At 44.0% G+C, this 237,483-nt stretch overlaps 4 protein-coding genes and 1 long non-coding RNA gene across 9 annotated transcripts; 1 reads left to right on the top strand and 4 right to left on the bottom strand.

Moving 5' to 3' along the window:
- Window positions 1–19,036: 19,036 nt before the first annotated feature.
- Window positions 19,037–85,600, bottom strand: CWF19L2 (CWF19 like cell cycle control factor 2). Its single transcript, XM_035114948.2, has 18 exons — window positions 85,463–85,600; window positions 77,448–77,558; window positions 75,933–76,049; window positions 74,458–74,571; window positions 70,108–70,227; window positions 68,564–68,648; window positions 66,250–66,365; window positions 63,672–64,474; window positions 58,810–58,906; window positions 58,370–58,462; window positions 42,788–42,910; window positions 42,353–42,490; window positions 35,959–36,171; window positions 32,193–32,309; window positions 25,604–25,759; window positions 23,536–23,616; window positions 21,406–21,507; window positions 19,037–20,780 (listed from the first exon to the last, which is right to left on the bottom strand). Exons 1-18 carry the CDS (start codon window positions 85,544–85,546, stop codon window positions 20,640–20,642), a joined length of 2,811 nt encoding a protein of 936 aa, XP_034970839.2. The 5' UTR covers window positions 85,547–85,600; the 3' UTR covers window positions 19,037–20,639.
- Window positions 19,037–201,407, bottom strand: LOC132592013 (uncharacterized). Its single transcript, XR_009557512.1, has 2 exons — window positions 199,790–201,407; window positions 19,037–19,419 (listed from the first exon to the last, which is right to left on the bottom strand). It is a non-coding gene; the product is annotated as an uncharacterized LOC132592013 (long non-coding RNA).
- Window positions 104,373–159,957, bottom strand: ALKBH8 (alkB homolog 8, tRNA methyltransferase). Its single transcript, XM_035115569.2, has 12 exons — window positions 159,864–159,957; window positions 156,218–156,375; window positions 154,857–155,097; window positions 151,083–151,214; window positions 148,674–148,769; window positions 145,521–145,625; window positions 143,578–143,648; window positions 122,165–122,271; window positions 118,959–119,110; window positions 116,504–116,760; window positions 109,631–109,780; window positions 104,373–107,487 (listed from the first exon to the last, which is right to left on the bottom strand). The coding sequence occupies exons 2-12, from the start codon at window positions 156,344–156,346 to the stop codon at window positions 106,933–106,935; spliced, it is 1,995 nt and encodes a 664-aa protein (XP_034971460.1). The 5' UTR covers window positions 156,347–156,375; window positions 159,864–159,957; the 3' UTR covers window positions 104,373–106,932.
- ELMOD1 (ELMO domain containing 1) lies at window positions 174,287–221,891 on the top strand. 5 transcript variants are annotated; one of them, XM_035116486.2, is made up of 13 exons: window positions 174,785–175,098; window positions 188,944–189,047; window positions 197,181–197,232; window positions 199,350–199,495; window positions 201,524–201,552; window positions 203,379–203,476; window positions 205,040–205,169; window positions 206,404–206,537; window positions 207,522–207,590; window positions 207,854–207,877; window positions 213,823–213,873; window positions 215,627–215,760; window positions 220,539–221,891. In XM_035116486.2, the coding sequence occupies exons 4-13, from the start codon at window positions 199,351–199,353 to the stop codon at window positions 220,709–220,711; spliced, it is 987 nt and encodes a 328-aa protein (XP_034972377.1). In that variant the 5' UTR covers window positions 174,785–175,098; window positions 188,944–189,047; window positions 197,181–197,232; window position 199,350; the 3' UTR covers window positions 220,712–221,891. The 5 variants fall into 5 exon arrangements, with proteins under 5 accessions (XP_034972371.1, XP_034972380.1, XP_034972377.1 ...); XM_035116480.2 differs by lacking the exons at window positions 174,785–175,098; window positions 197,181–197,232 and adding an exon at window positions 174,287–174,486; XM_035116481.2 differs by lacking the exon at window positions 197,181–197,232.
- Window positions 221,892–230,711: 8,820 nt separating this feature from the next.
- On the bottom strand, window positions 230,712–233,180 carry SLN (sarcolipin). The gene is made up of 2 exons (XM_060273850.1): window positions 233,024–233,180; window positions 230,712–231,018 (listed from the first exon to the last, which is right to left on the bottom strand). Exon 2 carries the CDS (start codon window positions 230,918–230,920, stop codon window positions 230,825–230,827), a length of 96 nt encoding a protein of 31 aa, XP_060129833.1. The 5' UTR covers window positions 230,921–231,018; window positions 233,024–233,180; the 3' UTR covers window positions 230,712–230,824.
- Between the last annotated feature and the right edge of the window lie 4,303 nt (window positions 233,181–237,483).

Genomic DNA, 237,483 nt, shown 5'->3' with positions numbered 1-237,483 from the left:
CTGGATATGGAACAACTGATTGGTTCAAAATTGGGAAAGGAGTACGACAAGGTTGTATATTGTCTCCCTGCTTATTTAACTTATATGCAGAATTCATCATGCGAAAGGCTGGACTAGATGAATCCCAAGCCGGAATTAAGATTGCCGGAAGAAATATCAACAACCTCAGATATGCAGATGACACAACCTTGATGGCAGAAAGCGAGGAGGAATTAAAGAACCTTTTAATGAGGGTGAAAGAGGAGAGCGCAAAATATGGTCTGAAGCTCAACATCAAAAAAACCAAGATCATGGGCACTGGTCCCATCACCTCCTGGCAAATAGAAGGGGAAGAAATGGAGGCAGTGAGAGATTTTACTTTCTTGGGCTCCTTGATCACTGCAGATGGTGACAGCAGTCACGAAATTAAAAGACGCCTGCTTCTTGGGAGAAAAGCAATGACAAACCTAGACAGCATCTTAAAAAGCAGAGACATCACTTTGCCGACAAAGGTCCGTATAGTTAAAGCTATGGTTTTCCCAGTAGTGATGTATGGAAGTGAGAGCTGGACCATAAAGAAGGCTGATCGCCGAAGAATTGATGCTTTTGAATTATGGTGCTGGAGGAGACTGTTGAGAGTCCCATGGACTGCAAGAAGATCAAACCTATCCATTCTTAAGGAAATCAGCCCTGAGTGCTCCCTGGAAGGACAGATCGTGAAGCTGAGGCTCCAATACTTTGGCCACCTCATGAGAAGAGAAGAATCCTTGGAAAAGACCCTGATGTTGGGAAAGATGGAGGGCACTAGGAGAAGGGGACGACAGAGGACGAGATGGTTGGACAGTGTTCTCGAAGCTACGAACATGAGTTTGACCAAACTGCGGGAGGCAGTGCAAGACAGGAGTGCCTGGCGTGCTATGGTCCATGGGGTCACGAAGAGTCGGACACGACTAAACGACTAAACAACAACAACAACAACAAATATGTGTTTTGGAAGTCAGCCTTCTAAGATAAGCGTCACATTTTCATCTTTTACTGGAAGGCACCGATTTCTTATGCGTGTGTTTTTTTATAATGCAATTTTTTATTTAATTTTTTATTTTTTTCGAATTGACTTCAAGTTGTATAGTTACATTATTTCATATATTGACTTTCCACCGTTTTTGCCTGTACCCTGTTCTACTGCATTATATATTAAACTATTATCTATTACAGAAATCCATCTAATACTTGTCATTTTTCTACCACTACTCCTGTCTCGAATCCTGCCCACGATTTCATTTGACTGTAGGGCTTTTTCAAATAGTCCAAAAAAGGCCTCCATTCTTCATCATTTTGATCTCTTAATATTTCTGTCAGCTTTGCCATTTCTACATAGTCCATAAGCCATTCCTCCTTCAATTTCTTATTAAGGTAAAGGTAAAGGTAAAGGGACCCCTGACCATTAGGTCCAGTCGTGACCGACTCTGGGGTTGCGGCACTCATCTCACGTTATTGGCCGTACAGCTTCCAGGTCATGTGGCCAGCATGACAAAGCCACTTCTGGTGAACCAGAGCAGCACACGGAAACGCCGTTTACCTTCCCACCTATTTATCTATTTGCACTTTGACGTGCTTTCGAACTGCTAGGTTGGCAGGAGCTGGGACCGAACAATGGGAGCTCACCCCGTCGTGGGGATTCGAACCCCAACCTTCTAATCTGCAAGCCCTAGGCTCAGTGGTTTAACCCACAGCACCACCCACGTCCCTTATTAAGTTAAGGCAGCTTTATATGTACATACATATTTAAGAATTGTTGCTGAGCCAGAGATCAGGTTTGTCTAGCCTAGCAACCAATTTTTACTGGATTCCTGGTGTTTTATTGATGACCCTTTGCTGCGCAAGTTGCCTTGTAAATTCTCCATCAAAATTTTAAATCAAATAAATAAATCCTGAGAGTGGTGGTGGTGGCAGCATAGGGAACTAGAGATGGGGAGAAAATCAATTCTGCTCACATTCAACAGGTGAACCTACCTGAAATGCATTTTCCAAAGCACTCCGAGAACCACAGTACAACCGCTATTCAAAATTGGCAGTTCTCAGAATTTTGCAATTAATGCAATGTGCCAAGTAGGGGCGTAGGAAGGGCGGGGCAATAGGGGCGCTCCACCCCGGACAGCGCAATCCCGAGGGCGCCATCACGGCTGCCCCTGCCCGCCTGCGCTGGGCGCCACGCCCCCACAGGCAGCGGCCCCCACCCCCAGAACATGTGCCACGTCCCTATGGGCGGTGTGCCATGCTCCCAGAAAGCGCGCCACGCCCCCAGAATGCATGCCACACCCCTATGTGTGGTGCGTCATGCTCCCAGAACTGCTCTCCACCCCAGTACCGGAGTATGAAGCTCTGCCACTGGTGCCAAGGGATGTGTACAAAAATTCATTTATCGGTGAAAATAGCTTGCAGAAATGTCTTATATTTAGAGAAATGGCTGTATAAAATTCACACTAAACTGCTGGTGAATTTTCATGGGGACATTTTAAAAAAAAATCTGAAATTCATATGTGAATGTGGAGATCTGAACTTAAGATTGAAAAAAGGCAAGGAAAGTAAAATTGACAGAATCACCTCTCTCTGTAGGGAACAGTTACGGCCTGAACACTTCCTGCCATGACCTGGGGCTTCTCACATTACCTGAGCAGCGTGTAGGATACCTGCACTGAAACATCTTCTGAATTGTCAATGTAATGTGAGAAGGGGCCTGTGCCATCCAGGGCTGTCTGCCCTGCTATTTGCTAAAACTAACCTGACAGCTAATGATATCAGCGTTGCAATTAAATGTCACATTTAACACTTGCTCTGCTATGCCATTATGAATGTAAATGGTAATGGCATTAGCAACTCATGTATCGCATTAGAACACCAGCTGCCAGCTGTTTTACTGCCACCTGCTTCCTCCTTTGTTTTCTGTTGTTAAGGGGCAGGGGGAGCTCTTATTTTACAAGCACATCACACCCTAGCAAAATAAATTTAAAAAGCTGGACCTTTCTCCCCCATTTTGTTCCAGGAACTTAAGAGAGACTGATTCCAGTGTGTAAGTTGAAAAACATCTCTTTCAATGAAAGTTAAATAGGAGATTTAAATCTGATTCTGCAGCATCTTTGATAAGCCACATATTCTAACAAATGGCTGTTTTGAAAATAAAGATGTTAACTTAATTTCAGTGATATACAGATTACATTGTGAAATGCTAGGTCTCTTTGGTGCTGCGGAAGCATTGCTCGGTGGTGGCACCCGCCCTGTGGAACACCCTCCCATCAGATGTCAAAGAGAAAAACAGCTACCAGATTTTTAGAAGACATCTGAAGGCAGCCCTGTTTAGGGAGGCTTTTAATGTTTAATAGATTATTTTATTTCATTTTTCTATTGGAAGCCGCCCAGAGTGGCTGGGGAAACCCAGCCAGATGGGCAGGGAATAAATAATAAATTATTATTATTATTATTATTATTATTATTATTATTATTATTATTTCTGCAATCAGCTGGAAGCAGAGTTAAATGTGGGCTCGACAAAGGATTTAGTATGATGCTCTGTTAGCCAGCTAGCTTCATGACGAAGATCCTTTACTGAGATGCAAGTTCCCATTCAACAAAGTTCCCCTGCAACCTTAATTAATTAATGTTCATACGCGTTCCATTATTGCCTCCATTCACAAATTTGCACAGTGCTTCGAAATCCTGCAAACCCTCTTCGGCTAGCCACAGTAAGCTTTGGCGATTTCACCAGGCTAGAGGTGAAATCTTTGCAACCTTGCTTGGAAAGAAAGACACAAGATTATTGGGATGCTGAGTTCTGCATGCAGAAGAACATTCTGCACACTTTGTTGCTGTTCTGCAGCATAGCCCTGCATATGGGGGCTTCCACATAAGTCTCGGTGCATCGCTGACAACATTGGTGCAATGTGTGATGAGATAAGGATGACACGAGGGAGGAGAATTTGAGACCTAGTAGCAGTGGGGAATCTGCAGCCCTCCAGACAGGGCCGTCTTAACCCTATCCAGCGCCGTGGCTCAGAGATCCCTCCAGTGCCCCGGCGCCCTGGCGCCCCCTTCCGAGGTGGAAAGCCGGAGCCACGCGCTGCCCTGGGGACGCATGTGTGTGTGCGCGCTTCGTTTTAGCAACTGCGCCTGTGCACCTCTGAGGCGCCGCCCCCCCCCCAACGACGCCATGTCGTGCCTTCTGCTTCTCACCCGCCACAAGCAGGACTGGCAACGGCGATGCCGGACTCACGCTCTGCCAGGCAGGGCCAGGCGCAGCAGGCCGCTGGAGGGGGTGGCCTGACAGGCGGGGGTGATGCCAGCTGTGGTTCGTCTCCGCCTCCTCAGCCAAAGTGGCTGTGCGGCGCTGCCGTCCAGGGAGCCCTAGCTGCTGTGCCGATGGGAGGCTCACGGCCGGCTTCCCCGCAATGGCGCCCGCAGCCCAAGAAGAGGCGGGTGAGGGCGGCGCTGCCGGCAGGGCTTGCTGGCGGCTCCTCCAACAGGGAGCCGCCAGAGCTCACGTGGGCGGTGAGGGGCGCTTGCTCCGTGTAGCTCCCCCACTCGCTGGGGCGCCCCTGAGAGGTGGCACCCTGGCACAGCACGCCAGTAGCCCCAATAGTAAAGATGGGTCTTCTCCTCCATCCCAACCCTGGCGGCAGCGCCCCCTGGTGGCCAGGCACCCTGGCGCATTGCACCACCCAGCCCAGGCCTAGAGATGGCCCTGCCTCCAGATGTTGCTAGACTCCAACTTCCATCAGCCCCAGCCAGCATGCTCAACAGAATGGGAGCTGTAGTTCCACAACATATGAGGGGCAAAAGTTCTCAATCCCTGCACTCATCTCGTCCTCAGATATTCTAGAACAAACACAGAAACTATTAGGCTCTTCCTACCAGCACATGAAACACGAATACATGACACATCATAGGTTTAAAAAATTAGAAGCCAACTAGACAATGGCAATGGATAAAAAATGTAAACTTTTCCAATCAGCATAGAATGCTGTCTTTAAAAAAAAACTCATAAAAAATAACCACAGATTAAGGTCTAGTACATTTAACATTAGCAATTTTTATATGAACCATGCCGGGGGGGGGGGGAATAATATGCCAACTGAAACTGATAAATGTGCCAAAGTAATGCATTAGAAAATCGCTGGCGCTTGAAGGTTCTAATCTTGTCCATCTCCTTCAGCACAGCAGGCTTAGATCTGGATTATGCAAAGCTCTCTCTTTTTAAAAAAATAAAACAGTTTTTCAGAAATCCGTATGGAAAAGTCAAATTGCAGGATAACAGCAAAAATGTCTAGGTCTCACTCCTCGTATTAGTTCCTCATAACAGAAATTTAATAGTTGCTACTAGTGAGAGCAGTCCACAAATGCATATATAAAAACCTAAGTGGAATTAATATATTCGTCTAGTTGTCACTCAAGCCAAAATCAGGCATATTTCCATGTAGATTGCCTTGGAAATGAATATTAACGTGAAATATAGATGTTAATATTCATTTTCAAGGCAATCTAGATGGAAATACACCTGATTATAGTTTGAGTGACAACATGACTGAAATGTGAATTTTTTTACTTTTATAATATTAAAGGCTTTCAAACTTATTCAGTTAAGGTGTTTTAGATTGGGCTGTGGCAATGCCCTTTGCAAAAGACCAGTCACTTCAGGACGGTTAGGAGTAATCATTGCCAAAGAAGGTCCTAACAGTGGCAAACTTGGGAAAAAAGTGCAACTTTCTCATAGGATAAGGATTGCCAAGCTCCTTGGGCCCCCCAACCTATTCTATTGACTGCAAATTAATTTTTAGTGTGGCAGCACCCATGTGTTTTCAACAGGCGTTCAGCTTATAGTTGAGTTTAATTGTTTTGAATGTTTTATATTTAATTGTATAGCCTCTGTTTGACTGAGAAGTTGAGTAGCTTTGGTACACTGAACGTAGAATTCGATACAGTTGAAACCAGACATACTTAAATCATTACTAGCTCTCCACAGTTGTTCTTTAGTTAAAGGTTTGCCATTTTGAAAGAAATGTGCCATTCTAGGGAATTCTGCAAGCCTTCTCATGCGTGTCAATGCCCAGTCCTAGCCCACCAATGTGACAAAGTGCCCCTGCTCCACAATCCAAACTGAGATCACATAGGGCACAAATAGCCATAGGCGTCAACTTCTGGATATGAAAACAAGGGGAAATAAGGGATCAGCGGCGGCGCGGCACCGGAAGTCACTTCTGCGCATGTCCAGACATGTGCAGAAGCAACTTCCGGTGCTGGGCTGCCCATGTCCACATGTCTGGGCACCAGAAATCACTTCTGCACATGCTCGGGCATGCGCAGAGGCAATTTCCAAAGCCAAGTGAGCAAGCAGCCAGCCAGGAGCCGGGACATGGCCGCCAGCGCCGGCAGGGGCTGCAAATCCAGGGGATTTATGGGATATTTTTCAATTTGGGAGACCAGCGGGAAATGGATTTAAATCCGGGGTTTCCCGCGAAAAACGGGAGACTTGACAGCTATGCAAATAGCCAACATCAATGTAACTGTACCTAGGTGCTTCCATTTGCAAACAGTGAGAGGGGGGAGGTAGAGGGGAAGGGAGGGAGACTGTTGGGGGTCTGTCTCGGATCACCCAAAGAATGGGATGTAGGCAAAGACATCATTTGAGACCCCATACTCTCTCCTCCCATGGGAAATTAGCATAAAATGTAACTGTGATCAGTAACTGGACAGTTTTTTGAGCTTAAGCAAGCAAGTAGTGGTTGTTGCTGTTCCGGAGGGAATCTTCCTTTGCAAAGGGATCTGCGGTAAAGTAGGAGATTTTTTGTTATTTCAGGAGCTGCTCGGCTCATTACTAGCAGTTTAAAAATTGGCCCTGTGCTAGACACTAAGTTTAAATGGGAACGCCCAGCAGTAGAGATCCCAAAATCCTTCAAAGTCACTGTGTAGAGATGGAACACGTGTCTCTGCTTCAAGACCCCAAACAGATATCTTGGAAGACAACCACGGTTAGCTCCTCATATCTATGCTCCCTCAAGTTGTGAAGTATCCTAAAAACTGAGTTCTTCCAGCATTCAAAATGGATGCTGGTACTGCAGGGGAGGTCATCAGAGTGAGATCGCTGGCCCAGGGCTCTATGTGCCCTTTCAAAATTGTCAAGGGAGAGAGAAATGTTCAAATCCAAGCCATTGTTGTTGTTAAGTCGTGTCCAACTCTTCGTGACCCCATGGACCACAGCACGCCAGGCACTCCTGTCCTGCACCGCCTCCCGCAGTTTGGTCAGACTCATGTTCGTAGCTTCGAGAACACTGTCCAACCATCTCATCCTTTGTCGTCCCCTTCTCCTAGTGCCCTCAATCTTTCCCAACATCAGGATCTTTTCCAGGGAGTCTTCTCTTCTCATGAGGTGGCCAAAGTATTGGAGCCTCAGCTTCAGGATCTGTCCTTCTAGTGAGCACTCAGGGCTGATTCCCTTCAGAATGGATAGGTTTGATCTTCTTGCAGTCCATGGGACTCTCAAGAGTCTCCTCCATCACCATAATTCAAAAGTATCAATTCAATCCAAGCCATTAAACCACTAAAAAGATGGCCATGTCTGCCCCTACTTTTCCTCTGGGGACACCCACCACCACCACCGTGCCACTCAAAAAATCATCCTACGCTCATGGTTTGAATATTCCTCAAACTTCAATAACAGTGCTCACCGTTTTTAATAGCACAAGCTCGGTCTGATTATCTATCACTAAGGTCATATCCCCACTACCAGTTTTTGTAATGCCTGCCATTTGCCAGTGGTGAGTATCTGGAGTTCAGCCATCCAGTCACCCTGAAGAGCTTCCCTCATTTTAGCAATGTACTTGTTCTCGGTCAGAGCATTACTCAATTTCATGCCTCACAGTACCATAGAAGTGCCATGCACCATTTTGACAGCTTCCCCTCAACTGCCATCTTGGAGATATTGTTTTCAGTTTCAGGCTCTGTATCAAGTCTTAGCAATCTTGCATGAGATTCTCAGGTCTGTTGAAGCATCACCTTAGTAGGCTTATATCATTATTTCTTTATTATTATTATTATTATTATTATTATTATTATTATTATTATTATTATTATTTATTAAATTTCTATACTGCCCGTCATCCGAGGATCACAGGGTGGTTTACAAAATAGAAATACAAAAATACATAGCTTAGAACAGCACAGGATAGTTTCGTAAAGTCACTGCCCAGTGTGTTAAAGGCCCTCAGAAACCTGAAATCAGGCTGAATTCATACATGAGCCACACTCCTAATCACAACTACCATTGCCTCACGCGCAACTTTTCATGAAAGCCTGTCACAAAACAACTCCCGTCTGGATCCCTGACGTGCTAACTTTTCTTAATGTTGCTTGCCTGCTTTGAACGGAATTGCCTAAATACGGTTCTGTCATTTGTAATGAGGTAATAGGCCCTAAAATTACTTGTGTGTCATCTCATTGCTTCTGCATCTGATCCTCTACCTAAATTGCTGCCATTATCACAGCATTCTTTCTGTGAGAGCCTATTCCGTATAGAAATCAGTTTCCCAGAATATTTGCAAGGTAATTCCTGAGGTGGCAGGTGGGAGTTTAAAATGGGTTTGGGATGGTTCCAGTCTTCGGCACTCAACTTCTGGTGGGGGTGGTGGACTCTTAGATAAAATCACGAAGGTGCTGAGACTTAGTAATCTCACAATGTAGAAATATTCATCGTCCTATTAACTATCCATGAGTACATACCCTCCAACATTTCTCCATTGAAATGGGGACGTCCTATACAACAACAACAACAACAACAACAACAACAAACAACAACAATTTTATTGCTTATACTCCACAAATCTGACTTGGTTGCCCCAGCCACTCCGAGTGGCTTCCAACATATATAAAACCATAAAATAAAACATTTAAAAACTTCCCTATACAGGGCTGCCCTCAGATGTCTTCTAAAGGTTGTATAGTTACTTATCTCCTTGGCTGGGGGGGGGGGGGGTGTATGACTCCAGGCCTTCCAACATTTCTCCGATGAAGATAGGGACGTCCTAAGGAAAAGCGGAATATTCTAGGATGTGTGTGGACACTTTGCATTAGGTAATCCTGCTGTGACGGGCATCAAGGAGAAGCAATTATTTGGCAGCATGACCAAGATGAAGTTAGACTCTGCGCCGACCAGCGCCTCCTCTGAAAATTACTTCTCAATCAGATTATTTCCTTGGCGAAGCTTCTGCACTCATGACAAAAGTAACCAGTAGGATGGAGCTCCAGTTTGCTTTCCCTACAGACAGGGGGGACTTTCGAAGTAGCCAGTCCAATAACCTTTTTGTGGTTCTCCTGTTTCTAGTCTGGCAACTTCTCAGCAAGACTAAAGAAGTCCTGTGGTACCAACAGTGTATCCATGAAACAAGCCAGTTAAGGACCTTCCTAAGTCACATTTGGGCACTCTGTTGAGATGGAGAAAAATTCCATTGTTATTTGCCTCCTATACTTTAACATGGGTATTTGAACATTTAGATTAGTAAAGCAATCCAGCCTGACGACTGAGTGAACAATAGCAGATTAAGAAACTGATTTTTTATTTAAAAAATACATAAAACCACAGTTAAAATAAGTATGACACAATGAGTGCTAACATTTTCAGTCCATTAGCAGTACTGAATCTATAAAAACTGATTCTATAAAGCCTGCCCAAATTAAAAGAGCTTGCAAAGACTCAATAAGAAGCTCTTCTGATTTAGGTTTTGGTGTGATCATTTTCCAGCAGCTAGAAAAATTAAATCAGGATTTTAGGATTATCAGCCAAAATGGAATTTAGCACTTATTCAAGCCATAACACATTTTCCTCCATGATCGGCAGCTGAGATATATAACCAAGAATTCTCATGACTAAGTTCTCGTTGCTGCCATTTTCTGAAAAGAGGTTAATGGACCAGCCTCTTGCCATGCTTCTAAAAAAATACACGGTGTGATTCTAGATACAGATTGTGGCGCTGTATGTCCTTCTGAGGAGCATTCTGGCGCTGCAAAGAGGCCTTATTTCCCCACAGTGCATCCCAATATCTGTGTGCACAATCATTTTGTATATCATGCTTGGACATGGCCAAATCTCTGGTATAGAGATGGGGAACCTCAGGGGACTAAATGTGGGGCCACCAGCCATCTCTATCTGACCCTCAGGGCTCTCCCCACACCCTCCCTGCAGGCCCCCATTCCTCACTGGCCCAGGTGGCCCTGCTTTTCCTGCTCCACGAGTATTTTCACTTGTCTGGAATGTGCTTTTGAATACTGATCTTGCTTCTTGTTTGCCTGGATGGGGGATTGAGCAGGATGTATGAACATATGTATGAACATATAAGGGACGCAGGTGGCGCTGTGGCTTAAACCACAGAGCCTAGGGCTTGCCAATCCGAAGGTCTGCGGTTCGAATCCCCACAATGGGGTGAGCTCCCATTTCTCGGTCCCAGCTCCTGCCAACCTAGCAGTTCGAAAGCACGTCAAAGTACAAAGTACCTACAGTGGGAAGGTAAACGGTGTTTCCATGTGCTGCTCTGGTTCGCCAGAAGCGGCTTTGTCATCCTGGCCACATGACCTGGAAGCTGTACGCCGGCGCTCTCAGTCAATAACGTGAGATGAGCGCCGCCACCCCAGAGTCGGTCACGACTGGACCTAATGGTCAGGGGTCCCTTTACCTTTATGAACGTATGTATGACTCAGCTACATTGGGGGGGGGGGGAGAAGCATTATAAATGCGTTATAACACTGTGACACCAGGTAGCACTGTAGAGTTCGATCCTTCAGCAATGCGATTTTGCATTATGAGCTTTACAAAGCGTTTTCCTGAAAGTTTTTTGAGGTGTCTAGAGCCAGCTGTAGACTCACCTACTGCATAAAAGTAAAATTCACAACAGTTGCTCCACCCACTTTTGCCCCTGGCCCGTCACTACTGGCATGTGGCCCCCAGAATGTAGTCCATTCTGAAAATAGGTCCCCAGCCCTGCTCTAGGGGAGGCCTTACTCCCTGGCTGACCTGGTGTAAAGATTAAAATTGGAAGGCAAACCTTGCTTGTTTGGACCAAAGGTTTATCTCAGGTGTGGAGAATCTTTGGCCCTCAATCTGTTGCTGAACTACAACTCCCATCAACCCCAGCAAGCATGGTCAATGACTAGGGATGATGGGAGGTGTAGTTCAGCAATAGCTGGAGGGCGGGAGGTTCTCCACACCTGGTTTATCGAGCCCAACATCCTGTTTTTCTATAGTGACCAGCCAGGTGCCTATGGGAAGCCTTCCAGCAGGAGATAAAGGCAATAGCCCTCTCCTGCTGCTGTCCCCCAGTATGTGATATTCAAAGGAATGTTGTTGTTGTTGTTGTTTAGTTGTTTAGTTGTGTCCGACTCTTCGTGACCCCATGGACCAGAGCACACCAGGCACTCCTGTCTTCCACTGCCTACCGCAGTTTGGTCAAATTCATGTTGGTAGCTTCGAGAACACTGTCCAACCATCTAATCCTCTGTCATCCCCTTCTCCTTGTGCCCTCCATCTTTCCCAACATCAGGGTCTTTTCCAGGGTGTCTTCTCTTCTCATGAGGTGGCCAAAGTATTGGAGCCTCAGCTTCATATTAGTAGCCATTGATAAGCCCCCTTTTAAAGCTGCTCAAGTTACCACATATTTGAATAGCAAGCACCATAATTTAACTGTGTGCAGTGTGAAGAAGTACTTTATTTTGTCTGTCCCAAATCTTCCACCCTTCTGTTCAAGAGGAATTGGGTTAGGAGGGCTGGGAGACAATGGATGTGTACCTTCAGGGGTGGTGTCAATCCGTTGGAGAGCTACAGTGCCTGCTGTGGCTGTAGAGACCAGTACAAGAGAGACATGTTTTGTTGCAGCTGGGGCAGGTGAAGGTGTCTGGTTGTGCTGCTGCAGATGCAACATGGCATTTCTTTTTTTTTTCCTCTGGCATTATGAGAGGGGGAGGAAAACACCCCTCTTGTCTCACTGATGTTCTGACCACCTCGGGTTAAGAGGTAGAAATGAGCCATATGACCAGGTAGGAACAGCTGCTTGATTGTTAATGAAGATTTGGAAAGCTTCTGCCACAGCTTCTTCATGCATTATCGTTATCAAAGTTCAGACAAAAGTAGGACTGAGAAGGGGGGGGGAATCTCAGGCATAGCTTTTATAAGTGATAATGTTTATAAGTGTTAATGTTCAATTGCAGGAGGAAAACGAAGTTTGAAGCAGAATGGGAAAATGCAAGAACAATGTAAGCTTTTTGCAATACCTGCCCTGTGAGACGTTATTTGATCAGGAAGTCCTCAAGTACTTGGCTCAGTAAGTAAAGAATCCCTTGTTTACATTTCTTAAAAAGGGAAAGCACCACGTGCCCTTCTCAGAACAGAGGAGGCATGGAGCAGCAGGAAGATAATTCATGTTCAAGCACCAGAACTCTCCAGACCAGTCTTTCCCAACTTTGTGCCCTCCAATGTTTTGGACTACAACTCCCATCATCTCTGCCCATTGGGCCATGCTAGCTGATGCTGATGGGAGTTGTAGTCCACATCATTTGGCAGGTCTCAGATTCCCCACCATTGATAGAGAAAAGTGATTTGAGTAAACGTGAGCAAGGCATGCTCATCACTTTAATACCTACAAAAATACTGGTGACTTATGTTGTAAGGGTTTAAACACACACACTCGTTCACTCATAACCCCCGTAAGTATTAAGATCTACTTTTAGCTTTTCTTTTCTTTTCCTTTTTTGAATGGGAAGGGAGAACATTTGCTTTTCACACACAACTCAGCATCCAGTTGTATCCAGGGTCAAGATATATTTATTCATACAGGTGTCAGATGACAAGTTAAACAATCTGTTGCTTCTGTAGTGTACAAAACATGGCTCCCTTGAGAAATAAAAGATACGAAGAAAAGATCAGAAAGCTCTTGAAAGAACAGTTGAGAAAACAGAAAGCTTCTTGAAGAAACAAAATAAAAAGTTTAGCCAACATCTCATTATTTTAGTCTTGTAAATCTCCCATGCTTCCTGGGAAAAACAGGAGGATTCCAATATTCCAAAAGAAGAATGCAGCTTGTATTTTTACTGTTTAGTTTTACATAAGAGTGGGTTTTCAAATTGTAGGTGTGTTTACTGCTATGGACGCTGGTGGTGCTGTGGTGTAAACCACTGAGCCTTGGGCTTGCCAATCAGGTCGGTGGTTTGAATCCCCGCGACAGGGTGAGCTCCTGTTGTTCAGTCCCAGCTCCTGCCCACCTAGCAGTTCAAAAGCACATCAAAGTGCAAGTAGATAAATAGGTACCGCTCTGGTGGGAAGGTAAATGGTGTTTCCGTGCGCTGCTCTGGTTTCACCAGAAGTGGCTTAGTCCTGCTGTCCACATGACCCGGAAAAACTGTCTGCTGACAAAGGCCGGCTCCCTCGGCCTGAAAAGCAAGATGAGCGCCACAACCCCAGTGTCGTTCGCGACTGGACTTAACTGTTGGGGTCCCTTTACCTTTATACTGCTACTCCCTGTCAACTTTGAGAATTCCAGAAATCCGCCTCTAGCTCAGTCTTGCCCAGTCTCAAATCTTCCATTCTTGGGGAAGGTGATTGAGCGAGTGGTTGCTGAACTCCAGGCACGCCTGGAAGAAGCAGACCATTTGGATCCCTTCCAGTCTGGATTCAGGCCTCATCATGGGACTGAAACGGCCCTGGTCGCACTGGTTGATGATCTCTGGCGGGCTAGGGACAAAGGTGAGAGCTGTTTCCTAGTCCTGCTGGATCTCTCAGTGGCTTTTGACACCATCAACCATAACATCCTTCTGGACCATCTAGAGGGGTTGGGAGCTGGGGGCACTGTTATACAGTGGTTCCGCTCCCTCCTGGGCCATGCTCAGAAAGTGGTGGTGGGGGATGAGTGTTCAGACCCCTGGGCTCTCACTTGTGGGGTGCCTCAGGGTTCTGTCCTCTCCCCCATGCTTTTTAACATCTACATGCAGCCGCTGGGAGAGATCATCAGGGGGTTGGGCTGGGTGTTCATCAGTATGCGGATGATACCCAGCTCTACCTCTCTTTCAAATCAGAACCAGTGAAGGCAGTGAAGGTCCTGTGTGAGTGCCTGGAGGCGGTTGGAGGATGGATGGCGGCTAACAGATTGAGGTTGAATCCTGACAAGACAGAAGTACTGTTCGGGGGGGACAGGAGGCGGGCAGGTGTGGAGGATTCCCTGGTTCTGAATGCGGTAACTGTGCTCCTGAAGGACCAGGTGCGCAGCCTGTCCATGGAGGCACAGGTCAATTCTGTGTCCAGGGCAGCTGTCTATCAGCTCCATCTGGTACACAGGCTGAGACCCTACCTGCCTGCAGACTGTCTCGCCAGAGTGGTGCATGCTCTAGTTATCTCCCGCTTGGACTACTGCAATGCGCTCTATGTGGGGCTACCTTTGAAGGTGACTCGGAAACTACAACTAATCCAGAATGTGACAGCTAGACTGGTGACTGGGAGCGGCCACCGAGACCACATAACACCGGTCTTGAAAGATCTACATTGGCTCCCAGTACGTTTCCGAGCACAATTCAAAGTGTTGGTGCTGACCTTTAAAGCCCTAAATGGCCTCGGTCCAGTATACCTGAAGGAGCGCCTCCACCTCCATCATTCTGCCCGGACACCGAGGTCCAGCACCGAGGGTCTTCTGGCGGTTCCCTCGTTGCGAGAAGCCAAGTTGCAGGGAACTAGGCAGAGGGCCTTCTCGGTGGTGGCGCCTGCCCTGTGGAACGCCCTCCCAACAGATGTCAAAAAGGAAAACTACTACCAGACTTTCAGAAGACATCTAAAGGCAGCCCTGTTCAGGGAGGCTTTTAATGTTTAATAGATTACTGTTTTATTTTTCTGTTGGAAGCCGCCCAGAGTGGCTGGGGAGACCCAGCCAGATGGGCGGGGTATAAATAAATAAATTGTTGTTGTTTTTGTTGTTGTTGTTGTTATAGCTGCTTATATGCACACAGAAGCACATAAAAAAATTGCAGACTGTGGCGTGAGCAGAATGAAACGTCCTGAGCATGTCAGTTTTCAGTGTGCATGTTTTACAGTGTAAGTATCTAGCCTTCATGATGCAAATATATTGTGCAAGCAATGCTTGATGGAGCCTCAGAAACCAGGAACATAGGAAGCTGCCTTACACCAAGTCAGACCATTGGTTCATCTAAGCTCAGTATTGTTGACACCGGCAACTTGCCAAAGTTTCAGGCGGGAGTCTTCTTTGGCCTCAACTGAGGACACTGGGAGTTGGGCTTGCGACCTTCTGCAAGCACAGCATGTAGCCATCACCTTCTCCCTCCCAGAAGCCATGATTGAGGGACTGGTCATGGAACAGCAGATGCAAAAACAAGTTATGCAACTAGAAACTAGAAAGGAGAGCAGCTAGGCTGCTCTGTCCCTATAGCCTTTGGTGAAGCTGAGATTTTGCCCCAATCCCCATTCCATCCTATGATGTTAGCCCTGTGTTCAGAAGTGCCAGCCATACATTCAGGAAATAGGTATTTGGCAAAGTTCTGAATTGCAGGTACACATTAATCATAGAATCATAGAGTTGGAAGAGACCACAAGGGCCATCCAGTCCAACCCCCTGCCAAGCATCAAAGCATTCTTGACATATGCCTGTCAAGCCTCTGCTTAAAGACCTCCAGAGAAGGAGACTCTCCAGAGAAGGAGACATTCTCCATTCAGACCTCCTGCCCAATGTGTGGACACTTACATAGACACATACAAACACTCAAAATTGAACCCAAGAAATCATAAGTATTCTGAACTTTGAGCTCTTCAGACTGTCCCTTTCTTTCTTGTTGAACGTCTGCCTGCTCTAAAATCTACCTTTCCGCATATGGAGTCATTGACAGGCGTTTATAACCAGGGAGTCTCTTGTTGCAGGTAAAACATGTTTCAGCTGCCATTTTAGCTGCTGTATCTAAAGTTAGGACAGGATCATATTCATAGCATTGTGGGCTGTGGATGATTGGCATTTTGATTCACCGGCAAACCTATCTTTGCCAAAGCTCTCATCCCATTTTCAAAGCTCTTCCTGTTTTAATCTAAAATTCTGGACAGCTTTTTCAGCTTCCCTCCTAGGATGACCGCAGCACAGGGGTGGGGAAAACAGGACCTCTCTCTGAAACACATGGAATCCAAAGCTTCTACCCCTAAGCGCCTATTGTTCTTCAGCTTCCAATTCTGATAAGTCCAAGTGATCACGGATGATCAGATTTTTGTAGTCCAGCAACATGAGTTTAAGGATGTATTAGAGTAACCCAGCCTTTGCCAAGCCAGCACCCTTCATGTTATTTGGACCTCAATTTGCACATCAGCCATGTAGGTCAGGACTGGTTGTAATTCACCCACCAATTAATTGAACCAGGACTGTAATGTATTTATTTATTTGAGGCACCTGTAATACGTACTTGACCCCACCCCACCCACCCCCAGATAGCAGAATAAACATTAAAAGGACAGTTAATGAAAAATTATAACAAAACAGGCAGGCAAAGCGAAAATAAAATATAATCATGCACTTCATTCTTCCCCATTCTTCTTTTGCTTTAACCTTTAACCAGGATGAAAACAAGGTAAAGGATGATGCACTTTGGAAGTTTGCCAACTATCTGACTTCTGTCTTCCTGATTATTCCAAAGCTCTGGGGAGATTATTCCAAAGCTCTGGGGCCACCACATTGAAAGCCCTTCTCCAGCCCCCTGCATTGCAAATCTCACTCCACAAGTGGCCACCAAGAGGGTTCTCTCTGCAGCTTGGTATGGGGGGGTGGGCAACATTTTTTTCAGATATTTGAGACCCAAGCTGTCTGTGGCACAAACTCTGTGCTGTTATGGAAGTACCTTGAATTGGCCTGAAGTATCACAGACAGCCAATGCAACTTTTAAAGTTGGCGTTATTTGCAAGTGACTAGGAGGAGCACCTGCTAGTGCCTTGGCAGCCACATCTTGCACGAGTTGTAACCTCCAGGCAGTTTTCCAGAAATGCCCGTTTACTCCTCGGTAATGCATTCTCTACTAGATTGCCACTACAGACGCAGAAGTCTGAATGCAGAAATTCAACGTGCTGCTGCCTGGGTCTGAAGCGAGAAATGCTACGAGAATCAGTATGTGCTGCGTATATGTACAGATCATATGTGCAGACAAGACGCAGTTATACGCCCCACAAAGGACTAATATAATATAGAGTCAAAAGTCTGTGCAATGAAGACTGAGAAGCCTATCCAAGTAAGACGCAAAACCTCCAAAAGTGGAGAGCAGAGTTTGCAAGCAACTGTAGGGTTCAAACATCAGCTTCTCCAGTTAAGGGAAAAAAGATATACCCAGCTGCAGGTCTGGGTAAAGCATCTTTGCTGGAGTACAGAAGCGTAGGTTTGCTTCAAGAAAGTCGGCATAATGTGTTCTTTGAAAACCTTGAAATAAATTTCATGCCATCTCCCAAGGCACCAAGCATGCTATTTGCAGGAGCTTCTTCCAAGCCCGGTTGTGAAGGGAAGCGAGTTAACAATACTGCTTGATTCCTTCAGTACTGCAGAAGGAGCCACAAAGACTATCATGGGGATAACGGCTGCAGTTCTTTTCCCTTGCACAGGACAACAAACACTGCAAATATCCAAGGAGCTGCCTCTTTTTGTCTGACTAGTTTCGGATTCTTATCTTGGTCACTTAAAAAAGAAAAAAAATATCCCAGAGTCTCTCCCTCGGGGGCAATGCTCTAGTTTCAGCTTTTTATTTCAGCTGGAAATTCCAGGGTCTTTAAATGACTGGGCCAAGCGACTCCCAGTATAGCATGACTTGGAAAGTTTATATTTGCTTTGGCTGGACTCTTGCCCCTTAACAGCAGCCAAGGCTTTCCTAGTCAAGTCATACTTTAACATTCTCACCATATAAATGAAATGTATTTTGCATTGTCTAACAAAGCAAACAGAATGAGATACCTTTCTTCTTTAACCTTCTGGAGCCACCCAGTAAGCAATCAGGAAGACAGAAGTCAGATAGTTGGCAAACTTAATGCACGTGGGTGTTGAACTGTATTTGAGCCCAGATGATCGTTAAATGCAGATACAACCAAGGAGAGAGCATTTATGGTGTGCAGGATGGAGTGCTGTGCTGAAAGTTTAGGCTTAGAATGGGAAGAAACCTCAAAGGTAATCTTGTACAACCCTGTTGATTGAAGAAATCCTGCACTATAACATCTCTGACAGGTGGTCACAAAACTTCTCCTTATCTAATATGGAAAACCCACCCCAGTACAGTATATTCTACTGTTGAGCAGCTTGCAATATCAGAAAGTTTCTCCAAAGGCTGAAATCTCCTTTCTTGTCCTTTGAACCTCACTCTCCCCTGGCAGACTGAGAAGGAATGTCTGGTAATTAATCTAAAAAAATTCCTTCAGTAGCACCTTAAAGACCAACTAAGTTTTTATTTTGGTATGAGCTTTCGTGTGCATGCACACTTCTTCAGATACACTTGAAACAAAAGAGCCAGACCCTTATGTATATACAGAGGGTGGTGAGGGTGGGTGGGAATGGGTGATGGGCTGATAGGAGTGGTAAACCTGTTGATGGCTGTTAACGACTGCTGATGACTGCAATTGGTCCTGCGGGGGGAAAGCAAGGGCTTCTGTTAGACCTGCAGGCATTGGTTATCTCTGCTTAAGACAGGAGAGGCCTACTCTTCATAGGTTCAGATTCCTGAATAGGTATGTTGTCTGCCGAGTCTCCTGCTGCTGTAGCTTCCAAAGTAATGGGGACTTCCATACAATACAGGGATAGTCCACATGGTGTCCTCCAGGTGGACTAGAATTCCCATCAGCCTCAGCCACCATAGTCAGGGATGTTGTCGCTCACAACATCTCAAGGGCATCATGTTGGCTAACATCAAGTCATCAATTTAGAATACAGTACTTGGCTCCATGCACTATTCTCCACGATAAAAGAAATCATCACATCATCACACTGTCAAAGAGCGAGGCAGAAGTAAATCACACCATCCAAAGTTTGAGTTAACACTTTATTAGCAAAATCACCATCTCCACAGACTTGATGCAGTGTTGTCAGGCCCAATGAGCACAGCAGCTCATCCCTGGTAGGAGGTCTGGCCCCATGAATCAGTTGCCGAAACTGAAAGTCCCTGCCTCCCCACAGCCGCCTAAGTTCCCTCCTCTCCAGGGCTTTTTCCAAGCAGAGGAGACTTTGCCTGTGTGCAGCCAACCTCTCCCTTGGTGGTTTCCCAGCTGGTTCCTCCCACCATTCCTCTGCGTCCAACCAGTCCATGACACAAATTTAGAGACTGGGCACTTTCAAAGTAGCTGATCCAGTTTCGTGGGATCCCAAGAATCTTTAAGTGGTAACTTGTGTGCAGTGCACTTGTGAACTATAGCTATGGTCCACCGTGGTTTGCCACAGAATTACCAAGGTATTCTAAGCACAAGAGTAATTCAGTTTCCAGTAGTGTTGTGACTTCCCCAAGGAGTTTCCCCAACCCAGCTTAAATTCCTGTAAACTTTACAAGTACTTTCCTTTAACCACCAAAATCTGAACAAGCTGTTCTACTCCACAGGGAAGGGAATGTGTTACAGCCAAAACCATAAACAGGTTCAGATCCTTGTTTTGACATGACCTGCAAATGCATTTCCATCATGAGAGCAGAGCTAATATACTGTGTGCCCGTGTGACAAAAGTATCCTACACTGTTTACCTTCCCGTCGCAGTGGTACCTATTTATCTACTTGCACTGGTGTGCTTTCGAACTGTTAGGTTGGCAGAAGCTGGGACAGAGCAGCGGGACCTCATCCCGTTGTGCAGATTAAAACTGTCGCCTAAGAGGCTCAGTGGTTTAGACCACAGCACAACCCACGTCCCCTATTCAATTTCCACTATCTGAATACTATCAAACACAGATTTCTGGACAATCTATGTACCTTTCCTGGGATTCCTCCATGCCACTGTGCCATTTGAAGTATTAATCCAGTTGTGAGGCAGAAATTCCCTTCCTGCAGAAATGACCTAAGTCATGCTTTACCCTTTCCAGTTTACTTTGTTCCAAACCTTTATTTTGTTGCTTCACTGAAAAAGTGTTAGTTACTGGACTTCAACAGGGGAGTGAATCATCTTGTCTCAAGATTCCTGCCAAGTTCAATTCTCTCTCTACCTAGTCACTCTCTCTTTGGGAGAATACTGGCATTTCCATTTTCACAAGGCTGTTGCCTAAGTAGTCTTTAATGCTGTTTGGCCAGTTTTAGCGATATTTTCTCTCTTTGATGTTTAAATGTCAATAAATCAATTTTCTTTTTAAGAGCACAGTGTGCATTTGACAGCACTTCCCAGAGGCCATGATTTAAACAAGGTATTATGAAAAGGGCTTTTAAAAGAAGAAAATATGAGGCATTAAATATAAATAAATGACACTGTGTTGAAATTAATTTGCCTTGTAAGTAAATGTATGAACTGCCTTCTTTTAAAATATATTTCCTCCCCCCTAAAAGTGTTCACTAGGAATGTAGAAAACATCTGTATCGTCCTTAAAACATGCCTTTCTATAAAATGGATTGATTTTACGGATCTTGATGGTCCATTGGCAGGTACTGCATCGTCAAAGCTTCACTCTTTGTTTTTGGTGAAATCATACGGTTTCCACCTCTGAGCAAAATGCAACACCTTCTTCCTCTGGTCCTCAAAGTTTTCTCGCAGTCCCTTTCTCCACAGCCTGGGCTCCAAATCCATCATGCCACCAATTATTTCCTTTTAAAGTAGGACAGACAGAGAAGAATATTACTGCTCTTAATTAACCTTGGAAATTCACACCTGTTCAAAACAAGGACCGCAAAGTACAATTGGATTGATGGGGGGGGGTGTCATTCCAGCTCTGCATTTTAACAAGTGACTCACCCACATGTGCTCTATGCAAACTACTTCCTTTAAGGACTACGGTGGTGGAGTGGGAACAGGAGATTTAAACTGACAACCACATCCCCTACAAATCTACCCACAGCATTAGAGATTCTGTTTGGATGGGGGGAGATTAAGTTATTCCCTAAATCCATTATTGAGTCTCTCTCTCTATCTCTACACTCACAATATTGATCCTGCTTAAAAAAAATTAGTCCTTTACCTCCAGGCAAACATTTATTACAACTCTCGCTTTGAGTGGTAAGATTTCAACATCATATAGAATGGCTAATTACACAACTCAAACCCTGAGATAACAAACATTCTTCATGTCCCTGGGATGTTCTAAAGCACACAGTAATAAAACTGCCATGTATATTCAACTTTACTAATATACGCAGTGAGCTTCTCAGCATGGAGCGTGCAGGAGGGTCTCCTGCATCCGTCTCTTTGAACAGGTGCAGTACGTAATAAATACCTTTCCAAAATAAAGGGGGAACTTGCGTTGATCTTCAACGACGTGAGCAAAGCCCCCTTGTAGGCCAAAGTCTACGGAGAAATAGGGCAAACCTTTCGGAACCTAAAAAGACAGAGAGGAAAGACAGTTCGTGGGGCTGTCTTTTGATGCTTAAAAAACTGACAACCAGCTTATTTAGACATATCTTGGAGGCTGGTGAAGCAAAAAGCAACACATACACACACAATTCTTAAACCCTGAACTGCAAGGAACTGAACAATGAAGGGCAGAAACATGTCCATAAACTCATGGTTAAGTTCCCTCCTCACTAACTACAAACCTTGGCTACAGCTTGCGTTCGGACAAAACACCAAGGCATGCTTTGGCTTAGGTCAGAGCCACAGAGTGATGGAGTAAAAAGGAGTAAGAAGGAGCAAAACGGCTGCATGGTCCTCCCCAGGAGACAGAAAGTTTGTCTTGCTGTCAAGTTTGTCTTGCTGTCCCAAAAAGCCATAGTTTGGCTTACCACGACGTGCAAACTGGACACAAACACACTGTCCCTTTACTACTAATAATAATTAATACAGTCAAACCTCTTCTAATGTCCACCTCTGCTTGCGTCCATTTTGCCCAACATCCGCGGCAAACCTGGAAGTAACCGGCGGGTTTGTCGCCGTTCGCGCATGCGCAGAAGCAGGCAATTGCCACCCATGCCTGCACACAACGGTGCCTCTTCCAGCGACCTGTTTCGACCTCTGGGCGGACCTCCAGAATGGATTATGGTCGCAGGTAGAGGTTCCACTGTAGTTTATTATTTATACCCCGCCCATCTGGCTGGGTTTCCCCAGCCACTCTGGGCAGCTTCCAACAAAATATTAAAGATAAAATAAAACATCAAACATTAAAAACTTCCCTAAACAGGAATAATAATAATTTACTAACAATTCCTCATGCTTTTTTATGGGTTTTAAATATGTCGTTGTAGCACAAAGTTTTCTTCTACTGAGAAAAGGTCCAATTCAAAAAAGGATAGATGTAAACAAAAGAGTAGCAGTAAATAAAACTCTATACACTAGAATTCCCTCTGGGGAAGCATCAAGTGATTACGACCCTTCCACTTACTCTGAAATGTGAATACGGTCCACACTGTCACTGAAAAGGACACGTGGAGACTAATTTTGGGAGGCAACGAACCATCAGGTACCCTGAATAAGAACCAGGAAATAGGCAGAAAACCGGGAGCAAGAGCAAGATAAACAGTAACTACAACAGGCATAGGCAAACTCCGGCCCTCCAGATGTTTGGGACTACAATTCTCATCATCCCTGACCACTGGTCCTGTTAGCTAGGGATGATGGGAATTGTAGTCCCAAACATCTGGAAGGCTGGAGTTCGCCTATTCCTGAACTACAACTTCCAGCAGCCTTTCTGCCCGGCAAACTATATTCAGCAGCCATCTTTGTGAAAAGAAGTCTTTAGATTTCAGAACTTTGCCTCTTGACCCAGCCCTTGAGAAGGATATAAACCATCTTGTTCGTTGGAAAGGAGGCTGCATTGACGCCATTGCTACATAAGGGCAGGCTATGCAGTGTGATCCTATACCAGGCATCCCCAAACGTAGGCCCTCCAGATGTTTTGGACGACAATCCCTATCGTCCCTAACCAGTGGTCCTGTTAGCTAGGGATCAAGGGAGTTGTAGGCCAAAACATCTGGAGGGCTGCAGTTTGGGGGTGCCTGTCCTATACACACTTATTCCATAGTAAGTCCTGCTGAGTCAGCGGGGCTTATACCCTAGCAAGTGTGTTTAGGATTGGCAGCCCTAGACATTCAGATACTTGAGTCGAAACATTAATACGAAACCTTCAGCTATGATAGCTAGTGCCTTGAAAAACCAGGAGTAATAGAGGTTTGCGTTACTGGCGTTAATTTTAACTTTCAGAACTCCAGCAGAAGATCTGTGTATTAACACCACTGCAACGGTATTTGACTCGTGAATTAAAACCTCACGTCTTACATAAACTGTATTTTAATTGTCTTTTCTCCTTTTACTGTTCTGGGTCCTTTAAAACCTGGCCCCCTCTTTTTTTGAAAATGAGAACAAAAAAACAACAACTGCCCACATGCTATAAAGGAAAAGCTTCAATACATACCGACTTGCGAACATCTTTTGAAGATAGATCAATCAGCTTTTTATTCATGGACCATTCTTCATCAGACTCCATTATGGCTTTCTGAAAAAAATATTGCAACAACATATGAAACACTTTCAGAATGACACCATATGCCATAAAGTAGAATTTGATTTGTAATAAAAATAAAGAAAAAGCAGTTAGAACACTGCGCAATTTCAAGAACTAATATTAATTTTATAATGTCAGAAACTAACTTTGTGACATTTCTCCAATTTGTAGAATTCAATTTACATGCATTAATGCATAATGAAGACTGATTTTATACTAATTTTATTCAGTGCCTTTCACCTTTTTATAGCTTCACAACTGCGGTCTAACTTGGGCCTGACACAATTACCTTGAAATGAGAATATTCAGTTTGCCAAATTAAAAAGGCCACAGGAATTAATTAAGTTATATTGGCCCCTTTTTTGTACATAAGAAAAACCAAAGGTAAAGGTCATGCTTTTGTTGCCAATGTTAATTAAAATCTAGCATACATATATTTTAAATTGCTACTGCCACAAAACGCTATCTAAATAGTTCCAAGTCGAAAACCATTTTCAGACACTCAGCAGAGCTTGTATGTTAAGAGTGCTGCTGCCCCATACTCCTCTACATGCAGTGAAATAATGAAAGCTGCCTTGCATTGAGTCAGCTTATTGCTATATCCAGCTCAAAACTGTCTACACTGACTGGTATCAGCTCTCCAGGATTCCAGGCAGGATCCATTCCCAGGAGATGCCAAGATTGAACCTGGGATCTTCGGGATGCAAAACACCTGCTCTACCTCTCGGACATGGCCCTTCCCTCTTCCCTCTTCTCTGCCTGCCTCCTGCTGCTGCAAGCGGAAGAGCAAAGGAGATCACATGTTAGACTGCTCACTTTAATTGTTGAGGTGGAAACCTATTAGACTGAGGTCCAGCCCCATTATATCCATATAGTGCTGTGAGCAGAAGCTACATCCAAAACAGCCCTGTTGAAAACAATCTCGTCAGGTAAACAGCACAGCTCCTCAGCCATTGGCGGGTGGGGGGGGGGAGAGTAAGACACACACACACACACACACACACACACACACACACACACACACATCCAGCACATACAGACAACTTACGTTGGCAACTTCCATCCTTGCCTTTGGGGGGTGGGGCGGTGAATTAGACACATTTAGTGCCTGTGTTTATTAAACACTTAAAATGGCAGGCGGTCTCAGAGACAGCATGTACACAGATGGCTATTATTATTTATTTAATTTATAAACCACCCTTCACCCGGGGTTCACAAACGATGTAAGGGCAGAATGTGCTCAGCTCCCATACTTAAAGCAAGCTGCCCAAACCATATGAAAATACCTTTGTCTTTTTGACCAGAACTTCTTTTCCTTCATCTTCCTCTTTGGGCAGGTGGTGTTTTATCGCATCCATATAAATACCCTTAAAAGTATGCCTGGTTTTGCACCTGTCACTTACTGATTTAAGGCAGATTCATGAATGAATTAGTTTCTGGCTCCCATGGAGGAACTGCCACTGAGACACGGTGTAAGCAAGGAGCAAAGCATGCTTTGTGTTCGTTCGGCTCCCTCCGCTCCGGTTTTTAGAGTGGGGTGTCCAGCAGGGAGTTTGTGCAGTTGGGAAATCTGGTTTTTTAAAAAAACCTGGCCAGTTCATGCTTCCAATTCATGGGCTATAGTGGGCTATCCAATCTGCACGGCAGGATTAACAGGATACAACAATACCTGTTCCCTTCAGAAGCCTATTTTCTGTACTTCCAGTTTTGCTCAAACAAATAGTTTGGGAAACTTGAAGAAGTGAAATAAATTTCACTTGAAGAAGGGGAGTTAAGTTAATCTGAAACAAATAGTTTGGGAAACTTGAAGAAGTGAAATAAATTTCACTTGAAGAAGAGGAGTTAAGTTAATCTGATGTATTTTAGGGAACCTATTTACTTTTTTGAGCTTCGCACCGCCAACTTTAGATCTGTTTAAAAAAACAAAAGTGGTATGATCAAAACACAAAACTGAGGAAACTGGAAATTTTGTAGATACCTTAAAGTAGATGGGAGCCATATCACCCACTTCCTTTGGGAGGGGGATGCATTCATATACCATGTGGTATCGCTTCTTTAAATTTAAGTTTGTCTCAAGGAAGACACAATCCAACTCTTGAGCTTCAAACATCTTCACCAAAGCTTTCCTGAATATCTGTAAAAAAAGAGAGGGAGTGGAACAAGAAGAGTCAAAATACGTATAGTGTTCACAGAAGTGTTAGGCAACAGCTGCGTCAAATGTCTGGCATTACTGAGAAGTCAAACTTTCATAGGTTAATGTCACATTGCATTCAAAGTAAAATGAGCTCAACACTGGAACATGATGAGTAATATTAAATATTTATGCTCCGTGCATAATGGCAACTGTAGGTGTTGTTTTCTGTCAAATGAAAGGCACACTGAAGTTCAAAAAATTGGAGGGCATCATAAATGGAGGCAGAAACCATGGGAGGCCTCAGAGTTTCATTTCCTCAAAAGTTAATACCTTGACTTGCATAGACTCCAAATGCCACCATCCCTCCACTCTTCCTTCCAATTACACAATTTATCAAAAAGTGACATTTTCATCAGGCATGATTGACCTTTAAGCCAGATACTAATATTTCCTTAAAGAAAAGCAATCTTGGGTCTCTCATATCTCCGTGGTGCAGAGGTTTACCCAACCTGTAACTGTAACAGACTTGACCTGTGTGTATACTCACTCATTTTCCTCTATAGGATAGAATGTCACAACTGATTATGGAGTAGATCAGTTTCTATCTTGAGTGGTGCCTAGAAGCTGGCATGTTTTAAAACAAACAGATAAGGTAGAAACAACAGTCTAGATTTCCAATAAATGAGAGACGATTTTGGTACCCAAACTTGAAATGGTGTGACGGCATCCAGCAAGAGGAGGCAGGTGCCAAGAAGTTATTTCAAATTGAGCTCATATGAAATTATAACAAGTTGGAAACCACAAGCCTGACGTAACTTAAGCTGACTGAGCATTTGAAATGTGCCAGGGCCATAAATCACAGAATTCACATTTCATTTTACAACCTCATTATCTTCATGGGTCACACTGGAAATAAACTCCCTTGTGCTACATTTCCAAACAAAACTGCATATTTGCTTTTGATGTTTTGTCGTTCTAAACATTCGTGGGAAACATCTGAAAGCAATGGCATTCATTTATCACAAGACCAAATGATGCACACCAATGCACACACCCATAAATCAAAAGAAATATGCTCTTATTTCCCGGAGAAATCAAAGTTGTTGCCTAATTCACACATTTGACAACTGAAGAAGGTTGCACAGCCCTCTCCCTAAAAATTATAACGAACACATTATGGTGCTTTATACCAAGTGACTCTGACTGGTCCTCCAGGGTCTCAAAGAAAAATCTTTCGTATCACCTGCTTCAGTGGGGATAGGCAACAGGATGAGTTATCCAGCACATTCATGCAGTACCAGAAACCACCATGGCACATGGGAGAATAGGGTCCTCAATGGTGCAGAAATACTAGTTTGTGGTCATCTTCTGGCATGTTAGGAATCCTATGCTTCTGACCCTTGGTACTCCAGTAGAATAGCATATACATTTATTGTCAGGGTCGAGCTTTTGCATCATTTAAAGAATGAGATTTTAGAGATACTAGGTCTTTAAGAGCCACAGGGTCAAGTTATGGAAACATTTCCCAAACTAGAATGGTATTTCCCAACTCTCTTGCCAAATAGCACTTGGTTCTATTGTGCAGTAGTGCATGTTCAAAACAATAGCTGGGGCAGGGGCAAAGTTTATAGCACTTGTGAGGTCAAAGGAAGTTCTCTTCAAAATTTATTTAGAGAAGGAAGGGCACATGATGTTATTTAGTTATTTAGAGAATGAAGGGCACATGAAGTTTCCATCTCTGACTATGCTTTACAGATTACATTTCTCCCTGAAAAAGCACATCTGCCTGAAGATTGCTATTAAGCAGCCAAGCAAAGGCTGTGAAGGCAGGCTAACGGCTGTCAAGCAAAAATACTGGCACTAGGATGTCCGAGAAGCCATGACATTTAAATGCAAATTAAATTGAAACGACCCCCTGGCCAGCATTTTCAAGAATCACACATCAGTAAGCAGAACTGTTCATTATCCTGTTCTAGTTGCGGAAACTAAGAATTAATTCAACAGCTGACACATTACTGCCTGTCACTTCCACTAGCACCCATTCTACCAATGATATTTTGGAGATTTTTAAAGCAAATTAAATGGGGAGGTGCTCTTTTGCCACCGCCACTGCAGCTACTAAGGTAATTTAAAGAGCTTCAAGAAGGCAGTAAATCAGTGGTAGAGCACTTGCTTTGAATGCATAAGGCACTAGGTGGTTGTCTCTAAACTTCTAAGCTTTTGATAAACAACCTACATTTGCTTTTCAAATTTTAGGTAGTCTAAACGACATTTCCCCTTCCCTGTGCAATACATAATTAACTTGCTACATTTTTTTAAAAAAAATAGAAGCGCCATATCTTGACAAAATTTTATAGCCAGAAGATGCTGAGAGACCCCTGTGCATTTTCACAACTAGGTAAGAGGTCCTCAAGCAGGATTAGTGCTGCAATCTTCCATTTTCCTGCATTCCTTCCATTTCCCTTGAGATCAGCACTCTTGTGCCAAGCATGGCCTATGGAGAGACACTTGATCCAAAGCAAAACGGCCTCTCATTTTAAGCAATCAACTGAGCTTATGTCAAGATATTAACATGAGTTTTTATATCCCATAGTACAACCATGTCCAAAGTCTGTTTCGGGGGCCTATTCCGGCCCAACAGTCGATTTAATCCAGCCCCTGTGGCAGTATATGTCCTGGGGTTAAATCCTTAAAAAAGCTCAACAACTCTGGTTGGGCCTTACGCATGCTCACTTCATCAAATCTGGCCCTCTTTCTGGCCATAGTAGTTTGGTGTTGAGTGAGTCAATAAGCCTTGGCATTTCAAGAGAATCATTTCACTGAATACATGCACAGAGCAAGAAAGACCCATGTAAGAAAGAGTTAATGGTGGGGAAACTGTGATGTTACTTTTCAATTTATAAGAAAACAGGGGGGAAAAATACAGACTTAAAAACGTAAATCAGCCCTGAGTGCTCACGGGAAGGACAGATCGCGAAACTGAGGCTCCAATACTTTGGCCACCTCATGAGAAGAGAAGACTCCCTGGAAAAGACCCTGATGTTGGGAAAGATTGAGGGCACTAGGAGAAGGGGACGACAGAGGACGAGATGGTTGGACAGTGTTCTCGAAGCTACGAACATGAGTTTGACCAAACTGCGGGAGGCAGTGGAAGACAGGAGTGCCTGGCGTGCTATGGTCCATGGGGTCACAAAGAGTCGGACACGACTAAACGACTAAACAACAATAACAAAAACGTAAGAACAGCCCTGCTGAACCAGACCAAAGGCCCATCTACTAAACCAGTATTATGTTCATGCAGTCACCAACTAGGTGCCCATGGAAAGCCGTCAAGGAGGACATGAGCCATCACTCTCCTGCTTATGGCCACCAGTATTTGGCATTCATATTGCCTCTAATACTGGATGTGATGGCTATCAACCATTGGTAGACTTATTCCCCATTAATTTATCTAACAACCTTTTACAGCCATTTAAGATGTGTGAGAGCTATGTGTGCTAGCCTGGGGGATTATAGGGCCCATGGCTTCAGGGTCTGGATCTGTCTGCCCCTAAACTCTGTTTGCTTTTTATAAAATCAATGCCCAAGCAAAGAACAGCTATATTACTGATCAGCATTTGGATGGCAGATTTGCCTTTTAAAAACAGGTGTTGCCCCTGTAATCACCTTCATGTGTTATTTTACCTTAAGTTTTTTTTTCAAGTGGGTCAAATAATATATACTGTAAATCATCATCTTACAAGACTGTTTCCAGGTTCGTCTTTAAAGAACCTCTTGAGAATTTTTGGCAGAACAAACATCTTCACAGATGGTGAAAATTTGAAAACCTATCTTTAAGACTTCTTATGGTTGTCAGTTCTTAGCATATCGTTTTGTTTTATTTTGACTGGTTTTTATTGAGGGTACGATTCTGCATTTTGTATTTTTGGCTGGCTGGCTGTAAGAAATACACTAATTGTTCTATATAAGGTGTAAAAAAAAATCCCCACGTACACTGCTGATGTAACCAAACTAATTTAAATCTATTAAGACAGCATAATGGCTCCCTATGGTTGCTTAGAATGGGCATGGTAGATAATGTTCATGCAATTCAGAAACAAAATAAAATTTACTATGCTTGTTTTAAGAGGTCCCTGCCAGCCTAGGCTTGCTATCAACACTGTTAACTTGGTGTTAACAGAATATTACTGGAATATTGAGGGTGACAGAAACTTAGTGTATGATTTTGGGGTTTCCTTGTTTTTCATGCTTATTTCTATACTTTCTTAGCCTGAACTGGAATAATTAAGCCATGCACTACCAGTCTTAAGGATAGAAAGCAGAAACAGATGCCATATGACAAGAGCCTTGACATGTTGCAAGGGAAAGCATGAAAGAGATTTTGTTAACAGAGAACAAATTTAAAAGAGCTCTGAATCTTCTCAGTGATATAAAAGCTCTGTTAAGACTTTTATTTACTTAGTGGGTCCATAATTAGCCAAGCTACTCTGGAGACATGCTCTTTGTGGAATAAAGGTATCTTCTAAGCATTTTTGCAGAATTTCCCAGGCATATTTAATTACACTTTCCCATTATATTGATATTCCAAGAGTTTATATTTAGCTCTTTGTTGAATTTCATTTGCCTCCTACATGAAACCAAATCCTAGAAACTTGAATGACCTCTTGCTCACTCAATTAATCCTCCCAAATAAACATTATCCTCAAATGTAAACTGTCCATGTGCTTTCAGTTTAATAACATTAATGTCTGGTTTGAGAATAAATTGTTACCAAGGAGCTCAGCTAAGGTATTTTAAGTATGCTAGACTCCAGAAATCTCCATAATAAAATCTGTACCAACTACTTGGTGGATATCACTGATCCCATCCTTCGGAGAGCTTTCACTATGGCCCGGTTTCAAACACTGCCAACTGCATACCTGACCGGTAGATTCACAAAAATCCCAGTAGAGCACCATTTATGCCCTTGCTTCATGAAAATTAAAGAGGATCTTCTACATTACCTCCTCTATTGTCCCATTTACTTGGTCTTTAGAGATGCAATGCTGTAAAATTATACCCAACTCTATAATCAATCCTGAAGATAGAGAAAAAAATTTGTTAGTTGACGCTAACCCACAGATTACCCATGTGGTAGCTGTCTTTGGAAAGCCAGGGAAAGATTTCTGGATGTAAAGACCCCTTCATCGTCTGTTTAACTCGTTGCTGTTTTTTCTTTTTCTTCCTGTTTTGTGGGATGAAGGTTTTGCTGGGATAGTATGCAATGAATTTTAATATTTTTAATTATTGTCGTGTAGATATTTGTGTAAAGGCATGGCCCTCACAATAAACGGATTTGTTGTTTGTTGTTGACTCCAGAAATCTCCATGTAGTATATTAAGGAGACTCTTGATGCACCAAGGGCAAAGTTGTAGTCTGAATTTACTAACCTCAACTTTAGACTGATCAGTGAGAGACTCGCACCAGGTATGCAAAGCAGCATGAGAACTTTGGAAAATGCAAACCTCTTTCTTTTTTTGCTTGGTGTCTAACCTAACCAAACCATCACAGACACATCCCAACTTGACCCACTTAGAGATTGTTCTATGTCCGAAGTACACAAGCTTGTTCAAATGAAACTGATCTGTAAAAATGTTACTTGGAATAAAAACTTAACAAAAAAATTTGAAAAAATAAATACAAATGAATTGAAGAAAATCCACAAAAAACAAAAATAACTAATAAGTAGTGATCGATTCACCATCTCACTGTGCCCAAGGCATTTAATGTGATCAGTGCTTGGCAAAGATGTGCAAGTACTATACTCATTCAAACAAACAGTATTGAAGTTTCTCTACTTTCAAATCAGGTTATTTGGGTCGGATAAACTGGCATGTTAAACGCCGCTAACCTTTAGACACTCACTTTTGTGTTATTTTTATACTTCACAACATTTACTCAGAATGCTGATTTGTAGCCTGAAGAAAAAGTCTCAGTTGCAGAAAGTTAAATTTGGGCTATGAACTTCCCATAACTCTCTTAATGATTTCAGGGTTTGTTTGTTTTTTTTAAAAAAAACATCTATTCAAAGTCTTCAAATAAAGCACTCAGAAGCCCCTTGTGTATTATTCCAACAGATGATGGAGAAGGCAACTCATCTCTGAATAAATCTACCATATCACGGCTGCAAGGAGCATGCTGCATATAACGGTCCCCGTCCCCACCCCCACCCCCACCCCCAAGCAGCAGCCTGCCCTTCTCACAACAAAAGGGACAATCGCACCAAAAAGAAAACACTAATTCCCACCAATTACAATGAAGGAGCAAACACGTGCTTAAATGTTTCCCATTGAGATTAAGAGGACTAAAAGTGCCAAGTTTGGCTGGTTCATATCGCCAGTGTTTAGATATCAATCCACACAACAAGTCGCATCAAGCCTAAGACTTTGCCCACCTGGATTTCTTCCCAGATGTCTTCATCTAGAAGAGTGGCTGCAATGTGGTGCTGCATAGGAACTATCAAGCAATGGCCTTCAGTAAGAGATTGGTAGTTTGGTAATGACAGGTAGACCTAGAGAGAGGGGGGTGGAATACAAGATGGTTTAAGCTTCTATTTGTTTATTTTATGTTCCATCCTTCCTCCTGAAGGAGCCCTAAGAGGCAAATGCGTGTAGGATACAACAAGCGAAACACCTGAAAATAATTCCAGTACAGATGCAGACTGGGAAAGATTTTTACTTTAAACCCCATTTTCCCCCACGAAGCCTCTGGCACAAATCCCCATGTCCCACAACCTGCACTAACTAAGCCAGATCTGGGTTACATGTTAGATTTTGTGCTCTTTAAAAAAAAACCCAGAAGTAGCCATTTCTTCTTTATCGCAGAATCCTGGCTGTGCAACCTGATACCTGTAACACTTAACAGGGACTTATTCCTGCAATTTCCACTTTGGAACAGAGTCTACAACCTAACCCCATGGCTACAAATTCAGCCTAATTTTTGTACACCCCCCCCCATGCCTCCTCAGCCCCGCCCTTGTTTAACAATTTCCATGGTTAAGAGCTCCAGAGAACTGAAGGGCATGCCACTTTTTGGTGACATTTTGGTTGGTCCTCATATATGTATTGCCCATTGTGGATTCTGGAATATTCTCTTATGGATCCAACAATGCTATTTATAAACCTCAGTATACATTAACTGCAATAATCACATATTACTCTCTTTTATGCTCCCTGCTGCTCTGGTCTCTTTACTGATTTACAGATTGCAAGCCCTCCGGAGGCAAGCCTTTTATTCTCGGTAAGTTTGTTACTGAAAAATCATCATCATCAACGCAAGCCTCTCGAAATAATCATTCTGTGGCCGCATTTCATACGAGAAATTCAAGGCAACTCAATTTGTTAAGGCAGCTCACTTCGATGCTTAAGCCTTTATCCTCACTGACAGTATTTAGTCTTAGTCTATTTTGCTGTACAATATCTTTTGTTATGGCAATTATATGTTAAAACATACTGTAGAAACACTTTTATTCTATGATGCAGGGAATTTTTTAAAAAGTAAATGGTATGTCAGATATTATCAAAGAGATGCCACCTAAAACGTTATACCACATACAGAAAATCGCAAACACAATTTCATGCAACCCTGAGTCAGTGTTTGCTTCTCCTATGAGTGGTTATACTTGTCTTTTTCCTCATTTGAACAAAGCAATAAACCACATCGTAGGAAGGAGTGCAATGAGCCTTGCCTTTGCATGATCCTCCCTTCCCTTGTCCTCTGGCATAGCAAGGAAGAGGTCAGAAATGTGCACTTTTGTTTTAGACTAACTGCGGCCAAGTATTATATCTGAACCAGGACAAACTGTGTTTAGTCTTAACTATAGTTGATTTGGGGGAAAAGTCAACTTCAAAGCAAAGTTTATGAAGCAGGATTGGTTCAACTAACCCCGGCATCCCCAAACTGCGGCCCTCCAGATGTTTTGGGCTACAACTCCCATGATCCCTAGCTAACAGGACCAGTGGTCAGGGATGATGGGAATTGTAGTCCCAAACATCTGGCAGGCCAGAGTTTGCCTATGCCTGGTTAAGATTAACCCAGTTTATAGCTATGGTTAATTGACATATTTAAGGTTCTTATCACCTCCACACAACTGTATTAGAGAAGTAGAGAATTGGGGGGGGGGAGCATGAGGCCATTATGTAAGTATATACTCTGAACCGGGGGAAAGTATAAAGTTAGTGTAGGTAGTTCCAAGCACATAAAACTAATAAGCTTAGGGAAATTTCCTGTGTTGTGTTCTAAGCATGACATGCACCTCTCAGAGGTTTTGTGGCAATGCAATGTGGTCCTTGGAGCCAAAAAGGTTAATCACCCTCATCTTAAGACACTGGGAGAATGCCCAGATCTCTTTGCTGAACAGAGATATGCCTGTGAAGACGAATCTCTTTCTGACATACACTGCACAGAGCAATGCAGAACACTAATCGTGTTTTACAAATTTCAGTTCCTCCGTTGAGTCTACCAACTCCAAAATCTTGCCCTTCCAGAGCATGCACCGCATCCAAAAGTTCCTTGACTGTTTGCTTGCCTGTCTCTGCGTGTTTGTTTCCATGAAAAGACCTTTGGAACAATCCATGGGGGGGGGGGGGAAACAGGGTTGGTTTGGGCAGCCCTGCTGACCTCCACCTGCAGAGTGAGTCCAATATCACTCCACAGGCAGGGCTCTCCCTTCCACCCACCAAATGTGCAGTTTCCCTGCTGACAGAAGCCCCCAGACAGGAGCAGGTGGGGCTGAGTCAACCCAGTTCAGTCCCAGTCACTATGTTGGCCCCAGGCTGGTGCAGCAATCTGCCTGCCCCCTTCCACCCAGCCAACTTGCTCAGCAGGGTTGCAGATGTGACGGTGGCCCTACCACCCCAGGAAGCCTTGCAGAGCAGAGGCCAGGAATGCACCCTTATTCAGCCACATATATCCCAACATTGGGTACAGATTAGTTCCCCTTTACTCTGTAAAACCCCGAGTCAGAAACCAGGCACAAGAATAACAGCCAGTACACCTAACAAATAAAGGGGTTTCTGTACAAGATGCGTCTTCTCTCATATGTTCCCTCCTAGGTTTTGAGATCCTCAAGGCTCTAATACCTTTGCATTTAGAGGTAAGGCTGACGGCTGTTCCTGCTGAAATAAACTCGGTCTAAAGAGATCATATGGCCATCTGCTTAAGGGGGCAATTGGCTGACTTAAAAAAAATGATTATAGTTTTACAACATTATGAAACATGGACACCAAATTATGTAACCAATTTAAAAACTGGAGTGGTGGGGAGAGGAAGTGAAGGAATATTGTGGGATACATGGTGATACATCCTGTGGTCTGTTTCTGGTTATTTTTATCTACATTTTGTTGAATTGTACATGTATTTTAGTTTAAATGTTTGGTCATCCAGAGTGTCTGGATGGGTGAAAGGCAGAATACTTTGGGGGAGGCAATAAACTTGAGGAAATAAGATTCTTGTTGAACTACAGATCTTGAAGTAAGCATATACTTCTGACAAGTTTTTTGAGGTGGGTGGGGCAAATAGGAAAGTCTAAAACAGGAACAGTGCCCTCCAAACATTTTTTGGGTTACAACTCCCATCAGTCTCAGTGAACACGGCTAATAGTTATGATGATGGGAGCTGTAGTTCAATGTCATCTGGACTGGAGCAAGTTGGTGACCTTGATTCTCAAGTAAAATCTTCCACATGCACTTTGCAACTAACCCAAAATTTATTTTAAAAGGCAGTGACTACTGTCTGTAGTGCTGCTGAAATCTGGATGACTTTGCTTTGCCTTTGTGGACCTTATTATGTTTTCTGGCTTCTAATTTCAACTTCCCCTCTATGACCCTTTTTCTCTTACCATTTGGTCTCCAAATTATTTACCCACCTTGTGCAACCTAAATATTCAGCCCTTGCATATCATCGCAGCAAGGTCACCTGCAAATCTGAAGTACTGAAGAAGATTAACTTGATCATTCAAGACATGAGTCGTATCATTTTAGTCGCACCCTTGAGGAAGTGGCTCTTTCCTCCTAATTGGAAGGGCTGGGAACATTCAAAGGCAATAACTCATGTCACAAGAAGCAATCTCACTTTTAATCTCATAAAACCATGGAATGGAAAACAGCCCTCTTTTATTTCTTCCTATTTGCATCTCAGAACAGGCTGTGCTGCTTCCTTACCTTGTTACCAATTGCAATAATCAGGTGTTTTGGAAGTTCGGGGCTACCAAAGCAGTAAGGGCACTTCTCCATGCGTGCAGCAAGATGCTGATGCTCACGGATTGCTTGTTTCCTTTGCCTTCCGTCTTCCTCACCGCTTCGCTCGCCCGTTGCCGCTTTGGAAACAAACATATCATCCAGAGTGTAGTACTCTCTATCCGTTTTGTCTGAAAACTGAAGCAAAAGGAAGATTAAGTCAATGTGGACAAAGATGGACTTTGATCAGGGATTCCTTCTTGGCTATGAAGTTTCCTTCATGACCTTGAGCAAATCACCAACTCTCAGCCCAATCTCTCAGGGTTGTTGTGGGTGATCAAAGATAACACTGCCTTGCTGGGTGGAAGGGCAGGGTACACATATGAAAAAAGTTGACAATAACAAAAATGCATAAAGGTGAAGCACATTACAGCCTTACCTTGGTTTTCAAACGCCTTATGAATCGAATGCTTTGGCTCCTAAATGGTCAAAAATGGAAGTGAGTGTTCCGGTTTGCGAATGTTCTTTGGAACCCAAACGTCCAATGCGACTTCCACAGCTTCCAATTGGCTGCAGGAGCATCCAGCAGCCAATCAGAAGCCGCACCTTGGTTCCCAAAAGTTTTGGAAGTCGAACAGACTTCCAGAATGGACTCCGTTCAACTTCCAAGGTACCACTGTATTCTTATTATGATATCATGCTGTTTGATTATTTAGGCAACATCCATATGGAATATGATATACAACACGTGGGCTGCAACACTTCAATAGGAAGGTACTGCAACTGGGGCTTTCAATAGAACTCCTCCGCTCAATGTCCTTACAATCTGCCAAAGCCACAGTCATTACTAGGTTGTGGGACATTGAGAGACAGGATCTTATAGCGGCAGCAGGCACAACATGTTCCCCCCTTCTTTTCCACCTCCCGTGGGCTCATGAAACAAAACCTAACTATCTTGACTTCCTACTGAACCCACAAGAAAGAAGGGCATTTTCGTTGGCCAGGTTCAATGCAAATCCATCGAATCTCCTGTGGGGAAGATTCTCGGGCAGGGCGAAGGATGAGAGGATCTGTCCGTGTCATGACCCTCAGGTGGAAAGCCTTCCACATATGGTTTTTCATTGTAACCTTTACGTCGACCTTCGTCAACGGTTCCTGGACCGGCTCTGCATTCCCAGAGGGAGACCAGAGCGGGAAATCTTGCGGTTCCTCTTGCTGGGGAAGGACCCGGTCCTCACCGAGATGGTGGCTCAATATCTTAATTTACTATTTTCTCGGCGTTGTACTCTGCAGTCGTCTGAGTCGCCGGAAGCCCCATTGTCGTGAAAGCGGATGGCGGATTATTCCCTTCCCTCTCTTGGCACAGCGTTTGCCACAGTGACAGTTTTAATCTTTATTATTTTGTATGCGAGTTTGTTTGATGCCAATAAAGGTTTTACTTACTTACTACAACACGTGGCAAGGTCCATACACAACTGGAGTACTTCAATTCTGCATTAAATTGGCTGGAGTGGGGGTTGCAAGAGAATGTTCTGAACAGCAAATGAGGAAGGATAGGGCAGTTGGTTCTAACAGTGTGACATTGAATTCCTCCCCTAATTTTTGACATACTGACTACAGAAGTGTGGCCATGAAGTTTCCCACAATTCAGTGTCACTTCCTTATTCCAATTCATTATAGCAAGTGATTATTAATATATATGCTCTACTATTCTCAATTTTGAAATAAAATTCAAAAAATAAAGGGTATTGTTACCATGCCCAGTTCTGCACTCTCTTGCAGTACACCACTATAGGAGAGCTCATCTAATCTTGTTTAAAATCAAAAGGCAAGCGAGAAAGTGAACAAAAGCAATGCACCGGTTTTTAGCAACTTCTTATGAAACTGGAAAAACTGATACATAACACTGTGAGGCCCCATTAGAACATGATGGTGACGATGACCACAGGCAAGGAACTTACATAAGCTTCCCATGGAAGTGTAACCATACATGCCAGTAAGATACTCCTGGCATCCAAACTACCCTGGTCCAACATATACGATTAATTGAAGCCATTTTTATTAAACAAGATGGCAGCCGCATAGAGCATTTAAGCGCGTAAGTACGTACCCTACAACCACAGTTACAGGCCAAAGGGGGTCTTTTAAGAAAGGTGTGTTATTTGAACGATGTGGTTCCCGTCTACAATGCTGAAGCAGAAATCTCTGCCTCTTAAGCAGCAGGACTGCTATCTCTCAGCTAACTTTTGATTATCAGAATTCTGTCCCTTTTGGGTTTCCTTGCTTGCTGGATTCAATGCTCTCTTGGACATCCAGAGCGACACCAGCTCTGGCACATCCTTCTCTGTTTTTCCCCACAGAATTTATATCGAGAGATAACTACGATATGTCCCATTGGTTCTCTCTGTTCCACCAAGTATCCATCATCTCTATTCTATCAATGCCAGCCTCTAATACCAAGCACTCCAGTTCACTCACCCCGGCTCAGAGGCATTAGCATATAAACACTTGAAGACCATCTCTCTCTTCAAGTGCGGTGCTTTGGCCTCTCTGAATTGCTATGCTTTGCTCCTGCACTCACAAGCCTAGTTCTATGCCACCCACATTTAAAATTCATCCCTGGGGGGAGATTTATTCTGAATGGCGCCTCCTCAGCTCTTGCCAGCTTTACCCCCTTCCCATCAATTTAACAGCTGCTCTGCCACCTTTTTTATTTTAAGCGCCAACAGTCTGTTTCCATCCCAGTTCAAGTGGAGTCCTTCCCTTTAGTACAGGCTTGGCTTGCCCCAGAATGTACACGGCTGGCTAGGATGTTGAGGCACAAAGTTGATTGCAACTTTTCTCTCTCCTTTCTTCAGTTTCCAGTTATGAGGATGGCTTTTAGGAAAATGGCAGCAGAGCCACACACAAAAACCGAAATAAAAATGTATACTTTGCCTAAGAATGCCATCTCAAAGTATAGTGGAGAAAAGAAAAGAAAAAAATTAAAAAATCCCACCTTCTGTTATATAAAATCCTGTTAACACATGCTTGCGTATTTGGGCTCTATTTATTACTATGGTTGTGCAACTAGTTTTCCATTCACCGTCTTTCGTAAGCTGGTACGCTTCTCCCTTGCCTTCACCCACTGAACATTCGTTTCTCCCATAATAACACTAACGCAATCGCAATTCAAGATACACCTTCTACATGAATGCAAGAAGCGTTACTGCTGCTCTGAAAATCTGCCAGAAAGGAAAAAGGTGTATAGATTGTATAAATTGGATCCGTGCGATTTTCAATTGCCATGGTAACACTGACATCACCCATTTTAAATGGAAGCATTTAGATTTCAGGAATGTTATACTCCAAATACATGACAGGAAGCTGGGGGGGGGAACAGAACCTCACTGGTGTTAGGAAAAACAATAGATTTCAGCTAAAAGGACTGTGAATACACACACACACACTGTAAATGTATTTAGGGCTCAGTTCTAATACAATAAAATGAAGGGAGCTTTTATCCAGGTGTTAATTAAATATTGCAATGATGAGGATTCATTATGCAAGTTTTCCTTATTACTAGTTTAAGTCCTACTATGACTACTGTTGAAGCCTAGGTTTGCCAACTAATCCGCACTTCCTACTAAAACAAAACAATGATACTTGTCTTGCACAATGGTGTATCAACTACACAGGGCTGGCTCCCAATAAACAATAGTGGAAAACAGCCACTACTTGTTTCACAAGCGTTAGTACAATAGTTGACATGGTACTATGATTAGGCAAGTTCCATAGAACTTAAGGTGTCTTCTCTTACACAAGCAGATCAACACCTGCAAAATTATTTTTACTTTTCTTGCACAAGGCTGGCTGGTGCTTACAGCAAGCCCCACGGAGAGGCATGTCCTTTCCCCACAGAGTTGGAAATCAAAACATGCCAGCAAAGCAAGTGTGTTATCCTGCATCTTGGTAATGTCAGGTGCTTGACAGGTGGGCAGCCCCCAGGAACCTAAGTGGCCTGTGGGGGTTGTGGGACATCTGGACCCTGCCTGCTGGGTAGATCCAATTTCCTACCCCTGCTCCACTGTGTCTGGATTGCCCTTGTCTACAATGCAAAGTAGCTTTCCGGAGGCAAGAGGTGGTATGGGCAGGTGAGAGATATATTCAGTGGTTGGAAGAATAAGGGAGAGCAGCTGGTGGTGGTTGGGCTCTGTACTTCCCCTCTCACACTCAAGGCAAACGTCTATTTCCCTGTCCAGCTTGTGAAACTTGTAAGTCCTTACATTTGGAACGTAGGTATCTGCCTTATGTTTATGTTTTCTGATTGGCAGCATTTCTCCATGACCTCAAACAGAGGGGTATCTTTTCCATAACGTGCTTCCTGGCCTTTTTAGCTAGAGATGCCAGGAACTGACACTGGGGACCTTCTACTTTGCAAAGCACGTAGCCAACCACTGAGCCACTTGCAAGCAATTTTAAATTCATCCAACTCCATCCCCTTCTGAATTCCTATTCAGTAACTCTTCCCAACACTATCTGGTTCTTAATTTCCAAATGTGTCAAAAAATGTCTCTTCCCTAAAATTTAACACTTCTTGTTTTGCTACTCGTACTCTTTCCGTTTCTTGGAATCCATTATTTTATTTACTCCAAGGTGCCTTCCTCCTTCACAAATCACTATTTCTACCAGTAATTTCTACTGAACATAATGCTGCTTTAAAACCATCTAGTTGGACAGCTTTACACACAAGTGAAATCTAGTTGACTTTCATGTTGACAGCAAAGGCACTGAGACTGATCTCAATGTGATTTTACCATCAAGTTTTCAAGTTCAAAAAGTTTGTTTAAAGGATATATCAAGGCAAACTGAAAAATAGAAGATAGCCTTGCTTCCTTACTGCACATTAGAAATCACATTTCATTATTCTGCTGGTTGCAACAGAACTGAGGAACAGCCATTGATTTAAAATAATGCAGACACACCAAAGCCAATATCTCAGTCAAAAAGATGAATGAAAATCCTCTGCAGTATTGAAGGGCCACTTTCTCACACGCTAGTCAGAATATCATTTTTAGACTTTCAGCAATATCAAGAAGACGACATCCATTTCAACTGTATCCCCGCCCTCCACCCATTTTCCTCACAAATGAAAGCATGAAAGAGAAAGTCATTATATGGATGTCAATTCTGTGCACTTCATTAATAAAGATGACAAAATGGCTTCAGATGGTGTTGTTACAGCAAAAAATTAAAATTGCTACTTTTCAGTTTAAGTTTATCTACAGAATTCATATACCTCAGATTTTTATAAGATGTATTGCACCCAAGTATTATGATTGTATATACACTGACAAAATAAAAAAAATCCTTCAGTAGCACCTTAAAGACCAACTAAGTTTATATTTTGGTATGAGCTTTCGTGTGCATGCACACTTCTTCAGATACCTGCATGCACACGAAAGCTCATACCAAAATATAAACTTAGTTGGTCTTTAAGGTGCTACTGAAGGAATTTTTTTATTTTGCTTCGACTCAGACCAACAAGGCTACCTACCTGTAAATATACACTGACAGTTAGTATGGTAGCGAACAAGGTGGACTGGGGTCAGTCCAGGAAAATCTGGGCTCAAATATAAGTTGTAGGGCAACCCAAATGCTGCTGCTTGTGAAGTAGCTGCAAATGCTTCCTGTCTCTCTCTTCTCCTGCCCCAGAACCCCAGTTATCTTTATTTTATTATTTGCAAAAATGTCTAAGCCACCAACATTAAGAAAATGATACCAAGATCTTATGAACAGCATACAAACAATAAAATTATATTCATAACACAAATATAAAGCATTGGAACAAATCACAGTTTCCTCAAACTTGAAACACTCACATGAAGATCTTGATACATCTAAAGTGGTGCCTCGACTTACGAATTTAATCCGTTCACCTTCGTAGGTCGAAAAATTCGTAAGTCGAAAACCGCCATTGGAAACGCGATTTCCCATAGGAATGCATTGGAAACGGAAAAATTCGTAAGTCGAAGCAACCCTATCTGTTGTTGTTGTTGTTTAGTCGTTTTGTCGTGTCCGACTCTTCGTGACCCCATGGACCATAGCACGCCAGGCACTCCTGTCTTCCACTGCCTCCCTATCTAAAAATTCGTAAATTGAAAAATCCCTATCTAAAACCGCCGTGGTTTCCTTTCGGATTTCGAGACATTTGTAAGCACGCGGCCATTAGCCCCACTCGTAAGTCAAAAAATTCGGTTGTCGAGTCGTTCGTAAGTCGAGGTATCACTGTATGTTATTCCAAACATATTTTTTTAAAAAAAAGTTGAAAGTAAGGGGTTTTAATATATTGGAAGTGCTCATTAGGTTTCAATATAAATTCAGACACATTGGGCCTTACCTTTGATGCCATTCTCATGAAAAGCTTATTTTGATCCTCTGCTGTCCTCATCTTTTCATTTCTGACCAAATCCGTCAGGCTCAGATCATCATCATCCTGAAAATAGCGGACCCTTTCCTTCTCCACGTGAGTCGTGACCTGAAAACGAATAACAAGTACATGGATATTCATTTGGTGCCACTGTCTGGTTATGCTAAAACGAATCCAGTCTAAAAACAACTTTATAAAAGTAAGTGAACGCAATTCAGCACCTGAATTTTACAAAGCATACCTAATTTCAGCAAAGTAGCCCCAAACTGATACAACGGGGAATTCGTGGAGTTCCCTCACATCCTCCTGCCTGAACCCTTGTCCTATATGCTACATTTAAGAAAGTAATAATAATAATATTTATTATAACAAAAGATGTGAAATAAGCATCTTTATCACACATACCTTCTGCTTCTTTTTTCTGCCACTTGGTTCCAGCAGTTCTCCTGGAATGTTAACTGGCCATGCTCTACCAGACTGATCTGTTCTGACAAGGACCACTTCATTATCTTCTTTGAAGCCTGCTGTCTGTACGAAGGTGCAAAAATAGAGGACATAAATTGAAATGGGGGGGGGTCATTTAAAACTGTTGTCATATCATATGTCTAAAAATGGCACCTATAACAAAATCAAAGAAAACAAGCTATCCAAACTGCAATTTTTCAGTGTAAGAACCTTACAACTGAGAGTGTTTCATTAAACATGGTTTATCCGCTATCAGATGTATATAGATAGTTTGCCTGGAATTATCCACTTCAGAACAACCTGAGCTGTAAACAGCCCTGAAAAACTTTCAGTTGGAGGTATGAAATATTTTAAATAATTACATGCATAATACACAGCTATCCTATACATAAAGCATCCTTTAGGATGCTTGCTTTGGTCTTTCATGAAAGGAACGAAGGAACCAAAGTTCTGTGACCTCCACTTACACGAGAACTTGTAACCCTGGTTTCAAGTGGTCGGCAAACACTGATAAAAGGAACCTTGACAAGCACACTATACTTTAAACCAGAGTTTCCCAGAGTCTCCAGCTGTTTTTGGACTACAACTCCCTACCTAGCAGGGCCAGTGGTCAGAGATAGTGGGAATTGTAGTCTTAAAACAGCTGGAGGCCCAATGGGAAACCCTGCTCTAAACTATCATTAATACCAACAAGGGAAGGAAAGGAAAAAAATGATCTAGAGGAGGTAAGAGGCATAGTTCTCGAGACTGGATTCTGGATTTGCAAACCATGATATGCAAGTATCTAGCATTGTATCTGTATCAGATCTTAGTCTGATGTCTTTAAATTTAAAGAGGGAAAAATTAGAGGACAGAGTATAAGCTTCTCAGTAATTAGAAAGCAGCAGTTGATTGTATGTTAATTGATTAAATTAGCTCTAATAAGGGGAATGTCATCAAAATTGGGCTCATTAAAATCCAGCTTTGTCAAGTTTAATAAATGCCTATATAAATCTCTATCCAAGTCATTTTCAGACAAATCAACTACCGTATGTGTCTACCTCACATCTGTTCTCCTTACCAATAATGACAGCTTATCCCTGACAGCTCTGTGAGAGTAAGAAAGTTCTGTGGTTATGAAAGCACCAGGGCTCTAAGGGCTTAATTATAGACTTCAGGTGAACCTACACAGAAATACTGGATAAATGTCCAAAACAGAAAAAAGGGAAACACAACTGCCCTTTACTACATTTTCATCAGCAAATGATCTTGCTCCTTCTTTTTTCAGAAGAATAAGCATAGATTTTACCTTAATAAGATTTATTTATACATTAAACCTGTGCTCACAAGGGTCCAAAGCAATACTCTGGGCTATTCCCAGCTACTGGGCAACCTCCAGTTAATAAACAACCTCAAATAAACATTCTGCAAATTGTTGAACACAGAAGAAATAATAAGTCATGTCAAGACTGTGCATGTATCTGTCTGGGGAAAGGTCAGTATTTTTCATCAGTCACACCTTGGCATGTAACAGAATTCACTGGAACATTTGAGGAGTGCAATGCAACAGGCTTCTCATGCTCGCCAAATGTTTTATATGTCATATACTGTAGTAGTTTGATTTATTTCCCAGGGTTTTTTAAAAATTCAGATAAGTATTGCACCTTGGAGTCTTACAGTGAATCCCACAGAAGCCTTTCTAGAAGTACTATTCGGTTGGATGGGGGCTTACTCCCAGGAAAGTGTGCACAGGATTTTATCCTTAACGATGAGTCAAGAAGCCCTGGCTTCTTTTGAACTCAAGACCCGCCTTCCATAACCATACTCAAGACTTTGCTCTGAAATGCAGGATTGATGCTGACCTGCCTACTGTACAATGATTGAATAATGTATGCCAAGTAGCTAACCAAGTGGCTGCCAGATGTTGTTGGGCTACAACCACTAGTCATGGAGGCAGTTGGAGTTCAACAACATTTGGAAAACACCACCATCAAGCTACCCCTGATTTAGACCAGGAAGAAAGCTATTGAAAATGAAGTTTTACTGAACAAGAATTCATACTAAATGGTTAAAATAGCCATGAAAACATTTGATTTTCAATTAGATAGAGCCGTTAGAAAACCTAGAAGCATAATCTACCTGCCATGCTACCCACACCACCTACAGAATTATAGTTGGGGTATAATTATAATTAGCTGCCCTGGGGGCTGCAGAAGTAAGGAGAACAACATCCTGGCCTCTGCCTTTGCCAACCTTTGCTCTCCATTATCCATAGCCAGCAGGAGCAACAGTCAGGAATGATGGGGCTGGTAGTTCAACAACATCTGGGAATCCAAGGTTAGGATAAAAGGTAAAGGTACGGTAAAGGTACCCCTGACCGTTAGATCCAGTCGTGGACGACTCTTGCTCTATAGGCCAAGGCAGCCGGTGTTTGTCCGCAGACAGCGTCCGGGTCATGTGGCCAGCATGACTAAGCCGCTTCTGGCGAACCAGAGCAGCACACGGAAACGCCGTTTACCTTCCTGCTATAGCGGTACCTATTTATCTACTTGCACTTTGACATGCTTTTGAACTGCTAGGTGGGCAGGAGCTGGGACCGAACAACAGGAGCTCACCCCGCCATGGGAATTCGAACCACCGACCCTCTGATCAGCAAGCCCTAGGCTCTGTGGTTTTGACTACAGCGCCACCCGCATCCCTCAAGGTTACGATAGGCTGAGCTAAAGGAACAAAGACCAATAGGAGGATGTACTTCTCTCTCTCCATGGAAGTATCCAGTGGCAAAGAGAAGCACATTCTGGTCCCAGTCAATGGCCAGAAAATTGACAGACACAGGGAGGCTGCTTCCAGTCTCCATACCAGAAAGAACACCCAAGACCTGAACACAATGATGATCTCAGGAAACAGGAGGGACTAAAAGAGGAATGACCCATATGGCTATAAGCCAGGCACCCCCAAACTTCGGCCCTCCAGATGTATTGGACTACAATTCCCATCTTCCCCGACCACTGGTCCTGTTAGCTAGGGATCATGGGAGTTGTAGGCCAAAACATCTGGAGGGCCGCAGTTTGGGGATGCCTGCTATAAGCGATCTAAAGATTTGGCCTGAAACAGAAGTGAGTGAGTATGAGGGAGAATGAATAAATGTCACAAAACCTTTCTACGCTAATGATTGATTGTTAGGAGCTATCCTTAAAGCAATTATAAGGAAAGTAATCATGAAGCATTTATTATTATTATTATTATTATTATTATTATTATTATTATTATTATTATTATTACCCCGCCCATCTGGCTGGGTTTCCCCAGCCACTCTGGGCAGCTTTCAACAGAACATTAAAAACAGAATAAAACTTCAAACATTAAAAACCTCCCTAAACCATGGTTTGTAAATTGTAATTGGAAGCTAGCAATTTTCCAGCTTTCCTAGTGTTAACCCGGGTTTCATGTCACATGTGCACCAATGAAACGAGTTTCCCTCATAAAATGGGGACTGAATTTATGTATCTTGGTTTCGATTGCACCGTGGTTTGCAATGGTATACACTGAATGTGAAACTATAATTAGCACCAAGGCAAGTTAGCTAGGCAAGAATTGTATGGAAGAACTGAACTCATCCCCTAAGGACAGCTTCTGTTTTGTAAATCATGATCTACAGAGATCTAGCATTCAGTCTAAACTTGTCCAAAGTAAATGATCCATAATAGTGGACAGTTTTAAATATATTTACATTTTTAAATAAGGATTTCAAGGATTCAAAACAGTAATTTCTGATCTAGTCCTGATTTCTGGGGCATTGAATAAATTATTTAAGTTTAGGTTATCTACATTCAAGTTTAGGTTATCTACATTCATTGAGTGTTGCTCACATCAATGTAAACTTATGTAAATAGAGTATTTGATTACTCATATAGCTGATTATTCAAGTGTTGTGCATATCCCCCCCCCCCAGGTCAGTTGAATTATTGAGACTGTGTGGAAGAGACTCTCACCAATTAATGCATTACAATCCAGGAAGGCCAAAACAAAAATCTCAAAGGATGGCGTCTTAAGTGAAATACAATCTTAGGGACTTATTTGTGTAGCCTCTTGAGAGGGAGACTGTTCCATAATTTAACAGCAGAAAATGAAAAGGGCTCACAATGCACACAGTTTAATTTGCAGAACAGCCAGTTGACTCTGAGCAGCCGAGCAAAGGAAGTTGACAGAGGACTGATAACTTGGAGTCACCAACTATTAAACTGGAACTGCTTCTCGATGTTTAGCAGCTAAAGAAAATGATAAAAAATTCAGGAGTCCCTATATCACAGGGACAGGAAGGAAAAGACCAGCGCTCAAAAAGAAAGGAGTGTGGGTGGGTGGGTGGGTGGCTGTTAATGAGCAGATGCATATTGCATGATCTCAAGATGATGCAAGGATAACTGCGGTTCTACACCAAGTGTTAAACAAAATCAATCCAGGCATGATATCACGAAGGTATTATAGATGATATATAACATTTAGATAGAGACTAAATCTTAAAACAAAATCCACAAGTTTTGTTCAAAGATTTAGCTATATCACTCCCATTAATATCTAACTTGAGTGATCCCGTGCCTCTCAATTTGTAGGCAAAACAGGGACACCCAAACATTGAGTACCAGGAAGATCTATGGTCACTTACTTCCAGAAAAGATGAATGCCGACTGTTTACTGGGAAAAGAGGGGGCCTTCTCTGAGCCCCCTGCAACTCACTGTGTCCTAGAGACAGGGATGAGATTCAGAGAGAAGGGAGAGGAATGTGTGCCATTGAGGTGTTTTATGTTTTGTTTTTTAAAGGCTTCCCCTACCTGTACTGTAAGTGGAAGATATATAATGGAGGAGATGGGAAAGGGGTACCTTTTCCTTTTCCCACTCTCCAGAATACTCCCTTCCAACCTATACAGCAATAAAACATTTCAGAGAGGAGCAAAATATAAACATGTTCACTTTTGCACTACGTGGAATACTTGTGGAATATTGCAGGGAGGTGAAAAGGTGGTTTCTTTTCTCTTCCCTCCCTCCTGAAAGTCTCTCCCCTCTACAATCCCTACAAAGAGCCTGATCCTGACTAGCTGGACCATTCCTGTTATGGGCTGCGTCTACAGGGAAACTTTTGTTGATCAGCAGGCGCCTTCTGTGCCAACATCTAAATGCCTATTCAAAACCTTTTTTTTATTCTGCCAGGCCTCTGCAGGCCTATGGTTATCATTTTAGTGTTGTGAGCCGCTTCAATATGTTTTGTGATTTAGCATACAGTATATAAATACTTATTATTATTATATACTTATTTATATACCCCACCTTTTTAACCAAACAGGGACTCATGGCGGCTTACAGATAAAATTTATAAATAAATAAATTAGACAGTTTCATGCCTACAAATGGGTTACAACAGGTCTTTATCAATGACTAGTGTAATTCAGCCCGTTAAGTAAACGGGAGCTAGAACATCCCGGGGTTCGGAGAAGCACCAGCGGCATGAGACGGCGCTTCGGAGACCTTCTTTGAGCGGCGGTTGGCAGAGGGGTGGGGGTGGGGAGAGCGCGCACGCAAGTGTGCGTTCCAAGTCTCTGCGTCTAATCCCTGTGTCCGTGGGGAACATGCGCAGTAGCGCAAACCCAGGGACACAGGGAATACTGGACGCAGAGACACTTGCACTTTATTATATAGGATATCTGCAGCCAGCCAGGTTGTGGCAAAAATAGTCTAGGATCTCAGTACTAGCTTTACAACCTCTGGTTGGCATTGCAGCTACAGCAATTCCACTAACTTAAACTACTTTTCACTTTCGTTGGTTTAGTTTAAGCCCTTCTCTCTTTTTCTCAAGCAAATCTATGGTGTCTGAACCGCTTGACCAAAACTCTGCATTCTGGGACACCATCCAACTTCAAAAGCAGCCTTAGAAATAGTTGCTGGTCGGGGTTCATTTGGTGAGTAGGAATTACCACTAGGCACTGAAGTCTTTTCTTAGGCCAGACATTTTGTAGAAAAGATTTCTACATCCTTCGAGAAACTTACAAAATCTGAAATAGCACAATTAACAATCTAGCCGTCGGTTAAAGAAGTAGAGGGGAAGTCAATAGTAATCACCATACGAAAGAACATAAAACATTTACGACCCACCAGTTCAGTAATAATAGTAATATCAACAGCATCAAGACCAAATATCTGAATGATGAAGGAGAACAGGAGTAGTTGCTACCCAGATAGGCAACCTCAGCTGTCAGACTCCCATCAGCTAAATGTACTTAAATATGCACATATTACAAAGTGTGCAGTTAATTGAAAGAACTTCCACACACCCCAGATGCATTGGCTAAAAGCCAAACATCTTCATCTAAGGAATATAGCTTAATTACTCATCTTAAACTGTTTAATTAGTTTCATGAAAGTGTTTTCCTTACGTTTTGGAGACTACTGACTAATGAAGCTTAGAACACCAATTACACATACTGTTATACTGATGAGCTTCCTTCTTAATGGATTTTCAAAACTCAAGCATCTCTAATTTTATCAACACAGAAACAGGGATGTACCAAATTAATGTTTAGTTAACATATTATTTAGATTTTGAAAATGGGCCAGACATGGTTTTGTGGCCCTCAAATATTTGCGCGCTCTGAAATGAGGGAAAGAAGCAGCGAAAAACTGATGCCTTTTATGAAATAATCTAATTTTGGATTATGAGCGTTCAACCTGCCAAATTTAATGGTGCTCATTTAGACAGGATGAACACACTAAATTTTTGCTCAGAGCTTCCGTACAAAGTCAAAAAGTAATAGTGTCGAAATCATCTACTTTAATAACTTTTTAAGACTTCACAATGATTTTCAAGAGTAGTATGATATTATTGTCTAGGAACCACACTCTTGAACAAGCCCTGCCTGTGGTTCATAGGATGCAATAGTGTTCTACGACATTTTGCTATTGTTCACTGCAACACAGCCAACCTGTCATATGGTTAAATAAGGCTGTAAGCCTGTAAAACTGAAGACCACACACCCAGAGAAGATTGCCTACTGCATCCCTGCATGACTCACTGCCCTGGCCTTGCGCCCTTTCCAATCAACCTCCACTGGGATCAGATAATTCAGCAGTCTGTGCATCAAGTAAGATTTAAATGGCAGAATCATTTCCAATGCAGGACACAAGGGCAGATGCTGCTCTTTGCTTTTCTACATGAACTCTGAACTTAACACCTTCCAGTTAGGAAGCATGCTCAGAACAGTGACTCATGCAGTAACTGTGAAATATATATACTCTGAAGGTAGGCAGTTAGGTAGGCAGTTAGGTCTAAAGCTGGTGTGATATTTAACATGTGATTTAATTAAACGTGTCTAGTTTTGTCCTTCTAAGTAACAGCCAAGAGGTGGTGAGGACTGTGACGAATGGGAGTATTAAGCCTTTCATTGCATTTAATATAAGGATAAGGGCAGCCCTTAATCTTTTTAGGAGTCCCAGAAGAGAGTGGCAGAGTGGGTTGGAGCCCTCCAATATTGGCTGTGAGCAAGATTTGGAGATGTCCGCCTCCCCAAAAAAAAACCCCAAACTTACTGTTGTAGTCAAGATCAGTTTTGAGAATGATTAGCGAAGCAACCCATTTCTAGATGCCAGCAGCTGATTGATTCCATAGTTTAACTTGCAACTCTATGGAGGGAACTGCTGAGCTACAGAAAACTAAAATCTTAAAGGGCACCAAACAGTGAGTTTCTAGTTCTACCACTCTATAATATTCATGAACTGTGTGTTGTCGCTAATTTTTTATTTCCTACTGAGACTGCTCTCACTTTTTGAAAGATAGCAGGCTTACAATCTAACTGATCAAGTCCATGTATATGTTAACTCCTACATAAGTGTCACTGAGCTGAGCGGGGCTTACTCACAGGTAAGTGAGCTTTTTAAATAAATGGTTCTATCGGCCTCAGCCAATGCTAGGCAAATTGGGCTGCCTGCAAATCAGAGGGAAACAATGCCCCCAATGCAGAGAGGTGCCAAATAAACAAAAAATAAAGCTATCAGAAGCCAAACATTACAAGCCAACCGCTTCTAATAGTGGCAGCATTAGACAGAAACTGATGCTGTGTCTACTCCTCCTCTCTTCTCATTTTCTAAAAGATAAGTGTTGTTCTTCCCCTAATACTGCCCTTAAAAAAAACCAAATAAACATTAGTGAAAAATCTGGATGTGCACAAACACAGTGGTAATTCACCAAATGTGTTGCTTAACTAAGAAACAAGACTGTTCTTGTTGAATGGCTGGCTGATGTATTTTCCGGAAGCGAGTTTTATCTTATCTTGTCCTTGGTACAGATGTATTTCTGGCTTTCGTAAATGCACAGTGTTCTTTAAGCTCACTCTGCACAAATAAGAGAACCAAATAGCAGTGTAGAAAGCAGATGTAATCTAAGTAAAGGACTTTGTCGGGGGGGGGGATGCATTTTTCAGTTGAAAAATTCAAGCAAAAGGACTGGCAGATATTAAAAATTATGATGAGCTGGAAAACATTTGCAACTGGGTATACAGGCCACAACCCATCTGTTACTAAATGCATGCTATCATCCAAGTTTCTGTAGGAGGCTGCCTGCATTACATGCACTCATCTCATTACTAAACCCCAAGGATGCAAAATCTCATTAGTTCTAACAAACAATACTATTTTCCTGGGTATAATATTTAGAAATGTTTCCAATTTATCTTTGATTAAAGTGGTTTAAAAACCTAGGGGGGATTCAAACTTTGTGCTTCGATGAATGTTCTGTCTGCACAAGCCGTGAAGCCTGACAGATGGAATGAGAACCCCTCTCCTCCCCGAATGCTGTTCTGGGCGTTCCCCTGACCCTGTCCAGAGCCAATTTGGGAGGGGTCAGGGGCAGGAGAGCAATAAATGCCCACTGCCCAAGCAGTGGTCTTTGCAAAGGCCTTGCACTGATGGAGTTATTCAGCGAATCCCGCTCCTGCTTCTCAAGAAATGTTGAGGGCACAGTGTCATGGCTTAGCACATCATGCTGTTATATTTCATGATCCAAAGAACCCTCTGGCTTGTTTCATGTGCCCCAGGGAAATCTGGGCTATTATTCTCCCAGCAATGCCCCATGGTGTATATCAAACCTCTTTCAGGATAGTCTTAAAAAGGAGTATGCCATACAACAAGGGTGGGGCAGGGGGAAGAGATGTACCAGGAAATATTATGGTTACAGGTAGGTAGCCGTGTTGGTCTGGATCGAAGTAAAATAAAAAAATTCCTTCAGTAGCACCTTAAAGACCAACTAAGTTTTTATTTTGGTATGAGCTTTCGTGTGCATGCACACTTCTTCAGATACCTGTTACAGGTAGGTAGCCGTGTTGGTCTGGATCGAAGTAAAATAAAAAAATTCCTTCAGTAGCACCTTAAAGACCAACTAAGTTTTTATTTTGGTATGAGCTTTCGTGTGCATGCACACTTCTTCAGATACCTGGTATCTGAAGAAGTGTGCATGCACACGAAAGCTCATACCAAAATAAAAACTTAGTTGGTCTTTAAGGTGCTACTGAAGGAATTTTTTTATTTTACAGGAATATTATATTATATTATATTATATTATATTATATTATATTATATTATATTATATTATATTATATTATATTATATTATATTATATTATATTATATTATATTATATTATATTATATTATTATATGAATAAAATAAAAATTCCACTGGGTACGCTCAAGCTCTTGAGTACATCCAAACTATTTTTATTTCAAAACCCGTATGTCTTACATTCGTGTTCAAAACAAATATCCAAAACAGCTAGGGAAAAATTTAAAATGGTGTTAAAAAATGGCTAAAACAGCAGAGAGGCAAACAATATCAGGAGAACCGACAGCAGCAAAACAAGCAAAACAAGCAAAATCCATTTGAGGCAAATAGAAAGAGAAGTTTACACACTGTCTAGTAATCTGGCAGAAAGTTCCATGATGGTGCTTTATGTCCTGAAAGGCCCTGTCTTGTCTCTATCCATCTCACCTGTGAAGGTGGTGGCATTATTTTGAGCATAGCATTATTCTGGGCATTATTCTGAGCATTATTGCACAGAACCTGCAATTCTAGAGGCTCTCCTCCTCCTAGCCCAGGACTCTACAATGAATATTAGGGATTGACCGAAAGCAGGGACAGCTACAAGAAGGGATTGTCTAAAAGCAACCCAAAATTTAGAGACATGGAAAGAAAGAGAATCTGACCAATTTTGCCTCTGCCATTAACTACCAGTACTACTGACAAACTGTTCACAATGCGTTTCTTATATTCGTAGTGCAATTTTTGAAAAACATTCAAGATTTAATCAACTGTAATAAAATCTCTGGCATATTTTTTTCTTGTTAATGTCTGCAATAAGAACACAAACATTGTCACTATGAAGAACCTGAACAGCATATTCTCTGCCATGGTACAAATATATATGATGTATTTTATCTTTTCCTAAGATGGCTTAGTCCCCATAAGTCTCTGGCAGATTCATAAAATGAATTGTATTCTTTACTAGTATATCTTTGACATGTCACTTGTCAAATTTCAGAGTTTGCCTGCCTTATTATGCATTTTGTCATGCTTGCAGGCACAGCTCACCTGCTTTTGCTTCTTCCATTTTAAGCAAGCTTTCTTCCCCTATGCCTCTACTCGACAGCTTGACTTTTTCAGTTTGTGGTGTGTATTTAACCCGAGTCTCTATTACAGTGCCTGTATCAACTTTGTGCACCATCTAGGATGTTTAATTTTGTAACTGCTCCTGTCATTTCCTTCCAACGTCAACAGGATATTGAATATAAAACCACACTAATTGCAGCATTATTTGGATCAGAACCTGTGCCCCATTTAGCTATAATAGTTGCATCACCTGTTGTTGGTTCCGGCCTTAGCCTGGAGGAAGTCATTTATTGTGTCTTGAAATTAAATGTCCACGTTTCACAAGGTGACATTGTCCTTGACAACATGAGCATGAATGGGTGGGGGGGCATGCTCATTATTATTTTTGCTGCATTAGTAGCATCTAAACGTAGAAGAGGCAGAGGTTTAAATGCTCAGGGAGGCACAAAGGACATTTAGAGCTGTTCCAAACATAAGGAGGAAGGATCTTATCAGCATATTAAAAAAATTAGGAGTGTGCTGCAGCACTGCATGCTCCCTCCCTAAATCCCCCCCCCCCAAGTTAAACAATGCAAGGGTTACATTAACCCAGTGTTAAATCCAGGGCTTTTTCAGAGGGAACTCACAGGAACTCAGTTCTGGCACCTCTCAGGTGGGCACCATCGCCATTCTAAGAGAACAAGGGAGGCGTTCATGGTGAGTTCCAGCACCTCTTTTTCTAGAAAAATAGCACTGGCTAAATCTAACCAAGTCCCCCAATTAACCGGCATTTGAAATTGGTTAACTAGTCAAGCCTATGCATATTTACAAAGTGAGCCCTACTGGATTCAATGAGAACTATTATTGAAAGCGTGCACATAGGACTGCATTTTAATTAACTGTGATTAATATGTGTGGCAGCCTGTCCCTTAGCTTCTCTTAAAGTGGGAGGAAGTGAATTCATTCCAGGGAGGTAATGCAGAATCATTACATCTACAGTGGTCCCTAAAGAAGAGAACTGCACAGATTCATTTGGAAAGAGAGAACAATCAACAGAAATCTTGAAACTGTAATTCAGCCTTGGAACACCACAAATCTGCATTAAGTTGATTTTTCAATTTGGTACCAAGCTCAAGGGGCAGCAGATGATTTCAGTCTTGAAGGTAAATTTCAGATACTTCTTGTGTACAATCAACTTTCAAAACATACCCAGAATTTTACAAAACTGTCAATGCCATAGTCGAATTACTAACCCTGTTAAGATCTCAGAGCAAATACACTCTGAAGCAGCTACTGCAAGCTCTGAGTGTTCTTACTTGCAAATAAGCATACATTTTTAAACAAAAATGGGGAAAATAAATAAATATTCTCTTAAGGATGCCAAGGAAACTTTACCGGAAATTCTGCTTTTGGCTTACATTCAGTTAATTTCCTTCTTATGGCTCATGCATCATTATTAAAGAACTATCTGAAACAATCACATTGGAGTAAAGAGATTTGCTTTTGTTATTTGAATGCCAATAATAAAAGGAAAGACTGGCTGTTTAAAACTATACATCACTGAAGTAGCCAACTTAAAAAAAAACTACAGAAGAATTGTCACAGGAATTTCTGTATTATAACTGTGCAGTCTTGGGAGGTCAAAAGCTACTTTTGGACTTTTATTTAACTAATTTGATTTTTTTTTTGCATGTGTGCATTTATGTGTACTCCTAAGGAGAACTTTTGCATAACAAATTAATTCCAGTCGATCCAGCAGTCTTGAAAGCAAAATAAATATTTCTTGCCTTAAAGCTCTTGAGCTAACAACACTGCAACCAGGATGTTGATTTATGATTACAGGTCTACAATGTGAAGTTTAGGTTGATGTCAGGTACTGATATACTTTAGAGGTGTGAATGCAGGAAATTTGATCAAGGTGTCCTAGATTGCCAATTAGTTTTTCCTTCTTACGCATGGACATTTAGTTGTTTGCTCGCATTACTAATGCTTCTTTGAAGATTCAACCATTTTAAAATGCTTACTTTTGACAGGGAACATCGTAAAACAGAAAAGCTTGGGCACCTTACCAATACAGAGAAGTATTTAAAAGCTTAACCTACTGTAAAGCTAACTGAAATCTTTGGAGGTGGGAAGATGAAAACTCCTTCGAAAAAAATTACGTCAACCAAATAGTGCACTTTTAAGAAGCATGTCAGCAACCTCTGGTATGCAGATGACACAACCTTGATGGCAGAAAGTGAGGAGGAATTAAAGAACCTTTTGATGAGGGTGAAAGAGGAGAGCGCAAAATATGGTCTGAAGCTTAACATAAAAAAAAAAAACACCAAGATCATGGCCACTGGTCCCATCACCTCCTGGCAAATAGAAGGGGAAGAAATGGAGGCAATGAGAGATTTTACCTTCTTGGGCTCCTTGATCACTGCAGATGGTGACAGCAGTCATGAAATTAAAAGACGCCTGCTTCTTGGGAGAAAAGCAATGACAAACCTAGACAGCATCTTAAAAAGCAGAGACATCACCTTGCCGACAAAGGTCCGTATAGTTAAAGCTATGGTTTTCTCAGTAGTGATGTATGGAAGTGAGAGCTGGACCATAAAGAAGGCTGATCGCCGAAGAATTGATGCTTTTGAATTATGGTGCTGGAGGAGACTCTTGAGAGTCCCATGGACTGCAAGAAGATCAAACCTATCCATTCTTAAGGAAATCAGCCCTGAGTGCTCACTGGAAGAACAGATCGTGAAGCTGAGGCTCCAATACTTTGGCCACCTCATGAGAAGAGAAGACTCCCTGGAAAAGACCCTGATGCTGGGAAAGATGGAGGGCACTAGGAGAAGGGGACGACAGAGTTCTCGAAGCTACGAACATGAGTTTGACCAAACTGAGGGAGGCAGTGCAAGACAGGAGTGCCTGGCGTGCTATGGTCCATGGGGTCACGAAGAGTCGGACACGACTAAACAACTAAACAACAAAGAAGCATGTTAGGGACAAAGAATGAGATAGAGCTATTACAAACCGTGGATCACTCTCTTCTATCAAGTATCTTTATTAAAACAAACGTATCATAGCTGAGCATATAAACAAATTAATCAAGCCTGATACAATCAGTCCTCTCCAGCACAAGACTTGACCCATCTCTATGACTACGGAAATAATGGAAGCAAAGACATTGTAGAATATTATTAATTCCACTACATGTATCATCAGCCTGCAGCTCTTCCTAATCAAAGACCACAATATGCCACAATCGAAAAAAATCAAGATAGTGGTGGTTTTGAATGGGACGTGGGATGAATGTTTGCTATTAAACAGAGAGCCAGTAGGCAACGGCTGTTGCAGAATATCACCATTCCCTGGGGATGCATCCAGGAGTCATCAGATTGAGCTCTGGATGCTGAGATAAGCAACCGGCCAGCCAGATGCAATCTCCAGGCCTTAATGCTTACAGGAGAAGGAGAAAATTGCATTTTCCCTAAGATCGTCCCTAATTTACTTAACATTGGCTTCAGTTAAGCATTTGTGTAACAGAACTGGGACAAAGAAAGGTTTTTGCTAATTATAAATGCCCAAGTTTGTGAACTGTTAATTACGAATCACAATGTTGCACAAGTATCTAAAGATACCAAAGAGGTTTAATTACGCTTTCTGACTTAACATTTGAATCCTCAAATTAACTGGTTCTGAAGAAAATTTGACACACAGCGATTATAGAAGACAAAAGTTAATTTTTAAAAATGCGGCTGCAGAGCAAGGCATCAGAGAGTGGAGTAGTCAACGACTGTATTACATGCATATCACCCTAAGTAGCTCTTTGTATCCAGGCCATAAGCCACGAATCTCTCAGATTCTCAGAGAGAAATTGGTCTCCTGATCTTTTAGAAGACTCCATCCAATCTTTTTGCAGCTGGATATTCCCAAACCTTCAACTCATAATACTAAGGTGGTGCTACCTCTCTATCTCTCCTCCTTCAGGCTTCAGCATAAAAACCACTTATTTAGCTAAGGCCTTTTGGCTTAACCTCTTTATTCCTCCTCATCAGCTGGCATGAGGCCCAAGTATGTGAAAGCATACTTGCTCACATTCGTCCTTCGCTTCATTATCCTACCTCTTCCTTCCCACCACTCTCTACATTTAGACTGTAAGCTCCTCAGACAAGAACTTGTCTTTGGCTTACGCTACTCTGTGGAGCCCATATACACTCTTCTTCTTCTTCTTCTTCTTTGGCAATCACTCGTAGCTGAGTAAGATTGTCTTCCATTAAACACGATTTTAACAATGGGTCCGTAAGTGACTGTGGAGGCCAATTCTGGATCCACACGTCCTTCCACAGTGGGGACATTGGTTTCCAGGCGGGAGTTGATCACGGTGTGGATTTGCCAAGCGTGCCTTCCTCTTAGCACGTCCTGAGATCAAGTTTCTTCAAAGCACTAATGGCATAGTAGCAGCAGCAACATTTATCCCCAAATGTACAAGATATGCAAACACTCATGCAGATCAGGAGTATAGTATACCAATACAGATTCTTGGGTCCATCTCAGAGTTGTCTACACTGACTGGCAGCGGCTCCCTAGGGTTTTGGAGAGGAAGCCTTTCCCAGCCCTACCTGGAGACGCCAGGGATTGAACCCGGGACCTTCAGTATGCAAAGCAGATGCTCTACCGCTGAGCTACAACCCTTCTCCACTGAACTTAGTTGAACATGGCATTTGCTGTGCTCAATTGTGTCTTAAGAAATATTTTCACAGCTTCCCTCCATAAGATAATATTTTAGCACACAACATTGGTTCCCGATTGCTTTATAGGTCCTCTCTGTCAATGCTAACAACCATATTCGACAACACCACAGCCCTAGGTGCTGCAACTCTGTCACTGCTGCTTTTGTTCCAGACTCCAAAACACATACAGGACATGGTTTCCTTACCTCCTTCTCAAACTTTCTAGCTTGAGTCTGTGCTCCGCTTTCTTTCAGCCTGCGTGCATTGTCAAGCCGGGTCTGAAGTTTTACTGCTAAATCCTTTAAAGAGAACAAATATTGTTGAATTTTGTTTCACTGGCAATATCAAATGCATCATATACAGATTTTCATTTTTATTTATGCCACTTTTCGAGAAACACCTTACAGTAGCCAATCCTTACTACAAGCATCAAGAGCTTTCACTTCTCTGGCTGCTATGTGTACCAAAGGCAAATCAATGAAACCCATTGAAGGAATTAAATGTACATTTTGGTAAATGGGCTTAATTATCTGATGGCTTCAGGGCTCCCAGATCTATCTTTATTAGTATACATTTCAACTCTCAGTGCTTCAGTCTGAACATACAGCAATACATTAAGCACACTCAATACTCTTGTTCTACATACCTTGTTTCCCATCAATTCTGCTTTTACAATCTTGGCTCCCAGTTTGTTCATTTCTTCATCACTAAGAATTAGGGGCTTTTCATCCTCTGAAACAGACCTGGTCAAACACACATAAGCCATTCAGCATACAGAACAGGAGAAATGGATAAAACATAATCAACACATGCACCCCCATTCACTAAGGCCGATGCAAAGTTGAGAATGTTGTTACAGACAAAGTAACTTTGCTTTTCTTCTATTACTATACTTACATAGATAAAGGTAAAGGGAACCCTGACCATTAGGTCCAGTCGTGACCAACTCTTGGGGTTGCGGTGCTCATCTCACGTCACTGGCCGAGGGAGCCGGCGTACAGCTTCCAGGTCATGTGGCCAGCATGACAAAGCCGCTTCTGGCAAACCAGAGCATCACATGGAAACGCCGTTTACCTTCCCGCTGTAGCGGTACCTATTTATCTACTTGCACTTTGACGTGCTTTCAAACTGCTGGTTGGCAGGAGCTGGGACCGAGCAACGGGAGCTCACCCCATCACGGGGATTCGAACCACCGGCCTTCTGATCGGCAAGCCCTAGGCACTGTGGTTTAACCCACAGTGCCACCCGCGTCCCTTTACATAGTTGATCTTTATTTGCTTACAATGCTATCATATAATTCTGTAAATTAATTGGTATAAACGGCAAATAAAATTTAATTTCTACATAAAATTTGTCCATTTTGAAGTGTGGCCAAATGATTACATGCGTTAGCATCAATTGTATCAGATTATTGTATCAGATTTTTATACTACTGTAATATTACAGAAGCATGTGTGGTTAATATCTGCACACATTAGAGCACCAAGCTCATGACTTTTTCTTCCCATTCCCATTCCCCCCATGCGACTCCCCTTTTCTTAATGTTTTTGGCTGCAGGACTTCATAAAGATGAAAGCAGTTTTAAAAAGAAAAGTAATGGGGAGCTACGGTAATTAAGGCTTCTAAATATTTAATTAAAACTTAAAGACAACTGAATCAATATTTGTCTCTCCTCCTCGTTATAAAGAGAGGCTACTTTGTTCAATGATGAACTTAATGAGCAAACTAAGTAGTGAAGGTTTGATGTGCACATTTTAGTAGCTCCAAGCCATGGTAGAAACATCTTTAGGGGTTCTCTTCCAAATTCGACCCCTTCAATTACAATTCCACAGCTATTTGAGACCAAAGAAATTCTTTCTTTAGAAGAATTGGTAGCTGGCTCTAGTTAATGGCTCTACAGGGGCTCGATATTTTTTTTAACCATGCCTTTTATTTCCACTGTATTATAACCTTCTCCTTGCCCTAGCCTCAAAAGAGCACACGGAAAAGTCTACTGGATAGCACCTTAAACTTGAGTCTGTAATTAAATTTAAGCAATGCCTCGAGGCCAAATCCAATGCATTTCTAGTTGCAAGTTGTACTCCTCACTCCCAGGCTGAGGGAGGACTTAGCAACCAGCAGCAAACTTAGCTCAGTGCAGATCCTGGGAGCTCACAAACAGGGGCATTTGCAAGGGCGTTCAGCGGGGGAGGCCCAGAGTTCTGTCTCCTGGTGTGCATAGGACCAGAAAAATGGAGGGCGAGGGAGCTGCTGCAGTGACCTGTAACACTTGTGCCATGTTTGTCATTCTGCCAGAGAACAAGCAACAGTACAGTTGTAGCAAGTGCAAGCTGGTTGCCTTGCTGGAAGACCCTAGTCACACCTCAAGCAACAGGACAACATGCAGAGTTACTTGATAGAGCTGAGTTGGCTGAGATTGAGCATCAAGATAGCTGGGGTGCCCCCAGGGTGGAGAAAGACTGCCCACTGCAAGAGTCTAACCCAGGGGTCCCCAAACTAAGGCCCGGGGGCCGGATGCGGCCCAATCGCCTTCTAAATCCGGCCCGCAGACGATCCGGGAATCAGCATGTTTTTACATGAGTCAATGTGTCCTTTTATTTAAAAAGCATCTCTGGGTTATTTGTGGGGCCTGCCTGGTGTTTTTACATGAGTAGAATGTGTCCTTTTATTTAAAATGCATCTCTGGGTTAATTGTGGGGCAAAGGAATTCGTTCATAATTTTTTAAAAAAATATAGTCTGGCCCCCGACAAGGTCTGAGGGACAGTAGAACGGCCCCCTGCTGAAAAAGTTTGCTGACCCCTGGTCTAACCTCTGGAGGACTGTGATGCACAGAAGTAGGACAGTCACAAAACACACTTTGTCATTAGAGTTGCAAAATTGCTTCCATGCTCTCACCTTGGACACTGATTCTGGGCCAGAGGAGCTAGGACAGAAGAATAAATGATGTAAGGAGGGAGCTGCAGCCCAAGATAGGAAAAGAGGTAGTAAGGGAAAACCTCGCTACTTTAAATGAATTCAAATCTCCAGGACCTGATGAGCTGCATCCAAGGGTAATAAAGGAGCTTGCAGATGTAATTTCAGAGCCTTTGTCTATTATCTTTGAGAATTCTTGGAGAACAGGTAAGGTCCCTACAGAATGGAGGCAGGCAAATGTTGTCCCTATCTTCAAAAAGGGGGGAAAGGAAAACCCAGGTAATTAGCGGCCGGTGAGCTTGACATCAATACCAAGGAAGGTCCTAGAACAGATAATTCAACAGTTGGTCTGTGAGCATTTAGAAAAGGATGCTATGATTAGTAAGACCCAGCATGAGTCTCTCAAAAATAAGTCATGCCAGACCAATCTGATTAATTTTTTTGATGGAATTACAAACTTGGTGGATCAGGGAAATGCTGTGGCCATAGTGTATCTTGATTTCAGTAAGGCTTTTGACAAAGTCTCCCATGATATACTGGCAAGGAAGCTGATAAAACGTGGGTTGAACGAGGTAACTGTTAGGTGGATTTGTAGCTGGTTGACTGACCAAACCCAAAGGGTAGTCATAAATGGTCCCTCATCATCCTGGAAAAAAGTGACAAGTGGGGTGCCACAGGGCTGTCCTAGGCCCATTGTTGTTCAATGTCTTTATAAATGAATTGGATGAAGGAATTGAGGGGATGCTCATCAAATTTGCAGATGACACCAAACTGGGAGGGGTAGCTAATGTTACAGAAGACAGAATCAGAATTCAAAATGACCTTAACAGGCTGGAGAACTATGCACAAGCTAACAAAATGAATTTCAATAGGGACAAATGTAAGGTTCTGCATCTAGGCAGGAAGAACCAGATGCACAAATATAGGGTGGAGGACACGTGGCTTACTAGCAGTATATGTGAAAAGGATCTAGGGGTTTTAGTGGACCACAAGCTTAACATGTGTCAACAGTGTGATGCAGCACCAATGCCATTCTAGGCTGCATCTACAGAAGTAGTGTCCAGATCAAGGGAAGTGATGGACTCTCCTTCCTTGGGAGGTTTTTAAGCAGAGGTTGGATGGCCATCTGTCATGGATGCTTTAGCTGACATTCCTGCATTGCAGGGGGTTGGACTAGAAGACCCTTGGGGTCCCTTCCAACTCTAAGATTTTATGATTCTATGAAGTTCGTGTTTCTCGAGACTTAAAAGTTCTTTGTACAGGAAATGCAAATGCTTAGGAGAAAGAGGTTAGAAAGTGAATCCACTCAACTCAAGTTTGTCTAAATGTGCATCGTAAATGTAGCACAAAGTGTTTCAGCCTCCCAAGTATTTCAAGTAAGTGGTATCATCAATTTCGCATCCAGGTAGTGCCATTCACCCTGAAGAATCAGAAACACTTTGCTCCACATCCCTTCTCTTGGGCAGAATACAGACAAAAAACAAAAAACTATTTCGCAGTGTACAGACACACTAAATTGCCATCCAAGTTGAAAAGAAAAGCATGTTGTCTGCATACAAATGAAATCAACATACTACTAAGAGATAAAGTTTATACCAAGACTAATAGCTTTTTAACCTAAAGGTTCTGTGGATTTTTTCCTAAGAAAAGGTTCAGAGATGAACAGCACCCACTGGCAAAAGACCCTAGATATTTGTTTTGTGCTTCCTAAAACTTTTTGCACCTCTTATGTTTTATCCAAGGACCAGGGGGCAGGAGACAGAGAAGACCTCCAATGTGTTTCAAGTCTTGGAACAAGTCTTAAGAGGCTAGTGGTTTAAATCCATTCAGATTAAGTCAAGTGATTCTGCAGGGGCATGTTGGATTAAATGAATTATTTCCGGTGCCCCCTTTGATGTTTCCTCTCCCCCATCCTTTCTATTCAAGTAACCAGGCACCTTTATGAGTTTAGGCTTTATACTGTAAGATACTCTGTGATCTTCGGATGAAGGGTGGTATATAATAGTGATAGTCCCTACAACAAATATTGCCCTATGTGTGGGTAGTAGGTAGGCTGAGAGGGAAGCCTAATCCCACCAAGCACACAGAGCATAATTTCAGGCACCCTTTTGTTTAATTGCAAGGCTTCATTTGCTTTCAAAGCCAACTTCATTTGCTTTCGAGGCCAGCTCTCAACTTACAGAATTTGAAAAATAGATTAAAGTGCCCCTGAGCAAACGCAGTGCATGTTTCTCTTGTCACTGAGTAACTACAAAGCTCCATGAATTAGGGGGAAGGACTTCCAGATAAACAGGAAGTTGTTTCCAGGCTGATTTGAGCACCGGCTTTAAAAAAAATGTTTATTTTCTTTAAAATTACACAAGTCTCGTGACATGTACTTAACCAGGATGTAGGCAGCATAGCTGCCAAGTTATCCCTTTTTTACAGGGATTTTCCCTTATGCTGAATAGGCTTCCTCACGAGAAAAGCGAAAACTTGGCAGCTATGGTAGGCAGAAAAGCGATGATCAACAACAAAAAGGTTGCAGCCCTAAAAAGTAAACCTCAAGCAAAAATAGTCAATACCTTCCCACAAAATAAAATAAAATTAAATACCCCATAGATGATTTGCTGTCCAGTGGCTCCTTTTTTGGTACAGCACCTCTGGGGATCTCTTCCTGTTTCTCTCTTGAATCTTTCTCCCTACTGGTAACAGCCATTTCAGTATTTAACAAGTTTTCAGCAAGGATGGGTCTTGCTTCTTCTTCCTTGGGTTGTGCTTTGCGCCATCTTGGAATGGCACCTTTTGGTATCTCTTCCTGTTTATTTCTTGAATCTCTCTCACTATGGGTAACAGCCATTTCAGTTTTTAACGGGTTTTCATCCAGGGTGGCTCTTGCATCCTCTTCCTTGGGTTGTGCTTTGCGCCATCTTGGGGTAGCATCATCGCTATAGCCAGGCTTTCTGAAACCACGACTCATCGAACTAGGGGTGATTAATTGGGATGCAGGACTCTGCAGCCTGCTGCCTTGGTCCCCATCATCATTAGGTTTCAAAAATGCAGCTTTGAAAGAGCTTGAAAAAGGTTTATCATAATTTCTTATCTGATAAGACTCCTTCGCAGATCTATAGGGAAAGGCTTTATTGCCATGCCTTGGTTCTCTATCTTCTGTTGCTCTGTCTCTCTTGTAACTTCTCTGTTCTGGAGAATATTCTTTATTAAATCTCTCCTCCAGTCGTTCTTTCACTGCACGTTTTTCTATACTGCTTTCCTCTTGCTCCCCCTTTCCCTCCTCCTGTCTCCTACTACATTCGTTTCCTGAATATTTACATTTCTGCCAGCCCCTCCTATAATAAGCTTTGTGGGGGGCCACTGCTTTTTCGGCTTCTTCAAGTCTTGATTGAAATAGCTCCATTGACTGCAAGAAAGAAGGGAAAGCACGGGACATTTTAGCATAAAGCAGCAATTGAGAATGTAACTGCATGACGAAAAGAGCGTGGCCCATTCTTAAACGAGCTATGTTTGAAAGGGACACACAAGCTATATAAGTCTGCTAATATCCCAAGAACACTAATATCATTCACTACTTCATTATTCTATGCTTTCCTGGAGGAGCTCACAGATTCCCTCCCTCCATTCACAACAATCCCATGCAAATTGGACAGGTAGGTCATCCAGCTGAGCAGGCATTTGAACCCAAGTCATAAGAACATAAGAAGTGCCTGTAGAACCAGGCCAATGGCTCATCTCAAGATGCCTCTGGGAAACCGCTCCTGCAATTTCCAGTGGCTGGTATTCAGAAGCATTACAGTCTCCAAACATGGAGTCTTGAGAGTCTAGGCTACACTACATCCATTATACTAGCCTTTCCCAAGCTTGTGCCCTCCACGTGTCTGGAATTATCACTTCCATCAGCCCCAGCTGGGACATCTGTGCTGGCTAGCCCTTCTGGGAGTTGTAGTCCAAAACATCTGGAGGGCAGCAGGTTGGGGAAGGCTGTGGTATACAGTACCAGAAAAAAACCTCTATTTTATTGGCCGATTCACATTTTCTCTAATCCCAAACTCAAAAGCCCCCCTGGTTTTAACAGGAGATATTCCAAAGCTAACTCCATGGGGCTGAATCAAGACTCTGTTACGCTTACAAAAAAACCAGCTGAAATCAATAGGACTAGGTCATGACTAACTTACGTCCCATCTAACTTATGCCTGGGGACTAACTTATGCCTGGGGACTCCTATTTCACTGTATCTGAAGAAGTGTGCATGCAAAACGAAAGCTCATACCAAAATAAAAACTTAGTTGGTCTTTAAGGTGCTACTGAAGGAATTTTTTTATTTTATGTCCCATCAGTTTCAATGGGCCCATTTCAAGTCTGGATTCAAGCCACAGAATTACAGCCTTGGTCACTCCTAGCCATATCTGTGAGCTGCCTCCACAATGAACTTGCATCCAAGGCAGCACTAAGTAATTGCCCCATCACTGAAAGGATGTACACAATAGGACTTCCACTCCCTCTATTCCACCCACCAGCACCAGATACGGTTGTTTCTCTAATATGAGCGTTTCCCTAATACTCAGAAGCAGATTTGGGCGGACACAGGCAAGCTGGGTGAGTGTTTGGGGGGGGGTCCTCATTGCACAAGCACAAATCCTTGCACTAATGGGATGGTTACTTAGTGCTGCACTGGATTCAATCCTAAGTGTTGGTTTTCAATGGACTGATCTTGATACACTAGAAACCATTTAGAGATACTGGAGGAAATGTGTGGCCCAATACAGACAAGTTACTCTGTGCACAAGACTACACTTGCACAGCTCTGACTAATGCACACACAGCTGGACAGCAGCCATGAAGTGAACACTACCAAACATAAACTATATGTTATCACAAACCAAGTGTTTACTTACTTTTATAGAACTGGACCTATACCTGTGGGTCCAGTTATAAATTATAATTTTATATCTACTGAAACCATATGAATTAAGATTGGATTGCATTGGTCCTTTCTTTCTTTCTTTCTTTCTTTCTTTCTTTCTTTCTTTCTTTCTTTCTTTCTTTCTTTCTTTCTTTCCTTCTATTTTGCTTGAGACAAGGTAGATTTACTTATTGATGCTTTATCAACGTGAACAACGTTTTTCCACTGCACTAATATTTCATGGTAGGGGGAAATAGTACTCTTTCAGAACTTACACCATATCTTTCAGCCACAATTTCTTCCAAATCCCGTTTCTCTCTCTCAGACTGCTCCTTCATTCTTTGGTAGGATTTCTTCAGCCAACTTAGCCCACCATCTTCGACTGCTGTCACTACAAAAGAAAGCAATTAATTGGGGTATTTGCATACTACAAGTTAACATCATAACCTTATCACTAACTACATATGCCGTGCGTCACAGACGTAACATATGCTAGCTCTGCCAGAAATATACTTCACACTGGCACGGCTCTCCATTCTGAGCTCATGTTCTTACACTTATTTGGAAACACAGCCCAACTCGCTTTAATATTAGTCCTATTTCAAATGTGTCGAGAACAGAATTAACAGGCTCCCCATCTTCTTGCCAATCATTATTCTAGCAAATTCAAAGAACAGGCTCCGAAAGACGATTGTTATTCAGTTTCTGCTTGAGAAACTGGGAACGTGGAAAGGGAATCTAGAGAAAGCAAACTCATTACCATGGATAAGGCAGCATTCATAAAGGAAGCATGAGGGTTATTTCATACATTCCTCTTTTTATAGATGTACATCTAAACCATTTAAATTGAATTGCCCAAATATGTCCCTTGCTTACTTACTTTCCCAAATGCAGTTCTTGGTCTGAAGTATTTGGCTCTATCACAGCCTTTGCCAACCTGGTGCCGTTCCAAATGTTTTGGACTACACAAACGGGGAGCCACCACAGAAAAGGCCCACTCTTGTGTTGCCACCCTCCAGACCTCTTATAGAGGAGGCACGCAAGGAACTATCTCAGATGCTGATTGCAGAGTCCAGATCAGTTCATATGGAGAGAAGCGGCCCTTGAGGTACTGCGGTCTTGAACTGTGCAAGGCTTTATAGGTCAAAACCAGCACTTTGAATTCAGACCAGAATCTAACTGTCAGACAGTGCAGTAGGTGTCCTGGAGAGCAACCTTGCCACCAAATTATGCACCATTTGAAATTTCTGAACCACCTTCAGAGGCAGCCCTATGTATAATAAGTTGCGGTAATCTAACCTAGAGGTTACCAGAGCATTGACAACAGAAGTTAACCTATCCCTGTCCAGATAGGGGCACCGCTGGGCCACCAGCTGAAGTTGATGGAAGGCACTCTGCACTACTGAGACCACCTGAGTCTCAAGCAATAGCCAAGGATCCAGAAGCACCCCCAGATTACGTACCCACTCCTTCAGAGGAAGTGTAACCCCATTAAAAGCAGGCAACCTCCCATTCATTCAGTCTAGGCAACTACCCACTAAACAGTGCCTCAGTCTTATCTGAGTTTAGTGCCTCTCATCTAGTCAGTTACCAAGGCAAGACAACAGTCCAGCACATCCACTGCTTCACCTGCAGATATAAAGGAGAGGTAGAGCTGTGTGTCATCAGCATATTGCTGACAGTGCACTCCAAAACTCCAGGTTACCCCACCCGGCGGTTTAGATGTTAAACAGCATGGGGCATAAAATCGAACCTGGGGGAACTCCACATTCAAGATTCCACGAGGTCAAAGAGCACTCTTCAAGCATCACCCTCTGGAAACGACTATCCAAGTAGGGCTGGAACCACTGCAAAGTGGGGCCACCCTCCCCTAACTCAGACAGCCACCCCAGAAGGATACCTTGGTAGTTTATTCTACCTCTCTTCACCTCCAAGCAAAGAAGGCTCTTTAATAGGACATACACAGAACTGAAATATCGAAACATTTCCCTTGATATAGGTAGATGGGATTTGTTCCTCTTAGTCTTTCTAAAAGGGCAGAGGAATAACTTTTATATGACAATCTCTACCATTCAAAACACAACTGTTTGTACAATTTTATAAAGTGGATACAATATGTTGAAAAGTACATTTTTTCCCTCATCTGCTCTTACCACAAACAGACAAAATAACCCTTGAGGAAGAAGCGAAGTGGAGGGAAAGGTTACATAAATAATATTCTTCACCAACTGCATCCCAATTTCACTTCACTGAAAATGGGACTCACAGAGTTCAGCGGATGAATATTTTAAAGCTACAATGTGTGTAATGGAATGAAAGAGACCAAATGAGATGACAACAGTTCATCATGTCCTAACGCAATCAGGTTTTCTGTTTTAATTAGTTCACAAGGAAGAATTCCGTTGTACAAACTGAAGGTCAAGCCACTCAAGGTTTTAAAAATACATTCTGCAAGCCTATGTGCTAAGATTTTAATCCAGAAATCGTAGCAGAATCTGCATGCAAATATTTAGTTTTCTTCTAGCATGAATAAGGGGTCGCAGAGAAGAGAAACAGAGCTGCCCTATAACTTGTATTAAAAGATCTTACCTTTTGCTGATGTCATCTCTTGCGATGGCAAGCCTGTTCCTCCATCTTTCCAGTAGGGGTTGAGCTCTCTTTCAGAAAGTATGGCCTGTTTACGAAACACAAACAAAATCAACGACAGCTTTGTGGAAGCCCCCTTCACCCCCATACCAAGCGCACTTCAATATTAGCCGCATCTTAAATAATTCTGTATGGAGCATCAGTCTTTTTTAAATAAATGTTGTGCTTTGGCTTTTAAAAATATGCGACTGCAAAAATAGCGAGGTTGAGGATGTCTCCCATTACTTACTAAGCAGCAGCTGCCAGTTGCTCTCCCAGCTTCTCAACACCACGCACCACTGCTACTTACCAGGAGGGAGAGGGGGAGAAGTTAGGGGGTGCATGTGTGGTAAGAAGGAACTGGAGATAGGCTCCACTGCCATACCCACACTGTGTCAAGCTTCCCGGTCTCTTGCCCCTCACCCTCCAAGTGAGCGGAAACCATGTTTGGAAGTTCTGAGGCCCCCACCGCCCTACCTACTACAGGTACTGCTATTAATTGGTCTTTTATATGAGCACCATAGGCACAAATTCCTTAATTGTGTCCTTTGGTACCTGTCAAATTGAGCCCTCCTGGACCAGATATGTATTTTGCTTGAAGGCAAATATGTGTTCACTACCACCCAAAAAAAACAAAATTTGCTCTCGCAGCTAAGAAAATATGAGCCAGGATTCAAAAACCCTGGAAGTGGGTAGCTGGGGTGTCCTTTTGTTTGATGGCATTTTTGAATACCTATAGACCTTACTCTACATATGATCTGTATTGGAGAGAATACTATTTTTCTGTTTTCTATTTTTCCTGTGTGTGTGTGTGTGTGTGTGTGTGTGTGTTGTTTCCTTTATTTCTTTATTTTGAATGAGTCGAAATGATTGTTTGCTGTACTTATATTGCGATAGCCTGTGACATTAAAGAATAAAGGTTCTTAATTTATTCAAAAAATATCAATAGCATTTTAAAAATATAAAATTCCCTAACTGAACTGAAAATGGAGAGTGCTTTAGCTTCATCAAACCTGTAATGCATTAAATAAGGGTGGGGGTGATCCAATCACTTCTTTGCAGTACCGAAGATTCAAATAAAAGGTAAATGAACAATTGGTTTACTTAAAATATCTTGGCATAAATGATAGAGTGCTTTGCTAATATTCTTACCACATGACCAATAGGTTTTAAGACACCAAAATGGAAACCCGATATACAACAAGTAAACAATCAGGGTTGGTGGATAAGTTTGTTTAGGGCCCATGGGGAGCTGTTTTAAACATATTAAGAAGTAAAAAGGATGCTTACCAAAGTTGTCTACGGAAAGTTAATCAAAGAACCAATGACTTATTTTGCAGAGCAATGCCTGATGCTGATGTTCAATTTTTAAAAAAAGCTAAAGTCCCAAATTGCAAGGCTGCTACTTGAAGAAATCCAATTTTTCTTTAAGGCAGCTAATAAGTACCGTAAGCATACCACAGTTACTAGTTTCTCATAACACTACACTAGTTAAGAACCTAACATACCTGTTGATCTTCTTGCACTTTCTGTTTCTCCAGTAATTTTTCCATTTGCTTTTCAGCCTTCAATGCTGCTGAAGACAATGTTTTCATAGACATAAAATCCAAGGACATCCACTCATCCCTCTGTAAATAAAACAAGATAATTTATTGCACGTTATGACCAACTCAAATTCAGTAATGACCTAGTCTGAGACTTTTCTGGGGGGGGGAGTCAAAGCCAAACTTAGATGTTGAAATCAGAATGCTCGGACGATACTTAGAATAGGTTTTTTGGGGGGTACAGGTAAAAAAAGGAATTTCATTTGAAGGTCTTATGAGAATTCATAGACAAGATTCCTCTATCATTCTTTGTTTTCATACTTTTTAACCTCTGTGTGTGTGTGTGTGTGTGTGTGTGTGTGTGTGTGTGTGTGTGTGTGTTGGTACATGTGGGAGTGAGAACATATGCAAATTCATATCAAAGTTAATAATATGGATTTTTCATTTCCTCCATTTGGGTCTTATATTTTGTGACTCACTCCTCCAGGAGAATTAGCATACCCCCTAAACCCAATAGTGCTGAAAAATAGATGGCTCTCTTTCCACACAGCTTGGCAGATGCATCATCCATCATGGGTCACAGGTGCACTACATAGCTCTCATGACATGTAGCTACTCAAAACTGTGCCCAGACATCAGATGGACCATTAAGTGGTTCCAATTAGTGTACATATTTATCTGCGCCTTCATTTGGAAGCACAAAATTGTATCTACAGTGTCAAGGGCCGGGTTGAAGGCCTCTCAAGAAAAGCAATTTCAGAAGCCTAGGACAAAAATAAAATGAATGGGATGGTGCTGGCAGCTATACAGGAGCACCTGCCACACCAGACAGACAAGAAGATGCACTCCTGACACAGAGGGGGGCAGCAAGTAGGCAGATCAGGGAAGGTGCAGCAAGAATGCATTTGGATTTACAATAAAATGTAAATCCACATTACAGCAATACAGTGGTGCCTCGCTTAACGAATGCCCTGCTTAACTAAATTTCCGCTTAACGAAAGGATTTTTCGAGCGGAGGTTGCCTCGCTAGACGAATTCGTTTTATGAAAAATTCTACTAGATGCTATGCAGGTGTGGTATTTCACCTAGAACTGCCCCCAAAGATTGCTGGCAACAAATCTGAATTAGTTACTGGAATTTACATTTTTCAAAAATGGAGGATCAACAATTGATCTCCCAATTCTGAAAATATAAAATCCAGCTACTAACTTGGATCTGCCTCCATTCTTAGGCAAGTGTTACATTTAGGTAGAATTTCAATATCTGTACTTCCCCCACTCCCACTTGTTACTGTAATTAACACTGCAATTTTTGCAAAAGCTTGGTGTGGTTGACATCACAACACAAGCATAAAAACAATCAATTCAAAATCAAAAACCTATACCACAGAATGTAATAACCCTAGCCTGCTCTAAAACTTGCCAAAACAAATATTTTAACTTGGGTTCCAAAATCTTGCAAACTCTGCAGGAATGTTCCCCAGCTGAGTCAAGGAATTTGTTCCCTTCTCCAAAAGACAGTGTCAGAGTTTCTTATGGAAACCAGTTTCCTCTCTCACGATGTTTTGAAGCAGAGGCTGGATGACCATCTGTCATGGATGCTTTAGCTGATATTCTTGCATTGCAGGGGGCTAGACTAGATGGCAGATAGCCATCCAATCTCTGCTTCAAAACCACCAAGGAAGGATAATCCACAACCTCCCAAGGAAGTCTGTTCAATGGTCAAACAGCTCTTCATATTAGAAAGTTCTTCCTGATGTTTAGTCAAAATCTTCCTTCTTGTAACTTGAAGCCATTGATTTGAGTCCTACTCTCTGGAGCAGGAGAAAACAAGCTTGCTCCCTCTTCCATGTGACAGCCCTTCAGATATTTGAAGATGGCTATCATATCTCCTCTGAGTCTCCTCTTTTCCAGGTTAAACATATCCAGCTCTTTTAGCCGTTCCTTGGTTTCCAGAACCTTGATCATCTTGTTTGCCTTCCTGTGCGTACATTCCAATTTGTCAACCTCCTTCATAAAGTGTGGTGCCCATAACTGGACACAGTATTCCAGGTGTGGTCTGACCACAGCAGAATACAGTGGTATTACTTCCCTTGATCTGGACACTAGACTTCTGTTGATGCAACCTAGTACAGCATTAGCTTCTTTTACTGCTGCATTACACTGTAAACTCATGTTAAGTCTAAGACCCCTAGATCCTAGACCAACTGATTAATTATGAACTCTTGAGGATGCACTGCAAAATTTAATTACAGAGAAACAACTTGGTGTGAATTTGCAGACCAACAAGTGCTTGGGTGAACCCCCTGGCCTGAGGTTTTTTGCCTAGTTGTCAAAACTCAACCTTTACAGCCTGTCCAGATCAGTGAAGCCAGAAAGAGCATTTGAAATCATAGAAAGAGTATCATCAACCACTAGCCACAAGTGCCTAGAGGAAGAAAAATTCCTATAAATTAGCAAACTTTGCGTGAAAACTTCACATGATGAAGCAGCAGACACAACTAGAGAGCAATGATGCCCCAAAAAAGATTCTGGAGCAAGAATGGACAGCAGGTAGTTAGGAGCTTGCAAAGACATGTGACATGAAATAAAACCAAGGCAGCATGTGGACATTTAACCACAGTGCATTCACAGTCCTAATCACTGGAGAAATGTTGCCACACTTGTATTGAATCAACCAGAAATAAAGTGTTTGAAAATAGATCCACCTCCTTCTAAACCTTCTAAACTCTGCCTGAGCAGAATGTTGTATTGCCTCGGGTGCCATCACGATCCCAATGCATAAGTGAATAAAGTTCACTTGTTTCTCCCCAACATCTTTTTCCTCTTGCCATGAAGTAATAAATAAACTGACTTCTTTAAACCATGTTCTAATTATTATAATGTGGACAAATAGATGAACAAGCAACCTAAAAAACTGTAATACAGGTTTAGGAAAACAGAATGTTCAGTTCTTAAAACTAAAGCTTGTGTGTGTATATGAATTCCAGAAAGCACATATTAGCATTCAAGTGGCTTTTTAACCAGCCAAATTCTTTTTCAATTAGACCAGCACACAGAATTTTTCAGCAGTTCTCTTCCTGTCTCACTGATTTCTTGACATATCTCATATTCAATTCCTCAAGGGTACGTCAGCAAAATAGAATAGCTAATTTGTAGTATGATTAGGAGGGCTAGAATAGGAGTCAACAGTTAGGAAAACCACACAGGCTCAAATATAGTAGATTTGAAGCATTTTTGCCCTCCTCTTCACCCCAAATGCACCCAGAGCAGCTTACAGATTAGTAATAAAGCATTATCATAGTGACCATGAAACTTCCATGCAATCAGTATTAGTCTATAAACAAGAACACTTGCATAGGATACGCATTTTTGTTTCAGAAATATTAAAATCGTTCGAGTCAATTAGGCCGGTCTACTAGATATTTTTCTACTGCATAGAAATAACTCTAATAATTATATAACTGGTCAGAAAATTATTCAGCTAAGAAAAAGCTTACACTTGCATGGCAGTCTCCCCTTTGTCCCCCACATTATTAATTCAAAAGATAGCTCTCAGCTGGCTACAGCGTGGCGCAAGGTTGCAGGTTTGATCCCTGCATGGGGCAGCTGCATATTCCTGGACTGCAGAAGGTTGGACTAGGTCAGGCATCCCCAAACTGCGGCCCTCCAGATGTTTTGGCCTACAACTCCCATGATCCCTAGCTAACAGGACCAGTGGTCAGGGATGATGAGAATTGTAATCCAAAACATCTGAAGGGCCGAAGTTTGGAGATGCCTGGACTAGCTGATCCTCTGGATCCTTTCCAACCCACAATTCTATGATTTGCATTTGGCAGCTGGCTGGAAATTACTAGCTAGCTGAGAGAACGAGAGAATGTGAAACTGTTTTTAAATGCTTTAAAGACGTTTGTATTTTATTTTTAATTATACCAACCCATGGCTCCTTTGAGAGAAAGGTCAGGATAGAAATTTAACTAATAAATAAAGAAACTCAGGGGTAGTCCAAAGGGAGGGATTGAGCCTTCTGCTCTCCCGTGACATTTCCTTGATTTAAACCCATCACCTTTCAAGCCTGCTCATAGCTGCAAAGAAAAGAATGTGGGTTCCCTGCCTTATTCCTTGAGTGCAGCTCCTGGATGGATAATATAAACTGGATAAGTGCCATGAATAAAAGCATTAAAATCCCTACTCTCCCATCCAAAATAACTCTCCTCTTTCCTGAAAGTTAAGAAAACCACCACCTGTTTTGGCCTTAAGCCTTAAAAGAAATTCTAAATATGGTACTTCAGAACAGTTAACCACAGGTGCTTACCTGAACTGCCTTGGGACTTCCTCCACCATCTGAATCTTTCTTCTTTGCGCTCCAGGCCTTTTCTGTGTTCGAAGACTGTGAAACTGAAGCCTCCACCCATTCCTCTGATGAATCCTAAAGACAAATTGGGGAGGCGGGGTGTAAATCGAAAATTTGTAGAGGACTGAAAAGGTCTTTATGCCTTTACAATCAGTCCAGTTTAAAAAAGAAATAGTGACAGACTTTCAGAGAGCTACCTTATGTCACGAAGAAAAAGGGAAGTAGAAAGAAATTTCAAATTAATAGAATTTGGGTGGCATTACATGCCTTCACGAGAAGGAGACACGCAGATAAAGAGTGTCTGAGTCAGGAATGCCTAAGATGCAGTAAAGCAATTTTTTCATAAAGAAAAACAGGACCAATTTATTAGCTTGGATGCCATCACCATTAGTACAATGCTAAATAAAATTGCGGACTATTAAACCTTAAAACACACGGTTTCAAAGAATAATGATGTATGTATATTTTTCCTGTATTAAAATGACCTCTTAAAAATGAGGCTGGTTTTCCCAGTATCATCTGATTCTTACAAAACTGGATTTCTAGCACTATAGAATGGGGGTGATGAGAGGAAAGGCAACATTAATACTGTATTTCAATTCTTTTCTTTTAAATGAGATGGGGGCAGAATTAAGTAGCCATTCAGGAGAGAAACCTAATCAAACTGTTTGGGGACATGTCACTTGAAGACTCTTGCCTTTCCATTTATGCCTGCAGACCATAAGAACCTTGTCTGAGGCCCTCTTCTATGTGTCTCTGCCAAAAAAAGGCAAGATGGGAGGAAATAATATTTTCAAGGGTAGCACAAGTATTGAATAGCCTCCCTAGAGAGACTCACCTGGTGCCTACATTGCAATCTTTTTGCTATCATGTGAAGCCCTTTTAATTTTCCCAGTATTTCAAGTTTTTGTGCTTTGCATATCTTTGATGCTAGTGCTTTATTTTGATAGTTTTTTAAATGTGTTCATGATGTATGTTACATTTTATATTTAATGGGCTTTTTAAAAAAAACCTGTGAAAATTTTCATAGTGAACAGTATTAAAACACTACAAATACAACAGCATTGTTGATTCAACCCCTGATTTTATATGAGTAGGACCTAAACACTAAAATAAGAGCCGGTCAAAGTAAATTCACAGACTAAGAGAAAGCATCCTGGCCATCAGAAATAAATAAGGAGTTGCCTTTCACAAAGTCAAACCAGTGGTGAAACTAGCCAAGTATAATGGAATTTGACTGGCACTGCAACCCCCAAGCCGTCCGCGACTGGACCTAACGGTCAGGGGTCCCTTTACCTTTTTATGTTGTATTGTACTGGCAAACATACAACGTATTTGTCCTTTAGAAGTACATAAAAATATTTATGAGTGAACAATGTCAAATACTGGTGGCAATAGCTTTTGACCAACTGGTGACTCAGATTATTAAAACTTACAGAGGTGCTATCAGATGAATCATTGTTTTTTTCAACTTTATGCTTCTTGCTCTTCTTTTCTTTTTTATGTTTTTTTGAACGCTTCTCCTTTTTCTTCCTTTTGGTAAGGGAATGTTCCTAAAGAAACACCGATATCAACATGTCAGGCTACAAGACTCATTTTATGAAATAGCAATATAAATCTACACGTGAAATAAACATATACAGTGGTACCTTGGTACTCAAATAACGTGGAACCCGCATGCAGCAAACCTGGAAGTGTGTGTTCTGGTTTGCGAACTTTTTTCAGAAGCCGAATGTGCTCCGTTTTGAGTGTTACACTTCCGATTTAGGTTCCACACTTCCGTTTTGAGTGTTATGCTGAGGTCTGTCTGTTTTTGCTATTTGTTTTGCATTTTTTTTGTTTTTGCGGCTCTTTTTGTTTTTGTGACTGTGTGGATCAATGGTCTCGTTAGTAAAATTCATGTTAAATTGCTGTTTTAGGGGTTGTTCTTAAAAATCTGGAATGGATTGATCCATTTTGCATTACTTTCTATGGGGAAAGCATGCATTGGTTTTGGAACAGACTTCCGGAATGGAATAAGTTTGAGAACCAAGGTACCACTGTATGTTGATATAAACTGTAGTCAGTGCTGTGCAACAAGTGCAACCATTTTTCCAGAAGCTTCAAATTGTTATGATGAGAATTCCTGAATTGTATCCCAGATTAGATTAGCAGAGATTAACACAGTTTTGAAAAGTTAAACGAGAAGCTATAAGAGGGTCCACAGCTGCCTTCTGTCAGAAAGTATACACATGTTCCAATGAAGGGGGAAACAGGATTCAGTCCAGGGGATCTCAGGGGTTCAGGTGTCGATCTTAAAGCTCATGCAGGTACATACAAGCGGCCCATTTAAAAACAGTTAAAAACAGTTACATACATCCTATAAATGGAAATACCCAAAGAGAAAATACCCATCACAGAAAAGGATCTTGCAGAAGATTTGTTTAAAATATTAATCTACTGTTTAAAGAAGCCTCCATCCTCTCCTATATGAATCACATGATCCTTAATATCTTCTTCAGACGACCTTCCCCAGATGCCTCTGTCTTCAGAGATATAATAGACAATGGTGAATAGAGAGTCTCTTACGTAAGTGGTGCTTGTTTTGGCATTAGCCAAGAACTTTTTAATCCATTGTTTTTACTATTATTATACTGTTAATGTTTTAATCTGAAATCTAATGAAACTTTCTTTTTCATCCGGAAGTCATTGAGAACTTCAGCAGGTGCTATATTTTAGTTTTAGTTGGTTACCTATCAGGAAACAGACAGTTAAGCACATGTTTGATATTTGCCTTTAAACCACTGTTGCCTATCTGCACACCTTTGCAACAGGAACAAGTGGAAGCCTTTTTACAGAGCAAATGAATACAACTGCAATGCCAAAAACAGCATCATTTTATATGATGCTGCTTTAGCATAGCCATTACACATTAATCACAAGTATTTATTAGTTGGTGTGACAAACATCACCTTTCCCAATTCCTCTAAACGTTCATTCACATCAGACAGCATCCACGTATCCTCCCCTCGCAGTCGCTTCAGTTCTTTGCGCCGCTCTTCTTTTTCATAATCTACTTTTGCCTTAATTAAGAGAAAAGAAGGAGAAAAATTAACTTCACTTTGGTGAAATACAGTACCAGTACTCTAATTCTGGGCAAGTATGCAATACTTTGTTACTTTAATTTGTCAGACCACTGGTGCATTAGAATAGCAATAACGGCTTTTTAAAAATAGAAGAATTACAATCATTGCTTCTTCACTGAAAGTTGGACTAAGCTCTGAAAAGTACGTTATATCTGACCACACAAGCAAAAACTGAATTCCCAATCTAGTCTATTATAACAAAAACATAATTAAGTCATCCTGCAACACTTTAAAGATTCGTGGCCCATATTAAAAGCAGAGTTTGAGCGTAAGTGCAAAATATGTATAAATTTCCCCATTTTCTTTTTTTGCAACATAAGCAAAGTGTTAGAGAGTGGATGCAATGGAACAAGCTGAGCACCTGGTGGCTTATCAGCCAAAGCACAATGATTTATTGGGTCATCACTTCACTCGCTCAACCAAGGAATGATAAAACTTCCACCACGTTACCTCCTCACTCATTTTACAAAAGCTTTCACAAAAGTTCGCTATCTGGTCCTGTGAGCTACTGCACTGAAAAATAAATGTCTACAATTGAGCACAGACACTGCTATGTATACAACTGCAACATTACAACCTGCAGCACTGCACTAGCACTGATCTAGGTCTTTCTAACTAGTACAGCAACATAAATCAGCACTATTGCTATTAACAAAAACTTTACCAGATGTATAACAGGGGTTATACATGCCGCAACACAAGTGCCCTGTTTAGAGATTCAGTCTGAACACACAAGCTCAAAGCAGGCTAAACCTACAACATCCCAGTGTATGCTACCCACAACACACCCAACCTCCACATGTTTAGCACAAAGGTTGGAAGGGGACTTCTAGGCATGATCATTAGGATGCATTTAGAAGCGCCCCCCCATACTTTCCCACCCAAAGCAGAAAGGTAAGGTTAGAAGCAGACACGCCCAAGGAGGATGGAGGCATGCCCTGCCCAATTTTTGTCCTCACGTCTTCAGGCTGACTTCCTGAAGAAGGGTAAGGAAAGGCAGTGGTGGGACAATGGCAACAAGGAAATCATGTCAGGCATCCTGATCGGTCATCAAATCAGATGCCATCCTTAAAGCCACCAACTAATCTTGTACCTCAAGTAACCCTGTTCCCATCACAAATACACACACACTTAGGACTCAGGAGGATTTTGCTAGCCAAGATTTAGTCACCAGGTTTCAAGCCAGATTAGATGATACTGGTGGTGTATAGCTCCTCCTCTTTCAACAAACAGCCCTATGCTGCTGCTGCCTCCTCTCCCCACCCCACAAAAGACATCCAGTAATGCAAGGTATGTGATGTGACATCATTTTACTACAAATCTCCCTGCCTCATTAAATTAGCCGAGCACTGGCTGGAAAAACAATGGCATGACCGAGTGCTTTATATTACTAGAAGTAACAGAGATGGGGGTGGGGAGAAGGATATGTGGAGCTACTCTTTGATGTCCAATTACAAGCTTGGTCACTCAGGGATATTTCATTGAAATTAATGCCAGGCCAAAAACATAGTTCAGGTGTCAATCACAGAACTGTGTACTACAGCGCTTTCTCTACCTTGTTGTTGTTTAGTTGTTTAGTCGTGTCCGACTCTTCGTGACCCCATGAACCTACTCTTCTTTATTCTTCTTTGGCGATCACTCATAGCCGAGTAAGATTGTCTTCCATGAACACGGTCTTAACAGTGAGTCCGTAAGTGAGTGTGAGTGTAGTTGATGGGTGTTGATGATGTCTACCTAGTGTCCTCTAGATGATATTAGGCTCCTACTCCCATCAGCCCAGTAGAGAAAGCCAATTGTCAGGGATGATGAGAGCTTGTAGTCCAACAACATCTGGAGGCCACTATGGCTGCATTAGGGACCCAGGTGGCGCTGTGGTTAAACCACTGAGCCTAGGGCTTGCTGATCAGAAGGTCGGCGGTTTGAATCCCTGTGACGGGGTGAGCTCCCGTTGCTTGGTCCCAGCTCCTGCCAACCTAGCAGTTCGAAAGCACGTCAAAATGCAAGTAGATAAATAAGTACCGCTACAGCGGGAAGGTAAACGGAATTTTCGTGTGCTGCTCTGGTTTGCCAGAAGCGGCTTTGTCATGCTGGCCACATGACCTGGAAGCTATACGCCGGCTCCCTCGGCCAACAATGCGAGATGAGCGCGCAACCCCAGAGTCGGTCACGAGTGGACCTAATGGTCAGGGGTCCCTTTACCTTTACCTTATGGCTGTATTACACATGTTTCGTTCCTAAATTACAATTTTCCATCATTCCCACATCCAGGTCTGTTACACTTCCATTTAAACTAGCCCCTTGAAAACTTTTTTCATCCAGACTGAAGCAGAAACAAAAATCAGGCACTGACCTCTTGTTGCATTAGCCTAATACAATCGCACATAGCTTACTGACATCAATCTCTTTCTTCCCTTCTGTATTTTATAATTAAATCCCCCTGCTAGTTGCTGGTTTCTTTCCTGCGGTACAAAAGCCAAGCCTAATTACTTCACATTTTTCAACTCTCACCCGGTGCAAGCTTTTCATTCTAAGCCAGGGCTCATTAGTGCTGTCCAATACCGCAGAAATACCTGCCAATTTTCTTTTTGCCCTTACAGATTAATTTATACCTTCCAGTAATTTTGCCTCATGTCATGAGCCTGGCTGCATTTAACTTCTATTGTTCCAGGCACAAGAGGAAGCCTAAAGCTTTAAATGCACCTAACAGATGTGCGCACACAAATGCACAAATGTAGCAACAGGAACTTCTAGTAGCTAGGTTTGCTGTTGCATAAATGGAATGGCCTCTAGAGATTCTTAAACACTTTCTGAGAGGACATACCAAGATAACAGAAGGTCATGTTTGGAATGTATCAATGAATTCCAGCTCCTTACTCATTATTTTCACAATATAATCTTCAAAGTTCATGACAACAGAACCTCACATAGCAGACTGCAAGAACCATGATCAACTATATATCCCTTGGCATAAACCAACCATATTTCGTGCTTTGGCTACGGAAGTATATATTTCAGTACCTATCCAGTCACTTATGCTGATAAAAGAGCAACTACTAGCTTTTTAAAAAATGTTTCAATAATGCTGAATGCCACTCCATGAGAAACTGAACAGGTATAGATCACAGGAAGCCCGCAATTTACGTAGGGGTTACATTCCAAGGATTGTGCCTAAAGTCAAAATCATGTATAGTCAAAACACACTGGGATGGGACTGCCAAAGCCATGTTCCCCAGAATCTCCCATTTTCCAGCCTCTTTTAAATTTCATCTTTTACCATGCACGTAAAGGGAATCGTTCCATCTGGCAAGTTGCAATGCTTGCGCAGATGGAACAATGGGAAGAGTGCAATGTTGTATTCCACCCTATGCGTTTTTGTACACCAAAAGTTTGCTTTGTAATAATTGGTGGGTTGGGGATTAGATGTCTTCTCGGCAGAGTGAGTGGTAACTGCAGAGCAGTTGCAGCAACAGTGGGACCACACTCCCCTCCAACTTCGGCACTCTCATCTGGCAGGGTGTGTGCAAGCAACCTGAGACTTCTCCTAAATGGAAGCCCTCACTGCTCTTCCCTCTTCAGGCCCCTCTTGGCTCTAGGAGACAGAGAGGCGAGGGATGGCAGGGATTTGACTAGCCTGTCGCTCACCTGAACAGCCTCTTCCTCCGACATGTCCTGTGTGCTCATCTCCATCTCTGACAGCTCTGACCATTCTTTTTTCCCCTCCCTGCCTTGCAGGCAACGCCAAAGCCCATAAATCACTGTCCTCCTCTCCTGGAGGAAGAAGAGAATCTAGAAACCCCACTGTGCAGGCAGGTGGAAAAACTAGTACATTTTAAAAGCAAAAAAAAAAAAAAAACCCCGAAAACCAGAAAACCTGACACCATTATATTCCATTACTGTATTAGGACAAAATGTTGACTAGAAAGTTCTTGCATAAATAGAATGAATGTAACAAAGATGGAGACAAAAGGACACTTTTAAAAACTCTTTCAAAACCCCTTCTGTATGAAATTTCAGAGAAAATAGCCATTTTACCACCATTTGGCAGAGGAATATTATGGTCTATTAAATCCTGCACAAAAGCTCCAATATCTCTATGGAGTGAGAAGCATTTTTCATAAAATTATAGCTATATTCCTGAGAGAGTTGACATAGTTTCCAGGAGCCCCTCTTCAATGTTCTCAGACGCAATGCTAAGCCTCACATTTTTCACAAGCAGGATAGAAAAAGAATTTCTAATGCACTTGAAGGAACAGTAAAATACGCTACAATTTCTATCTGCTGCAACACTGGCTGAGATACAAAGGACCAGTAGCATTTAAAAACAATGATTAAAAGGCTTATTGTGATGTCACACCATATCAAACAAACTGCTTTTAAAACTCCTCTCGCTTTTAAAAATGGTATATCCTGTAAGGCCATGGCAGGTGGGGGGGAAATGTTTAAGCCAAAACAGAAGCCAAATCCCTCTCAGCCACAAGTAACTAATAGATCTTGAGATCTAAGCCATTGCCTGCTCACACCATAGTTCAGATACAATATAAATAAAAATTAAGTGCAAATACATCACATCTTCTCAAACACAGATCACATATTGAATTTATAAGCAAATCTACAAAGGATAGGTGGAAGGAGAAAACATAGTGACCTGGACTGTCAAACAGGAACCTTTTAATTACTGGTTACAGGTAGGTAGCCGTGTTGGTCTGAATCGAAGTAAAATAAAAAAAATTCCTTCAGTAGCACCTTAAAGACCAACTAAGTTTTTATTTTGGTATGAGCTTTCGTGTGCATGCACACTTCTTCAGATACACTTAGTTGGTCTTTAAGGTGCTACTGAAGGAATTTTTTTTATTTTACTTTTAATTACTGGTTGATTGGAATTCAGTTCTAATAAATACACCCCAGGTGCTTTAAGTCTGTTTTGTTACTTTTATCTTTAATACTAATAACTTAATTTGTTAAATTCTACAATATTATGCACAATACATGAGTCAAGTTGACTGAGCTCTATGGAGATTATTGCCAAGAAAATACAGACAAGTACTAGATTAATCTCATGATTTCCTATCTAGAATAGAATAGAATAGAATAGATCTTTATTGTCATTGTCCCCTTGCGGGAACAACAAAATTTCTCGATTGCTGTATCAACCTAACAGGCTAAAGCAGATCCTACACAGCTATTTTTTTTTATTTTTGTATGAAATGTCAATTCAAAATGAAACCTGGTCATTGCATTTGTTTCCACAGTAATCATATACCTTCAGAAATACTAGTACAGGTGCTGAAAGTGTCTGACAGCACGAGCTGATGCAACCATGATGACAACCCCTCAGGCACCACAACTGTTTTCAAAAAATACTCTGGTAACTGCAATTCTACTAAATCAGTCTCTATTTTGATGCCGCAATCCAAACCAATGAGCTAAACACAACCAAGCATTGCCACTTTCTCTTTCACACATTCTGATCTTCTCCAGGGTAGAAACTCTGTTCTAAACAGCCTTTCCCCAACATAGAAAGGCAATATGTATGCACTAAAGGAATGTATCATCTGCCATGTTGCAACATCCCTAGCAAACTTATTCAGTATTCAGCCCCATGCCACCTTGCATTTATCAGGTCTGAAGGCCATTTGTTCAAAGCTTCTTGGATCATGGGTTTTGCATAGTGTCATTATTTAAACGAGAAAAAACAAACCAAGAAAACTGTTGCTTTTAAGAGCACAACTATGGGTTACAGCAGTCAGGGGACCTTTTCTGAAGACAGCATCCTTGCATCGTGTTTTCCCACTAACGTGTAGCATCACTTATCCCAAATCATGATATTCTGTTTCCCCTCACACCATGGGCTGCCACTAGCAGGAATGGGGAAAATGTGCTATCACAACATGGAGTAAATAATCCAATATGTTGTGGAAGAGAAGGAGAACTCAACTTGGGAGTGCCTTTTCAACCCTGTAATTCTATACACTCCACTGCTTTGTGGCTATACTCGATTCATGAGAAAGGCTTCCGGGAGCAAACCCTGAGGAAAAATCTGTAGCTACTGCCTTCCAGGACATCTCCAGGAGAGGAAAAAGCTAAGAAATAAACTCTACACAATTCCAAAGTGGAGTCCCTAAGATGGTTGGATGGTGCCTTGTATGCCTCCTTCCAGCAATTCCTGCAGCCAAGCTAGAGCCAAATGTATTCCTCTGCTTTCCTTTGCACCACATCACCCAGGCTGAAAGGGTGGGGACTTGTCATCTGGGCAGTCCAGGCTTGTGCCCCAGAGAGGTCATCTGCAACTGTCAACTGAGGCCCCTCACCATGTGCCACATCAACAAGAGGTCAGAAGCTGGCAACACAAGAATGGGCCTTTTCAGTGGCAGCTCCCCACTTATGGAATGCTCCACCCAGGGAGGGTCACCTAGCACCATCTTGATTAATTTTTTAGGCACCTGGCAAAACGTTTTCTTTTTACCTGGGCTTTTCACGCTTATTTGAAGGGTTTCAAGAACTTGTGACCTCTTTTAATGGGGCAGGTTCCATAAGACCTCTCTTTTATTGGAATAGATTTTTTAAGCTTTTTCATTAGTAGTTTGCTTCTTTTAAATAGTTCTAGCAGTAATACTGTGCTGCAAGTCATTTTGAGTCACTTTTATGAGTAAAGCAAGTAATAAATATAAATAATTATAACAAAGTTGGATGTCATCATCCCCAGATTCGCTGATGACAGCTCCCAACAGGTTCATATAGATGTGAAACAGAATGTATGACAAGATCGATCTCTACTGAATATCTCCCCCTAAGGATAAATCCCACAGAACCAGCCGACAATCAACCAAAGCTATCCTCATATTACTTGTGCTTTTCTGAACATTTTCCAGCCCTCCAGCTTCCTTTTTGAGGTGTGGAAACTAGTACTGTACAGAGCACTTCAAGTTCAGTCACAACATAGATGTGCACGGTGGCGTTATGACATCAGTGGCTTTGTTTTTAATCCCTTTCCTAACAATCCTTAACACATAATTCATCTATTTGGTCCACATTTACAAACAATTTCTTTCACACAAGTAACTTTCGTGTAGGAAAGCTATGTGGTGTACAAAGCAACACTTAGGACCAGTTGAACCCTAGTAGGTGGAAATGCATACACAGAAACCACGGAAGTTCAGCTGTTAAATGCGCAGGAGATAAACATATAACCTGGCCCTGTGATCTTTGGATGAAGGGTGCTTCCTAAATTCAATTTAAAACAATTTAAGACCTAAGGATTAATAGATGGAGACAAGCATCCTCATGAAGATATCCTAAATATAAAAGGGCAGCCCACACACAAAAACAAACCCGCATTGGCTTTTCACTAGTTTTAACTGCAATTGTGCCTCTCCCAAAGACTCCTGCGGTTTGGGGAGGGTGTTGAGAACTACCACGCCGGGGTACTTAGCCCCACTCCCAGAACTACATTTCCCAGAGTTCTCGGAGATGTTGTTGTTTAGTCGTTTAGTCGTGTCCGACTCTTCGTGACCCCATGGACCATAGCACGCTCGGTGCTCCGGGATACTTCCTGCCATTACAGAGGAATTTAAACATGTCCTGCCGTTGCAGAGAACTGCTGTTCCGAAATTGGGAAATGGCCCTATTACCGGGGGGGGGGGCGATTCAAAACAAGGGCTGAAGGGGGTGGGGGAGCGAGAACCTCATGTTATTTACACAATAAAGACAAAAGGGGGTGAAAAACGTCCCGTCGACGCTTGAATGGGGGCGGAGGGAAGAAAGAGAGGAGGAGGAGGGTTCCTTCGGAAGTGGGGTGAGAACAGGGCCCAACAACGGGGTGCCAAGCCGATCCGGTCCGTCACCTGCTGTAGCAGCGCCTCGCGGTGGCGGCGCCTCTCTTCCTTACGCGCCGCCAGAGTCCTCTCGCTTTCAAACCCGGACGCCATGCTTGTTAAGGGAAAACGCCGAGCGCCGCCGTAAAGCAAACCGGCCCCTCTTTCCGGGCCCTCTGCTCCCGCGCTAGTACGCGTGCGCAACGCGCTGCGCTGCCATGTAAAGAAGCGACGTAAAACAAACAGCGAGGGACGGAGGGAGGAGCGAAAGGTTACGTCAATGGTCTCCTCCTCGCTCCTCCTCCTCGCGCGTGCTCAGTGTTCCTAGGCGTTGCCATGGAGCCCCTTTTCCTGTTTAATGTTAGCGGCATTATTTATTCATTATTATTTGTTACATTTGTTAGTCGCCTTTTTTCCTTGCACAAGGCATAACCCAAAGCGACTTGCAACCCCCCCCCAAAAAAAAACTCACATAAATACGTTAAAGCCAAGGAGAGAGGAAACGCATTGTAACCCTAATGTCTTAACAAATGAAACTGACCTATGGAAAATGTAACCTGAAAAAAGATACATTGTATACCTTTGTAAACCAAGAAAACTTTAATAAAATATTTTTTAAAAAAACAACAACAACATCCCACCCAATGTTGGACCAAGACTGAGGCAATGCAGATTCAAAACCCCACTTCAACCATGAAGCTCACTAGAGGATATTGAACCTGTTAATCTCTCTTCCTCTAACTCACAGGGCTGTTATTAACATAAGGATGTTTGAAGAGAAGAAGAGAAGAAAATGTCGACAGGGGGGGGGTGGAATCTAAAGTTTTTCTATGAAGTTGTTGCAGTAAGTGTCAAACTTTTTAACAACAACAAGAGGTGTTGGTACTGCGTACCCTTGAGTACCCCCTGAAAGGGTAGCAGTTTCTATAGTGTGTGTCCTTAAAGATATTTAAGCTAGATTTCCCCCTTGACATTTTCTTTTGATGCTTGTCTTCTCTTCAAACACCCTTAGACACGTAACATTACACATTGAAGTTGCTTCCCACTGCATATTTCAAAAATGATTTCCTCTTAGACACCTAATCACAAGGGGGTGGGCACAGAAGTTGGATTAGACATCTGAGACCCAGATAATGTAACAGGGCTAATTATATACCATTCCATCGCAACTACACATACTTTACTTTCAAGTCCAAGTTGTTCCTTAGAGGTGTGGTTCTAAGTTGGCCAGGTTTTCTTTCTATCGCCCTCCACTGATTCAGGTAACTTATTGCAAGCATTGATCAGGGAATCATTGAATTGTAGAGTTGGAAGAGACCTCAGGAGTCATCTAGTCCAACATCTTGCAATGCAGGAATCTCAAATAGATCATACATGACAGGTGACTGCTCAACCTCTGCTTAAAAATGTCCAGTTAAGGAGAGTCCACGCCTTCCCAAGGGAGACCAGTCCAACATCGAACAGCTCATATTACCAGAAAGTTATTCCTGATGTTTAGTCGGAATCTCCTTTCTTGTAACTTGAAGCCATTGGCTTGAGTCCTACCCTCCAGAGCAGGAGAAAACAAGCTTGTTCCATCTTCCTTGTGACAGGCCTTCAGATATTTTAAGATGGCTATCATATCTCCCCTCAGTCTCTTCTTTTCCAGGCTTAACATACCCAGCTCTTTTAGCAGTTCCTCATAAGGCTTGGATACATTCCAGCTTGTCAACATCCTTCATAAATTGTGGTGCCCAGAATTGGACACAGTATTTCAGGTGTGTTCTGACCAAGACAGAATAGAGTGGTATTACTTCCCTTGATCTGGACACTAGTTGATGCAACCTAGAGTAGCATTAGCTTCTTTTACTCCTGCATCACACTGTTGACTCATGTTAAGCTTGTGGTCCACTGAGACCCCTAGATCCTTTTAACATGTAGCCAGTGTGGTGTAGTGGTGTAATCTGGGGAACCGGGTTCGCCTCTCCGCTCCTCCACATGCAGCTGCTGGGTGACCTTGGGCTAGTCACACTTCTTTGAAGTCTCTCAGCCCCACTCACCTTACAGAGTGTTTGTTGTGGGGGAGGAAGGGAAAGGAGAATGTGAGCCACTTTGAGACTCCTTAGGGAAGTGATAAAGTAGAATATGGGCCATGGGCCTCTCACTTCACCTTATCAGGTTAGTAAAACATGCCAAGTGCTCGCTGGCCATCATCAGCTCCGGGGGACTGGCATCAAAGCCAGGAGAACAATAAAATCTCTTGACCCAGACCAGTTTTCATGTAACAGATAGCAGAAAAACAACATTTTGCATGGGACAAAAGAAAAGTGAATTTATAAACTTTGTCCAAAACTATCTTTTGCCATGGTACAGCTAGTAGACAGGAGTGTGCTTTTTGTAAACCAATTAGAAGTGGGTCCACAAGCTTTCCACACATCCTGTTACCCAATCATATTTCTGAAAAGGATCGCACATGAGGCAATCACGCATGTAATTGTTACAAAGGTGTCTTGAATTTTGTATTCGGGGTCCAGAATTTGGAGAATTCATCTGGATCATTTAGTCTTGCTGCAGCCTGCAATAAATATTAACACTGTCTTTATTTGGCTAAAGAGGACCGCCGTATTTCCAGACCCCCATTGTAGGGTAACAGAGTCATCTGTAAATTTGATGACCATCCCCTCGATTCCTTCATCCAAGTCATTTATAAAGATTTTGAACAACAATGGTCCCAGGACAGAACCCTGTGGCACCCCACTTGTCACTTTTTTTTCCAGGAAAATGCTTTATTTCCAACATGGAGAAAATTCTAAAAGGGAGGGGCAGCCCCCCAAATAGCCCAATGAGGACTGAGCATGCTCAGTGCCATGGAATGCTGGCTAACAGTTGGAGTGGAGGACAAAAAAATGAGGCACAGAGAATAGAATAGAAAATGCCATGAAAGGCTGCAGAGCTGGCTGGTAGGATCCCAAAACAGAAGCATATTTTGTTGCAGTGCCCTCTTGTAATTACAAATACTGTGGTTGTCTCAATAATCAGCAACATGATGAAGGTTTAAGAGGAGCTGGCCCATTGCTTGTAATAGGATTGCTCTCACTCAAATATTTATCCCACCTATTGCATTTCTAAAACAATATAAAGGGCATTGTCAAAGTGTGAGATGGTTAATCCTACTTATGTCATTTTTGAAGGGGGGAAATGTCCTGCAATTCCTCCCTTAGGCCCTCTAATAACAATAGGGAAAGCATTTTTAAAAAATAAAATAAAAAGATAAAGGGGAGGGAGAGGGCATTTTTCAATTGTCTGCTTTAAAAATCTTGCCTAAGTATAGATTCATGTTTACAAGAGGGTGACGTTTTGCTCACCTTTGCTCTATAATCCTTCCTACTGGGAGGAACAGCCATGTTAATAAAAGACAATGGTCTCCGGTGACATTGCTCCCCATAACTGAACTCCAACAGGGAGGCATTAACCTTTGCAGTGTGAGTCACCATTTCCCATTTAGCTGAGAGTTTTATGTGCTCTCAGCATGAACCACTGGCGATTTCCACAATGAGTGATTGCACATGCCTCCTTCAGTGCCATGTGCAACGTTATTCACAGAAAAGGCAATCATTCTCTTTTTTTAAAAAAGGCCAGGAGGAAGAAATATTATTCAGTGTCTGTGAGCGGGGGCATTGTAGGGAGCAGTTCCTGCAAAAAGGAAGGTTTCACCAGGGTGTCAAAGGTGGGAGGGAAATGCTTCTCCCTCTTTTTGCTCGGGGAGCTTGCACTTTGTTTGAGACAATGATGACGAAAGCTGAAATTTAATGGGTAAAGCCTGGATGTTGCTGTATGAGCTCTCAATCTGAACTCCAGGCAGTATTCGGAGAGCAAAAACGCCATAACCCATGAGACAGAAAGTGGTAGGATGGGGTGTTATAGGAAATGGCAGCTCTGAAGACCAAAAAGGGGCTATATCTAATTCTGTTTATTTTTCAGATCTGTCTATTTGCTTTTGAAAATGATCCCTTGGATTGAACTGGGACTATTTTATGTCTTGACCAAAATAATAATAATAGAGTTAGTCTATTGAGAAATCATATGAACAACCAAAAACCACCCAGCTCCCCTTCTTTGCACATTGCTGGACACGTGAGCTGTAGTTCCATGGTAAAGCAACAGCATTGCGTGCAGAAAGCCCCAGGCTCAGTTCTCAGCATCTCCAGGAAGGGCAGCAAGAGATCCCTGCCTGAAACCCTAGAGAGCCGCTGACAGTCAGTGTAGACAATACTTAGCTGGGTGGCCCAATGATCTAACTTGTATAAGGCAGCTCCCTATGTTCCTATGTGTGGGGAATCTGTGCTAGCAAGCCCAAAGAAATGAACAGAACTGGTGGGTGGCCTTCTCCCATTTTTTTCTGTGCAGGTGCTTGTGCTGAAGATGTACAAAGCAGGAGGAGGAAGTGAAGAGGTGCACACTTTTTATTACCATTGGGTGATAGTCAACTAAATTGTTGTCCCAGTGAAAGGATTGGCACTAGCACAATGGGATTCCACCCCCCTTTCCTTCCCCTTGTATATACCCCCAACCCAGCCACAAAATTCCCTTTGGAGGAGAGTGGGAGATCATTCCATTGCACAAGGAAAAATCATTGCACTGATGGAACAATCTGCTTAATGCTATGTTGAATACAACCCATTATCCTTACAATCATCCCTCCCTCCCTCCCTCCCTCCCTCCCTCCCTTCCTTCCTTGCCTCCCTATAAATACCTAACCCTCCACTGTGAAGCAGACTTGAGGCATTTGCTTTGGCAAAACATTTTTTTATTTTTTTTTAAGGTGTGCATGCACAGGTAAGCAGATACCTGCCCACAATGCAGTTCAGGTTTCTAGAACTGCTGGATACTCCTTTTTAAAGGAATGAATGAATGAATGAAGGTGTGCAGAAAAGGAATTGGAAGGTGGGGAAGTAATAATTGATGGGACAGGACAAGATTACACCATGTGAAAACATCCCATCAAGCCCTATCCCCTAGCATAGACACAAAACATCAAGATGGATATAAAATTGAATGTTAACTTGGGTGGACTAAAGTGCAGAAGAGTCTACAGAAAAAAATGGATCTGTGTGCATACATATGAGTGCCCCATTATGGTCCCAACTAGACAGACCTTCTGTACCAGTAGGAGTTGAATCAAAGAAAAAAAACCTGCCTAATGTGGCTTATCCTGTCATTGCAAAAGCTACACCTGGTGAAATTTTTCCTTTCTGTGCAAAACTTTAAGAGAAACACAAATCAACTTTGGGTCCAGAGCAAGGAACCTCACATGTTGACATCCAGACACTATTGTGCCAGGAGCTTTAAGAGAAGCGAGTTCAGGTCCTTCAACTTTGTAATTTTTAGGCTGTTTATGGTCAGCTGCAGGGAAACGCACTATTGCGGGAGAGACCATAGATCGAAGTGGCTGAATTGTTTAAACCCTTCAGCAGCAAAAACATTTTTGAAATACACACAGCTTCATTTTATGCGTCACCGATCGTGAGAAATGTATGTGAGTCTCAGGCACTTCTATGCACACAAGAGCGCGAAGCCAACATCTTCACAATCCAGAGGGCAAGACCTCATACGTAAATGCCTTCACTGTAACATTTAAACAGATGGATTAAAATTTCACACACCAGATGGTTTCAGATAGTCATTGTTAGGGAATAACACTAACAGCCCTGTATCAAGTTTTTAATGTAATCTCTGTGCTAGGATAGATATTTAGCCATAAAGAAATCTACAAAGTTCACACCAGAAAAAAATATACCCTAGAACATTTATCCAGCAAGCAGAATTTCCTCTTATTTAATTGGTTTTAGTTTTGCTCTAATCATCCCTTAAGGATTCACTTACCTGGGAGTAACTCCTATTGAACTTAAGGGAGCTTACTTTTGAACAGACATGTGTTAGATTGAGCAATGCAGTTCCAATTTCAGTTCTTGTAGTTTTCTATGTGAGGATACAAGAATATGAGGAATTGCTATTAATTTTTGTAGCGCTTGTTGCAAAGCAACCGTATACATGAGTACCCCATCTTCCTTTGTTTATTGGGATCCACAGCCTATCTAAAAAGAAACTTACCTATGTAGGGTTACCTGTTAAATGGGTGTCATGTTCTAGTTTCACACATGCAGCATTAAATATAATCCCTTAATATGATGCATTAAACATTAAGTATACCAGCAGAGGATGCACCCTGAGTATGGGTTCATAGTGTTCTAATGCTGTACACTGAGGTGAAGTACCACTGACCCATGGACCAGTCTTCGCCTGCCAGGGGCTCCAGGTTGGCTTGCACACTTTTTGTTGTTGTTGTTGCAAACCATACTCGCCTGTCAATCAGATGACATAACTCCAATGGGCTAGTGACAGCTGATGGGCAGGACTTGAGGACTTCAAAGCATCATATCAACGGGTGTCATTGCGCTGCTAGGTGATTGTCAGGAGTATGGGCAGGAGTCAGGCTCTGGGGCCTGTAGTGCTTTGCAGGACTGGGGCCTGCCTCAGCTTGTGCTGGAGAAGCAAGGAGTGGCCACACAGGTGAAGACCTCAGCTTGTGCTGGAGAGGCAAGGAGTGGTCACTCAGGTGAGGCCACTTGATACCTCACTGCACCTGGTGGCAGGAGCTGGGAGGGATAAAAGCTCAGCATTTCCCTTCAGGTTTTTTGCCACAGCAACGCTATCCCTGCCTGGTTGCATCTGGCCTCTTGATCCTTGCTCCTTGGACCCTTGCCTTGCCGACGTCTTAATCCTTGCTCCGTGGACCCTTGCCTTGCCGACGTCTTGATCCTTGCTCCGTGGACCCTTGCCTTGCCGACGTCTTGATCCTTGCTCCTTGGACCCTTGCCTTGCCGACGTCTTGATCCTTGCTCCGTGGACCCTTGCCTTGCCGACGTCTTGATCCTTGCTCCGTGGACCCTTGCCTTGCCGACGTCTTGATCCTTGCTCCGTGGACCCTTGCCTTGCCGACGTCTTGATCCTTGCTCCGTGGACCCTTGCCTTGCCGACGTCTTGATCCTTGCTCCGTGGACCCTTGCCTTGCCGACGCCTTGATCCTCGACCCTTGGACCTTCGCCTTGCTTCTTGTTCCTTAAACCTTCGCCGTGCTTCTTGTTCCTTGAGCCTTCGCCTTGCTCCTTGCTCCTTGGACCTTCGCCTTGCTCCTTGCGCCTTGCTCGTTGACTCCCAGACCTTCGCCTCTGCCTTGCTCCTTGACCCTGCGACTGCCTGCTGCTGGACCCTCAGCCCTGCACCTGTTCCTGCTTCTACACCACCATCTTGCCTCTGGTCCGGACGCCCGCCGACCGGACCGTGACAGTGATTGACAGGTGAGCAGCCCTGCCCACCTCTCAAATTTGGCCCACAAGGCCAAAGGAAGGTTTGCACAGGGACCAATTTCAGTAGGATCGTTACACTCATGGAGTGTAAAATGTGTCTCTTGTAAAGGCTAGAGCTACCGGGAATGGTATTCATGCAAACTAAGTCAAGGTGCAGTCAGACAGCTGAGTGTCAGGACCATGGACAGCTCCCTTGTGGGATAAGGTTCTGAATTCGGCTGAATGTAGATTCATCAGATGGTAACTAGGAATGTTGCTCCAGCACCAGCTCCTGACCAACTTCATGACATCCTGCAGACCTTGATTGATGTAAATTATAACCCACTCTTGTTGTTCACACAATCCCAGAGCAAGGAACAACATAAAAAATAAAACAAAACAAAATTTAATGTAATGCAATACATTAAATAAAATCAAACAATGCGCTAACAACATAAGCCACGTGAGGGACACCCCTTAGGCCAAATACTTGGGTGAACAGCCATGTTTTTTACCTCATGTTGGTGCTGGTCACAGCTGAGAGAGGAGTTGAAGGGCCACTGTTGAGAATGCCCTCTGGCTAGTCACTACATGCTACATCTCAGAGAACTGCAGAACTGTGGGAAGGGCATCCCCCAATGACCTCATAGCCTGGGCAGGCGTATAAGGAAGCAGGCAATCTTTCCGCTACATGGGTTCCAGGCACTATTTCCCTAGAGAGAGCTTGATTATAGGTGAGTACTCTGAAGGTGCTGAAGTGCCTCCTGCAGCTTGTACAAGGCAAGGTCAAGGAGGAAGCCACTCTGCTAGAAGGTGCTTCTGGGTCCAAGGACAGAACTACATTATTGGGAGCCAGGGAAGGAGTTCTTCCCGACTGCTAGGCCTTTACCTCCATTGAAGCCTCTATTGGGGTCATCATTTCGGAGCCTCCCTACTAGGGAGTTTCAGGGATCCAATCAACTCCACCTGGGGAGTCTTTGGGGCTCTCCTCCGACCAAGAGGAGTCAGGGTCCTACACCATTAAACTATGGAGCTGGCTTCTGCTGCCAGCTATGACAGATGGAGTTCCACACATAGAATAATAAGGGTTGGAATGGTTCTTGGAGGCCACCTAAGTCAACCTGCCGTTCAATGCAAGATCTTGCAAGAAGCTCTCTCCCACCCACCCCGTGAAAGCTGTAAATGCTTGCATTTAGCTATGATAATATATTTAAAGTTTTTCCTTTTTTTAAAAAAAGATACAGCGCAATAAATGAAAAGCTGTATATGCAGAACTAGGCCTAGAAGCTGTATATTAATTAACAGTGCAATTTGATTATCTGTGCAACAGAATGAAATTATGGCTCTTGTTAATGACATAAGGCTCTTGCTAATGGGATAATTCCAGATAAGTGAATCAGTATGCTCATCAAATTAACTCAGTGATGGACGATCTGTCCTTTCCTACAGCATGTTGTGAAACATAGCACTGGCCTACAAACAACGTGGCAATGATAAGAATGTATTATTATTATTATTATTATTATTATTATTATTATTATTATTATTATTTGAATTTACATACCGCCCTATGCACAGGGGTCTCAGGGCGGTTCACAGAATAAAATCAAGATATAAAACCACAAAATACATAATAAAAATAAAAACAACCCAATAGCCCACCTACCCCATGTAATGTGATTGACTTGCAACACCAATTAACAACAATACCTGCTCACCTCAGTTCCCCTAGCAGCGAGAGGTTCCAGGGCAACCATAGCTGCCAAGTTATCCCTTTTTTGTAAGGGAAATTCCCTTATGCTTAATAGGCTTCCTCGCAAGAAAAGGGAAAACTTGGCAGCTATGAGGGCAACCCTGCAAGGTTGATTGATTGATTGATTGATTGATTGATTCTACATATTAATTGCTTTGTCTTTTACAAAAAAAATCTCACAGCAACTTGCAATAGAACACCTTCAAAACCAATATTAAACTAAAGCAAAATCAAAACTAAAAGCATTCACATACATAAAAAGGTGGTCTAATGCATCCGATCCCCTAAACCCACACTATCTGAAATTCTCCATGTTAAAAGTCCAAAGCCTTGCTCAAGAGAAATGTTTTTGCCTGGCGCATAAAAGTCAACACTATACCAGAACCTGAGCGCCTATGCATATCAAAAGCTGACCCAACAATGAGCACGAAGTTGAAATTTATCAATATATATCAACTGTCCTGAAGAATACATATGAAACAAAGACTATACCCGGGCATCTGGTCAACCAGAGTCCTTCGTGTACACAGTCTTATCTAGAAGATTTACTTCATAGTTGAACTCTTGAGCTCTTGATCTCAATTATATTGAACAGCACTTTGCAAGACTGCATATATATATACTGAATATATATACCGGTGTGTGTGTGTGTGTGTGTGTGTGTGTGTGTGTGTGTGTGTGTGTATTCAAGTTCTTTGTGACTGTACACATATACCTTGTGTGGATATTATTTTGAATCATAATACCAATTGCTTTGGGACATTCAGTGTATATTATACTTTTGTTGTATACAGAGTTATGTTTGTTTTGATTAGATTCTATTCTCTGCATTCCTTCATTGTTGGATACTGAGCTGCTGCCTAAAAGTAGTTAGTAATAACACCAGGCGAACCTCCCTGGGGAGAGAATTCCATAAGCTTAGAGCCACCACTGAAAAGGCTCGTCCTTGTATTGTCACCAGTTGCAGCTCCCTCTGAGGGAGCATACAGAGAAGGACCTAAGATGATAAACACAGGGTTCAAGTTCTTTCATGACGGGAGAGACTGTGCTTGAGGTACTGGAGTTCTGAACCACATAAGGTTTTATATGTCATGGGCCAGGAGTCAGGTTCATCTGCTGAGCAGCAGTCTGAAGGACCAGAAGGCAAAGTGACTCCACCTTCTGCTGATCAGCCTTCTTGTTCCTGATGAGAACCAGCTGGCTCCAGCTTTCTTAAGCAGGCTTTTCAGCCTCAGTCAGTTGCTGGAAACAACATTTGTCATTCCTGGCCAGAACTTGCTGTTTCTTGCTTCTCGTGACCTTGGAGCCTTGGCTTTCTTGACCCCTGGATTGTTTGACTGTCTCACCAGAGTAGTGCATGCTCTGGTTATCTCCCGCTTGGACTACTGCAATGCACTCTACATGGGGCTGCCTTTGAAGGTGACCCGGAAACTGCAATTAATCCAGAATGCGGCAGCTAGACTGGTGACTGGGAGCGGCCGCCGGGACCACATAACACCGGTCTTGAAAGACCTACATTGGCTCCCAGTATGTTTCCGAGCACAATTCAAAGTGTTGGTGCTGACCTTTAAAGCCCTAAACAGCCTCCCTCGGTCCTGTATACCTGAAGGAGCGTCTCCAACCCCATCCTTCAGCCTGGACACTGAGATCCAGCACCGAGGGCCTTCTGGCGGTTTCCTCACTGCGAGAAGCAAAGCTACAGGGAACTAGGCAGAGGGCCTTCTCGGTAGTGGCACCCACCCTGTGGAACACCCTCCCACCAGAGGTCAGAGAGATAAACAACTACCTGACATTTAGAAAATACATAAAGGCAGCCCTGTTTAGGGAAGTTTTTAGTCTGTGATATTTTAGTGTATTTTGATGTGTGTTGGAAGCCGCCCAGAGTGGCGGGGGAGACCTGGCCAGATGGGCGGGGTATAAATAAATTATTATTATTATTATAATTAGACTACGTCAGGCATCCCCAGACTTCGGCCCTCCAGATGTTTTGGACTACAATTCCCATCTTCCCCAACCACTGGTCCTGTTAGCTAGGGATCATGGGAGTTGTAGGCCAAAACATCTGGCGGGCTGCAGTTTGGGGGTGCCTGGACGTGAACTGGGATATTCCTGACCTTAGGACTGAACCTTGTATATGAACTCTGCCTCCAGGCAAGTACCCTCTGGGACTGGCTGGCTGGCTGGCTTCTCCCTCCACTCACCTATGTCGTGGCTGGCAGCACAGGACTATGACATTATGGGTCAAAAACAGCACCTTAAATTGACCCTGGAAACTAATTGGTAGCCAATGCAGTCATGCCAGAATTGGTGGGTTTTACTTTGAGTGAGACAGCACTGGAGATTGATGGTATATTGGAAGTCATCTTCCTTTGTACTTCTATCCTGATATTGTCTTCACTGGCTGGCGCTAGCTATCCAGCAAAGGTTTTCCACATCACCTCCTCTCTGACCATTAAAACAAAAATCTTTTTGGAGATGCTGGAGATTGACCCTCGAAGCTTCTCCATCCACATCCTGTGCTCTACCATCTACAGCAGGCATAGGCAACCTTGGCTCTCCAGATGTTTTGGAACTACAACTCCCATGATCCCTGACCACTAGCCCTGTTAGCTAGGGGTCATGGGAGTTGTAGTTCCAAAACATCTGGAGAGCCAAGGTTGCCTATGCCTGATCTACAGGCTGAAGGCAGCCCTGTTTAGGGAAGCTTTTAATGTTTAATAGATTATTGTATTTTAATATTCTGTTGGAAACTGCCCAGAGTGGCTGAGGAAACCTAGCCAGATGGGCAGGGTATAATAATAATAATAATAAAAATAATAATAATAATAATAATAATAATAGTTGTTTTGTTTGTTGTTATTGAGCTTCAGCTACCTCTTATTGGTGTCTTCGTAGGATCTGCTTTATTTATAGAGTGTAGTGGAAGCAAACAGACTCTCCTATAGCTGCTGACTGCTATCCAAGCAAGAACACCAGCAAAGGAAAAGATAGACCTGGCCTAAAATTGGGGATGAATGCCCTCTTTATAGGTGATTGCATCATAAGAGCATCTTGCTGGACCAGGTCAATGGTCCATCTAGTCCAGCATCCTGTTCTAAATTTGGCCAACCAGATGCCTGTGAGAAGCTCTCAAGCAGGATCTGAACCCAACAGTACACTTTCGCCTCCTGGGGTTTCCAGCAGTGAACATGTATTTGCTTTTGTCTGTCCTGAATGTTCCAATACCCAGCTTCACTGGATGGTCCCAGGTCGTTCTAGTATTCTGTTCATTTTCTCCAAACCATGCATGGCTTTACACACTTCTGTTGTGTCTTCTTCCCCTTCCCCACCTTGCCTTTCTTCTAAACTAAAATGTCACAAATGTTGCAACTTTTCTGTTCATTTTGGCTGCTCCTTTCTGCAAATTTCTCAGTTTTGGAAGATTTCCAGGAGGTGCGTTTGACAATACTGTATATAGGCCCTCCCCTCCTCACAGAAGCTGGATGGATTCCTCTGGAACCTACCACCAATAGGGGTCTTGATGTTCTACAGATCCTCCCCACCAATCCTGCCTGGCTGTGAAGGAGACTGTACCATTGTAGACTGCAGGTGGTTAGGACTGTCTTTCTGAATGCTCCTCTTTGTTAATAATATTAAAGGAGGAGGAGGAGGAGGAGGAGGAGGAGGAGGAGGAGGAGGAGGAGGAGGAGGAGGAGGAGGAGGAGGAGGAGGAGGAGGAGGAGACAAGAAAGAAAATGAGCATGTAACGGATTAGCCCCAGGATGGAAGATTTATTACACCCTGGATTAGAAAGAGTTAATCCACCTCCAGTTTAACTGACAGCGCATCTTTAGGAGGCGGGACGGTGCCCGTTTTTAACCGTTTTGGCAGTTGGAAAAGAAGGAAGGGGGTTATGAAGAGGGAAGAAGAAGTGTGGGGGGCCAGGATAGTGGTGGTTTAGGTTAGGTTTAGGATAACTTGAAGTTAAATTCTGACAGAGTTAATGTATAAATGTAACTAAGATTGTAAACTTATGCATCACTAAGAAAAGAAAAACCTATGTTCTCAAGAAAATAAAATTCATCTTCTTTTTTGTGCCAAAGAGTATTGTCTTGGTTATTCCAGCAGCGTATTAAAACTCACAGAGGTGGAGACTCAGAATAGGGCAAAACTTACCTAAGGAAAAGGGGATAGTTTGTGTCCAAGAGTCACACAGGAAGGGCAGTATGGTGAAAACCTAGAGTGCCACAAGTTTGCCAGGGTGATATGGCAGACTGATACAGTAGGGATCTGAGTTGAGGGAGTCTCTGTGCTGTAGGCAAGAGGTTGTTCATTCACATAGCCCTGAGTGTCTGTGAGATCAGGCCACGAAAGCTGGAATGAGACTCTTTACTGATAAGCCCAGAATTGAGGGGTTTATTTTAAGGCGTAAGGAATTGAGTGGGGATTGTTTTACCCCTGTACCCTTTCGTCTCATAATCTATCAGCAACATCAGCAAGGGGGTTCGTCGCAGAGCACAGCAGGAAATGGGCCGAGTTATACATTAACAACCCCACCCCCCCACCCCGGTGTGCCATCTCTCTTGTTGCAGGAAGCTTTAGCTTATGCAGAAGAATTACATGTGTGGTTTCCCCCCTGCAGCCTGAAGTGTCTCTCCACCACCTCATTTCGCTGCATGTCTGACCATGGATTTTGCAAGCAATGCTGTAGTAATGAACCATCAGTATAATTTTCCTTTCGTTACGTTAGAAAGGTCATCCCAGAATTCATAAACAAGCTGCACCATTTATCTGAATTTCAGCTAATCCAAATGTTGTCCTTCTTACTTCATATTTTCAGAGTTTGCTTGGCAGAGTACTTTATCTAAATTTTTGACTGCTTGGGCCTTATTCATGCCAACCTGAGCCTTTTAATGGGATCCACAGCCAGAGGCAGCAATGCTCCTGAATACTAGTTGCTGGAAACCACAGGAGGGCAGAGTGCTCTTGTGTTCGGATCCTGCTTGAGCGTTTCCCACAGGCATCTGGTTGGCCACTGTGAGAACAGGATGCTGGACTAGATGGGCCATTGGCCTGATCCAGCAGGTTCTTCTTAGGTTCTTGTGCTTTATTTTTTACTTCTGCTATCTTGTCTGGCTGTTATATGGGGCTGACTACTTCTCAGCTGCCGTCTGCCGTTGTGCCTTTAATCTGGCAACCGCTGTAGCCAAGCTGGTGCCAAACATATTGCTTTGCTTTGAATCATAGAATCGTAGAGTTGGAAGAGACCACAAGAGCCTTCCAGTCCAACCCCCTGCCAAGCAGGAAACACCATCAAAGCATTCTTGACATATGTCTGTCAAGCCTCTGCCTAAAGACCTCCAAAGAAGGAGACTCCACCACACTCCTTGGTAGCAAATTCCACTGCCGAACAGCTCTTACTGTCAGGAAGTTCTTCCTAAAGTTTAGGTGGAATCTTCTTTCTTGTAGTTTGAATCCATTGCTCCGTGTCCGCTTCTCTGGAGCAGCAGAAAACAACCTTTCTCCCTCCTCTATATGACATCCTTTTATATATTTGAACATGGCTATCATATCACCCCTTAACCTTCTCTTCTCCAGGCTAAACAGACCCAGCTGGACCAGATCAATGATGCCAAAAGGGGGGTGTCTTGTCGTCTGGGCAGCCCAGGACCTCCATGCACACTGCCCAGGCTTGCACCCTGGGGAGGTCACTTTTTTTGCTGCTAACACAGCAAAAGCAATATGGGAGGCAGCAGTTACAAGTTTCTGGTCTCCGCAGCCACAGCAGGAGCTGCGATTCTCCAGTGGTTTGACTTCACCCCCAGAGGTGCATGCCGTTGTCTCCCGAGGCAGACAGATGCCAACAACAGTAAATGTAGATAGCAACAAGTGGGATCTCCAAGAAAACCCTGCTGTGTGGGGTGCTCCTATACACTGACACATCAGATCAGCCATTGAGCAACTTTCATGGTCCCCTCCACACCTATGCACCCTTAGGAGTTTTTCCCCTTAAGATTTTTCAGACTTCTGCCAATCTTGGGGATCTCCTAAGTCTGCTGATGCATAATACAAAAAACAGTCTTGCAATCAGGAGCACCAAGTCAATCTCCTTTCAGCAAAGACATAGGGAACCTCACCACCACTCCATCCTCAGATGAACCTATGAGAGCTTAATGGGTCTGGCCAATGGCCCATCTTGTCCAGCATCCTGTTCTCACAGTGGCCAACCAGATGCCTATTGGATACCCACAAGCAGAACCTGAGAGCAACCAACCTTTGCCCTCCTATGGTCTCCAGCCACTAGCATTCAGAAACTTCTGACAGTGGAGGCAGAACATGGCCATGGTGGTTAGTAGTCATTGGTAGGCTCATCTGCCATGAATTTTCTGATCTGAATTTTACAGCCATCCAAGTTGGTGGCCATTGCTGCCTCTTGAGGAAGCGAATTCCATAGTTGAACTTTGCCACTGTGTAAAGAAGGGCTTTATTTTGTCTGCTCTGAATCGTCCGACATTTAACTTAATCCCTCTTGTGCACAGCCAGGGCTATGTTTTCGCTACTCATCCCAAAACATCATAAATAAGGATAACTTATATCTCTGTAACTTTTTTTAAAAGTTGCACCTGCTGACTTCTGCATATCAAGCTTCTGTTTGAAGCAAACATCAGACAGCATGAGGGTTTTTTAAATGGTCGATCAGCAACCCTAATTTGGAAAATGCTGATGTACATAATCTAAAACCCAGTTTACCCACAGAGTACCAACTGCCATCACAAAACTACTGGGCAATTCTGCATCTTTCCCAGGCAGGGCCATACTAAATCGTTGATTTTCAGAGTGACACCAGGTTTTGCACAGAGGTGTGGAAGGGTTTTCAGAACCAGCCCCCCGATGTCCCTTTTCAACTTCTAGCTAGAACTTCCATGGACATTTGCAACTGTCTGCTTCTAACCTACTTGAGCAGCTTCTCGGTTGCTCGCTGCCATGCAGAGTGATGGCTGTGCTTCTGTGCTATATTTAATATCCACCATGGTCATTTATTTTAATTGCTCCCATCTCTGTTCCCATTCCACTGGGCTGGCTCCATTTAATTGGCTGCCATTTGTCTCAGCTTCCCACTGTCACGCTCATTTATCTGGTGCCATTAAACCACAGCAGCTGCATTTACCCAGTTCTCTCACTTTGCACCTTCTCCTGGCCTCCTAGCTCTTCTGCTGGCTAGTGCCTCACCTTATAATGTGCAGCGCTCTCTTTGACCTTCACCAAAGGTCTACCCATCCTCCCCCCTTCCACCTTCTCCACCAGGAAGTGAATTTTCCCATTCTCCTCCATTGGCAACGTTTTATTCTCATAAATTTATACACACCACTCAGTCTAAGAGGGCAGTGCAAGGCCTTCCCCCCCCGGGGGGGCGCTATTCAGAGGGAATGTTCTATTTATTTATTTCATTTATTGATTTATTAAGGGGCACCCCAATAGCTCAGACCTGGCAGCAATGTATGAATGATCTTGTAGCTTATCCCTGGTCATCAGAAGACAGCTTTGTCCCTGTTAAAAGCAAGAATGGTGACCCATGATTTAAGACCATCAACCCAGTATCTTCTGAACTAAGCCACTAAGTCGGGGAGCCTGGAGAAGTCTTCTCCAATGAGGTGCTGTGCAAGCAACACTGAACTCCCAACTCCCATCACCCCTGAGCATTGGCTATGCTAGCTGGGGCTGCTGGGAATTGTAGTCCAAAACCTCTGGAGGACACCAGGTTGGGAGAAGCTGGCCTAGGGAGGAATCTGGCATATGACTCAGATTCCCAGTACATGTTTAGCACCTGGGTGCAGAAGTTTCATTTTCAGCCAATAAGCTTATACAGTTTGCAAATAAGAGCTCACAGGCTCCACTCCCAAACTCTTCAGGTTCTTTTTGGGTGCTTAAGAAAAGCTGAAGATAACAAAGCAAACAGTTTGGTTAATTCACATTATTAGCCCATCGTTTGCTTCGCATCAGGGGAAAGCTGCCCAATGGAAATCAATGCCTGCATTTTTAAAACTGTTATTGCAAAGCCTTGTATTATAAATTACAATAGTCACTACCCTCTGTTTCAACTCCTTAAATGATGTGCAACAATCAAGGAACATATTTAATGCATAACTTTTATTTTATTTTCTGTTAAAAAACACATAGTTTGTTCAAAAAGCTAAAAAAAACATGCAATTGAAGAAGAGAAACCACAGGAAAAAAAATATCATAAACAATGAAGCATTATTGCTGTTGTTTTATCATTGCTTTCTCCCTGGAGGTACCTAACTAGTCTATCTCCTCCCCTTCGTTCCTCCCAAGTTAGCAACTGCACTTTCCTTGGGAGACCCTCCCCCCACAACGCAAGTCCACTGACATTGCAGGGTAGGAAATATTTTTCAGCCCTAGGGCATCTAACCTTTCTGGGAAATCTTCCAGGGTCCCATGTCAGTGATGGGCAGGGCCAGGGGCAGAGTGTTCATGGTAAATTTTACCATTTCACAGCTGCTTAGTTCCTGCACAACTTTACGCAACCCTCTCTTATTCCCCAATGCAGACAAGAAAGTGGCATTATCAGGGTTGAAGGACAATTTTCACCCAGTCAAACATTAATACTCTACAGTCGGAACTCGCCATGGACGCCTCCCTTGTTCTCTTATAATGGCAATGGCGCCCACCTGAAAGGCGGCAGAACTGAGTTTTGGCAAGTTCCAGGTAGGGGAGGGGAGCCCTGTATTTACTTGTTTTTACCTAATATTTTTATCCTGGGAACTGCCCTGAGATCTTGCGATGCAAGGCGGTATATAAAACTAATAGCAACCACCAACCACAACACTAAATTAGGGCTGGCAAGAGGGTTAATTGGATGCATCTGGCCTGTAGAGACCCCCCAAGGGCCTGAGCGAAAAACCTGGGAGGCCACATTTGGGCCTCAAGACCTAAGGTTCCCCACTTCTTTCTTTATTGATCTGATTTGGATGAGTAGTAAATGAATGGTTCAAAACAGTGGCATATTAAGATGGGGCAGTGGGGGTGTGTCGCCACGGGCGGCAGGCTGGGCAGGGGGCAGCGGCAGGCTGGGGGGGGGCAGCAGGCTGGATGGGGCTGACCACCTCCGACGGCCACCGCCATCGAGGACTTAAGCCCCATTGTGAGCGAGACTGCCTCACTCCGCGACTTGCTCGTGGGGTTTGCCGCGCCGCTGCCTGCACGTGCCGTGCTTCGCAATCATGACGTGTGCGTTGTGCTCCGCAACGCATGAGTGTGGCAGATGCCCTGCCCCCACCCCCCGCGGGGTGCCTTCGGGTTTGCCGCCCCGGACAGCCAGAAGACTAGTGACGCCTCTGGTTCAAAACCCACAAACCCCCACCCCACCCCTGCCTCCTTGATTTTTTTTTATTTTCAGTGGCTCACGAGATTGGAAAGTTTCAAGGTGCTGAGAAGGTTGAAAGGTGTTTCATTAGCCCCATTCGATAAAAGGTCAGAGAGGAATACACCAGGCATCCCCAAACTTTGGACCTCCAGATGTTTTGGACTACAATTCCCATCATCCCTGACCACTAGTCCTGTTAGCTAGGGATCATGGGAGTTTTAGGCCAAAACATCTGGAGGGCCACAGTTTGGGGATGCCTGGAATACACGCTTGCACACAGCTGCATCTGAGTGGAACAGCTCACATTTTACATGTAGGGAATCTGAGGTTTGATTCCAGAGTACGACTCTATTTGTTTAGAGAGATGATTGCAGGGTACAACCTCATATATATATATATATATATATATATATATATATATATATATATATATATATATATATATATTGATGTGTGTATCCACACAATTCCACATTACAGGCATTTGAAATTCAAACTATGCATTTGAAATTCAAATGGCTGCATTTGAAATTCAAACTATGTGATGTCAGCAGCAAGGCCCTAATTTATTTCTGTTCTCTCAGAGAGACAAAACATGCAAGCATAATCTGTAGATAATTAGGGGGAAAGCATTATAGGAATTCTAGCAGCAGACATATATTTCTGAAATGCTTGGCTGGTGCTGCCAGTTCCCCCCTTCTCCCTTCCCCTTTCATCCTGCCTATAAAGCCATTGTTTCAGCACTTGCAACCAAAAAGACCCACATAGATTATGATCCTTCGACCTGCGAAATCACATCTTCTGGTTTAAGTTTCCACAGCATCCACAAAACATATTTTTAAGACTGCTCGCTGAAGAAATTTGAAAAAATTAAGTTTCACCCCCTAAAATGACACACCATATTATGTATTGGGATTGTGTTATCTATTGATACAAGTTTGTTGGCTGCTTGGGGGGGGGCAGCATGTGTTTGTCACCACCAACATGGCACCTGATTGGTGGATTGTGGTAGTGTTTCTGTGGAAGTTGGAGTCGTGTCTTCGCCCACTGTTTGAGGGTTTTCTGGTTGTGTGTTTTCCCCCTCCCCTCCCAGACAGAGTGGAGATTGGGTAGGCAGGCCGTTCCACTGGTGTAGCAGCCAAGTATCTCCAGTGTGACTATAGGATTGCTTGACCAGTGTGCTTTATATTGTCATTTGCATTGTGTTGTGGTTGAGTTGTCTGCTATGTCATTCTGGCAGTCTCGCTGGGCCTTGCAAATGCATTTGCAATAATGAAAGCAAATGCAAAGGAAAGTAATTGGTTATTGATTTACCCTCAGGGCTATAAACACGCAGTCTTAAAGCCAATGAGAATTCCTATCCACCCACACATTCTCAGGGTTAAGAGAGAGAAAAATATTCCCTTCACCCCCAACATGCAACAGCATCAAAGAGACGAGCTGAGTATTCTCAAGGTAGCTCAAGCTATCACATAGTTCCTGCCCAGCGCTGGACATCTCCAAGACGTAAGTTTCTCTTATTTTGGCACACAGATGTGTTTACACCTACACTTACAAACCTCAGCAGTTTATTCCTGTGTTAATGTCAGCAATAAAGGATCTGTTCGTCCATTTAATTGGCAAGAGCCTGTGAGAATCATGGCAAAGAGGTACCCCAACAGCATCACACATACCTCAGCTGAGCCTTGTCAAGTAGTCTAAGAAGCTGTTAGGTGTTGACCTACTTTTGAGATGGGCTGCAGCTGGGAGTCCAGTTAGCTCCATGTAAAGGAAGACTAGAAAGCCAGTTGTTGGGGTAGAGGTCAGGCAGACGTGAGGAGCAAAGGAATCGATGATAAGAGATGTGTTTGTAGATCAGCTGGAGGTCAGGTGGCAGAACAGGTAGACCAAGACTGAAGGGTCAGAGTCAAGGACAGAGACATGCAAAAGGCTGAGTTCCAAGGAAGGATGACAGCACTAAAGGGACCAGAAGTAGATGTGAGGCCTCAGGCAGGCATTCATCACAGTCTGAGTGAGCCGTCAGGAAGAGGAAGCAGCAACATCTTTACACTCAAGATGCTTAGATTGATGAGTTGGCTTGTGGAGAGCAGGGGCTGGACATCATGGTTTGAGACCTGCTTGGTGCCTTACAGAAACCTTAGACCCCTGCCTCTTTTAACCCAGCCCTCAATCCATTGCATTCCATCTAAAAAAATAAAATGCCAGGCTTACAAAGATTGTGGAAGGTAATGCGAACATTGCTGGGAACCAGATGAAAATTAAATCACTGTAAAGAGTTGGGGAACATTTGTACACAAGGAAACTGGGGAAATGAGCCAATTGACTGTGCTGAACATTATGGTCTCTTATTTGTGATTCTGCATTAGTTTAAAGCTTAAGAGTCTCTGCTTATATTGCCTTTTTAATGGGTTCTTCTGTCTGTTTTTTCTACTTGCCAACGCTACTTAACTTTATATAATAAACTTTTACATTCAGGACAAACATTTGCTCTTATGCTCTTAATTGTTCTTTCCATGTAACTTCATGATCCATTCTCCTCAACCTCCTCTGATTTCTTGAGCACCCATTCATTTATTTATGCAGTTCCAAAACCACCATTTTACTATATATATATATATATATATATATATATATATATATACTGTCCTAGACAATCCTTCACTTTAGGCTCATTTACTGTATTCAGCACCTTGTTGTTCTCGGTTGGTTGACTCGGGTTCCAGATGCTGCATTTAGTGACAAGTCCTGATTCAACTGTGTGTTCATGCAGCCGCTGGGGCTGTCCTTGTTAAGGGGTATAAACTGTCTTGAGTACCTCAATGTAGAAAGGCAGAATACCAAATTTAACAAGAGAAATGAAATATACTTGGTTGGTAAAGCCAGAGCAAGATACAAGTTCCTAAACAGGTAAGTAAAATAATCCCAGCAACACTCTAAAAATAAGATTTATTTTATAAACATAAAGCCAGATGCTGCCCAAATAACATTTTGCAACCAAGTATTTATGTCAAATATGTTCCCTTTCCACTCTGGCAGCCTGCAAGGTATTGTTGGTAAGTTATCGCTTTTCAAGAACTACACACCAGTTCCCTTGGTCATAGTAACTCTCTTGCACCTCTATGCAATCTAGCCTCTTGCAGAGGGCTTCCAGTTCTCCTTTGGAGAAGACATGGTAATAACGGTGAAATATGGGACTAAGTTCGTGCGAGTCTGCAGAGCATCCCACCGGTTGATGAGACTGGACATGCCTGGATTTTTTCTTCATGCCATCTTTCAGGTGCCAAGGGACCAGCAAGTCTTGGGAGCCAAAGGATGTTCTGTTGGTATGAACAGGCAGTTTGGCATGAACGGCCTGGTTTGGATTGCAGCATCTGCTCTTGAGATGACCGGTGCCCTGGTTGGGGTGCACTGAACTTTGGCAGTCACTGCTGCCCGTTTCCTCTATTGTGTCACTGCCAAGCTCTTCTGACGCACCACCGTTAGCTCTTTTTTCTTTCAAGTATTTAGACTTCTGGTTCTTGTATTCCTGTTCCATAGCCCAGACATAAATGAGGGCTCTTCCACCCGGCCTCAGCAGCCGGACTAATTCGCGGAGAGCGGCCAGCCTTCTCTCCTGGTCAAGGGGAAAGCAGATCAAGTCAGTCCGAAGGTTAACAGCAGCAGGACAGCAAGTGAGAGCAACGCCTCGAGTACAGCAAGGGAAAACTGAAGTGCGCTAGTGGTTTATATAATCAGGAACACCCGTACCTGCTCTTTATCTGCTTATTTAGTAAAATAATTTTTTCCTGATCTGTAATACCCAAGGCAATTGTCAACCTCCATTTAAACATTGTTGTTTTTCTCTTAAAAGACTGCTTATGCTTGCCATTTTTATGATTGCTTGCTCAAACGAAAAACGAGCAACCAATATCACAGATGTACTGTAAGCACATTGTTGTAAGGTGTGCCTAAATAAGAAAAGATAACAATTGGTGCATAAATCTGGATGTTTCATAACAAGACAATCCATAATCTGGGCCCTGGCTAACTATGCAAGAAGGGTTTGCTCCTTCCACCTACCAATGGCATCTCAGATGGTGGAAGGATACAGAACAGGGCCTCCTCCCCTAAGAACTGGAGTGTGTGCAGTGCACAGGTTCATATGGGCAGAAGTAGCCCTTTGGGTATCCAGTGCCAAGCCTTGGGCACCATAGCTTTCTGTACACGTATATGAGCAACCCTGGACACTAGAAGCTGGAGTAAAGCAAACCGGCATAAATTAAGCAACTGTGAAGTATACCAAACTCCTGCTTAGGAGTGGGACTACTGCTGACTGAGCCAGCCTAAGCCTGGCAGAGGGAAAACAAGCACTTAAGAGAGTGTTTGAGTGACCTCACCTTTTCTGCTGGTTTAAATTTATGCTAGGTGGCCAGGTCACAGGCTTAGGAGTTAGAGCTGGGCAATATATTGTCCAAAACCAGTTCGAAGTCCATATCGGTTTAATAGTTTTTGACCTGGCAATATATTGCAAATTATGGTGTGTGTGCGTGTGTGCCTCTACATAGTTCCATCCTTATTTCAGACACTGTAATATATCAGTATATCACAATGTTTAGCTGGTGATATATTGTGATGTTGAAAACCAGATATTGCCCAGCCCTACTTAAGATCCAGCCTGAGTCACCCCTTCCACACATCCTTTTTAGGGCTTACGGTGGCTTAAAATCCACCAGGCTCAACTCAGCCAGCTGGGCCCTAGCTAAGCCTAGATGGGGAAGATACCTCTGGCTAAGCCAAGAATGGAGTGTTATGCCAATGTAGCTTGGCTGCACCAGAAACCTCCCAGCTCAGCCAGAGATCCATTGGATCCTAACCCCACCCACCCTGGTTCATCTCGCTATAGGATGGCTCTCTTAGCCAGCTAATGGCTGAGAAGTTAAACATGGGTGTCCTGATGGTCTAGCCCCATCCGTCATTGGAAAAGGGAGTGCAACTGAAACCAGCTCATATCGGCTCAGTCTTAGCCACTGAAAGCCAAAGTGAATGATGGGTCTTGGCCCGAGGCCCCTGGGAAGCTGCTGTCCTTCAGAAGAGACAATGCAGAACTAGCTAAGTTGACCCACGGGATCCGCTATCAGGGAGAAACAAAGTTCCAAAAAGAGTGGAGTAAATTTGTGGAATATATCGAGAGGAACTGTAGAAGTCTAAGGACACTTGCAGGACTAAAATAAATCCTACGAATTGAATTTGAATAAGTAGGTAAAAGAAACTGCAGGATAAGGGCGGAAAAACAAATTCGAAAGACGGGAGGGAGGGGAGTCGTTTTTTCTTTTTTCTTTCTATCTTTTTTTGTTTTTGTAGTGGTTAGTGGGTGTGTCTGTTTGTTAATTTGTGTGCTCATGTGAAAATTAATAAAAATTCTTTTAAAAACAAACAGAAGAGACAATGCTGAGATAGATGAACAAGCAATCTGACCCAGTACAGTTGTACCTTGGTTCTTGAATGTAATCCGTTCCGGAAATCCATTCGACTTCCAAAAACTGTCAAAAACCAAGGTGCAGCTTCCAATTGGCTGCAAGAGCTTCCTGCACTCAATCAGAAGCCGTGTCAGATGTTTGGCTTTCAAAAACGTTCACAAACTTCCAGGTTTTCAGCGTTTGGGAGCCAAAACGTACGAGTACCAAGGCATTCAAGAACCGAGTTACAACTGTGTAAGACATCCAGTGCTGCTGTGTAAAGGATATGGCAACAAATTGTAAGGAAGAGTTTTAACTTACCACTGTTGAAAAATGGTGGATGACAGCAATGGAGATACAGGCATCACATGAGCCGCTTCGTACTGGTACTCTGAGCGCATCGCACACAAAGATTTGAAATCCCTTCTCTCCACAAATGTCCACAAGAGTCAAGCTACGGTCACAGCCAAACTGCAAGAGAAAAGGGGAAGGATCGCACTCTTAACAAGATACATACAAAAGTTTCATGCGGTTTTTGCAAAAATCACCTACAGGCAGGAGATCTACTGTCCTTCAGACATTTTCCCCACCCACCCCCACCCCCGCAAACAAAGCCTGCAAGTATTCTGAATTTCTGGCACATTTTTTCCCCCTCTGTGGAAGAAATAATTGAGTATCTCAAAGTTGGATCTCACTTCTTCAAAATTTTAACTGCATACTTGTGTAGAAATTTGAAGAAAGGAGGAGTAAAAGAGGACTGTCGAGATGTGACACACTCAAATGGCACCTCTGGATTTCTGCAGCATGTGTGGTAGAAATGCCATCTCCTTTGAAATGTTGCACTGTGATGGCTGTCTTGTCTTCTGAGCCTCCTGTTTCACAAGGTCCCAGTGAAGTAGTTCATTATTATTTGCATTTTGCAGAGGGTGTCAAAAGCTAAGTGCTCCTTACTCCCAGAATAAAATAATTCGGTTTCCTTTGCTCAAAATGTCATTGGCCTTTGGTAGAAGGTAACACCTTTTTTTTTTTTAAGAATTAAAAAAAAAGAATTTAAAAAGCATTGCAAACAAGGCAAATTTTGACCAGCAGCAATTTCTACCAGGAAACTGCCTTATATAATCTATTGAGCTCAGAACTGACTGTGTTGATTGCCAGCTGTTCTCCAGGGTTTCAGACAGGGATATTCCATCCCAGGCCCAACTGGAGTTGCTGTGGATCGAAGCTGGTACCTTCTGCATGGACAGTAGATGTTCTACCAATGAGCTATGACTCCCTCCCTGAAATCTTGAGAAAGATGAAAGAAATTTAAGGCACCACTCAACTTCAAACAGGCATTTTAGCCAATGAAGCCGCAGCACTTAAGAGTCCAATGAGCTTCAAAGGTTTAAGTAACCTTATAGCTCAGCTGGTTAAAAGCTTGGTGCTAACAACACCAAGGTTGCAGTTTGATCCCTGTATAGGACAGATGCCTGTTCCTGCATTGCAAGGGCTTGAACTAGTTGATGTTCAGGGTCCCTTCCAACTCTAGAAGTCTATGAACAATTCTATAAAAGGGTCCCATGTGCAAACAAGCAACTGAAAAGAGGAGAAAGTTAGTGCTTCATTGACTGTATCTGTGTCCACCTTCCGTGATTAAAAGAAGAGGCACAATTCTAGGAGTCTTGGTACCCACAAACTTGACATGAGTCAACAGTGTGATGCAGCAGCTAAAAAAGCCAATGCAATTCTGGGCTGCATCAATAGGAGTACAGCATATAGATCAAGGGAAGTAATAGTACCACTGTATTCTGCTCTGGTCAGACCTCACCTGGAGTAGTGTGTCCAGTTCTGGGCACCACAGTTCAAGACGGATACTGACAAGCTGGAACATGTCCAGAGGAGGGCAACCAAAATGGTCAAAGGCCTGGAAACGATGCCTTATGAGGAACGGCTTAGGGAGCTGGGTATGTTTAGCCCGGAGAAGAGAAGGTGAAGGGGTGATATGATAGCCATGTTCAAATATATAAAAGGATGTCATATAGAGGAAGGAGAAAGGATGTTTTCTGCTGCTCCAAAGAAGCGGACACGGAGCAATGGATTCAAACTACAAGAAAGAAGATTCCACCTAAACATTAGGAAGAACTTCCTGACAGTAAGAGATGTTCAGGAGTGGAATTTGCTACCAAGGAGTGTGGCGGAGCCTCCTTCTGTGGAGGTCTTTAAGCAGAGGCTTGACAGGCATATGTCAAGAATGCTTTGAAGGTGTTTCCTGCTTGGCAGGGGGTTGGACTGGATGGCCCTTGTGGTCTCTTCCAACTCTATGATTCTATGATTCTTCCGATTTCAATCACACTCTGTCCCAAATGTGTACAGTATAAATTGACTGGGAAGCAGGAATTCAATCAAAAAGACAATACGTACTGGAGTGACCTTGAAAAGAGGCAACACTGTACTCTGATGAAATGTAATGAGCTGCAGCTAAGCTAACCAAGAGGAAGAAAGCCTACGACCAGCAGAATATGAGGTTCCTAATTTGCATCTAAATTATATCAAATAATTGTGAAGTCGGGCTTACTTGTAATGTCCTATGTATTAAAGCAAATCCACGACTGCCCAAAACAAAAGATTAGATCTTGCACTGGGGCGGGGGGAGAGACCCGGAAGCGTTGCCTACCTCGATTGAGATGCAAAGAAGAAACTGCAAAGGCTACACGGGCTTCAGATTAAATTTGCATTTGATATAAATAATACGATGGGAGCTGCAGGCATGCCCATAATGACTGGACACAGATAATTACGAGTTGCTAAGAAGGTGTAATGATCTTACTGGATTATCAGAGGCACTTTCATATCATTTTAATTAACTCATTCTCTCCCCCCCCCATGCTTATGTGAACCAAGGTTTCATCTGGCTCAGCCCATCATCCCGTCTGAAATCCCAACATTTAGCCTTGCAGCTGGTGAAGTAATAAAGATGAAGACTCCTGAGCATCTGCAGAGTGCCTTTGCCTCACATCCACACCGTACATTTGAAGCAGTACTTTAAACAGTCACAGAATCATAGAGTTGGAAGAATCATCTCGTCCAACCCCCTGAAATGCAGGAATCTCAACACATGGTCCCCCATGGCTTTCCCCAAAGAATCTTAGGAGCTGTTCTGTTCTTCCTGTCCGCATTTCTTGAGGCTGTGAAGGAAAGAAACCAAAGTGCCATGGCTTCACCCTAGAATAGAGCCATATTTTTGCAGTGGCCAAATTTATTTCTATTACCAGGTTGGCAACGGAGATAGGAAGATGCAAAATATAATAATTATTAGGGAGCCTGCAATCCACAAGATGCTGATTATCTCCCCAAGCTCAGGGAACAAAAAGAACCACAGGACACTGTGGTCATTTTTGCTTTACCTCACAATAACTGACTCCTCCTGGTGGAATTAGATCATTTAAGTCCATTTGAAACCTGATTGATGCGACTCATCAGAAAGCTGATGGAGAGAGAACTACATCTAGTTTTGAAACCCAGCCACCAAATGAAATTATGTGGCTCCCTAGAGAAACATCTCAGCTATAACTAATAGCATGAGAGTCTCGAGGAAGCAAATTAAATTCGGGCAAATTCATACAAACACAGCAAGAAAGATGACAGCATGCAGCCACGGTGCGAGGCAGAGAAAGGAGAAAGAAATTCCCTTGCTTCACTTGTTCTGAGTCAGACCTTTAACATTTCTTTCACGTAGTGTTTTGTTTTCCCTCACAGAGAGCTGCCGCGTCACCTTTCAGAGAGAAGGGGCTGCGTCTAAAAACGAGAAGGCCATCTCTCATCGCCACAAAAAGGAGAATTGTGTCATATACCCAGTGGGCTCCCTATTTTTATTTTTGGCTTTTTTTTCATCTGCCTGCTGTTTTGAGTCCTTTATCTGCAAGATATGTTCCCTTTTCGCTGGCTAATAAAGCAATACTTTGATTGAAAGGATGTGTGAGGTTCCCATCATCCCAAATCCACATTTGCCTTTTGGCCAATGTAGCAATGTAGCTTCCAAACCCCCAAGGGTCTCTCTCAAAAATCTCTTGGTAATTTCAACACTCCTTTGGCCATTTCTCAGACACTCTGTCAAACGATTCAGATCCAAGCTGAAGCCACACCAAATTTATGAAGCAAGTCGTTGTGATGTTGCCGGGCATGCTGCAATAATACCAGAGCAACCTGGTGTATGTTTATTATCATCATCGTTATAATTGGCAGGCATGTTTATCTCTGTTCTTTCTGCTCACTGATAAAATAAAAGTTCCTATTATAATTCCCTGTCTGGAATTATAATGCATCTGGCTTCAGGCAATTTATTTTTAACCAGAAGGAATCTACTGATTTATAAGTGGGCGTGTTTATGCCTGAATGTTGTAGCCTGAAAATAATTATTAGTTGATTTGGGATATTAACTACATTGCAGACGCCAGTTCCTGAATGAAAGAGCTTGCTGGAGAGACAAATCTTAATGACGGATTGCTGCAAAGAGGGAGAAAGTTAAGCAACAACAAAGCTCCCCTTGGCTTCTTCAGGAGCAAGTCAGCTTGTGGTTTGCTTGCTGTCTAAAAGCGGCTTTCGAATTGTGTGCCAGGTAACCCTTTTTTACTCATAGGGAGCAATCTTAAGGCTAGGGTCTATCAGCTGAGATGTCATAGGATTTGGTAGAAGACCTGCTACACTGGCAGAAGCAAAATATGCCACCATCATGAGAGGTAGGCCAGTGGAAGACTTCAGATATGTTGACAAGCTGGAACGTGTCCAGAGGAGGGCAACCAAAATGATCAAAGGCCTGGAAACAATGCCTTATGAGGAACGGCTTAGGGAGCTGGGCATGTTTAGCCTGGAGAAGAGAAGGTTAAGGGGTTATTGATAGCCATGTTCAAATATATAAAAGGATGTCATATAGAAGAGGGTGAAAGGTTGTTTTCTGCTGCTCCAGAGTAGCAGACATGGAGCAATGGATTCAAGCTACAAGAAAGAAGATTCCACCTAAACATTAGGAAGAACTTCCTGACAGTAAGAGCTGTTCGGCAGTGGAATTTGCTACCAAGTGTGGTGGAGTCTCTTCTTTGGAGGTCCTTGACAGATGGTGTTTCCTGCTTTGCAGGGGGTTGGACTGGATGGCTCTTGTGGTCTCTTCCAACTCTATGATTCTATGATTAAACATCAGAACAGCCTGCTGGATCAGGCCAATGGCCTGTCCAGTCCAGAACTGTATTCTGATAGTGGCTGACCAGGTACCTGTGGGAAACCCAAAAGCAGGATTCAGGCACAAGAGCTTCAAGCACTCTCTACCCCTGTGGTTTCCAGCAAGTAGTATTCAGAAGCATTGCCACATCTAACTGTGGAGGCAGAAAAAAATAGTCAAAATGGCAAGTAGCCCATTGATTACCCTTCCCTTCGTGCATCTGTCCTTTAAAGCCATCTAGGTTAGCGGTCATCACTGCTCCCTGTGGGAGTACGTTCCATAGTTTCACTATGTGCTGAGCTGATTAAAGTTCCTGGAATATTCCAAACTAAGGAAACCCGAAAGAAGACTAGAGAAACCCATTTGTGCATGTAGGCTTTGTGCTCTAAAGCAGGGGTGGCCAACCCACAATCCATGGGGCCATACCTGCCCTACAAAGCAATTTTACCTGGCCCCTGGCAATCTACCTACTTTTAATCAGTGTGGGGTTAACATTTCGCCCCCAGTGTGGCAATGAAAGAGAGGGATTCTCTTCCATAATGTCATGTTTCACGTCTCTGAACTGTGCATTTAATTCCTTGGCAATGCCTAAGCTCCTTTTTATTAGAGCTATGAAGCTCTTACCGCTAGTTGCCATTGACTTGATGATGGTTTGGAAGGCAATGTGGTTCCTGAGAAAACAGAAATTGGTCACCTTTGCTCTGGGAGCAAGAGTAGGGAACCTGTGCCCTTCAGGAGACCTCAACCAGCGGTCAGGGATTGTGGGGGGGTCAAAGTCCATCAAAATGTGAAAGGCCACAGATTACCCTTGCTCTACTTTGTCTTTTTTTCCCTCTGGCTTTGTATTTTGAACAGCAACTGTGAAAAGTACTCTACAGCTGAAGCAGCTCTCCTGGGGTTTTAATCTTCAAGCACTGCATGAAAGGGGGTGGGGGGATGGAATTTTGCTCTCTGTGCTATCACATTTTCTTGACTTTTCTTGGGATTATTACACATAACCTCAGGGATCATTGTATGGTAATATAGCATGAATCCAGGCACAGTCGGCCAAGCCGGTTAGGCTTGTAATGGCAAAATTTAGTTGTCAAAATACAGACGCAGCAGTTTCAGGACTTGAGAGGAAAAACTTCAAGGCAGTGGAAAAAACCAAGATGGGACTGGGTGGCACAATTTCAGGGGGATCCCCAGCTGGAACCCAAAGCTGCAGAAGTCTAGGTCTATGGCCAAGCCTAAGAAGCTGGCACAATTGTTTCTGCACAGGCTTGATGGGCTTCTACAGGGAGCGGTGATGTGAAACACTGGTGGTAATGGCAGGTAGTATAAGTGTCCTGATCCATATCTCTGTCCCCACCAGGAGGCAAGATGCTACAGCTGCCCCTGCTGGCTGTGTGCTGGTGAACCCTGGACAAGAAAGAGAAACCAAGAGTTTCAGGACCATGGAAAGCAGCACTGCGATTGAAAGGAGGAGGGAACGAGTTCACTCAAAGATAAAGGGATACTGTTCATTTTTATTCATCTCAAAAGCGAGTGCCAATCTGCCTCTCCACATCCGTAATTTGCAACCGAGTGCATTACAGCCAGTGCCAGCAACTGCCAGCCAGGATCCCACCGTGATGGCAAGCACATGCTCCAGTTCCAGATTCGGCCACCCACAACCCTGGCCTGGTTCTGACACATGCCACAATTGTTACGACGGCTTTATTGGGCTTTAGGAACTCTCTATCATTTTGAATGGCCTGTTTGAATATTGGCTCAACTCAGGTGACCTTCCAAAGCCAAATAAAAGGGATTGGAAACATTAGTCACAGGCTCCTCCGCCTGATTCCAGCCTCAACTACTGTGTTGTAAGTCACTTTGTGGGACCTTTTTGGGAGGGAAGGGAAAGGAGGAGAAAGAAAAAGAAAAAGGGGGTGAAAGCTTTACATGCAGGGAAAATGTCATAGGAGATGCAATCCTGATATCCCCTTCAAAGCAAGGAGGACTGAAATCACATAGTTCCTTACCATATGTAAGTCTTTGCGGACTCCTAAATACTTTCCGTTGCCACAGCCGACATCAGCCACAACAGCCCCACATGGCAAAGTCCTCAGGAATTCAATGACTCGCGGCCATGGACTGTGTCTTGTGCTACTGAAGTGCGTGGCAATCCCTTCATACACCTCATGGACATACTTTTCTTCTAGCTTCGAGGCTTCTCTCTCACTGTCCGGGAAGGAGGGCTCTGTGTCCTTACGCTGACTGTCACACACAGAAGGATAAGCTACAGGGTAGGAAAGGATAAGGATTTATTTGTCCGTAAACAGAACACAGTGCTCCAAACCAGAGCAGTCCATTTTGGATTGCAACCACGTAACAGAGAATTCTGAAAACCGCAAACCGAATTGCACATTTTGAGTTTCAGCTTTAAAATTGAATTGAATTGAATTTAAAATGGCACACCCTTCATCTACTACCTAGTTAGTGATCTTATACTATACATTTGATGAACTAAATCAGTGTTTCCCAAACTTGGGTCTCTCCAGGCCCATCATCCCATCATCCACTGGTCTTGCTAGCTAGCTGGAGACTCAAGTTTGGGAAACAATGAACTAAATGGTATATCTTGGTTTAAACTGAGATACTCTGAAGAGGATCAGACTGCAACTATGGTATGGGCAGAGTAGTTACTAGACCTAGGTTTACATCCTAGGAACTGTATCTGAAAAACACTACAGCCAGGATCCAAAAACACTAGAAGTATTCTACCCATGCATAGGAGCTTTCCAGATCCTACCCCTTGTACTTTGAGCCCCCTTTGCACCCTCCAAAATTCTGGGGATCTTTTGGAGTGCCATCTCTCAAGGTGTAAGGGGCTTCTACTTGAACGGAAGACCAGCAACCCTATAAGCATGATTACAAAGACTCACTTTGCATGCCTGCATATAACTGTCAACATTAACCATGGTTTAGAGTTACATTGCACCGAAGTTAATGGTTCATGTGAAACCATAAAAACCAAATTCTAGCTCAAAAGAGAACCATGGTTAGAACAAACTGTTGCATAGTTAGCACCAGTGCACAAATAACTTTTCAAAACTTTTAATGGTGAGATAGGAAGGGAGGGAAGACTTCTCTTTGGGGAGGGAAGCAGGGGAGGAGAGTGAGTGCATGCCCCTAGGCTGGATCTCAATTTGCAAACCATGGTTTCCATGCTATATCTGCACCACATTGCATGCAAAAATGGTACAACTGCATTGTACAAGTTTAAATAAGGGTGAAGAGAGGATGCTTCAGGGCATGGTGTGGCACCAGCAACAAAAAGCCCAAACTTATATTGGGTGAGTACATAGAACCACCCTCCTAAGGTTTGTGGCAATAAACCTTAACAGCAATCCCCAAAGTTTACACCATAAGAAGCAAATCAAAAGTCTTCTTTTCTCTCGGAAGACATTGATCAGATTGTTTGTGTGAAACTGTCGGAAATATTGAGTCGGAACTCAAAAGTCTTACTTTGATTAAGGTGCTCGTTCTGTGCTAAAGGGTGTTCTTTGGCCACAGGAATGCTTTCTGGGAGCTAAAAGGTGGGAAATATTGCTTACTCCTGCTGAACTTTCAAAGACAAATTTGTCACTAGTCAAGAAGAAGGGGTAGTGGTTTGTTTTTAAAAGGAAACAACAACAACAACAAAAAAGGTTATTTCCAGGTGAAATCAATATTGTGCAGCCGCAGCAGACCAACCAAGGAATAAAAGCCCTGTAGTGCAACAGACCCAGTCAAAAGGGCAGGAATCTAACCGCTCACCTGCTGCTGCTCCACCCAACCAATCAGAGAGGGTGGGCTTTGGAAGGGACAGCATTAAGGGTTGCAGAGGAAATGGGTCAGCCCTGGGTGCACCATGGCAAGTTGAGAGTCCTGGGAGTGGGGAGGAGAATGGGACTAGTAGGAATGAAGTGGTCGTCAGTGGTCATGCCCTAGGACACGGTTGGCAAGAATATCCAGAGAGGAGGGAAGAAGTGCGCCTACTGCAGGCTGTAGCTCTCATAGGCCTTCCACTCAGCCCTAGTTTATTCCTTTGCCCAAAGTGGGGCTCCCATATTGCCAAGACAGTTTGTTCCACAGCTGGAGGCCAGGACAGCCCAGAGACGAGTGGCTGACATTCCTGATACAGGAGGGATAGACTATATGGTGCCCTCCAGATGTTGCCGTACTACAACACCCATCAGCCCCTGGCAGCATGGTCAGTGGTGAGGAAGGCCAGAGATGCAGTCCGCAACATCTGCAGGATACCACATTGGCTACTGCTGCAATATGTGGTAAGCGTCCCAAGATGTTGCAGCCTCAGCAAGACAACGTTTAACGAGGAGCAGTTAATCCAGCCGTGCCTTTAAGAGCTGAGGGCTGAGTGGGAAGAAGCATAGCCTTAAAGGAGTGGGACCCCACAAGCTCCATTGTTTGTGTCTGAATAACTGAATAGCTTACAGCAATTGCAAGGGCTTCTCCTCACTTTTCTGAAAGTGAAAGATGTCCTTTCCCCTCTCTTCTTCAAGGTTAAATCTCCAATGTCAGCAGTGACGGCTCCAATTTTCTGTCCTTCAGATGCTTGAACAATGTCAAACTTCCTAGGTGTGATGCTTGAAAACAAAACAGAAGCTAGGATTATTATTATTATCATCTAACATGACAAACATATTAGATGAAATGGTTCATGAAAACCTGCGAGATACTGAGACAAGTGTCTAAATGTCTATGTACCAGGTGTGTGTGTGTGGGGGGAGGAACAACCAATCTCAGGCTCTGCAGGTTTCGGACCACCAGCTCTTGAAACATGGCATCAGGAGATTGGCCTGATTCCCCAGTTGGGGGTACAACAGCCCCCCCAGAGACAGCTGGTTCCTCCTGCTCTTCAGAGTTCGAGACTATGACATTGCCGGGCTATACCATCTATCTATCAGGTGCCACAGGAAGGCATTAGATATATCAAGAGATCCACTGCATCCTGGTCATCGCTTCTTTGAGCTCCTGCCATCAGGATGGAGATATAGAACAATGAAGGCGAGAACGAGCTGTATCAAGAACAGTTTCTTTCCTAGAGCAATCTTGGCCCCAAATGGAAACTCTGGACTCTGAAGTCATCTCATTTATTTGTTATATTGTTCTGTACTTTGCATTTATTGCATTTATGAGTATTTTAATTTATGTGGGGTGTCTTATTTGAGTTGATATAACAACTGAGAAATTTCGTTGTTCCCGCAAGGAGACAATGACAATAAAGATTTAATCTATTCTATTCTGTTCTGTTCTATAACGAATTGCTCTGCACCACAACACATTGCTGCAAGTCCCTCTTGGATCTGCATACCTCATTTGCTGACATTATTTACGGACCCTGATATTGATAAGGAAAACGCCCACAATGCAGACCTTTCTGAGCAAGGGCAATGCCCAGGATAGTGCCTCAAAGGAGCCTGGGTTCAAATCCCTGATCAGCCATGTTGTTCTCTTTGGGCAATACACTGCCTCTCTATTTAATCTACCTCACACGGTTGCTGAGAGAATGAAAGTGGGAGGAAAGATCCATAAATACTATTCTTGAGCACCTTGGAGGATTGGTGGGATCTTAACATAATAAACAAATCTGTCTGGTACAGGAAAAGGAATCTTGGGAACTATGTTGCCCAAGTCTCCCTCTACAGTCTGTTTGAGCTTCCTCAGGGAAATCCTGCAAAACTCCAAATCTTTCTCACGTCCAGACTTTCCCCCCCTCAACTTGACAAATGAGCTTCATTAATGCAGAATTTGCCATGGAGGGGCGGTATATCTGTCCAGGGGACTAGTTGAGAGCCCATCAGAATTGCTGACTTGAAAAGTCGTCGGCACTTGACTCCCAGCAAGACAAACGCTCAGCCTGTTATTGACTTCTACGTTGCTAAGCCGAGTTCAGCTGTGGCAGAATAAACTGCAGCAAATCATATCATTGCTTTGCGAGTTTGAACAAAGCAGACCTAAAAACCACATACCCGTGCACACCACCTCACCATTTTTCAGTTATCTTTAAACAACTAGCCTGGTTTCTAAAGCCAACTTAAATAGGCATATCTTCAAAGGGCCAACGTCATAGTCTGATATCTCCCTGCCTATCACCTTTATTCTTCTAGCTCATTAGTGGAGAACCTGTGGTTTTCCAGCTGTTGTTGGACTCCGACTCCCACCAGCCCCGGAGTCCAGGATCATTTGGAGGACCACAGACTCCCTAGCCCTGCTGCAAATAAACAAAAAACGGCAAATGGATTACAGTGGTGCCTCGCTAGACGAATGCCCTGTAAGATGAATCTTTCGCTTAACAAATAGGTTTTGCGATCGGAGGTTGCCTCGCAAGACGACGAGGTTTTCTATGGCCGCCACTTCGTCTTGCGGAAAAAAACCTCCGATCACAAAACCTAGCGAAAGGGGCATTTGTCTAGCGAAAGGGGAACCAGCTGTAGCAAGGGAAGAAGGCAAAGGAAGATCAGCTGAGAGGCGCTGACAGCTGACAGTGCCTCTCAGCTGATCTTCCTTTGCCTTCTTCCCGCGCTGCAGCTGGTTCCCCTTTGTGTTCCGCTGGTCTCTGCCAGTTGCAGCGAGCAGTGAGTGGCAACCAGCAGAGACCAGCGGAACACCAGCGAGGGAAGAAGGCAAAGGTCTTCCCCCCGCCGCCTGTCCGATCCAGGCGAGAGGCGGTGACGAGGAGAAGAGCTTCTCCCTGCCGCCGCCTTGCCATGCACAGCCCGCATGTGGCGCAGCTTCAGAGGTCTCTGAAGCTGCGCCCCATGCTGGGGAAGGCAGGCGGGAGGCGGCAGCAAGAAGAGCTTCTCCCGCTGCCGCCTCTCAGCGCCCCATGCCAGGGAAGGCAGGCGAGGTGGCGGCCGGGAGAAGAGAGCTTCTCTCCGCCGCCGCCTCGCACACAGCCGGCATCGTATGGGGCTTCGGAGACCTTCTCCGAAGCCCCGTCGCATGCCGCCGCCAGTCCCCCAGAGCCCATAGGAATGCATGATTAAGTTTCAATGCATTCCTATGGGAAACTGGGACTCGCTAGACGAAAAATTCGTTACATGAATTGACCTGTGGAACGAATTAAATTTGTCTAGCGAGGCACCACTGTATCATTATTAACTGGTGACTGCTAAAGAAACAAGAAGGGAAGTCTTCTGGCAGTCTGCTCTGCCATTTTTATGCATGTCAACACCTACTGTCGGGGACTCCTTAAAGGGACCCTCACCCAGTCATCCTGACCAGCACTTCGCCTAGTGACAGCACTAGCAGTGGGTCAGGAGGAGGGAATGAGGAATGGAGCGGGATGGAGAGAGGGCTCTCAGACATGTCAGAGCCAAGGCACCGAGCCAGCTGGTCAGAGGAGGAAGGACAGCGCAGCGAGGCCAAAGGGCAGGAGAAGGAACGCAGCCCCTTCTGGTGCCCAAATTGAGGCGAGCGCCCACACGCAGGGCTAGGGGGAGGCGCTTTGGGATGCCCAGGCTTTTATGCTGGTCCAAGACGTGGAAGAAGCCATTGCCGGGTTCTGAATCGGACTAGGCAGTCATGTTTTCTGATATCTCTGCACTGTAAATAATATGCACAATAAAACTCTGAAAGACAGAGTGGACTGGAGCGTCTTTACTTGAGAGTAGCCGCAACAATCCCCTGACACCTACCCATGGGTCCAGAGGTATCTAGATTCTCCAGACATTACCAGCAAGCTACGCTGAGGCAGCATAACTGCTGCGGCATGTCCATCCGGATGTTTGAAATCCATAACAATCTGTGGAAAAGAGGGGGAAATCACCTGTTATTTCTGAGAATTAACTGTAAGTAGGCAAGATTTGTTGCAGAAATCAGCATTTTGATTGTGTGTGTACGGAGACAGCAGGCATTTGCACTCAGAATCACAGAGTCTTTGGGAACACAGAAGGTGCCTTGTACAGAGTCAGGCCATTGGTCCACCAAGTTCAATACTGCCTACAGTGACTGGCAGTGGCTCTCCGGGTATTCAGGAATGGGACATTCCAAGGTGTACCTGGAGATGTTGGAGATTGAACCTGGGAACCTTCTGCATGCAAAGCAGAAGCTCTGCCACTGAGCTACCACCCTACAATTTTACAAGGTGTTTTGTGACAGACAGACAGACTGGCTGGATGCAGAGCAGTGGTGGGAGGCACCAGTTGGCGAACCCCCCAGGGAAGAAGCCTCAGGGCCAGAGGATTGGTGGTGGGACAACCATGAGTGGTCAGAGGGAGAAGAGGGAGCAGACTGGGAGGAGGAGCTGGCAGAAGCTGAAGAGGCAACAGGGTTTAGTGAGCAGGAAGAGTGTGTGACAGAGAGCACTCCAGAACCAGAGGCTGGAGAGGAGGAGAGCCAAGAGGTAGCAATATGTCGGGCTCATGAGGAGACCGGGCTGTCCCCCACTTCTGCTGCGACCAGCTCCCCTCCCCTCAGGTTTCCCAGAATCCAAAGCGGTATGGCGAGGGCGGAGCAAAGACCGGCAAGACAAAGGAGCCTCAGATTGCTTGGGAAGGAACTAGGAAGGGAGACTTAGGGAGCAGTGGGAAGGCAGGGACCTTCAGTCCCCACAACTGCCTCATAGGAGCAAGTTCTACCGAGACGAGTTGCTTTGCTCACTAGGCCTGGCCTCCTGAGCTGTCTTGCTTCTTTGACTAAAGAGTTAACTGAAGCCGTGTGAGTTATTGCTGACATGCTCCTGTCAGGTTTGGACAAATTCATACAGAACAAGGCTATCCTTGGCTATTAGTCAAGACAATGATATACTACTTCCAGGATCAAAGCCAATATGATTCTGAATACCAGTAGCTGGGGTACATCATGACAGAGCTATTGCCCTCGTGTCTTGGTTGTGGGCTTCCCAAAGACATCTAGTTGGCCATTCATTGACTTTGAGTGTGGCCTGCCAGGACCTAGACATCACCCCTGGTTTTGCAGTCCAAGGCAGGCAGCAAAAAACAAGGAAACTTACTAAGCCCTTAAAGGACTGCCATATCTGGCTGGTGGGGCTTTGCAAAACTTGGTGGGTTGCAGGTTGTACGGACAAACACATGGAGCAAAATAAAAAATGAAATTAAATATCTTTTTCTCTTTCCAGAAGGGGCACAACCTAGCATTGGCCATGGCTGGGAACCAGCACTCAAAATGCCCCTTTGCTTCATGATCCAGGAACCTGCTGGATCAATTCAGCGGCCCATCTAAGTCCAGCATTTTCTTATCACAGCAGCCAACCAGATGTTTATGGGAAACCTGTAAGTAGGAACTGTGTGTAGTAGCAACTGGTATTTAGAAGCATTGCTGCCTCCGACAGTGGGTATTATAGTGGCAATATGTGTAGAATAAATAGGGACCCAGGTGGCGCTGCGGGTTAAACCACTGAGCCTAGGGCTTGCTGATCAGAAGGTCGGCGGTTTGAATCCCTGTGACGGGGTGAGCTCCCGTTGCTTGGTCCCAGCTCCTGCCAACCTAGCAGTTCGAAAGCACTTCAAAATGCAAGTAGATAAATAGGAACCACTACAGCGGGAAGGTAAATGGCGTTTCCATGTGCTGCTCTGGTTTGCCAGAAGCGGCTTTGTCATGCTGGCCACATGACCTGGAAGCTATACGCCGGCTCCCTTGGCCAATAATGCGAGATGAGTGTGCAACCCCTTGCCAAGGTCGCTCGCCGAAGGAGCCAGACAGCATCCCCCTGCCTCTTTGTAAGTCTTTATCCCAGCAGCGCAATCCAAGTCGCCACTTCTTTTTCTCGTCCCCCCCACACCCACAGACACAAAAGGAAAGAGAGGGGGTGTATTAAGGCTCCTGGTCTTCTTTTTAATTCACTAAGGACTCGCAATCAATAGCGCTACTTCTGCCACTGCCAAATCAATCCGCCTCTCATGACAGCTTTCCTCCACAGGAGCGATTTCCAATTACTATTTTCGCTTCTACCCATTTTCTTTATTCTCGGAGGTGGCAAAGTCAATGAAGATCAAATTTCCAGCTTGCCCATTGTGCATCGCCAAGGGCTGCAGTCAATAATACGTGTTATATATACAAATTTTTATATGTGTATACATTATGTGAGGCCATGCTGGATATTTGATCTCGCACAATCCTTTCCAATGTTTCTTTCAAAGAGGGGGCTTCGGAATAGCGTGTCTTCACACCCAGCCCTTCCCTCCAAAGCATGAGCGATACGCATGAAGCTAATAATACCACTCTGCAGTGTAAACATGACGCTGGAGCAAGCGTTTGTGACGAGGGAATGCGTGGCAGAGCATGCAAAGATGCCTAAATAGACATCGGAGCAGGCGCTTGCATTCCGAATGCTGCTCCCGCTGCTAAAGGCATAGGCAAAATAATGCAAAGGGGGGAAGGTGGGGGTGGGAAAAGACTATTCAAAGAGAAGAGCGGCTGGGAGAGAAAGGGGCATTTCTTAGAGCTAGGAAAGTTCCAGGAGGCTGCTTGCACAGAGGTGAAATTGCATTTGGCGGGCCATGTAGACAAAAAAAGAGAGAGAGAGAGAGAGAGAGAGAAAAGGAGAGGGAAATCATTGTTAAAGAGGTTATATAGAAAGTGAGTCGTTGTTTGATATGATAGCTATAACATTGGCATGGAGAATAAGGGATGCAATGTGATTTTTAAGAAAGAAAGAAAGAAAGAAAGAAAGAAAGAGAGAGAGAGAGAGAGAGAGAGAGAGAGAGAGAGAGAGAGACAGAAGCCCTTCAAAGTGATACCTTTATTTGGATCGAATTCTGCAGCTATAGGAGTAGGCCAACTTCCAGATTACACTTAACTCTTCATTCGGCAGATCTGAGGGGACTCAACAGCTTGCAAACTCCTATCACGGGGGTTGAACAGCAGCTCATCTATTTTAAACTTCTATTAAAATGGAACCTGTTTATCTATCACATCTCCTATGATATAGATAGATAGATAGATAGATAGATAGATAGATAGATAGATAGATAGATGATAGATAGATGATAGATACAGTAGATGGATGGATGGATAGATAGATAGATAGATGATATATAGATAGATGATATAGATATAGATCGATGTCTCCGCTCTTACATGGGACCCAGGTGGCGCTGTGGGTTAAACCACTGAGCCTAGGGCTTGCTGATCAGAAGGTCAGCGGTTCGAATCCCTGTGACGGGGTGAGCTCCCGTTGCTCGGTCCCAGCTCCTGCCAACCTAGCAGTTCGAAAGCACTTCAAAATGCAAGTAGATAAATAGGTACCACTCCAGTGGGAAGGTAAACGGCGCTTCTGTGTGCTGCTCTGGTTCTCCAGAAGCAGCTTTGTCATGCTGGCCACATGACCTGGAAGCTATACGCCGGCTCCCTCGGCCAATAAAGCGAGATGAGCGCCCACTCTGGACAAACCAACATTTGATATGTTGTTGTTGTTGTTTAGTCGTGTCCGACTCCGTGACCCCATGGACCAGAGCACGCCAGGCACTCCTGTCTTCCACTGCCTCCCGCAGTTTGGTCATCAGACTCATGTTGGTAGCTTCGAGAACACTGTCCAACCATCTTGTCTTCTGTTGTCCCCTTCTCCTTGTGCCCTCAATCTTTCCCAGCATCAGGGTCTTTTCCAGGGAGTCTTCTCTTCTCATGAGTTGGCCAAAGTATTGGAGCCTCAGCTTCAGGATCTGTCCTTCCAGTGAGCACTCAGGGCTGATTTCCTTCAGAATGGATAGGTTCCTTAAGAATGGATAGGTCCATGGGACTCTCAAGAGTCTCCTCCAGCACCATATATCATTTGATATAAATAATGCTAATTTGCCTCCCAAAGCCCTTTCAAAGCTCAATGAAGTCTCCATGCTGCATCTAGGGTTGCTAGATCTAGATCAGGTTTCCTCAACCTCGGCCCTCCAGATGTTTTGGCCTACAACTCCCATGATCCCTAGCTAGCAGGACCAGTGGTCAGGGATGATGGGAATTGTAGTCTCAAAACATCTGGAGGGCCATGGTTGAGGAAGCCTGTTCTAGACCAATGAGGAGGAGCTGGTGGCCAGCCAATTTGGAATACAGGCAAATCCCACCTGATGCCATAAAAATGACTTGACCTCACATGTCTTCAATACACAACTAGCCATCTTATCGCTTGTCCGATAACGCCAGGCCACAAGCCATCCCTACTTCTCCTTCCTATGGATTTGCTTATTTGGAATTAAGAGTCTGCCTGCCCTAAGCCACAAAGTATTTGCTACTGAAAGTTTGCTGCCGGGAACTTTTGGCTCCTGAGGCCAAGAGTTTAACCATTTTCCCTGCCTCTTGATCTCTTGTGCGCTGGTGTAGCGAGAACTTAATCTCCCCCAGGAAAAGTAATGCAGGCCTTGGGCACCTCTTGCAATTACAAAGCCAAGGATTCAAGCCAGGCTTCCAGCATAGCCTGGTTTATTAAATTTCACCAACTGCCCACGCTCAGCTTCTTACAAAAGGCTCCCACTGTTTCCTCAGCCGCCTTCCTTCTACGAACAATAAGCATTTAATGCTGTTTAGTCTCTGTATTGTTTGCCTCTTTGAGAGGATTTTGCTATATTGGAATATGCCTGGAACCCATAAATTTAGCACTGATGCAGGCAAGTGCCGCCACCTCTGACGTGATCAGACCCTCTGGACGCATCAGAACATAAGGACTGCCTTGCCGGATCCAGAGCAAGGTCTGTCTAGTCCACAATTCTCTTCTGAATGTCAGAACAGTGTGCTTACGAGCGGAGCATGACAATTATGTCCTTCGGTTTCTCTTTGTCCCAGCAGCGGGTGTACTTATGCTCCAATTGTCCACAACTGTCGATTTTCTTGACAAGTGGGGCCTGCAACAAAATGTTGCAGTATGGAGTGTGCCCTGTTCAGGATTCCAGCTGCCCCATTCAATTCCCCCTGCCAGCCTCTTGGCTTTCCATAGTCAACCTCTGTGGAGGGAAGTAGGTGGGTATTTCCTTACTCCTTAATAACAAAACCCAACTCCCAATCCAGCGGTTCTCCTAAACCCGTATGGCTGTCACCAGCCAGTCTCCTCCCTTCTGAACCCTTAATTTACTGGTAACTCAGTAACTGCCCACAGGCATGGTAGAGACCCAGACAGATACAGCTGTTATGCTCATCTAGTCATTTTAGGTACGTACATTGGCATGAAATAAGTCCACAAAAGTTACTAGCCCACAAATATTTCTCAAGAGCTCGTCTGCCTTCACATACCCAGGAGAAATCATTGGTGACATTGTCAGCAGCCCAAAAGAGAGAAAGATTGAGAAATAAATATGTTCTTTGTAACTGTCAAGGGGACTCCCTACAGGGAGCCCCCCCCCCCAGTCATCCTGACCCGCACTTCGCCCAGCGACAGCACAAGCAGTGAGTCAGGAGGAGGGGATGAGGAATGGAGGAATGGAGGAATGGAGCGGTTTGGAGAGAGGGCTCAGTGAGGTGTCTGAGCCCTGGCAACCTCACGGAGAACAGAGCATGCAGGAAGGGCTCAGAGACGTACCAGAGCCCTGGCACTGCTTTGGTTGAGGGTCAGTGGATGAGGGACTCAGTGAGACATCGGAGCCCAGGCGCCGCCCCAGCTAGCAAGAGGGGAAACCTCTCCGTCCGGCGCCCAAATTGAGGCGCGCGCCCACACGCAAAGGGATGGCGTTTTGGGGTGCCCAGGCTTTTATGCTGGCCGAAAAGCAGGCGGCAGCCATTGCCGGGTTCTGAATCGGACTAGGCGGTCATGTTTTCTGTTATCTCTGCACTGTAAATAGTATGCACAATAAAACTCTTAAAGACAGTGCGGACTGGAGCGTCTTTACTCGAGAGTAGCCGCAACAATCCCCTGACAGTAACAAAACACAGCCACCTGGAGGCAATGTTTTACTTGCGATGGGGAGCTCTGTACTGTTGGTGTCCATTGTAAGTTTTCTGTTTTGCACTGTGTCTGGCACACAGCTCTGGGGAAAGCACCTGTCTACTCCTCCAAATCTACCATATGCACACCTAATCCCCCTCCTCCTCTGGGTACTACTCCTCGCCATACCTGCAGCACCATCCCAGGCACATGTCCCTTCCGAGGCTCACAGCAGCTGTAGCTCAGGTTCAAAGCCCAGATAGCTATTGCTAGTCAATGCAGAATAACAGACTTCAACCTTTTCAGACCTGGGATTCACTTTAATCCCAACATACATCTGGGGACCAAATTCTTAATCCCCCCCACACTTTTATGTCCCTTTCAGCTCAGTACATATGCTCAGGAGTTAAGTCCCAGTGAGGGCTTCCTTCCACATAAGAGCAAGCACTTTCTTATATCTATTATTGAAGGGCCCCTAAACAACCACACAAAGTCACAATTGCTATTGTAAGGGTGTTGCTGCGGCTACTCTTGAGTAAAGATGCCCAAGTCCGCTCTGCCTTTAAGAGATTTATTGTGCATAGTATTTACAATGCGGAGATAGCAGAAAACATGACCTCTCAGTCACTTGCAGAATCCGGGAGTGGACGTTTCCGGCTACGGGACCCCGAAACGCCTCCTCCCGACCTTAGGTTTTGTGGCGTGCCTTAATTTGGGCGCCGGAAGGGGCTGCCTGCTCCCCTCCACCTCTTGGTTCTGGCGGCACAAGGGCTCTCCAACATCGCTGAGCCCTGACACCTCCGTCCCGCTCACTTCCTGATTCCCCTCACCTGACCCACTGCTGCTGGGCGAAGTGCTGGTCAGCAAGAGGGGAGGAGGCTCCCCGGATATTCATGTTCCCTCTTTTCCTTCCTTCTTTCCTTATGGGTGGAATTTGGGTGTGGCATAAGGCGAAAGATGCTTCCAAGCAGGAATTTTCATGGTGGTGGTGGGGGACCTAGACTGATAGGGGTCCCTGAAATTCCTGTTTGAAAGTATTATGGAGGATTTTCAAGGCCTGAAATACAAGAGCAGGCTTCCCCAAACTGCGGCCCTGCAGATGTTTTGGACTACAATTCCCATCTTCCCCGACCACTGGTCCTGTTAGCTAGGGATCATGGGAGTTGTAGGCCGAAACATCTGGAGGGCCGCAGTTTGGGGATGCCTGTACAAGAGTCTATGTTTAAAGAAAAACTACTCTTTAGCAAGAAGGCCCTTAATGAAAGCCATCACTTCGGTCAACGTTATAGTATAGGAAACATGTGGATTTAATTTCGACGCAGCATGGCTTGCTTTTGAAATGGATTTGTAAAAACCCATTTGGGGAAATTGCTCTCTGAGATTGCAACGCTCTTAGAGTTGTGCTTAACTCCTCATGAAGAAAAATGGGGATCCGCAGAAACATAGGAAATACCACATTCTCAGAGACATTCATTCTATTTTATATGCAAAATAAAAGAAATCTATTTAACTCGAAACAGGTAGATGAAACATTTCGTATCCCTCCTCAGCGGGGTGGGGACAGGTAGCAGCAGTCAAAACAACGCACACAACCCCTCAAGCTAATAAGCTCTGCCACACCTGATCAATCCTGGCCCTTGAAGCAAAGGTGGCATCAATGAGCACATGGCTAGGCTCATTCATGAGAAAGGGCCTCTCTCTGGCCCTTGCTCTCATGACCTGCTCACCAGGCCTCTCTAAACATGCAAGCAATGACAAGAGAAAGGAGATGCAGCAACACCCTCCATTTGCCTAGCGGACTGGTCAAGTGAACAGGTTGCAGAGACAGCAAGGAAGCCCATTCAGGTCGTGGCCTAGACTGCACCTTGCCCAAGCCCTGTTGGAGGTTGCCGCCCATACACTTCTACTGCACTTGCTGCTGGAGTGGTGGCTCCTCTGTAAAACCGCTTTAAACAGCTTGTAGCAGAGTTTCTTCCTGGCGGCAGATGACAAGAGACTACAAGACGTGTGCAAAATACTCAGTCAAGAGTTACTTTATTTCTTGGCTGGTTCACAAGTAGGGTTGCCAGACTCAATAGTGGACAGGACTTCTGTGCCTTTAATTGCCCTGCTCTCCTTTGAGTCTGGAAACCTTAAAGAGAAACCAGCAGACCCTTTGCTTGGAAATTAAACAAAGGGTCTGCTGGTTTCTCTTTAAGGTTTCCAGACTCAAAAGAGAGCAGGGCAATTAAAGGCACAGAAGTCCTGTCCACTATTGAGTCTGGCAACCCTATTCACAAGCGACTACAGTGGTGCCTTGACTTACAAATTTATTCCGTTCCAAAGACACCTTCGTAGGTCGAAAAATTCGTAAGTCGAAAAGCGCCATTGGAAACGCAATTTCCCATAGGAATGCATTGGTAATGAAAAAATTCGTAAGTCGAAGCAACCCCATCTAAAAATTCGTAAGTCAAAAAAACCATATCTAAAACCGCCGCGGTTTCCGTTCGGATGTCGAGAAATTCGTAAGCATGCGGCATCCGAACGGAAACCACCCGTAAGTCGAAAAATTCGGTTGTCGAGTCGTTCATAAGTCGAGGTACCACTGTACTGTATATACAAAAATATTTACATACATCTTTCCACCACGGTATAAATCAGGCTTCCCCAAACTTCGGCCCTCCAGATTTTTGGACTACAATTCCCATCATCCCCAACCACTGGTCCTGTTAGCTAGGGATCATGGGAGTTGTAGGCCAAAAATCTGGAGGGCCGCAGTTTGGGGATGCCTGGTATAAATTCACAGTGTGTGGGTAGTCTTTCCTCCTGCAGGCAAGTGCAACCTGCAACTTTCTCTTTTTTATTTTCACCCCCAGCTGTAACCAATCAGCCTAGATTGTCACTCCTAACTATTAAAGAAAATTTCTTTAAAGCTACAAACACCTTTTTCTGTTTCTTTGCAGAATGACTTCCTAACAAGCTCCCCACTCGGAAATCCTGGAGCTGCCACTACAAAGAATTCGTTCTTTGATTGTAACAGACCTCTAAGGAAAGGAAGTTCACAGCTGTGTTATTGCTGCTCTTCACGTTTGTTGCAACAGGTGGTACAATCAAAATGATGTCCCCGGTTGCTTTTTTAGCAGCCGCAGTGTTACTAAGAGGTCTCTGGAGGTATGTCCAACCCAAGCTTGTTAAGGGCTTTTAAAGATTCAAATCAGTGCTTTGAATTGTGCACCTTGCTCCCCCAACTCTCTGTGGGTACACATGTACACACTTGTAGTTAGTGCTTGGCAAATCAGCATTCGCACTCAGCCCTGCCCATGCTGAAGAATAACTGGCACATCCCACAGGGGAGATGCCCTAAACGTTGTTAAGATCGTGCCCCTGTCACCCTGCGGGCTCAACTTTCCTTTCCTTTCTTGGGCAGATATAAACAGATATTACACCGCATCAAAAGCAAAAGCAACGAAAATATACTTTGGCTGGAATTTCCATCTGACAAACTATAGCGCTGGAATAGATACATAAATGTGGTTTTGCTAGTTGTAGAAATATTCGACGTATTGTTCTAAAATCTCCCCTCATGGCTCAAAAGGACACTGCTGTATATAGGACATTTTATCCTGGCATAGGAATGGAAGTCTAAATCCCCAGGGCTATGGCTTTTGTGTTGAAGATATTATCCAAGCCCATTTTACATCCAGGAGGGACAATACCGCCAAACTAGTGATAGCCAGTTTAAGTTTGCTTCGCTGCTCGAAAGACCAATTGTGCCTCCTTCTGGTTTTATCATTCCACAGCCTCCATCTGCGTGCAGAAAACTTTTCCGACAAAATTTGCCACAGCCTTAAAATAGACTCTTGTTAACAAAGGGGGAATGACGTCACAGGCTCGATGAAATTAGCCCTCTTTATTCAATCCCTGAGCAGAGGTACTGCTGAAATGCAACAGCTACGTTCTAATGCTCCACAGTTCAGCTCGGCTGCTGCTAATTTCTGGCAGGCATCAGATGCAAAAGCTTCATTTCATGCTCTGATCTTCCAAAAATAGCTCTGAAAGTTCATTTAATTTTTTTTAAAAAAGTAGCCACCACTGATAGAGCTCTTGCAGAAATTAAAACTATTTTTTGGGAGGGGGGTAAAGTCCTAGTGCGCTTGCAACTCCTTGAGGGTTTAAGGGAGGGAGGAAGAGATATAAATGCTGACCTGCGTAATTAAGAATAACAGATACTGAAACCCTTTATAATTCATATTACCGGTAAGAATGCAGCAAAAAAAGGGAATAGTAAGAATAGGAATGAGGATAACACAGGTTTAAAATGTCAAATAAAATAAAGGAGAGGCAAAGGGGGGGAGGGGGGCAGAAGCACGCCAACAGCCCAACTGGTCAGGTATCAATTAGAGGCCAGGTAACCTAGGAAACTGCCCCTCAGTCCCTGCCCCGGAGGCACAAAATGGAGCACCAAGATAGCACGGTCAGACACAAGCCTAGGATGAAAGGGAGAAAAACTGCATGGCGGTTGCTAGGCAACTTCTGACACCCTCCTATTCTCTAGAAACAACGGTGGTTGCCTAGCAACTCAGACCTGCATTCTCCTACCTCAGTAGAGGCCTTGGTCAAAAAGAGGCCTGCAGTCTTCTTGTAAACCTGCACCACCAACGGAGGCAATGGCAAAACAGGGGTAAGGGAAGGCGGAGTATGCGTGAGTGCGCGCACGTGCAGAAAAAAAATCTTAACATAAATAAGAACAGAAGAAGAGCCTGCTGGATAAGGCCAATGGCCCATTCCGTCCAGCATCCTAGTCTCACAATGGCCGACCAGGACCTGAGCACAAGAGCCCTCTCCTCAATATCTGTGGGGATTTCCCCTTCCTCCTCACTCCAGGCCTTCTCCGGAGGATGGAGCTTGTTCCAAGATCCTTGCAGCATATGTATGTTACACATGGTGGGTGCTACTTAATAAGAAGATTGTTATCTCACCATCTAATATTACAAAAAGCTCTCTGTCAGAACAGCGGTGGCTAACCTTTGGCCCTCCAGGTGTCAGGCATAGGACAGAGGTAAAACACCTGGTGTCAGTGGACTTTTTCAAATAAACAAAACAGTGCAGGCCTAGTGATCACTAAACATTAGGAAGAACTTCCTGACAGTAAGAGCTGTTTGGCAGTGGAATTTGCTACCAAGGAGTGTGGTGGAGTCTCCTTCTTTGGAGGTCTTTAAGCAGAGGCTTGACAGGCATATGTCAAGAATGCTTTGATGGTGTTTCCTGCTTGGCAGGGGGTTGGACTGGATGGCCCTTGTGGTCTCTTCCAACTCTATGATTCTATGATCACAACAACTCTTCTCATGAGGCAGTTGCAAGGGCTGAGGGACCCTGCCTTCCCACTGCTGCCTAAGGCTCCTCTCGTAGTTTCTTCCCAGGCAATCTGACACTCCTTCATCTTGCCTCTTTGACCTGCTCCACCCTCATAATTTCTCTGCATGTTCTGGGATAGCAGGGGAGACAGGGCTGGTTGCAGGAGGAGGGGGAGACTCCCTGGATTCTTCAGCAGCCTGACTCACCTCTGTCTTCTGTTCCCTCTCCTCTTCTGCCTCTACTTCTGGGCGTCTCTCTGCCACAGACTCTCCCTGCTCCCTAAACCCTGTCCCCTCTTCAGCTTCCAACACCTCCTTCCTCCCAGTCTGCTCCGTCTTCTTCATCAGACCATTCATTGTCATTCCATCACCAGCCTGAGCCTCCATCCCCTGGGGGGGGGGGTTCCCCAGTTTGATGCCTCCCACCACTCCTCTGCATCCGGCCAGTCCATGACGTCAGGTGTTGGTGGACCGCAACTCCCAATATCCCTGATTATTGGCCAGGGCGGTTTGGGATGTTGGGAGTTGGAGTCCCACAGCATCAGGAGGGCAACAGATTAGCCACTGCTGTGTTAAAGCAATTCCACAGCACGATCCACTGTCCTGTAGTAATGATGAGATTAAAAAAAGGAAACACGTGACAAAAACAGGAACAGGAAGTCGAGATAACGCTGGCCAATTGATCTGGAAATAGTTGCTCTGGTTATGTACCTTGGGAAGGAGACATCCATCTGATTCACTGGCTTCAATGGGGTTGACTTCTGGCGGAAGTGAATAGGATTTCACTACAATCTTACAAGTACTTGTATTGATTAGCGAAAGTACAAAAGGGCTGACTGAGCCTGATAACAGACAGTAAGAACATAAGGGCTCTGCTGGATCAGCCCAGTGGCCCATCTAGTTCGGCATAGATGCCTATGGGGAGGATCATGCAAGCAAGACCTTAAATTTGCAACAACACTCTCTGGAATTCAGAAGCATACTGCTCCCAATCATTCTTGCCTTGCAGTAAATGGGCAATTGAAGACATTTGAAAGATGGGCAGTGATTCCCCCATGGAGACACAATTTAAGCAGAAGTAGCATTTTCTGGATTTTGCTGTGGCTGCGATTACCCTGCGGCAAAAAAATGAAAAATGATGTGGCAAAATTCAACAGGACTCCGGGGCACGCAAAATATAATTCTGCAACTTTTAATTTAAAAAAGAGGGGGGGGGGAGCTTAACTCTCTCTGCCGTTTTCGGGATTTTTATATATATATAATAGTACAAAACACCCAATGAGAATCCTTCTACCAGGATGCGAACTTGAAGGAAATATTGGGGGAGGGGCAGATAAGCCCTGCATAATCGGTCACAGGATGCAGCACCCTCACGCCACCTGAATGACAATGTCCATTAACAGCGGCGGGGGTGGCCCCCTCAAATATTTTTTGGGAAGACAAAGAGACCTCAGCCCCTATGAGTTGGCTCCTATGCTTCCTACAAAGAACAAGTATCTGTGTCTCATTGAACATCCATCAAAGCAGAGCCCTTCAAAAGTAACTGCTTTAAGAACGATGGTTCTTTGAGGGGTTTTTTACAATCAACATTTTATGAAATATATAAATAGGCAATTTATTTTTGTCTCTTTGGGTGAAGATAACCGACTCTTTCATTACACAGATACTAGTCTGTGCCACCCTTCTCATTGGCTGCCTGTAGTTTTAACTTTGGCTTTAAGAGAGAAGCTTGCTTAGAAACAGGCATTGCCATAGGAGGATGGAGGCAGGCATGCATTTGTGTGCGAGGCTGATGAGCTGGGGAATTTTACAGTGTGGGGTTCCCTTTGAAGAATCAGAATGAAAGCTGAAACCATACCTTTCAAGGGGCCTTGCTATAGATAGATAGATAGATAGATAGATGATTGATAAGATAGATAGATAAGGAAGAACCAACAGCAGGATGTAAGATTTGTGGGATGAGTCTTTGAGAGAAATGTGGGAATATGAAGAAGCCAGAGACAAAAGAAATAAACTAGGGCAAGTGTCTTAACACAATAGCCTGTCTAATTTTTATTTTTAAAAAGGGGAGAGAGAATACAGGGACTCACATGCTGGGTTGAAGTGTGCTCTCATTGTGAGGCCACATTCGCCACTCGCTGAGCCTTTTGCATCAGTGGAAACTAGTTGCTGAAAAGCCCTGTAAGGAGCCTTGAAAAGCCCCCTGGGATAGACTGGTACAGAATTACAAAATCACAAAGTTGGAAGCTTTTGTCTCAAGCAGGGAACAGGGGATGAAAAAGACCTTTCTCTGCCGTGGACCCTGGAGAGGCACTTCTTGCAAGAACAGACAAAACTAGGCTAGACAGACAAACGGTTTGGCCTGCTGTGAGACAGCTTCCCATGCTCCCAAGTGATTTAGTGGCTGTGCATGCAAGGCAAATACTTATCTAGGGGGACCCTCTCTGGGAAGGGGATTTTGCATGGTTGCAAGAAGGGTTGCGGGTGGGAGTATTTGTGATGGTACAGAGTGGAGAATGAAAGGCAAGGAGGGTTGTTGTTGTTTAGTCGTTTAGTCGTGTCCGACTCTTCGTGACCCCATGGACCATAGCACGCCAGGCACTCCTGTCTTGCACTGCCTCCCGTAGTTTGGTCAAACTCATGTTCGTAGCTTCGAGAACACTGTCCAACCATCTTGTCCTCTGACGTCCCCTTCTCCTAGTGCCCTCAATCTTTCCCAACATCAGGGTCTTTTCCAAGGATTCTTCTCTTCTCATGAGGTGGCCAAAGTATTGGAGCCTCAGCTTCACGATCTGTCCTTCCAGGGAGCACTCAGGGCTGATTTCCTTAAGAATTGATAGGTTTGATCTTCTAGCAGTCCATGGGACTCTCAAGAGTCTCCTCCAGCACCATAATTGAAAAGCATCAATTCTTCGGCGATCAGCCTTCTTTATGGTCCAGCTCTCACTTCCATACATCACTACTGGGAAAACCATAGCTTTAACTATACGGACCTTTGTCGGCAAGGTGATGTCTCTGCTTTTTAAGATGCTGTCTAGGTTTGTCATTGCTTTTCTCCCAAGAAGCAGGCGTCTTTTAATTTCGTGACTGCTGTCACCATCTGCAGTGATCAAGGAGCCCAAGAAAGTAAAATCTCTCACTGCCTCCATTTCTTCCCCTTCTATTTGCCAGGAGGTGATGGGACCAGTGGCCATGATCTTGGTTTTTTTGATGTTGAGCTTCAGACCATATTTTGCGCTCTCCTCTTTCACCCTCATTAAAAGGTTCTTTAATTCCTCCTCACTTACTGCCATCAAGGTTGTGTCATCTGCATATCTGAGGTTGTTGATATTTCTTCCGGCAATCTTAATTCCTGCTTGGGATTCATCTAGTCCAGCCTTTCGCATGATGAATTCTGCATATAAGTTAAATAAGCAGGGAGACAATATACAACCTTGTCGTACTCCTTTCCCAATTTTGAACCAACCAGTTGTTCCATATCCAGTTCTAACTGTAGCTTCTTGTCCCATATAGAGATTTCTCAGGAGACAGATGAGGTGATCAGGCACTCCCATTTCTTTAAGAACTTGCCATAGTTTGCTGTGGTCGACACAGTCAAAGGCTTTTGCATAGTCAATGAAGCAGAAGTAGACGTTTTTCTGGAACTCTCTAGCTTTCTCCATAATCCAGCGCATGTTTGCTATTTGGTCTCTGGTTCCTCTGCCCTTTCGAAATCCAGCTTGCACTTCTGGGAGTTCTTGGTCCACATACTGCCTAAGCCTGCCTTGTAGAATTTTAAGCATAACCTTGCTAGCGTGTGAAATGAGCGCAATTGTGCGGTAGTTGGAGCATTCTTTGGCACTGCCCTTCTTTGGAATTGGGATGTAGACTGATCTTCTCCAATCCTCTGGCCATTGCTGAGTTTTCCAAACTTGCTGGCATATTGGGTGTAGCACCTTAACAGCATCATCTTTTAAAATTTTAAATAGTTCAGCTGGAATATCATCACTTCCACTGGCTTTGTTATTAGCAGTGCTTTCTAAGGCCCATTTGACTTCACTCTCCAAGATGTCTGGCTCAAGGTCAGCAACCACACTACCTGGGGTGTACGAGACCTCCATATCTTTCTGGTATAATTCCTCTGTGTATTCTTGCCACCTCTTCTTGATGTCTTCTGCTTCTGTTAGGTCCTTACCACTTTTGTCCTTGATTATGGTAATCTTTGTACGAAATGTTCCTTTCATATCTCCAATTTTCTTGAACAGATCTCTGGTTTTCCCCATTCTATTGTTTTCCTCTATTTCTTTGCATTGCTCATTTAAGAAGACCCTCTTATCTCTCCTTGCTGTTTTTTGGAAATCTGCATTCAGTTTCCTGTATCTTTCCCTATCTCCCTTGCATTTTGCTTGCCTTCTCTTCTCCGCTATTCGTAAGGCCTCGTTGGACAGCCATTTTGCCTTCTTGCATTTCCTTTTCCTTGGGATGGTTTTCGTTGCTGCCTCCTGTATAATGTTACGAGCCTCCATCCATAGTTCTTCAGGCACTCTGTCCACCAAATCTAAATCCTTAAACCTGTTCCTCACTTCCACTGTGTATTCATAAGGGATTTGATTCAGATTGTATCTTACTGGCCCAGTGGTTTTTCCTACTTTCTTCAGTTTAAGCTGGAATTTTGCTATAAGAAGCTGATGATCTGAGTTACAGTCAGCTCCAGGTCTTGTTTTTGCTGACTGTATAGAGCTTCTCCATCTTTGGCTGCAGAGAATATAATCAATCTGATTTCGATGCTGCCCATTTGGTGATATCCATGTGTAGAGTCGTCTCTTGTGTTGTTGGAAGAGAGTGTTTGTGATGACCAGCTTGTTCTCTTGACAGAACTCTATTAGCCTTTGCCCTGCTTCATTTTGAACTCCAAGGCCAAACTTGCCAGTTGTTCCTTTTATCTCTTGATTCCCTACTTTAGCATTCCAATCCCCTGTAATGAGAAGAACATCCTTCTTTGGTGTCATTTCTAGAAGGTGTTGTAGGTCTTCATAGAATTGGTCAATTTCACTTTCTTCAGCACCGGTAGTTGGTGCATAAACTTGGATTACTGTGATGTTAAAAGGTCTGCCTTGGATTCGTATCGAGATCATTCTGTCATTTTTGAGATTGCATCCCATTACAGCTTTTGCCACTCTTTTGTTGACTATGAGGGCCACTCCATTTCTTCTACAGGATTCTTGCCCACAGTAGTAGATATGATAGTCACCCGAACTGAATTCACCCATTCCCTTCCATTTTAGTTCACTGATGCCCAGGATGTTGATATTTATTCTTGTCATCTCATTTTTGACCACATCCAGCTTACCTCTATTCATGGTTCTTACATTCCAGGTTCCTATGCAATATTTTTCTTTACAGCATCGGACTTTCCTTTCGCTTCCAGGCATATCCGCAACTGAGCGTCCTTTCGGCTTTGGCCCAGCCGCTTCATCAGCTCTGAATCTACTTGTACTTGTCCTCCGCTCTTCCTCAGTAGCATGTTGGACGCCTTCCGACCTGAGGGGCTCATCTTCCAGCGTCATAACTTTTTATATGCAAGGAGGGATCAGGGTTCAATTCCTCTCTCTTTTACATTTTACAATGCATATATATATATATATATTAGAGCCTCATCCTTAAGGATGCTTAGCTCTACAAAACGTAGCTTCATCTGTCAACATCTACTTTGGCAGTTTGCAAAATGGGACCCTGACTCTTTCCGTAGGCTCGAGTTACTGAAGTCTGTTTAGAGCTTGGCAGAAGCTGAGCCTGAGTTGAAGCAATGCTCCCGCAACAAGGCAGGCATGCAGGCAATTTGTGCATCTCTAGAGACACCATCCGGAAGCCATGAATACAACAGTCACACCTAACCAGGCAGCTTAAGAAAATGCCATTTTGCAGGTCTGCTTCTTTACATTTTCCAAGCAAATGGGTTATTTCCTTGGGGGAAGCAGCACGTACGCAATTGCTAGTGAGCTGCAACACAAGCGTGTGTTTTATCACATAAATCAGGAAGCTACTGCTTATTTAACTGACAGTAAGACAGAACAATCTGACAGTAGAATCATAGAAATGTAGAGTTGGAAGGGACTACAAGGACCATCTAGCTTAACCCCTGGTGGGGGTCAAGCCCACAACCCTGAGATTAAGAGTCTCATGCTCTACCAACTGAGCTATCCTAGGCAAAGAAATTACTATAGCGTCCTGGGGGCGGGGGAATCCCAAGTCTCTGATGTGCAGAAAGAAAATGAGGATTACAATTGTATTTATCACGACCAACTTATTGTGTTAGCACCACACAGGAATAGCTGCAATCATTTGAGTACTTTCTAGGTAGGAATCTGAATTTGGCACTTAAAAGATCCCTGCATTCTATGAACAGAAATCCGACTATTTTAGTCATTACCCAAGACTGAAAAATGCACCCCTGCGCAAATAGTTCCACCATTCTTCATTTTCATGGAGCACCAAGAACGCTGAAGGCAGCCCGAGAGAAATCTTAGGTTGAAGGCTGTCTCAGGTAAGGGGATAGACCGAGCGTATCTTGGCTGAGGATTCCCAAAATCCTACAGCCAGGATAGTCTGGTTGATCACAGAGCAGTGATCAACCTGAACAGGCCTGGCCAGCACCCCATTTAAATGGACTCTGCCCAGAGTGGTCATGTGTCCTACTTTACAGAGGACAGTTCTTTTATCTGAAGGGTTGCCGCCTGGTCCAAGTCCAGTACAGGGATTAAAGAACCATAACAAAGGAAAGCAGAGGCCTTGGAATTTCCCATCGAGCAATAGGACCACAGGTCACCTGATGGCAGTCTTTCCCACTATGATGAGATGCACTGCATTTCTATTTCAACTCTAGAAATTATTTCTGAACTGGCATCTATACACATAAAATTGCATATGCAAATTATATGCTAATATTTGCCATATCTTTTGTCTTGTTTTTGCTGGTGCATTGTGTGTGTGTGTGTGTGTGTGTGTGTGTGTGTGTGTGTGTAAGTAGCCCCCTGAACTCTACACCCCTAGGACAAGCCCCAGGGAGGTTCCTACACAAACACCCACAGGTAGACAGATTCCTCAGCAGATAAATCAATGTGCAAAGGCTTTCCTTGAGAAAAGAAGCTTTAAGACCACTGGTTTAAAGCAGATTTTTCTTAATGCTGCATTCTCCCTTTTTATTATGTTTTCTGGTTGTATCATAATCACCACCTACACAACCCTAGCTATAATACCCTACCTTTCTACAGAGTTCTCGAAAGGTGTTTAGCCGTGGTGTTTTCTGTCTGCGACAGGAGAATAATTGCACTTCTCCACTTCACAGTAATGCGATAAACTGCAATAAACTTTCAAAGTGCTCATTTGCCTTCATGGTTGGAGGTCTGGTTAAAAACCTGAACTGCAGAAAAATCAAGTGGAATTTTAGACATTATGTACATACTTTTTTTTAACCTTTCAGGAAGTACGATCCATTCCCCAATTTTTATTACGTGATTTTCTTAATTATGAATGCACATTCAATGCAAGATACAACAGAAGGATTTTTTAAAAATGGTAATAAATTACTTGCAAAATGAAGGAGCCCTGGGATTATTTTTTTCCAGGCAGAGCAAATACATTTTAAAGGATGGGCTAAAATGTATTCCTACAGAGTATCTGCTTACAGTTGACTTACAGTCACACATAATTTCAAGTGGGGGTGTGCACATCACGATATGAATCAAAGGATGTATCCAATTGTTCAGTGAGGTTCCGATTAATAATAATTACTATTATCTCATTTCCTCTTCTTCAAATATTTAGGGTTGTTGCTTATGCAGCCAAAACAGAACCACCCATGTAAAAATAAAAAATAAAAAGGTAAAGGACCCCAGGACGGTTAAGTCCAGTCAAAGGTGACTATGGGGTGCAGCGCTCATCTCGCTTCAGGCCGAGGGAGCCGGCTATTGTCTGCAGACAGCTTTCCAGGTCATGACTAAACCGCTTCTGGCGCAATGGGACACCCCGATGGAAACCAGAGCACATGGAAACGCTGTTTACCTTCCCGCCGCAGTGGTACCTATTTATCTACTTGCACTGGCATGCTTTCAAACTGTGAGGTTGGCAGAAGCTGGGATAGAGCAACGGGAGCTCACCCCGTTGCAGGGATTCGAACTGCTGACCTTCTGATCAGCAAGCCCAAGAGGCTCAGTGGTTTAGACCACAGCACCACCTGCTCCCTGGAACCACCCATGTACAAGAGAGGGGTATCAGCAAGCTTGGTGCAATTTTGATATACACAGGACAAATTTCAGAGACATAATGAATACGTTGGATCCTATTATGGAAACAAGAAGTAAGGCAGGGGTCGGCAAACTACGGTCTGCGGGCCGGATCTGGCCCAATTGCCCTTAGGATCTTGCCCGCGGACCGTCCGTGGATCGGCGTGGGGATTCTGTTCTTTTTTTAAAAAATTGCATCGCCTTTTTTTTTTGCGCCATGCCCCCCCCCATCACACCTCCTCCCTCCCTCCTCCTAGCTTCCACCTGCCCTGTGCTGAGGAATATTATGGTCTATTAAATCCTGCACAAAAGCTCCAATATCTCTATGGAGTGAGAAGCATTTTTCATAAAATTATAGCTATATTCCTGAGAGAGTTGACATAGTTTCCAGGAGCCCCTCTTCAATGTTCTCAGATGCAATGCTAAGCCTCACATTTTTCACAAGCAGGATAGAAAAAGAATTTCTAATGCACTTGAAGGAACAGTAAAATACGCTACAATTTCTATCTGCTGCAACACTGGCTGAGATACAAAGGACCAGTAGCATTTAAAAACAATGATTAAAAGGCTTATTGTGATGTCACACCATATCAAACAAACTGCTTTTAAAACTCCTCTCGCTTTTAAAAATGGTATATCCTGTAAGGCCATGGCAGGTGGGGTGAAATGTTTTAAGCCAAAACAGAAGCCAAATCCCTCTCAGCCACAAGTAACTAATAGATCTTGAGATCTAAGCCATTGCCTGTTCACACCATAGTTCAGTTACAATATAAATAAAAATTAATTAAGTGCAAATACATCACATCTTCTCAAACACGGATCACGTATTGAATTTAGCCACCCAATCTTAAACAACTCCTCACCCACAATAATACCACCACCAGCCTTAACATGGACACTGGTACCAGAGCCTGCAATAAACCCAGATGCCAACTTTGCTGCCGCATACACCCGGACAACATCATTACTGGCCCCAACAACATCCAACATACCATCTCAGGACTATTTAATTGCTCATCTTCTAACATTGTGTATGCCATCAAATGCCAACAGTGCCCTTCAGCTCTCTATATTGGACAAGCAGGCCAAACCCTACGCCAAAGGATAAATGGACATAAATCTGACATCAGGAATCACAAGATAGAGAAACCAGTAGGAGAACACTTCAATCTCCCAGGACATTCTATGCAAGATCTCAAAGTAGCTGTTTTATTACAGAAAAAATTCAGAAACAGACTGGAAAGAGAAGTTGCTGAATTGCAACTCATTACCAAGCTTAAAACCATGGAGAGACCTGGTCTGAATAAGGACACTGGATTCTTATCTCATTATACATGATATAGCTTTCTTTAGCACCTCACCCCTTGCTTTTCCTGCAAGACCAATTGCAGTCATTAACAGTCGTTAACAGTCATCAACAGGTTTACCGCTCCTATCAGCCAATCACCCATTCCCACCACCCTTCTGAATAATACCCCCCTACCCACCCTCTGACTATACATAAGAGTCTGGTGACTTCTGTTTCAGTGTATCTGAAGAAGTGTGCATGCACACGAAAGCTCATACCTATGACAAACTTAGTTGGTCTCTAAGGTGCTACTGGAAGGATTTTTTTTTTTTGTTTCAAAAAACCCAGAAAAAGATATACAAATTACCTCAGCTCCTAAGCTTAGGGCTATGATCTCATCCTCAAAAGCAGAATGCGTATCTATGTGAGGAGGGATTCCTGCAACATAAAACAAAGCCGTGGTTCAGTACATGTGAGAATCTATTTTTCACCTTTTGCTCACCATCAGTCTTACTCTTGTACACTGGTAGGCCAAGAAGCTTCCCTCATTCTCTACAGCAGTCTCAATCCACCTAGTGTCCTTCAGAAGTTTTGGACTATAACTCCTATCCGTCCAGCCCAGTTTATGACAGGTAATAAATCAAATTTAACAACAACGTAAGCCAAAGAAAAAAGAAATATTGTTACAAGTGCTATGAATGCCTTAGGTAGGACTAGAATTTATGGCAAATGAAGATTTGGCACCAAACTCAGCACCATTGTCACTCCTCTTACTATTTCCCCATCTAAGGGATGCAAAATGTAGCATATTATTAGGGTTGCCAGACTCAATAGAGGACAGGACTTCTGTGCCTTTAATTGCCCTGCTCTCTTTTGAGTCTGGAAACCTTAAAGAGAAACCAGCAGACCCTTTGCTTGGAAATTAAACAAAGGGTCTGCTGGTTTCTCTTTAAGGTTTCCAGACTCAAAAGAGAGCAGGGCAATTAAAGGCACAGAAGTCCTGTCCTCTATTGAGTCTGGCAACCCTATATATGATGCCTTGGAGCCATGCGTTCCTCCACTATAAGCTTAGTTGTGTAGGGAGCAGGGCAAGTCACTGCATGATGCTATCATGTCATGTGTTTTGCATCACTAGATGTTTTAGGATAGAGGGGTCTTGCTCAGCGGAAAAGTACACGTTTTGCATACAAAAGGTCCCAGGTTCAATCCCTCACATATATCTATCAAAATTCATATACCACTTGATTATAAGAGAACCTCTAAGCAGTTTACAAAAATATATAACAATACATTAAAACTATTGATAAAAGGGGGGATTTGAAAGATTATTACAATCTACAGCAGCACTCACATGTAACTAAGATAAGCAGCTTTATATAACCAACATGCTCACGTTCAATTAATGCATGAAGGGGTTAATGCCAGAGAGTAAGCTGTCCTGCCAGGCTTAGCTACCGTATATCACTTCTTCTCACCTTGGGAGGAAATAGGCAATCAAGTCCATTGTTGTACCCACTCTACCTAAGAAGCTCATTGTGTGAAGAGCTTTAAACTGGTTGCTCCAGCTCAACCGCATGGCTCTCACCAGCCATTCTCGTGTCCAGGAACTTTTACCACTTTGTAACTCAGCTAAATTTTACTACCTGTGCAACTTTTCTGGCTGACGAACGGGAAAAGCACATGAATGTGACCTTTGCAGAGTTTGTAAGTAAACCAATTTTTAACTTACCAAATGTGTGGTCTTTTCCTGTGCTGGGAAATTTACGGGGAACTTGGAAGGGCATATTTTAAAGGCCAAACAGCCTATAGTTCCACGCTTTACTTTGCTGCATGGATTGTGACTTTAAATCTCTGCCAGGGTTCTCTCAACAAAGACTACTTGCTCTAAACTTGGATGTTAACATCCAGGAATTGGCCTTTGTATACTGTATTTTTATTTGCACCAACAGTAACATGTCTAGATAGGTTTGCCTAAACAAAACACACACAAAGATCAATTTCTTTCCCCATCTTTAAGAAGGGCTGGGAAAAGACTCCTACCTAAACCTTCAATCAATGTCAACCATGCCCAGCCAAATGAACCAACGGACTTGATAATATAAGACAGCTTTCAATGTTCCTAACAAGATGTAGGACTGCGGTCTTCAGTTTCAACTGGGTATCAACTGGAGACCTTGGGGTGCTTGCCCCATATACCCAAGGAACTGACACCTCCCATATGTCCAATAATATTTCTGCATTTACCAAGACATTTTTAATAAGGGGTGTTTGTGTCAGGTTAAAAGATGTTAGTGCAACACATGTACATACCCTGTCCAGGTTCATATTGATTTATAGTCAGTTGATCAGGTTTCTCCTTAATGTGCCCCATCTTCAACCATTTCGCAAGAAGTGTGTTGCAGATATCTGGGAGACCTGAGGTTGTGAGAAAATATGAAAGCAGAAGGTTTTCTCCCTCTTCCCTCAGCCACAACAAAACATTCCCACATCAGAAAACAAATAAAGCATACAATTAGGAAAGCTGCGAAGTTTCAACGCTGAACTCTTCATACAGAATACACCACAAAAAGGAAAACATGTCAGTTACATTTTTATGGTTTTGGGGTTTTTTTGCCATTATGGCGTTGTAGCTAGAGCGTTGGACAAGGACTACAGAGGTTTAAATCTGCACAACTATGAAGCTCGCCAAGTGACCTTAAGCCTGTCACAATTTGTCAGCCTAATTCTACCTCACAGGGCTGTTGTGATGTTAAGAGGAGGAGGGAGAATGACAAGTCTGTGGCTTTGAGCTCCTTGGAGGAGAAGTAGGGTAAAGGTAAAGGTAAAGGGACCCCTGACCATTAGGTCCAGTTGTGACCGACTCTGGGGTTGTGGCGCTCATCTCGCATTATTGGCCGAGGGAGCCAGCGTACAGCTTCCAGGTCATGTGGCCAGCATGACAAAGCCACTTCTGGCAAACCAGAGCAGCACACGGAAATGCCGTTTACCTTCCCGCTGTAGCGGTTCCTATTTATCTACTTGCATTTTGACGTGCTTTCGAACTGCTAGGTTGGCAGGAGCTGGGACCGAGCAACGGAAGCTCACCACGTCACAGGGATTCGAACCGCTGACCTTCTGATCAGCAAGCCCTAGGCTCAGTGGTTTAACCCACAGCGCCACCTGGGTCCCTTATGTGGCTTTGAGCTCCTTGGATGAGAAGTAGAGTATAAATGTAATAATGAAACAAATAATGAAACAAATGCAGCCATGGCTATTATTCACCTTGCACATTTCTGCTCCATAGCTGAAAACATTACACTTGATGCCATTGTAGAAGAAAGCAGCTTGGTATTTTCACAGGGACTGTTTTCATGTTTCTTAAATGCGCTAGCAGCATAAAGCAATTAGAAACAGGCTAATTGCAACTAAATGGTCTCGGCATCTTTATAAGCGTGAGTTGCGGTGGGAGGGGGGGCGGTGTTCCTTGGATCACAGCACGAGTTTGCTTATTGGCGTGCCCGTTGGAGAAGGCAACTTTGAATTTATTTGCCAAATTAATGAATTTGAAATTATCCTACTGTGCCTCTCGCTTGGGAGTGAGCTAATTCTGATGTGCAGGGAAAGGGATGAAGCGAACTGTAATGTACACTGTCTTAATGTGCAAACGATCAGGCTTCGCACGGCTACTTCTTGCTGTGAGCAAAATTTCCGTCTCCTAATAGAACGTGAGGGGAAAGTGCTTAGGAGTCGCTTACAACTCCATCCTCCCGCAATTGTCTGCCTCAAGAGGAAATGGAGTGTGCCTCTGGGGGTAAACTGCTGCATTAGCAGTGACCTCTCTGGGGCGCAAACTGGGCAGTGTGCATGGAAGTCCTGGGCTGCCCATATCACAAGACCCCGCTCTCAGCCTCACTGTTGTGGTCCAAAGGAAATCAGAGCAATACGTTTGGCACCAGCTTGGCTGCAGGAGTTGCCAGAAGGAGGCATACAAGGTGCCATCCAACCGCCTTAAGGACTCCGCTCTGGATAGTGTAGGTTTTACTCTTTAGCCTTTTCTCCTCCTGAAGATATCTCGCAAGGCAGAGGAGGTTTAGGATCAGAGTTTTCTCTTTCCTAGATGGGTTAACTTCCCAGGTTGACGAGCCCCATCAGCCCCTCAGTTCCCTCTACAGCATGTGCAGAAACCGCCTTCTTGACCATCGGACCCACCATTGGTCTCATTCTGTCTTCGCATGCAGGGGAAGTGCCTAACTCACTGAGGATTTGAGACACATCGGCTACCCTAACCTGGTTAGGCAGCCAGTCGAAACCGTTCCCAGGGTGTGGCTGCTGTCGCATGCTGACAGCTTCTAGGAGCCACAGGTGAGAGGTGAGAGTGGGGTTGAGACCAAAGGTGGACAAACTACTCCAGAAGGAGCACAATGTGTCCCCCCACCAGAGGTACTACGCCTCCCCTAACATCCCATATACTCCACACCAGGCACCCCCAAACTTCGGCCCTCCAAAAGTTTTGGACTACAATTCCCATCATCCCTGACCACTGGTCCTGTTAGCTAGGGATCATGGGAGTTGTAGGCCAAAACATCTGGAGGGCCGCAGTTTGGGCATAATAATAATAATAATAATTTATTATTTATACCCTGCCCATCTGGCTGAGTTTCCCCAGCCACTCTGGGCGGCTTCCAACAGAAAAATAAAACACAATAATCTATTCAACATTAAAAGCCTCCCTGAACAGGGCTGCCTTCAGATGTCTTCTAAAAGTCTGGTAGTTGTTTTCCGCTTTGACATCTGTTGGGAGGGCGTTCCACAGGGCAGGCGCCACCACCGAGAAGGCCCTATGCCTAGTTCCCTGCAAGTTGGCTTCTCGCAATGAGGGAAGCGCCAGAAGGCCCTCGGTACTGGACCTCAGTGTCCGGGCAGAATGATGGAGGTGGAGACGCTCCTTCAGGTATACTGGACCGAGGCCATTTAGGGCTTTAAAGGTCAGCACCAACACTTTGAATTGTGCTCGGAAACGTACTGGGAGCCAATGTACGTTTGCCTGCTCCCCACTCCCGCACTAGCTGTAATGTTGGATCTTCCAAAATGTTTTGGTCTTCCAAAACTCCTGCTACCTTCTTCAGGGTTTGTGCATCTCATACACATGTCAGACTTTCAAAGCCACTCGTTGTCAAGCATTTTCTGGACTCTTCCCTAAACACGTTAAAAGGAAAAGGATTCAAACACATATCTAGGCCGAAGTCCTTTAAGACCCACTTACCTGGGAGTCAACCCCATGTTTAAGATTACAACCTAGGTGAATGGAAGCCTTGCCCTGCAAACCCATTTTTCTTGTATACTTGGAAGCAAGTTTCACAGATTTCAACAGCAGTTACTCCCCAGTAAGCATATACAGAATTGTAACCACTCCTAATCAGTGAAGGAAGCTGTACTGATTATTCAACGGAGCACACATAAGAGGCATTCCATCGGGATGCTCACCTCCAGGTAACGGTCTGTCTCTATCAACATTGTTGTTATCATACCGAAACTCGTATCCAAAATGTTTTACTCTCCTGTGTTTCAGAGACTTCTGAGCTGTGAAAATGGAAAGGAAGAAAAACAGAGCCATGTTTGGAAGGGGAGGGGGAAAAAATAACCACAATATATATATCACAGATAAGATTAATATGCATGTTTATCTTTTGCTGTAAAAAGACCTCAAGCAGAATTTTCTTGGAATGGAATGATGCAAATCCTGAAAAACAGTTAATCATCTTTATTTTCACAGTTCCTGTCTCATGGCACTTGCAAGCATTTAGGCAAATAATTCATTGTCCAGCCCAAATTTCAGCACCGTTCAGTCCAAAAGCATGACAGCAGGAACAGGAAGCATTTGACACTCTGATGCTGTTTGACTATATCCCCATTATATCTGATAACTGGCCATCCTGACTAGGAAAGATGACGATTGTAGCTGAGCAGCATCGAGAGGTTCCCAACCTGTCGAATAAAAACTTAGCAAGATGGGAACCTACACCTGTCAAAATTCCATGGATTAAGAACAGGGTCCCCAAACTAAGGCCCGGGGGCCGGATCTGGCTCAATCGCCTTCTAAATCCTGCCTGCGGACGGTCCAGGAATCAGCATGTTTTTACACGAGTAGAATGTGTCCTTTTATTTAAAATGCATCTCTGGGTTATTTGTAGGACCTGTCTGGTGTTTTTACATGAGTAGAATGTGTCCTTTTATTTAAAATGCATCTCTGGGTTATTTGTGGGGCATAGGAATTCGTTCATTTTCCCCAAAAAATATAGTCCGGCCCCCCACAAGGTCTGAGGGACAGTGGACCGGCCCCCTGCTGAAAAAGTTTGCTGACCCGTGTTAAGAACAAGCATGGCTCAAAGCACCTTTACCTTGGTTGGATAGAATTAGAATCTTTCCTATTGAGATAGTATTTCCTTTAATTTTATTTATTTATTTATTATTATTATTACAGTGGTTATTATTATTATTATTATTATTATTATTATTATTATTATTATTACAGTGGTACCTTGGGTTAAGAACTTAATTCATTCCGGAGGTCTGTTCTTAACCTGTAACTGTTCTTAACCTGAGGCAGTGCCGTCTTAAGCATGCCTGGCGTCCTGCCGCGATGTATCCCTCCGGCGCCCCGCCCCCGCCCCATTTTCCAGTGCGGTGGGCAGGCGCCGCGCGCAGCTGCACTGCGCCACCCAGCCTGCTGTAGGGCCGGCCCTGGGCCAGAGGGTGCTGCCCGCCCCCTGTTGCGACGCCCCTGCACGCGGCGGAGACGGCCCCAGGCCCACGTGCCTCCCGAGAGCGGCCTGAAGCCGCTGAAAAGCTGAGAGGCACACCTGGGGCTGCATCAGCCGTGCCTCTCAGCGGGCGCAGCAGCGCCCCTGGTGGCCTGGCACCCCGCGCCACCGGACCTAGGGACGGCCCTGACCTGAGGTACCACTTTAGCTAATGGGGCCTCCTGCTGCCACCACCGCACGATTTCTGTCCTCATCCTGGGACAAAGTTCTTAACCCGAGGTACTATTTCTGGGTTAGCGGAGTTTGTAACCTGAAGTGTCTGTAACCCGAGGTACCACTGTATTTTATTTATACCCCGCCCATCTGGGTGGCTTACAGCATATATAAAAACATAATAAACATCAAACAGTAACAATTTCCCGATAAAGGGCTGCCTTCAGATGTCTTCTGAAAGTTGTGTAGTTCTTTATCTCCTTGACATCTGAAGGGAGGGCGTTCCACAAGGAGGGTGCCACTACCAAGAAGGCTCTCTGCCTAGTTCTCTGTAACTTTGCTTCTCGCAGCGAGGGAACCCAGAAGGAAACAAAGCTTTCTTATTTTCAACTTCTGCAGAGTGTTTCACTCCAAATGCTGAAAGATAGCTCTATGCAGCACTCAAATTGGAACTGCCATCATAGCAGAACCTCAAATATTGGCTCATCACCAGCCAACCTCAAAGGGGACCTGCTTTATCTGAGTAACTACTTCTGCCTTCAGCAAGAGGAGCCTCCTCACTTAAAAGGGCCAAGCCTACTTTCACGATCTTGGCTCCAATGGGGACAGGAGGAACCTGTGGATCCACTAAAACTTCCGAGGCTGAATCTCATGTGGGAAACAGCATTTCCTCAGGCCAGGAAAGTCCTGCCACAACAGGCTCCATCTGCACCAGTGTTTCTGGCTTAAGCAGAGTACCTGGGAATAGCTCTGAGGGAAGTTATTCTCTCGCTCCAAATCTCTGGCCTCATTCCCCAAAATTGGGGAGCCAAACCCGATTTACCATACCCACCCCCCAAAAAAATCCCCTCAAAGAGTGAGGAAATATGTGATTGGCAGTCATCCAAAATAACAGCCATTCTTAGGAAGCATTACTTACCGGTTGAGGTAACTTCATCCTCTGCCCAATCAATGCTTTCTAAAAGTTCATTTTCTTCCTCAGGCAAAACCAGCTCCTCAATTATCTTCAGGCCAGGAGGCAAGGCTGTGGGTGTCATGTCCTCCCAAGGAACTAGGAGTATAAAAATTTTGAAGAACTCCCCATGTTGTTCTTTCAAACTGCATAGACACACAGTTCTCAAACAAACAAGTTCTGTAATTATCTAGATGTTTAACTTTGCCAATTTTTAAATACTCTCTGGGCGGGTAGCAACATCAAAAATGACAAAGCAGTTAAATATAGGGCTTGGCTGGACGCAACACTAAACCATCGTTTATATTACCAGAAAGAGTCTAGCTACCCACTCCTACCCCTCCAGATTCGCATGCTGCCTCATTCCCCTCTGAAGCAGCCAGTAGGTGTAGTTTATAAGCCTTTACTTCCATTTTTAGTTAACTGAAGCTTGCTTTATTATCCTCACTCAGACAAACTGTGGTTAATCTTAATTTTGGCAAGTGGAAACAGGGCAACTTCAAACCACAGTTTATATATTTACTTTCACCAAGCACAGTTGTGATTAACCACAGTTTAGGGTCTGAATAACATGCTAACCGGTGTGTCCTCTTAAAAGGCAAGCTAAAGCTTCCAATCTCATCCTTGCAGCAGGAGCAGTGAGAGGGGCTGCACAAGCCCAGAAGGGAGACTAGGCTTGTTCTTGCAATACCAAACCATGGTTGAGAATTGCATATAATATACTGACAGAAAAGTGCTGTAAGAAGCTTCTGCCGACCTTGAAGATTGTATGTAACGCTGGAGCTTTTTAGCCATTGTTAAATTCTCTCTTATATTGTTCCCATTGATAAAGCTTGTTCCTTTGAGGAAACTGGAGTTTCACCAGTGAAACGGGAGGATTTTCAGCTAGCAACCCATCAGGGTAAACGAGGATAGTCAACGAATTTTGCTGGAAACAGAATACCACTGAACATCAATTTTATAATTACTGTACCTGGAACATTTGATTCCCAAGTAAAGTATTGCACTATAGACTGTCAGAGATTAGTGATGTTTCACCGTTGAACGTATGTGTCAGGCCATTGCATTTGCATGGATATTTTATTATTATTTATACTGTTGCTATAATATATTTATATATTTTTCACTATTTATTGTCACAGCTTTTTGTTTTTCGTTTCGTTTTCAGAAGAGATACTAGGGTTGTTCTTGCAATACCAAACCATGGTTGAGCATTGCATATAATACATTGACAGAAAAGTGCTGTAAGAAGTAGGTGTAGGAGAATACCTGCTCACCTCAAGCCCCTGTGCCAAACTAGAAAGATCTTGGAGAACCTCTTCTGGAAAGCGCATTAGTGAATTAAGTGATAAAGCCAAAAGCAATCCTAATCGGAGACAGTACTGCTACAGTACTGCAAGTGTGTAGGCTTGGTCCCCACACACTGTGCCACGCAAACCCCCTTCTGTTTAGGACCAGAGAACCCGGCTGCTTTTCAGATTCAAACACCTGACTGCTTTGTCAAAGGAAAAGGTCACCATTTCCCCCAGCTGTTCCAGGTGAGACGTCAGCCGCCTTCGACTGTCTCTTCCCCAGGACTTCTCACGAGGATTGAGAGTTTGTTTTGGGGCCAACAGGCGATGAATACAGAGCGGGGAAAGAAGACATGTCTAAATGCTACGTCCAGGATCAAAAGAACAACAAATCTTTGAGCCCAAAGGTGCGTGGAAGGGAGTTAGACATTTTTAGCAGCCCCCTCCCCAGCTGAAGGGAGTTTCAAAAGCCATTTACGCCACGGGAACAGGGTCAGTTGCTCAAAGTCACAACATTTACTTCCTTTGGATCTTGGATCTCCATCAATGGTGTCTCTGAAAATTTTTACACATGTCCTGGGGGGGGGGGAGGCAAACTAATGCCAGTGTACTGGAAGAAACAAAGATCGCCAGTGTCAAAGCAATAATTCTTCAACATCAACTTCGCTGGACTGGTCATGTTGTGCAGATGCCAGATGATCGTTTGCCAAAGCAACTACTCTATTCCGAACTTAAAAATGGAAAGCGTAATGCCAGTGGTCAACAAAATAAGTTCAAAGACAAGGCAATCTAAAAAAAATGTAGCATATACACTGATAACTGGGAAACACTGGCCTGCGAGCGCTCCAATTGGAGAACGTCCTGAAGACGCTCAAACTCAGGACGAAAGGGAGAAACATGCTAAGAGGAAGGCACACCCTGATCAACTCCCGCCCGGAAACCTATGTCCCCACTGTGGAAGGACGTGTGGATCCAGAATTGGCCTCCACAGTCACTTTTAAGACCATGTTTAGGGAAGACAATCTTACTCGGCTACGAGTGACCGCCAAAGAAGAAGAAATGTTTAGAGCACATTTTGCTCCCCATAGAAAATTGTAGTTTACCACTCCCAGCATCTTTAACAAACTACAGTTCCTCATATTCTTTGGGGGATGCTTTAAATTCATGTAGCCTATGGCAGCGTTTCTCAACCGCTGTTCCGCGGCACACTAGTGTGCCGCAAGACGCTGGCTGGTGTGCCACGATGTGCAGTGACGAGAAGGGCGATTTGCATTGTCACGTGCCTGGCGGCCGCCAATATATACCTCTGACCCGCCGGAAAGGAAGCCGGCCGGGTCACGACGCGGAGCGAGCGCAGCTCTCAACAGCCACCACCACGGGAGGGTGGTTTTAGACAAACTTAAAGAAGCTGGCTGGATGAGCTCAACCTGAAACTTGCTGAGCAAAGGATTGTGCTGGCAGAGAAATCAGCGGCTTATGAAGCCTTATTACAGGAGATTGCAACCAACACAGCAATTGGCAAGTGTTTCTTACAGTCATAATTATATAGTCAATATAGGGCGGCACAGAGTTAAATTTTTTAACTTTTTTAATGGTGGTGTGCCTCGTGATTTTTTTCATGGAACAAGTGTGCCTTGGCCCAAAAAAGGTTGAGAAACACTGGCCTATGGCCCCGAACCCCCTAAGCAGTCCACCTGACCCTCCCAGTAAGCACCCTTTCCCCTATCTGCCTGCCACAGATTGTCAGCCTTGCAATCAAGTCCAAAAAGAATGCTAGCCCACAAGATTATGGAAACAACTAAAAGAAAACATTCAGTATGTATTAAAAGCTATATCATTGAGGAATGGTAAATATCCAACTGTTAGTAAGTAGCTAAGGTTGATCAGTAACTCAAATAATAATCCAGAAATAATCAGTACCTGCGCACATTTCACCTGTTGCATTGCTATATTCCTAAAAGATGATCTTAAAATAAGATGGCATTCCCTCGATTTCTGATGTTCGGGCTTTCAATACCATCTCTTATGCAGCCAAAACGGCACCACCCACACACAAGAGGGAGGCATCAGCCAGCGCAGATGAACCCCAGGGTTTACAGAGGTATGCAATGATGACAGGTGAAGAGGAAGGTGGGAAGACCAGCAGAAAACAGCGCCAGACAGGCAGTGCCATTCTCCTGCCTCCTGAGCGCTACAAGGGCAACACTGAGACCAAAGAGGAGGAAACAGACAGGCAGAACAACTCCTTAAAGTGTTTGTACTTAAGAAGGCAGGCAAGGACGGAGGGGGGGGGAAGCTGGCTGAGGGCAGACTGAGGTTGATGGGGCTGTGCCCAATTTGCCCTAATGGACCAGCCTCCACTGGAAGTATGATGCATTTAAGAGTGGGAGCCCTAGGTGGGTGGGCTGGCTCTATTTATTTATTAAACAGCTAAATACAGCAGAAATACCTTTTTCCACGAAGTTGAAATAGAGAACGGCAGTTTGGCCAGAGTCCTCCACCGTTATCTCCTTCCCGTTGAGGGAGTCATAGGCTTTTTGGGAGTCTTCTGTCCTTCCATATTTCACAAACGAATATGGTTTTCCGGGAGGCATTAGGAGCGATTTCACCAGCCCACACTCCTGCACCACGCCGAGCAGTTGGCATCTGCTTACACCATTGCCCAGACCTCCATTGGCAACCACCAGGCTCTAATTATGGGGAGATAAAGAGGAGGGCGGTGGAAGGGGGGGGGGAGGACAAGTGAAGCACAGACATGAGTAATCAACACTAATTTATTCATCGGAAAGCAACATTCCATAAACACATCGGAGAAACGAAAGAGGAAATTAGGCTCTTATCCCAGAATTGCTCTGTTTGAAAAACAAAACAAAATGTTTCAATTTGAAATAGCTAGAAATTTGTTGTTGTTGTTGTTTTGATTTATATACTGCCCTTTATAAAAAAGATCTCAGGGCAGTGGACAACATTAAAAACCTATTTTACAGCGCCTAATAATAAAAACATAAAACAAAGCATGGTAATAGACGCATAGTCATTAAAACAATCGCAATAACAGTCATCCACAAACATGCACACACCTTTAACAGGTCATAGATTATTTAATGGTCAAAGGCCTGGCTTAAAAGGAATGTTTTCACCTGGCGCCTACATACATTTAATGCTAGTGCCAGACGAGCCTCACTGGAGAGAGCGTTCCACAGACAGGGAGTCACCACAGAAAAGGCCCGCTCTTGTTTTGCCACCCTCCAAACCTCTCAAGGCGGCGGGACATAGAGATGGGCCTCAGATGACAAGCACAGGGTCTGGGTCAGTTCGTATGGGGAGAGGCAGTCCTTAAGGTATTGAGATCCTGACCAGTATAAGGCTTTTTAGGTCAACATCAGCACTTTGAATTGGGCCCAGAAAATAATTAGCAGCCAGTGCAGCTGGGTTGGGTCAGGACTGGCATTATATGCTCAAACCATCTTGTTCTGGTGAGCAACCTGGCCACTGAATTTTGCACCATATTGATAGCAGCATTCCTTTACGGAAAATCTACTCAAGGCATATTAATCCAGGATGGGTAGCTTGAAAAGCCCAGTTGTCCATTTCACCAACAGCTTGGATTTCTGCCATGTGATCTCTTCCACACCAGCCTTCCCCATCTCCAACCTGGTGCCCTCCAGAGGTTGTTGAACTCCAAATCCCATTAGCCACAGCCAACCTGGCCAATGAGCCCCCATTAAGATCACTGGGACCGATCTCTTAGTTAACCTGCTTAAAACTCCATTCACATTCAGCTAGGAGCAACTTCAACTCCCAAATCACCTTGGTGGGGTGCGACACGCACTCAATCCCCTCGTGCTTTAGCAGGGTATGCCTGGCCTTCATCTGTTTTTGCCGCAGCTTCTTCTCTGCTTTACTGAGTCTCTGTTGACCGATGCCGTCTGTTTCCATGCTGAAAAGGTCAACGGAGAAGATACCATCTGGGGGAAAGAAAGGACCAGGTTTTTAATCCCTTGAACGGAACGAAAACAATCAGCAACAAATCCTGGTTTTGACCTATAAAGCTCTTTATAGAACACCCAATATGGCATTAAATCCTCAGTCCCACCTCATCTGAAGATACAAACCAGTGTAACTTACTCATCCCAGGGGCATGGTGGGAGCATTCAGCTATGCAACCCTGCATAGAACGCAGTTTTAATGGCTTGTTTTCCCTCTGCCAGGGTTAGGCAGAGCAGCAGCCCCACTGCTGAACAGGGTTTGGAACTGGTGTGACTTTACACCAGCTTCTTGTGCATAGGACTGCTCCCTAATCCTTAGAACAACCCTGTGAAATTGGCTGATATTATTCTCATATGTCTCATGAAGTTAGAGATGACCGCCATGAGATTTTCCCTGAGCCCTTTATGTTTGTTTGCTTTTCTGTTTTATTGTTGTAGCTTATTTGCAATCCACTGTAGGAGCCCTCTGGTTGTGGGAGCAGGATATAAATGCAGCTCCTAAAACCAAAATAAGGCGGTTGAAACTGCAACACTGACTGCCCTCCTGCAAATGCTTACTGGGAAGCAATTTCTAGTGGACACAATTTTTTTCCTGAGCAAGAATTTTTTGGGTTGAGCTCCACAATTAGAGATGGAACAAGCTGACTCAATTTTTCTCCTTTGGGGCTATTTCTCACTGTACTGACATAAGAGAGTGTCTCCTTTGTACCAGTAGATGGTGCACTCTGCCCATTTATATTCCCCACGCTCCTGAATGCTATTCCCCTTTTACAGTATTTCTGGTCATTTCTAGCTTACAGAATCACAGGAGTAAAAAATTGACTTTGCTGTAATCTTCATGCAAGTGAAAAACTTGAGGCCTTCTGAAAAGGTTGGTACATTATTAGCTAGCAAATGCCCTGGAGTTCTAGTAAGCCATTTTGGGTACCCCTATTTTGGAAAGGAAAAGCTGGACAGAATTTTATAAATAAACATAAACAAATCAGAAAGGTCCTAGGCTGAACCTGCGGCGTGTTCACTGGTACCCATAAAGATCCCCCAAGCTGAGGAAGATGCCAGCATGGAAAAGCATTTGACACAGTAGACAGCCGTATCTCCTTGGTCAATGAGCGTGGTTAGCACAACCAGATGCAAAGAGAAATTGTACAGAAGTGGGAACTTTGACGGATGCAACTTTTCTTAAATCTGCACGAGAAGCTGTATCTGCAGCAATTTTCTCTTCTACCCATCGACAGCACATAAGCCCTGTTCTTACGCCCACCTGGTCACCCTAGGGCTGCAACCCTGCACACATTTGTTGTTGTTGTTTAGTCGTTTAGTCGTGTCCGACTCTTCGTGACCCCATGGACCAGAGCACGCCAGGCACTCCTGTCTTGCACTGCCTCCCGTAGTTTGGTCAAACTCATGTTCGTAGCTTCGAGAACACTGTCCAACCATCTCGTCCTCTGTCGTCCCCTTCTCCTAGTGCCCTCCATCTTTCCCAACATCAGAGTCTTTTCCAAGGATTCTTCTCTTCTCATGAGGTGGCCAAAGTATTGGAGCCTCAGCTTCACAATCTGTCCTTCCAGTGAGCACTCAGGGCTGATTTCCTTAAGAATGGATAGGTTTGATCTTCTTGCAGTCCATGGGACTCTCAAGAGTCTCCTCCTGCACCATAATTCAAAAGCATCAATTCTTCGGCGATCAGCCTTCTTTATGGTCCAGCTCTCACTTCCATACATCACTACTGGGGAAACCATAGTTTTAACTATACGGACCTTTGTCGGCAAGGTGATGTCTCTGCTTTTTAAGATGCTGTCTAGGTTTGTCATTGCTTTTCTCCCAAGAAGCAGGCGTCTTTTAATTTTGTGACTGCTGTACACATTTACCTGGGAGTAAGAGCCTCTGAACTCAATGGGGCTTACTTCTGATGAGGCATATAGAGAATTGTGCTTCTAAGTCTTCTTGATATATATGCTCACATCTCTCACACTATTGCTTTTGGAAATTTAAAATTTTTAAGACCATAAAAAGAGTCTTGCTGGATCAGATCAAAGACCCATCTAGCATGCAGTTCTCATAGCGGCCAGTCAGATGCCTATAGAAAGCCTGCAAGAGGACACAATGAAAACAGCTGTCTTCCCACCTGCTGGTCCCTATATACACACAGAGACGTGCATATATATATATGCACACACACACACACACACACACACACACACATATATACACACACATATATATACACACACATATACATAAATACATATATGCATATACATACAGTGTGTGTGTGTGTGTGTGTGTGTGTGTGTTGTTGTTGTTGTTGTTTAGTCGTTTAGTCGTGTCCGACTCTTCGTGACCCCATGGACCATAGCATGCCAGGCACTCCTGTCTTGCACCGCCTCCCGCAGTTTGGTCAAACTCATGTTTGTAGCTTCGAGAACACTGTCCAACCATCTCATCCTCTGTCGTCCCCTTCTCCTAGTGCCCTCTGTATATTCCTGCGTATAAGACTACTTTTTAATCCAGGGAAATCTTCTCAAAAGTCGGGGTCATCTTATACGCCGGGTCGTATTTCTTATATGGCGAGTATATCCCAAACTCTATATTTTAACTGGAAAAGTCGGGGGTCGTCTTATACGCCGGAATATACGGTGTGTGTGTGTGTGTGTATAATGTTTAGGGCTGTTTTCTGGTTATGTTGATGTATGCTGCTGTGTATACATTTAAGTAGAAGAGTGGGATAAACAAAACAAAAATTACAGTATCATCATTATCATGGTCAAGTTCCTTGAATTCAGCAGACCGTACTATAGCATAGGATCTAACCACAAATGAAATTGCACAAACCACTAACACATCAGTAAGCCCCATTCAGCTCAATGGAACTTACTTTGAGTGAGTTAGCATGAAATGGGAGGCCCTTTGCTTCCCTCGATCTTTCAACAGAATTACTCCGACTGCTCTCACACGTGGCTAAAAGTAGCATGGAAGCGGTACTGACGGTTAAATAAACGTGCTCAAGGTTGTTGTTATTTTCATAGAATCATGGAATTACAGGATTGGACAGCTGGAAGGGCACCCCACGGTCATCTAGTCCAGCCCCATTGCAGTGCAGGAATCTCAACTAGCTTTTACACGTGATCAAAGCCAGGACTGTGGTGTCTATTTTTGCTGCCTTTGCTCCCCAACACCACCACCAGCGCCTCAAAAAAATAAATAAATAAATAAATATTATGAGTGTACTGGAAACATCAGCTGTTACGTCTGTACAGGAATTTTAGGCTACGATCCTTAAAACACTAGCTTTCCAAAATTGAGTAAAGTGCTGATTCAGAGTCTTGGGAGGAGGAAACGCCCCGCAAGTCTGAAATCAGGAGAGGAAACCGTCCTGTCTTAGGTTCCAATTTGCAGCCTGGTTGAAAGATGTTGCCATTTGCCTTTTTGTAAAGCAGAACACAAGCAGAGAAAAGAAACTGGCTTACCTTACAGGAGGGCAGCCATGCTGCAGGAACCAGTACAACTACAATTCCCATGAAGCTCTTCGCCTACAACTGCCGTCATGCCTTGCAAACTCCCGGTTTTCTTTTAACCCCTTCATTACACGCATGTGGTATCACGTTGCGGAGTTCTTTTTTATTTCTCCAACTGCGTTGTGTCTCGATAGGATAAAGATTAACTAAAACAAAAACAAAAACTAACACTGCTTTGTTTTTCAGAGCCCTGAGCGTGATGGAGAGAAAGGAAGGTTTGGTTTTTGTGGAAATCGTACAGCATTATTCCGCACCCTTCTCTCATTTTAAATTTCTAGGTGTTTGCAGCCAATATGTGGCTTCAAAAGGGGGTGTGTGAAATTGCGTTGTAGGCTTAATGTGTAATAAGTCCCACTGGGTTCAATGGGGCTTCCCCCCAGGCAAAAATGTGCATCTGGCTTCAACATTAAACTTAGAAGATAACTCTTACATTATTATTTTTTAATCAGCAAAAGGGTAGTGGGAATGGATGAGCAATTAATTAAAGAGACATGCATACATGCAGTTTTGTAGTGGTGAATTCTGGAGTGCGAGCTTTCCTCATGATCACCCCTATAAGTATTTTATTATTTCATAAAATGTATTGGCCGCTTGATTGTAAGAAAAACCTCAAAGCGGTTTACCAAAAAACAAAGAAATCAAGGGAAAAAATACAGCCCTGCTTTAAAACATGCACAAGTTAAAATACTACCGGTAAAACATATTAAAATTACCTCAACTTTCTAATCATCTGGCTAAAGGATTGTCCATAAACAGGAATGCTTTTAGCAGGTGCCGAAGGGTACAGTAAAGGTGCCTGCTCAATCTGCAATATTGCTTGCTCAATATGCAATATGCAATATCTCAATATGCAGAGAGTCCCAAAGGTGTAGGAGGTGCTGCCACGCTAAAATAGGGTTGCCAGGAGCACCCCAGACCCTGAGATTTCAGGGCCCAAACATGAGACCTAGTGATGTTGCGTTTAGAGGTTGCCTGAGAGCATGTCATTATCAACAAGCCCCTTCTGAGAGTTGCCTCCTTTGTTTCTGCAGTTTGCAAGTGGTACTTCCCTCTCTCCTGGTTCCCCTCCATGTGACCAGCATGTTCCTGTCATCGTCTGTGACCTATTGGAGGCCATGCTTCATTTTATTATTATTACATTTATATACCACCTTTTCTTCCTTTTCTGTTTTTAGACTACAATCCCCATCATCCACTGGTCCTGCTAGCTAAAGATGATGGGAGTTGTAGTCCAAAAATAAGTGGAGGCCCAAGAAACCCTGAGCTAGATGAACCAATGGTCTGACTCGGCATAAGGCAACTTCCTATATTCCTGTTTTAAAGCAAAACCTTGACAAGCAATTCTTTTTAAAATGCTTTTTTTAAAAAATGTAAGAAAAAAGTAAAACCATAAACGAGAGATGACGTCACATCCTGGCCAACACAATAAACAGAAGATTTCCCCCTCCCCTCAAAAAAAAAAAAATCTGATTTATTTTCTCACTTTATTTATTCATTATCATGAGTGGTATTTTTCTAGAAACCAAAGTGCCAAAAATCACCACAAATGCCTCTCTTGTTCTCTTAATGGCAATGGCATTATAAGACGTGCCGGAACCGAGTTCTGGCTGGGGGGGGGAAAGCCCTGATTATCATCACCATCATTTTTCTGGGGTTTCAGGTGGGTTCTCAGTCAAAGTTAATCAGCAGCTACTCTCAGACTCAAACCAAATGTTGCCTTTTTGTGGAGCCCTTCCATTTCTCTTTGGTCTCCACTCTTGCCCCCCATCCATAGCTGCCAAGTTTCCCCTTTTCTCACCAGGAAGCCTATTCAGCATAAGGGAATTTCCCTTTAAAAAAGGGATAACTTGGCAGCAATGCCCCCATCCCTTCTCAAAACAGTCCCTGTGGATTTACACAGGGCTTAAAGACACAACTCCAAGAGCACATCTGCTTAGCCACTGGCTTACTGGGGATTCTCTCCATCTTTTTTCAGCTTGCTGCTCCGCAAATAATTCTGAGGCCAGGGGGTGCCAGCCCAGCATCTGTACCTATAGAGGCCCTTCCTTGGCACCCACAGGGTCCCCTCCCTCCACTGAAATTTGGCTTGAAAGAGACAATCTATTGTAGCTAATGGATCGGTTGTGGTGTGTACTTGGTGCGTGTTTGTGTTGGCCATGACCCGGGCCGTCTTTTTTTCTTTTCTTTTTAAAAGATTTTTTATTAGAGTACGAAAAATTTTACATACATTATATTCTCTCCTTCCAATTTTTAACTTCCTGTACCATTTTTCCTTTCCCTTCCCTCCACCACCCATAATCTGTTAGAAGGGTTGAAACAGTTGCCCTCAGCCACGGGCACAATGTCTTCAATTTCCACTGATCCAGTAGTTGTTATCCATTGAAGATAGGGGTTCCATCTGGTCCTTATAATAGTAGACTTGGCCCTCCATGTTATTTCCTGTGACGTTATTGCCACGATGTCTGACTGAATATGTTTATGGTATGTTTAGCCTGGAGAAGAGAAGGTTAAGGGGTGATATGATAGCCATGTTCAAATATATAAAAGGATGTCATATAGAAGAGAAGCGGACACGGAGCAATGGATTCAAGCTACAAGAAAGAAGATTCCACCTAAACATTAGGAAGAACTTCCTGACAGTAAGAGCTGTTCGACAGTGGAACTTGCTGCCAAGGAGTGTGGTGGAGTCTCCTCCTTTGGAGGTCTTTAAGCGGAGGCTTGACAGTCATATGTCAGGAATGCTTTGATGGTGTTTCCTGCTTGGCAGGGGTTTGGACTGGATGGCCCTTGCGGTCTCTTCCAACTCTATGATTCTATGAATAAATTCAAACAAATAATTAGTCCAGACCTCTACTGTCCATTTTTCTCTTATCTTTCCAACCTAAAGCTATTGTTGCCTTTCCTGCTAGTATCATTGCTTTGAAGGTGCGCTCGACCAGGGTCGTCTTAAGCACATCCACCGACATGGCGCAAAGGTTCCTCCGGCGCACCCCCCTTTGCCAAAATTTAGCCTGGGGCAGAGGACGCCGTTGGGGCTGCCTGACTACAGCCCGCTGCCAGCACTCTCGCTGCTGCCCAGCGGCCCGAGGAGCAGGAGGCGGTTTACACGCCACCCCCTGTGCCCCAGGAGTGGGGGGGGGGCAGCGGTGACGTGGAGGAGGCCCCTCGGGAGCCGCTCCTGCCGCTCCCTCAGGCGACAGCAGCTCGGCGGGCAGGGGATTCCCGTGGTTAAGGGAGAGGCGGAGAAGGAGCCATAGGGCTTAGTGACTCGTTGTGCCCCGCCAATGCTGGGGCGCCCCTGAGAAGCCGGCGCCCTGGCGCAATGAGCCACTAGCCCCTATGGGTAGGACGCCTCTGGCCATGACAGTTTATCCAGTTTGCAAATTGGCCCGTGGGGCAGGGGAGTTGGCAACGCCTGAGCTAAGTTAAGCATATGTTCTGCTCTCCCTCACTGGAATCACTGGGACTCTGTCATTACTTTGGGCCGGATTCTTCCCTATTGTATGTAAATAATGGGACGGCAGTAGAATGTTTCATACCCACATTTTAAGTGCATGGCAGGAAAGAGGTCTGACAAAATGCACATTGACCTAAATTCAAATTAGAGTCCCGCTTCCAGGCAAGGAAGACCAATTCTCTATTGTAACTCCGCTGAGGCAGAAACGATCCCTTTTTAGGAAGATACCCAGAGAAGCCTTGCACTGTGTGTCAGGTTTTCATATTGCGACTGGTATAATGCCTGCAGGGAGGGCTAGATTTTCTATATAAAAACATCCCAAGTTTTGCAAGGAGAAAGCCAAATTGTATTAAAAAGATCCGGCATTGCCTTTACCTTATATTAATACTGTATTTTCCTGCGTATAAGACTACTTTTCGACCCAGGAAAATCTTCTCAAAAGTCGGGGGTCGTCTTATACGCCGGGTCGTGTTTCTTATATGGCGAGTATATCCCAAACTCTATATTTTAACTGGGAGAGTTGGGGGTCGTCTTATACACCCAGTCTTATACGCCGGAAAATACGGCAACTAATTGTTCAGGTGCTTGTTGCCCTTTCTGATTTCTCAGGACTCCTCAGATTTCACTCCCTAGCCATGAGAGCTATAAATTTGGTTGTGCAAGGCAACACCTATGATGCACAACAAGGTTTTGAAATGGATCTTTCATTTTGTTTCAGTATTGCTTCAACCATCTTTGACTTGAGATGTCAATGGGACAGAACGTATGACAAAAGCAATATAAAATCACTATTATCTCCAGTCCTGGTAAAACTGCTGATTCTGAAAGTCCATGCTTATCTATATTTGCTCTTCCTACATTTCAACTTTCAAGATGCTGCAAGTGCAAGATTTTGACAAAGGGCTCATCCATTCTGTCTTTTTTTATAATATATTTTTATTACTTTTCCAATTAAAAACATTTATATCACATCCATTATTTCAAATTATACAAATACATATCAATCAAACCGAATGTTATGCCAAATCATCTAAAATTTTCGGGGTTCCCATGCTTCAAGAAATTGGGGATTCCTCGCAACTGCTCACTGACATCTTTTTTCTAAAGTCCAAATCATCACTCAAAGTCTATAATAGTCCCGATCTTTCCCTTACAGTCACATAGATGTTTTCCTCTTTCATCCGATTTTTTCCCAGCTGCTGAGATAAATATCAAACAAGATTTCACATATGTTCTTTCTCCTGTGTGAGTTAATCAGTCCAGCCTCCCCATAAATCTTCTTGGTCTGGAGCGTCCCTGTTGCGTCGGTCTTTCAACACGAAGCAGCGCCATCTTAGAAAACTCAAATCAGTTTCGTTTTCTTCTCATAACTATGTAGATTAACGATCTTTATGAAATTTACAGCTTTTCCAGGCAGAAGATCCAGTCATCACATTATGCATAGATTCTTGATGAATTAGTGGCTCTCCTTGCCCTATAGCTGAACTTAGCTTCAGGTCGCTGTTCAAATTCAAAGTGCGTCACATCTCATAAATCCTCCGAACGCATTCCAGGCACTCCTTCCCTCCAGCTAGAGGGGGGCTCATCCATTCTGTCTTTTAATGTGGATGGTAAGCAAGCTTCTTTTCCTAATCACTGCCTTCCCACAATTTCCCCTCCCTTGATCCAGATTTCCTTATACCATGGACACTGGCGGAGGAACAGGGGTGCGGGGGGAATGCACTGCCCCCGGTGGCACGATCCCGGTGGGGTGCCATCGCAACTGCACACACACACACACCCCGCGCTGGGTGCCACGTTCCTGCAGGCGGCGTGCCGCACCCCCAGGACACGTGCAAGGCCACTGTGGGCGGTGCGTCACGCCCCCGGGACACGCACCACACCCCTGCAGGCAGTGTGCCACGCCCCCGGGATGCACGCCAGCCACGCCCATGCCTGATCTCCGCCCCGCCCCCCAAGCTTGAAGCTCCGCCACTGACCAGGGATACTCTGAGAAAGGAGAGGGTGTATGGAAATCCAGATTAAGGGAAGCAGAGATACTAACTTGAATAAAATATGGAGGGGGAGCAGACAAAGACATTGATATGGGAGGTAGGGGGACGAAGACACAGGAGGGATGGCAGAAAAGAAGTTTGAAAGTAAATGGCAAAGCTCTTGACAATGTCCTCCTCCCTTGGCTCTTACAGCTTGTCTTGAATTTAATTTTTTAAAATGGCAAGCAACCAGGGAGCTGCTTCCTCTCTTGTCCTAGCAGAGCTCCATGAATCTGCCCCATGGAGCACGCAGTTTCATTCTCTCTTCCTGTCTGTCTCCAATTGCAGGGGCTGTAAGAAATGATGTTGGACAGCAACCCTTTTACAACTTCTTTTACAGGTCTTGCTGGGAAATGAAGGGCAAACGTGGAAAAGGGAAAGGGGGGGGGAAGGCAGCAATGCCGATCAACTTGGGAGGCCCTGGCCTCTGCAAATATTTTATGGGGGCCAAAGGGACCTGGGCCCCTAGGAGTTGGCAACTATGGAGGGAAGGGGAAGTCAGTGATTTAGAGGAGAATGTCACAGAGCAATGGATTTTGGGGGGTAAAAAAATGAAAGGCACAAATACAGGATGGGAGACACCTGGCTTGAGAGCAGTACATGTGAAAAGGATCTAGGAGTCTTGGTAGACCACAGACTTGACATGAGTCAACAGTGTGATGGTGCAGCAGCTAAAAAAGCCAATGCAATTCTGGGCTGCATCAATAGGAGTATAGCATCTAGATCAAGGGAAGTAATAGTACCACTGTATTCCGCTCTCTGGTCAGACCTCACCTGGAGTACTGTGTCCAGTTCTGGGCACCATAGTTCAAGAAGGATACTGACAAACTGGAACGTGTCCAGAGGAGGGCAACCAAAATGGTCAAAGGCCTGGAAACAATGCCTTATGAGGAACCGCTTAGGGAGCTGGGTATGTTTAGCCTGAAGAAGAGAAGGTTAAGGGGTGATATGATAGCCATGTTCAAATATATTAAAGGATACCATATAGAGGAGGGAGAAAGGTGGTTTTCTGCTGCTCCAAAGAAGTGGACACGGAGCAATGGATTTAAACTAAAAGAAATAAGATTCCACCTAAACATTAGGAAGAACTTCCTGACAGTAAGAGCTGTTCAACAGTGGAATTTGCTGCCAAGGAGTGTGGTGGAGTCTCCTTCTTTGGAGGTCTTTAAGCGGAGGCTTGACAGCCATATGTCAGGAATGCTTTGATGGTGTTTCCTGCTTGGCAGGGGGTTGGACTGGATGGCCCTTGTGGTATCTTCCAACTCTATGATTCTATGATAATTAATGGAGGTACCGTATATTATCCACATTAAATGACAGTACAGAAACAGATGAACCCAAAATCTATCACCTAATAAAACTTAGAAGTTATGGAATTAGATGTCAGGTTCCCTTATAGAACAGTCTCATGGGCCAAATTAGGACCCCTGCTGGGCCAGCAATTGGGACGTTTTAGGTTTGGGCAGACAACCAATGACCCATGTGGTAGACATCCAATCATAAATAGTGTGGAGGTGGTGAACACACATCATTCCCGTTTGGCGTGGCTTACTACGTTGCTGTTTGGGCCCATAACCAATGACCCATTGTATGACTTCACCATAGTCATGCTAGAATCGAAGAAGCTGGTTAAAAGGCCAGCCCAAATCAAAACAAGTATCTGGCTGTTAGCCTAAGGCTAGCCATAGTAGAATAGAAATGCGTTTTTGGACCTTTCAGTGGCTTTTTTGAAATTTTCAGTGGCTTTTTATTTCCCAGTCCAATATTCCTCATATCTGGATAAGCTTTGTTCTTTAGGCAGAATCAGTACATGTGCAGCTCAGTCCTATGCATATTGAGTTGGGATGTAAACATACCGCATTTATATATCTTTTCTTTTTTTCAAAAACCCTTTTGCTGGCACATCAAAGTCTGCAAATTGTTGTTCTTCAAAGAGAACGATCCTACAGGTAAAAATAAAAGAATAACTTAAAAGCTTTTTGCAGTTACTAAAATAGTCTCTCCTTTCAGCGGGGGAGAGGCGAGGCCAATATTTTGCACAACTTCTCTGGTTTAAGTTAATATCACAAGTATACTCTTCCACCCCTAAGGAAAATTGTGACATTAACCTGAGAAAAAACCCAGTTCTGTCACAAACGATTAGGATTCGGTGGGCAGCTGGAAGGCTGTGCAACTTTAGCTGCTTATTCTCATGCTAGCTGTGCTAAAGAAGCAATCTTTTTGGCATTTTCTCTCTCTTTAGGGCACAATCCCATCCATTGTCAAGGAGGCTGTGAGAAGGAGCTTTACACATAAGCAGCGGTTCTATCAGAATAGACATTCAGAAAGATGCCCAGAATGAGCAGGAAGGCAGGAGGGGGGTGGGGAGAGGTGCATATTTTGCTGTCTATACCAGGCATCCCCAAACTGTGGCCCTCCAGATGTTTTGGCCTACAACTCCCATGGTCCCTAGCTAACAGGACCAGTGGTCGGGGAAGATGGGAATTGTAGTCCAAAACATCTGGAGGGCCAAAGTTTGGGGATGCCTGGTCTATACTGTCTTGTTGTATGATTCTTGTGATGCACAGAACACGCCAAAATCCGAATTGATGCTTATGTCTATGGTGTAGCTCCCATTGATTTAAGGAGAGTCAGGGTCACAGGGTTACTGGCTTCAGTCCAGTAAAGTATTCAAGGCCCTTCTTGTAAGCTTAAGAATGTAACTAATCCTGGATTACTCACTCCACTGGGGTGGTAACCTGGTTGCCTCATCCTTGAATTCTTCGTTGGCACGAGCTTGGCAAAACTGAGCAAGGTTTGCATTCCCGGAGCTCTTAAAAAGACCAGGACATCCCCACTTAAACGCTGAAGAAAAAAGCCACACGTCTTGTTGATTCAGAAGGCAAAAGTAGTGGGGAATTTTCCAGACTGAATTAAGGTTAACCCTTGCATTGGGCAAATTGGAGCCACAACATCCTGTGATGTAAGGCAGTTGGTTAAGAAAAAGACTCCTCTCATCCACTGGGGACATTTGAATCGACTTGTAGCAGGGCCTCCTCGGTGGTGGTTTCCATTTGCGGAATGCCCTCCCTCGCGAGGTGCGTCGGCCTTCCTCATTGCTGACTTTCAAGAGAAATTTAAAAACCTTCCTATTTACTCAGGTTTGGAAATGTTTTTAAATGTAGGGGACAAGCAGCAGCACCATGACCTGCTGTGAGGACACACGATGATGCTAGCTTGCAAAGGAATCGGGACTTGAGAGAGGTGGCACCTATCCTTTGGCATTTCCTCCTACCAGGCAGGTACTGTCTCTGTTATCTTTTGTAAATACCTTCCTCCTTTTAAGCGGAGATATTTATCCCAGTCTGCATCTGTACCAGAACTGCCGTACTTTTCAGTGTATAAGACAAGGTGCCCCCCCCCCAATCTTTTAAGTTTAAAAACGTGGGTCATCTTATACAGGGAATATAGCAATTAAATATATAAATAAATACGGTACGTCCCGCCTTCTTGCCTCCTCCCACTCAGCCCGCCCTACAGCTGGGAGGGAGGCTGAAGGCAGTCAGTTTTTGCCACACGGAGTCTGCCACTCCAGTTGGCTACAGCGATCAAAGTACAGTCGTACCTCGGTTTACGACCTGCTCGGGTTGCGAACAGTTCGGGTTACGAACTCCACGAACCCGGAAGTGATTTCGGCATGCGCGCATCCCGCGCATGCGCAGAAGCGGCACGCGTGCTTTACGCATGAATGGCAGAAATGGCGCTCGGTTTGCGACCTTTTCGGGTTACGAACCGCGATCCAGAATGGATCGCGGTTCGTAACCCGAGGTACTACTGTAATATCACCCCTCTGTGCCTTTCCCGTCATAGAAACCTCAAACCTTGTGCCCCTCCTGGGTAACGGCGCCTCCCCCCCAAAAAAAGCTCAACAACTCTGGTCCTCCCCCCAAAAAAAGATCAGCAATTGTCTAACTCTGACTGTGAAGGAACAGCTGATAGGCGGCTTGTTAGAGGCGCGCGGCTGTCACCTTCTCCCCCCATTTTCTTAATTTGGAGTCCCCAAAAATAGGGGGTGTCCTATACTTGGGGGGCGTCCAATACACAGAAAAATACAGTAGTTATAACTGTTTTCATGCATGGCGTTGTTTTTATATGTTCACATTGTTTTCATATATGGATTGCTTTTCATTGTTTTCTATATGCAACTGTTTCTGTTTCACGGTTTTGTTCTTATAACTTGTGTATTATTTTATTACTTTGGCACCAGTGACAGACCAGCTGTGCCACACAAAACTCTGTCCTTCAGCAGAAGGAAACTTCTGCAAGGCTCAGGCAGAATGACCGGGGAACTGCTCCTCACAGCTCACTTCACCTGCCACCTGAAGCAATGGCCTCATTCTGCCCACCGGTGCCCCTATACTGCCAAGGCACTTCCTCCTCAAATCCCCAAGGTACAGTGGTACCTCTGGATGTTAACGGGATCCGTTCCGGAGCCCCATTTGCATCCAGAGCAGTACACAACCCGCGTCAGCGCTTCTGCGCATGTGCGGATCACGATTTGGCGCTTCTGCGCATGACGTCATTTGACGCTTCTGCGCATGCGCGTACCGCCAAACCCAGAAATAACCCGTTCCATTACTTCTGGGTTCGACACGTATGTAACCCATGTTGTACGCAACCCGCAACATTCATATCCAGAGGTATGACTGTACAGTGGTACCTTGGTTCTCAAACTTAATCCATTCCGGAAGTCTGTTCCAAAACCAAAGCGTTCCAAAACCAAGGTGTACTTTCCCCATAGAAAGTAATGCAAAATGGATTAGTCCGTTCCAGACTTTTAAAAACAACACCTAAACCAGCAATTTAACATGAATTTTACTATCTAACGAGAGCATTGATCCATAAAATGAAAGCGATAAATAGTGTACTGTACTTCAGTCACACACTCAATCCATCAGCAACTGATCTGGGTTCCACACAGTCACAAAAAAGAAACAGAAAGAGCCACAAAAATGCAAAATAAATAGCAAAAACAGACAGGCCTCAGTTTAACACTCAAAATGGAAGTGTGGCACTCAAATCAGAAGTGTAACACTCAAAACGAAGCACTTTCGGTTTCCGAAAAAGTTCGCAAACTGGAACACTTCTGGGTTTGCAGTGTTTGGGTTCCAAGCAGGGCCGGCCCTACGGCCAGGCTGGGTGGCATGGGCGCCCGCCCGCCAGGGGGGCGCTGCACAGCTGCGCCCACCCGCCCGCTGTGAAGCTGCACCCACGGCAGCCGCGCTGTGCGTTGCGCCCGGCCGGCTGCGCAGCTCCGCCCACCCGCTGCGCTGGGAAACGGGGCGGGGCGGGGGCGCCAGAGGGATCCGTCGCGCCAGGGCGCCAAATATACTTAAGACGGCCCTGGTTCCAAGTTGTTTGAGTACCAAGGTGTTTGAGAACCAAGGTACCACTGTATTCCCCAGGCCCAGGGTTGTCCTTTAGCCTCCCGCTGCTCAGCAAAAGCTCCCACCGGTGTTCTCAGAGATAGAGCAGTGGTGTGGAACATCATCTCAGAACTCACTCAGCCCGTGATGGAGGGAGGTCTTCCCTTTCTGACAGTTGCCAGGCAACAGGTCCCATGGATGTCCTCTTGAGGCCATGGTGTGAGGCTGGGCAGCAGCTTGGGAGTTGCTCCGCCCGCCATGGAGGTGAGTCTTCCCTTGTTGACAGCTCTTTCCCAAGGATGGTTGATTTGTTTAAATATGTATAGGCTGCAGCTTCATAAAATGGTGGAACATTAAAAAACCAACATTTCAACATCAACAAAAGCACCAGTAAATGCTGGTTGGTAAAAAGAGATTCACATGGCAAAGGGATGTCTGAATAACACAGTTTTCAGAATGCGTGTCAAAGAAAGCGGGGGTGATTCCTGCCGAACTTCTGTTGGCAGGGAGTCCCACAGGGCTAGGCCCACAACATTATTATTATTATTATCCCACCCTATAGATCTCAGGATGGTTCACAGCATAAAATCAAAATATAAAAATAAAAAACAGAAAATGCATAATAAAAACAAAAGCAAAGACAACCCAACAATCTTCCCTTCCACAACAGGCTTTAAAGCAGGCATAGGCAACCTTGGCTCTCCAGATGTTTTGGAACTACAACTCCCATGATCCCTAACTAACAGGGCCAGTGGTCAGGGATCATGGGGGTTGTAGTTCCAAAACATCTGGAGAGCCAAGGTTGCCTATGCCTGCTTTAAAGGCTCAGTCTCTAGTTAAAGCTGAATGAGCCACAGACGCATGGGGGAATCATCAGAAGTGCCCCCGCCAGAGGATCCCTAATGTTCTGTTTTTATTTCCTTTGTGGTGAACCATGAGGAAAAAACCACTCTGCATAAAACTGGATGAATCGCCTCCACGCAATCCCAAGGGTGAGAACAAATTTTGAGGCTTAAGCTCTATTTCTTGGGCACAAAGGCTGTTGGGAGAATCTCCCTGCTGTTGGGAAAATCTGAAATCTGGCTCACAGCAGCCCTGAGTGATGATTTGTATATGGGCTATCACAGATACACACATGGCAGCGAGAACTGTTGCATCTCCTCACATCACTTCAAACCCAAAGGCATTTCATTAGGCGCAGGGGATGACGTTCAGCTGCCAATCATCAAGGCCTAGGTCTCCCCAGAACTTGTACTACTTCAGACTAATGAGGGCGGTGGAAGAGAACAAACAACGCTCCTCTGTACTAGCAACTTGGTAAAAAATCCCTGTGCATAGAAAACTAGCAAGTCAGGAAGAAGGCTAGGCTAGCACCCTGACAAACTACCTGTCCATGTGCAGGGATTTTTGTCGGTGGGGAGGGAGGTATGAGGAACATCCAATTATGCCAGCTCAAACACAGGTTGACCACCTCAGTAGGAAATAGGCAGGAATTACACACCAAGCCAAAAAAAAGAGAGCAATTAACCATTGCACAAATTGCAAGGGGTCTGTGTGTCCTACTTTACAGAGGGCACTCCTCTATTTGAGTGGCTGTCTGGTCCCAAGTCCAGTTTAAAGATAAAGGACCATAAAATAATAAAGGGCAGGAGCTTTGAAGTTGCTGATCAACACCTAGTTAGCCGAATGAGCAGGCATACAGGCTACAGCACAGAATCCCCCAATGTGGTGAGATCATACCCTCCAACATTTCTCCGATGAAAATAGGGGTGTTCCATTCCATAATTATAATTTTACTATTTATACCCCACACATCTGACCGGGTTGCCCCAGTCACTCTGGGCAGCTTCCAACGTATATAAAAATATAATAAAACACTAAACATTTTTTTTTAAAAAAACTTCCCTAACAGTGCTACCTTGGATCTCAAACACCTTGGTACTCAAACAACTTGGAACCCAAATGCTGCAAACCCGGAAGTAAGTGTTCTGGTTTGCGAACTTTTTTCGGAAGTTGAACATGCTCTGTTTTGAGTGTTATGCTTCCTATTTGAGTGCCACCCTTCCATTTTGAGTGTTAAGCTGAGGTCTGTCTGTTTTTGCTATTTATTTTGTGTTTTTGTGGCTCTTTTTCTTTCTTTTTTTGTGACTGTGTGGAACCCAGTTCAGCTACTGATTGATTGTGTGACTGCAGTACATTGTTTAATGCTTTCATTTTATGGATCAATGGTCTCGTTAGATTGTAAAAAATCATGTTAAATTGCTGTTTTATGGGTTGTTTTGACTGGAACAGATTAATCCATTTTGCATTACTTTCTGTGGGAAAGCGCGCCTTGGTTTTGGAATGCTTTGGTTTTGGAACGGACTTCTGGAACGGATTAAGTTTGAGAATCAAGGTCCCACTGTACAGGAATGCCTTCAGGTGGCTCAGATAATTCCACACCCTCCAGCATTTCTCCGATGAAAATAGGGACAGCCAGGTGGCACTGTGGTTAAACCACTGAGCCTAGGGCTTGCTGATCAGAAGGTCGGTGGTTCGAATCCCTGTGACGGGGCGAGCTCCCGTTGCTTGGTCCCAGCTCCTGCCCTCCTAGCAGTTCGAAAGCACGTCAAATTGCAAGTAGATAAATAGGAACCGCTACAGCAGGAAGGTAAACGGCATTTCATGTGCTGCTCTGGTTTGCCAGAAGCGGCTTTGTCATGCTGGCCACATGACCTGGAAGCTATACGCCGGCTCCCTCGGCCAATAATGCGAGATGAGCGCGCAACCCCAGAGTCGGTCACGACTGGACCTAATGGTCAAGGGGTCCCTTTACCTTTACTTAAGGAACACTGGGACATTCCTGGGTCAAATCAGAAATCGGGATGGCTTCTCTAAATCAGGGACGTCCCTGGAAAATAGGGACACTTGGAGGGTCTGTGAATTGCATTGCAATTTTTTTTTAAAAAAAGTAGTGATTACAGGTTACAGGCAGCACCTGTTCTGTAGTCACTCCGCTGGTGATCTTGAAATAGTGTTCTGCACACTTTGTATAAAGTACTTTTACATTGCAATGTTGCCGAAACAAAATTCCAAGTATGTTAGTACTTGGCCAATAAATTATTATTCTATTCTATTCTATTCTTTCTAAATTCACATCTATACAGTACATATAACTCAGCTCATGTATATTTTACGTCCTTTATTCATAGCTGCCAAGTTTTCCCTTTTCTCACGAGGAAGCCTATTCAGCATAAGGGAATTTCCCTTCAAAAAGGGATAACTTGGCAGCTATGCCTTTATTAGGGGGGGGGTATGTGTATCCCCCCCTCTTTTAAAGTGCCTTAAGTGGTCACTTATAACAGAGGGGGGGCTCAACAGAGCGGGTCTAACCCTGGAACGACGGGCGGCAGCGCGCATCTCCCCCCACGGCCCCCTAGCCTCGCAGTTCGCAGTCCTCGCCAGCAGGGTGCGCCACGAGCGCAGTGTCCCTTTCCCTCCATTCAAGCTCGCCGAGGCTGCTGCGCCTCACCTTCCCGGGGCTCGGGGGCGGCGGCTCTGCCTCTTGCGCGCTCCCTTCTCCTTTGATCCCTCCGGTGACCCACATTGCCGGAGCGCCGCCGCAGCTTGTTCCAGGGAGGGAAGCTTCGCCAGCTTGCCTGGCGGCGCGATGGGACTCTGAGAGAGCCCACGGCGAGGAGGTAAGCGAGCCAGCCAGCCAGCCAGGGCAGGCTTTCCTAACCACAGCACCCCACCTCCGGTCCTCAGTGCAACTCTCTGCAAAATCTAGAGCCTCGCCGCCACCCCGCTTCCTCGCGCACTGCAACCCCTTGCATTTTTTTTCATTGAGCCCAGTGCTGCATAGATACGCTTGCTTGCACGCATGCATGCATGCGTTGCCTGGGCGGCGCGATTTGACCCCGCATCCTTCGCTTTGACAAGGGCCGGGTTTGGCGGGGGCAGCGGCTGCTGCTGCTGTTTGCAAAAGCCGCGAGCCTGGTGCGGGGTCGCCTAGCGACCAGCAATCAATTAATCATGGCGAGCAGCGCGAGCTCCCGGGGCGCCGCGCTCGTCCTGCACCCAGGTCCGCCATCTGCACCAGCCAAACCGAGCAGATGGGCGGAGAGGAGGGAGTAGTTGGCGTGGCCGAGTTGCGGCTATTGATCGTGGCTTCTGGCATCCGTGCTGGTGGTGGGGTCTGTTTTCATTGATGGTTCCTGGTTGATTTGCCGGCGAGGCTCGTTGGGTGTTTCTGACAAGCTGCTAAATACTCCTGGCGTTTCCTTTCAGTTGAGGGTGGGCAGGCGAGGAAGGTAAGCATTAGTTGGGGGGGGGGAGGGGGTTGCTTTCTTTGCATGCTTTTATTTTATCATTGGCCGGTTAACGGAGCATTAAAGAGGTTCAGTGCAATGCCTTCTTTGCTGGGAGTGGAATTAAAGCGCCTTTTTGCCTTCTGAGTTGGCGCGTGCAAGAGTGTGCCTTCGGTGTGGCTTAGATTCACCCCATCCCATGGATTCGGCCTCAGGCTGCAGTCCTATGCAAGCTTACATGCGAGTAAGCCCGTTTGAGCTCCGTGGGCCTTGCTTGGCTGTAGGGTTGTGATAGCACCGCTCTGGGGGCCTTTGCTGTTACAGACCTTGCCGCTTGGTTCCAATGGGCCTCCAGGTGGCTTGCAGAACAATTAACAGTATGAATTTTAAAAATCGCCTTAAGACCCGAATGAAATACAGTAATGGGGGAAAATGTAGGAGTTTACTGCAGAACACCAAAGAGCAGCAAAATAGCAAAGCAATAAAGGGAGGGCAATTTCAAGTGGTGCAGGAATGGTGGTTGGTTTTAGCTTCAGCAGGGGGGGGGGGACCCCCAATAATTCATTGCTCCAGAGGATTTATGTTTTTCCCTCAGCCCCCACCCACAAGTATAGTCTCTGGAGCAAAATCTAAACTTGGTGTGTGCTCTCAGCTTAAAAGTGTCTTCAGAAGAGCCTGGTCTCCTTGGAAGTAAGTGGTGGTGCAGCCCCCACACTCTTTCTCGGAAGTAAGTCCCGCTATGTCCAGTGCAGCCTCCTCCTCCTAAGGTTGCCTGGTAATTGCAGCCCAGTCCTGTGCGTGGCTACTCAGAAGCAAGTCCCCCTTTGCTCATGTGACTTCCCTGTAAGTGTGCGCAGGATTGCAGCCTCGATCTGAGCCCCATCCACCCCAGAAGTTAATGTGGCTTAAGTTGGTTATGGAAACCTGTAGTTTTGCAATGGTCCGTAGATCACTCAGTGACTCCTTTGGTTGCGTGGTCAGGGATATCTTTGACCCAGGAACACAAAGATGCTGTAGCATCCTTGCTCCCAACACAATAACGTAAATAAAGCCCACCCCATTTGCTCAGCAAAGGGTTGAAAAACAAGAAGCAGGATCTGGGCTGGTACCCCAGGTGCCTTGCTCTGCAGTGTGTGTTTGTGTGTCGTGCTGATGGCTTGACAAGCTCTCAGCACAAGTGGAACAGCCAATATGGTGGAAAGCAGGTAACAAAAGCTACTGTAAAGGAGGAAGCAACACCTGATTGCTTCTAATTTGGGTTATAGCAACATACGATATGAGGTGATCTAGGAAGAGGTTTTGGTCCTGAGAGGGAGAAGGGGACCTGTATGAGCAGGATACAGAAATTTCTGTTTTCACAGGCAGCACCTCCAACCTGTTAGGAATTAGGTTTCGCAGTGGGGAATCATTAGGGTGCCTAACTAAGCTTGTTGCAGCTCTAGATAATACAGTCCTGCCAACCTGTATTGTCCCTTTAAAATAGGTTAGTGAAGGTGGGGGAACCTATAAAGACTACACCATGATAGTTGCTGGATCCTTTTTTATTGTAGGTCACCCATCTCCATTTCTCACAACCAAGGGAGACTTTCTTTTATAAAAGGGGGTTGAAAGCATTCACCTGCACACTTAAATATAACCCTGTTTGCTGCTTGTTTTTGTAATAGTATTTGCAAAATTATTGAATCATATAGGTTTATGGCCTCAAAGACTTAGCTTTGCTGGTGTGTGTGTGTATGTATGTACATGTCCTTCCTCCCCTCCCCCAAATAGATTTGCATGCATGGGACATGTCACTTGTCTTTTGTTAGTTTATGATACAGCTAAATGGAATATATATTCAGAGTGGCTGCAGTATCACTGAGCTATGGCCTGATTCCATCAGAAGCAAAAATCTGCTGCTTGCAATAAATATATGAGCAGTGTCTCCTGCCTCCTTCTCATTCTATTACGCAGTGATAAATAACTCGTGTCGTGTAAGCAACACTACAGGAAGATTAAATCACATAGCCTGATAACCTTTTAATGTTTCGAGAGTAAATTTCTGAAGCTGTGATCAGCTTAAATCTCCAAACTACATGGTGTGTTTTTTTTTTCTCATGCTAGCTTTGTACACTTACATGGTGCTGAAAATACAACTTTGCACGTTTTTAAATCGAAACACATTCTGCAACTTCTTTGACCTGTGGTTTCCTACTTTGTTTCATTTCTATAAAACTATGCATCCAGATTGGTTATAAACCTTTTGTGTTTGTTTGTAATCGTGTTTCAGAAACCTGCATTTGTTTTGTTGCCCGCTTGATGGTAATAACTGCAAACGTACCCTTTTGCAGAAAATATTCTGGAAGCATGCTGTGAGGGTTGCGTTGGTGGGGGCTAGATTGCTAGCCACACAATCTAGAATGTCATCAATGGATTTTGACATTTTAATGTGTGTTTAATTTAGCTTAGGCAGTCACCAGGCTCTGTAGGATAAAAGCTGCATAAAATAATGATGCACCCAACTAAAGTATTCCTCTGAGCTGTAATGTCTGTTGAATGACAAAATATATTTTCTCTGTTGCCTTTGCCTGGGGATCCTAACCTATTGGGGCTGGCAGATCGAATAGAACTAGGCAGCTAAGCCACATTCCAGTTACAAAACTCCAAGGTGGTGCTGCATAGGCTGATTATACTTTCCTATTCGTTTCCACACACACACACACACACACACACACACACACACACACACACACACACACACACTGCTAGTGATAGTCCCAGCAGTGGGAGTGTGAATATACACATAGCTCCAGATGGCAGCTGATGTCTTAAAACAGGTAATCTAAAATCTGCTTCTTGGCGTCGTTCCTGCTTTTTGCAGAGCCATGAGTTGTTAGTGGGCATAGCAAGTAGCTTTGCTTGCCGTGTATATAATATATAGACCCTGCAGCACACTTAGCTTGCCAAGTGCTCGAGCAAGCCTGTAGATTTGAGGCCGGAACTGCATATCTGGTTGTGGAATCTGGGTCTCTTGTCAAAAGGTTGGTGATGGATTGGAGGTGGGGAATGAATTTTCCAGCGGGAGGGAAGCTCAGCACTGAACTGGAGTCCCAGAGATTTGTTTTGTCAGAACAGGGTCTCCACCTCCCTCAGGTCACCGTAAAGGGGATATAGGAAGTGATTTAAGAGCAAGTGTGGCATAGTGGCGAAATCCAGGTTCAAACCCCCACTCGACCATCAAGATCACTAGCTGCTCTTGGATTAAGCGGCAGTTGTTCCTCTGGTGGTAGGTTTAGGTCGGGCAAAGAGGTGTCCCTCTGCCCAGCCCTGCTGGGCCTCCACTGGCAGAGCTTGTCATTCCACCTGCCAAAGGTGCAGGTGAGTGCAATTGCTGCTTGCAGGATTCCTGCCAGCAGTAGCTTGCAGCAAGGCCTGGGAGGAGAAGGCATTCTTGGGAGGGATTGAGTCAAGTTGGGAGCGCTGGCCCTGTTGCTATCAAGTCACAGCATTGGGCCCTATCACTGGGCCAGGCTGGCACAGCAGTTTGCCTACTCCCACCCTTGCGCTGTGGTTGGATGCAGGTGGCGCTGTGGTCTAAACCACTGAGCCTCTTGGGCTTGCTGATCAGAAGGTTGGCGGTTCGAATCCCCGCAACAGGGTGCGCTCCCGATGCTCTGTCCCAGCTCCTGCCAACCTAGTAGTTCGAAAGCATACCAGTGCAAGTAGATAAATAGGTACTGCTGCGCCAGGAAGGTAAATGGCATTTCCGTGCTGTCTGGTTTCCGTCACGGTGTTCCGTTGCACCAGAAGTGGGCTAGTCATGCTGACCACATGACCCGGAAAGCAATCTGTGGACAAACGCCGGCTTCCTTGGCCTGAAAGCGAGATGAGCACCACAACCCCATAGTCGCCTTTGACTGGACTTAATCATCCAGGGGTCCTTTACCTTTTACCTGCCGTGTGTGGCTGTGTTGTGGAGGAGGCAGTGGCTCCAGCCAGGGTTTGGGTTGCAGTGCCAGTTGCTATCTCTCAGCCTAACCTACATCGCAGGGTTGTTGTGAAAATAAAAATGGGGCAAACCATATGTGCCAGGGGTGGGCGTGTTGTTTTGGTGAAGGGCCACATTCCATCAGGTAGAATGTGCCCAGGACCAAATAAGTGATGGAGCCTAGAGTGAGTGGAGCCTGTCCCCCTTTTTCCAACTTGTTGTCACCTCCTTTTCTCTCTCTATCTCTTTTTTTACACACCCGGCATCTCCCCCCCCCTGCACAAAATTAAATAGAGGGCCACCTGCGGCCCACTCTGTACATACTGTCTAGAACTCCCTGGAGGGAAAGGTGGGCTTGTAACATAGATACAAATAAATTGTGCCTCTTTGATAGAGGAATCCCCAAATGTCAAGGGTACTGTTTATTTCATTCTGGAGAGCACCTGCCCCAGATTGAAGTGAGACATGTGCAGTGTGGGTCTTTGTAGGCTGGCCGGTTCCGATTGCCTCTGAAATTCAGGCCAACATCAGAGCGAAGGCCAAGCACCTTCCCTGAGGCTGTGTTAGTGGTAGTTGCAAATTTTGGCCAGATACAAAGGCCAGCCAAAAGCTATGAATCCCTGTTCTATATTCCCAGTGATTTGTGATGCTACTTGTTCCATATCCCAGTGCTAGCTCCTTGAGCTGCAAAGCCCACAGCACTCACTCTGGTTTCTTAAAAAACTAGCTGTCGTGACAGAAGAGTCATTGTAAGGGTAGAGGGCTGGACCCCGGATGTGGGAGACCAGGGTTCAAATGCCACCCTCAAGCTGCTCTCTCTCTCTCTCTCAGCCCTGCCTCACCTACCTCTCAGGGTCTTTGTGGGGAGGGAAAAGCATGTATTCCTCCTTGAGCGTCTTGGAGGAAAGGTGGGGTATAAACACCATAACAAATGTAAAAGCTTTGCAAGTTTTCCACTGGCTGCCTTTTGGACGCCAGCAATCCGTAGCGAAACAGACACTGCTAAATAATTAGTGCTTTTTGCCGAAGGAGCTCAGCAACGGACGAGAGACGTCACCCCTTGAGTTGAGATACCATCATTGTGGCTCACTTTACCAACATACTGTAGCCTGAGTGTTGCGGTCCTGGACACCACGCGGCAGATTTTGCAGAACATCAACACAAGCACCGAAGGAGGATTTTATTGGACTCTGCCGCTTCTGCCATCACTCTTCTTTTTGGAGTGTGTGTTGAGGAACAGTTGTGTAGGAAGAACTTCCATGAGAAGTTCACAGGTTTTGGGTAGTCACTATTTGTTGTCGTTGGCCTTGTTCCTTCCCTGAGTGCTGACGGAGAACTTGGGGAAGGGTCTCATCTCTGGCTTGGTGCTGCGCTGTTGGGGGCCCTCGGAATGCTCTTTAATACGCAGCATGAAGTCTGGACCTACATTAAAAGTAGCATCATGCTGCTTTAAAAAGCCATGGTGAAAGGGTCCTGGGAACTCCAGTTTGTTGAGAGTGCTGAGAGATGTTAGGAGACTCCTATTCCCCTCAGAGAGCTATGGTTTGCAGAGGGTGCTAACAGCCAATCCCTCTCACGAAACTGGGAATTTTAGCTCTGTGGGGGGATTAGGTAGTACGGGTGCCAAACTCAAAGGGAAGCTTTTAATATTTGATGGATTACTGTATTTTAATATTTTGTTGGAAGCTGCTCAGAGTGGCTGGGGAAGCCCAGCCAGATGGGCGGGGTATAATTATTATTATTATTATTAATCAACTGGGATGGCCAAATTTCTCGCCCACAAGTTGTCCACAAGTTTTGAAGGGACGGGGGCTTATTTAGCTATTTTTTTCACCTGCACAGCAATTCATTCTGCTATGTATTGTTTCTGATTTATCAAGTACAGTAATTGGAAGGATATTGACACTGAGAAAATAATTACAGTTAGCCCTGTAATCTCTGGAATATCGGAATCTGGAATCTCGGAAAGGGTTTGATAAGGCCCTTGAGCTTAATCTTTCATGCCCCTCTGCTCTCCAACAAACTAGATAATGGCAGTCATTGGATGAATAGGTCTCTCTCTCTGTCATGTGTGTTTACTTCATATTGTTTTTAAATTCAGCTGACATTTTTTGGGTGTTGGTTTAAATTTAAACCATGTTTTAGCTGTTAAACTTGATTTTTGTACCTTGAGACATGTGTGGAAGGTGATGGATAGATAATATTGAGGTCAGGGAGAACTGTGGCTAGAAGTCTCAAGTTCGAGTCCTGTCTGATCCAAGTTGGGCTGGGAAAATATTGTGTCTGAAAACTCGGAAAAAAAATAAAAAGGGGTGGGAGAGCAGGAAAAGACAAACCCCAGAAGGGCCATTTGACATCTCGCAGGAGCCCTCATGACCACTTCCTTAAAATGACCACCTCCTTGTGTGGCGGGGGGCAGGGACCACTCTGCACCAACTTCAGACAGGTAGGGTGTGGGGCTGTTCTGACCTTGTGTGATTTTGCTTATACTGTACATGCAATAGCCGGGAACTCAATCCCTGTGTCAGAGGAGATCCACCTGTATATGTGTACAGGCATCACTGTACAGAGATTTGTATACATGGACTTTATGAGGAAGAGGGTTGGTATACTCCTTGCCACATCTCAGCACATGGTCCTGTTTTGTTCAACCCGGGAGTGGAGAAGGCCCAAGCAGGGCTTTCCTTGTCCCTTAGGAACGGGCAGAATAAAATGTGATCAGGTCAATAATGCCTACAGCTCATTTCAGGAGCTGCTATTAATTTTCTTCTGACATCTCTTTGATCAGAAAACAGGAAGACAGATGTCTCTGTTTATTGGCTCTGGATTCTGTTGATTTAATTGCAAACAAAGCCAAGGAATTCAGCTGCATTTTTTTTTTTTAAAAAAAAAGCAGCGATAAAATAAAATCCCGCATTACTACGGTTGACAAACACTCTTGAAAATGCACATCCAGAAACGGAATGACTCTGTATCTTAGCATTTAATTTTACACTCTACCTTTCCTTGCCTTTTTTTCCTGTTACCATCTTTTATCCTCTTCCTCTAGATCTCCCCCTCTTTAGCATATTTTTTAACCTTGCGTTTTTTTAAAAAAACACGCCTCCTCCTCCTCCGCCCCCTCCTTGTTAAGCATCTTGCCAGGATGAGAGCTCTGCTCCTTTCTTGATTGCTCCAAAAGGCCCTCTTTAGCTTCCTCCTTGTGCTTTGGCAGACGTTGAATTGTCCTATCATGATGCAACCGAGGCAGGATTCATCTCTGAAGCGGCTGTGTGAGTGTACGTTGGAGGCACATTTTGTATTTAAAAAATACATCTGGACCTACAGTGCGCTGCCAGTGAATGGTGCCTTAACCCACCACCTGCCACATCCTATCTTCATCCCGATTTCTGCCAGAGTCACCTCCTCGGCTTCCAGCCACACAGTAAACTCAATGCTTTCATATCTCCTTCTCTGACATCAGGTGCCATTTTGAAACTATTTTAGATGGGGGGGAGGCAGTTAAGCAGCTTTGAGGGGCATCATTGGAAAAGTGATGTTTGGAATACTCAGCTGCTGGAAACCACAGGATCTTGCGTTCGAATCCTGGTTTGCTGGTTTCCCACAGGCAGCCGGTCAGCCACTGTGAGAACAGAATGCAGGACTAGATGGGCCATTGGCCTGATCCAGCAGGATCTTCTTATATTCTTATGCTGAGGTAAAATAAAGAGTTGGGACACCTTTGGTCCCCCAGGTGTTTCTGAACTGCAACTCCCATCAGCCTTAACAAACATGGCTGATGATCCGGGGTGATGGGAGTTTTAGGTTAGCAGCCCCTGGAGGTTTCCAACACATGAGGTGAAATATTTAAACATACCTTCCACTGACACTTTTAATTCTCACCTCCCAGAGCTGCTTTTCCTTGTTTTAAACATAATCTAGAAGTATCAGAATCAGGGGTCAGCAAACCTTTTCAGCAGGGGGCCGGTCCACTGTCCCTCAGACCTTGTGGGGGGCCGGACTATATTTTTTTTGGGGGGGGGATGAACGAATTCCTATGCCCCATAAATAACCCAGAGATGCATTTTAAATAAAAGCACGCATTCTACTCATGTAAAAACACGCTGATTCCCGGACCGTTCGCAGGCCAGGTTTAGAAGGCAATTGGGCCAGATCCAGACCCCGGGCCTTAGTTTGCCTACCCATGGTCAGGATGGTAATGCTATTATTATTATTATTATTATTATTATTATTATTATTATTATTATTATTTAATTAATTTATACCCCGCCCATGTGGCTGGGTTTCCCCAGCCACTCTGGGCGGCTTCCAACAAATACCAAAATACATTAAAATATCACAGATTGAAAACTTCCCTAAACAGGGCTGCCTTTAGGTGTTTTCTAAATGTCAAGTAGTTGTTTATCTCCTTGACCTCCGATGAAACCACCAGTCCATGCAGCAAAACGAGCTTCTGTGTGGCTCCTGGTCATGTGTGTTCATCCTAAGAGTTGATCCCGAGGAATGTGCTTTTGCTGGTGGTGCCTGCAAAGCCCCTTTCATCCACACCCCCAGCTTTACCTGCCCCTCACCTGACGTCATATGATGCTGGGATCTGGGGCAGGTGGGCGTGGCTGGACTGGAACAGTCTTGCAGGCGAAATGGGGAGGCTGGTGGACCAGATTCCGGCCAGGCATTCCCCACCCCAGTTTAAGGATTTAAAGGTAAAGACTACAGTGTACAGTGGTACCTCGGTTTAAGTACACAATTGGTTCCAGAAGTCTGTACTTAGAATCATAGAATCATAGAATCATAGAGTTGGAAGAGACCACAAGGGCCATCCACTTAACCTGAAGCGTACTTAACCTGAAGCGAACTTTCCCATTGAAAGTAATGGAAAGTGGATTAATCCATTCCAGACGGGTCCGTGGAGTACTTAAACTGAAAATACTCAAACCGAGGCGTACTTAAACCGAGGTATGACTGTACTATAAATTGGGCCCCTGAAAATGCACCAGCAACCAAGGCAACTGGTTTGATATTAGGATAAGCTGTTCCTATTGCCTCATCCCTGCAAGCGTCAAGGTGATGGCATTTTGCACATGTTGACTTTTCATTCTTTGGTTGGAGAAACGCACAGCAAGTTTCGAATGGCTGTGAATTTCGGAGGATTGCCTTGTTTCGGTTCTCGTACCGTTCCAGAAACTGCGAGTTTGATCCATTTGGTAAACTAAATTGAATCTCACCCCTGACTGACAATTGGCTATGCAGGATGAGGTAACACAGCAGCCTCTGGAGGGCACCAGGTTGGGGAAGGCTGCTTCAGACTAAAGGCCAAACCTATTTAACCTTTCATCCTGCCAAGTAATTGCAAATCACATTCCAGGCACTTAAAGAATTGGATGGCTGGCTCAATCAGGGATGTCTGCAGATGCTGAGTAAATCTATGGAACCAGCTGTTAATTAGACTGCATGTCCCAAGAGAGCAAAAGTGAGCACTGATGTACATGGTTGTTCTCAACTTAAGGTCGCTGTCAAATTGGGGAAGAGGGACGGGCAGCTTTCCCTCTTGTATTTACCTTTCCTTTTTTGCTTTTCTACCCCCCTCCCCACTTCCCGTCTTGGTACAACATAAGGAACATCAAAGGCATCTTCAAGGGAGTGTTAGAAGCCAAGCTTGCCTGCCAAGGCATTAATGAAATCATTCTTTCTCCTCTCCTCCTCCTCGTTGTCCTCGAGCAGGTGCCACTGCTGTCAGGAGTAATTGCAGCTAAATTCAGGGACAGCAGCAGGAACCAGGCAGTCAAAAGCAATCTTGATGAAAGAGGCTTTCGCCGGCTGGGGCTTGCGTACTTTTGCAGCGAACACTCACATGATATCCAACAGGAAAGTTGCTTTTGAGTGGTTTCCCTTTTAGCAGGTGACATTATAATTTATTCACAGATCTTTCTGAAAGAAGAAAGGGGAGAGATCAGTAGGCAGGATAAAAGGATTGCATTCAAACAAAAACCTCACTGACTCACTGGGTTGTATGGTACAATTGGCCATGTTTTTATCCCAAGCGTGCTCAAAATGTTGGGAAGGAGGGTCAGTAGACATGGGTGCATGTCTGCCCTTTTACAGTCTTTTCATGTGCTTAGTGATTGAGTGTCAGGCCATGATGTGGTTGCAATAACAGTCGACCCAAGCGTCCCTCACCAACAGGTGAACTGAAATTTTAATACTTTCCTGATGGCTCCAAAAGGCTTTTGCAGTAGCATGATGAAATGTCCGCCTGTGAAAAATACTGGAGTTGGTTGGAACCACATTCATGCTATTCCCAGCTGCTTCACAGTTAGGGAGAGGCAGAACTTCTTGTTTCTGCTGCATAAAGTTTTGGAAGAGTCCCAAATCAATCCATCACAAGCAGGGTGGATAAAAATCAATGATTTTTTTTATAAAAAAAAAATCGGATTTTTTTATTTAAATTGTTTTTTTATTTAAATCGGATTTTTTTAAATAAAATGCTTTTTGAGGAAAATATATTACCATCCAAAGTTTATTCCATCATGAAATAAAGATTAGTTTTTTAATTATGTAGAATAAGGTTGTATATGTTTAATTTTGGGGGTAAATAAATTCCATTAATCCATTCACAATGTCATGCTCTTCCAGAGGTTTTTGTAAGATTATTGGGCAGTTTCTCTGCCTACAAGATATTATCACAGATGCTTGGTTTACTTTTGCAGTTCTCAAAACTGAAGTTGACTCAACAGAGATCACATGCCTCTTCTTCACAGCAAAAATGTTATAACATGAACAGAGTTGAGAAAAAGACCTTAATCCTATTGTTCTACAGACCTATGAATACAGAAACAACCCCTTCAGTGCTAAGTTTCAAGAAGTTCAGTGAATAGAATAGAAACAATATTTTTCTGATTGTTTGGAGTGGACAGTATTTAAGTTTTTCATGTGTAGGCTGGGCTGACAGTCTAAGTTTCTTAAAATATATATATTTTGTTTTTGTTTAGCCAAATTAGTTAACAAACATGGATGTTTGTTTAAGCAAATAACATATGCTGTAATGTTATTGTTTCAGTTGAATAAATCTATTTAAATTGTTATTATTAAGGTAATGATTATTTTTCTCCTTCCTAAGTACAACAGTAAAGTTGTCCAAATATGAATGATTAACCTATTAAACTGGGGATAAAAAACTAATATGAAAAGTTGTTATTCTAAAAATCTTCATCTACTTGCATATTAAAGTTATACCAGCAAGAATTAGTCTTTATGTAGAAAACTATGATTTAAATCAAGCCTTGCTGATTAGTGATTTAAATCGTGATTTAAATCAAATCCACCCTGATCACAAGTGCTTTTGGAGTTAGGAAATGGAGCCCCATTGAATCTGGGGTTTAGCCCAGCACGAAAGCTTTCTATTCCCCTAAATGAAAACTGTGTCTGGGAGGAAAGTCTACCTGCTTCTCTTTTTTCTAACGATGATTTGCAGTGCATCGATTTGAAGTTCTATTTGGATTTTCAGTTACTTGGTTTTTACATACTGTATGTATACACCAGGCATCCCCAAACTGCAGCCCTCCAGATGTTTTGGCCTACAACTCCCATGAACCCTAGCCAAGAGGACCAGTGGTCAGGGATGATGGGAACTGTAGTCCAAAACATCTGGAGGGCCGAAGTTTGGGGATGCCTGGTATACATCCTCTCTGAAAGCTATTGTGAATAAAAACTTTTACTAGCATCTTCCAAATAGCAGCAAGGAAGGAGTAGGGAGTTCCACAACTGTGGGATGCAACAAAGAAGGCAAAACCCATATTGCTCTTAATGTTCACCTGGATGTTACTCAGATAATCTTTGGGTTGCATCCAAAGTAGTGCTAAGTTGCAAGTCACCTAATGGTATACTTTGTTCTGTTGTGATGAAATGTTTTGCACCAGCAGCACATCATGTGGCAAAATGGATAAACCACTTGCTGGCAATTCCGTTGCACGACAGATTGGACAATCTCTTGTGTAACGGTTTTCTGCTAGCACAGCCATTGCCTCGGATCCCTGTGTTGCGCATAGTTAGAATTCACCCGCCCTCCCGCTAGCGCAGAAGTCCTTGTCCAGTGTACAGAGAGCATAGGATGCAGCTCACATATCTCCCTTTTGATATTTGCTACTTTGACATTCTGTTAGAATGAGACTAAAAAAAAAAAGGAATGCATAGCAACAAAAAAATTATAACATCAAGAAAGCCTTAAGGAGACTCTTGCTCCGTTACGGAGAGGAAATAGTGAAGCTGTTCAGTGTCATTTATTTCACGACACAAATTCACCTTTTCCTCATTAGCAGGCTTCCTTATAACAGAAGTTCTCTGACTTACAAGATGTGCACTTCAAGTCCTGCCCTCGGGAACTCCATAGTAGGGACCCAGATAATCTTAAATCAGAACCTCATAATGATTATACAGTTTTGGATAAAAGCTGCACCTTTTCCCCAAGCATCTCTGAATTCTTTACAGACATTAGTTACATGCACACTATCAAAGATAGTCCCCTCACAAAGCTACAATTCCCAGGCTGGTTTAGCAGTCAGCCCGCTTCCCTGAGAACTCTGGGATTTTTTAGCTCTGTGAGGGGACTAGGCATCCTATATAATAAAAGTGTCTCTGCGTCCAGATTCCCTGTGTCCGCGCTACTGCGCATGTGCCCAACAGACACAGGGATTGGATGCAGAGACTGCACGTACACATGCGCGCGCTCTCCCCCCCCCACCTACCGTTTCCCTGCGGCCGCCAACCGCCACTCCCGGCTGGACTAAGTGTTGGCGGCAGGGGGGGAGCGTGCGTGCGTGCGTCCAGCAAGGATGGGCCCCGGGGTTTGGAGAAGCGCTGCGCAACCGCTTCTCCGAACCCCGGGATGTCTCCTTCCTGTCGGCGGCTGGGGGAGAGGAAGGAAGGAGGAGAAAGGGCTGCTTTCTCCTCCTTTGTTCCTGTCCCCCTGCCGCCGACAGCAAGGACAGGTCCCGAGGGTCAGAGAAGCGCTGCGCAAGCGCTTCTCCGAACCTCGGGGTGTCTCCTTCCTGTTGGCGGCTGGGGGAGAGGAACGAAGGAGGAGAAAGCAGCCCTTTCTCCTCCTTCTTTCCTGTCCCCCTGCCGCCGACAGCAAGGACAGGTCTCGGGGGTCGGAGAAGCGCTTCTCCGAACCCCGGGATGTTCTAGCGCCCGTTTATTGAACGGGCTGAATTACACTAGTCTCGTAATAACTTTCAGCGCCCTTAACAAACTATAGTTCCCAGGATTCTTTGAGGAAAGCCATGAGTGTTTAGTGAAATACTGCTTTAAATGTAGGGTACAGATCAAACAGATCAGGATGAATGCTCAATAAACAAGTTTGTCTGAAGCACCCACAATAAACTTTAAATAGATAAAACGAACCACAGGTTAATTCAGTGGCGGCGGCAAACAGACATTTTGTCACCTTTCACCTGGTTGCCTACTTACTTTATTTTATTTGAAGCAATATGTAATTAAATGCTTGGTTGACCCATTGTCATTTAAAAAAAAGAAAGAAAAGAAAACTTTTTAAAATAGGTGTATATTTGCTTGCTTGGATCGGATCTGTGTAGCAGTGTCACAAGAGCTAGCCAACTTTTTCCCATTTAAACTGTAACACTCAGGAAAACAAAGCCATTTTACAGTTTGTTTTGACCTCCTTCTGAATGAGAAAGGGATTCATTTAACATGAATGGGGGTCACCCATTCTACTCTGCAAATGCTGAATCTGACCTTGAGTGCTTAGATACATCTTTTGGCTTTGATTATATCCCACCACACGCACACGTTAAATACATTTGAAAAGACCACCAAACTAGACTTGGGCTTCTCTTTCACCAAACGTGTTCAACTTGCTTTCACAGCATATTTAACTTCTGGAGAAAACATTGCTTGTGATCAGCTGAGGATAGTTCCTGAAAGTGAAAGAACTGAAGAACAAAAACACCAAAATGAAGCACTTCCTGAGGTAACACTCCTTTATTTTTCCTTGCATAGTAATGATCTTACTCTGTCTATTATAGAGCCAAGGTAATATTTCTGCACCGAGAATAGCTCCCATCTTGTGATCGGTTGAAAGTATAAATGGTCTCATTGTCTGTGCAGGGTACTGACACACCCATTTCACCGGATGGCCTGCCTAGCACCTACCTTAACTGCCCTCAGTAGGCATTGGTTGTTCACCCTTTCAAACCTGATTGGCAGCCTTAAGGACTGGGAGCATGAAAACTTCGAACAGAAGCCACAAGTCTCTGAAGTGCTAAATTATGTGTCAAATGGAAATGGTGCTATTTTGTGTGTGTGTGTTTTAGGGACTGTTGCTAATTATGATGAAAATGTGCAGCCATTGAAAAAACATTGCCCTGGATAGTTTTTTGTTTGAACTTGGAGACATCATCTCATGCACTTTGTGAGTCATGATAGACAGGATGGATGTGAACATCCCGGGAAGAATTGCTGTCATTCTAAACTGGCTTTGTTTACTATTGGTGATACCACCATGTAGCCAAATTCAATTGGCTATGCAGCATTATGACATCATAATAACCACCTCCCCCAGTACAGCGCAAGATGGTCTTTAAGAGCTTCTGAGGGATGGGTGTCTACTGGTTATTCCATGGGCAGCAGATTGTCACTTGCTGACAATGCAAAAACAGGCCTTCTTGGGGATAGCATCCACCATCTGAAATGCCCTCCCTTGGGTAATTTGTGAGTTGAAGAGAACAATGACCTCTATATATCTCTTAAAAATTTATGTGCTTATCCAAGCTTCCCTGGACTCTTGGCTCTTAATTTTAATTTTTTGTTTTGTTTTGTACTGCTCTGAGGTGGGTTGTGTTGCACTTGTGTTTTGCACTTGTGTTTTGTTTTTATCTATTTTTAGGAAACTTTCTTGAATGCTTTTTTGTTATTGTTTTCGTATAAACCTCTTAGAGATTTTTTTTTACTAAATTAAGATGTATGAACCTGAACAGTATGAAGGACTCTACAAATTGAAAACGGGCATGCTGAAAGTACTTTTGTTGCTCATGAAAAATCTTTAAATAAAAACATAGAAAGATGTATGAACCATTTTATAAATTAATAAATTAGATTATCCCTGATTGCCTGTGGCTAGCTCTAGAAGGAAGCCCCAACCAGGTTTTGAAAATGGTGTTGATGCAGCAGCTGGGAAAATAACAGCACTGAACTTTCACACATTTAAAAGGCAATTGGACATATTTCTGCCCATTCCTTTAAAAGCACTACAGAAAACAGAAAAACCCTGGAAGGAAGGTTTCTCTGGACGTTTGATTGAAACATGTTGACAGGTGTCCATTCACCCAGCTGTCCAGAAGCAGGTCTCCCTGGCCACCTTGCAAGCAAGGGTGAGACCTGCTTTGCACCACTCCTTGAAGAAAAGAAACCGCAGGAGATGCTAGTCATTGCTTATCTTCTCCAAGCTGCAATAACAGATGTTCCTCTCTCCAAGTCCCGAGTCTCTTGGCACTTGCAGTTGGTGGTGACAACCACAGATAATGGCTGGCGGGTAAGCCAAGCCATCATTTGTGGACCTCCTCCCAATTGTACCCTTCATAAGCTTTGTTCTGCAAGAATTAAGCGCCTACGTTAATAGCAGACTGAGAAAGTTTCCCACTTTGCTGGTGTAAATAATCCTGATGTACATGGATCAGTGGTCTGATTCTGCATGAGACAGCTTCCTTTGTTCTTCCTAAGCAGGCATGGGATCACACTCTAGCAGTTCTTCTATCATTTTTGAATGTATGTTTGATAACGCCTTGTACACAGCTTTTGTCTTTGACTAGGCTAATGGCGGGATTTTTTTATAGCTGATTTGTTATCAGTATTTTTAGAAGCTAATTTGAAACAGTAAGCAGTTGATTTTGAGCCATTTGGAAAGATCTAATGAGTTCCTAAGCTAAATCTCAGTAAGGCATGTAGCAGCTTGTAGATCTCTATGGACCAGTCTCCCATGCGCTCTCCATGGTGCTGCTCGGCTGTTCATCTGCCTGAGTTATAAACTGTTATGCAGGCATACATAGGAGATATTGCTGGTTCGGCACCAGACCATCTCCATCAAGTGAATACAGTATCACAATACAGCAAGTCCCACTTCTTGTTTGTTTGTTTCCCAGTGCATATAAAAGTTTTGTTTACACCATACCGTAGTCTTATTACCTGAAGGAGCATCTCCACTCCCATCGTTCAGTCCGGACACTGAGGTCCAGCGCCGAGGGCCTTCTGGCAGTTCCCTCACTGCAAGAAGTGAGATTACAGGGAACCAGGCAGAGGGCCTTCTCGGTAGTGGTGCCCGCCCTTTGGAACGCCCTCCCATCAGATGTCAAGGAAATAAACAACTATCTGACTTTTAGAAGACATCTGAATGTGGCCCTGTTTAGGAAACTTTTTAATGTTTGATGTTTTATTGTGCTTCTAATATTCTATTGGGAGCCACCCAGAGTGGCTGGGGAGGCCAGGCCAGATGGGTGGGGTATAAGTAATAATAAATTATTATTATTATTATTATTATTATTATTATTATTATTATTTATTAGGCCAGGGCTCGCTGGCTGCAGGGACTGAAAGGGAGAAACCCGGCTCCAGGCCTAGCCAGCTCCACTTGCATGGTGAGAAGAGGGTATGACTGCACATGTTCTTGATTACGGCCTCATCCACATCATACATTTAAAGTACATGGTTTCCCCCAAAGAATCCTAGGAACCATAGTTTGTTAAGGATGCTGGGAGTTGTAGCTCTGTGAGGAATAAACTACAGTTTCCAAGTGTGGATGTGACCTCTTTACTTGGGTAGACCAAAGTAAAGAGAATTTGGGGGTGGCGGGGGGGGGGGGGTGGCGGGGATAAAAACATCAAGGGGTCCTTTGGCACTTTAAAGACACACAAATTTATTTTGGCACAAGCTTCCATGGATTGCAGTCCACTTCATCAGATGCATGAGGTGTTAGCCTGAGTTGCAGTTTCTTGGTTTGAGAGGCAGGGAGATGACATTGTAAACTGTGAGGTTAGTAGGAAAGGGGATGCAGAAAAGCAAAGGTGGTGATGGTTATGACATTAAAAGTGGTTGATAAAAGGTTGATAACACAGACATTGTGTTTTCAGTGAGCACATGTTGTGTGGTTAATGAGTGATAATACATAAACAAGCAGATTGCATTTAAATGGGGTTAAATCCTTCACACAGGTAATGGAAAAGGTGAGTTGCACTGACTTCAGTCAAAATTGTTTGTGGTTGTTGCCTGACTCTGTGTGTGTGTGCGCACGCACGCACGCAAAAAGTATATTTGCCCTACTTTTTGGTCCAGAGACATTCAGAGAGGCTTACAACTAAAAACCATAAATAAAACCCATAGTTGGTAACTTTTTTAAAAGGAACATAAAATATTGTGTGTGACAGCATTTGTGCTATGGGGGCAACTCTTTGAAACATTGTGTGCTGCAGTGGGATGTTCGGAGCCCGCAAGTAGGACAAAACAGGGTTTTATCAGCGACATTTTCTAAAAGAGAACAGACTGAGGTACAGTAATTTGTAGTTCTAGCTCTGTGTATGTATCTGTGCCTTATTTGTTTAGTAAAGCAGTTTATACTGTTTAGCATCTCAAGTCTCTAAACAGTGCAGAGTGAGGTTAAGAAGATGCAGTAAGGATAAAAACAGCAGAAAGTGAAAACAGTTAAAAATAACTGCGAGATGAGAAAACTTAATTAAAAGGGCTGCTGATTTATTTATTTTTAATGACTTCACCAGGGAGGGAACTATTCTGATTTCAGCCTCGAGGGAGTTCCACAGAATTGTTCCCACAATACTGAACACACTGCTCCTGGTGGATATGAACCAGGCATCCAAGCCACAGGGACCACTGACTCCCCTGAAGACTTCCATGATCATGTGGGGATATGTGGATTAAGGTGTCCTGAACCAAGTTGTTGATGGCCTTGCAAAGAACTGTGAACCTGGCCAAGTAGCCTATGGGAAATTAGTACAAGCTTTTAGGCCAACTGAGTTATGTGCTGGCTCTACTCCATCCCCACCAACTGTGTGAGAGAGAGAAAGAGAGAAAGAAGAACTTATTATGACTACAGTCATACCTTGGATCCTGAACACCTTGAGAGTCAAACGTTTTGGCTCCCAAACACCAGAAACTCGGAAGTGAGTGTTCCGGTTTGCGAACATTCTTTGGAACCCAAACGTCCAACGGGGCTTCCGATCGGCTGCAGGAGCTTCCTGCAGCCAGTCGGAAGCCATGCCTTGGTTTCCGAATGTTTTGGAAGTCGAGGGGACTTCTGGAACGGATTCCGTTTGGCTTCTGAGGTACCACTGTATATTCAGGTATAGCTTCCTTCCAATAAATCTGTTCTGAACGAGTGATGACACAGAACTCCATATGGCTGATCATGCAGTACTAATTACGCAGCCACTATTTGGTGTGTGTTTTGCTGCTGTTTTTAAACTTTATTTTCCTTGCTCTTGGAAAGAGGATGAGGATAGTCTCCATCTCTGCATGATAGACAGAGCCATGGGATAAAGCCGTCTTGGAGTTGGAGTTTCTGGCTGCTGCTCCGACTGGCCTTGTTTGTTGTCCTGGCAACAGGGCTTTCACTGGCCTACCTGGTCCATGCAGAGGCCTAGTTAGGACTCTGCCACAGATCTAGGCTTGACTAGTTCCTACTATCTCCATTTCCCTCCCTCTGTTGTATTTTATTACAGCCTGCAAGAGGGATTCTGGAGGCTTCTTTTATTCATTATTCATTTCAACATTTCCTTCTTTGCTCTTCAGCCAAAAAAAGGCTCCCAGAGTAACTTACAGATCATAAGTGCCCATAAGTTTACCAGCTTAAAAAAAAACCACATAAAAGTTAAATGGATTGGGAGGGAAGATGAGAATAAACCAAGTCTTAGAGCTTATCCACACTTTGTCTCCACTCTTCAGAGCTGAGTCGGAGCAAACAGCCATTCAGGGTTTCCCCAGATTGACATTTGCTCTGGTTTAGAACTAAAGAGCGGGTTTTACATGGGAAAGGAGCAGGGGGAAACTAGAGCACACGGGACAAGTGGAACTATGAAGCAGCCCTTAGTTCATGCATAGGCAACCTTGGCCCTCCAGATGTTTGGGGACTACATTCCCATCATCCCTGACCACTGGTCCTGTTAGCTAGTGATGATGGAAGTTGTAGTCTGAAAACATCTGGAGAGCTGCCTATGCCTGCCTTAGTTACAAGTTCTTCCAATGGCCAGCTTGAGGTGGAAGCAATTTGAGGAGAGGGGATGCCAAAAATTGCTGGTCTCTTGGTGGTGTGGATCTCTTCCTCCAATTTTGTTTGCCAAACACATTTTTATCCTCCTCCTTGTCTCAGGACACTAGGATGGAAAAACATGAGTTAAGGAAATACAGATAGATAGATGAGACAATTAATTAATTATACCCCGCCCATTTGGCCGGGCCTCCCCAACCACTCTGGGCGGCTGCCAACAGGATATTAAAATCACAATTAAAGATGAAACATAAAAAATTTCCCTAAACAGGGCTGCCTTCAGATGTCTTCTAAAAGTCAGATAGTTGTTTATTTCCTTGACATCTGATGGGATGGCATTCCACAAGGTGGGCACCACTACCGAGAAGGCCCTCTGTCTGGTTCCCTGTAACCTCACTTCTCGCAATGAGGGAAGCTGGACCTCAGTGTCCGGGCTGAACGATGGGGGGTGGAGACACTGCTTCAGGTATACTGGGCTGAGGCCAATAAAGTAGGGAAGTGAGAGTGGCTGAGAGCCAAGCCAGTCAGTGATGTTCAGGTAAAGCAGGGATGGGAAGGAAGTCTTTGAGCCTCGCAGATGTCGCTGAACTACAACTCTCACCAACCCCAGCAAGCATTGTCAATGGGCATGGATGATGGGAGTTGTAGTTCAGCAACATTTGGAGGGACATAAGTTCCTCACCTCTGCTCTATAAAGAGAAAAGTCAGGTAGGCCTCTTTTTCTAGTCATGTTTACCTCTGCTGATGGGGCCTTTCCTTTCCTAAAGGTATGTCCGCAGATGGGTGGGTTTGCATTCCTGCCTTCTACCCCCATATATAACATCACACATGAATCTGGCATACTCAGATATGCATATGGGCGTTGTTTTCTTAGACAAAAGAATTGTGGGAATGGACTTGGCATGCAGGTTGTGCTGTTAGTCATCCTGTGGCTTTGTTAACACACATGATTTCAGAGTGCCCAAAACAGGTTTCTTCCCTTAGAATCTGCTGTGACTGTTGGTTGTGGCATTTCTGAAAACCTGCGTTGCCAAGCAGTTGGTTGGTTTTTTTGTTTTTTGTGCTGGCTGATCCCTTGTGGTGTATGTAGCAGCCCTCATATGTAGTCTGCTCACATCTAGAGAAATAAGTCATTGAGGCAGCTCTATCATGAGGACGATCTGCGGAGTATGTAATGTTTTTGAACGACTTTGCTCTACTGTGAACTCCGGTTGCCATAGTGCCTTTCCATATCTAAACAGATGGATAAACAGAAAAAAATCACTCATCTCTGTATCTGAGAATCTGGCTACTGCTTAGTACAATATTGAGGGAAACAAGGAAACATGCAGAAGGAGGTCGTCTGAGAAAGGTAGCCAGTTCTTCATAATAAATACCCAGGGCAGGTTTTTAGCAGACTCCTTCACTGACAATCTTATATAAAGCCTGTAAAAGCCATTAGATCTGGTCGTATTTGCATCTTCATTTACTCTGAAATTTACAAGAGGTTTCTGTACACTGTACAGGGAAGCTCCTGCTTTCTGATGCATAAATGAAGCTAATCGGAGTGTCATAATGAATGTGTGCGGTTCAGCAAACTTTATTACACCAGTCCTTAGCAGCGAAAATGATTGCCTTCTCTGTCACTTCCTGTTTAAGCCTGAAGCTTGGCTTTCCTAGAGCTGTGCTCATAATGTCTGTGGGTGGATGAACGAGTTGTGTCAAGGCATGTTATATGTTACTTCACCTTTTGACAGCCCCAATCTGCGTGAGAGCCAGCAGCAAGGGACCCAACTAGCTGTGGACTTGGCTCACACAGCTGCCATCGCTTGGAGGAGGAGTGGCTCACTCTCTTGGTGAAAGAAGAAGCTATACTGACGATTTGTGTGAAAAGGGGTGTATGGGAGTGTTAGCGGAGGGGTAGTACCTCTGGTAGGGGACACATCCTTCCGGGGTAGTTTGTCCACCTTTGGTCCCCACCCTGCACTCAGCTCTCACCTGTGGCTGCTAGAACAGGCATAGGCAAACTCCGGTCCTCCAGATGTTTGGGACTACAATTCCCATCATCCCTAGCTAACAGGACCAGTGGTCAGTGATGATGGGAATTACAGTCCCAAACATCTGGAGGGCCGGAGTTTGCCTGTGCCTGTCCTAGAAGCTGTCAGCATGTGACAGCAGCCACAACCTGGGAACGGCTTCAACTGGCTGGCCAAACCTGGTGAGGGTAGCCAATGGGTCTCAAATGTGAGTTAAGGACTTCCCTGGCATGCAAAGACAGGCTCTGGCGGATTAAGACCAATAGTGGGTCCAACGGTCAAGGAGGTGGTTTGTGCACATGCTGTAGAGGGAAGTGAGTGGCAGACGGGGCCCATCAGCCTGGGAAAGTAGCTCATCTAGGAGAAGGAAAACTCTGATCCTAAACCTCCGCTGCCTTGTGGGATATCTTAGGGAGAAGAAAATGCTAACGATAAAACCCTACAGAAATGGTCCCTAAGTGGAGTCCCTAAGATGTCTTGTACACCTCCTTCCAGCAACTCCTGCAGCCAAGCTGAGTTTGTGCTGGAGAGGGAAAGTGCTGGGTCAAGGGCTGACCCACTTTCTAATTTCTTAAAAGTATTAAGTCCTATTTCTGAAAACACCGTGCCGTGTTAAAACGCTGCTTCTTATTTTATTTTATTTTTAAAAAGACATTAATTTGTGATCTTAGTGGAATTAGGAAAGTCAGCTCATCTTAAAGTGTAATCCATTTCATGAATAGTGTGCTTCCATTGCAGGATTTCTACAAGCAAGAATAATTTTTTATAAAAACAAAACAAAAGATTCCATACTTTTAACTCTCCATTCTTGTTCCTAAAGAAGATCTACAATGTCATAAGTTTAAGATGGACGAGTAGTGTGTCATTTAAAGGTACCCACCAAATGAATATTATCTTACTTTAGATATCTGGCTATAATATAGTGCTTTCTAAGTAGTATCCACTGTGAGCTCTGCTCTGTAATAGCTTTTTTTGTGCTGCAGAAACAATGTGATATTTCTTACTGGCTCCACTTTAACTGATGTCGGTACTTAAGATAAGCTGATCGGACAATGCAAGCTCCCAGAGATGGCATCTGGGTCGCTGTTCTCCTTCTCCACTGCTGCTCTACTGTTGTCAACTAAGCCATGGTTTGGCTTAGCATGTTATCTGAACCTAGGCCTGTGGTTTATCTCCTACACCAAACCATGGCTCAGTTCAAAGCAACAAAGCAGGGTTTCAAACCTTTCAGGGCTTGGGTGCATGAGAGAGGTCCATACGATGAACTCTGTCAGGCAGCTGAACCAAGCAGGATTGAACTCACACATCAGCTCATGTGCCGGGCGTTCAGTCCTGCTATCTGCAAGAGAAGCAGTCACATCTTTACCTGCCCCATGCCTGGTGCCAAATGGGAAGTCCTGATGGGCCAAATATGGACTGCAGGCCAGAGGTTTCCCACCCCTGGACCAGGTGTCCTGTGTACCTCTGATCAGTGCAGTCTTCATTGTGCTGGTATCTGCGACCCACCATCATCTGCAAACAGGACTGGATCCTGTGTCAGCCGAGTTGTAGGCAATCAGGAGTAGAATCGGTATGGGGTGGTTGTGTGTATTGTATAGTGTGCTGTTACTTGTTGATTTAAAAACAGTTCCTGTTTGGTGGCTCTCTTGGCTTCAGCTGAAACTACATCAAGTGTGTAGTTTGGACAAGGTCCTTGACTTTCCCTGAGGGGCACCATTTTATTCTCCCAACCTAGGAGGCTAAAGTTCATCCCAGACCCTATGGACTGAAGCTCTTAATTAGAAGCTCTAATGAACTGCATCCAAACCAACTTAGCATTCCTGCCCTTCAGCCCATTGCACATAGACTAGTCCTTTTCTGAACCTCGCACATTCTTGCCATTTTCCAGCGCACTGTCTCTCATCATCCATTCTCACTTCTCAACATTCCACTCCTTCCACTTAACCTTCTCTCAGAACAGGTTTATACTGAGCATGTGCGGGCCACGCTCTTATGAAATCCCGCTGACTATCATTAGCCTCGGCAACGTCTTTTTAATAAAAGCTGCAAAATGTTTACGCTTTGTTGGAGGAAAGCACGTACCAGGTGTTCCTGTTCACATGTCCACAACCACCCGTTTCTGCAAACACACCGTACAAATGGAGAAATGATTACAGGAAAAGCCACCCCAAACACACACTTCCTGTCAATCTGCAGAAGTCTCTCATCAAACGGTTGTTTAGAATAAGTCATTTCCTATCCTTTCTACCCTAAGTTCAGGATTGATCACCCTCAAACTTACCTCTCATGCAGTGCCAAATTTCAAATCAGCCCACCGAACCATTTTCTAACTATAAACTGTAGTACCTCCTCCTGCCCCCCACCCCAATTTTTTATAGCGGTGGGATGTGAATCACCCTAGGTGTACAACTGCAGCAGCATGCCTCTTGCCTGAGAATGGCTAGCAGGCTCTTGTTTACTAAAAAGGAACCTTAATTATTTTGTTTTTGAACATCCTTGCTCGTGGGTTAAACCACTGAGCCTAGGGCTTGCTGATCAGAAGGTCGGCGGTTCGAATCCCTGTGACGGGGTGAGCTCCCGTTGCTTGGTCCCAGCTCCTGCCAACCTAGCAGTTCGAAAGCACATCAAAATGCAAATAGATAAATAGGAACCACTACAGCGGGAAGGTAAACGGCACTTCCATGTGCTGCTCTGGTTTGCCAGAAGCGGCTTTGTCATGCTGGCCACATGACCTGGAAGCTGTACACCGGTTCCCTCAGCCAATAATGCGAGATGAGCGCGCAACCCCAGAGTCGGTCACGACTGGACCTAATGGTCAGGGGTCCCTTTACCTTTACCTACCTTTACTCCTGACAGTAGGCCCCAGTAGTATGGTGTGTGTTAGAAATCTTCTTAAAGACCACTTTGAAGAGTGGAACTCTTACAGGGGGATTTTTGCTTCATCTGAGGAGCTTGCCTTGAGTTCTCACTCTAAGGATTCTTTTGACAGAATGTTTGTCCAGGTTTGCCTGTACTTCTATTGCAAATGCATATGGCGCTGTCTGAAATTCGTGGTGAGGAAACTGACGGGACGCTGCGAGTTGCAAAGGATCTGCTACAGCACAAAGCCAGGCGCTGGCAGAACTATGAAAATCGGTAAGTAGTTTTAAAACCATTGCTCTGGTATTTGATGTTGTTCTGTGTCGTAATTGCTGTGTGTATGAGAGAGAGATTACACTGCAGTATAGCTTTAAAATTAGCTTAGGTCTCAACTTGCATTTTAAACTGTAGCCGCGAGCAGAATGTCAACATACCCAGTCAACTGCAAACACATTTTACGTTACTGAACCAATATAGCTTGCCTTTTCGTTTGTATCAGTATGTGAACATTCTATTTGTGGGGATTTGGCTACACATTTTTATAACTGCATAAGAAAAGAGGAAAGTTACCGTGTTTCCCCTTTTTTAAGACACCGTCTTATAACTTTTTCCCCTCAAAAAACCACACGGTGGCTTATTTTCAGGGGGTGTCTTTTTTTCTTTCTTTTTTTTAAAGTGCCGGTACAACTGGGTCCCACTGGCTCAGGATGCTCGGCGCTCTCTTCCATGTGCATTATCAGCACCACACTCTAGCCAACTGAGCTATCCAGGTTTTACAACATAATCCTGTAACATAATGCACAACATGATGTACATAACATCCATTAAATGAAACAAGAAAATAAGGTGATTATTTAAATACAATACATAATACACAGCAAGCAATGGCAGCAATTGAAACTGGGATTTTTTTTAAAAAAAAAATATTCTTTTGTCATGCTACGTGTGTCCTCTACCATTATTGCTGTCAACCAGGCTGGCAGCAGCTCTCCAGGATTTCAAACTTGGGGGTACCTGGCGGTTAAACCTGGGATCCTTATGCATTCTCTCCCTTTCCCCTCCTACCCATCCTGAGTCAAGGGCTCTCCTTCCTTGGAGGCTTTTAAGCAGAGGCTGGATGGCCACCTGCCATGTATGACCTAGCTGAGATTTTTGCATTGTAGGGGGTTGGACTAGATGACCCCCGAGGGTCCCTTCTAACTCTACAATTCTACCGACTCAACAAAGGGCATAATCATCACCATCACCAAACTGGTCCAAGCAACTAAGGAGAACGTCTTGCATACACCCCTGTCCTTTTGATTGGCAGCTAAGCTTCGCCTGGCCGGCTTCCGAGTTGCAGCACCTGATTCTGCAAAGCTCGCCGCGCCGATGGGAGGACGCCCGCCTGCCTGCCGCGCAAGAAGTTAGGCAGAGCCGCACAAGCTGCACAAACTCTGCAAAGAGGCGGGGGCGGGGGCAGTCCTGCCGAACGGGTTGAGTAACCCCGCCGGCGGGATACGGAGATGGCGTAAGGGAGCTGCCCGCTTCTGAGACGGCCTTTCGAGAGCCTCACTTGGGCGGCAGAGAGGCGCTCCAGGGCCGGCGGCTCTCCTCGGGGACGGGAAGAGCCGCATTTCCTGAGGGGAGCAGCCTGCGGGCTGGGCTCTGGGGAGGGGTGGGAAGGTGCTTGGCCCCTGCTGCCCCCTCAGCTGTGAGGTAAACCTGCAACGAGCCCACACTTTTCTCTCCGCAAGCAACGAGCCCCTCTCTCTTTCCTCCTGACGCTCGTGCCCTTGGTGCTCCGTGCGGCGCTGCTTCGCGCTTTGTCAGCGCTGCAGCCGCCGCCGCTTCCGGACGCTGACCCGACCTGGCAGGCTTCTTCCTCCTGCCGCGGCCGGCATTGCAGGAGCTGGGTTCTGCTAGCTTGTGCCCTCGGTGCTCCGTGCGGCACTGCTGCACGCTTTATCGGCATTGCTGCCGCCGCTTCCGGGCCGCCGCCGCTTCCGGGCACCGACCCGACCCGGCAGGCTTCCTCCTCCTCTTACAGCCAGCGTGCTGGGTCCCGCTAGCTGGTTGGGGCGCTCAGTGGTCTTGCTCCGCACATCGCGGAAGTATGGCTTATTTTCGGGGTATGTCTTACATTTCTCAAATGATTAAAAACCCTGCCATGGCTTACTTTTTGACTACGTATTAAAAAAGGGGAAACACGGTAGGAAGGAGGGAATTACAAAGGTTTGTGATAGTATTTTCATTGTTGGCTGTGTTGTTGAAGATGCAAAAAGTCTAATAGAAGTTAAAGTTTTTAAAATGTTTTCTTGACAGAATCGTCACTGAGAAGTTCAAAAAACAAGGTAAGTAAATGTTTGTATTTTTGTCTCCATGTTTGGCCAATTGTATTAGCAGCTTACACAGGTTTACAAGCAAGAAAACCTGCTTGCCAACTTATGTAGCTACATTAGGCCATTCATGCAGCCTTGCATTTAACTACTTGCCTGGTTGCCAGAGGCAACTAGGAGTACCTTGCAGGCGAGTGCATTGAATTCCATCTAGGCAAGTGAGCAGGCTGATGGAGGAGGAGCTGAAACAGTGGTACCTCTACTTACGAAGGTTTCTACTTACGAATGGAGCTCTGTCCGCCATCTTGGATGCAGTTTAGATAGGGTTTTTTCTACTTACGAATTTTTAGATAGGGTTGCTTCTACTTACGAATTTTTTCTCCCAATGCATTCCTATGGGATTCGACTTACAATTTTTTTCGACTTACGAATGTGCGTTCGGAACGCATTAAATTCGCAAGTAGAGGTACCACTGTATTTGTATTGTTCCCTCCTCTACCAACCTGGTTGGCTTCCACGCAGGCTGCAGAGTGCTCAGCAAGACCCAAAGTCAGCTGGTTGTCGGGCCTTGAGAAGCCCCTTTCAAAACTCTTATCATGCACAGCACTCTGAAAGTGACTAAGCAACACTCAACCATCAACTGATTGTTGGGTCTTGCTAAGCCCTATTCAAAACACTGCCTGTGAGCATCATTGAGAGAGTAATTGGCAGAATGTTTTGTACACTGAAAAGTGGTATAAAATTCAAGAGCACATAAGTCATAGTCTTTATCCAAGCATATGTTAGCGAGATATCATACAGAATAATCTACACTGATTTCAAGACCATCAAGGGATATTGCTAAGCTTTGTACCTCAGTTTTTAAGGTGCCAGGCATTTTGCAACTTTCCACATTTTCCCTCCCAACACCCTTTTGAGTTAGGACACTGCTCAGGCCGGGAGAGAATTTTGTATCTTTCATATTTTAATGCAGACATATTAAATTTGCATTTCCCAAACCAATATTCAAACCAAACACAACTCTCCTTCAAAACTCATACTTCCCCAAATTTGCAATGCAGGCCCAAAAATGCTTTGGTAGTTAAAGCAATGTACTGTACAAAAATGCATTCTTTCATGGGAAAATTGTGGGAATGCAATGGTGCTTGCATCGGGAGAGAGATATGCGCAATAATGCATGCCAATTTCCAAGCAGACTTTTATTTTGTGAAAATTTTACAAGCACGAGTAAACCTACTTAAGACTGCAGAAATGAGAATCGGAAGGAAACAGAAATGTAAATACAACTCTACTTACCTCGCTTAGCAGATGGAAGGCGAGATTGAGGAACAGTGACTTGTCCAAGGCACTTATTGAGCTGGTGCCAATTTACTTATTAATTTGGTTTATTTCATGAGATTTATACACCCCTCTATTATTACTATTATTTTTAAAAACACAGCCTCAATGCAGTTTGCGGAAAAGTAGACTTGGTGGGGGAGGGAAGAGGTGTACATATTGATACAGTTGACCGTGTTCAGTATGACACATGCATAAAAAGAAGCCTAGGTCTGTGACGTCACCACTGCTGGAGGGCACCACATCGGCTGTGATCATAGAATCATAGAATCGTAGAGTTGGAAGAGACCACAAGGGCCATCCAGTCCAACCCCCTGTCAAGCAGGAAACACCATCAAAGCATTCTTGACATATGCCTGTCAAGCCTCTGCTTAAAGACCTGCTTAAAGACCTCCAAAGAAGGAGACTCCACCACTTTGTGATACTTCTCACAAAGTTGCATTCAGTTGTTCCTCTAATGCTTCACTACCTGTGGCAGTGACCAATGTGTGTTTTTCCCCCAGTTGCTCCAGAATTCCGTCAGTGTTCATCCAGATGCTATTGAAAAAACTATAGATACCATCATGGAACTGAAGAGGATTAATCCAGATGTAAACCCGCAGTAAGTTCGTGTGAATGGAGTGGGATGGCAAAAGTTTATTTGTGTGCTTAAATGATTGTGTGCTTCATCTCTTTTGGGGGGGAAGGTCCGTCTTCCCACGTAAATTCACAGTATTGTGTGCTTTGATTCTTTAGTTGCGCCCGCTGATGATCACAGGTCTGGTTTCATTTTCTGTCTGTTCAGCCCTTTCATGTCTATGGTGCAGCTAGATCTGGAGGCAAAGCAGCACCTGTAACAACGGCATTATTAATCTAGATCAGGCATCCCCAAACTGCGGCCCTCCAGATGTTTTGGCCTACAACTCCCATGATCCCTAGCTAAGAGGACCAGTGGTCAGGGATGATGGGAATTGTAGTCCAAAACATCTGGAGGGCCGAAGTTTGGGGATGCCTGATCTAGATGTTGCACCTTCTTGAACCATGGCTTGCGAAAGCTGCTTGAGCCATGGTTTGTCATAAAGGTGGAAATGAGCCAGTATGTAGACATTTGTACACACAGGCCAGACACCGACACCCAGATTTCTGACCATGCTTTAGTCACCTGACCCGCATCATCCCAAGTTTCCAGCATATATCCATGATGTCAGTGCTACAGAACTACTCCTGTTCCTAGGTTGTGTGTGTGTGTGAAGTTCTCCTTCAGCCTACGTTCTCACCGGCCATCCTTATATTGCCTGTGTCCTTTCTTCATGTGCCCAGGGATGGTAAACATGCATATTTTTTGTTACAGGTAGGTAGCCGTGTTGGTCTGAGTCGAAGCAAAATAGAAAAAATTCCTTCAGTAGCACCTTAAAGACCAACTAAGTTTTTATTTTGGTATGAGCTTTCGTGTGCATGCACACGAAAGCTCACGAAAGGTGCTACTGAAGGAATTTTTTCTATTATGCATATTTTTTGTATTTACAATCTCAGCCCAGACCCCAAAATAGTGCCCTACTCAGGGCTTCACTTATTATAAAGATGATTGGTTTCTGTTTCCAATACCAGGCCTGACTCCTAGATTATGTGAAAGAAAAGTGCGCTCTGCACATGCTCAGAAGCATTTCCCTCACCATTAAACTATTACTGTTTATCTTCCCTAGAATTAAGGCTTCTAGAGCATATGGTGTGGGGTTTCCCCCCCCCCCACATAGACCTGAACCACAGCTGGGGGGGCAGCATGTCCGCTTTCCACACAAAAAAACCCACACCAGGTTTTTCATTGCCACTTGGCAGAGAGCAAATCAGGTCCGCTGGAAGTGAAGGCTTGTGGGAGAGCAGCAAAGGGCATAGTTCTCAAAGGGAGCTTTGAAAATGATGTGACCTTGGGGGAAGTGATGTCATTAGTCTCTTTCACCTTTCTCCCTGCCTTGGGCATCACCTGTGGCAAAGCTTCTCGGCTGTCAGTGCAGGCAGCGCAACATAGGTTCAGAATTGCTTTTCCATTGCCTCAATGAGCATGCCTTTTCGCATTCATGAATGGCGGAAAGGATAAAAGTGTAGCTCCACGCTGAGGTAATGTCAATCATGCAAAGCTAAATTACTGAGCGTAGTGTTCTAACCGTTTGTCATCTTTTCACTCTAGGCTGGGTGTCTCCCTGCAGGCCTGCCTCCTACAGATTGTAGGGTACAGGAATTTGATTGCAGAGGTTGAAAAACTGCGCAGAGAGCCCTATGATTCTGAGGATCCCCAGCATGAAGAAATGCTTCTGAAGGTAAGCCGTGGAGGCACATTTCCAAAGAGCTCTCTACATTCCGAGAGACTGCTAACTGAAACCAGTCTCCGCAAACGGCTTGACCGCAAAATTGTTTGTACTGAGAACAGCTTATTACCTCCAATTTATTTATTAGCATGATCTAGGCCAGGGGGTCCACAACCTGCGACCCACGGAGGCCATTTAACTGGCCCACGAGCCGCCCCCAAACCAAGCCGCATACTCGGCGAGTCCCCACGGGCGGCACTAAAGCAGCAAAGCGCAGCACGGGGACTCTCTTCCGCAGCTCCGGAAATCACTTCTGCGCATGCCCAGACACCGGAAACCGTATCTGTGCATGTCCGCAGCGCCAGAAATTGTTTCTGCGCATGCCCAGACGCCGAAAATCGCTCCTGCACAGGTGCAATTTTCGGTGTCTGAGTGTTGGAGGATGAAGGTGTTAATCCTTCCTTTCCTCAGAATGAGGGAAGGACAGGAGTGAAAACCGCAGTGACAGGCCAAAAGAAAGGAAAAAGTATTGGGGTTTGGGTGTCCTGCCAGCACAGAGTGCTTGGCCAGAGGTGGTAAGGGGAGCAGTTAGTGGGGGACAGCAGTAGGTAGACAGAGGTGACAAGGAACACAAGCAGGGGCACAGCCCCTAATAAAAACGAATAGTAAAGAATAAGGTTTAAACATTACTAAGTTGTTATGGTCTCCCCTTTATTTCTTGCTTCGCATCTCTTAGGACTGAAAGCACAAATTTTTACAGGGCTATGAAGCTCTGGGGCCCTGAATCTGCTCTCCTTCCTGAAAGCACCTGTATAAGTCTTTTATTTTCTTGTTTGTTTGTGCCCTTGTGAAATTGGCTTAAAGGGAGGGGGGGATCTCTCAAGCCTTGGAGAATCAAGAAGACTAATCGCCTTAGTGCTTTGAAACTGCACTGTGATTTGCAACCAAATAAACTTGAGGGTCCCCCCCCCCCCGCTTATGCAGAGGCAGTGAATATGCCCAGTGAGCCCTTGTCAGTGTTTTTACACCATTTCTACATTAGGCCAAAAGATTGGGGGTGGGCCGTATTTCAAATGTCTGCTATGTCCAAGGAATACTTCTTCCTCAATCTGTATTTGCTCCGGGCTCCTCCAAATGCTGTGCATAACAATGAAGGCAAAATCCCATAGAGAACTACTAGTTTCAGAAATGTCAATCCATTGAAGGTCTGAGTTGTAACATACCTGTGATTCCCCCCCTCCTGTAGCTATGGAAATGCTTGAAACCTGATTTCCCATTGGAAGCTCGGATTTCCAAGCAGTGGTGTGAAATTGGTTTCCAAGGTGATGATCCTAAAACAGATTTCAGAGGAATGGGCCTCCTGGGGTTGTATAACTTATTGTAAGTATATTTCTGTTTCTCTTAAAGGTTGAAACTAAGGGTATAAATTATCCTCCTGCGTCTGTGTTTCAGGCTTTATTAAGGCAATTGTCATTCTAGATAGCTTGTAGGTTCCTACCACAGTTGCTGCCATTTTTCATCCCTCTTGATCTCTTGATGAGAAGTAATTTCTTTTTCTTTTCTAGGAACAATTTATTTCACATTCTCCACAACCCAGTTATATCCAGTGTTTCACAAGCAGACATTCTGCATGCACAGCATTTGGGCTTTCCTTCTCCTCACCCATCCCAAGATCTGTTCCAGAGGGTCCCCCAATCCTGTATATTTAAAGACAATATTCTTTCTGAGGCATCCAGTTTTTAAGAAAGCAATTCAATTTTCATCTCTCATCACTCTCATTTTCTCTCTCTCTCTCTCGCATAGTTGGTTAATTTTGCCATTGGTTTGTAACCCCCCCAAACAAATGCACTTCACTGATGGAGTTTTTCCTTGTCCCTAGCATGCGTAAATGCATTTATTTAGATCATTTTTAATAGGAGTCTATTGCACACACTGCGATATATAAGATAAAGAGGGTAACAGCACATGGCAGCTTCACAGCCACAGAAAGAAGCCTGATTGTCTTGCTTAAGTGTACAGATTACACATTCATGGACCCAAACAGAACAAAACCAACATCTGTACAAGTAGAATATCACAGCATACAAAATACCTGAAAGTGGGTTGTAAAGCATAAATGATATAAAATATCAGGAATATCTAGAACATGTTTAAAGTAAGATACACAATATGATGACTTAAAATAGAGAAGTTAAGAGTCAGTTGAAAAGCTCCCCCCCCCAAAAAAAAACATGTTTGCCAAACCTGGTTCATACGGTACATTTTAAATGTACAAACTGGGTATCTGCATATAGCTTGAGGAAATGTACCTACAGATGTTTGGAGCGATATTGTAAAACTCCGAAATGTGTTTTTCTCCTCCAGATATTTTGCTGAATGTGATGCTGCTGCAGCTCAGCAAATCCTCTCTGACTCCCTTCAACCAAAATACAGGTAACATTTCGAAGCTGGAAATAGCAGCCACCTCGAATAAATAAATCCTATTTGTAATAATTCTGCATCTCTTTTACTGTTAACATAAAAGATTGTCTGTGATTCTCGAACTGTTACTTAAGATTAGAGAGATAAAATGCCTCATCTCCATGTGTTCTACAGTCTGATTTTACTGTTAAATACATAAAATTTAATCCAAGTTTATATTGATTTTTAAGCTACTTATTTTTCCTTTCCCTTTCCCCCCATCTTTCACAATGAAGGGAAGTCACTAAAGAGGAGCTAAGGTATTTTTTTTCCTTTTTCCTTTTATAAGCCTTTTAAATTAAGTTTTGAAGCAGAAAAATATATATTCTAGGACAGCCTTCACCATCCTGGTGCCCTCCAGATGTTACAGACTTCCATCAGCCCTAGCTAGAGCATGCTGATGTGTGGGCTATGTAGAAAACAGCCCCCATCAATTCCAGAATATAATAATGTCTATGCAGAGCCTTAGTGGGGATACAAGGCAAAGTGGGAAAGGACAAAGACTTTCTCTGTGCTTTCTACCCTAAGACTAGATCAGGCATAGGAAAACTCCGGCCCTCCAGATGTTTGGGACTACAATTCCCATCATCCCTGACTACTAGTCCTGCTAGCTAAGGATGATGGGAATTGTAGTCTCAAACATCTGGAGGGCCGGAGTTTGCCTATTCCTGGACTAGATGTATCAGGATTAAGTTACAGGAGGGTAGATCTTGTCTGAGCACTGGGTGAAACCTTTGGACACTAAGAGCAATACGACAACTGGACCAATGAGGTAGATGGGTGGTGGGATTTTCCTTCCTGGGGGTCTTCAAGCAGAGGCAAGGACAGCCACCTCTTAAGGATGTATCTTTGAAATTCCTGCATCAGGCAGAGGGTTGAACCAGTTGACCACCTCAACCAACTCCAGCTCAACCAGCAACCAATAGGCTGGCCTCTTTCTAATAGGATCGTGGTATGTTTTTCACACATGAGACACTTCAAAGTACCTTTCCAACCGGCTGACCTTACTATGAGAAAGGGAGAACACATGATCAAAGCATAAGTAAGAGCTGTTCGACAGTGGAATTTGCTGCCAAGAAGTGTAGTGGAGTCTCCTTCTTTGGAGGTCTTTAAGCAGAGGCTTGACAGCCATATGTCAAGAATGCTTTGGTGGTGTTTCCTGCTTGGCAGGGGGTTGGACTCTTCCAACTCTATGATTCTATGATTCTATAATTGAATCTCTGGATGTCACTGTTGCAAAGTGCTGCAATGGCCACATGCTTCGATGGTTTCAAAATAGGGTAAGGTCAGTTCATGGAGGATGAAGCTAGCAATGGCTACTAGTAGTCACAGTGGCCTAATAGAACCTCCAGGTTGGCCTATTATTGCATGTCACTGATGCAATAATAACACATTAGTGGTGGATTTATACTGAGTCGTCCACACACCGTTCTGCTTAATTAGTTGTCCTGCAATGGTTTCCGAATGTTACAGCATTATTGCTGTCCAGTGCACTATAGCACAACAGAAGCAGGACAAAACAACAACAACAACAACAACACCCCTGGAAATACTATAGCATAAAAGGTTTTATGCACTGGTTGGAAACAGAGCACGATGCCCACCCTGTAATCTTTGCAAGTTGGAGTTGTGCATAGCTAGCATCAGCATAAATAGAATGTATATATCACTATTATGCCTTGCTTCTAAGCTTCCCAAAAGCATCCTAGTAGGTCGCTTTTGGAAATACAGAACTGAAATAGATCAGTCTGGCCTGATTCTGCAAGGCTTTTTTTATGTTACTGTTTTCAATGTAATTGAGTAGTCTGTCTTAAAGCAACAAAACCTAATGTTATCTTAATTTTTTTTTAAAAAAAGTTGCTTAAAAAACAACAGCAAGCACCAGGAAAAAGCACAGAAAATATCGCCTCTGTTATTTTCTGTGGAATAGGGAATCCAAGGGCACAGTAATTATACGTGAATCGCTCACGTGCAATTTCATCATTGTTTCAATCAGCCACACACCCAGCCAGAAGAAGCGCACATTGTCTTTGTTCCAAGAGTACCGCCGAAACGTTTGAGCAGCACTATGTTCATATCAAGGTCACGAGAATAGGCAGGTGGCATAGAACCTGTTAGAATATTCTGGAAAGCTGGAGAGAATGTCGACGGCCTCCTGAAGGGCTTATGCCTTCAAGCAGACAGTGGCTGAGGGCAGTTTCCAGATGTGATACTTTTCGGTGCAGTGATAATTTCTACACTGCAGCTTCTAGACATGTCTGATAGCAGCAGGAGAATTTATGACACTTAAGGTTTTCCATCCCCCAAAGGGGTTACTCAGTAACATGAATGACTGTGCAGAGGCGTTCCGATTCAGGTACCCAAAGTACAGCGCTCTGACCATTATGCCATACTGTCTGTCACTGTGTGGAAGATTAATAGATTACCTCTATTAACAGATGCTTAAGACAACACTGCATTCTATGAAGCTGAGTCAGTACAGAATCATCTTTTATTTTTAGAATTTTCACCTAGCAATGCCAGGCAACAACAAGCACACCACAAGCTATTGGTGTTTGCAATATGCTCTCTTTTTTTAAGTGCCATTTCTTCCCGTCTAGTTCCCTTGAAGATTCATTAGTTTTATATAATCTGGGGGAGGAGAGAGAGAGGGAGAGGTGAGGGTTGTATATGTTTTTCCTTGAAGAATGCAATCCTCTTTTTCACTTCTTTAGTTCTTTAAATAGGCCAAAGTAGAAAGGCTAGCCTCAAAAATCACACAGAAATCCAAACCTGGACTAAACTAAATAAATAAATTCAGCACAGAGGGGAAAGGAAATGGTGGCTAAAGGCGTAGGCTTTGATGACAAAATAGATTTAGAATTCAGGACTCTGTGTATTACTGCATTTCTGCACTGTTAGATAAAACCAAATTCCATTTTCTGTGTGGCAAAGTTGTGGTGCGGCAAGTCCCCCTGTCGTTCTTTGTGTGCATGTCTGTGCATGCAGTTTTCCAATAAAAAGCATCTACCAGACCCAGAAATAATTTTAGAGAGATGTATTTTCTAGAGTGCCTTTTTGTTGCTGTTGAGATGTTGCTGGTGGTAATGAAAAATACAATGTGTTTATATTTTATTAATCTGTGAAGTGGGATTTATGCTTTTGGGTGGAGCTTAAATTATTGCTGTCAAGTGTGTTTTGTACTGTTTGGTGCTTTCTAGTGTGTCTGAAAAAATATATACACAGCGCCTGCTGTAGCAGCTGTAATAGCACAAAAGCACCAAAGAAAGAGGAAAACCAAGGCCGTGTATTAGCCAAAATGATGGTAATGCCCTATCTATCCTTTGCAAGTGTGCCAGGTATATAATATATACACTTATAAACCATATCTATGCAGGTATTTAATTATGGTAAAATACAGGTGGCGCTGTGGTTAAACCACTGAGCCTAGGGCTTGCTGATCAGAAGGTCGGCGGTTCGAATCTCTGTGACGGGGTGAGCTCCCGTTGCTTGGTCCCAGCTCCTGCCAACCTAGCAGTTCAAAAGCACATCAAAATGCAAGTAGATAAATAGGGACCGCTCTGGCGGGAAGGTAAACGGCGTTTCCGTGTGCTGCTCTGGTTTGCCAGAAGCGGCTTTGTCATGCTGGCCACATGACCTGGAAGCTATACGCCGGCTCCCTCGGCCAATAATGCGAGATGAGCGCGCAACCCCAGAGTCGGTCACGACTGGACTTAATGGTCAGGGGTCCCTTTACCTTTATTATGCCTGACCTTAGATTTTATAGGAGAAGACCTGTATTAAGAAGTAGCATGTGTAGTGCCTTTTGAGGAACTGATCACGCTCTTGATGAAGAGCAGGAGATGGAATCAGTCTGTTGTTCCTCATAGAGTATTGGACTTGGGTTCATATCCTGCTCTGCCATGAAGCTTACTTGGTGGGCAAGTGAAACGGGTACAGTGGTACTTCTGGTTACGAACTTAATTTGTTCCAGAGGTCCGTTCTTAAGCTGAAACCGTTCTTAACCTTAGGTACCACTTTAGCTAATGGGACCTCCTGCCACGGCCCCACGCAATTTCTGTTCTCATCCTGGGGCAAAGTTCTTAACCCAAGGTACTACTTCCGGGTTAGCGGAGTCTGTAACCCAAAGTGTTTGTAACTCAAGGTACCACTGCATTAGTTTCTGGTTGCTCAGCAGACTCCCCAGGGATGCAGAAATGTACTTGTTTGTAAATTAGAAGAAGGGATTAAAACAAACCTTCCAGAAATAGCTTGATAAGGTCTGAGTATGCAGAGGGCCCACTAGACTAAATCCCTGCTCAGAATACAGTTGAAATACAATGAAAATAATATAAACAATTTGAAAAACCACTAAGCAGAAACCAGCAGGTGCCCAGATAGATGTGCCAGGGGCAGCCATGTTTCTGCCCCATTCAGACACAAACTGAGAGGGAGTGTGGAGATTCTCCCCAACCCCACAAAATTGTGAGGATGAAGTGGGCTAGCCCCATCTTAAGCCACCCTGAAGGTCTTGTGGGAAATACCAAATACAAATAGATTTGATATTTACACAATGTGTGTTATTCCAACCATCATTTTGGATATTAAATACACGTTTTTGCAACTGTATGGTGTGCTGAACAGTATTGATTTTTCCTGTATGGTATCTCTTGTCTGATGTACTTGTCTGATGTGGAAGCCGACATGTATGTTTAAAAATGCATGTTTGTTGGGGGAGGGGGGAGGAAATGAGGCTAACAAAATCTCTGTTAAAGGTAGCATCAAAATTTGGAAGAAGCCTCTGTAGACCATTGCTCTCCCCAAACACATAAATATAACAATTTTTGATCATTTCCCCAAACGTTGGGGTGGGGAAACTAGCTTAATGTACCACCCTGAATTTTGAAGTCTGAGAGGCTGAAATTTCCAACATGTCCTGGATCAACTAGAAGCATCTGAAATACATCAGGTCAACTCGCTTTATAACTTAGCAAGTTTTTCCTTCCACACCAGTGCCACCTTAAAAAATAAACTACTACAGCAAAATAAAAAGCCAGCTAGACACATACTTTCTCATTGTGCAGAAAGGCATTGGGTAACATTCAGACAATGCACTTGAGTTGGGTGTACAACCATCATCCTAGGTCTTATACATCCTCTGAGTCTTGTCATGTGGATTTCCCTGTAATTCATATGGAGAAAGTCACTTTATAAAATGCATTTGTTGTTTTGACACTTTCTTTGTTGCTTTTTTACTGGGGGTGGGGGTTAAAGTAGAAAAACAGCTTCAAAATGTGTTATAGTTCAAAACCTTCATCCGCTATTTAAATATAATAATAGTGGCTTTAAATATCACTGAAAACATTATGAGTGTTGAAATGTGCAATATTGCAATAAGGTATCGTAAGAATGTGAGAGAAAACTTTATTATGTAACTTGAAAGATATAATGCCCGCCCCCTTTGATCACTGACTGCCCTCTCTGAAGAGGAATGGACCTTTGGGGGCAGTTTAGGAATGCAGCCTACTGAGGGCCAGCTCACATACATCCCTAACATTAGAAACACCTTAGCAGTGAAGCATAGTAGGTGGCCTCTGATTCATATCCACCACCAACCCAATCACTTTTCACTAAAGTAGCAGTGTTGGCTGATTACCCGGGTTAGTTTCAAGTGACTTGGGTCACATTTGGCTTACTGAATTTCAAAGACTGCAGTCAGATTTGCTCAGGACTGAAAGGAATACAGAGCTTTTTCCTGATTCTTCCGTCTCTCCAGAATTGGCCCATCCTTCTATTTTATCCATCTAAAGGCTTCACAGAGTATACGTAAGCTGTCTTTGACAGGGAATATCCAAGGCATAGACCAGGCATCCCCAAACTGCGGCCCTCCAGATGTTTTGAACTACAGTTCCCATCATCCCTGACCACTGGTCCTGTTAGCTAGGGATCATGGGAGTTGTAGGCCAAAACATCTGGAGGGCCGCAGTTTGGGGATGCCTGGCATAGACCTCTTTTTAGACTGCACTGATGAGCATGTGACAGGGGCACAAGGCAAGCAGGTTAGAGTGGCTACAGAAGTTTACATCTTCTGGAACTTAAAAGGATACAAAAACTCACAACACCAAGAATAAAATGATACCAAGTCGATAGACCTTTTCACGATTACCATGCAGAGAGAAAAAACCGTTTCCGATTTGAACAGCAACTTCTGCTTTTTATTTTTCAGCAAATTCAGCAAGGCTGAGTGGGAGAAGAAAAAGTTTGATAAGGCCATTGGGTAAGTATGTAATTCCAAGGTAGGAAGATCATGATTGCGCTGTTGTTACCATGTTGATTATTTTGTTTTACTTACTTTCATTTCATTCATGTGCTTCCCAGAGGCATCTGGTTGAGAGGGGGGACTTGATGGGCCATTGGCCTGTTCCAGCAGGCTGTTCTGAAGTTCTTATTTGACCCCCCACCCACCCACCCACTTTCCATACACCCATACCCTCCACCGCTTTGAGGCACAGTCAACCTTCATGCTCACTGGCACCAGTTATACTTAACTACGGGGATGGACAACCTGTGGCCCTCCAGATGTGGCTGTAAGGCATCTCCCATCGTCCCTGACCTTTGACCATCCTGGCTGAGAGATGAGCAACATCTAGAGGGCCACGTATTCCTCACACCGTGCTTATCATTGAAGTGGAGGAATAAGGGATTGGGGGTATTAACAGTCAAGCAACTCTTTGTTAAGCTTAATGGGTAGGATTCACCTAACGAACCCTGTCAAGGGAAGCTCTGCAGAAGAGCTTCCACTTGTGCAGCAAGGCTTCCCCCTCCTCTCCTCCTTCATGCCCCTCCCCCCAGAAATTGGTTTGGGAGAGGGCGTTAGGAGAATCCCCGAAACAGCAGCAGAAGCACTGGTGGTGAATCACTTTGCTCCGTCACTCCTCAAGAAGACTTTATGGAGCCCAAACATCTGGAAAGTTCAAAGGGCCATAGAGCTTTGTGGGCAGAAGGTCCCTGGTCAAACCCCCAACCATAGCTGCCAAGTACCCCGTTTTCCCTGGGAAACCCCCGTTTTTACTTACCTTTTCCCGGTGGTCCCCCGTATCACTTCGTCTCCCGTTTTTCTCCGTTATTTTCTCCTGCCAGTGGCCATTTTTTTTCTTTCCAATTTGCCCTTCTATGGGCACCAAAAATGGCCGCCGCCGGCTTCGAAAGTCGCATCTACGCATGTCTGGAAGTGCATAGACGCGACTTCCGGTGTCGGCGGTGGCCATTTTTTGTGCCCATAGATGGGCAGAGCGACATCGGAAGTTGCATCGACGCACTTCCTGACATGCGTAGAAGCGACTTTCGAAGCCGGCGGCGGCCATTTTTGGTGCCCATAGAAGGGCAAAATGACACCGGAAGTTACGTCAACGCAACTTCCGGTGTCACACGGCTGCCGGTCCCGGATTCTGCAGTCCGGGACTTGGAAGGTAAGCCCCCAACACCCTCAGGGCTGAGAAGGACCTATTCCTGAAACCACTGCAGGCTCTAGGGGTGTGGGGACTAGATCTAGCTGGCAGGCCAAATTCCTCAGTCCACCACCCTCCACGGATTGCGTCTGGTAGGTGAGCAGGGCCATCCATAACAGCATCAGGTGACTGTAACTGCTGATCAGCCTATATACCATCAGGCACAGGGCAGGTGGTTGTAGTTTTTGAGGAGCAGCCTTGCAGTCCAAATTGGGATCGCTGGGGAGGGCTTATTTTGTTATTATGTTACGTATTTTTGTATGTTTATGCTGTAAACTGCCCTGTGACCCCCAAAGGGTGAATTATCAATCAATCAATCAATCAATCAGCCTTCTGGCCAAAGACTCCTCACCTCTAGTGCAGACATTACTGAACTAGGTGACTCTGTATAAGGCAACTTCCTGTGTTGGGGACTGTCAGTCAGAACCGCTTGTAGTTGGTATTGCTGTGCTTCCATTTTCCTGGATGTGACTGTTTGGTTACCTCCCACATCTTTTAATCTCCGCCCCCTGTTTCTTGCAGCTACTCTTTTGCTATTGTTGGCATTAATATCACAGACCTTGCATACAACCTGCTTGTGAGCGGTGCTCTGAAAACACACTTCTACAATGTTGCTCCAGAGGCTCCAACGTTATCCCATTTCCAACAGACATTCTGTAAGTGTGTGTGTAAGAGAGAGAGAAAATAATTGTGTTTGTTGTGTTGGTAGCGTCCTTCCTTAATTACTTCATGTGATCAATTATACAAAGCATCACTGGCATTCCTTTGGTTCAATCATGTCTTTACAATAAGTTTGACATTTGTCTGGGGAATGATCCGTTTTGTGGGACAACTGGTAATCTCAGACCAAAGAAACTTTTTCCATGTTTCCATTGCAAGCTTTGACTTTAACAACCGCAAAGTAATTGGAAGCCAAATTCCTGTCAACAAAATTACTGTACCGTGTTATAATCTGTTTCCCTTCCTTCCTGATACTGTGTCATTTAACTTGTCTTATTGATTTGTTTTCCTTTTGATGTTAGTTATTTCATTTTTCATTTGTATACCTTTCTATATTACCACTCTTGAGATCTGTGGATAAAGGGTGGTATACAAATTTAACTTCTTCTTCCTATTATTATTATTATTATTATTATTATTATTATTATTACATGTATACACAAGGCGTTTTACAAGCTGAAGGAACAGCAAAATATACAACAAAAATCGCACACCTTATAACAATCTGGTCCGATACAAAAAAGGTCATAATAAAAACATAACATTAAAATAAATGGCTTACACATCAAGTTAAGTAATATTCAATAATCCATCAGAATATAATAGTGCACAATAAAACTAACTCTCAAAATGTCAGCAAATAATAAGTAGATAGAAATTCACTTTTAACAATTACAGTATATTTTCCCTATTTGAATGCTGGCATAATCCCTGATCCCAAGGACCCTCTTCCACTATGAATCTCTGTATGACTCTGAGACAGAGAGAGAACTACCTGGAGGCCCCAGTCTCTGAATAGCGCTATGGGTTTTGCAGAAACCCTCCCCTCTCTACCCTCCCTGGTAGAGATTAAAGGAGCCTGTGTTCAACTTAAAATGCAGCCCCAGATTAAAAATTATTTATTAAAGAAGCAGGACGGAAACATCCAAAGGCGCCATAGAAAACTGTCTTATTATTTTTTTCAAAGCTTAATGAACACGTTTGTTATTTTTCAAGAACACTACAATTTAAGGACATGAAGGCATATTTAAGACAGAGGGGAAATTTTTAATGAATCCAAAATAATGTCTGCATTGTCTAATTAAAGTTTATAAAATGTAGTGTCCTTCAGATGACCTGTTTATTGAACATTTGTCTTGATTTGCTTGCACATAGCTTACATGGAGGTTAGATTATATCCAGTCTTCATTGAGCATTTGTTCTGATTTATTTGTGGGGCGGTTATATAAAACGAGCATTCATTCTGTTTTGCCTGTCCTGTGTTTATACACCTTCCTGTTCATTCCCTACTTTTCAATACATTTTCCTCTGGCTCTCCCAATTGCAGAAATTTTTACCATACTTCTTTATTAAAGTGGATTTGTTGTGTTGGGGCAGCAGAGTGCTTTAATCCCACTTTAATTACAGCAGACCTAAATTTCCCAGGTGCATGGGGTCACGAAGAGTCGGACACGACTAAACGACTAAACAACAACACAGTATGGGTATAAAAGCAAATAAATAATAAATGATGCTGCATTTTTTTTTTAAAAAAGTTGCACCCCTACAACCGGTGCTTTTTTTCCTGGGGGTTCACAGGGGTATGCAATACCCCTAAACATTTTGTGAATCATAAATTTGGCCTCATTGTCAGGCAGTATTTCAATATGAGTAGGAAAATGAGAGTACCCCTAAACGGTTTTTAATAGGAAAAAAGCACTGCCTACTACAATCATCACAGCTGCTCCATCCCATACGCCCTTCCTTCACTGTGATTCTCGAGCTGAGCCAAGTGAGAACTTGCAGATTGTGTTTAGGCAACAGCAGCGCTGAAAGGAGCACCAAACTTTTCTCCGCCCCCCAGGTGTCCCCACCTGCCACGTCACTGGGAGTAGAGAGAGGAGCTCTTTCGACACTCTTGAACCTTGGAAGCCCTCCTCTCCCGCAATTCCCCCCTCCCCCTCCCAGATTGCTGAGCACCCCCACCCCCATTTCAACTGGGGCGATGAAACAATTTCCGTTCATCACAGCTTCCTGTACATACCTCTAACAAGGAGATCAGCACCAATAGTGAAAAACATGTATGCACAGCTACAGACAAGTTTTCTGTTTGTTTCTTATCGGAGCGAATCCTTTCTGAACCTTAGAGAATTCAAAACTTGTTTGTGGCATTGGAACACTTGCGTTATGACTGGCCAGTGACACATCTCGCCCACGAGGTGGTGCTGCTCTATTTGCACAGCCAATAAATGCTGTTTCATTTGACTCTTCGTACACTGTATGTCACCCTGTTCCATTCCCTGCTTCTTCTTGCAGTGACATGACCCTGATTAGTTGCAGGAGCACCTGGGCTCAGAAGGGGCAAGCGGCATAGAGGGATCCAGCGTTATTTTTTAGGGTGTTCTCAAAAATTATATCCTACCATAGCACTACAAAGCACTTCATAGCCATGTGCGTGATATATCCTCCCAGCCATTCTCTAAATTCTTCAGAAGGCAAGTTCATTGTTAGGCTTAGAAGATGCCCCAGGCAATCTCTTGAGGTTGTGAATGAGCAGAAACTTGAACCCAGGAAATAGTCTTATTGAGGCCATTGCTCAATGCAGCAATTCTGTTGCTGTTTAATGTATACTGATTATTAGTGCTGCCCGTTGTGTGATGCGCTGCTGTTTCCAATTGATAATTTGTTTTGCAACAGTTGGATTTTTGTGTTTATTTTTTATTTTATATCTGTAAGCTGCTTTCCCCAACTTATTCGTCAAAGGGGAAAGTGGAGGAAGGTTTTTTTAAAAAAACAAGCAATAAAATACCCACTTTGCCAACCAAACGCAGGTGGGGCTGTGGTCTAAACCACTGAGCCTCTTGGGCTTGCCGATCAGAAGGTCTGCGGTTCGAATTCCTGCTACAGGTTGAGCTCCCATTGCTCTGTCCCAGTTCCTGCCAGCATAGCAGTTCGAAAGCACGCCAGTGCAAGTAGATAAATAGATACCGCTCCGGTGGGAAGGTAAATGGCATTTTCGTGCGCTCTGGTTTCTGTCACGGTGTTCCGTTGTGCCAGAAGCGGTTTAGTCATGCTGGCCACATGACCTGGAAAGCTGTCTGCAGACAAACGCCGGCTCCCCCTCGGCCTGAAAGCGAGATGAGCGCCGCAACCCCTTAGTCGCCTTTGACTGGACTTAACCATCTAGGGGTCCTTTACCTTTTTTTTTTACCTTGGTATGTCACTAATTTAAAGCAGGAGTGGTAATGCTTGGCTTGGGATGCGGGGGGATTCTATTCAGGATACATTTAAAGGCAAACAAAGCAAATCCATTAATTTATTCACAGTGTTCCTACATTACTTTAAACACTGCTGTGTACTTGTTCCTCGGTTTCCACTTGCTGAGTTCAGCTGAGGAGATAAGCCACAGATTTTACATTTAAAAAAAGAGACTCCCCCAGGCAACGTGTCAGAATTGCAGCGAGCTCTTGTTTGTGTGGCAATGATAGCTGGACTCATTTGGCCTTGCAAATTATTAGGTCAAATTCAGGCTGTCTTTGCACTTGCCCGTTTCCCCTTGGCTTTTATTGTGCCTGATCGTGTGGAACTCAGCCACCCTCCTCTGTACAGAAGCAGCATTTCTGACACTCCAGGCAATGTAGTCAATTGGACTGCTCTTCCCCATTTATCTGAAACTAATTGATATGCAAGGCTGGTGCACAACTCCAAAATGGAATACGCACAAGCTTTACGGGAGCAAGAAATACTGTACATAACAATTCACCAATTTCCGGAAACATCAATTTCCTTATTCTCCTATACCTGGACCTGGATATTCGTTTGCAGTTTGGGACATCATGTTCTGGAGCCACTGGAAAATGTATTGGCAGGTTACTTGTAAACCCCCCCCCAAAAAAAATTCATCCTTTGGACATTTTAAATATATGGAGAATGGTAGCAGACATAGAAGTAAAATAGGAGGCTGCACCCCCAGGTTTTGTCCCACTTTTTGAAAAGATGCTCTTCCACACTGTATTTTAAACTCCACAAGTTCAAAAAGCACGGTGGGAAATTTGCAAGAAAAGCAGTTTAAGATACTGCTGTGGATTTTGCCAATTGGGTTCTCTTTTAAGCTTCTCTTGTGCTATTGGAGAGGGCACTATTTGGGGACAGCTTTTGATTGCAAGCTCTATACCTGGGAATTTATTTTGAAAATTGCAAGGAAGCCTATTTTGACTAAACATTGGGATCTGGTGGAAGGTAGAAGAGAACAGCCTTGAGAGGAGATGGGCTCTTCTTTCACTGGAGGCATTTTAGCTGAGCTGTTAGGGATGTTGGAGCTGCATTTGTTATTGAAGTTTCTAAATGTGTTAAATTATTGCTAATTTTTATTAGCAATGCTTTTTATAGTTTTTAGCTTTTTTGTAAACCGCTTGAGCTATGTAAACTGCACTCCGAGCGGCTTATAAATTTGTGTGAAATAAATAAGGAAGCAGGAACCAAAAGGTAAGGAAGACAGGACAGGACCAACCATAGGCTGGCCTAGAAATTGGGACTGAAGAAGGGTTCAAAGGCAGATAGTATCAAATGATGTAGTGGGCAGAAAATGAATGGGGACCCTGTGAGATGAATGGGACTGTAAAAGCAAGAGGAGAGGAGGACAGGAGTGAGGACTGTGGTAGGAGAAGCTAGGAAATGGAGGCTGGGTTTGCTCTGCTTTCTAACCATTTGACTTGGGTATCCTTTGCTCTCTTAGGCTATCTGATGCACGAATTCCATAAATTCTGGATTGAGGAGGACCCCCTGGACATCATGGAGTTCAACCGCGTGCGAGAGAAGTTCCATAAGCGCATTCTCAAACAGCTCCAGAATCCGAATATGGCCCTCTGCCCTCACTTCGCTGCCTCAGAAAGCCTGATCAACCTGTAGCCGTGAAACTTGGTTTGGTTTTTTGAAAACACTGCCTCATTCTTGTGTTATGCCACCATCCTAGAGATAAATCGCTAATGTATTGAATGACCATAGTGATGGCATGCATGCTTCTTGGTGCAGTATTCATCTCTCTTTTTCCAGCCAACTCCTCATACTGCTTCTTCCAAGGGTTTTTTTTTGTCATAAAGATGGGAGAGATCATATTGCAGTGTTAAGACATTATGAATTGATGTCCTGTATGAAGAAGTTTGTTTGTTTTTCCTGGTTTTTTTTAGACTTTCCCCACCACCCCACTCCTTGTGCCACCCCATCATTCAGCATTTAATTAAAGAACGGCATTTCTCTAGCTGTTGGGGGTGTTTTGTATATGTGGAATATTTGAGTTGAAAATTTGTATTTGTGGACTGCTTTTGTTCTATGATAGCTAAGAACGTTTTTTTTTAATTAAAAAAACACAAAGTATGATGCAGCTGAAGGGGTGTGCTTTTAAAGGTCCCATCCCCAGTGAAATCAGTGAGGCTGAAAAGCACTTAACTTCGGCTGAATTGTGTCCTGTTTTTGTACAATATTTAGAAGGCAGCATATGTGACTTGCACCTCATGCCAACATAGTACGTTAAAGGCGAAGACTTTTTATCTCTCTCTCCAAGCAACCATGCATGTTTCATGCAGTTTTTTAAAAAAATAATGTTTATGATTAAAATGTGTAAATACAGTTGGCATACGCAGGACGTGAGATGAAGCTGAGCTGACAATCTGGGAACCTGTGTGTTGAGCAAGTTTGAGAACACTGACCACATTGTGATAGCAAAGACCAAAAACTAAATAAATAAATACACCAATTATTATATGAGTATCCAAGGAGGGTTTGTTTTCTCACAAGTTTGCATTAGCCTACAGTTCAGCCTACTCCTGTTATCATGGCCAAATTGAAATAGCACTGCTTTGAAAATGCAGAGCTAATAACATGCATTTCTAGGTGACAGAATGTGACACAAATTGATCATGTGTGTGCTTGGTTGCTTTAGGGGGGACCAAAACACACACACACCCCACACACAAATCTATATTTTCTTCATTTTTGAAGTATTGGATTTTAGGCCGAGAGGAATCAATTAACAAAGAGGCATCGAAGAAAACAACGTAACTGGTGGTTAAGCATTGGACAAAGCGACTTTTTTAAAATAAAAAGCAAACATGCACTTTCTGTAAGGAACATTCTCATGTCAACCCCGTTGGGACGGTTAATGTACATATGTATACAACAGTGCTCATGCGCACATTTGGTTTGGGTGGGGAGCGGGGCCCGCAGAGGAGCATTCCCTGTCGGATTGTGACCAGCACCTCTGACACCATGTGTAGCCTGTATCAAATCGTATTTACCATGGCACTTCATACCCATGGTAGCTTTTTACCTTCTGAAGTTTAGTATTCCGGGTAGTTTGTGATGAAGTTGCTTGCCTAGCAAGATTAAATTTGAGGTATTGCCTAATTATTTGTGGATTATATGAATAAATTACGTCACTCCAAACAGGAAGCTCTCTTGTGTATGTGGTTTATTCCTCAAGTGCTGCAGTGATATGTATTTATTGCTCAGGTGCATTCATGAAAGGTGTTGGGTGGGGGCGCAGGGTGAAGCACAGTAATTCAGCTATGCTTTCTCTGAAGAAGCAATAGGCACACAGGGGTACCTCGGGTTACAAACACTTCAGGTTACAGACTCCGCTAACCCCGAAGTAGTACCTCAGGTTAAGAACTTTACCTCAGGATGAGAACAGAAATCGCGTGGCGGCAGTGGGAGGCCCCATTAGCTAAAGTGGTACCTCGAGTTAAGAACTTTACCTCAGGATGAGAACAGAAATCGTGCAGCAGCAGTGGGAGGCCCCATTAGCTAAAGTGGTACCTCAGGTTAAGAATTTTACCTCAGGATGAGAACAGAAATCGCGTGGCGGCAGTGGGAGCCCCCATTAGCTAAAGTGGTACCTCGGGTTAAGAACTTTACCTCAGGATGAGAACAGAAATCGCGCGGCGGCAGTGGGAGGCCCCATTAGCTAAAGTGGTACCTCGGGTTAAGAACTTTACCTCAGGATGAGAACAGAAATCGCGTGGCGGCAGTGGGAGCCCCCATTAGCTAAAGTGGTACCTCGGGTTAAGAATTTTACCTCAGGATGAGAACAGAAATCGCGCGGCGGCAGTGGGAGCCCCCATTAGCTAAAGTGGTACCTTGGGTTAAGAACTTTACCTCAGGATGAGAACAGAAATCGTGCAGCAGCAGTGGGAGGCCCCATTAGCTAAAGTGGTACCTCAGGTTAAGAATTTTACCTCAGGATGAGAACAGAAATCGTGCGGCAGCAGTGGGAGGCCCCATTAGCTAAAGTGGTACCTCAGGTTAAGAACTTTACCTCAGGATGAGAACAGAAATCGCGCGGCGGCAGTGGGAGCCCCCATTAGCTAAAGTGGTACCTCGGGTTAAGAACTTTACCTCAGGATGAGAACAGAAATCGCGTGGCGGCAGTGGGAGGCCCCATTAGCTAAAGTGGTACCTCAGGTTAAGAACGGTTTCGGGTTAAGAACGGACCTCCGGAACTAATTAAGTTCGTAACCAGAGGTACCACTGTATTTCCCCCTAATAGTGAAGTAGCATCTCAGCTTGCACCACCCATCACATTTTGGGTGACTACTTTAATTGGCTTTACTTGAGCTTTTGTGAGGTTGAAAGCACCTGTGATCATAATAGTGTCTGGGTCAACTGACGCACCCTATTGCAATAAACACTATTTGCCACAGAATCGTGTGTGAAATGCCAAGCTCGAAAATGTGTTGACAATGCTTGGTTTAAGTTTTTCAGGGAGAAGGGACATCCGTGCCTTGCATAGCTGTTTGGCTTTTTCTGTTCACTAGCAGAAGCAATGCAGCTGTGACATCAAATGCAGACACACTTACGGCTTACTGTGTAAACTGCCCCAGTTACCTCCCCCCCTCCTTTTTTTTAACAAGTTGCCTTCTGACTAATCATCCCAAAATGTAATTTGGAACTAGATTTGGGTCAGAATGTTCAGTGGGAATTTGTACTAATGAGGCCCAGGGGCTATTATTCGTAATGCTTGCTGAGGCTTTTGACTATCTCTTTGCCACTTGTGCCTAATAAAATAGCATGAATTATTTAAAAACAGACGCTGTTTTGTTGGAAACAGTCCCGACGTCAATGAATTATTCATTTTCCTTTCACCCTTCTCCCAACAGGTATGTGACAGCTTAGATTTCACACAAGGTCTGCAAAAGGCAGTGCTATTCCAACAATAGAATACTGTTGTATTCCACTGTTAGAATAATTCTACATTGCCATGCTGCAACGTAGAACCGTAGGCTTTGCTGCAACATAGAAGGTTGGAAGGGACCATGATGATCGTTAGTCCAACCTCCTACAATGCAGGAAACTTTTGCGCAACATGGGGCTCAAACCCACAGCCATGAGATTGAGTCTCATGCCCTAATAGCTATCCCACTATTATTTAGGTCTGGGAATGTCCATCTGTTCATAGACTGAATGCAGCTTTTTAGTTACCTACATGCGGTTTGAGGAGCCAGACACCTATGCTCATCATCCTCATCAATGCCCCATCTCTCTATGCCAGGCATCCCCAAACTTCGGCCCTCCAGATATTTTGGACTACAGTTCCCATCCTCCCTGACCACTGGTCCTGTTAGCTAGGGATCATGGGAGTTGTAGGCCAAAACATCTGGAGGGCCGCAGTTTGGGGATGCCTGCTCTATGCCCTCAGGGCTGGCTTAAGGCATTTTGCTACCTGAGGTAATGGATAAAACGATGGCCCTTCCACCATTCCATGTACACAAGCAGACCTGGACTGCCATTTTGAGTCTTACCACACCTTCTTTTTCTTTGGCAGTCACTCGTAGTCGAGTAAGATTGCCTTCCATAAACACGGTTTTAACAATGGGTCCGTAAGTGACTGTGGAGGCCAATTATGGATCCACACGTCCTTCCACAGTGGGGACATTGGTTTCCAGGCGGGAGTTGATCACGGTGTGGATTTGCCAAGCGTGCCTTCCTCTTAGCATGTTTCTCCCTTGCGTCCTGAGATCGAGTTTCTTCAAAGCCCATGACACCTTTGGTAAACGCTGTTCTCCAACTGGACCTTCAAACCATCCTAAATATCTTTGCAGAAGCTTACAAAAAGCTTGCCCTTACCACACCACCAGTGACCAGACAGTGTCCACCATGCTTGAAGGCCATGTCCTAGTTTAAGGGGTGATGGCAGACTGTGAAGGGGGCCCACCACTCTGCCTTCCACTCCCTATCCCTCAGCATCCATGATCTCAGGCAGACAACCCATTTTGCTAAAGGCAGAACCGGGCTTGCTTGTCCACACATTCTGCTGTGAGGCAAGTGGTGATGAGAGAGAGGCCATTTTGTTTCTGGCACCCTGCCCGTGGAGTGTGCTGCCCAGGGAAGTTCTATATAGCTATACTGTACGTGTCTCTTTGATGCTAGGCAAAAATCTTTAGGAAGGAGAAACACATGAGAGGGGGAAGAAGGAGAAACGGAAAAGGGAGGGTGTGCTCAACAAGTGCATTGCTACGAGAGAAGACAGGATGTGGGCAGAAGCTTTTACTGCCTAACCTACCCTTCCTGCCAGGCCTCTCCCTTTCCCAGCACTACACAGGATCGAATCCTGCTGCTTACCAACTGGTAAGCAGAAGTTTCAAAGCTGTGTGCTTTGTGCTTCACAATTTGCTTCCTTGTGTGCAGGGAAAGATACTCACGAAGGATCAGCACTCTGCAGGATCAAGCCTGCCTCTTTAATGTTGGGGGGTTGGTAAAAGGACTTGCAGTGCCTCCTTCCCCTCCTTATGTTGAAAATAAGGTTTCAAAAATCCTTAGCCCTAATCCTCATCCAGGTGGGACAAATCAGGAGACCTGTGCACCAAACTAGTGAATATAATCTTACTCTCTTACACTTTTCCCGCTCAATCTTTCAGCAGCTTTGTCCAATCTCAAAAATGCTGGCTGTTTCCATAATTCAGCTTGAACCGTAATGGGCAACTCAAGCATCAAGGTGTCACTTGCCCTGAGATTCTGTAATATTTGAATTGGTGTTGAAGCAGGCCATTGTGGACCCAAGGATGCTAATGTGTTTGACAGCTCTTTGCAAAAAAACAAAACAAAACCCTAAAAGAATGCCCTTTTACTAAGGGTGACAAGAGGCAGAATGCACAGCCCCCAATGGATCCGCTGTGGGAAAACACTTGAGGAGTAAGTAGCCTGAGGCAGTAGCTTGGTAGACTTGAGTAAAATTCCTTTTAAGGATGTGTGAAAGCTCCTGGCTATCTGGGTCAATCATGAGTCCTCTTGACATGCCTGAACTTTCAGGCTGTTTTTGAGCTCCCCGTTTCAAGTTCTTTTAAAATAGGCAGGACCAACAGGCATGAGAGAATGGAAAATGGGATGCTCTGTGAATGTGATCCCAGGGAATGAATATTATATACAACTTTTCAAGCGATGGATGTAGTGATTATGTTCCACTCCGAAAAGCTGTGGGTTTCTTTCCAAAAGAGGGCATGAAAGAGACTTTGGCTGAAGCGGGATGGTGGATATTAAGACTCAAAGTCAGTGCCGATGTAGACAAAAGTATTGTTTTACCATTCAATGCTGTGTGAGCAGCGCTGGATAACTATGGACCACAGTCCTTATTTTCTCACAGGCTTGTGAGGAAAAAGTGGAAGAGAAAAGACATATATGCTGCCCTGAGCTTCTTAGAGGAGCATATAAATGTGACCTGTAGGGATGGGGGAGAAATTTCATTTGGTTCACTTTTAAAGGTGAATCTATCAAATCCACACTTTCTGAAACTCTGAGAACTGAAGCACGAGCTTTGAAATGTGTATTCATGTGTGACCTGTTCCTTTTTCTTCCCATAAAAGAAGTATACGTCTTTGCAATTGCCACAGCGAACATGCAGCTCAGTGGTACAGCATCTACTTTTCATGTGGGTCTCGGGTTCAATCTCTGAAGAGCTAGGAGAGACTCTTGTCTGAAAATCCTGGAGAGCCACTGCCATTTAGAGTTGACAGAACTGAGGTAAATGGACTAGTGGTTCATCTTAGTATAGGCAGATTCCTGTGCGTCTACATGATTAAGCAGGGCTTTGTCAGCCCAGTGAAAATGAATGCCTTTTAAATAAGTCATGCAAAATATTTGTAGCTTGGAAATCCTAAAGATTTTTAAAAGCTAGAATATTTAAGCTTCAGGATAAGAGCTGACTAACTAGTACAACTGTGCTAAATGACTTTGGAAAGCATACAATTCTACTCCTGCCCTCTGCCCCCATTCCTACAAGCTAAACTGAAAATAAGCCCTGGGCAAAGAGGACGACCCATCTCAGCTGTAGAAGTGAGGAATGATTTAGTGAGCCTTTGAGGGCGGCATTCTGAAAGTGTCAACATTTATCAGACTTCAACTCCTATTCTGTGCTACATCTGGGCGAGAACTAAGGCTTTATAAAGGTCCTTCTGACCTTTTCCTTATTTAGCATTTTAGAAAAATTCTGTGGCCTTTGGGGCATCACCAAACAAAGCTATACAGACATGTTCCCCCTTGACCTCCATGGTTCTTTTATTGCTGCTTTTGTTGTCCTAAGGAATGTAGATTGGCACACTGCTGTTGCTGTTGTTGATGACATGCCCTTTGTGAATGTTATTTTGTGCTTGGTCCTTTAAAAAAATCTAAGTTGGTTGCTAAAAGGCCCGACATGATGGAGGTGTGTGATATAGATAAGGCCTGAGGGAATGTCAGTCAATTAAGACCACATCTGCATCATATATTTAAAGCACTATTAACAGCCATAGGTAAAGGTAAAGGGACCCCTGACCATTAGGTCCAGTCGTGACCGACTCTGGGGTTGCGCGCTCATCTCGCATTATTGGCCGAGGGAGCCGGCGTATAGCTTCCAGGTCATGTGGCCAGCATGACAAAGCCGCTTCTGGCAAACCAGAGCAGCACATGGAAACGCCGTTTACCTTCCCGCTGTAGCGGTTCCTATTTATCTACTTGCATTTTGATGTGCTTTCGAACTGCTAGGTTGGCAGGAGCTGGGACCAAGCAACGGGAGCTCACCCCGTCACAGGGATTCGAACCGCCGACCTTCTGATCAGCAAGCCCTAGGTTCAGTGGTTTAACCACAGCACCACCTGGGTCCCCTTTAAAGGTAAAGGGACCCCTGACCATTAGGTCCAGTCGTGACCGACTCTGGGGTTGCGCGCTCATCTCGCTGAGAGTTGTTAAGAGACCCTTATTCCCCTGGCAGAGCAACAATTCCCAGATTTCTCTGGGAGGAGGGATTGATTGCTAAACCCCTCTGGAAACTGTCGCTCTGTGAAGGGAATAGCTGTGGAGGCTCTCAAGCAGTTCCTTGAATGCATTATAATGCCAGGGGAAGGCTTCATAATATCAGATGAAGACGCACACTTATGTGAGACAGAGGCACGGCATGTGAAATATAAGACTCTTCCATATTAAACTGCGGGGGATAAACAGCCTATGGAAACAGATGATTAGCCTTTCTCGGGAGGCGGCTGCATGATTCAGAGGCCACCTTTGGCACGCAACCGAATTGTGAGAATTAGTGAAAGTGTGGCAGCTTCTCCTGATAGGCGAGTCCAGTGCCAAGGTTATGACCTCTCACTTAGCACAGGCCAAGTTCTCTTCTGGGACAGGGGTTCTTAAATTACCTCGCAACTCTGCTCCTTCCAACACTGGTAGGGCAACATGAGACGCTTGGGAGCATGCAAGACTAACACTGTGCCTTCTCTACTAAAGAGAAGGGGTAGTATGTGGGAGAGCGGCAGTGGTGGTTCCAAACTGTGGCCTTGCATTTCCACAGTAATCCAAGAAAGGTGCAGGGCCAATAAGGTGGGGGTATCCAGCAAGGTGCCCTCCATTTGCTGCTGGACTGCCCTTCTCATCATTTCTGACCTTTTGCCATGTTGGTTGGGGCTCATGAGAGCTGTAGCTCAACAACTTCTGGAGGTTGTAAGATTGAGGAAGCCTGTCTTAAATCTTTTTTACCTATGTTATTTTAAACTGTATTAAGGATGTATTCTTAGTTTTAGATTTTGATTCATGTGGAAATTGTTTTCCATTCGGTTGTGTATTTTTTGATGTGGCTTATGTGTTGTTTGTGACTTTTGTAATTGTGCTAATGCTGTATTGTTTTAATATTCGATTGGGAGCCGCCCAGAGTGGCTGGGGAGACTCAGCCAGATGGGCGGGGTACAAATAAAAAATATTATTATTATTATTATTATTATTATTATTATTATTATTATTATTGCTTCAGATGAGAAGAGATTATGGATGAGGCTTGCATAAGAAGCTGCCTTCTACCGAGCCAGTGTGGTGTAGTTGTTAAGAGCGGTAGACTCGTAATCTGGGGAACCGGGTTCGCCTCTCCGCTCCTCCACATGCAGCTGCTGGGTGACCTTGGGCTAGTCACGCTTCTCTGAAGTCTCTCAGCCCCACTCACCTCACAGAATGTTTGTTGTGGGGGAGGAAGGGAAAGGAGAATGTTAGCCACTTTGAGTCTCCTTTGGGTAGTGATAAAGCTGGATATCAAATCCAAACTACCGTTAGTCATTCAAACTACAAGAAATGAGATCCTGACCAAACACCATGAAGAAGCTTCTGACAGTAAGAACTGTTTGACAGTGGAAGAGACTCTCATGAGAGGTGGTGGACTCTCCTTCATGGGAGGTTTTTAAGCAGAGTTTATGTATGCTCTAGCGGAGATTCCTGCATTGGGTTGGACCAGTAGGGTCCCTTCCAACTCTATTGTTCTATGATTCTTTGACAGGCAGTGGCTCTCCAGGGCTGCAGTGGGGGTCTCTCCCAACCCTACCAGGAGATGCTGGTGATTGACTCTAGGACCTTTTCCATGTAAAGCATGGGCTCGATCACTCAGCCACGACCCTTGACTTTAAAGCCCTTTCCGAATAGCTATCTGAAAAGGTATTCAGTACGGAATAAGAGAAGGGTTGTTATAAACCAAGTGCCATTCTAATTACAGGATGGCATTGCAGAGAGGGCTATCGTTGGCTAGCTCAGGTTGCAATCATAAGAACACAGGAGAGCTTAGGAGGAACATAATAAGCTGCCTTATGCTGAGTTAGACCATTGGTCCATCTGTGGATCATTGTAATGTCTACACCAACTTGCAGTGACTCTTCAGAGTTTCAGACAGAAGTTTTTCCGGAGAAACCAGAGATTGAAACTATGACCTTCTGTGTACAAGACAGATGCTCTACCACTAAGCTACAGTCCCGTCCCCCATAATTATATACCCACTCATCTACCATTGAACTTAATGGGGCCTACATCATAGACAGCTATGGAATTGCGCTGTTATTGCTTAATTAAATATATATATTTAGACTGAAGTGACCTGGGACTGGTGTATCTCAAGAAAAGTTCTCTCTCCATTAGTACTTCTGGTGTCTTCAGGAAGGGCCTTTCTCTAGTTTCCATTTCACAGATTCCACAGAGCATCTACAAAGCGTATGAGCAGGGTCTTCTTAGGCGTGGCACCTTGCATGCTATTTTGTGACAATTTGGTGGACCTAATAAAGGTATTGCCCTAATGTGGCTTTGAATCCACCCCACCTGCCCTTATGAGCTAACATATTTGTCTTTTGAAGAAAATTAATGAGAAGAAAAAAATGCATCCTACTTAGTTCTTTATTCAAAGGATGAATGAATCTACGTAGTCACATTTCAGCTACGTAAATCTGACCACACAAACGAGGGAGTCAGGAAGCAGACAGACACAGACTTGAAAGGTGCTTGTAGTCACCATAATGGCTCCATATGTCAATGCTTTCATTGCATTGTAGCTGGCTTACATATTTGCATCATCCTAGGTCAATTTGAATATTTGGGCAGATATAGGCAAGAGGTATTTTAGAGTATTGTTTTCTTTTTTAAAAAATTGACACACAGACAAAGAGCAAGCATAGGACTGCTCCTGTACAGTAGAATTAGCATTCTTTTTCCAAACGTAGATCCCTCACTCACTCGCAAGGGGTAGGAGGGAGTCTTTCAGTCTTGGTATGACTTCACCAGAAGCCACATGAGGAGAACCGTGATCAGTACAATCATGAAGTTGAGGAAGAGCTCTTGTGTGGACCGTTCCATGGCTACGAAGAGACGAGGGAAGATCTGAGGCCGTGGGGGGAAACACCAAGGGGTCAGCTTTCGTTTCACGTTGTCCTTGAGATCAACCTTGTCCTCTCCTAAAGAACAAGGAAAAAAGCCCAACAAAACGAGACGTGTGGAAATCGGAAAGCTGGTCCAACACTATTTATACCGCTGTAAGTAAATGTTATTTCAATTGCTAACCTTTAGAGCTAGTAAGAGAAGAAAAAAATAGCAGGAGGTATCTCTAACAGCTTATCGCCTTCTTCAATTTCTGCTGTGAAACAGGCTCTATTCTCCATGTCACCAAATATATATATACACACAAGCGTGCACACACACACTGGAATCCTGATCTCATTTGGATTTGCGATCCTTTTTCTTAATAATGATAAATAACAATACCTTTATTTATGGTTTTGTAAAGGGGAATGTCATTGGCAACTGCAGTTGGAGGGGAATGTAATGATTAAAATCCTAATATGTATTATTTTAAAAAGAAAAACCATGATTTCACTCCCTTGAGGGTATGGGATTACTAGGCTCCAGTTCTCATGCTCTCCAGCTAGCATGGCCAATGATTGTCCATTGTTTTTAATCTCTCTGTCATTTTTCTTAGCAAAGCGACTAACCCGCATGGAGGTTAGTTGTCTTCTAAGACCATAAGTCTTCACAATGATTGGTACAAACCACAGTTCCTGTTAGCTTTTCTACCTCTTTGGCAATGCTTTGGGTCCATACATCTATTCTTCTGTACGTAGTTACAAAATGCTGGATTTTGCTTAAGAGGCTGCACTACCAGTTTCCAAAAAAAAATTTATAGGCAGCAAAGATTTCCATTTAGTTAATCACAGCCAATGTGGGTCTTCATGTCTTTTATTTATTTTTTCTAGTTCTCTAGGTAAGTCATGGATAAATCCTGTCCCCTTTTTTATTGAAAGTAATGGTGCAATCCTGGGCTTTTTTTATTCAAAAGTGAGTCCCACTGATTACATCCTTAATTCCACTGAGTAGAAGCGGACTTAATACCAACCATGTGTGCATAGAATTGGGGAAATAATTGAAAGCAATAATACCATCACACATTACTTTGGTAGTGTTGGCATTACCAACTAATAATAATAATAATAATAATAATAATAATAATAATAATAATAATTTATTTATACCCCGCCCATCTGGCTGGGTTTCATACAACCTAATAGTATTATTTTTAAAATACATTAACAATAATAAACATTTAAATAGTGCATTTTTAAGAGGAAGTGCTTCATGTAGATTTTCTCAGTAATTCTTACAAACCCCCCTGTAAAGTATGCCACCGTGGTATTTCCTCTGTTCTGCAGATGAAAAGCTCAGGCTGAGAAATAGTGGCTTAAATCTGTGGTTCACCGCTGAGCTGAGATTTAGTTCAGACTTGCAGTCCACAGCTTATTTCTCAACCATTATGTTAAAACAGCCTTCAATGTCAGATCAGCATAGAATCATCAAATTAAAAAAATCATAGAAAGGAACCTGAAGGTCATCTAGTCCAACCCCCTGCAATGCAAGAAACTCAGCATGTGCCACCCTGTCCAATTTGAAACCATACTTGACCTTGCTTATCTTCGTAAATGATCTTGCAAATGCTACGTTGCCTTCAGTTCTATCAGCCCTTAAGTAAAATCTGCCGTGACTATTGGATCCAGTCCTAATAAGTGGCTCTGATCAATTCATTTCTCATTGGTCTCAGTTCCTGGTCTGTAAAATGGGGATAATAGCAATTTGTCTCACAAGTGTAGAAAGAGAATAAATGAGACAAATAATATAAAGCTGTTGGTGCAGTAAAATTGTAGACCTGCCCATAGAAAAGGAACAGATGTACCCTGATAAAATAAATGCTAATGCTGAAAAACAACAACAACAACAACAACTAGGGAAACTTCATTGTTACACACTGTTAGAACCAGGAAGGATTAATGAGACATTTTCTGAATACATTTTCTGAACACAAGATGCTTTAAATGTCAGACTTTCCCCAAACTTTGTGTGTTTAATTTTTCTGTCATCTTTGAAGATAGAAGGAAGATCTATGCATATAAAACAGAACATCTCTTGGTCTACCTGAAGAGGATTGATGGAGCACAGAGCTTCAGCCTGTGGTACCCAGTGCTTCCTCAGCTTCTCTTCATCTCCCAGTGCAGTCTGGATTCCCAGTTCCTCAGTTGGGACTAAAGTAGCCAGAGGAAGGAGACCAGCAAGGGAATTGGCAACAAAAACAATGACGTCGCCAGCTGCATATTTAAGAGAGGTTGGGCTGATGAGCGGAATTTTGCTCAGGCTATTTATGCATGGAGTGAGAGAGGAGGGGTATGTATTGATTTACATATTACCTTTGGATTCTTTCCTGCAGTTGATTGCAAGAATGCCCAGGAATAATTAACAGAAGAGGGAGCTTGTATATATATATATATATATATATATCTTTAAAGGCAATTCTGCTTCAAAGCCAAAGGATCATCCACAAAGAGAGAGGGTCCACAATTGCCAGGAATGTTCTGTGTTCTTCTTGATCAAGGCAAGACTTTACTCAGCTTTTTGAGTGGATTCCAGATTCTCCTTAGTTTACTCGATAAGCGCAGCCACCTGTTGCTGTCTTAAATCCTGATTATAGTAGCCTATTTGACTTATCGTGTTCCTATATATTTAACCAAAGATAGAACAGTGGGAGCAAAATAGCTCTTGTGTGCCAAGTCTTAAGTAACAAAGTACTGATGTCAAATGCAGAGAAAGGGGTTCAGATTTAAAGTATTCTGAACATGTGTGTCTTGATTGCTATGTGTATTATTTAGTGTATTAGTTAATAGTGTTTTGATGCTCTCCCCCTGACCGCACGCTTTCTTGCTTGCTTGCTAGCTAGCTTGTTTGTTTCTTTATTTGTTTATAGGTTTTTATAGTGTTGTCGGTGCCTAATGTTTTGTAGAGTCTCTAATGCTGGTCTCTAATGCCTGGAGCTTATGTTAGCCCGTTTTATTTTGCTTCAGTGAGAAAAACCAGTTTGCATGAAATGTGGGGAAAGTTTTTTCACATTTTAAAACAGAAGGTGCTTCCATACTTAACTTCACCTTGAAGCATAGAGAAGAACGCCTAGCACTGGACCAGTTAGGACACCAACATGTGCATAAATGCCGGGTCATAGAATCATAGAATTCTATAGTTGGAAGGGACTCTGAGGGTCATTTCGTCCAACCCCCGGCAATGCAGGAATATGCTGCTGTTTCATACAGGGATGGAACCTGCAACCTTGGCGTTACCAGCACCACACATCAAACCATAAAGCATGTCATGCATTGGTTAAATGGGCCAAAGTGTGGCCGAGATAGGGCAATTGAAAAATCCTTAGACAGTATGACCTGCCCTATGGATGGTCTTCTAGCATGTCAGCCGGATGTAGCTGAGGAGTCGCCGTGCGACAAAAAGGCAGCAAGGAGATCCTAAAAGGCAGCATATTCAGATTTCTAATCTTAAACTGAAAGCCCCACATTGTGTCAAGGGAAAATTCACTCTTCCTCCCTTTGCCTCCATCTGTCAGAGGGGGGAAAAAACCCAAGGTTATGCACATATACACATATCAGATTGAAACACAGTGTGGTTGTTTCCCACCTCTCTCCTGTGCTGCGTTTCAAGTCACACTCTGCTGTACAGACCGGAGAGAGGGCAACGGTTGTCTGAAATGAGCACACCTCAGCTTAAGTGCAGCATTTTGTTTTCAAATCGGATGGAAGCTGGTTCGAGAGAAAGTGCATCATCAGGTGTATTTCTCAAGCAGTTGCAGGATACTGTTGGATTGTGGCTGGCGTCTTGTGTACTCGGCTTCAAACACCAGTGGTGGGAGTGCGCTAGAGCTGGATTCAATGGCCATGTGTACACACAGCTCAAGAGGCTTTCTCAGCCTGGGAGAAGAAGGACGGAGCAATGGATTCAAACTACAAGAAAGAAGATTCCACCTAAACATTAGGAAGAACTTCCTGACAGTAAGAGCTGTTCGGCAGTGGAATTTGCTATCAAGGAGTGTGGTGGAGTCTCCTTCTTTGGAGGTCTAAGCAGAGGCTTGACAGGCATATGTCAAGAATGCTTTGGTGGTGTTTCCTGCTTGGCAGGGGGTTGGACTGGATGGCCCTTGTGGTCTCTTCCAACTCTATGATTCGATGACATGTTCAGGGAAGGAGTTGGCGGTCATGGGAGGGAGCTGAGGGGAGTTGGAATAGCAGAGGGTGCAGGCATGTTATGGAGAGAGGAGGCAAGTCGATTAAACAAGAAGGTGATTGAGAAAGTCATCAAAGTAGGCTTTGATCTCAGTCCATTTGAAATGCAATGGCCACATTCAGATTCCTCCAACGTAACCCCATGCATGTCTGCGCAGAAGTCAGTTTTGCCGAGTCTCCAGCATAAAATATCAGCCTTCGTGTTGGGCAGGTGCAAGAGCCCATCACTGGTACCTGCATCTGCTTCTTTGATTCCACCTTACATACTTCTCTCAGATAAGGCTATCAGTGGCTCCTAGCCATGATGGCTAGATACTACCCCCAGTGTCAGAGGCGGTACATCTCTGAGTATTAGGTGCTGGGAAGCACAAACAGGAGAAGGCTGTTGTGCTCATGTCCTGCCTGCAGATTTCCCCCGGGCATCTGGTTGGCCACTGTGAGAACTAGATACTGGACTAGAGGGGCCTTCAGTCTGATACTACATTATTCTACCCTTTGTGGATTTTTGCTTCCCATTTCTAAACAAATCCAAATCCTTTAACCTTTTAAAAAATGCCCGTCCTAGTTCCTTCTTCATCCCTTACATATTCAGACTTGAGGCCCTGGTCTATATTTAACGTCCCTGTGTTTGTGACAAATTCCTCTTCAGTAATGCACCAAGCAGCATATAGTCCTCCCATATGATTTTATATAATGGGACTGCAATTTATCATAATACTGTTCCGCAGCGGAGACTCAAAGGAGGCGTGAGGCTTGAGGACTCTAGGACCCTGTCAGACACTTGCACCTCCTTCAGCAAACCCCACCTTGGGTTGGACGTTGGACCACCCCAGACTAGATGATCCTCAGAATCCCTTCCAATTCTACGATTCTATTGTTACTCTCTTGTTATCTTCTTTGGTGATGCATAATTGGAAGAACTTTAAGATAAAAGCAAAGATGACTCCCTGTCCTTTCTCCCAAAGGAGCACAAGGTGGCAATTTTGCCTAATATATCATCATCATCATCACCATCATCATTAAATTTATTATCCGCCCTTCACCAACAAGTCCCATGGCAGGTTACAGCCATTCAGCATTTTAAAAAACAGTTACAACAGATTGCAATCACAGGAATAGGGTGTGCCCTGAAAACACACATCTCAGATGTCAATGGCCAGGGAAAAGAAGTGTGTCTTCAGCATTCATCAAAAGCTACGGTATATAATAGCGAAGAATTCAGAAGCACCTCTGTTGGGGAGGAAATTCCACAACTTGGCAGCATATACACATCTTTCACAATATGCATTTTTAAATGTTATTTGCACTTACACACGGACTTCTATGCACACTTTCCCCTAATGCATGCATTTTTTGTACACATTTTTCCTTTGGAGATGTGCATTGCAAAATTTGGAGAAGTGCAAATTTCAAAGAGCTGTGTTTCAGTTTGCACATTGTTTCAGGGACCGTGATTTAGGCAGGCCTGCGTTTTAAGCTGGATTTCTCCCCAGGCCTAGTAGCAACATCAGTGAAGTGATTCGCCTGTGAGGTGCAACCTCTGTGGTATTTTCTGGCACACTTCAGCAGGCCGCTTCCTATTTAACAGGAATGGGAAAGGCATGCACGCTGGTTGATCCTTGGGGAGAAGGAGCTGACTCAGCTGCCTTGAGGGAAATCAAGCTCATGGATAGCATTTACAAGGTTAAACACTGGAGGAAGCAAAGGCCTAATATTAACAGACATCTTAGTCAACAGAAACGTCAGCTGGTTTTAGGAGTAGCAATGAACTTTTCTCCCATTGGGTGAGTCAGCACCCTCCCTCCTTCATAATTTATTAAGATATTTGCAGAGTAATTGACAGGGACATATGCCAGCAATTCAAATTGTGACTCAGTTCTGTCTTACACCACTCCTACCCCTCTTGCGCTAAGTGGCCTGTTTATTTTTAAAAAAAAAATTATAAAGCACCCAATGTACATATATTGAATTAAACATTCACATGTTGTTGCATATATATTTTAAGGCATGAATTTTCAAATGTTGCAGAATTACTCTGGGGGTGATGAGGGACCAGAAGTCAACTTTTGATGACATAGGTGCTAGCCAATCAGCCCTCTGCACAACTAGCTTCTGGTGGCGACATTCCATTCGATGACTGAAATATACTGGCCATGGCAACTGTAAAATTAAGAACTGTGAAGATATGTGATTTTTTTTAATGTTTTAGACGTTCTATAGGCTTTTGTTGATTTTTTTAAAAATATGTTTTTATTTGGTTAAATGGTACTCTTTTAACATTCTGGTGTTTGCTGCCTTCCGCTCCTTTGAGAGGTAGGA

Source organism: Zootoca vivipara, chromosome 4 (genome assembly GCF_963506605.1).
Source record: "Zootoca vivipara chromosome 4, rZooViv1.1, whole genome shotgun sequence".
Classification (NCBI taxonomy): domain Eukaryota; kingdom Metazoa; phylum Chordata; class Lepidosauria; order Squamata; family Lacertidae; genus Zootoca; species Zootoca vivipara.
This window is presented reverse-complemented; position numbering and strand designations above follow the sequence as displayed.

Excerpts from the sequence above, each read along its gene's own strand:
- ELMOD1 (XM_035116480.2), top strand. Across the intron at positions 199,496-201,523 it reads TGGCAGAACTATGAAAATCG|AATCGTCACTGAGAAGTTCA; the intron begins GTAAGTAGTTTT and ends TTTTCTTGACAG. Across the intron at positions 205,170-206,403 it reads ATGAAGAAATGCTTCTGAAG|CTATGGAAATGCTTGAAACC; the intron begins GTAAGCCGTGGA and ends CCCCTCCTGTAG.
- ALKBH8 (XM_035115569.2), bottom strand. The coding sequence starts at position 156,346 with ATGGAAACAGACGGCATCGGTCAACAGAGACTCAGTAAAGCAGAGAAG. Across the intron at positions 151,215-154,856 it reads TTTCAACTTCGTGGAAAAAG|TTCCTTGGGAGGACATGACA; the intron begins GTATTTCTGCTG and ends TTATACTCCTAG. Across the intron at positions 116,761-118,958 it reads GAGAAGCCCTTGCAATTGCT|CTTATCCTTCTGTGTGTGAC; the intron begins GTAAGCTATTCA and ends CCTACCCTGTAG.
- SLN (XM_060273850.1), bottom strand. The coding sequence starts at position 230,920 with ATGGAACGGTCCACACAAGAGCTCTTCCTCAACTTCATGATTGTACTG.
- CWF19L2 (XM_035114948.2), bottom strand. The coding sequence starts at position 85,546 with ATGGCGTCCGGGTTTGAAAGCGAGAGGACTCTGGCGGCGCGTAAGGAA. Across the intron at positions 76,050-77,447 it reads GTTTAGAGGAATTGGGAAAG|GAACATTCCCTTACCAAAAG; the intron begins GTGATGTTTGTC and ends GTGTTTCTTTAG. Across the intron at positions 66,366-68,563 it reads AGAGATGACATCAGCAAAAG|TGACAGCAGTCGAAGATGGT; the intron begins GTAAGATCTTTT and ends TTTCTTTTGTAG.